We start from the raw sequence: 288,358 nt of genomic DNA on the forward strand, positions 1-288,358 counted from the left end.
GGTTTAAGTCATCAAAGTCATCAACAACAACATCAGCAGCTGTTCTTGAGAGTTCAAATCAGCATCAAAACTATCCTCAATATCACCATCATCACTATCATTAAGTGTAGATGTTCATAAAAAGGTGGGTCTTTAGATTTTTCTTAAAGGTGCAAAGCGCAGATCGAATGGAGTTTGGCAGTTTTTTCCACCACTGGGGGGCGACAGAGTAGTAGCTAGACTTAGGGCACCGTTGTGAAAGTTGTGTCAGACGCCTATCATTGGCAGAGCGTAGTGGGTGGGATGGAGTGTAGACCTGGATGATAGAGTTTAGGTAAAAAGGAGCTGTTTTTGTCCCTGTTTGTCAGCGAGCAGCAGAATCACTTGATGGTTTTATTAAATGGTTCGACAAGCCACCTATTTATGTGACTACTGGTTGTTTTTTCATGCTGCCTTACCACCTCGGGCCCTATAAGCAGTTAGTTCACTTGTTAGAAAAACAATCTATAACACTCGATAACCACTTTCATTTTTCTTCCCTAACACACAAGCATTATTTTTCCTTTTGACACTGATTAAATTCCCCCGCAAACTTAACGCAGGTTTATTGGAAAATGAATGTGTGGGAATGAAAACATTGTTCACAAAACGCCCCATAATTACACTGTTGGTTAAATAATATAGACGACTGAGTGGGCTTTTAGTCACACTTACTGAGCTCGGAGATGCCTGCAAGCTTTAGATTGTGTCTCACTCCTGCACTCTGAAAGCTTTACTGCTTTTTTTAATTGTATTTCATATTTTACATATTCTTGATTTTAAAAGGAGAATATGAAAGGGCAGCTCAGACATGTTACAGCTCTATTTGGATCTTTCTTTTTATTGCTTAAGAAAACACTTTTGGATGTCTAAAGTCAGAGTAATGTTCAACATATATTGTGCAGTCTGACAACAGAAGGCTGCATTTCACATTTGAATAACAAGCCACAGAGTTCAGCAAAACCATGAAATTATAAATCATTTTGTCAGGTCGACACATTTCCCTATTTTCAGTTGAATAGGATGTGTTTTAGTCCTGTAAATGTCATAACTTTCATCTGTTGAAAACACCCACGTAAATGTTCCTGAAAAACAAAACTTAAAAAATGGACAAAACATCAAAGTTCATCCATCCACAAAGAGCTAGGTCGATACCTTGTTATATTGAACATTGCTGAATATATAGTTATGGGTTATATAACTGGTTTAAAGTTTTATGCTACCTCCTACAGACTGACTTTTGATGTGTACTGCTGATGTAAGCAGACTTATCTGGACATTTCATCACAAGATGTAGTGAGCTTCAATATGAAGCTTGTGCTGAAAAAAATCCTGAATAAAACATTATATTCATTAGTCTGTATCGCTCTCTGACCCTGTGTTTTCATTACAAACTGACCTTTAAGTAATAATGTTAGATTGTTAAGTATGCCTTGTTATGTATGGGCTGGTGTCAGCTATTCTATTACAACAGAAAACGTTGTTTTTTTAATGTATAAGTGTATGTACATTTCGTAGAATGGCTGCATGTCAATTAGACCTAAGTCCTGGATCAGGGCTAAGCTGTTATACGGTAGGTTTTCTCTTTGCGCAGGATAGCTTAGCTGTTAGGCTATAACGTGCGCCACCATGTACAGAGGCTTAGTATACTTGTTGCAGCGGACGTGGGATCAAATCTGACCTGCGCCCTTTGCTGCATGTCATCCCCCACTCTCGCCTCCCAACATTTCCTGTCTCTCTTCATATATCTCATAAAGTCAAAAATTGTCCAAAAATAGAACTAAATAGAACTGCTTGGCATTAGTGAATTATATTACAATTCAGCACATTTACATTCACAGTTAAGTCACGTGAAGATTAAGGCCAGATCAGGGTATTCAGTTGGACAACTGTCCTTGTTCAAGTATGCAAGCGCAAAGGGAGTATCGATTAGTTGACAGAAGTATCCCCAACTCTGCTACAGTAGGAGGCAGATGTTTGCGCTCACACATGCAGCTCACCCTAAAAACCCTCAGAAGTTTTTCAGGACTTTTGTGCAAGTGTAAAAGCATTTTTTTATGTTTGACTTTGATCAATTCGACTTGATATGATTTCAGCCGGACTGAGTTCAAAAGTCTCAACAGACATTTTCCAACTGCATGTAAACCTGTTCAATGCCTTTTTTTTATTTAAAAAAAAAAGAAGAGTTTAAATGGCTCAACCTTTTTGAATGTCGTTCTGTGGCTTTCTAGTAGCTACTCACAAAACGCAGAGGCCACTTAAATAAAAAGCATTCTTCAACTTCAATGCAGACATTATGAACATGAGGAAGCCAGTTTGTGCCTCTCAAAACTTGATTAAAGAAAGGTTACGTTGGTATAATTACTCACCAATTTCCTATATTGAAAAAAAGAACATAATAGGTCTTTATCTAATCCTTCTTTCTCTCAGTGTCATTTTTAACAATGGTAACATTTTATCTCTACGCGACTCTCAAAGTTTAAAAAACTTTTTTAAAGACTTAAGTTTAACCTCTTCTCACACTTTATGACTTTAAGATGTTGTTAAAATAAGCTTTCTTTCAGGTTCATTATTTACTGAACAACAAGAATCCTGCTGAGATTATTTCCCAACATGTTCTTGGTGGAAATTTACGAGAGGATAAATGGAGCAGAAGCAGAATCAGCTTTCGGCCACATCGGCGTTTGCGTTTTCAGTGGTTTGCCTGTTCAGTCTCGACGTGATTGTTTGCTGTCACTATCTTAGAAACTCTTTTCATGACATGAATGAAGACCACCTCAGCCGACTCGACTGAGCTATCAGATTCGGAAATACTTAGAGGTGCACCGATCAACCTAAGCACCCACTTACGGAGGTATCTTTCTTCTTTTGGATTGATAGACTACACACATCATTGGCATACTGCTATCCCCTCCCAGTCTGAAGTCATCAATTATTTAGCCCCTTTATCCACTGGTACAGTCCAGTGGAATGCAGAAATAAAGTTTTTTTTATTCCTAGCAGGGTTGATAAGTTTAAGATTCAGATCCAACATTCTTCTTCTTTGGTGTTTTACGGCAGCTTGCATCAAAACCCAGGATCCATTCTTCTTCATGTTAACATATCAGATCAATCAAACCTTTATTCATTCTCGACAGGTTTCCTTCATTTCCAATGACGTCGAGATAACAAGCACAGTAAAATAAGCAAAAACAACAAAAAGAAACACTTAAAATCAATTACAAAAACCACTGAGATCCATCAAAAAGAGTTACAATTTGAAACAAAGTGACTAGAAATCAAATTCCTAAACTCTGCAAGTGAGGGAAGAACTGAAATTGGGGTATCCCAAGAAAATGCAGTTTTAGATACTAACATACAAAGCAGTTTTAGATGCGCTTGTCAAGGCCGGTCATATTTAAATATTTAACTATTGTTAAATACTCACTTGCGCACATACTCCATACTCCAAGATTCTCATTGTCAGACCTAACATGAGACAAAATGTCAAGTTATATAGTGGTTTGACCAAACCAAATCAAAGACAAAGGGTGTGACATCAGAGCACATGGTCTGCTCCAACAATCTGGCTCCAGCATAATGCTGCATTCACATGCTGCTCGGGTGGTCCAAGTCTCCGAGTTTGGAAGTCATTTTTCCAACTTCCAAATGTTGTGACAATAGCAAAAAACAGCGTTGATGCTACAAAGAAGATCAGCGAAATGTCACTTTTAAAAGTTATATTTGAGCAAAAAGTTGATGTGCAATACATGAATTAATAAAAGAATTGTTAACATTAATAAAACATATTTTGCCCCCCATGTGATGACGATTCTGATGTCGGGAAGTCGGGCACCTAATTATTTTCCGAGTTTCCGAGTTGTTATTCCGACTTGAGCAGGTGGTTAATGTACATTTTACAACTCGGAAACTCGTTTTTTCCCATGTGTCCAACACCGCATGAATGCAGCATAACAGTCTTGTCTGCCCTTGTCCACGCCTTTTGCTCGAAACTAGGAAGAACCCTCACCCATATCCAGGTAACTCAAGAGAAAGAAATGAGTGAGAAATCAGTGTTCAATCTTACAGTGTATGAATTGTGTGCACTAAATTTAAACAGTGCAAGCAGTGTTTGGCGAGCTATTTGTAAAATGCAGTGATTTAACACCATGGTACCAAACAATGTTAGAATGATTAAGGGCGAACATCTTGAATTGCCTTGTGGGAGTAGGGATACTTTAGCTACTACAAATCTAAGCTAACCAGCATGTCACCTTTTTGTCTGTCATAAGCTTAGCTCAACTGGCACAACCGACTCTTCATCAGGCCATTTTTGTTCAGCATATAAAGCCAAAAAAAGGAATAAAAAATTGCAATCTTGAGCCGTCAAAGACACAAAGCATTTCTGAGTAAAAGTGGGCCTGTGCTACTAGAACATACGAGCGCAGACATTATAAATGTTATGTAGTGGATCGGTGCTTTGTTTGCTGAGAAAAAGTCAGAATATATTCACGGGTTTCCAAACAATTTTCTTCTTTTGAGCCAATTAACACAGCCTCCTTTGTGTATTTGTGAAGTGCAGCGTAACATTTCTGGACAAGAAAAGCCTCGTTAAAGAAACTTCTGCATCACCAAAACTTTTAAACTCAGCATTCTCTGTGTTTTACCATGACACATTTACATGCATTAAAGTTTTTAGAGCAAAGATATTTTTTTGTCTTAACTACTTGACTGTGATGCTTTGTAAACTTGTGAAATTCTGCAGACTTTAAATGAGTAAAGGAGCCATATATTCTAGAAAGTCCCCCCCCCCCCCCAACCAAAAAGAAAGTGCCAATAAAAAGGCAATGTCACACTTAATACACAATGATGTGTTTGATACTGAAGTGTAGCACAATGGACATCCAGCTGAATATTCAACACTTTCAACATTATCCTCAGGCTGGACGGAGTTTCAAGGACTTCTCAAGATGAGTGCCAAAGACTGATTTGAAATGTGTCCATTTGAATGTCAGAGTGCTGCAGAGGAGATTTTTTATTTTTTTTTAACAATTTGAAATAATAAGAAACCCAGCACGTAAAAAAATGTGATCATCGCTCTCCTCTCTTTCAGACACTGAAGGCCGGTCCTCGCTGCAGTTTAAGGCCACGCTACACAGTTAGACAGAGAATCAATGCCACATCCCTGACCAACCATGAATTGCTCCTCAAAGCATACAGAGGAGTCTTTTGACCTGTCGGTGAGTGCTGATCAAAAAAAAAAAGGGTGGAGAATAAAAATGTGGTGAAGCTGTGACTATGAAAACTGAGAGCATGTTTTCAAAAGCAAACTTTAGGCAGGACCACTCTTTTACTGTCTCACCTAAGACTCTGACCATTTCCATTTTTGTTGTTATCAGAAAGAACTGCATGCATTTCTAAGTTTTGTGACAAGGCTATTTTGTTGTCTTGACAATGACCACATTAGTTGCACATTCACCAATGCATACAGTCAATTGCACAGATCAACAGTTAGCTCTGAGCAAGCGATCTGATTGGACAAGAGGCATTCACTGAGTGACGAGGAGAACAACATCACTGCGGCTTTTCTGAATGAATGAAGGAGTTTTGATTTAATTTGCACTCACAGCTGAGCGTGTTTTTCTTTGCTAACCAATCTAATACCTCAGAATCACCCACCAAACTCTGTTTTTACTGGTTTCATGATAAACTCAGTTATTTTAACATGCAGGTAAGGGCCTGTGTTTACTAAAGCCCTTTTTTACATTTGCAGCGCTCAGAGCCTGCGCTTCTCACTGCGTTTATTGTTGCTAGGTTACGAAAGTTAACCTCTACTTCCCTCGTGATTACCATTAGGTGTGTTTCTGATAGCTCCTTGTGCTTAATTTTTACTTAAATTCAGGGATATTTCACTGAGAACACATGAAAACATTGTACAGGTATCGTCTCCAGACATCTGCAGCTACACCTTGAAATTGTACCCTCGATAAGACGAGTCAGGTTCTCCTCCCCAATTGTTGTTTACAATGTTGATATCAGAAGCTCTGTCCTTACTTCATTTTGATTGGTCAGAGAGGGAGAAGTGACATTGACATAGTGAGCGGTGTTTCGCAAGTTGAACTGTTTTCAACTGAGAGCGCTGTGAGCGCAGCGACACAAAGCAGTTGACGCTGAGGGAGTTTTGGTGCTTGGGGCGCTGAGTGCTGAGTGCTGAAAAAGCTACACTACACTGGGTTTTGTTTTCAAAATGGGCGCTGCAAGGGCAAAAACGTCCATCTGTGGACACAGGCTCTGAATGTTTATTCTACAAAATAGCTGGTCTATGATAACCATGGACACGAACAGAGTAGCAAGAGTGCAGGAGAATGTTTGGGTTGCTTAGCAACAGACTTGTTTAGTTATTAATTTATTTTTAGATTTTCCTTTCGGGCTTTCTGCCTTTGTTTGAAAAGACAATAATAGAGTATACAGTAGGAGAGAGAGAGGGTAATAACATTCAGGAAAGGGGCCACAGGTCGGACTTGAACCCAGGCCGCCTGTTTAGAGGAGCATTGCCTCTATACATGGGGCGTGACCTAACCAGTGGGCCATCTGCGCCCCAGCAACAGACTAGTTTCAGTTTTATTGTGGAGCTCGTAGAGATGGTTTCTGCTTGAATAACTGTTGTATAAAAGCAATATCACACTGGAGATCATCACTACAAGCCAATCTCAAACAGCCTCTAAATGAGAAGAGACACTTTGGGAAATCACAATAATAAAAATGGTTTGTGACTGTCTAAACTCAAAGCTGGTGTAGAGTATGCAGTTAACTCACCAAACTGTACATTCCTACAATCCTGCAACCTCAGGCCTTTGCATTGCTTTAACACACCCACAAGACTCCCTGAAAACAGGTGCATGTACAACTGCTTTGATCACCCAATGCTTGCATAATGGAGAATAGCTTTGTTTTTTTGTTTTGTTTTTTTTGCTGTGTGCTGTAATAGCTGCATGCAGCAAACTGAAACATTTAAATGCATTAGAAATTAAAGGTTTATGTGGAGTTCACAGTTTCAGTTCAGGTTTGTCAAGAGAAAATTGTTGCAGACTTTCTAAAGGAAAAAAAATCCCCGGGGTGCAAAAGGAAGCAAATTAAGCATGATTGTTTTAGTAAATGGTGGATTAAAGTGAGAACACCTTAAAATGAGAAACAGGCAGTGATGATACTGAAAAACAAGCAAGTCTGATCTATGCAAGACTATTCATCAGTAACAAGGAAAAACAAAGACCGGCTCTGCTGCTGCCTGATGAATTATGAAACAGCCTAGACCTCACATTGACCTGTGACTTATCTAGCGAGCTGCTTGTATACAGAACATATTGTGGATAATAAAACCACTGCTAAAGGCCTGACACAAGCACTGCATAGCAAAAAGTGCCACTGCAGCAGCTCGGCATCCGCTTGTTCAAACGCTTCCTCTGCAACCCTTCACTTACCTTTCTGCTCATATTAAAATCAGTCCACATGAAACACATAACCCAAAACAGCTGCAGTGGTGGGCATCAACTGTGTGCATTCAAGGGAGAAAAACAGCTCTGAAAATATTAAGCATGATATTCACTGATGTGCAACAATCGGATATTGCATAAAACTGACTTTTCTGCCTTTTTATAGAGTTATATGTCCAAAGTAAAAATCATTACATTTAAAAGAAAGAAAAACTAAAGAGGAATATTAACGCCACTTGAATGTGCAATAAAGTAAACATCTTTTGACTTCAACACTGACTTCTCATAACGTTTGAACCTGTCAGTGGGACCCATGTCCCAATAGAGGAGTGGAGAGGGTGCTTCACAGCTAAATAAAAACATTCTTCACCAGACGTCAGAACTACAAGACACTATGACGCGTCATTTCTCGCCCTTGACTTCCCCTGTACAACGGTGGGTAATGAAAGAGAGCCACACTCCTTCCTTTTGCCACATCCTACCTGTGTGAGAGAGAGGGTTTTTTTCTGCTGTTGCCTCAATCAACTCAAAATACGAAGCTGGACATTGAAAATGAACTAAGACTGCCAGTCTCACACCTGCATCCCAGACTTGAGTACATCTGTAGCACAAAACAAGCCCGCACTATAGTCATTAAAAGTTTTGCAGGTCTGGAAGTACAAATCTTAAAATAAGATTTTTCATCCCTTTTTTAAGGGAGTTGTAGATCTTCAGCGAGTCAGTTTTGAAAAAGTCTGTTTACATCTTAAAAATTAAATATGGGCCTCAGTTATTGGAATGGTCGAGGCGCAGGTTTGAAAGTACTTTGAAATTCTTGCCGGTGCTATAAACCACAATCCTCATCGCTTCATATCGCTAACCTCTCAGCGGCTTCATGCATCATTGAAAAAAACATTTTAACACCTGTATAGAGTAGAAAGTAATAAGAATCACTTGACTTCGAACATCACCAATCAATAAATCAAATGTACACTTGTAAAGGCACTGAGTTTTGAAAGTGAAGAATGACATGCATGCGTTGAAATTAGTTAACCATCAATTTCCGCTGCAGCGCGCTGGTGGAAGCTCGCGCTAACTAGCAGTAACGAGAGGCAGCTGGGCGCTGTACAGCACGGACCAAAACACAGCACAGAAAGTTCAGGAGCAATTCTGAACAACTTAGAAGCCACTCATTTGCAGATAAAATGTTGTAACTATGACTTGTTTGGATGTGGCAGGCAGCTGCTCTCCCCTCTTTCCAGCACAGCGTATACCGCCACTGAATCTTTTAGTGGTACACAGTTCCAAACTTTAACTACTCTAATTTTACCTCTGGTGTGTCATCAGTTTAGCAGTTCCACCAGCCAGCTTCCTTTTGCAAAAGTGGCTCCAAATGACATCACCAGTGAAATTTGTCAGTCCGCGTTGCTGGGATATTTTGGCTTCACTTTTGATAATAGAATGAGATGGAGGCACACTGTCCAGATTAATATATACAGTCAATGATGATGACAGTTCATCAGCCTGCTCTCAAGTGTCAATCAACCAATGCACTACTCAGAGGCTTAAACCGCTAAAGTTGTCTCAGCAAATAAGCCATACAGTATGTCTCCAAAATGGAAGATGAGATCAAAAATGTCTGCAACTGAGCACCCTGCAGCGCATGTTAAGAAATCAAATGCCACTTTACAACATAACCAGTGCTATGACCATTCCTGCTAAATTCTCTCTCCTTTGTTTCCTGTCCGTCTCCTCACTGTCAAACAGGTCCATTCAGGGAAATGTACCAAAAATTATTCTTAAAGAAAAGCTGCAGTTTCAGCATTTTTAAATTGTTTTTGCAGAAAAGTAAAAATCAGATTTTCTGATATGTGATAATGCTGTTAAACAGAATGATATAAAGATAAACTCGTTTTAAAGGAGTGGGTCTTTAAAGCGTGTCAAAGAAAATTGATGCCTCCATGCAGATGTAATTGATTTGTGTTTGCCTGATGACGACCACAGACTGGAGCTCTGAGCTCAACACCTTTTATAGCTTCAGCTTTATTACTGGTGACACAGATGACATGAAATACAGCAGCATTAATACTAGCAAATTAACTTGTTATATAACATGTGATATAAGCTCTTTATGAGTGAGCTGTTAATGTAAGCACAGAGGAAGTTATAAGATCTGAAGGGCATGTGGAGCTCTTTATCACTGACAGCAATATATCAACCTCTCCCAATAGCTTAAAAATTCACATTGAATTATTACAGCCAGGCAAATGAAGGAAGCTCACAATATGCCCCCCCCTGGACCATTCTGCAAGAAATAAATATCTCCCAGACACAAGTTAAAAGCCCGGAGGCTACAAAATCAATTTTTCATAGGCAGGAGGTGATAAAGAGTCTTGATCCAGCTCTTCCTGTCTTTGAAGCAGCCAGCAGTCCGGTAGTGAGCAGCAGGATGGCTCCATGCCATCTCAAGCCACAGCCAAGAGGATTCGGGCCGCTGCACAAATTTAACAGGTATAGGGAAGAGTTGGCTGCACTTCACCCTGCTGTGAGGATGATAATTCTGGAAATAAAAGCCCAGGTGGCCATCACAGGAGTTCTATTTATCCAGAGACTTTTAAACTGTGGCCTTGTCACTTTGGAAAGTCCCAGAGGACAATCGAAGGCAAGGGGGATGGAAAAAAAAAGGGTCCTGCACAAGCTGGGTCATTAAGTAACTTTTCAGCCATTCTAACTGCAGAGGCTCAGGAGTAGTTTACTTTAGTCCGGATCAACACCGAGCCAAGCAGTTCAAGTTTCAAATCCATTGTGGTGTGAATAAAAAAACTAGATTTAGTATTCTATACAGTATGTTTGCACACAAGACTGATTATTTATTTTTCTTACATGGTGTTGATATCGTATGTGTTGGTTTAATAACTGAAGCCAATGCAGGAATCCTACACACCTGCGTTCTTCCCAATGGCCAGCAGGGGGCAACTCCAAAAGTTTCCAATAGTAGTCCTATTGTACGCAACTCGTCTAGAAAATGACGCTACTTCTTTCCAGATATAAATGAGGATGTCAATATTAACCCAGTCAAGTCATTCACAGCATGTGGAGACTCTGTTTATGCATTATACTGCGGCGATCGATCTGTCATGAGTTGTTCTTGTTCAGACTTTATTTCATGTGTAGTTTTGTCATTTCACCCTCCTCAGTCTTTAGCATTTCCTGTTTTATTTTGATGTTCTTGTCCCTGGTGTTTCATGTCGAGTTTTACTTCCTGTCCTTGTGTTTCCCTCACTTTGACTGGCCTCTCCAGTTTCACCTGTGTCTAGTTTGACACAGCTGAGTCCAATCACCTTGAGTAAATGTAGTGTCTGTGTGCTCTCCTTTCCTTTTAAGTGTTTCTCTGGCTTCTTGTGAGTTTTGCCAGTTGCTGATTAAGTTTGGACTTTTATAAGTTGAATTTTGGACTTTGGAGGAGTAAGCTTCTGTCTTGCCTTTGTCGATCAACATCTCCATTTGCGTGTGGATCCTCCACTTTTGTTTTTTTATGCACTGTGACACGACCTGACTTCAGTACTCGCTTGAGAAGATGGTGAACATCTATGGCCATGCAGCTGGGAGAAGAGTCTCCTTCTGTTGCACTTGGTAAGTCATTCATTGTCTTTACTTCTCAGGCAGTAATGGTCGGCTAAACATGTGATCTAAAATCAGTATGCATGACAACATGTTGCTCACCATGTGCAGAGTGTCTGAATGCTCCTTTGTTTGTAATGCAGCGTAATAGGCACCTCTGCACAATGTGCTGGATGGTCTCAGATAATGTTTCCTGGGCAGCAGGGGTGGCCTGAGCCTCACTTGAAATCTGAATGGCCATCTCGTGATTAAAAAATCCTTAATGCACTATTTGGGCTGCCTTGCAACTGGCTGCTTGTAGCTTTCAGGAGAGAGAGAACGGGGATTGACATGCCGGAAAGTAACAGCAGGTCAGACCTGAACCCAGGCCCCCCGTGCTTGTAGTACTATATCCTTCGTACATGGGGGGGGCGTCATTACCGCTAGGAAAGCAGTGACCCTTAATCACAATATATATGTATTTTAATCAATTGACAACACTAGTTGGGAGTTAAATTTCTCCATCTGTGTTTTCAAGCCTTCTTCAATACAGCATGAATCTCACTTTGTAATTTGAACGGCCCATTTACAGAAAAATAGACAATAAGTATACCTTTGGGATGTGGCTACCTTGTGGTTGAAGAAGTCACAACATGTTTCCACCAGCTCTTACTTGTATCTATTCATATGCATCGTCTCTTGCATGTATTGGAACATCTGGCTCCAAATAACCAGCATAGCGAAGGTCAAAATTTCAAACTCAAGTGGTCAACGATTCAGTAGGTGACATCACACAGGTACATGCTCACTAAGTGCTCTCGTTGAGTGGGTTTTAAACACTGATGAACAGAGAGTGGAAGAAATTCAAAAGAGCAGGCGAGCAAACGAACAGTTTCATGTTTCTTAATCGGTGTCTAACCTGCTCCTAGTGTCAGCAGACATTGTTGGAAAAAGGTCCTTGCCCTGAATCTTATTCTGCCCAGTTGTTTTAAACTTAAACTTCAGTTTTAAGGGAAAATCGAACGCATCACCATCAAACAATCTCATCCACTGTGCAGCAGTGCACCGTCACTTGTGGTATACCCGGACCGATTGCTTACGCTCCATCATCTCTCCCTCGCTGTACGTTATCCCGAGGGGTTGGATGGTTCAATTTTAGAATGAGAATGGAAATGAGAGACAACATCTCAGCATCCGGATTTGTATACATGCACATGCAGATATGTGTTTATAGAGATAAAGAAAAGGAGAAATTGCTGTCAAACAATGGACAATTGGTTGCAGGATTTCATTTTGTCCCTTTTGTTCCCCCTCTTCTGTTCTCTTGTCAGCCCTGTAAACAAGTCTGCTCAAACATGATTGGTTTAAAGTCCTCAAACTGTAAACAGAAATCAAAAACATTTCGCTCAAAAAAAAATGTTAATTACCTACAGAGTACGAGCAAATATCTGTTTATAGAGATAAATGCAGCGTATTTGGGCGCTGTAGAGTCATTCTTCCATTTTGCTGTAATTGAATGTTTCTTTTGCAGCTTTGAAGATATGACAGTAAGGGTTCCACAAGCAAAAACGTTAATGACCAACCACAGTCTTGCATGGTAAATATTCTTAAACACATCTCTGTTTACTCTAAGCCAATAGCACTGTGCACCTGAAGCCAGTAGTATTCACTAACAGGCAGTGGTATGGTGCCTAAACAAATGGGTAAACTCTTCTTTTTTCCCCCCAATTTTTTTTTTTTAATTGTCCAGTCCAGCAGAGGATAAACAACCACTGGAATAAGTTACTGGTAAGACTACTCCTACATTTTTAGTTTGTGTGTACTAGCCAATTAGAGACGGAGTAGGGAGATTCATCCCTTAAGCAGCATAAATACTTTATATTGTCAGTCAATCAATAGTGTAAATCAGAGGAGATTTAACTACACCACTGCTAACACGGCTGTGTGCACACAAAATGCGTGTGAAGATGTCAGCTGTCATCTGCTGCCTGTTCTAACACACACACCACACACACCACACACACACACCCACACACACACTTTCTCCTGTGTGTGCACTTCTCTTATTCTTACTTCTTGCTGTGTATTGTTTGCAGCTTGACAGAAATAACACGTTGTTTCATTACATATCTGTGATATATAAACATATTGATGGAGACCACATGCTTCATTAATAGTAATAAAAACACATGCACGACTTGAACGTTACACCGGAGTTCAAATAAATCCCCAGTTAAGACCGATTGGGCAAAAACAAATCTGTGAGGAAACACCAGTGCTATAGAGAAAATCGGCAATATAGAATCAAAAGCTTTGATTCTGAAATCTCTTCAGCATTAAACACGCTGCTACATAAACATTAATCGACGTAAATCCCAACAGGCGAGGGGCGAGGTCAGGGTTGGCTGAAGTTGAGCTCTGCTGGAGCTGGAAACACGGAGTCAGCAGCAAACTACGCCACAGGCATTTCATCTGTGGCTGGAACACAAGCTGTCAAGGTAAAAAAAAAAAAAAAAATCCTTCTGTGTTTTGTCAGTTTGAGATGAGTAGTACAATATCTTTATGGACGACCAAAGTCTCTAATAATAAACATTTAGAGAAACAAAGTGATTGCTGCAGCTCCTAGCCCCCCCAGGGAAATGGTGCAGAGAGGACTACATTTCTAAAGCCGACTGAATGAAATCAAACTAGCAGCAGGGAAAAACCTGACAAATAGATTATGAAACTAACCTCAGGGTGTATCAAACTTTTAGCCCGAGCTCCTTGTAAAAGAAAAACTAGTTTTGAGTTCAAGTGCAATAAAATTGATAGTTTCGAGAGATGGAAAAACATGCAAATAAAAAACAAAATGAGAGAGATAAGGGATTGGATCAGGATAATAAAACCAAAATGATTGACATCCAACCCTCACAGAGAAAGAGAGCAATATTAGAAATTACCACAGAAGAAGAATTAGGGAAGAGTGGCTCTGAACATGTCAGGTCCAAGCAGCAACCTCCATTGTTGAAACATTTGGACAATGCAGAAATTTAAACAAAACTGCACTTCCTCAGGTGTCCACTGGAGTCTGGCTGCAACAGACATGGACGTCACATACACACCCTGTATTAAAACGTTTTTACAACAGAAATGATCATGTTTACAGCCTGGTGCAAAAAACAATTTAGGTCTTATTAGTTAATTACTTTATCGACACACTTTACAGGGGGGTGAATATTTGTATAACTCCCGTTTTGGTATTACGAATGGATACAAGTTATGTCATGTTGTTTGTTAAAAGGCTTAAGGCTCAGCTCCAGCTCTCTGCCTGTCGTTAGTGGATCAAAAGTTTGATAAAGTCAGAATTTCCAATATGGCCGCCACCATGTAGACTTCCAAAACAGGCCTTCAGACCCGGGCCTTGTCAATGTTTATTTACACTCTATGGTCAAGTCTGGAGTTTAGTGGTCATCCAATCCAATGCACATTTTTGTTCTAAAATATTTTTAAAAAGGGGTTTAACATTTTCAAATGTTACTTTTTTTTTATCACATTTTGAGCAATTTCTGCAAACCTTTTTTTATTTTCAAGAAAAAATTAAGATGTCACATAAAAATATTAAATATAATGCTGAATTCTATTTGAACATTAGAGCTTAATGTTCAAAGTTAAAGCTAAAAATAAACAGCAATCTAAAGTATAAAGGTTAAATCTACTTTTAGATTTAATATTCAGCATTTACAATGACATCTTAAATATATTTATCAAAACATGGATTTCAAAAAGTGCACATAAATTGTTCTAAATGTGTTAAGATAAAGCACAACAATAACATTTTGAAGCTAAATGTGGAGAAATGTTCTCAACTTCAGTCAGTGCCCCAGACTCCAAAGAAATATAAAAGTTAACCAGATAAATACATATTTACAGGTAAAGGATACTTAATGCATGATATTTGTGAAATATGAACGTATATCAAGCTCAGACACAGCTTTGGTAGCTTTTGGGCAAAGTTTTTACTTCTCCTAAAAGAGATAAAAAGTTACCATTTGTGATTTTTAGCTTTAAAAGGAGACCATTAATATGTCTGTTTTGAAGCCTCCAAACTGTTCCATGTTATGTGAATGTGACTGTGCATGTTTTGGTACTCCAGTATGAAAAGGGTTTGTGAATCATTGTTTGTGATTTCCCCCTCCTGGCCACATGGAGGCGCCGCAGACCCGCATTCCTGCGCCCCACTTTCTCGCTTTACAGTGCAAAAAATAGCGGAGCCGTTACAGGAAAAAGGGGGGGGGGGGGGGTGGTTTCTCTTTTTTTTTCCTTTTTTTTTTTTTGTGAAAGCTTTAGCTCGAGATCAGATGCTCCCTGTGCGGGCTGTGAGGGAGCAGAGAGGCAGACAGGCAGGCAGCGCTTCTGCAGAGGGATCCGGCGATGAATGGGAGCTGAGCGCACAACTTCTCTCCAGTCCTGCCGCTGCTGCTGGAGTTTGCTTTTAGGGTTTTTCTTCTTGTGACAGTGACCGAGCTGGACTTTACTTCTCCTGCCAATATGCATTCAGCAGCTTTGCTACTGATGCTGGCCGTCAGGATCTACGCAGACGGCATGGAAGGACCAACAGGTAAAAGAAAGGAAATCATCTTACGCACCTGTACATCTCCTCACCGACTGAGCTGCTGCTTCAAAGTTAACTGTCAGGCTTTTAAAGTGGTTGTTCTCCTCACATGCGTACACACATGTCGAAGTCAGGCTGGCGATTGGCTCTCTTAAGGGGGGGGGGGGGGGGGGGTCTGTTAACTTCAGAAGTTGTCTCTTAAGAGTGTGTGAATATCGCTTTTGCTGTAGTCAAGTTGTTTGAACTTTCTCCTTTGTGCACACACAGTGAAACGTTAATATTCCAGTGGGCATGAAATATGAAATTCCCTGCATCCTCTTGAGTGTAATCACAGCATCATTTCATTACACGACTCAGTGGCAGCCTATTGGGGAATATTCTCCCAGGGCAACCCCTCTGAAGATGAAATCTGCAAAGTTAAACAAAAAAAAAAAAGTTTAGAAAAAAAAAAAGGGGAAAGAGGAGGCATTATTATGCATTAAAATTCTCTCTCTGCACTCTCTCTCCATCTCTGCCCAGTGCATTCAGCATCATGACTGTCATGTTTTCATTGTTAAGACTTCAATACATGGCAGCACCATTCTCTGCACCAGTGTCTGGTGTAAATCTAGATTACATCCCAGTGTGAAATCATCTGTGAAAAGATGTTTTTTCTTTTTTTTTTGCTGATGTATGTGCTGATGCTGCCTTGCCTGTATGTTAATAGTATTGATTGAGCATAATCAGCTGCTGATTCAGGGGATAAATTGGTCGACTTGTTTTTGTCTTAAGTTGCAAAATCAGCCATTAGAGGCAAGAGCGTGTTGAACAAATCCAGAGGATGTTTTGATTTTATTTGCTGTTACAATCAAAAACAGTGGAAATGAATAAGTAATGTCAGTGTTGTGCTCTGAATACAAGCACTTGGCAGCTGATCCAAATATTCTGTGTATATCAAACAGACTGTGATAGACAGAAGGAGATCGTTTTAGAGTGTTCTTCAGAGAGGAAAACTGAGATTTTTCAGCCATAATACCTGAAATCCACCGAGCCTTCACCAAACTGGAGTTGAAACCTTTTTTTCACTTTGCCTGTGGCGACTTTCACATTTGAACGGATGAAGCTTTTTTTTTTTTTTTTTTTTCTATATGAAGATTTCCGAGGCCTCTGAACCTGATCTTTTCAGGAACACTGTGGAGTATGATGAAGAAAAAGGAAAAAGTCTCTCAATTCAAAGTCAAGTTTAAGTGCAGCTCAGGAATGCTCTGCAACTGGTGCGAGCACTGCAGCTACGATATAAATACTCGGGTTCACGGGTATCAGTTACACGGCCACCAGAACCAGTTGCTGAACAGACGTGCTCTGAGCCACTCCCTGCTCTCCAGGATCGGGATCGAGTTCTGTTGGCATGATTTAATGGAACAAGCCAACGGTCTTATGAGATTACAAAGGAGTACAGAGAAGACCGTCTTATAGCCAGCTGGCATGCTTTCAGTTCAATAGCTGGGAACAAATTCTGCTGTAAACATTCGACACTTGTGGGAAATGCTTTGCACACAGGTCAACACAAAAGTGGTGCCAACCTGCTCCTGTCTCTGCGCTTCAATAGAACCTCATACGACTGAAATCTGTTTATTTCACCAAGAATCCTTCAAGCACTGAAAGCTGGCATTAGAGGCCCAGATCATTTGTTCACTGATCAGATGTTTGCTGATTTAAGTGCAGCACAATACGATGAACCCATCACAAAAGTCTGAATTTATCGCAATTAAATCAAATGTAATGCATGTAAACATCTTACCAGTTGAATGAAGCCCTGTGTATACAATATAAAAACGCTCTTCCACTATTTTGATGCAGTCACATGAAGCTAAAGCTAGCTATCAGCTTACCTCACATGGAGGGACTTGCAGACAGATATATTCTGAGGAACAGCAGATATACATAGAAAATGAGTTATTGCTAATATTATGCCCTCTTTAATTCTGTGTATTTATCGCAAATCTTACCGTTGTATTGAATATTAATATGGCACATGGCATATTTTTATCATATCATGCAGGCCTTGTTTAAAGCTTCCATTTAAACAAAGTGATAGCTGCTTATATCCGGAACCCTATTTTATGTTTCGTATCGTTCATTTTTCTGTTCATCAAATCCGCACCAGCAGTGCTGCAAAAACCAATTGCGTTCTTTATCAGCTATCTATAATTAATTACAGTTTTTTGCTTTATAAAAGTGATAAAACTAAGGTCCTAGGTGATGTGTTCTCATTCTGGCAGTCAAAATCCTTGAGCTATTTGATTACATTTTATTCTCTGAATTACTTAGAAATTACAATCAAATAAGTGTCCTGTTGATTTTCTCAGTGTTGACGTATAAAATAACTGCTGCAGGTCTGACTGGCAACATGTTGGCCTGCCTCTATCCATTTATCAACTAGCTGATTAAAACGATACAATCTCCTTTTTTAAAATGATTGATGACATGGGGAAAGTACCACAGGTTTAAATAAACAACAGCTCTCTAGTCATATCTGAGTATAGGGCGTATTTAAAGAACAAACTGAAGTTCTTAATGCTTGGAAACTGCATAGTCCACACGAATCAGTCGTTCACTCGATCATTTAAGTCTAAGTCTTTAACACGATTAATTAAAGGTCTACATAGATTCTCAAATATCTGCTGTTTAGCCTTAATTATGTGAGTTATCATTTCTAAAGAAAGGCCTAATAACATCTCTTATCCAATGAGTAGTTCTCCTCGGTGTTTGAACATTTCTCCAAAACAATGCTCTACATTTATCTCAGGTCACTAAATGCTTGTTCATTTTTGTTATAATTATGTTTCTCAGAAAATAAGGTCTTATTACCCCCCCCCCCCCCCCAAAAAAAAAAAAAGCTTAGGGTTGAAATGATCTTCTCCATTATAATTCTTACCTCTGATTATTTTTAGTCCATGAATTGCCGCACATCTTAGAGGTGGTACCAATTTCTAGGTCTTTTTTTTTTTTTTTTTTTTTTCTTGGTCCTGATACTCAAAGTTTTATTGAGTTTATGATTTAGGGAAATGTAAGCCCCCCTCTCCAGCTTCAAGCCAAATGCAATGTTTTAAGAACAAGCTGAAGAACATTGCCTATCATAAAAAAGTTTATGTTAACAAGGCCAAAGACATCGGCACATTGGTTTTTCATCATTAGGAGTGAGTTAGCTGATGGCTGTGTGAATGTGTGGAGGAAATCTTTTCTTAAAGGATCATTGAGGGGAGTGTATGTCTTTTGTAAAACGAGAATGGAGGGAAGGGAGAGAATGACACACCAACTCTGTTTATTGTGAGGTTGACGTATTCTTGACACTTTGCTACTCACACATTTTTGTTGACAGCTCAAGGAAAATCCTCAGGTAATGAGCGTCGCAGTTTTTGGGTGTCATATAGAAGGATCTGTGGGTGCTGAAGTTTCAATACCTTCAACAGGTTGTTTCATGCAGCTTTAAAGAGCAGATGCAGGGTTGCTGTCGCTTTGCATTTCCTTTGTATAAAAGCAATTCTCCAGGATTAAAGTGGAGTGCCGTTGTGTAGCTGCACCTCGAGGTCTTGTACCTCAGCTCCATAGTTTCAACCTCAGGAATGTGTGACTGTTGAGGCGAGGTGAAGCCTGCCGTGTAGTCCCTGTTAGCTGGGGCTCCGAGGACTCCGAGGACTCCGAGAAAGAAGGTAAATTAATCCTAAAATGAAACCACGTGAGTGAACACCCAACACTGAGCGACGCTGACATACAGCCACGAACACTCTGACATAGAGGTCGGACGGAGTTTAGCTGAAAAAGACCACACTGAAATTGCCGGGAGGATGTAGAGATGTTGCTTGGTGTGTATCGATGTGGCTCCGGATCTGTGCTAATCCAACAGAAAAATAGCCCGACACACACGGCTCTCCAGGGGCAGATGTGGAGGCTGTAAATGGGGAAAATGGAGCGTATGCTCACACAAAAGGCAATGATGAAATGTGGTTGTTCTGGAGGAAATAACACAAGATTCCTTAATAGAACAATGGTGGATTGCATAACGGCTACACGGTGTTCAAGAAATGAGTACACTCTGTAATTATAGCTCATTGTAATGAGGTGGCAAAGAAACAAGGGCTGTTTTCACACCCGTTTTTACAAAGGAAGAAAAATCACTAAAATCTGTCAGCATAAGCCGGTCCACATTGTTTACTGGACAGTTACAAGCCCTCAGAGCCGTGGGACTCGCGTTCAGAAGCCACAACCTGCCGTATAATTGTCCGTCTGGCTGAAGAAAAATGGATGCAATTAAGCTTGAAATGGATAAAAATGACCAATTGGAAATGATTAAGTGCAGCCCACATTCCAATCCTAACCTTTCTGAAGCCCTATCACATCAGTTGCATATCACCAGCAGACTACTGAAGCCTGTTTTCCTTTTGTTGAAATTGTGCGGTCAAGCATTGAATGTGTGAACGTACTCAGACAGCCAGACGGACAGTCGCTGCCAACGCCAGCCGAATGGCCTTGCCAAGGTGAAAACCAATAAGACCTTTCCTCACCTATCTCTCTCTCTCTCTCTCTCCCCCCCCCCCCCCTTGGCTTTTGAGAAATCTTTACTGTTAGTCGCCTGTATCCAAAAAGATTCTGTTTCCACGCAGAGCTTTACTGGCAGTGTGGCTAAAGCGATCTTGAAAAGGTGTTCGACAGAATGATGTTGCTGTTAATCATCACAGCTGAAGAGAGCCAAGAGACTTGGCGAACTGAACTGCAAGAAGATTGTTTATATATCACGAGAAAAAGTTTTCTGTCATCATTGTCGGAGGGGTCAGCTTGTGATTGGACTCAATTTTCTCTTTCAGTGAAGCCTGTGAAAAGGAATGTCGCCTCAGACGGACCTCCTTGTGTCTGTCTGCTGAAATCCAGCATCTATGTGCGCCATCAGTCTTTCTGTGTTGTCTGTCTGCATCAGTTGGGTTTAAATTGCTTTGTGTTCTTGATTAAGATTCAAGCGAGGTAGATTCAGCTGGATTGCTTATTTCTCGTTTGAATGCCTTTATTGGAGAGACAGGGCGGTGGATAGGCTCAGAAATCAGAGAGAGAGAGAGTGGGGAATGACATGCGGGGTAGGAGCCACAGGTCAGAATCGAACCCGGGCTGCCCTCTTAGAAGACTGTGGCCTTCATACATGGGGCGTGCACTAACCACGAGGCTACAGCGCCCCTGACACACTGTTATTTCTACACTATTATTCATAAACATGGTTAATATTAAAGCACATGAAATGAGCGGCTTTGACTTAGACGTAGAGTCGGTCGTCTCTCAGCCAGAAAGTCGAGGGGGGTTCGATCCCCAGCTCCTGCAGCCACATGTCCGATGTGTCCTTGGGCAAGACACTCAACCTCAAATGGCTCCGGCTGATTTGTCGTTGGTGTATAAATGTGTATGAATGGGATTAGCTGATGGACACTTTAAATAGCAGCCTCTACCGTCAGTGTGTGAATGTGGAGGTGTGACCTGCGGTGTAAAAGAGCTTTGAGTCGTCAGAAGACTAGAAAAGAACAAAGCAAGCTCAAGTCAATTTATCATTACCATTACCAGCAAACATGCACTGAGTGATATATCTGCAAGATGGATAAATCTTTGACAGAGCTGGGCTGAGTTTGACTTGTCATATTTTTTTTTTTTCCCCCTCCACAAATTCATCACATTATTGTTTAGCAGGGCTTTTCTTTTTCACCCAGATGCTGATCATTTATGGCGTTAGCAATCAGACCGTCTCCATCTATTATCTCCTTATGCAATATGTTCATGAAGCTAATCTAACAGAGCTGCTGCCGCTCGTGCGTGCCTGTCACCATCATGCATCGGTAATGGAGCTGACAGATCTGCCAGACTGCTTTGGCCTGAACCCAGGAGGCGTCTTTTGTGGGGAGAAGAACCAGGAATCGGCGTCACCTCTCCAGGTGTTAGAAATGTTGTCGCCCCCCCCCACAACAAACATCAACAACAAATCATTACTGAGCAGATGGAGTTGTGCCAGCAGGCATCGCACTGCCTGTCAAGCTGATCGCTAAACATGTTGAGACAATAAAGTTAATTTGTTCACTTTTAGGCGTCCTCTCGTGTTCCCCGAATGTCGACGTTGGAATTCAATTTGGAGTACATTTAAGGAAGCTGCTGGGTTTTGTGATTGCTCACTCCTTCCTTCAGTGACTCATTTTCTTACAAAGCCTTACTTCAACAAGCTTCATAATGATCTGCTGCGTGGAACGCCTCACGGCATCAGTAGAATAGTTGAAGAGAATGAATTCACTTGGCATGAACTCTTCAGCTGCTTGAGAATCAGCTGCTGGTGGAATCTGGATGTTGGAATCTGCTGTGTGATGTGAGTATGCAGAGGGCTCTTATTATTCATTCTCACTGGATGGACCTGCTGCTGCAGATACAAAGACAAGGGCGTTAAAAACCTACGTTCCAGCTACAGAGTCTCAGACCTTGGTCTTTATTTGTTGAACATTTCAGGAAATCTTCAAGCGTAGTGTTCTCACTGTTTCAATATGAGAGCTCACAAGCTGCTATGGATCATGTCTCAAATCGGGACTGACCGTAGTGAGATTCTGGGGGCCGATACGAGATATTGGAGGCCAATACTGTTATCGATATTAGGGAGAAAAAAAATCCAATGCCGATATCTTTCTTAGATCAATGTCTGATTTGGAGATATAAATATAGATATACACATTTATTGAGTTGATCCCTCAAATGCAGTTTTCAAACAAGTGTGGGAAAGATTTATAGACAAGATGGTCTGTGATAATGCTTGTTGTAATCCATATAGCGCCCTCTGCTGGTGAAAGAGAACTGTTAGTGTCTATGAAGACTATGAAACTCAAATGAAGTTATTTGACTAGTGAATAAGTCTATTAATATCTGAGATAAGTAGCCGATACCTTTAGTCACTGTATAAGCTAATACTGCACGATGTAATCGGCCGGCCGAATTATCGATTGGGCTCTAGTCTCAAATTGTCCAATGAGAGTGGGAAGGTGATGCTTTGAATGCAGCAGATCACCTGATTACGGTGAAGTCATGGCGCAGACGAGTTATCTGTCTCTGTAAAATAAAAATCTCTACATTCCATGTCAGACAAAATGTCTCTTAATTCCTCTAACAGAAGGAAATTTCATCAAGCCCGACAGCGACACTTATCTCGTCAAATCTGAAGGAATGAGCCGCGAACAGTTTCACCTTCAAACATGGCCTGTGCGGACTTGCGGGCGCTGATGCCGTGTGTGCTTTCCTGCACCTTTATGTATCTCTAGTGGTGTGTATTGACTTTCCTTCACTGTGAACACTGCAGCTGTGTCTCAATTATAGCTACAACACAGTTATTCCGGCCGGGTTTTGACAGTATAGAGCACTTATACTATAAAAGGGAAAACAGCAAGTAATTACACTCTATGAATTTGTTACAGTATGTTTTTTTGTGTTTGGAAAGCACAGAGTATGCTTCAGACATGCCGCTGAAAGCTGCAGAACATACACCTTTAATTTACTGACTGGTGAGAGAAAATCAACACAGATTTTAGACCTTGGTGTATTAATTTAAGGGCGAAGATAAGTTTTCTCCCCCAGTAACATTGTAATAGATTAGAAGCATTTTACTTTTCAGCAAAAACTATAAAACTAAAAAACATTTTGAGAGGAAATGAACTTAAATGAATGCATGGTAAGTCCATTCCTTTTCTGCTTAATGAGTTAAACTAATTATTAAGTCCATTGCTCTCTGCTTTAAGCCTGCAGCAAAACAAACATAATGTCCAATCAACATTGGTGGAAATACCTCGAGCAGTGTCCACCACCCAGCAGTGTGTCTGTCAGAGAGTAGGTTGAGGCGTTTTACTGTTTTTTTTTTTTTCCCAGTTAATTGCAAGTTAATGGTTAGATGGTCAAATAAACACAAATGAAGAAAAGAAGTTCCAAACCAAGTGCAAATCCAGATCGCAGCAGTCAGTTAAATCTGACAGTGTGGAGGCTGATTTGATCTTTCCTCCACGGTGCTACCAGAAGAAACCAAATTAAGATCTCCATAAACACTACCTGAAGCACAATCATTTACTGAAATACTTTTAAAACTAATTTCTTGTTTGATCCCTTAAAACCAACTGAATATACTGAATCCTTTGACAAATAAACATAGTGCATTTTAGCTGTATAAATATGGACAGTCAACTCTGTGTCCTTCTGTTGTTCAAAAGTGAAGCCAAAACAGCCAAAGGACGGGTGCTGACATATTGCACTGGTGATGTAATTTGGAGCCAAGACAAGGAGAAAGGGAGCCGGCTGGTGGAAAGTTGACGCCACAACCCTCACCCTAACCAAACGACACATTAAACTTATGGATTAAAAAGTGTAATGGAAAAATTCTGTTTACTGTCGAAGACACATTTTACTTACGGCTTGCTTGACAAAATGCTACAATAATTTAATATGTAATAGTCTTGTTTTGTCTTTATCCACGATGAAGGTTTCTTACAAATAGCTAAATATCAAAGATACTTGGACTTGAAGTTTCCTTGACATTACTGTTGTGCAACGTGTTGAAATGTATGACAAAATGTATTTGATATTTGACTGCGCCTGTATCTGCAATCCTTCTATAGGCCTGAAGGTTTTTCTGTGAAGCACGTGTGTTTAAACCCAAGCATATTGTGATTACTTCGAGCTTTCCTTCAGACTGTATTGACACTCTGAAGCTTTGTTCCTTCTACTTGCAAGAAGAATTAAACTAAACAAAGACATTGATTGACTCATGATCTTTTCTTTTGCATTGTTAATAGAAATTTCCAGCATAAAAGTCAAAGTCCACAGCAGAACAGATTGGAGGAAGGTTATAGAAAGATCCATGACTGTATAGATTGTTTTTATTACATTTTCTCGCACCTTTCATCCTCTACTCTGCTGATACTGTTGAGCACATTACAAGGAGCATCATTGTACAACAGAGCTGTCAATCATGACCTTTCATCTGCTCTTTTTGCATCAAATATCTAATTAGAACAAAACTACTGAGAAAATTGGATCCTTAGACTTACGTCATCATGGTAAGAAGTAACTTTGATGACTAGAACCTGGTGTGAGAACATTTTATTTGATGTGTATTTTGTAAGTTTGGCCTATGTTCCATCTGTTAACATGGAGGAGGTGGGGTTTACTGCAGCCAGTCAGCAGTGAGAGCTCTCAATCTTTTGGGAAAAAAAGCTATACCATTGAATACAGAAAAAGCTTAAGTGCAAATATATCTGTGTTCCTTTTGCTGTTATGGAAACACTTGTTGTTGTACAGCTGTTTTTTTTTTTATTGATCACATATCTGAACTGAAAAAGGTTATTCAGGTTATTCTATAAGCACTATTTTCAAAAAGGTTTTAAAGGACACATTTTTAGGCCTACAAAGAGAAAGTAGACAAAGCCGGTTGAGGGAAGGTGGGTACAGGGCCGCCTGTTCAAAGCCATGGGAATGCTCTCAACATGACAGATTGATGAAAGATAACAGTGCGGAGCTTTGGAGGCAGGATTTTCCCTTCCTGTTTTATAGAAATCATTGCTCTCAGCACACAGACATGGCAGCTGAGATTGATGATATGGAATCCTGTTGGTTCAAGCTGAAACTGTGTGCTTGCATTACGGATGAGTTGGACACAGCGTTGAGATATGCAGGAGCATGACTGTTCTGCGGTGATGGCTGCTTGTCCGTTTAGTCCTCTCCTGCTCTGCATCAGATTCCGCCGCTGCCGCTGTTACCTCCCGGATTTTGTCACCGCTGCTTGACAGCCAGCCGTGAATAATCTTTATGAATATTCCTCTTATCGCTCCTGCTGCTTAGCCCACGGTGTGTTTACACTCTGCTGCTGAACCAATTGTCCAAGCTGTTCCTCGGCCATGAAACCTGTGGTCAGACCTGTCACAGCTGATGACAGGATGACGTGAGTCACACCGCTGGCAGTCGACAGGAAGCTCGTGCCGCGGCAGAGACGACTGCGCTGCGCATTCAGCAAACGGCGGGTCAGAGCTCAGCCACTGGATGATTTTGTGGTGGTGCTGTCACATGTGTCGCTTTAGATTGAGATGACAATCGGGGACAAACTGCGAGAATACCATTTCACTCGCTTCCTTTCCTCAGAACCTCTTGATGCCAAAAGCTATTTCTTTTCAGCTCTGCTACCTCTCTTTTATCTCTCCGACTTCTCCCTCCTGGGATCCCGTGTTCAGTCCCCTGTGTTATTAATGTAGAAGACCCTATTGCTGATAAACTCGAGTTGGATTAAGGGGCTAGACTACAAACTTCTTATTACTCCCCCTTCATTTTTGTGAGATACAAGGAAAAAGTCAGTGATATGGAGCAGGACTTACGGTGTGTAGGTCCCTGGATGGCTGTAGATATTACTCTTTAAAAAGTAGCCGTTTAGAGTTATCAAACCTGTGGGCCTCCCAGTGTCCCCGTGGTGCACAAGAGATATTAAAAGTTTGAGAGAAACTCGAAAGGAAAAAAAAAACTTAAATAAATAAGAAGACAAGTCCCTCTACGGAGCGAACAAGGGCACTGCGGCAGCACCTGCTCACCCCTGTCAAGGTTAGCGGTGACCCTCCTGTGCACAGCAGGGGAGGTTATGCAGCATGAGCAGCAACACCTGTGTGTCTGCTATCACTGCGGGGCATCTTCATCACCGCCTTCTTCACTTCCTCCTGCTGGAAGGAAATCTGGATCAATGCCACTTTTTGTGACTAAATGTCGCCCTTTTCCGCTGGATCTAACTTTTTCACGGTCTGCATGAAGTATGGCGTCTTCAGAGGGAAGATAAAAAAGGAAAGTGGGGTGATGAGTAATTCTTTCCCCTCCCTCTGCTACTGCTCCCGAGTTGCATTTAAATGCATAACCCACAAACCATTTTTTTTGTAGATCTGTTCAGAACAACTACTTTGTTCAAAGAAGCTTCTGTCATAAAGGACAACAATCAATAACCATCGATGGTGCTTTAAGAGCACTGATCCATCCTTTTCTCTATTGAGGCCAATTTCAGTATCTGTCTCTTCTTAGGTTGTCAAAAATGTCAGTACTTCAACACATTTTGATACAGAATGTTTTAAGATGTTAGTCTCCAATATGTTTGTGATCACTTGATCAAGAGGTACCAAAAGCTTAAAGAGAACAAGAGAAAGAAAGAGAGCACTGCAAAAAATATAAGAAACAAACAATTGCACCAATAAGTTCTGAGAAGCCAATGTATTTGTGCTATTTAGAACAGTTTGCCTTGGTAATTGAAAACAAGAAATGACTCAATATTGGGCCCCAAGGACTTATTTTTCTGTTGTTTCATATATGATATAATTTTTGAATTTTAAATTCATGTACACATGACAACCCTTTCACATTATACATTAATGTGATGAAAAAATAAAACAGATAAGAAGTCTGTGATCATATATTTGCTGTATATCACATTGAAACCCTTATTTTCCCCAAATATTAAGTATCTACACTTCAACTGTTCAGCTAGAGTTGGAATGATTTAGATGTAAGTTAGCATGATGTTGTAAAGTTTTGGTGCGAGGAGGTTTTCACGATAGGTGAAACTTTTGCTGAGTGTGCTCACACCTTTTATACTCAGCAGTTCCCAAAGGGATAAGGAAAAACTGTCAGTTTGCAGCAGGATGTGTGAAAAAAAACTTCTCCTGAATCATAGGTTTTAAAGTGAGATTAACAAACCAGTGACAGCCTTCCTGCTTGGAACGAAACCTTTGCCTCTGAAAGCATCTGTCTTTCCTTGTTTTTTTTCCTCCAAAGTAAGCCCTTGGTTTTTTTTATAGGTTCAATCTCTTTATTGTTTCTGCCTTCCCTCTTGGCTTGTACATGGAGAAGCCACCTTGGCAGTGACTTTTACTGTGGCAGTATTTTGGTAATTTTAAGATTCACAGCACCTGGGCAAGCATCTGCTGTGTTTGTCTTCCAAAAGCCGTCTGCAGTACTGAGTACGAGGGTTTCAGCCTCTGTAACCTCTGAACCCAGACAGCTAAGTGTAAAGGCTTACATTCATGAGCAAGAGGCAGAGGGATCTCGGCCTGCATGGGAATGAGCGAGCTGCAGCATCTTTGCATTCAAGAGACGCCTGTTAGCCTAGCCAGGAATGATTGCAGATATATACCAGTAAGATCCTCATTCTGTTTTATGAGATGTATCACTGCAAGCGCCCAGAGCGCGATGCTGTGGGTTTTATAAGCTCGCCTTACAGGAGGCGTTGTTGAATCATTGATTCAATAGGAAGGAACCTCTACTGCAGGTGCAGATTTTCTGGCGGAAGCTGAGGAAAAAGAGGAAAGAGTGAAAGAAGAGAGAGTGGAGTAAAGGAAGGGGGTCCGGGGGATTATTGATTACATCGGTGGAAGCTGTTGAGAAGCAGCGTGGAAATCAGCTGGTGGCCGGCTTCCTCTCTGTGCCGCGACTCGCAGCAACGCCTTTCATCTTCCACCCGCTGTCTGATCCAGCAGGCCCACCCGGGTTGAAAGCGACTCCAGGAAGGGGAGGCGTCTACAGATCGGCCACCAAACATGTGTGTCCCTGTGCCCTCCTGGCCCACACCCCTACTCTCGGCATCAGTGGAGTGTGAGCAGATGGCGCCATGACCGGGGTCACTGAACGCGAACACAACAATAATAGGCTAAGAGAGGATGATGAGTCTGGCCCAGACACCGGGGATGATGCACAAATGACCTGTGCAGACATTAAAAAACAGATCTACTTTGTTTGCCCTTGCACAGGGCTGCAGTAGACATATGTTGTTTGTGAGTCGGTCTGAACAGACCCTCCTGTATATTGACCTAGAAATGTGATTAGAGCAGCACAAACTTGCATCAAAAGGCTGCTCTGGTGGAGTGTTGCGCAGAAGATCCTCCTTGTTGGTGTTGATGTATTATGAAACTAAAGGAAACTCTGTCACAGGAGGAGCACATGGCTCTGGACGCTGAGCAGAAACTAGGTTACTCATGGAGTTAAACTGATGGTGCGTTTAAAGATGGAAAACAAATTGAAGGATGCTGCTACAGTACTGTTAAATCCATCAAAAATACGCCCGCCTCGTACTGTGTGTGGCAGTCGAGACAATCAGACCTATTTCATTTTTTGAACCAGGCTGTAAACATGTTAATTCTGCTGTAAAAACAGGCTTTTGTGAATATAGTGTGATGTCCTGTGCATCTGCAGCCAGCCTCAAGTGGATACTCAACGAACTGCAGGATTTTGCAATTCACTTGCTTTACTTTGCAATACTTCGGATGGTTTTAAATGTAATTCCATATTGGTATTATGGACACATCTTCTTTAAAAAGCCTAAATTAGGCTCTCAATAAGTGCCAAAGACTAAGTTAACCTAGCTTTATTCTCTTTTGAGTTTAAGTTGAGAGCCATGCTGGAAGTGATGTCCTCAGGGCAGTTATTCAGGTGTGCTAATTTATTTCAGTTGCAGGGCTTTAAGGGTAGGTCAAGCAAGGTTTTGTCAGCATTTCTGTACAAAAGAAATATTGTACTTTTGGCAAATGTGGCCCAAAGGAAACATAAATGTAAAACAAATCAAACCTCGGGGACATGGCAGGAAAAAGGCTGAGCTCCAACCTTGAAGCAGCAGGTTTTCATCAGATTCCCTGACTCAGCTGCAAGAGGAAGGTTTTTTTTTTTTTTTTTTTTTTTTTAACATTCAGTTATTTAAATGTGCCACAGTCATCCTCTTATATTGTTATCATGTACTTCACAATCACCAGACTTTTAAGTTGTCAGTAGCCACTTACTTCAGAGAGTAGTTAACAGTGGCTCTGATGTTGTTATCAAGAGCGAGGAATGCATACTGCATGTAGAACAATGTGTCACATGTTTGTCATTGTCACTCCTAAGGGACGGTTTGCACATAAATTGCTTCGGCCTGAATCTGTGCTGCCACGCCCACACGGCTCTGTAGCGAGCCCCGGACATCTCTAATTATATGCGCACAAAAGTAGGCTATGCATTGTCTATTCATATCTCTACACCCCCCCCCCCCTCACTCTCTTCTCCACTCCTCACCCTTCAAATGCACAAGCCAAACTCAGTCACCGACTTTCTGCCAGGCCGGTTGTTAATTAAACCTGCCAATCACGAGAGCGAGAATAGCGGAGGAGTAGCAGAGGAGTACGAGAGTTCTTTACTTTCCAGAAAGTGATTTACGGCCGTGCTTACTTTATGCTAATAGAGCCCGTCACTTCTTCGTTGTCGAGGCTGCAGCCAAGGACAGTAACAGTTGACACTGCCCTGACTCTGTGTACACATGAGTGCATTATGGAAGGGGGGGAGCAATTAATATGAGGCGCAGATTAGGGATCCTGTCCAAAGTGACAGCTGTTTACTTCTGTGTCTTCAGCGAAAGGAAGGAGAGGCTGGTTGATTCACCACAGTCTGACCTTAGACTGACTATGAGAGGTGGGTGTAGCCTCTAGTGTTGGAAGTGAAGCCAATGTGAAAGTGCCTTAAATCCTGCATTAATGCTAATGTACAGAAGGAGGGGACTCCACTGGTTTCAAACAGATGTATGCTTGTATCAAACAACTTAGGACAATGGGCCTTTAGTACCTCAGTAAACATTTCCAGAATGACTTTAAGGTCTCAGTTGCTGGTTTCAAGTCCTCTTTTATGCAGCATGATGCTCATTTTGTAAATGGTTGCACTATTTAGTACAAAATACACAATCAAGCAGAGTATGCTTCAGGCTAGAGTGATTCCACATTGAGACTGGTATCAGAGATGCTTCCAAAACAGCCCAGAATTTTGGATCTGGGATCGTCGAGTACCCTGTTTGTGCACTGATCTGATCATCATCTTTTTTAAAGGCAGGAATACAATCAACGTGTTTCACTGGATATCATTTTTCTATGGGTCGCTCCAAAACAGTCTCAAGCCGCTCTTTACTGCCACCATGGTGGTACTTTGGCTGTCACTGGTAACTACTGTTTAAGAACCGATATCCTGACATTTTTATGATGTGATGATGGCATTAAACAACATTGCAGTGCTAGAAGAGAATCATTCAGGTTACACTGAATTAAGCCATCTTGCTTCAGTGGATACAACATGTCCAAGGAGCTGAACGCAAAGCTGCAGCTAACATAAGCTCAGCTTGTTTTAAACCAGGGAGGGCTCAACCCTCTCTTTCTTACACAATAGAAATGAGACAATTGTTCTTCAAATAACAGTCACACCAGTTTGTTTTAAATTTGAGTGGAATCAGTGTAGCAACCAAACACAAGAGCTTCAACAAAAACACATGTTTATCCCTAAATGGAGTTTATTTTTTACAGCCGAAGCACAGTGGCATCCTCTTCAATTCACTTTTGTTGTGTAAATGAGTGACAGGACAAACACTCCAAAAAAAAAAAAAAACACCAAGATGTTGCCTGCAAGAATACCAAATGTAAGGCCTCACTTTGGGGATCAAAAACAATTGGATGGCATCCCTTTTAGGCTACGATGTGAAAGTATGGCCTTGCCACCTTGGACATGTCTTGCACCCCATCTGTTGACCATGTGTAATATAGAATCCTCAGGACATGGGTTACAGTACAATAAGGGTCAATCTGTGGAGCAAAAGAAGAGCGAGCATTGGCAGAACACTTAAAAAAGGCTGAGTGTTGCCAAATGGGTGACGTCTCCCACCATGTCAGTGGATCTTGTTTTTCAGGGATGGCCGGCTTGTTTTTGGCTGGTTTACTGTAAATACTCAGCTAAGTGGAACTCCTTCTTAATTAAGTTGATTTGTTTGTGCTTAATTGGGCCAGAGGCATGCTTGAATTGTTGCTTACTAGACTGCTCACTGAAGCAGAGATGAAAGAATGCCCCGAAACTAAAACTTTGCCTTACAGTCGTGTGAGAAAGTGCACACTGATACATGAGCAGTCACAGACTTGCATGCAAGGAAAGTGTTGGGTGGGAATTCTTTTTACTAAATTTGTCTCACGGATGGTTTCACTACAACCAACATAGCCGTCATAAACCTTCCCGGCTTTTGCTGCTTTTTTCGCTCATGTACAAATGCTTATAATAGTAATAAGAGTACCTCTGCTGATTAGTGGTACACTGCTATTATGGATAACAATTACTTTTTTTTTTACCTATACTACTGATTTTGACGGAGAGATACCATAACTAACATTTTACACTTTTACTCTGAGATGTTGTAGGTGAAGTTATAAAATGTTTCTTCTGTTGTAAATAATTTCTAATAGAGAAAAAAGAAAGCCCATGTTTGCCTTACCAGCCTAAGTCACACTTGTAACAAGGCTAGAAAAAAAAGAACGTTAACTCTCTGCAGCACATCAGTTGCATGAGCTGGGGCAGCTGTGGCGCAGTGGTAGAGTCGGTCGTCTCTCAACCAGGTGGTTTGGGGTTTGATCCCCAGCTCCTGCAGCCACATGTCTGATGTGTCCTTGCTCAAGACACTTAACCCTAGTCGATCCCGCTGCTTTGAAACCTCTGCTATCAGTGTGTTAATGTGCAGGTTTGACCTGTGGTGTCACATCACAAGAAAGCACATGTGTCTGTGTAATGTGTTACAGATTAGGCAGCTCTCTTCTATACCTTCTCCGGTCAAAACAACCGTTCTAACCTGGAATCGAAAGTTACAAAGAAGACGTATGGCTGCTGCATTGTTGTCAGAGAAGCCAGCTCTTCAACAGAGCATGTTTTTGAGCATGAGTTCTTTCAAGACATGCATGACTAATGTTATGCAGCTCTATGGACACCTGGACCCCTGACTCGGTTCGACCTCTAACTTTTTCTGGTGCAAGATAAGACCCGTTGGCTCCGGGGGGGGGATTTTGTCAGCGAGGTTCGCCAGAGGGCACCAGGGCTTCTCGCTGGTCCAGACTCTGTAGTTAGGAAAGGGGGGGGGGGTGAAAAAGGACTGTGCAAGCATGTTGGTGTGTGCGTGCTGACCTAGCCTACGGGTATGAATAAAAATATCCAGTAATTGCCTGATTCTGTCACTGAGATCATTACCTCAGGTGTTTGAGTCCTCACAGACTCAGGCAGGGGTGTAAGCCTGTGGAGCTCGGCGGGAAAAACAAGCTGATTTTTTAAAGAGTTGGCGTGAGGTCATAATGATTAGGTAGGTAGGGGCCCTTTCACTATCACTTAATTTAACAGTTGGTCTTAATGATGTTGATATTTCCAATATGCTTGGGAGAAAATTATTATTATATATATTTTTTTTTTAAGCAATGGCCCTCATCTCTTCATGTTCTGAAAAACAAAATCACTGACATGGGAAATCTGCGTTGTGGAGCGCAAGGAGGATGGGGAGGAGAGGATGTGGTGGAGCAGGAACTGGGAGGAGGGCACAAGTTTTTTTTTTTTTCTACTTGATTAGGCAGCTGAAATCATCCTTTGTGAAGGCGAGGGAGGGAGGGAGTCTAAACCTCCCAGAGGAAGGCCTTTTGGGTTCATTGCTGCTGGATTGATGCATAGGGGAGGTTTGTTCTGGGCGCTCTGTCAGGGGCGTGGGCCCATTCAGAGGCGAGACTGGAGGCTCCTGGATTTATTCCGGCCCAGTAGGTAGCTGCAGCGGTGCCGGCGGGTTTGCGCTGGAGGATTTAAACCCCCTATCGCAACGGCAAAGCAGTATGCTACTCGGAGAGAAAACGAGAGCAGGGAAGCAAAACCGTACACTCTCATTATCAGAGTCTACAGGAGACTGAAGCGCAAGAATGGGAAGAGAGCAATTGCTGCAGAATGAACTGTACGAACAAAGAGCTGGCAACAGTACAAGATAGGGGAAGAAATAACAGAGTATAGAGTTTCCAATGACTCAGTAACTATTTATCTGTCCTCATCTACTGAATGGTAAGCGAGAAGAGAGGCCGATTAGGAGAGGAAGAAGATGAGAGGGCTACTTAGTGACTGTGTGAAGGATAGAGAGACTGTTGTCCACTGTTTGAACACAGCAGAGACACTGTCTGCAGCTGCACGGTCCCTGCGGTGCAGCTCCATCTCTGGGACCATGTTTATCAGAACAAACACACATAGAGAGGCATCTCATTAATGTGCGGTACGGCACGAGGCTCATTTCAGAGACCATTACGTCCTGGCGAGAAATGCTCGTTTGCCAAGATAGCACAGGAATCACTTTGGATTTGTCATCCTTATTGTGCCGCTACACTTAATGCAAAGTCAAATAAGTTCACTTTAAAACTGGGACTTCATCATTCCCCCATGTGGAAAATGTCCATGTCGACTATCTCTAGCAAACAGGGAGGGAGAGAGGAGGAGAGCACAATCTATTTATTCTCCTGGCCCTCTGCCGTCTCGGCCTTCTTTCAAGACTTGGAAACACTCCTGGGAGACCCTTCATTTCTGTAAACCAGGTGTGGGAGACAGGAAGCGGTTTGTGTGTTGCAGTTAAAGATGCACCCTTTCGACTTGGGGATGAGCTCAGCAAAGTTTCTGGGGCATCCTTCCAAAAGTGATGTCCTCCAAGCAGCCCAGTGTGAACCAAAAGTCCGTCTTGAAGGTAGACCCGATGCGACTTTGGGGCTTTTTCTGTGGGGAACGGCTGAGTGGGCCTGTCTGCCGGCCTGCTCCAGGGTTAGTGATGATGAATGGATTAACTCTGGGACTGTGTCCTGGAGTGGAGAGTTTTTCCAGGACTGTACAGCATGACCTTGAAGGGAACGTGAAGAAGATTCACAACTCCCTTCTGATTGATGATGTGTGGACATGAGCTCTCACCTACGCAAGGCTCCACGGCTGCAGAGTACAGCGACACGCCACCACTATCAGATACTGTCTGCATCTTTAGATACAGACCATTATTCTATTTTACAAATATCAAACATGGATGCAAGTTGGAAGCCATTGATTTTTTTTGGGGGGCAAAAAGAATAAAGTAAAGAAAAAAGTACTCCTGCTCCTCTTACAGATCATCTGGACACTATTGAACGTAACAAGAATAAAGTTGCACAGTTGCACTAATGCATCATCAGTATCAGGATCAGAAACACTTTATAAACTCAAAGGGAGATTTGGTCCTCACAGTCGTGCTTACACACAATATAGCAGTTGGAAATATAGAAATATATAGAATATTCAATCATTTAGAAAAATAAATAGGCAATAAAAGAGCTTTGCACAAAAGCACAGGGAATAAGATATGAACACCATATATAAATACACACCATGTGCTATGTTTAACAGAGTAGACATAGCATGGAGTATTATTAGCAGGTGATTATAATCAGCATTCTAAATGAAACATTTTTCCAGTACACTTAACGCTGAACTTAAACGGCACTTTTCACATTATTATACCCTTAACTTGTTAATTCACTTATAGCCATTTTTCATTTATTTTCCTTTGAATAACGTTATTAGAGCCACAGGAATTTAGAGGCAGGGTTCAAATAAACCACAGTGCATGTTAGTGTTATAGTCAAGAGTTGAGACCGCACTAACCAAGACCAAGACATACCTGAGACCAGAGCGCTCTGAGACCGAGACAAGACCACGACCAGGGCAGGGCGAGACAGATGGGGATTCCTATGTGTGAATTGGGGGTTAGACCGTAGCACCTGGAAGGTTGCGGCTGTAACCGGGGGGATAAAAATCAAACTACAGATGAAAAGTTTTTTGTTCTTTCAGAGAGGGGCGTGTTTCTTCTAATCACAGTAATGACGTGGAAATATATCAATACCAGACTTTCAAAAAGTGGTCTCAAGACCAGTCTTCAAACACTGCCTGATTTTGAGTACTTCAACACTAGTGCACGTGCTTTGTGCTGCTGTTACATAGCTGCCATCCACAGGCGCTGGTTCAAACTTTTCCTTATATATAGGTATGTGCAAGTGAGCAGCTTTGAGTGGAATAAATGGGACCCCGTGTCCTATGCTCTATCCAGCTCTCCTTTTAAATCCAAAATTTGACTCTGCAGATCGCTCTGCAATCACATCCACTTTTGTCCAATGTAATCAAGGCCATTCCAAAGACCCTCAGCCCTGAATAAGACTGATTATCAAACATTTAGAAAAATGCATTCATTGTCAAATGCCACACTATATAATCTATGGTTGTCATGTTATATAGTGCCAAGTTTCTCGATGCTTGTTGAAATGGATGATAATTACAGTCCTGCGCTGACAGATCACAGACTTCACTTTATTGAGTGGCGAGAGGAAAATGAGAAAATTGTTGGTATTTTGTCACTAGCTGTCGCTTTTTATTTTTACCCTCCAAAATAAATAAAAAATGCACCAGCAATCATCGATGCTTCATTAACAAACCGATGATCAGTACTTCTATTAAAGGAGGATGGAGGTAAAGGAGCCGCATGGGCGATAGTTGGCATATCATCCCTCTTTCAAAAATAAATTACCCACCCTCTCAATGACTCATATACAATAGACTCTAATTATAATTATTCTCAAGGGTTTGGAGGGATGTCGTGTATGGTTAAGTAGGCTGCCCATGCTGAGAGAAATCCCAAGACTCTTTGACGGCGAGGACGGCCTGTTGCTTTGGAGGGACTGAGTGGGATTAGTCAATACTCTAAAGTAAAGACAGGTTTATGAGAGCGGTTATTGCCCCCCCTCCCTTTCTCCACTCTCGTCCCTCTGATGTTCTGGTAAATTGGAGGGAATATCTTTAGAGAAGCGTCTTCTCGGAGGAATGTGCTCCTCCACAGGGGACCCGGGTGTATTTGTAGAAGCGATCCGTCTACACTCAGGAGACAAATACTCTAAGAATTTGTCTCTTTAGTGTCTTAAATCTCATTTCTCCTCTTACTGCCACGATGAACAAAGACAAAGAGCGCTGTCTGCCCGTTATTCTCAGGGCTCACGCTCTCCTGTCCTGGTCGATGAGACTGACAGTGTGTACATGACTGTTTATCTGCATCCAGTAAGAAACAGCCCTGATGAATCTAGTGTGAAAATGATCCATTGGGAAACTCAAGAACGTTATTAATTAGTTATGAACCGCAGAATTTCAACAAGAACAAGAAGTTGAGCTTTCACAAAACGAGGGATACAATCTTTCCCAGTGCTTTGAGTTTCAACTTGTTTTAAATGTGAATATACTCGTTCCAAGACTTTTCTAAAGTCAAGTGTATTTCTTGATTCTGCTGCAGCCTCATGTCTTATTCCTCAATCTTTCAAAATAAAGAAACTCCTAAAGAATCTTTTTTGAAACATGTTAAAACAATCTATTAGTCCATAATGTAACTGCACTTAATCCACTTTTAAAACAATTGAATAAACATTCCTAAGGCAGTGTTGTGAACTGGATCACTATGGAGCAGCTGAAATGCAGACGTGTAAAAAAGCTAAAGTAGACTTCAGTGTTCAGGGGGCGTCGTTTTTACATAGAAGCTATACGTTTTCAATATCTTTGAAATTAACTCCTTAACACGTAACACGGGAAGACCCACGTTAGTGTCTGAAGATGAAGACATAAAGAAGTCAAGTCAGACCTAAAAACTGGAAATAACTCGATCACAGGAAAACTGAGTGAAATATAATATATGGACGTTTGTCCGCTTTGGGCTACCGTACACATCTTCAATGTGAATGAATGTAAAATCAAAGATGGGTTTAAAAGTACAATTTGTTAGAAAATAAGGAGAAAATGTTTTCCACTTTTTATTGGCGTTCATTTGGGAGACGAGTCACTGTGCCGATGCATAAAAACAATTTCTGTCCTCTGATCAGTTTAGAGTCTGCAGTTCATCCTACTGACTGAGAGAACACAGCACCCGGAGGAAACCCGCAGAGATATAGAGAAACAATAAAACTCCAATTGAACCCACTGATGTTAATGGAGTTACAGTAACGTTTTGATCTCTTACATGTTAAGCTCGTCTTTTCCATCAGTCGAAGAAAATACACAAAAAAACAAAAGGCAGGATGAACCAAACAATTATGAAACTATCTTAAGATAAAACCTGAAAACGATCACAGTGATTCCAATTTATTGGAATGTTTCTAAGGGTACTGATCCAGGTACATAGATGTCTGACTCACCTTCAGCCCCACCCTCTGTTGTGGAACAATCTCGCCCCCCGGTCCTTCCCATCCACTCCCCAAGCTACTGGCATTTTCAGCTCCCTGATGGATGGTGCAATGAGTGAGTTTCAGCTTTGGAAGCTAAACCGCCTTGTTCTCAGGCCAGAGAAAGACAGTGACAAAGCGTCTTTTTATTACAGTATTTATCAAAAGTGTTTTTGCATGGTGACATTACTTATAAACATCACATGTATTGTCTTTTGTCTACAGTGTATATAAGCTATTTTAGTACTGTCTCAGGTTTTCCTTTCTGCTAATAGAAATCGATGTAAGTAAGTGCCCCTAATGCAGCTTCAAAGCCAAATGTATACAGTGGCTTTAAGTTTTCGAAAACATTCTTTTTCACAGACACAAACTTGGCAACCCTGCAGTGCCAGTTGCCCTGTCTGTATGAATAACACATGAAACCAGAGACGGCTGGTAGCGACGCTGGTTCCCACGCAGAGCCCTCCGCTTGCAGCTTTCCCTCAAAGATCAGCTGCTCATTAAAAGCGTGTTGTCGCTAATTGATCGGCAGCTTTTAGCCTGGATGACCACCCTCAACTCAGGCCTCTCTTATGTCACAGACATGATTTATTTATTTATTTATTTTTTTGGTATTCTTGACTGAAGCTTCAGCATGTTCCAAGCAGCATGCCGCCTCAGAACTACAAGCCGTAGAAGCAGCACAAACAGAAATAGCTGAAGGCATCCCTTTTTTCCTGTTTACACTCTCTGCCCCTTCCTGCACGCACACATTTCCTTTTTTTTTTCTTCTTCTCCCCCTTGGCTTTCTAATCCTCACAAAGACACACATGTTTTTGTGCTTTACCGCTTCCCACTCAGCAGCCCCGCACCTCTTGTCTGTCCTGGCCATCAGTCAGCCTTCCCGCTGCGCTGCTGATGTGACAGAGGAGCCGTCAGAGCGTCTCAGTCAGGCGCTCTGATGCTGAGCGCGAGTGACAGAGGGACAGGGGGAAATGCGCCAAACAAACAGCCAGTAATATTGCCCTGTCCTTTCACTTACAGCTCTGTCAAAAGCAGAGTGCTGACAGAGTGGGAAAAATACTGCCTCCTCTTAAACATTCACACAGCCAAGAATGTATTCCCACATAAAAAGAAAAACACACATACACACAGCTGTTTGCATTAAAGTTGGATCATTTAGAAAAAGTGTTCTCACTCATGCACATTTAGCGACCCAGTGGCTCTTTATTGCAAAGCTACAGCAGCCAATCTCAAAAGATTCATGAACGCCAAATCTGTATCTCTCACATTTGGTATGTGACTTTGGAATCATCAGCCCCCTCTGAGCTGTGCTGACTTACTTACACAGCTTCTGGTGAGGATTTTGTCCACGGGCACAGATTGTTTCCCATGCATGGCTGGCATTAATGTGTCTGGGTAGCTAAACAGGATGGGCGATGCACTGAGACGCACGAGCTCTTACCTCAATCAGGGCCCGGATGATCCAGGATTACCGGAGATCGCATCCATTCATTCCCGATGGGTTGCAGCTTGGTCCGTCTCCAAGACACCCGCCGAGTATTACACGCTAATCACTGCTGAGACACAGCATCTGCAAGCCTGTGACAGGAGATTGCGGGAATGCTTATGAATTGGGAGTTGGTGTAGTAACAATGAGAAAAAATGAGATTTGGTGCCAAAGTGTTGCGCACTCTTCTCATGTGGGAAGAATCGGGGAGCCGTGGCCATGTAATACAAATGTTGGATAAAGGAATTTTTGACTGCTAACATTTAGAATTTCAATTTCATGAGCAATTTCATAATACTCTGCAGAACTTTCTGCGTCTCATGGGACTTGGCCAACTCAGACACTGGCTCATTTTTTTTTCCCTGTTATTGAAGACGCAAAGTAATTAAACCACGGATTGCCATTATTGAATTTAATGTGGAAAATCAGTCCCTTTCCCTTCTTAAATAGCCATTGTTTCCTGGCTGAGTTCTGCGGAACAGTGACAAAAGAGATTAAGAGGCCCTAATTCTCCTCAGAAATCCACTTCAGCCCTACTAGAGAATCTAGCCGGAGGGTCTGAAAAAGCTTCACATCCCTATCGCCGGTCTGAGCTCCTCTTAGCTCCATGCGTCCCCACTCTCACTCCCATTCTTCAATGACAGGTGCATCTGATAGTGTTCACCTGGGGGAAAATGACTGAGATTACTTCCAGGGTGCCAACGGGGGAAAGACCTTCTGACCTGCAGATGAAAGATACCACTTCCACACTAAAGTGGATTGTAACTGCATAATTCAAATTCGGCAGCTCTTCTTGTCCACTGTTAGATGACCTTGACCTGGGCACCCTTGCAAATCGAGCTGCATACATAGGGAGGGGGGGAAAATAACCCAGCTCTATTAAGCTGTATTTTTAAAACCCTAAAATCAGTAACATTAGAGCTCTTGTGTATATATACTGCAATGAAGTGTCATATGTCCTAAAATATATTGCTTGAGTCAAGACACGTCATTTAAATGAAATCGAAAACATACATTCATTATCTCGTAACGTTATTGAGTACTATTTAATTGCCAGCCAACAGGTATTTAAAATACACAGAAGAATTCTGGTGGTCAGTCGTCTGCACGGAAGGCTGAACGGGCCAAGAGGTTTAAAGTATGGCTACATTTAAAAAAGTAACAAAATATAAAGAGGAAGTGAAATGTAATTCATCCATCCATCCATCCATCATCTATACTGCTTATTTGCTTATCCTGAGTTAAATAATTACACATTTTTTCCAATGCAACCTCAAGAAAAAGTTTGAAAAGTTTGAAATTTTGGTTTTCAAAAGAAATGTAAATGTAGTTGTTGGGAGACTAAATCTATTTGTTTTTCCACTTAAATAAATAAGTTAAGTTCTGTTTCAGCCGTCCCCCAAATAATAGAAAAGTACCAATAGTGGTATAAATGCAATAATGACACGGATTGTAATGGTATCAATATCACTAAATATGATAGTGATATCAACCTTATGCTAGCAATGCACACCTCCGCTCCAAACATGTCTTTTAAGGACTCTTTCTCTGTGTGTGCAAATACTCTTGGATCTAGCCAGGTGCAAGTTGTGTCCAGCAGGAAGATTACAAGATACAAACACTCTTGCCTTTATGCAAAAAAACATCTGGCTTTTTCCGGAGGTGACACCCATGTCCGTTGAGTTGGCAATGAATTATTCTCTGCTAAATCAGGACTGAAAAGATGCTGTCCACTTCCTAATGGGCTGCATGGCCGGTGTCACTGGCATCAGGGATGTCATAAATCACCTCTCAGACTAAGGTGCGAATGTGAGTCGCGTGTGTGTTTGGCTCATTTATCCATGAATCTGTTTACCCTTTGAGGAATCTGGCCAAGGTGAACAGTTAAGAGGTAGTTCATTTACTTTTCTACTTTTCAGAAGCCTCACTGGATGTGAAATCCACCTCCTTCATCTTAGGAGCTGTAGGATTTCAAGATAGCGAACAAAGAGCGTAATCTCTTTTAGAGCTCACTATTTGGTTCTCATGTATTTATGCGTTTCATCTCAGAGTCGACTTACTTATTTGTTGTGTTGGGGCTCTCTGCCTGAATAAAGCATTAGCTGGCAGGTTAGCCTAATGCAATGCTCTCTTCTGGAACTTCTCTCTGTGATAGCCTAAGGGTGCAAACATAAGTGGATTAGAAAACACACAGAGACAGAATCCACTGTCTGCTTTATAAAACCTGCACGTCCCCGCAACTCTAGCTCCTTCTACTTTCCCTCTCTTTTTTCTTAACACCTACCAAAGCACTGGCAAACAAGCCCATGCATAATCATTCTGTGACATTACTCCAGGACGAAGGAGCATTGATGATGTCCGTGCGACAAGCATTTCAACCTTTTCCTTGAATCTTACTGTGATGCTAACACGAGGTGAAGTGTTCGCCGGCACTGCCCCGGTTATGAGGCTCTTGCGTCTGCGGGGTGGGCACAGCAGCAACCGTGCAGCCGAAGGTGCGACCTCAAGCAAGGCAGCAGGAGAGAGCAAGACCCAGAGATAATGATGCAGTACATGTTGCTCCCATTTTTTATTTATCTTTTTTTTTCTTTTTTTTTTCTGCCATCGTTATGCTGCCTGCCTCGTGGCCTTTTCCACAGGCGGGCCATTAGTGGGATTTGATGGTGTCCAAAGCTTCCTTCAAGTGACAACCCTGGTTTAATTCTACTGCGTGTTGTATCTCCATCTGAAGAAAGGACATGGTCTTGTGCTCGGCACTGGGATACATCATTACGGGGAGAAATGTCCTCTGTATCTCCTTCACAGAATTTCCATCGAGGTCCCCTAGGGCATCTTATGTTGTCTGTATTAGATAACAGATACAGTATGCCTTCCACGCACACAAAGAAAACACATTCATTACTTGACTATCCACACTGTGTACTGTAAAGCCCCGGTGTGTATTAATATATGAGGGGGTGGAGTGGCTTGTTTTTTGTTCAGGCATGGCCTGAGCCAAATGTCTTCAGACGGCATTAGACAATGTAGTCATGACAGGGGCTTCACTTAATTCATTGACCTCATTCTTTGATCTTGTTTATTTGTGTTCTAAGCAGGCCTCTCTAATGACAGCGGGCAGCCAGCGCTGCACAGATGCGAGTGTACGTGACTGCTTTGAGACGCAGTGAGATGAAGAGAAGGAGACGCCAGGTTATTGAATTATTTCAAACATCATTTCGGCTCGCCTTCTCATCCTCAGTGGAGGCTACACACAAAATGCGGGGAGTAATAGACTTCTAAACTAACTCTGTGAAAGTCTGATTTAATGCCTGCATCTCCGAACACTAAATCAATACTTCGCCCCACCTTCAGGCTCAGCACAGCGGCTCCTATAGGATATCCATAAATTGAGTGGATGATGGCGGCCAAGTCAAAGCCACCTACTCCCATTAAACCCCATCATGAGGAGGGACAGGTATAGGTCACATTGACCAAGGGCTGACAGAGATTAATTGAGGCCGTGAGACTTTGTGCACCTGCGGGGCCTCAGGGGGGTCGTCTCTTACCTTGCCCTTAAATAACCTCGCAGTGCCCAGCCACCTTGTCGACAGTAACAGGTGAATATTTTATGAAGCGCAGGGATTTGAGACAAACCACTTACGATTTTTTAGGTGGAAGCCATTGGCCTCAGATGTGAGATAGGGCAAGTATTTGGGATTACTTTCTCTGGATTCAATTTTACGATTTGGCAAACTTTCTCCACATAGAGACGATGTCTCAATTGCTTGGGCAAACCAAGTATCATGTTCTTCCTCCATGGCACTTGGGTTTTCTTTTCCTTTTTTTTTTAACCGAGAGGCCAAACTTTTGAGGCAGCAATTACAGTAAACTCTGAAGTGTGGATGGGAAAGAAAAGGCACAGATGGCTTTGCTGGAAGGAAATGCTACGACAAACTGCAATGGAGACTCTAGCTGTCATTTGTTTTTCAAATCTTCAGCTGCCTGGGACTCCCGTCTCCGTCTGCTATTGTCAACCTGTCTGGCTGCGACAAACTCAGGAATTAAACTGCTTTCCATGCCTGAACCACTTTCATTGTTTGAGGCTACAAAGCATGCAGGGCTCTCATAATGGGACTTAATGACTTTAAGTCACCGGCTCATTTCTAAAAATCTTACTAAACCATACACACACCATGTGGTTAAACTTTGAAGTGAGGTTTGAGTTCTTTTTCTTTTCCTCATTTTGTTAACACATGACAAAAATAGGCTTTCTCCTGGAAGGTTTTTGTTTGTTCTGATGATTGGGGTTGCAATTCAAAGAGTTGCTCTGAAACAAAAGAACATTGCTAAAAAAAACAAACAGAAAAAAAGTCAACAGGAAAAAGATGCAGAATTGTATTTTTTGGAAGAGGAGAAAACAAAGGAATCTTAAATAATCTGGAGATTATCCAGAGATTTTGCCAACTTCAAGGACTCATTCCCTTTCTTACGTTTCAGTTTATTTACTAAGAATCATTGAATAACCTTTCCGATCCCAAAAATCTTAATTAACACAGTACTTTTCTTGATAATTGACACCTGATGCTCTTATCATGTTGGATGGGCCAGTTAGGTGTATATTGTATGTTACCTTAAAGTAATGAACAACATATTTCCTGAAATTATCACACCATCAAGAAAAAGGTCTACAGAAATGGCTTTTAATTATTTTTTTGGGGGGTAGTGTTGGGTAATATTTTTGACTTTGGATTACGTGTCTCTATTTTGCACTTAAAGTGGAATTTGCAGCTCTTTCTACTGGACTTATTGGTCTGAGTTGTGACTCAACAAGGGACTTGTTCAGTGACTGAGAATTGACCTGGGACTTATCAGTCTTGACTTCCGGCTCAACAAGGGTCATGGTCTTTGGATTGGGACCTAATAGCGACATATGGTAACCCAGACTTGGGACCGGGGGAACCACAAGTGGTGACTTGGTTATTTCAATCAGAATTTACCTGTCCTCACCTTGTTGTAAATCATAAATGGTAAATGGACTTGAGCTTGTTTAGCTCTTTCTGGTCCGCTGACTACTTTTCTACACCGCATGTCACACCTACACATTCACACACTGACGGCAGAGGCTGCTATGTAAAGTGACCATCAGGATTAACTGATCACATTCATATGCCGCCAGCAGGAGAAAATGTGTGTCTTGCCTCAGGACTCATCGGACTTGTGGCTTTAGGAGCTGGGGATCGAACCCCCAAGCTTCCAGTTGAGAGATGACCAACTCTACACACTGAACCACAGCCATCTTGACTTTGTCACTTGACAAGGGGGGGACTTATGTTGGTCTGGAACTAGGGGTCTTGCCCTTAAGACCTGTTGCTTTAAATCAACTCATAACAAAGACTTGAGACACAGATGTAACTTGCCAATAATAACCCTTTTTTCACATTATGATGTAGTCATGGTATAAAAAGGAGCGGATTAATACACATGAATGATCCTTTAATCTCTGTGTGCTTCATGGCTGCCCAGGAGAACAACACAGTTCTTTCGCTTTCAAACAAACCCTAAAACTCACTTCTCTGTGAAAGCGTATTTTCCCCAGGAAAAAAAAAGAAACCCAGTTTTTTGGAGTTTTCAGAAAGCAGCATTGTTACCTTAATGAACCCGCTGTGAGCAATCTAAGCCCACCTTGATTTGTCTCGCATCGGCTTTATTGAGCTCCACAAATGTTTGAACAGAGGCTGCTCTTTTCCCTCCTCGCCTTTCTGCTATTAGTCTGGAAATAAAATGACACAATAACTGGAGCTATAGATTGTTTGCCTCGTTTAGAAACCCTTTTTAAAAACATATTCTGATAACACAGTTTGATCGTCCACCTGGGATTTCAAGCTGCAACACTCGATAGTATCATTTTCCTGTGCAAAACGAAACATATGCATGAAGAAACCGCGGATTATCGTATTTCTATGTGCGAGTGTGTGTACCAGCTGCTGAGTATCTTCACATCTCAGTAATGAAAGTTAAGGTGTATATAAACTCTTGTTTGGGCGATGACTTGTGCATATGTGCCACCCCACAGTTTGTGTTCTCACCCCTTGTGGATGCGTTTCCACACTTTGGTTTGCGTGTGTGTGTGATATCCATCTGTCTGTGTTTGAATAAATGCATGCGTTTTCAAATTGCTCTCCATAAACGTCAAGGCTGAGTACGTCAAAAGGCCCATTGCCTCCCCCCTGAGTCATTTCACCTACCTGGTGAAATTGCGTACCCCCTAAATCTCTGTGCACGCTCCTCCATTCAGAGTAAATTACCTTTTGTACACAAAGATGTGACACGTCGTTGCATGAAAAACATCTCAGGTTTCATCACTCTTTCAGACATCACAGCTCCTCCCTGCTCCTCTCTTTTCCTGTTTTTTTTTTCTTCTTCTTCCAACTCTTATTTCCGTTCTGATGAGCTGCGAGGTGAGAAAACCCGAGGGAGGGAAAAAAGGGGGTCGGTGTCATCTAGACGCAGTGGTTCACAGCGGAGATGGAAGAGGGCGGGGTTGGGATAAATCTTGCACCATGGGGGGTCTAAGGAGAGGAGGGCTGTTCTTGTGCAAAAGTTGGTGGGGGGTAAATGGAGATAATTAGAGACATTTTTGGAGGCGCAAGAGGGGGGCTGAATCATCTGAGACCGCTTCTCTTCTTCGCAGTTCCTCCATCCCTTCACACATCGGATGAGACACGGTGTTTGCTGCTTTCGAATTGCAGTTTAAATTGACAGCAATGCAAATGCAAAATAACCCTGTGAAGCAAACACCTGCATCCTCATGTGGCTGCTGTTGTTTTTTTTCCCACCTTCCACTTCACGTATGACTAATTAACACTTGTGAGTGAACAGAATGCCGCAGTGATGATAAGACATTGGCAAAGGCACCTCTCCTCCACTTGGGGCACTTTACACTCCTGGGAAGGTATTTGAAAAATGATCAGAGACAGACACTGATGCTTCTTTTAGAGGACATTATAAACAGCAGCTTCTTACCTTCTAAACATTTTATTTCAGCTTTCAGGTTCTGCAAATTCTCCAACCTTCTGCTTGAGTTCACCAACAAGATTGGTCAAGTGACGGAAATTCATTTGGAATACGTTTTTTCTAATCGAAAGGAGATGCAGGGATTTGTGGCCTTTTTTCCTGACTCATGAAAGTCCTGTTTTGCTGCTGACAGAAATAAAACCAATTTAAACCAAAAAAAACAACATCTGCTGAACAACAAACATGTAAATTACGTGTTTAGTAAAAGATCATTTAGCATATTAAATGTTCAGAATTCATTAAAATTAGCACATTTCTCCAGCCATCAATAACAGTTATTATGTTATTAATATTAAAGTAAGCAGCAGCTCAGCTCACAGCCCCCCTCGAGCCCATGAAATTTCTTTTGTGACCAGGTCCTTTTTATGCAAATAATTGTAAAAGCTTTGTGAATGATGGACACAGATGCAATCCTAATAAAATTTAAAAAAAACAAAACTCAGGGGATGCAGCTGAAACTGAAATCAAAGCATTGCTTGAAATGAAAACGACACCTTTTAGTTTGAAAGTAGAAATGAACTTCTCTAAAACAGTAGCAAATAAAGAACTTGCATTTCTTGTTTTTCTGCAGTGTTTACATTTGACTTCTTTTTGTTCGGTGTCATCTTCCCTAAAGACAAAAATGTGTCCAAAAGACGGACATTGCTTCCATGTCGCTGATTAGACGTGTCGTCATGTGACTCTGCCCTGAAAATATTCAAAATAATCGACATGGGCAAGATTACGTCGGTTAGAGGTTCCGAATGTCGTTTTTGATTAATTGCCCGCCAGGCCATACCTCACACGTTATACCAATAACGATATTATGATCGATAAAGTATCGTTGTTAGTATGTATCTGAATCAGGTCCGAAATGTAAAAAAGACGATGTGGGCATCTCCACAGTAGAGCAATGCAAACACATTAAAACACTCCGTTTGTTGTTGTTTTCATACAGTCCAGATATTCCCACGTGACCTGACCACAGCTTAACAGTATTTCTTGACTTTCTTCTTCTTCACTTCCCCTCTTCGCCCTCTCCTCCTGTTCAAACTTCAGACATTCTCTTGCCTCTTAAGCCCACTTGAGTCTTCCTGTCACTGCTCTCTTGGTCACAGTGTGACATACACTCTTGGATTTTTCTGTGTGTGTACGCCTGTGTGTGTGTCAGAGAGAGAGAGTGTGTGAGGTAGTGTATGACATCAGTGAAAATATAAATCCTGTCATCTGTTTGTCTCAGGTCCTCGAGGGAGGTCTTGCATCATTGTCATATATCGACATATGAGCATGTTGCCCTTACCTGAACATAAGCGTCTTGTATCATTTGGAGTCATTTGAATAACCTCGAACCCTCAAACACAAATCTGCATTTCCTACATCAAACATTGTGTAGAGTGAATTTCTGTAAAGGTTTTTCTGGTGTTCAGTGAAAAACTCCAGCTGTGTTTATAGCTTTAAGTTGAAGATTAAAACTAAAGCATTACATGCCACAAATGTGACCTTTGCCGTGGAGTGTTGATTGGAATGTATACATTTCTACATCACCTATTTATAGTATCTAAATTTGACATTTGTGTTTTCATAATTTTATCTTGCTGCAAAGATTCATGTAAGTATATGACGAGCGCAAAGTCTAACAGTTTCTAATAATGGTGTAATAGTTTGTTGTCATGAATTTGACTATGTAAAAACTATGTTGATAATCTACGGAGCCCCTAAAGGGACACAAGTTCTTGTAGCATGCAGTAATATCTCGTGTGCACACTTAGTACTTTCTAATTAACAGGAGATACTTACTTGGGTGCATTTACATCTCTAGGGGGGCTTTTTATGCCTTTATTCTATAGATAGGACAGTGGATAGAGTCAAAAAACTAGAGGGAGAGGGAGTGGTGAATGGCACGCAGGAAAGGAGCCTCAGGTCAGATTCAAACCTGGGCTGCCCGCTCTTGAGGACTAAGCCTCTGCACATATCACTAACCGGTCAGCTACCTGCACCCAACAAACTTTCTGTTAAGCACAAGAAATGTTCTTGTGAGGAAGGGTTAGTTTCTTGGTGCGCACCACAAGCTTTTCTTTTTCAGTCCATGTCCCTTAAGGGCCTCAGTGATAATCAATAAATGGACTGATGCTTCTAGCCTCTCTATTCTGAGGCTCTGCTGTGTTTTTTTTACAAGATTAAATTTAATTAGATTTTTAGACTTTTACTCTGACAAAACGAGACATCTGAAAATGTCATTCTGAGCTGGGAGTAATTGTGAAGGGCATATTCTCCATTTCTCCACAATCTGTTGACCAAAACGTTTATTTAACAAAAAAGTAAAAAGAAGAAATACAGCGAAAGTGAATCCTGAGTTTTTAAATATGAAGAAGCAAATCATTCTTAAAATGTGTCTAGTCAGTTGGATTTTAAGGACCTTTGAAGCTGCACGTAGAATTAATGATTCATGTGATGCTTTATTCATAATATACTTAGTATTGTCTATTAAAGATTTTCAAAATAAAAGATGGCCCACGTTACACAGCTCTTTCCAGGAAGTCTTTGTGCAAACTAAATAAAATAAATGGATTGTGATAACTAATAAAACATTTAGATTTTCAGCTCATTATGAAGAAACTATCCCCTCATGACTTATTCCTACTGTATATTTGTTCTATTTCATTGATTTCAGTTTATTTTACCCTCTTGGTAACGATTCATTTTCCTCAGGGTGATCATGAATGTTTAATTTTTATCTCATCTCTTCCTCCTCTCTCTTTTTTTTTTTTTTTTTCACCTCAAAGTTTCTGCTGCATTCTTTTACTCTGCAAACGACTGAGCTGCGAAACGCGCCGCAGCTTCAGAGCCGGCGCCCGCTGTGCTCTCAGATCCTCACATGATGCTGGGTCTCTGCCTCACAAAGAATGGGGTCTGGGATAGAAGTCTTGATGATAAAACAAGAAGACGCCTCAGAACTTAACAGTAATAAAGTGAAGAACGAGAAAAATACACAAGGCTAGAGCAAATGACGCAAAAAGACATTTTTGTTCCTCCAGAATTTAAAAAGAAAAGCATCAATAACCCCAGAAGTAACAAAGATTATTTTAACATCATGTAAGACTAACTAGAAGGGGCACACTGCTGATTTCTCTTCATAAAAAAAAACACAGAATAACTTATCATGTTCTAAGTTTAAACTGTGAAAACTGTTGATTTCTCTGCTTCTGGGGCACTTCATCACGTTTCATCACGGTGTCATCATGGCTTTGTGACAAATTGGGACATGTGCGTTTACCAGGAATGAGAGGGTTTCGTGAGACAAAGTATGGAATTGCATTATGGGAATTTTATTGCAAAGTTTTTTTTGGAGCTTTACACAAACATAGCACCTCAGATTGAGGATAGCTCAGCATACAGTGGGTGACAAATTAAAAGGAAAAGTCAATAAAAAAATATACTGGAACTGTTTTCCATTATGTGTTGTCAGAGCAGTTTCAGAGCTTAAACTTTCATGGAAAGAGAACGCCATTCTCAAAAAATATTATAAAGGCAATATCATAAAATGCTACGGAAGCCCTAAGAGGACACACATCCATACATTATCTAGGCTACTGAAGTATTCAACAGTTGTTTTCTCAAGATCCTTACTCATCCACCTTGTTATCTTGAGAGAATAACATTGGTTTTCCTATGATAACTCTAATTCATGTATTTCTCGAGATCTTGATGTACTTTTCTCTTCATGAGGGCCAACAAAGCAGATTTTTCCCCTTTATAACGGATTAATTTATCTTACTCTCTCGACACAACAAAGCTTGTGTTCTTATAACAATGGCATGTTTTTCTGGTGATCTAGAAAACTAAACAACAGGCTGGAAACTAGACCACCAAATGCCATGCTGCATTGTCCACTCTATTGTGGTAAGTTAAGCCTATTTCTACGTGTGTGTGGAGCTTATACAACTCTGGGGATACAAGTTAAATACGTTGATATCTGGAGAAAAGAAATGGAAATTCCTCTTCCTCACAGGTAAACAGTAAATCAAATGCATAAATGCATTTCTGCTGAGGGCTTCTGTGTGATTCCCATCATTGTCATACTCAAACCTTAGTGACACTATGGTTAGGGGCATTATCATCCTAGAGGAAGTGACAGTTTAGTGTTGATATGCAGCGCCCCCTTCCTTCAAGGGGCCAAGTTGACCCAAATCATGCAATCCTGCAATTCTTTTTTTTTTTTTTTTTTTAGAGAGATCTACTTTTGGGTTCTTTACACCCTTACATAGAGATGAGACAGTGGATAGAGTCAGAAATCATGGAGAGAGAGAGAGACAGTAGAATGATAGGCCGGACAGGTAGGCCCTGCAATTCATAGTTTACCTGCACTTTCTCACTCCTCTACGTCCATAAGCTCATACTGGCTGATTCTGACCATATTAGCTCTCATGCGCTTGTCCACAGGGGGGATGATCTCCATATCAAATGCATGACTTGTTAAAAAAATAAATTGCAAAAATTCCCCCTCAGACACACTTAATTTAGTCATTGAGAAGCAGAGCTGCGGCCTGCAAATGCAATCATTCAGAAATGGAAAATGCATCGTTTGAAAAGCAGGAGGTCTGATCTTACAAAATGACTCCGGGGGAAAATAACCAAGACTAAAAATTGTATTGAATGCAGCGTATTTGTGCCTCAATTGGACTAAGAGAACACATTCATATATTGAAACAAAACGAAGAGAGGAAATGAAGTTTAGTTAATGAGTTCTAAGCTCCTTTTTTTCTCTCTCCGAATTCTCTGGGAAACTTCCAGCATTATGTGGAACAAGCCTGGAAGTTCTCCAAATGTGTATTTATATTTGAAGCAGGTACAACAGTTTGAATTCGCTCGCTCTACGTTGTACTCATTAAATGTGCCATTTGATGTCATTTAATAAGAGCCCAGGGAGAGGAACATCTATTGATTTCTTCTGAAAACAATTTACAAAAGAGAGATTGTCCTGATATAAAAATGCATCCCCAGTAGTTAAAGAACAGCCCAGAGGCTCATGTTTATCTCGTTATGTGCATTATGTTACTGCCTCTTTTCCAGCAGAATGAAAGCACAAAGTTGTTTTAGCTTTCACAGGGTTAGATGTAAGAAGTGTGAAGAAAACCTGATAAAGTAAACACTTCCCTGTTCTCTTTTAAGGCTTATTTGTTCAGACTCCAGCTTTACAAAGGCACTTTTTTTTCCAACCCATTTGCTTTTGAATAAAGCCAAGAAAGCGGTCAGTGGCTTCTGTGCTGAGGGGTTTAGGCTCAATTAGCCCCTTAGAGACTTTGGGCTAATGCATTTTTTTATCATACTCCAAGATTATCAAAAGCTACTATCCTCCAAGCATGCTTTTGTTCTTCTCGTCGTGTTATGCGTTCACTTACAAATACGAACTGAGCCCTCTCTTCATGGGGTAGACACAAACACACCTGTGTTCGCACACACACTCAGAGATGAGAGAGACACGGCGGCAGAGGGAAAAACTTGGCTGATTCCGCAGATGAAAGCTGTGGAGGAAAAAGAGGGAAACAAGGGAATGAACCGCTCTTGAAGGGAGATGTTAAGATCAGTAATGTGCCTCCATGTGGTGATTAATGGGACCCAGGGGTGGTGGGAGTGATTGGAGACCCTGGGGTTAGTTTTGCAAGAGCCGGGATCAAGGCCGCGTCGACCGCTCCCTGGTTCCCCATCACCCAAACTCATTTCCTCAATGGTTCAGCACTCCTGGCTCCCTCTCCCATCCCCTCCCTAGTTTACCCACTTGCCGACACACTCTACTACACAAAGAGTCGAGGGTCATTATCACCCATGAGCGCTCTGCAGGACTTCGAGGGTCCCATCTCCATGCCCTAGTGTCTGATTGAAGCCATCTGCTTGTGGCTCCACTGACTTCTGTAGTTCCCTGGGGCTTCTCTCGTGCTCTAACTGGAGGAAAAGAAAAATGGGATCATTGGGTCATTATTGCTGCAACTAACACATGAACATGTGCAGGGGTTGCTGGTGCATTATTCTCTGGATTTACATCTTAGTCCGTTAACTAGATGCTAACACATAATTGAAATCCCCATTAAAGGGCTACCAGAATCTGTATTGCGATAACTAGATCATTTCTAAGCTTAAGATATGTAAAGTTAGTTTCTTAGCATCTGCACAGTCTGTAACACTATTCATTGGTACAAAGTCTGTGGGCAAGAAAAAATAAAGACATTGACACAGTTTGCATTAATCTAAGTAAAAAGACTACATTTTAAAAAATTACATCAAATTGAAAGAATATGGCCGAGCATCCTTCTTCAAGTGGTTAAAGAGGCCCAGCATTAAAACTCATAACTTACTTGCGGGTGGGTTAATGTTTAATGTGTGTTGTGCAAGATTGCAGACCATTAGACTGAATGAATAGTGACAATTAGAATTAATGGATCGTAATGGGACATATTATTAATTATTCATATAGACCTGAAAAAGTTGCAAAATCATACCGAGTAAAGTAACGGGCCCAACATTAATCCCTGAGGAAACAAGCAAACAGTACACAACACTTGGTTTCATTAGGGTTGGGATACTGTTAGGTGGGGGTTATTTCTGTATGAGATGGACAACTATGAAATCGTGAAACAGACTGTGGATCATCTTAAATTTATTCAGCCATGGTCAGACAACACAGAAACACAACACACATGGCTGACAAAGTGCAGACCATCGCTGACCCATGCTGACCAAGATCACACAATCATTGACAATCATTGGCAAAGTGGCCATCATGGGCAAAATGGCAAAATGGCAAAATGGCAAAGTGGCAAAGTCTTCATCACACAGTGTGGCTTATATTCTGCTAGAAGGTACAGCCCACAAATTCCTTTCCATTTGGGTACATCACTATAAAACAATAAAGATGACATGACACTGATTTGTGTACGTATCAGATGTAGACTCTCTGTCTCGCAAACAGTTGCTGACAACATATAGTCGGCTCCTATCCATTTATAGATCTGCTGCTACTTAGGTGCTTCACCCATATAAGGTTAACGCTTCACAGACCCAAAAGTAGAATTACTGTGAGATGGTTGACACAATTTAAAGATATGTCCACAAAATTATCAAGATGAATGAATCCATGAAAATACGTACTAACAGATACAATGATGTCAGTAGGCTTCAAGTGAAGGCAGGATTTGGGATACACTTTACTTTATTCTAACACATTTACAAAACTGCTATTTAAGTCATGCATGATGTGGGATGGCTTCTGATGTTAACATTAAATTGAAAGGTTAATTATCATTTGAGAAAGTAAAATTGCCTAAGATGAGATGGTTTGGTCAAAAATATTTATTAAATTAAGAATCAAATCAAGAATCTTTAAATAGACAGGTCATCCAAAAAAAAAAAAAAAAATATTATTATACAACAATTTTTGTTTTTTCCGCCTAACTTGTGAAAGTTGTGAGATCTTTTGGATAATTGATCTACCTCTACTGAAATAGGATTTCGTCAAACAAAATTCTACATCTGTTGCTCACTAAGTCACAGGGGAAAAAAATCTGAAGTGACACTGTTTCTACAAAAGTTCTTCCAACACTTTCAAGATGATTGGAAACCATTAGTGTTGAAAGTTTGTTGGGCTATTTTGTAGATGGTAGTTTTAAAACTGTTCACATGGCTCTAATGTTTGCCATCAGGATCCCCTTGGACAGTTAATCCCATCCTGCCATTAACAACACAGGACATCTGTAAACTACAAAAGCTTTTAACACTCTCTACTTGTAATTACCACTACAATGCTAATGTGTTTCTCCCAGTTGGTAGCTTGATATAATGTTAACACTGCATGAGGCATTAAAGCCAATCTGATCCCCCGTTAAGAGGGTGGATGTTTAATGGCAGGTCACTCTGGGTGTGCCGCCCACTGACACAGACCAACCTGAGCATGGAAGACATATGGACGAATTGTGACCCACATATTTTATTACACTCCCTGAAAAGGGCTGTGTGTTGGCAAAATGCCCACTACCTGTCCTTGAAAGGACACAGAGTCTCCAAACACACACAAATACACACCAGAGTCAGCTCTGATAGGACTGTGTAGTGCCAGTGTGGGGCTATTTAAACAACTTAAAGATCTTGTCAGGAGTTTTTAACTGGTTTTGAAACAGACTGAAATTAATACTGAAGCCTCTTTATGACCCACACAAGCCAACTAGACCATCAGCGACAAGACTGACTATTTCTGTATTGTAATTTTTTATGTTTTTTAACTGCTGCCACAGAGTAGGTGACAGATGAGACGTTCAAGCAAACTGAGGAAACAGAGTTTTTTTTTTTCCTTTTCCACACCAGTGATTCACGATGAGTAATATCGGTGGTATATATGTTATCAGAAAACACATGTTCAGAACAAAATTAGCGCAGATATGGCTTTACAGTAGCCTGTTATTTCACAGGGAGGCGCTAAAATTAACACAACATCAGAGTTCCATTGATGTGATGAAGTTTTTGATAAATTGATTTTTCTCCACTGTAGTTTTGAGCAGCCTGTCCTCATGCAGAAATGTATCATTTGTGTTACACAAGACTTGAAACTCCTGCCTTTTTTGGCCTCTCTATTTTCTTAATACCTAGTCCTCTATCCCTCATACTAGACGGCTTGAGCTGTCGCTATGAGCTTCTAATATCTCTGCCGATTGTTGTCCAACAATTGGCTTATGGAGTACAATATATTACTTTTTTTTTAATGACTTTCTTGAGAGGCAGGACAGTGGTTAAAGTCATAAATCAGGGAGAGAGAGAGAGTGGGGAATGACATTAGAGACAAAGGAGCCACAGGTCAGATTTGAACCCGGCTGCCCGCTTTGAGGACTCTGGCCACACGAGGCACGTGAACTGACAGAGTTGGTCACCAGTGTCCCTTAATACCTGATGTCTGAATGTTTTATTGAAAATATTGTACCTATCCAATGACAGTCATTTAGTTCTTTGGAGACATAACTAAAATTAGACTTCTGGGTGTTTAAGATTAACAATTTGAGGATATGAAATGGCTTTGCCTAATTATTTTGTGTCCAAAAATACTTATTTAGTACTTTTGAAGGATGAAACTTAAAGGACGCTCATGTGCGTACAAATACTTAATTGCTCACAGATGACCCTAATAGCAGAGGTTTTTATCGCTTTACTCTGAGCGTGTCCTGATTGAAGATCACTTTATGATTACACTTTATTGCCTTCTGTTTAGAGCTGTCCGCCAACCTTGTTAAACCGTTGTATCCAGTGTTAAAAAGGCCAGATGCCAAGTGGTGCTAAATGAAGAACAAACTGATGTGTTTGCTCTGCGACCCAGCCGGGATGCTTCTCCTTGTAAAATATTGGCAGCTGTTAGAGAATGTGAATGTTAAATAAGGACGGGATCTGGGCTGTCGAGGGGGCCCCACTGGTCCAGCCTGAGTGATGGATGGAGAGCTTTAAAATATTATCTGAACAGCAGCTTAAGTATCATAATGGATATTAACACATCATAAACTTTCATTCCATGCTTAATGCTCCAAAGACCGACATAAGCTTCTGCGCATGCCTGCACAAATGCCCATATGTATGGAAGCTGAATGCCCATACACACACTCACACTGGCTCTAGTTAACCTCTACACAGTCCCTGTTGCTCCCTAACTCAGCCCAGATGGCCATGTGGGCTGTGGGCACTGGCCCCTAGATTGGCTACAATTAATATGCAGCACATATTCCCAGCCCTTGCAATTCTTTACCCTTGCTCTACAGCCCTTCAACTCCTCCCCAGTGACTCGACAGGCCTGCATATCAGATCTGTACGTCTCTGTGACCACAGCTAAGCACCTCATTATAAGCTTATACAGCCCCATGAAGGAGTTTATCATCAGTTTGGTGCAGTGGGTCAGGAGGCAGGGCTGACATTGTCGTTATGGTTGTGGTTTCTGGAGGCCCCTGTGAAGGTGTCAAGGCCAGTCCATTGACCACACCAATGCAAGTGGAGCAGGCCACTGGCTGTGAGGATTAAAGGTCCTGAAACGGAGCGTGTATTGTGGATGGGATACTGCAACACATTGAATTTGGTAAATTCACACTCTGTTGATGTACCGTATTACAGTAGATGTGCTTCTTCCTTTTCATTACATGTCTTTGTTGCACTTTCTTGTATTTATCTTTTGAGGTGTAACTTACCCAATATTTTGATCACTTGCTGCAGCCCTGTACACATCCTACAGTCCTGGCAGATAAGTAAGCTACAACTTTATTGGCCTGTAAAATCCTCAGTAATGGTCTATCTGATTGATTTATATTGTTGATAGGAACCGAAAACCAGTTGAAATTTACGTGTCTTATTGGATTCATGAATCTCAGAAATTTAGAACCGGTTCTAGGTTGGAACAGGTTCTTGGTATCCCAGCCTAATATCTCATGGTCCTGCTGGGCTTTTCTTTTAGAGCTTACTGACAAGGATCTAGACTCTGTGAAGCACACACAAGTTCTTACTAAGCTGTCTGAAAAAGAAACATGGGTTGAAAATAGTAGATCCAAATAAAAGTCATTTTGTGATGTTGAGATAAATATGCTCCTAATTAGCAAAGTTTAAAACAAAAGAACGCTAAATATTTGTGAATGAACTGTTTCATGCATCGAGGCCTTCGATACCCAGAGATAATGCATCATGAGCTCTTTAAACTACACACAGCCCCTCATGGAAACCCCCGTAATGAGATGTTGCTTTTTATGAAAAGATACCAGAGGGATCAGGAAACCTTGTGATTTTTGTTTTTCTTCCAAACATGATACAAACAATGCTATTTCAATTTCCCCTTTTCCGTGCACCGTGAAGAGTGCATAGTGACTGCATTGCTTTTGATGGGAAAACATGCTGTTGACTATTTTTTCTTTGTTGTTCTAGCCAAAGCATGAACCGAAAGCAATTTGCCCTGAGATTTTCTCACACACTGAATGCAAAGTAGTGATTTGGTTGTTCTCTCTTCAATAAACAGTTAAATTACTTACCAATTTCCATTGAGAAAAGTTCTCCAGTGTCTTGCACCATCCCTTTTATGGCTGGATGTATAAGCTACAGCTCGTATATTAACCAGATTTTTATGATAAAACAATGTGAGGATGGGTTAAAGGTTGGACAAGACAACATTTAAATAAAGTTATCAGGACTTTTTAAATTTGAAGCAACCTGAAGTATAAGAAAGAAGATATAATACTTGAGGTGAAAGTTTTTAACTCGGTTAATAAATATGTTGATACAAGCATAGGCTAGGCACATACATGCACAAACAGGATCCTATGGACGTGCATTAATGGAGAGATGGCAAGAGTGAGAGGGCTGTATTGTCCTTTCATGACACCACAGTCACTGCTCATGCTCACAATCGCTTGCTGCCCTAAAAGCCTTTTAGTGAGCATAAGGGAAGAACTGTTGTTTTTTTTTTTTTTGAGAGAGAGAATAGTAAAGAAAACTTGAAACACTGAGCCACAGCAGCAGACAATAGCAGAATATGATCCTGCCTCTGAGGAAATATTGTGTTATCTGGTGGTTATTGCATCAGTTGCTACAATCCTGTTAGAGTAGATTAGATTTTTTTTTTTCCAGATGTAGAAATTACATTAGGTCATTGAACCATCAGACCTCTGGCGGCGGGGTGTTGTGGTTTTATTTCGGCTGGCCCTGAGCTGGTCCTGGCCATTTGTCACTCGGGGTTTGCTGTCCTGAAAAATATATCATAAGACTTCTCAATTTTGCACACCTCCCTCTTTCTGTATGAGACTTGTAGGGAATACATAATTACCGTCAGAATGATGACACAGAACGCTTTGTGGATTATTCTCCTCAGCCTAACCTTCCCTGTGCTTTCAAATCTTATAGCCTTGGCCTCTGAACCCTGAGGTTGTGTGAGGCTGCTGCTCTGTAAGAAGCCTCCTTTTGTTGAAAAGAACACAAAGAGGCAGAAAGGTTTGAGCAAAAAGTTTCGCTCCAGTGTAAGAAGAAGAAAAACTCCACAGGGTGAATATTTTTGACTCATTTGTTTCTATGACGTTAAGGCTAAGAGTTTTTATTGAATTTTCACAATTAGGGGCGGGGTTTATTTGACTGGCAGGTGGGTGTGTCTGTCTCAACTCCACCTCTTTGTCTTTTTACTAAATTATCTGAAAGTTATTTGGATTTAGCATTTAATCTACGGCTACGGCCAAAATTTGGCTTCATAATGCCTCCTCAGAATCACTGACATCACTGAGACTACGTCCATGTTTCATACAGTCCATGGGGGAAAGCGGGCCTCTTTTCGGAGTCACCTCCATGTTAATCACCTCCATGTTAATCACCTCCATGCGGCTACTTCTTTTTTGTTACTGTCATTGATTTCCCTTTTTGCTTCAGCAAAGTAAAAAAAAAAAATCATTTATATAAAACATTTTGTCACTGAAGTGTCAAGAATAGAAGATCTCAAATTGAGTTTTTTTTTTTTCGCACTCTGCACATATTCTCAAGAAGAGGGGAGCGAATCAAGCAGAACTCAGTCATTTAATTCTGAATTGGTTAAACTCATCTGGGACAGTAACATCAAAAAGTTGCTTGGTGCAAGGCCAGCTTTACGTTCCTCAACAGATCAAAGGAACCACATTATGCTCATTAAGATTGAGTGACATGTGTCTTGCGTTTAAGTGAACAAGAGACTTAAGCTTTTAAAAATACCAGCTACATAATTATTCATTCAAAAGGTAAATGTGCTCTATTAACTTGCAATTATTGGAGTTTAATTCCATGCTTTGTGTGCTGCCGTTTTATAAAAAAGAGTTGCATTGAGAGGCTTTTTAAAGAGAAGGAACACTTTCTTTCTTTGTTTAACTCTCCCAGAAATTGAAGTGACTCTAAATAACCGCAGACATAATTTCCCTGTGTGCTGGAATTAAGCAGCTCATGAAAGGGCAATTATGACTGCATCTTGGACATTCGGGTAATATTTTGCTCTAATAACGGACAGCACTCTCACAGCTAAGCTTCTTAGTACGAGTGCTCATTTAAATGTATATGGTGCTGAAGAAAGTGCTGCTTCTAATGTGATGTAAAGCCCCTTGTGTTTCCCTGCCTTACACTTCTAACACGTGCTCCTGAATGCTGTAACCTTCTGCTGCTGCTAGAAAGATGCTTAAATCATCAACCGCCCAAGTGGGGTGGAATAAAAAAGAATTAAAAAAAATGGAGAAATAAAAAGTGAGAGCAGGAGACAGAGGGGCTTAGAGAGGGGAAGTAAATGATGCCACCGGAAGAAAAGGATCAAGTGTTCTACAGGGCATCTGAATCAAAGCCCTGTCTCCTCTCCTCTGCGCACAGAGAGGGGAGGTGTGAGCTGTAATTAAGTCGAGGCAGAGACAGTGCGACTCTCTCCAAGGAGCACTGATCGCTTTCAAAAAGGGGGCTCTCATCGCCGTGGTTACAGCGCCCTATTATGCGCGTTTAGCATATTGTTTGTGCGTGCCACGAGTGTGTGCTGATTTTTAAAGTGCTTATTGTGTTAACAGCTGCTTTTTGCCTCGTTTTTTTATTTTTTTTATTTTTTTATGAAACTTTTCGACAGTTGGCTCTCAGAGGGGCAGTAGTTCTGCATATGCTCAGTACATTAAACTGAGCAACAGTGCCATAATGTTCCATCCCACTGGGACGGCTCGATTACTTGGCTCGAGATGCAACAAGGTGCTTAGAAAAATAAATGATATCGAGTCCCCGACCAATAACTGGATGTGTCACAATTCGAGTAATGTTGGCCAGTAAGTACAAACAACTTTAATGACTGGAGTGGGAAATGCTGGTTTGAGATAATTCAGATGCAATGTGACTATGTGTCCACTGGAGAGTCTATGTCCCCTTTCAGTGAAAGCCAGGATTGAACAATGGCAAAAAAACAACAAACAACTCCATGCCAGGAGACCAGAGTGGCAATATTTTGCAAAAGCAATGATCAGTGTAGTTATTGAACAATTGACGTTAGTAACTTAACTTAGAAATGTTTGATAAAATTTGGAATATGCTTATTTATGCATGATGGCGCCGCGGATGGTTGCCACGGTACTGCGCTCTCTCCTAGCATTTTTTACTTCTTGCTCGTACTGGTGTAGGACACAGAACACTTTTTAGATTGGAAAAAAGGCATTACAAATGTTGCTTTGTTAGATTCATATCTCAAGTACGTACTTAGCAAAGTGGAAACCTGATGGTGCCTCATTAAACACTGTCTCATGGTCAACATTGTTTAAAGCTCCAGTCAGGACTGATGGTTGGCGTTGGTTTTGGCGGCCCCTGTGGACAAAGTGAAACATTTGGTCTCTGCTGTTCCGCTCCTGTTCACATTAAAAGGTATTCCTCATGATGGGAAAATGTAAATGAAAGGGTTTCTAGTCTTTTTGAAGTATCCCCCTCTGTTGGGCACCAACCTGGACACTGATGACAGACATTATGTGTAAATATAGAAAGGTAATCAATATGTTGGTAATATAAATGCATTCATATCATTTCCGTCTTTTTCATAAGCAGTAAAACAATCCTCACAGTAGATTTTATGTTCCCGCTTTTTGATGCTTTATTTGCTTCTAGTGTTTGCTTCGAGATATGTTTTTTTTTTTTGCACTTGATGTGATTCTACCTCCATTATTGACCAAGTTATAGAACTTTTTTTCATTGAAAGTTGTGATAAAATCTCTGTTTTTTTAGTAGAACTAACTTAAGACTCTGTGGAGCTGGTATTGGTGTGTCGGAGGCCACTGTTTGCGCATATATAAAGGGAGGTTTGTTTAAGTGTATTGTCTGGTTGTGTGCCTGTTGGGACGGGGACGGCAGGGAGGCTGTGCAGTCAGAGCGCTGTCTCTGTAATGGAGGTCGGGGCCCCGCAGCCGCCTGGAGCACCCAGGGGACGGGCTGCAGCCACGGTGTTAGGGCCTGTGAGGCTCTGAGGACAGAAGGAGGGATAGGGATCATGTGATCTAAAGCCCCAGCATCTGATCGCTCGGTAGTCTGTGCACATTTTCTTCCCTACTTTTCATCAGAATCTTTTGTACACAGTGTGTAAAAAAAAAAAAAAAGAAAAGAAGAATGAAAATGTACTGAACGTTCTGTTCTCGTGTCCGACCACCCGCAGTGACTACCAGGACTGTGAGAGCAAAGAATATTCTGTGGCCAGCATCAAGAAGAAAGCCGTCAATAAATAACCATCACAATCAGTCCTGCTGCAGTTTCACATGACTGACGGCAGTCTGCTCGCAGCTATTCAAAGTGTATTTTTCTACCATTTGATTGTATGGAAATCGACATTGAAGCCGACGGGCGGTCGCTTTTTCGGGACATCATGCAGTCATGCATGTTCTCTAAATCTATGCACGGCATTATCATCACAGAAAAATAACATGCGGCAGATAGATGCAGGCAGTACTTGAGAAACATGAATTTTAGAACTTCAGGGTCGGATGGGTTTGACTTCAAGGGAAGTCACAATATCTGAGTAAATTATCACATTTTTTAAGAGCATTCATGATGTGTAGATTCTAATTGGCCAGCTGAAATTTATAGGTTTGGACAGTAAAAGTTTTCAATTTGAATACATCACTACTAAACAGAGATATGAGGCTTTCAACTAATGCATTTAGGTCAGACCTGGAATTAATATTCCTCTGTTGCCGGGGACAAAAAGACTTGACATAACCACTTAAAACCACATGAGGAGAACAGTTTCTCCTCCAGCACTCCTGATTAAATTTTCATATGTAACCGTAGCTGAGTGTATCTGTCATCTCCCTCCCTCCCCACCCGCTCCCCAACAGGACCAGTGCTGTAAGGCAGGTGCTGAAGACAAAAACCTCTGTCTTCTTAATTAGTGCGATTTGAGCCTCATCGGACAAACTGTGTTTTCATTCATCAGCCTCCATTCACGCACTTCTCTCCTCATGACGTCTCTGACAATTGCATTAACTGGATAAGCAGCGCCGAAAGGTTTTAAAGCACACCTTCAGATTGCGGGAGATTGAGCCCTGTAATTGATGTCTCTGTGGAGGGGGTGGATTGAAAGATAAAACGAGGAATGAAAGGAGAGAGTCTGCTCTAATGAAAAGTATTTGCTATGTCCGCAGTGGTGGCTTTGTGACTCTCTTTTTCTATCTAAATAAACTGCTGGCAGAGAATTTCTACAGCGTCTCAATGCTGACAAAGGGTGAAGTATATCTCTTATGGCCAGGGCCTTTTCTCTTTGTCGGTGTCTAGCTATTTTTCTATCCGTATAATGCATCTAACCATTTCAATTCAGCTCCTGCATCAGGTAAGGATACATCAGGAACAAAATCTGTAGAAAGACAGATTTTTCTAAACAGGTAACTTGCTCAATGTAAAGCACATTAGGCAATCAATTACCTTTATCAGCCTTCCAATAGAAAGTGTAGCAAACCCCTCCCCCCCAGTGTTACGACTCATTTAACTGTGTGTTATCAACAACCCCACAAACCCGTGAAGGTAGACTGCTGTTCCTTTTTTTGCTTTGGGGCAGTAAAAAAAATAATAAATGACCCTCTTAAAGATACTTTTAAAGAGCGGTATTGGCTCCAGATAGTGCTGGCCTCAGCCGACCTGAGTTACTGGGATTTTCCCAAAGTTGCAGTTAGGGGACCTGAACCATCATGGACCAGTAATGAAACAATTTCACACAACAGCATATGCCCTGCAGTGCCAATTCCACCATCCACTGCAGACCTGATCAGGAAAATGGCTGCATGGAGTTTGAGGAAAACTCGATGTTAGATAAGTGGATGGATGGATCAATGGACACTCAGATAAAATGACTATACTTCTATGTATTACAGACTAGTATCTACAAGTATTTAAGTATCTACAAAGGCTTCTCTCTTAGTGGTTGAAATACATACTTTTATGTACACTATATCCTGCTGGTTTTTGCGGTAGGGGGGCTGAAAAGTTTGGCTGTTTGTGTTCACACACACAGCTCCTAATGCAAATATCAGGAGTTTTTCAGGAGTTTTGTGCAAGTCTGAAAGCCCTAGGAGTACCCGAAATAGATATTTTCAGATATACTTAGATACTTGAATTGATTCTAAGTTGCCCTTTTGGTATTCTTCTTGCACACTGAGAGATAAAGTTATACTTCCCTGGACAGGGAAGAAAAAAAAAAAAGAGGCGTCTGAATGAGAGACTTGGGTACAGTTCAGAGGAGACGTAGTTCATCCTCTTTTTAATGGAGACTCATGGCAAGGTCCGTCTCTGCTTGGACAGACATATAGCCATTACCGGACCATTTACTCTACATTTAATATCTTGTAAAGGTCGCAACAGCCCAGCGGTTCAGTCCATCAGTCATAACATGCTTGGATATCTCCAGTCAAATCCCCATATAATGATAAACGATGATGAATGACTGCAAGTGTAGCGCCGCCAAGTGCATTTTGATGGATCTCCCCTCTGTTTACTCAGGTGGCTTATCACTGTTGGCAGTCTAAATAAATACTACCACTGCGTCGTGCCACATGTATGTTTTTATCTCATGACTCTGGGGGCAGAGCTGTGATTGAATTTGTCTTGGGGGTATATATTAGTCATTTCATATAGTGATCCAACATCTAGCACACAACCCATTTTGATCTGATTGATAAAACCACATGTTGTAGTGAGGGTTCTCTAAATAAGATAGATAGATGAGGGTGTAGCTGATTGGCAATGTGATTGTCCTTCAAACAAAGGCTTCCAGTTACTGAACATGGAAGCCCCCAACCACTGTCATTGTGGGATTCAAATGCCTCAGAATTTTTAGATCTCACAAATGAAGGAAATACTTACATTTGTGCGTCCCTTTCGCCGTTGTCGTTTTTTGCCAGTGGTGCGCAGTGCATTCTGAGAGATGACTCGGTTTGAAGTGTGCCTCCGACGGATGTCCTTTTTAAAGGGTCAAGTAGCCCTAACACTTCACCCTACCCGTCCGCTGCAACAAGAATCGGGACACCCTACCCCTACAGGTGAACGTGCAAAGGCCCGTAGGGGTAAGGGGTGAAATGGGACTGAGCCTTAGCGTCCTGCTCATAACCCGTTAAACAATCACATCCCATTGTTGCATCTCAGACAGCAGCAGAGGATGTGGTATTCACAAGATACTAATGCACCAGACAAGTTTTTGAGAATGCAAAAATTTCGTTTTTGTCAGTGTAGCAAAATTAAAGGATTTATTTACACGAAAAAACTCTGTCGGGCATTTTGAATTATTCGTATTTTTACATTTTGTGTGTAAGTATCACACCCTCACCCCGCCTTCAGCTATTTTCTTCAGCTGTTGTTGATATTACTGTGGTCTCAAGCAGTTTTATAGATGGAAAGCATAAAATTCAATTCAAAAAGGTCAAGTTTATATACAAAGTATTGGCTCTTGGTGGCTGCGGTCGGGTCTGAAACTGCATATTGCTTTTGGTGCTGTCAATCAAAAACTTCCTTAAATATTGGCAAACTCTACGCTCCCTTTCTAATCTATTCTTCTCCTCCCTCACACATACCACCTCCTGCCCTCCTGCTTGCTCAGGCTTCTGAAAATGCAGTCGCTGTTATTAATGGAGTGTATGAAGAAGTGGTGTTCGGATTATTCTTCTCCTGGCTCACTATTGATGAGCTGTAAGGCTTTGTATCTTGCCCCCCACCCATCCCTCCCTCTCTCTCTCCCTCTCTCCCCCCCCATCTGTAAGTAAACTTGTCAAGTCTGATGCATTGCCTGCACACGCTCAAATGCAAATCACGCAGCAGAAGCAGCAGAGCTTTATCTCAAACCAAACAAGAGACGCTGCAGAACATCCTGGATCCTCAGTCCCAACAGAGCGGCTGTTTCTGAGCGGCTCTGATTAAAGGGCTGCCAGCAGAGCTCTACTGCTGGTTACACAATATCACAGGCTCTGCCTGAGGAATCTGCTTTAATGCAATGGGAAAATGAGCTTAACAGATAGAGCAGGGTTCTTATCAACACAGGGTGAGATTTTAGGTCAGGTCTCACCCAGTCAAGTTTAAATTAAAAAAAGAGAGAGAGTGACAAGAATGATGCTTCATGTCAGGCGTTCAGGTGCTATTCCTGAACTTAACTTCATCTGTTTGCTTAAAACGTCATAGAGAAAAGAGCAACATCCAAAAATGTCAAATATCTTTTGTAAGTAATTTCAATTTTGATTCTGTGCGCCCCAAACTTTATTTAGTGTCTGCCTAAATCAGTGCCCAGCCCACTAAAAAAAGTCCGGACCCGCCACTGTTTATTTCAAGATGTTAACTTAGGATTCCTTCCAATTCTGTATTGAGGGCAAACTTGGTATTGGCTGATGCTCAAGTCCATCAAAATCAGAATCAGGAAGGACTACACTGTTGTTGGAGCATCTCTAGGTTTAAGTGGCATTTATAGTTCTGTGTTTTCCAGTGAGGAGGGAAAAAAACACTACTGGCAGTCATCCACACACACCTGGGAGAATCGCTGCACTGTGTGATCATTGTTATCCTTTTGAGGGTTATTTCAAATGTGTGTTCTTGTTAAATCTGTATGACTGAAGGATGAGTGTGATCAATAGAAACCAGTCCTCATCCTAGACTCCTTTGATTACCGCTCACTGGTTTATATCGTATAGCTTTAGCAGAAAGAAAAAAACAGTCTTGTTTTGTTAAACACGCTCGGCGCGCTCTGTGATTTTTTTTTGGGGTTACTATCCCCGCCCCTCTTGCTCTCTCCTGCTTCAGTTTGAGGAGCTCTTCAGCCAGCCCACGGTCCCTGCCTGCCTCGCCCCTCTAATTTATTTCTCCCTCTCCAGGATAAACGCTGTGAGAGAGGCCGCTGTTTTCCTCCCTCTCCATCACAATGTATTTATGATGCGTCTGCTGCGCCCCGCTATTAGTCAGGGTTCAGTGTAGAAGCGGGCGAGGTTGGACAGTTGTACCTGGGGTCCAGCATGGGCACTTCAGGCCGATCGACAACTTCCTCCCATTAATCTCCCTCCAGGGCCTCTTCTTGTTGCCTCAAAGCCACTTTGTGCAGCAGAGTTATGCCCCTCCTGCTACCTCCCGACTTTGATACTGAAAGAAACGCTGTTAATAGGATTCAATTAACTCTTCTGTGGGCACTAGAAGGTATTAAACTCCTGACTGGTTTTGAAAAGCCTCTCTTAAAGGGTTGGTGCACCCAAATTACAAAAAGCAAAACGTATATTTTCTCACCTGAGTCTAAGAGGAAGACGGTGATATATTTGAGACTTCTGCCACAACCATTACTTACTTACCACTAGCTAACAGTGGCTAAAGTAATTGTCCTGTTTCAATGAGGGCTGTAATCATATAGAAACTCATCCTGCTGTATTCTGACTACATGTCATTCTTCTACTGCAGAAGTGAGACAAAAATGCAGTAATATTCTTAACTAATTTGGGTATACCAACATTGCATATTTCAAGCATTTAAAAATAAATATTTTTGAAGCGCTCCCTGTGGCAAAGTTTTTAACAAGATAGCTTTTTTTCTGTTTAAATTGATTCCCCTTAATACAATTACGGAAAGCTTCTGCTGTTTATGTGTTGTATATGTGCTATGGTAACAATTTCTGACAAGGCATCACATCTCAACAGAACACCAGCAAAGACATTGTGAGAAGCCAAAGCACCATGTCAAATGAAAAGGTCCAACGTCTACTCTAGTCCGGCTTCTTGCACGGTAGCTCCATTCTTCACCTCACTCTTCCTCTTAGCCACTGACATTATATCAAACAGTACTGAGATGGGCTAAGTGGCTTCTTTTTAGTTGAAGGATGGTGTGTGACCCAGTGTCGTCAAGCTACATATATACAGAGAGCGAGAGAAAGAGAGAGAACAGTGGCCTGCTACCAAAGTTTCATGTTGCTGAAAACAGGCGGCTGGGATGCTCGGTGGACATGTGAGAGACACCATTGACTCTGTTGAAAGTTGTTATACCTTTAGATTGACTCTGAGGCCACTATTATAAGGTGGGAAAGTTACATGTAGTTGCTTTAATATACAGTCAATATGAACTGACATGCCGTCACCAGCCCAGCACAAATTAATTTTTGGTTCGGCTCATGTGAAGTGAGGTAAAGTTGCTGAAAATTCTGATATTGCTGCATGTGGCGCTGTACTGTATGTGACAGGGGCGCGATATTAGTTTAAAATGAGGACATTTGACTTATTTGAAAATAAATAAAGGAAAGTGAAGAATGATGCATGTGGGGTTCTCCCCCCAGAGTTCTGACATATCACGGAGAAGCCTCTGAAACAGTATTCAGACCATCACTGAGAGCCGTATTAATGAGATTCGTAGCAGCGTCTTGCACGCTCTGCCGGCTGTTAAGTAAAATCCCCAAATCCTCACCACACAGAGGATTACTCTGATCAGCGGTCTCGTTTAAAATTAGGAGAAAAGAAAAACATTTTATCTGCTTGCTGTTTGGGATCTGATGAAACATTGCAACAGATTAAGGATTTTTAAGGGAAAAAAAAGAGTTGGATATAAAACAGAGTGAATATGAATGGCACAAGCTAATGGGTTATAGAGGGATAATGGAAAGAGCATAAGCTTGACAGATAAATCTGACATATGTTTTCTCATGTGTGGCCATGTGAAAAAATGTACGACATAAAAAACAATGATCTGGGCGATTCAGAAATGTCATCACACAGCCTGTAGCTTGTTTATTCAACAAAGCACTTTATTAGTTCACATTGTATAGTATACTGTAGGGCTGCTCATCATGTTAAAAATCTTATATTGCAATCTTTTTTACTCGGGCCCGACCGCTATGGGATTTTTGAGCCGATACCGATATCAATATAAGGAAAAGAAAAAATCAAATACCAATATCTCGGCCGATATTTTTCTTAGATCTACTTTCGATCTATAGAGATAAATATAGATATACACATTTACTACATTGATCTCTTTAATAAAGTTATTAAACACTTGTGGAAAAAATATTTAATGAAGACAAAACGGTCACTCAACACTCTGAGAGTGATGACGTTTGTTGTAATTCATATAGCGCCCTCTGCTGCAGAAAAATAACTGCTAGTGTAATACAATGATAATCAAAGAAATTTAGCTATTTGACTGGTGAATAAATCTAGTAATATTGGCACATATCTGAGATCAAATTAGCCAATACCGATAGTCACTGGATCTGCTAATATTGGCCGATATTATCAGCTGGCCGATTAATCAGTCGGGTTCTTGTTTTAACAATGACAATTTGACAAAGACAATTTTGATATATTTGCAATTTCGATATAAATCTCATTTACATTAGATGATTACAATTTTCTTTTGTACTTATAAAACAAGTGCAACCATGTCGTGACATTTTGTTGGTGTCTTTACCAAACAAACATATTTTATTACAACTGGAGAACAAAATGTGTAGTCCAGAGCATCTCTGCAGCACTGCACTATAATGCAGTTTTGAGATACATTTACATATAATTTCAGGTTCTTGCCATTTTGATATTGCACTCAGTCATATTGCAATTTCGATTATTCCATAGTTCATTGTGCAGTCCCAATAAGAAGGTTAAATATTCTTTAGTCATGTTGATTTGTTTGGCGAAACAGCTTTCCGGTAACCTATGCAAAGTGAAACCTGAGCAAAATCATCGCGAAATCCTCAAATTCCGGCCCAAAACTAACATAATTTATTTAAAAACAATATATAAGTACATATATAAATATCTTCTGTTCAAGTCCAAAGGTTGCAGACTCTCTGCTGAGGACCAGAGAAAGATTCACTGTGCCTTTCTTTGCCAGATAGAAAAAAGAGCTGAGAAATATGTGGAGAAATAAATACAAGCCAAACACAGATAACACATTCCATGCATGGTATCCAAAGACAAGCTCCGGTCTTGTTTGGCAAATTACCTCTCCATACCTTTCAAAGAGGAGGGCTCCTCGTTCCTGCACATTTATTTATTTCGCAGTCTTTGTTCTCTTCCTGAAAAGCTTGTCAGCTGTGACTGCTGCTCACTGAAGTTATCTCCAGCCCTGCGGTCCACGTCTCTAGGTGTTATTGCTGCTCTGCATGGCGGCGCTTTGCTCGGGGACTGTGCCTGCACGGGGCCGCGTATCGTCTCTGATAAGCAATTAGCATTCTGAGAAGCGGCTTTCACTCATTCAAGTTATTATAATGTGGAAATTTGAACAACCTTGAGTCCCAGGTTGGCCACGTCCCCTGTTGCTGTGATGAACACAAATAATTCATTCCTGCAGTCTTTACAGCTTTAGCCTGTGTGACATTGACAGACTCATAATAATGTTATCCATTTTTAAGTACACATCAAAAAACGGGCAAACAAGCACACATCCAAAGACAAAAACTCACATCATTGAGAAGTCAGCAAAATGCATGTGGCTTTTCTAATTACATGGGCTAGCCCTCCCGCTGCAAGGGGAGCTCATTTGGGCACTGAGAGGAACGCGTGTGCTAACAGCAAAGGAGGCTGGGAAGGATGAGTCTTAATGAGCGGAATCATTGGGACGTGTCTGATGGTGACATTTCTTCTCGGAGCTGGAGGCTTCTGGATGAAAGGCAGGCCTTCACCGTGGGGCTTGCTCCACCACTCAGCCCTCTCATCCTCTGATAACCGGGCATGCTGCACAACAAGCAGCCCTCACACAGGAGGCAATTAAAACCCTGATCTGCTTACACACCCGGAAACTCTTGGTTTGCTGCAGGCTGAGGGGGAAGAGGGTTCGGTGGGGATGGTGGTGCGTGTGTGTCAGCAAGAACAGCGAAAGCGGCGGTCCAAAATGAGTCGTCTTAGCAGTTTATTGCGACATGCAATATTTCTTTAGACGCAAAACGTATACGTTACTTAAGAAAACAGATGGAGCTCCTCAACAAAACACAAAAAGAAACATTTGGGGGAGTAGGCCAGACGGGATACTATTAAGTCGAAGCTGGCAGCGAGTCAGAGGAGCTCTTTAACAGCAGCAGCACTGCTGCCAAGCCTTAATACGATCTGTTAGTGAAGAGGGTCCTGGGACTGCAAAGGGCTCAGGGCGTGTGGAGATAGATGGGAGTTAGTTTGGAGTTTAGATAAGAAGCCAAACTCTGCACAAGTTGCAAATGCAAGGACGATGGTGCTGAAACTCTTTACCCTCTGCAATAGAGACACTCTGCCCCTGAAAGGTTTCTGATAACAGAGTCATTTCATCTGGTGTATCTCTACACACTATATAACCAGAATATGTAACACTCAGGCAAGACAGTTTTGCTAGTGAATAAATCATTATAGTCGATGAAATCTTGAAATCATGTCTAAAAAAATATGATGTTTTTTTTTTAAATCATGTTTTGCAAAATGATCTTACCAATCAAAACCAGTTCAGGATGATGAAACATGAAAGTTTTACTCAGCCTACCAGTTGTTTTTTTTTTGTGTGTTTATTTATTTTTTACTAGTTTTGAGATATGATCATTTCTATGAGCAGAGTTTAAAGGCTTCTTATTAGTTTTGTCTGTAATAGTAATACATCATTTGTAGTAAAGCAATGTTAGGTATCTTTAGGATTCTGTTAAACATGAAGGTCATGGATGTTTTATAAGTTGTGCTGTCTTTTTTGATTTGTTTAATAAGCCATAGTTTGCAGCCAGCAGTGTAAGGTCATCTAGTTTGACAGAGCATTGAAATTAAGAAAATGATGTCATCTACAAAACTTGATGATGCAATGATTAAAATGACAATTTTACCATTTCAGATTCAGCGGAATCTACATACTGTGCATCTTCTATAGTGTCATTCATACTGGCATGTTTGATTGATTACCAATTCTCCCCATCTAATATTTAAATGTTTTTAAAATGCAACCTCGCAAACAATCATTTATTTGAATCATTCAAATAATCCATCCAATCATCCAGAATAAATCAGGTTTCAGTTTCTCCTCAGAGCAGGCGTTAAGACTTGTGTTAGCAGGAAAATTAGAATGACACTGATCAAAATGAAAGGTGTTCTGGTCCAGCAGAGTTTGAAACGCAGCGATAAGTGATGCTGTGAGTTTAATCAGCGTTTGGCATGTCCAAATTGAATTCATTTGAAAAATAAAATAACATCTTTAAAGCCACAGTTTTCTATCTGGCCTTGAGTCAATGTTTTCTAAAAGGACTTCAAACTAAGAAAATAAATAATATTGTGTCTCAACTACAGTATGTTCATCAATAGGCAACCTCCATCTGCTCGACACATGCTGGTACAGTATGGCACAACTTACTCATGTCCATACAAGTCCGGCCTCCCCCCGTCCAGCCCATTTATCACAAGGTTTAAAGAAGTGTGTGTGATTTCTCGAACCAATTAAACAAGCAAACACTGCGGCCCCCTTTACTTTGACAACCAGGCCGGTGGCTTTAAAAGCCTGTGGTTTGTGTGATAATGGCAGAACAGTGAATAGAACCATTAGAGGCCAGACAGGGTCGGGTCACCTTCACGGGCTAAGAGCCGGCCTGTTGTCGTCCTCCATCAGCTGAAGAACCCCTTTCCCCTGCTTCTGCCACTGCTTCCCATTATTCCTGCCTTTCTGCGGTGACCCGTGGCTGCTGTGTCATTTTCACAGCACAGGGCTAATTGCACCAAATGACAGCAGATTTGGAGGAAATAGATGGATAGGCAGCCCACTTTGACCACCTGATGCTAACCATTAGCTGCAATTTGCTTTACAGCTGTAAAAAAAAGTCCTGTAGTTTATAAATTAACACATCTACAGTGAGCCTGTGGTGATGTAACAGACCAATGATCTCTGTGATGCATTCCTCCACAAGTTTTCTCCTGGTGGCATGTAGCAAAGACATTTTTCTAATGGTTTAGTAATTCACTTGTACCTCATTTAATATGGATGTTGTCTTTTCTTCTTCAGCTGGCTGTACCTTTGATGAGGACTCCGACCCGGGCTTGTGTGAATACCGTCAGGGCCAAGAGGACGACTTTGACTGGCAGCTGATCAGGACCTACAATTGGCCACACCCGACCCCAGATCTTCTACGAGGTGGGCTCTCTACCTCGATCTCTATCACAGTTGAAAGCTTGTTCTTGTACTTTTAAACCTTGGCACCCTTTTAAAAAAAACAACATATTTCGGGTAGGTACGCAAACGTTTGGAAATAGCTCCATTGGATGCTTCAGCCAGCTGCCGAGAAATGGGCTGTAATGGCTGAGATGTACTCTTTAAGGGCAAGGGCACCAATTCAAAGTTTGTTACATATTTTACATATTTTCTAAAATAATGATTAGATTACAAACTGAAGATACAGACAGTTAAAGCAACTTGTACGCTGTAGGGACCATATTTGGGTGAAGGGGTGGAGCTAGAGATGAGCCAGTGGTTGGCCAATGCTGAGATTTAAAAGCTTGACAGTCCATGCCTGAGATAAATACTGGTGTTTAATTTTTCACCATGTTGAACACTTGTTATTTTCGTTGCAAAGTTGTATTTTAACATGGGAAATCTATGGGTGTTGTCTCACTCTGAGAGCCTTTTGTGAACATTGTTGACATAAGTTGATAAACTGATTTTATCCCAGAGGTCATGTTTGGTTTGACACTATGATGAATGTGCAAAAGCTTCTTACCGTTTTTGCCTTCCAGTGTGATCAGAAGGCATGTTTTAAGACTTTCAGAAAATGGCTCTTTTATGATACCAACACGAGGGAACATTTAAAAGTAGAGGGCTCAGGAGCAAGATAAAATGCTCAGGAGAAAGTTTACAGGCATTCAATAATTCACTCTTACAGCCAGACAGACAGTCATTAAAACGCTATCTCAGTTTTGCAGTCAGGTTCCTGCAGCAGGTATCTGCAAATGTTTGTTGTGTTAAAAACAAACATGCATCCGAGACGCTCTGAGAGTCTGATGATATTTACCATCCAGTCTAGAAATAGAGTCATAAATACAAAAACACGTCACAGAAGAACTCACCAGTCTACTATAAAGCGGGCTTGCCGCAGCTTTAATGTGTTGTTTTTTTGTTTTTTTATTTTTTATTTTTTTACAGATGCTTCATTATGGCAGCTCTGTGGATGTTCTGAATCAAATAATGACACATTTAATGAAAACCAATTTACAGCAGTCTGAATGGGACTGTTTGTGCAGAATTCTGTCAATTACCATAAGTCTAGACACAGTCTGAAATAAATTAGGAGTCAAAACAGCAGGGTGATCATAAAGGGCTTGAATAGAGAGAGAGAAAGAGTCCAAAACAAGGAGCTAAGGAACTTTATTATCACTGTTAGAGGTGTGACAGATGCGTTCAGAAGTTAGATGGTTACATTATACATTAATTTATAAATGCAACTTTTGTGGTGAAATGTAATGGTAGTGCAGTCAGGAGTAAGAACATAAAGGCAGAATGTGCAACATTTTACACAGCAGAAAACAAGTATATCCTGTGTAAATGTCTCTCTGAGTCATGACTGTCTACAATGAGTGAGAAGCTCGAGGCCCACCAGCTGTATTGTTGTCAGAGCCGTGTTTACATAATGTTTACATGGACTGGACGGCCTTGTGTATATAAGCTGTTTCAGTCAAGGACCAGAGAAGAGAAGAATAACATACTTACTGCTTATTTTGATGTCACATTAAGTGTCTTTAGATCACGGTCATTTTGTGTCAATTTATGTGCAATATGAAGCTATGAGCTAACTAAAGTGTGCTAACATTAGCCTGCTAAGATTTAAGATTTACTTTATTTATCCCTGCGAGGGGAAATTTCAGTTTTTACACTCTGTAAGTCACGAACACACACATGCACAAACAGGATCCTATGGACATGCACTAATGGAGAGATGTCAGAGTGACGGAGCGGCCCACAGCGGGCGCTGCTGAGCTGGTGTTGGGGAGGGGGTTTGGAGCCTTGCTCGAGGGCACCTCTGCAGTGCTCAGGAGGTGATCTGGCACCGGGACTTCCAACCCAAGTCCCTACAGACTGAGCTACTGCCGCCCCCTAACACAACAATGCAGAACACGGGCAATAGCAGCTCGAGCAAAGGACAATTTTGTCCGATGCTTGCGCTTAATTGTGCTTAATTATAGAGCGTTCTCATTGAGAATTCTCATTAAGCGGAGGCTTCAGAGTAGCGGAGGGTTCGCCAAACAGCAGCTTGTTAATTGTTTTGGTTTAATGCTGGTGCTCATCTACTGGATCAAAAAGTTGCACGTTCTGCCTTTAAATTGGATTGGACTGTAAAATCTTAAATGTTCATAGAGGGCATTTTGGTGTGCATCACAAGTCCACACAGTCTATACAAGTCATATAACAAATGCACAAAGATATATTTAATATATAACTCATATGAATGACACCATGATAGGTGTGCAGTGAGATGCAGAGTCCAGCATGTCCGTAATAGATGTACAAGGCAACAATTCTTAATTTGTAGAAAAAGAGGGGCTGGTGGGGGGGGGATGGGAGAACTGGTTACTCAATGCAGTCAAAGTAGATGAGAACATGTAAAAAAGTGTGTTGGGTGCTCTTGGATAACGGGGGAGAACATCACACACACATAAGGGGAGGACACCAAGCACTCCAGGCAGGAGGGAAATACTTATTATTATTCATATTTCCTTGAATCTCTCGTGTTTTAAGTGCCTGGTTTCCTCCCCGTTTAATATCCTACAACTTGTTTGAAAATGCAACTTCTCAGATATATCGATCTGATTTGGCTCTCTTTGCATAAGTACACCTCCTCCCTGCTGTCACAAGTCTAAACGCTACACATAGAATCAGATCACTTCAATCAAATAAACCCTACCAACACAAAAATGAGTTAATTAAAAAAGAAACATTTCCATTAAAGAGAAATCTCACAATTTACAAAAATGATTAGCTGGGAGTGATTGTGCTCACCTGGTCCTCAACTAGCATAAAAAACAAACCCAACAGTTTTTTTTTTCCCGCTGACTTCCTCTTTATTTATAGACTGCTGCTCAACAGAATGTGGAGGAAATATAAATTGCTAGAAAATTAAAGGTGTTTTCCTCCGGAGCGTCAAGAGAAGCGACATCAGCGTTTGAGCGCAGACGGAGCTAACTGTCAGTCAGCTTTGACAGCTGTAGACACTGTGATGGGAGTTTTTCATCCCCCTGCACATATACATACTCTGTATGATTCTTCCAAAGGCTCACAGTCATCAGTTACAGAGCAGCAGTGTTTCTGTCTGTCGACCTGTTACCTGTTTAACAAACAGCTGCACATGAGAAACAGCAGCGTGTGTTTGTTCTGTGTATTGAATCCTGCTTAGAGGCACAGAGGCTGCTCTACTGGCAGAATGCCTTCATATTATTTATTCATTACTTGTTTCTGTATTTATTGATGGCCTATTCTGATTGTGGCTTCATTATTTAATAACCCGGAACACGATTATTGTGTGTTTTGAACAGATGAAATTATTTATAGTGCTAAGTGTTTCAGGGAAAACTAAATGATGTAACAGAATAGAAATGCAGATGAGTGATGTAACGAAGTGTTCTGTCTGACTTGAATTCCATCCCTATGAAACGTTAAGGCCTGTGTCCATTAACTCTGTTATTTTGTGCTGGCAGTGTTTTTTTTTTTCTCTCTGCATTTTCAGTGTTTTCAGCGCTCAGCGTCCAGTCTGCAAAAACGCCCAATCACAGCGCTCTCCGTTGAAAATAGTTCAGCTTTCCCTCATTTTTCATCAACGTCACTGCTCCCAAACTGGAGTCAAGAAGGCGCGAGAACAAAATAATGGCAGAGGGAAAAACTAGTCTGACTTTTTGAGGGAAGCATTTTCCAGGGCTTAAGCTGCTGCAACAACAGGATTCATTTACATTGTTCATATATTTGTTGGAGATATTTCCTTGAAGAAAAGCAAATATGAAACATACAGAGACATTTTTAGACCGTACGTGTCACTACCGAGGGAAGCGATGTGCTGTGAGCCAACTTTCATGACCTGGCTAGTAACTGTAAGCGCAGCTGAGAAGAGATTTTGTGGTTACTGGAAACATGGTCCTTACTGTGCAAAATAACAGATCATGGAAAAAACTCTGTTGGTGATTTCACACATGCACAAATCTCCTGAAAATAACCAGAACATTTCAGGATGAGCTACATTTGTGAACACATTTTTTCCCACCCAACATTCTCATAATTTTTCCTACCAGCGCCCTGGTTACATTTCTGTGTGGAGTTAGTGTGAGCTGATGTTTAAATGCAACAGGCAATATTCAGGAAAAAGTAAGACTGAGCAGCAGGGGATGATGTTGTTTTTATCACGCTGCGGGTGCATTACTGGTGCAATCGTTGTGCACATTATTATCTTTTCTCCTCCCAGTATGTTCCTTTCATCGTATTTATTGATTCTGTGAATTTATCCAGTTAACATTGATATGAAGGCAAACCCTGTCATTACAGTGTTTATATCTGCTTCGACCGCCATCTTGTAAACATTGTAAACTTCATGATGACCGCACGTCACACCCCCTCCGTCTGACACTGGAAATTTCAACCTGCATAGAACATACGTGAATAAGATATTTGGAAGATTTCTGTTTCATTTTCAGGACAGAACAGAAGAGAAGCCCTCGTATTTCAAAAGCTGGAATCAGTCAATGTTTGACAAAGAATCCATTTTGAGACAAAAAGCTCAAAACTTCCTGCAAAAAAAAAAAAGTTGCTCTCCAGCCATCTGATGAATTGTTCCAGCTGCTTTTTGAATTTCATTATGCCTCCAATCTGAGCTGGAATCTCTTTAAAAGAAACTACAGATGCACCCCCACTCTCTCTCTCTCTCTCTCTCGCTCTCTCGCTCTCATTTCAGCAGCCTCTAGAAACTGCGGTAAGTTTGGAGGGTGATGCAAGAAATTCGTAAAACAAGATCACCCTGGTTAAAAATAAAGTAGAAGCTGACGAATAATGATTGCACTTCGCTGACCTGCAGTGAAATCCGGCTGTTTCCACCAGAAATCACAGCAGGCTCTCGCTCATATATTAAAAGAAAGTTTGAACACGCTCTATTTCCCCTCTAGTTTAATGTTTTCCGATGTTAAAATAGGCCTTTACTGTCTGTGCGCTCGCCAGGTCCTCTCGATTTATGCCAAACAATCTTATTACCCTGGACACTGCTCCATCATCAACCTCCTGACAGCTTGTTTTCCCCACATCCAGTCCCTTGTTGCTTTTCTATTTAAGCCTGTCATGCGTCTACGCAGGTGGCCTGCTTCCAATCTGCGCTGACATTTTACATATACATGTTTATTCAAAGTGGTTTGTTTTTCCTAGGAAACGCTGTACAAACACACACACGAGAGGAAACATTTCTAGAAGTGTGGACGGCAGGCTGCTGGCTCGGGTAAATTGTTGCAATTTGTGGAAGGAGCCGACAGACATCCGGGATTTCATAATTCATTCGCAGTTACCAAGAGCTTGTTCCGCTGTTTCAGGCACGGCTACCCCGAGGCGTGCTGGGTATCTTAAGAAACTCCCCGGGATTGGTGGAGTCTAGCACGGGTCATTGCTGATTACACTTCCTGGTGTTCCTCGGGGGCCGGCAGCGTCACAAAGGCAGCATTTCATCTTCTTTTCATCCATTAGAGAAGGTCAATTTCAGCACCATGCTCGCATGAGTGGGAAGTTCCTCTTGGATTGTGCTGGATAAGAGATGAACATTTGATGTATATCTGTGTAAGATGTCATCATCAGAGGGATCTGATTGTGGGCCAACTTATGGCGGTCGTAAACCAAAGGGGACGGACGCATGTGCTGACACTGACATTTCACGGCCTGGTGACTTCATATTGTCAAAAGCAAGTCAGGAAGTTTGAAGTGCGGCTGAACACACACTCCTGCACAGAGCTTCCATACAGCCTCATGTGTCTCATCACCGTGCTAAATAGGGTGTCCTGGACAAAATCACGATGAAGTCACGATATAAAATGAAGAAATGTCTTTCAGTGATGCACTCTAATGCATCACCAAAAATAATAAACTGGCATAGTTAATCAGTTATGCACTGAGGTTTTTTTTTCTTCATCCTTTCTGTAGACATAGAGGATCATTAAGGCTGCTATGACTGTGAAATTTAAATTATGCCACTTTTTTTCAAATCATTTTCAGAGTTTTTGTTTAATAAAAACGGCATGATAAATGAATCACACCAGTTAGTTAATCTGGCTGAACAGAACAAAATGTGTATTAATAATGTAACACACATGATAATAGTCTGACAGCAGCTTCAATCCACTCCTATTCAAAAGTAGGCAGCTGGGAGATACGTCCAATAAACTGAGAAATAATGAGCGAGTCATGCTGTGTCACTGGATCAGTGCGCTGTTCATCAAGGTGGATCACAGCAGCAGACCAGGCTAGCATGAGCCAGCAGTTTTTCCCACATATGCCCCATATGGAATCCTGTGACTGTACAAGTGCATATGGTGTTGTTTGTTTAGTATGTAAAATAGATTGTTTCATTTGGTTGTCATTACCGAGATGCAACGCTAATTATGTTAGCCAGTTAAATGCACAGTATGTAATATCCGCCGACATGGGGCTCTCAATCAAAACAATAGCAAAAGATGATGTCGAGGCTGGCGGGGAATCATGGGAGTGATTCTCCCTGCTGCCCTAGCTATTTCCTTACTGCCTTGTTTAGTTATATAAGGTACTGACTAAGATTCTCAACAAGCACAGTCACACTCAAACACATGCACCTACACATATAGGGTGTATCACATGTTTATTTTCCCTGTTAAACATCGCATCAATATGTAATACAGGGGAGTGTAATTGATTTGCTGTCAAGCTGTGAGGGAGCTCGGTATTTGTTAGAGTGAAATAAATGACTTTACCTGCTCATCCAATGTGTGAAGTGAGCTGCAGTGGTTCAGTTTAGACGCAGCGAAGGAAAAGCAGATCTGTCTTTAACACCCTGCAGCTCAGGAAGAATATGCAAGGTCAGAGTTTTCCACGAGGCCCTCTGAAGTAGCACCACAAATATACGTTTTACCTCGAGTTTTTCCAAGGGCTTTAAATTCTTTCTGAGCCGCTAAAGAGACTGCAATTGAGACAACAACTTAGTTTATTGGGCACCAGCAGCTCAATAGTATTGATTTGCGTCCGGCAGCCAGTGGAATACCAATGACATGAAACATTGCAGCTAAAAAGGAACATGTTACGCCCTTCAGCTTTGCAGGCTTTTTTCCACCCCAACACTTCACTTCTTCTACATTTCTCAGCCTGCATGTCAGAATCCAAAAGTACGACGTGAGATGTCTGTCTTTTTTTGTTTCTGTTTGTTTGTTAGAGCAATGTGTGGAAGGCAGACATAATGACTGTTCATGATAGACAGTGTTTCTGCAGAGCTACATTCACAGACGCTCCAAGAAGATTCTATTGGAGTTGTATGAAACTACACCCACGATAGGCAGCTTTATTTATTTATATTTGCAAAACACAAGAAGAAATTGACCAGGTTTAATCCATATCACCACAGGCGCCTTTTGAGAACTGGTAGAAAATAAACGGGTCCAAATCTAAATCAATATTTCTGCTGCAAAAAAAGAAAATTTCTTTGCGATTTATGGATTTCAAACATTTTTTAGCATTTGCGTTTTGAGAATAAAAAACGGTTGTCAGTGTATCCAATCACTGTTTAATCATGCACACGCAGTGAAAAGCTAGTGTGGGGTTAATTGCAGTTTGTCTCAATAAAATTAGGTAATTAATCTGTTATTTTCAGCCAGGGAAACTAAAGCTACATCTGTAAATCAAAGTGAAACTTTCCCCACTTAGTTAATAGAGAAAGACAACTTGAGTGCAGCCACTGAACACATGGGCAGAAACCTTAGACTTGAAATATTATGGACGAAGCCTAAGTGACGTCAGCCATTTGTTCCTGCAGGGGGCTCTGAGGCTCATCAACAGCAGTCGCCATGTTGGAAATCCTGTCTCATCCTTACTTTTAATCAACCTAACGGCAGGCGGAGAGCTGGAGCTGAGGCGTGTTTTAAGCCTCTTGATGAACTGTTACATCGCTCCCACCTGTCAACCATGGCAGCTACTTTCTTAACTATGGATAACACATATCGTTCTCAAAATCAAAACCGAGCCGAATTCACCCCTGTACAGTGTGTGCCAGTGATGACAATAACTTATCAGACCTATTTCATTTTTTGTACCAGGCTGTAAACATGTTTATTTATGCTGTAAAAACAGCTTTTTTTTTTAGCTCTATGTGACTTCTGGTGTTCCTGGAGCCAGCCTCAAGTGGATACTCGACGAACTGCAGATTTTGCACTTCCGCATTGGCTCCATTTTTCAACACCGGAGTTTGCCGCTTGGCAGAAACATAAATTGTAATCCAGATGAGCTTGAACTTTCCTCAAGACACTTTTTATCCAAGCAATGTGGTAACGTTTGCCTTGAGATTTCTTCTAACACTCATCCTCAACTTTCAAACAGAGACAGAATGCAAATGTCATTTGGCTTGCAGGAATAAAAAAAAAAAAGTCCTCATCAGTGTCAGATTTGGTTCAGAATAAATCACCTTTGAGCAATAAAAAACGATCTCAGCTCCCGTCCAACATGCACGTTTAGTTTAGTAAAACTTACTCGGACTTCTGAGGCTAGTCACCCTTCAGGGATCAGACATGATGCTCATTTGCTGAGCAGAATTTCAGAATGTTAGTAGTTTTTTTTTTTTGCTTCCACCTCTTACCCCCCTCACCTGTTCCCACTCTGCTGTTTTTTTTCCTTTTAACACTGCTGGCTTTGATGATCCATGGCCAGGAGTAGAAATACTAACTAGAAGGCAGAATGACTCTTTGCATTTAAATGGCACATTAACAGAGAGCAAGTTTCTCCATCATTTGACTTTAACAAAATCTGTTAGCAATGGAGGGTCTCGTTGTCGAGGTAAAATATGAACTATGACCAGCTGAAGGGCCTAGTCATTAATACTGGTACCAATCAGACATGTGTGTTTAAGTCTAACTGCAGTAAAGCATGAACATTGGCATCTACAAAAAAATCTCAGTACTCTTACACAGTAGTTTTTTCCTTAACCATTTAATGCTTACCTCTCCAACTTCGAAGAGTTATTTTACATTTTGAAGAATGCACTTTAATGCAAGAGTTATATTAGAAGATATAAACTACTCACATGTTGCTAAGTAGAGAGCAAGAAGCCACACAAAAGAAAACACGCCAGGCTCTTTCTAGAGTTCAAAAAATGTAGCTCCCAGCTCAGTAATATACATTGTTAGTCAGGGGGCTATGTCCCATGTGTCCCATCCATAGTTGTCTCCATGCTGGAAATGATGTCTCACCCTAATTTTCATTCAACCTAACGCCAGGCTGAGAGCTGGAGCTGAGGTGGGTTTTAAGCCCCTTGACAAACCAATACGTCGTGCCTGCCTGTAAATCAGGTCAGCTACGCACCTTATTGGGAATAACACTCATCCTTCATAAAATCAAAACAGGTGCGTTATCAAAAAATCCCCGGATCCCCATACAGTGTATGCAACTTGCGCATCGGCTCCATTTTTCAACACCGGACTTTGCCGCTTGTTTTGACCACACAAAAATTCACAAAGAATATTAGATCTTAATAGAAAACCAGTGTTAAGGTGTTAATGTGTAGGCTTTGTAGTGAGCCATACTACCTGTGTCCTTGTGCTTTTCTCCTGTCTATGCTAAGCTAAAGTGAGCTATTCTAAGTGCTGCCTTGCCCAAGCTCCAAAATATCTAACTCTGTCTTTAACATACAGACCTGTTGATCTGCTTCAGTCTCTATCTGACAGATAGACAGTCAGTATACTGTATATATTCTGATTTGTGAAAATATTGCTTAAACAACAGAGTTTTTTAGGGGAAGCTAACCTTCCTTTAGCATTTACACAACTTCATATCACAGATTTCTGTCAACTGTGGAGATCCCAGACCAGACAAAATTAAATATGCATGATTCTGCGTTATAGAAGGGAAGCCGTGCGGCTATCTCCGGGCGCTCTAGTGAGAGGACGTGGAAGTCTACACCCTGAAGAAGACCCTGTGTGGTTAAAACCAGTCTGCGTTTCTGTGTTATTCTAAAAGTTTTCACCATAAATATCCTGATTAAATTAAAGCACCTACATCCTGGCTGGAGCGGGAGAGCCTGAAGATAGCCCTGCAGGCTTCCCTCCTACCTCAGGTAATAATTAGTCATCTTCCACAAGCACCTTATGTTACCTGTAGTTTACCACCCTGCACCGAGAGCGCCCAGTTCTTCTAACACAATTGTCTCTCAGTCTGGATGCTTCTTTGTAATGTCACCAGTAGTGCTTGAAACGTTTGTTCTGTCTTCTGCAAGCGAGCAATTTGAAAAAAATCGAATTACTTAAATAGAGACAGTTTGTTTAGAGTTATGAAAGTATTAATTCTTGTACATAAACATGTACAAATATTACACATTTTGCAAATATTTTAGATTGTGGTTGGCTTCAGTTGATGCAGAATGGACATCTACTCAAGTGGAAAATGTGTCTGACCATTTAGCAGCCTGTGATACTGGGAATCTTGACCTTTTAGCTTCTCTTGAAGAAGTGCAACTGTTGATTCCTCCGAGGCTGTAAATACACTTTCTTTCATCAGACCTAAGGGTGGCAGGACATAAAGTGTGTGTGTGGAGACCGAAATCGCCCACTAACTTCCTGAGTCAAACCATGAGAGACTCAAGAAACGAAAACAGCGGATGGAAGGAATATATTGTGAAAGAGAAAACTCAATGTAGATTAAGGTAGATATACAGGCCGACTTTTCCATGTGGAACTTTTACTTACCTGTTGATTTCGTATCCTCTTGTGCCGTCAAGGAGCACATGCATGTTTATAATCTCTGTGCATCAGTAGAGTATATTATTCTATAGAAATCACGTTGACAGCACGTGTTGATTGGCTTATTATGCTACCAGACAGAGATGTGATTACGCAGTCTCCATCTGATTCACCATTGTCTTTGGAGAACTGCGGCTGACCACTATAATCAGAGTTTTCAATAGGCAAGATTTTTCAATGGGGTATGAACATAATATAGCCACATTCTTAAGAGATTAAAATGCGAGGAGAGAAAGTAATCATTTGTGAGCTTTGACACTGGAATTATTAACGGTTGATTTTTTATTATTTTTTTAACCCCTGAGTGTCACATCTTCTCGACAGCTAATGAGGAAGAACACGCAGCAATGCAAGAATAACAGGTTCCTTATATTCTCAGTCGAAATTAACAAACCGCATATGTTCACTTCTTACAGTTCCGTCTCAACTTTCACAGCTCCTTACTGTGACTTTTTTTTTTTTTTTTTCTTTCCTCGTGTCATGTTCAATCATAGGCATGGGTGAGCTTTATAAATAAAAGTGCACATTTTCTCCTCAGATCCACGGGAGAGTAGTCTATCACAGCAGCAGGTATGATGGTATGAAAATAATGTGTCAGTCCCTCTGTAATTAATGGCAATTTCATGGCAGTCAAGTAAACAGGAGGACGGCGTGCAGGGCGGTCACATCAGGTGACAACTTTGTCAATAACATGACTCATTCCATTAGCAGTGGGATGGTTGCATTCCCCGCCCATGCCTTGACTCGCCTTTTGTTGCGATTTAATTGCTAGAAATGGGTCCAAAAGATGCCAAAAAAAACATATTGATGCAGGTCTGTCGGCAAGAAAAGGAGAGTAAATGACTTTTTGAAATTGTGTTTTGAAGGAAGTTTGTTTTGACTATTTCTGATGCAATCCTCACACGTCAGTGGTGTCTCAGTGCAGATAGACTATTTGATGACGGTGCTGATGGACTTTCTGGCGAGGGACGAAAGACTCCACCAGTCTGAATATACAAGCAATGCAAATTCATGTGTTTGCATCTTGAGATTGGAGTCTTTACATCAAGTGGGTTCTGTATGAAAAAAAACAACAAGGCTTGATTTTAGGCCTCAGACAGAGTGCTGTTGCCAGGGGCGATTCTAGAGTCTGTTGGGGCCCTATGCTAAATTCACTCAGGGCCCCTCCAACTATAGCGTTCATCACCATTACGTTAAAAATAATCTGACACCAATGGCAATGGCAGCAGAGCAACAACATTGAGTGCTGTCAGATGGGGCCCCCCTTTGGGAGGTTTCCCACTGTCATTGTAAACTTTGCACATACTGAGCCACTGCTAATGATTGTCAGTCCTTGAGTGGCCCCCTACTGGCCAGGGGCCCCAAGCACCTGCCTTACCTGTTGACAAGAAGCACCTCCGGCTGTTGAAAGTCAAGTTTGTTTTTATTCAGGAAACACTCCCTTTAAAATTGTGGACAACCAAAGTTCAACGTGATTTGCTCGTTCATTGTTTAAATTATTAAAGTTTTATTTTTATCTTGTTTTTGTCTAGCTTACAAAAAATAGCATGGTTTACTGCAAGAAAAGCTTGACAGGTGATTATCTTGCTACAGTGGACATTTCTTAGACGCTTCATTAATTAAATATTCAGGTCACATCTCAACAACCTGCAGCTCTATTATCATTTTACAAACCTCTTACTGCTCATGTATTCACTCAAAGAATGATCCAAACTGGCTTTTTTAGTTGGAAATATGTTTGTTAGCTTGCTATCTCGCTTGGAAGCTAACAGTTGTTGTCTTGATTTTATAGTTGTTTTTGTACCACCATATTGAACACACAGTGTTAGCATGATACACAAAAATAAAGCTGTTGGATTCATTTGAGTTCAAACAAAAAACAACAACTACTGTATTCATGTTACAGAGGTAATCTAAGGACGAGAAAAGCTGAGTATGGTCTGTGTTGCAGCGCTTTCCAATCTCAAGGTCCTCTTCATGATATCTTAGACCGAAGCACTACAGGTTAACCTTTGTGCTTGGTAAGCAAGCTAATTTTTGGTGAGGTGGCCCAAGTGTGTGCCTTTTTATTTTTTCACGTGTTTCACTGATTAAATGTTTAGTTTACTATCAAAACTATCATTCATTTAGAACTCCAGACAATTCAATTCAGCCTGTCGTCCCAACAGCAGTTCAAAAAACGCTTCTCCAGTTGCTAAGGACTTCCAGAAATGGATTCCAGTCTGCCTGTATGTAAATGTTATCTTAAACCCACTCCGTGTGTCCTCAAAACACACGGAGCTTCAGTTTTTGTGTCTGCGTATATGTGGCTGTGGAGTCCATATCCCAACACGCGGGTCAATTGCTGCGGCCTCTCTAAGCCTCTCTGCAGTTTATGAAAGGCATTTAGAGTGGATTTGCATTATTTATTAGCTTTGCTTATGTGCCCTTCAGTGTTTGCTTGAGCTTTTAATACCTGGTATTAACAGCACATTGCACAGCGAGTGCCTCTTCCAACAAACAGGTCTCTTCTCTCACATACTGATTATTATGGGCTGCTCATACCGCCTGTTAACTGGTTTATCTAAATACATGACCGCCGTTCTCATATCGGCACAAACGCCACAGACACTTGATAAATCACTTGCTTAAACACGTAAGCAGCCTAGAACGCCACATATGAAGTATTTTTAAAGCAGTCGAAGAGACACTTTCACGTAAATAATAATAATAATAATAATAATAACTTTATTTATATAGCACCTTTTAAAAACACAGGTTTACAAAGTGCTTTGACGAACAGCAAAAACAAGAACAAACTAAAGCAAACACAGAAGAACATCAACAACAACAAGAACATAACAAATGTAAAATACTAAAAATAATTAAATACAATTCAACAGAAAAGAACCCAAAGTGCACGATACCCAACAGACATATATAACCCGACCATCACAAGAACCATCATAAGAACCCAGGCAACACAAGAACCCAACAACACGAGCTGAGACCAAGTGGAAAACAAAGATTTAAAAAGATGTAAGAAACTAGAAGAGCTGAAAAAAATAAAATAAAAAGATAACAGCAATAAGAAGGTAAGAGCAGGAAAAGAAATAGAAACAAGTGGTTAAAGGATCAAAAAACCCAAAACTATAATATTAATAAAAATACAAAGTAAATAAAAGTAAGATAAGAAATGACCAAGTTAAAACACAAGAGGAGATTAAAATATGAGCATAAATACGAGATAAGACCATAAATAAAAGGACAGTAAGAAGTAAAAGAAGATAAAAATAGTAAAACCAGTAAGAGAAGACATTAAGAAGACGACATCACATAAAAGCAAGTCTGTAAAAGTATGTTTTAAGAAGGGATTTAAAAGAATTGAGGGAATCCGCAAGTCTTATCTCCTCAGGGAGGTCGTTCCAAAGTCGAGGGGCCCTGACTGAAAAGGCCTGGTCACCTTTAGTTTTAAGTCTCGACTTTGGAACGACCAGGAGGGCCCCACCTGAGGATCTAAGACTGCGGGCTGGCTCATATGGTGTCAGTAGCTCTGTTATATAGCTGTTTGTGTGAATCAGAATATCTATTTTGTCGGCTGTTGATCTAAATATACAACTTGAGTCTGGGAGCAGGCGGTTGTTCTTACTGCACTGACATGTTTTTATATTCCCCATCACTCCAGGTTTATTTATGGTAACACGTCGCTGGAGTTAAGTATACAATATGAGTGCAAATGGATCTCTAAGTTACATAAGTCAACAGTTACAGGATGAGGAGTGTGAGTAAGAGTAAGAGTGCCTTCCTCTACTTATGTTAAGTGTACAGCAAAGTGCAGTGTTGTGGCTAATAGCTCATATTGTGATTAAGGTGTTACACAGGTTAAGCTGCTTACTTGCATTTCCATTTCCATATCCTCGCACAAATATCCCTGCATACCTGAAATAATCAAATAATTCCAACCTCACTTTACACTTTCTACTTACAAGAGCAGCGCAGCATGATAAGATGGCTTTGTATACTGTATGAGCACTTCTATTACAGTATTTGGTAACTGGGATTAGAGCTGCAGAGTAAAACCTGGAACTTCCTTCAGAGGGATTATTTGTTATCCTTATTTCTTTTTGTATTTTTTGGGACATTTTTAGTGTTTGGAATATTCCACCTGATGTGTAGTATTCTGATCAAATGACAATTTAAGTTATAAAACCCTGTGTCCAGTAAAGCTGGGATGCACAATGTGGTCATTTTCCAAACATTGACACCTTGTGTTTCATTAAAAATGGCAGTAAAGGCAACGTGTCAAATGCTGAAGCTGAGAAATGTCATGGTTTTTTGGGAAAATTAAATGCTCATTTGAAATGTGATCCCAGAAACATGTTTTGAAACAGTTAGGAAAGGGTCATGTTTAACACTTGGTAGCTTCTTTTAACAAAACTTTGTGAGCGTTTTGGAAATCTGTCTTTGTTCTGTTTACAATTATTATGAGGATTCAATGTTTTGCAATTCAACAAATTAACATTTTATAACCTTAACCACAGTGTCCCAGCTTTTTTGGAAACTGTTTTGTACTTTATTTTCCTTTAATAATAGAAAATGATTATGCATTTATGCTTTTATTTTTAGTTATACTGCACTGAGAAAGGATTTCATAAACTAATGGCCGTGATAGAGGAACTGATGAGGTCGTCTTAGTTCCAACAGATAGTTTTAAATCTGTTGGATTTAATGGCTGCCATGTAGACTTGTCTTCTATAATACTGATCCCTGTAACCCCCCATCCAGACTCTCTGCTCCTCATTTTCCTGCTCTATACTGTACTGCGTTTCTTCTATCTTTTTCTTCTAGTCAGTTTTATCTTCTCTCCTTCCTCCTCAGGTGCAGACAGTCTATCTTTAGGAAATATTCCCATATCCTGTCGCTTCCTCTCTCTCGCTCTCTCTCTCTCTCTCTCTTTCACTGTCAGCGTAATTGATATATTATATATTATAGGTTCCCAAGTTAGGCTGAGTCATTTGCATATAATGGGCTGATAACTGATGTACTAATGAAAGCCTAGAGCCGTGCGCAGGAAGGATGAGGCTTACGAGACTAATGGCCATTTAAATAATGCACAATAAGTGATATTTTCCAGCCAGATCAAAACCTCTGGAGCTTTCTAGTGAGGGGCAAAAAGTGAATACACAGGAAACATGCTTTCTGATTGAACTCCAGAACAAAGTGAAAATGCTTCAAAGAACTTTGTCATTTCTTTCAACCAGCATCTGCTGAGACCACAGAATCCCCGACCCCTGGACCTGAAAGAAGCAAACCACATTTTTAGTAAAGTACTAAAGCTGAGAGGTTTTTTTTTACAGACTTAACACCTTTAAAAAGTAACTCTATCAACTTTATTAATGAAGACATGAAATTATTTAGATAAGCCTTATTTGATAACTTACAGTATAAATGACGTTGTTGGCTTACATCAACTGTAACAGATGTTTGACTTAAAGCTGTTTTTGGTTTTCTGTAGTGCTTCCCCCTTAAATTCTCAGATTTACGTAGAATAAGTTACTAATAAGTGCTTAATAATGACTAATACGCAGCCAGTATGCTACTCATTAGCATGCTAATAGGCAACTAGTTAATGGTTAATATTGTGACCTTTATTTAAAGTGTTACTGATATGGTATACGATATGACGAGTATTGCAGGACAAACAGTTTTGTGGATTTCTCAGGTCGCAGGTCCCACACCCGTTCACACACTGATGGTAGAGGGTGCTATGTAAAGTGACAATCAGAAGTAAGTAATACCATTTATACACACTCATAAGCCATCGGGTCATGTGGCTACAGGAGCTGGTGATCAAACCCCCCCCAACCTTCTAGTTGAGAGACGACCGAGTCGACCAACTGAGCCCAATCCGCCAGTGGATAATGATAGTTATGTATGGAAAAGCATAATCCAACTTTACTGACTTAGTCTATGACCAGTATGATGCCAGGTCATATTTTTTTAATAAAATTTGCCAGAAACTTGCATCCCTGTCTCAGTCCCACTCTGTTCATTATCACACCTATAGTCTTTGAAATCGAATTACACAAAACAACTCTGGGTGGGGGGGGGGTATTTTCACATTAATGAGGAGCTATGGCCTTTAATGCACCGTTAAAGTATTTGAGCTGATTCCACAGGATTTTTGTGACATTTGCCTGTGAGCTTAAAACCACCAATCCTCCCAGGATAATGAAGCTGCCACGTCTGGAGGGGGGTTGAAGTTGAAGTTGAAGTTGATACTCTGTCTGGTAATTAAACAGACTTTCACTAAAGAGCAACTTTCCCTTAACCCTCACTCAGTGGACTCAGCTGCCCCCTCACGCTGTGAGAACCAGCAGCCTGTGGCCTGTCGGTTACGCATCGTAGCTTCATTTCACCTAAGCACCACTTTCCTCTCACATCACTCGGGGGTATGCCCTATTTTGGATGATATATCAGAGAGCTTACTTAACATGTAGCCAAAAATCTGACAGAGTCCCTGAGAGACTCCCTGTCCCTGTCTCATGTGAACACTTCATTTATCCCTGTGGTAAGCTTTGCCACTTTCCCTGACCCACTGACGGTGAGTAATTTCCCATCGCCTCAACAATTTGTCTCCTCTGGCGTTAGTCTCAAGATACTCATATATCTAAGATAAGGTCTATTTCATGGTGGGTTTAAAGGTTGATATTGTAATTGGTGACAGGTGATAGGTCCATTTTAAGGTGCCCTTTTGTGTCTGTGTTGCTGTATCCTTAAGTGTGGGGGTTTAGGCTCTATTTTCTTTCGATTTTAGGTACTTTTAAGCTTCTATCTAAGGTGTATTTGCCTGATCTGTTTTCCTGGTCATTTCCATGTTAAGGTCTGTTTCATGGTACCCTTAAGCGTCTGTTTTCTTTCTTTATAGATTCATGTTAGGTCAGTCTTGAGGTACCTATTAGGTTTTATTTTAAAGTCAGATCATTTTTGCAACAGGTGGTTAGTTCTGTTTCAGGATACATATACAGCAGGTGGTCTGTTTTCTTTATGTTCTTCCGTTTTAAAGACCATACTCTGAGATGAGATGCAAGGGTCCCATCTGCATCCATACAAAACACCAACAGGCTTGACAAAGGGATGGTATTTGACCTCTTAGGAATAGGAATGGGCTCCCCCTTCAACCTCTTCCGTTTGATTTTGTTGTTCCTTCCAAATAATTAAACCGTCAACTTCTAAACCAACCGTCACCGTGAATATACATGTGTGTGTGTGTGTGTGTGTGTGTGTGTGTGTGTGTGTGTGTGTGTGTGTGTGTGTGTGTGTGTGTGTGTGTGTGTGTGTGTGTGTGTGTGTGTGTGTGTGTGTGTGTGTGTGTGTGTGTGTGTGTGTGTGTGTGTGTGTGTGTGTGTGTGTGTGTATATAAATTCAAATGATCAATATACACACACTTATTTATGTAAATACTCTAATTGACATGTTAATTGACCCATCTGCCAAATAACTGCATTTTTCTTATTATCAGCATCTTTTGCACTATTCACCACTGCACTGTTTCATATTTAGTCAAGTAAATATTAGTCTTTTCTTATAATGTTTATTGTTGATATTTAATGTTGTACCTGTACATAAGAGAGCACAGTTCACCAAAGTTAAATTCCTTGTGTGTGTGTAAGCATTCTGATAAATGTGTTTCCCTTTAAATGCTCCTGCTGTAGGAAGTAAAAAATAAATAAATCACCCTCCTCATTAGTCTTCCAGTTTTGGATCCCCCAGTGTGCTGCTCACCTTTGTGAATGCTTTCTTGGGGAATGTGGCTGAGCAGGCCGTCCCAGAGCTTTCAGGCAATGGGGGAACACACCAGATGAGTTTGAGAGCTCTCACCATGATCTTTTGTTCACGCTGACAATAGCACTCCGACTGAACAATGCAAGGAGCTGTGCTGGTCAGGAATGTGAACCAGCCAGACTCTGAAAAAGGCATTTTTTCCCGCTTTATTTAGTCAGAAATGACCTGCAGCAAAACACCATCACGTTGGCTAAAACCCTTATATGTACAGCCGCAAACAAGCTGAATACACACACTGTGCGTGTGCATTTAGTTTTGTATATATTTTAAAAGAAACCATTTATGACAATCTCCTGTCGCCAGGATGTGAAGATGATTCATAAAGGTAATTAATACTCAACACGTCACTGTTTAATTAGTGTGGAGCTGTTCATAACGTTACCTCAGACGTTCTCCTCCCTCCCCTCTCTTTCCTTTTTGATTAAACCAGCAAACAGAGACATTTTTTTTTTAGGTTGTACAATTTGTTCTAAAAAGGCAGCAGGATCAGACATGATGTAATGGGTTACTTTCCCCCTCAACACGGGCTGCAGGTTTCCAGCAGAGTTTTTGAATTCATTGTTGATCATTCCTGCTTTCTGCCAGTATAGCTGAACTTCTATCCTGTCGAGACTAAGAATCCTCCACAGATTACAAGTGGTACAAGCCTTTAACATCATAACACCGTCTACACTGTGTCTGCCGTTTGAAGAAGCTGAGGCCTCGTGGGAAATAAGGCCTGGCAGTGAGGATGATGATGTCATTTCAGAGGTAGATTACATGAACACAGAAAAGCAGTATTGACAGATACACACCAAAATATTGCTCTAGTCCTACTTTTTAATTCCCTGTAACACATTTCCTCACTCCTCCGTCCTGATAGTGTACGTAATAAATCCCCCCGTGTGTGTGTTAGTATTTCCAGCTTCTCCATTTCCTTGTAGCTGTGTTGTGCATCAGTTGCCCCCATGGTTGCCTGACTCTTAATTCCGTTGCTTTCAGCTCGCTTTGGGTGAATTTTGTTGTTGCTGTGTGGTGGCTTTCTTTTCCCTCCAAGCAGCAGATAAAATTCTGGTTGACACAGAGGGATGACACACGAGGGTTATCGGACTCGGAACAGGCAGTCCCGGTACTCAACTTCCCCACGCTCGGCTTCCCCGCGTGGGTAATTGGCTTCTTCTTCTTTTTCTTCTTCTGCAGCTTGTTGCCGACTGCCCAACGACGAGTGGCTTGTCGTTATCTCTTTTTTTTCTTTCACTTCCACTCGCTCTTTCTCGCTCGTCTCAACAACGGTGAAATTGAAAGTTTGTAGGATTAAAATTAGAAATGGTGCTGCTAAACATCCGACACTCTGCTCGGCGTTTGGAAAAAAAAAGCTGAGGCAACACGGGAAATAAGGCTGGCAGTGAAGATGATGATGTCAAAAAAATATGTATATTTCCACTTGCAGTCGCTCACATCTGAAAGTGAAAACTCCCTCTGGGAATTGAAAGACATCGTTTGGCTTCCTTTATAAACCTCTTGATCTAGTGCTAACGATTTAGCTCTTTACTGACTGAATGATGACCTTCTGCTTTTCTGTATTGTGTTTCCTAAAAGATCTCAGAGCAGCTTACAGTTTTATTTACCACAACTGATTCCTGTTTTCTATTCTCCTTTTATCAAACTGTATTCAAAATGTCTGCAAGCCACACACATGAACAGTGGGGTGACGCCACAAGCTAGTTCAGGCAGACAACTCGAGCTGAGCTGATTTCATATTTGACATACGTAAGTCTCACAATCACTTATCAACACATACTCGAAATTTGGCGGTTAATTTACGATGCCAAGATCTCCTGGAATTGGACCAATGCCAAAACGTTTGTGCCTGTGAGGGATTCAGTCCCAAAAAAAGGTGCAAAAATAGGTTTCCATTTCCAGTATTCCTCTTGTGCTGATGTGCTCAGGATAAACGCGTGAAACATTTTAAATCTGCATTATCGTTCTCGTCTTAAACAGATGACCCACAAACATGTGTAAAGACTTAGAAATTGAATGAATTTATAGTTTGAATATAAATCAGACAAAACATCTGCTGCCAGATAAACACTCAGCAGAGTGATAGTCCAACACACTTAATCAACTGAAATAGTTCTTTAACACACTTGAATACTTCAGTGGAGGCTTGTTCTCCTTGTCATGAAAAATAATAGTGAGCTAACATTTAAATTGTGTGTCACTGAATATAGTACACTTACTTGCAATTATTAGAATATTTACCTCCATTAGAGAACTTAAAGAATATTTCCTGTATGTCCTGTCACTAATTAGTAGAGCCCGACTGATAGGGAATTTTTGGGACTAATACCGATGTCGATATTAGGGAGAGAAAAAATTGTATATATCGGCCGATGTCTTTTTAGATCTAAGTTCAATCTGCAGAGATAGATGTACACATTTTTGTTGCCTTGATCCCTCAAATGAAGTTATCAAACACTTGTGGAAAAGATATATAACAAAGACGAGATGGTCACTCAAGTGTACGTGCATCACCGCTTGACACTTTGGAAGGGTTAAGGTGCTCGCTGTGATCCATAAAGCGCCCTCTGCTGGTGAAAGAGAACTGCTAGTGTAATACAATGATACTCAAAAGAAATGCGGTTTGACTGGTGAATACATCTAATAATATCGGTGCATATCTGCAATAAAAAGGGCTGAGACAAATAGTCACTGGATGAGCTAACATCGGCTAATATGAGCATATCGTTCGGGCTCTACTAGTTAGTCAAATCATTTGTGGTGTTTGTATTATTCGGCTGTTCTGTTGGAGCTAATAGACAAATCTGGACAAAACTTTTCTCTTAAAAACAAGACCTTGCATGCCATCCTCTGACACGTCAACAAATACTTAAGATTTCTCTCTTTGCACTTGTTTGCCTGCTTGTCTTTTGAATCACCCTGTAGTTGCCTGTTAGAGTCAAACGGCTGCAAGGCTCGCTGACCACTCTGAGTGATGCTGTGGGGGGTGCACCCATAGGTACCTCTTGGTTGCTTCAGAAGATGGGTGTTGTCTTGGCTCTCTCCTGGCATGTCTTTATGTTGAGACGAACTGACATGCTCTCCCGGAGCGGCCGTCGGAGGGAAGAGAGCGCCAAAAAAAAAAAAGCGAGTGAATCTACAGCCAGCAGGGCTTACCAGACTCCAGGATGTGCTGCTATCTTTAACCGGGGGGCTGCAGCTCCCACAGAGAAGAATGCACGACTTTGATTGGGCCGCCCACACTGGTGCAATGTTTTGGCCAGAGCTGTAGGCTGACTTGTATCATTGTTGCTGCTGTGCACTTCTTTTTTTACTTCAGGCCAGAGTGAAACGAGGAATGGAGTGTTACGACCTTGAGAATTGCCCTGGGCTTAGATAAGCGTAGACTTCTTCTTTCCTGTGCTCTCAGAGATCCACACGGAGAACTAAGACATCACAGGGATGTTGCTGCAAAAACAAAAACCTAAAAAATCTCTCACAAAAATCAATGCACTGTTCTGTACAGATGCTCGAAAAAGAAAAAAAAAAACATCTCCAAAACTCCTCACAAAACCAATTAAGTCTGTTTATTTCATTTCTTAATGATAGCTTAGATGAATCTGAGATGGGGAATGTATTCTGAACAGTTTTAATTGGATGAGGGACCATTCCTCCTGATTAGACCAAGTTGAAGTTGGTGAAGGGGGTCTCAGACTGCTCTCTGATATTCTCCAGGGTTGGATGTGAAACTCCCAAACCATCAAGAAAGGGTGAAGACTTCTCTAGCGATGGCACACCAAGATAAGGAGACTTTATTTCCCCAAACAGGCGGATAATTAATTGGACGAGAGAGGCTTTGTAATCCGGTTTTCCACGGTCCGTAACCACCCTCGTCCTGGCACTGCGGACTCAGGCACTTCAAAGCCTGGCTGAAAAAGACCTGACAGAGACTGAGTGAAGTCCACATCTCGACAATACATCACCCCGCACCCCCTTTTTTTTCCTTTCTCTCTTCTGCTGTCTAGCTCCAGCACTATCTGCCTCTTTTTTCTTTCTCTGGTTCACACTAAAATACCATAAAGATAGAGAAAATGAGAGCGATAAAGTAATTAAAAGTCAGGAAAGTTTCTGTCGGCACTGCAAATCAAATTAGTTTTTTAAGTAATTTTTGCCCTCAAGTGGTCTTTGAATGCTGCATTAGTCGTATCTCTAAAGGAGCGGTAATGAATTAGTATAAAATTTGTGCAGGTCCTTCTTTTCTTTTGTTCTGTCTTTTTTCCTCTAAATAAGGCTTAAAGATCATTTAAAAAAAAAAAAACTTCCACCTGAGTTAAAAGCCGTACAAAAGTGTCAAAGAATTTCTTGCGGGAAGACAAATCTTTCATCTAAAAATAAATCAAATGTGTGATCTCGGCGCCTGCAGGTGCCTCTCTACAGCTGTGATAACAGAGCTTTTGGTTCTCGCACCTGTCAGCTACAAGCACTGATGAAGGTGAGGGAGGGATATTTGCCTCTCCTGCAACTTCAGAGAAAAAAAACACGTATGAAGAAAGAAGACTGTCACAAGTACTTTAATCACCAGGATGATATGTAGACAGGAATCTGGGGTAAGATTATTGTATTCAAATTTTCTGTTAGGCAGAGACAGCAGCAAACGAGAGCTAACAAACATCTGTAAATAATTTTGAGTAATGTGTATCTCAAAGTTGATTCAGTTGTGTTCTATTTGTCTGTTTAGGCCATATAAGGCTTTTCTTTAGTTTGGAAAGTCTGTTGAATCTCCTTCAGTTTTACTCCTGCCACAACACTACATTATAATGTGTTTAGACACAGCTTTCCTAAATGTGTGTGTGCGTGTTTGGGGGGGGCGGTCACTCTTCCCCCACGTGATGGCAGGTCTAACAGTTGGAGAGGGAGTAGTTCACTCGACAAAAAGTGAAGAAGAAAAAAAACATGAAGGATGATTGAGTGAAATGAACAAGCTGACGCAACATGTGAACACAGAGCTGAGAACAACAAGACCAGAGGTAGTTTGATAAACAATATATTTACTATACGTTGGGGTTCATTTGATTATACATTTCCCCAAATGTCACCAAATATCAACTGTTCAGTATTCCTGTTTCCTGAGCTCACGCTGCAGAACGCCTCTCATCTGCCTGCACTGGATGTAAGCAGTTAAATGTCACTTTCTACTTGTAAAAGCTTTGTACAGCAATGCAATATTGCCTGGTTAGTGACCATTGGTTGCACACTTCTTTTCCCAGAGCATTGTGGGATACAGTGAGTCCACTATATAGGGTAGGTTTACCATTTTAAAGCCAGTCATAAGTCCACCCAATAATGTGGAGCCTAATATTTCCAAAGTATCTCTATGAAACCCAAAGATGAAGGTGGGGTAAAACCAACACCATCATCAGTTGAGCATTTGTCCATCTGGCAGCTTCACACTGTGTATGTTGAAATCGATATATTTGTCCATGTTTGTGTTTATAAACTGTATGTATGCAGCAGTCGTGAAATAAACAGTAAAAACAAGAGCAGTCGTCTGCATCTTCAATTGATCCACCCTGCTCTGAAAGTCTCCAGCGTCTGGCAGATTGAAATCAGCCGCCTTTTTGTTTTCCATCTCAGCTCAGCGGTTTTTCATCTCGGCACTTTGAGCTTTGTCATTGTTCAAGGTGCAGAACATTGTTTTGATTAATAGAGTCAATAATCCGCCAACTTTGTACGCCAGCCCTCCTTCAGTAAACATTGTCATAAACAAAGAGACAAAAAGCACAAAGTGAATTTAGAGGTTTAATTTAGCAGAACAATAAAGATCTCTGGGACTAAAGCACTAAATGTCAAACCTAAAACAAATTCATAAATCTTTACAAAAGGTAAAGGTTAGCTTCGGTGCATTGTTTAAATATTTCCTTGTTTTATAGATGATCAGATAATTGATTTACCAACCACACCAGGGGCCTGTACTACAAAGCAAGTCCATCATACCCAGGGTATCTCTCAGTTTCCCTTGGGGATTGGAATAGGGTAATGTGTGGAGACCAAATATGTGACCAAAACACAACTGCAGGAACAAAATTAATTGTTCTAAATTATTTGTCCTTTGTGGGGTCTCTCACATTTTCATAATATGTTAAGAATTTAAAAATCTTTTATTTTGGGTCAGACTTAAATGAGATCCCTCAAAGCACTCACACAAAGCTGGTTATCAACTCAAAAAATCAAGTCTGCTGCCAGCAGATTGTTAAATTTCATGAGCAAAATATACAGAAGTTAAACATTTACAAAATCTCAAGAATAGATAACCTGGGGCGTGCTGGTGGCGCAGTGGCAGGGCGCGCGTCCCATGTGTTGAGACTCCACCCGTGGCCCCTTTCCGTATGTCATTCCCCGCTCTCTCTCCCCAGTTTCCGACTCTATCTACTATCCTCTCTCTGCATTAAAGGCACGAAAAAAAGCCCAAAAATAAATCTTTAAAAAAGAAAAAAAGAATAGATAACCTGCATGAAGACACTTACTGTATCCCTGGTTAGTTGTTGTGACTATAAAGCGGGACCACTTCTCAGTGTCAGTTAGCTTTCGGGTTATATTCACTTCCTGTTATTGCAGCAGTTTTGGGACACAATGGCTGCTCTCCATTAGTCTCACACTTGCTGTCATATATTAAATCTTGTTTTTACTCCTCCTACTCATTCTGCTGCTGAGGAGTTATGCTTGTTTTTAAGACCTTGTCGTGTGTCAACAAAACTCGAGTGGGATGATATGAGCGAGTTTCTTCACCCTGACAGGATCTCATTATTTTGAAGGTGGGCCCTGTTTCCGCAGGAAGGACCAGCAGCACTCTGCACTTTACAAGGACTAAAGGGAAATACCATAACAAGACTATTCATATGAACCAACCAGGGCACATCCACTTTGTGTCCTGCTCTACTACAGGGACTACTTTCAGATAAAAATACACCCCTCCATTAACATTGTATTTGGTGCTGACTGCTAAAAAAAAGCGTCCCTGTCTATGAAGGTATAGTACTGCTGTACAAAATGAATGAATCTGTAAAAGAAAAAAGAAATCAGTTGAAAAGTTGGCAGTAAGTATTCAGGCCCGCCCGCAGAAATGGCTAGGCCCCTGAAAGACCCAGTGAATGTGCCCTCCCAGGATCTGATTTACTGTAGATCAGCGTATGTGCATTCAATCAGTACTGTTAGCAATAGCCTTCTAGCTAGCATTAGCTCCCTCTACCTATCTTCTTCTTCTTTCTTTTCTGGCATCCTCACTTTGTGCAGGTCCTGGAATGGGTATACTGATTGTGACATAACTGGCATAACAGTAAAGTTCACTGTGCCCGATGACGACGTCGGTTACATTACGAAAAGAAGTCTTGTATCATTTGAAGAGGAGGGGGTTTACATTGTGAGACAGGCTACAATGTACTGATGCAACAATAAATCTAATCTGTGTTTCTGTTGCTTTAAGAACCCTTTATCCCCCTTTATGGGCGGCCCTGCAAATATATATAAAAAGAACTAAAAACCAAATTTGAAATATTTTGAAAAAAAATTCAATTTGTTTGTTTCTTTTTGTTTTTGAAGATTTATAAAAAAAAAACAATGTAAATAAATTATAATTTTCTGAATATATTTTCTATTTTAATGTCATTTTTACATTTAATCCATTGCTATCATTTTTGTCCCTCCAATGACTCCGTACATACCTCGCCAGTTTTGCTCATTGCTTCCAAAGTTGCCATATTTATACAAATATAGTTACATTTTTGAAGGATTAAGTTTTAAAAAGCTGCAAAACCTAAAGCAAACTTCAGTGTCTTGCTGTTCTTTCAAACATAAAGTTTCTGCAGCGCTTTGGTCGATCAGGAGAAACACGATAGGAAAAAGTTGATGCAGGTTAAAAGAAGAGGAAACTGAAGTCAAAGAGGAGAGTCAGGAGGCACACGGTGAGATGAGATCATGCAACAGTTTATTATGCAGATGAGGAGAGTCAGCGCCTTCTAAACTGTCTGAGCGTTTCCTCATTCATCACTGTCGCCTCTGTGTGTGAGTGTGTGTGTGTGTGTGTGTGTGTCCCTGTGTGTCTGTATGTTAGTTACTGGAACAGCAGAGCATCTGCGTGGTGGCCACCAGCTCTGATTGATCACCCCTGTGCAGGCTGCAGCAGCATATTCATGGGGCCTTGCTCCACCCGCGGGTGCCTCAGAGCTTTGATTAAGGCAGAGACGACCCCAGAAATGAATGCAAGTAGAAGGCTCACCTCATCATGCATTGTTCTCTCTCTCTCTCTCTCTCTCTCTCTCTCTCTCTCTCTCTCTCTCCCCCACATCCTTCAAATTATTCAGTCCGCCCCCTTGTTGACCCATCTGCTCGTTTCTTTCTGTCCCTTCTAATTTCTTTTTCCCTCTCTGTACTTATCCAGTCACTCTACCAGTCCTCCAAACTGCTGCCTTCCCTGTCTTTTAGTCACCTCCTGCTTCCTCATCTTCGTCCTGTCTCCCCCCTCCCCCTCCCCCTCTCCTGCTTTGTGTCTTTCTGATGTTTTTCCAGTCAGGGCTTTATCTATTTTATTTCTCTTTGAGTGACAGGCTTCACTGTCTTCGTGGGATTCTGTCAGTTTTGTGATGACAGCATTGTCACCAAATCATTCACATGTCCCAATGAATGATTGTGTGTAAAGCTGTTGAATCCCAGTCAGTCAGTGCTCCATCCTTTTATTTCAGCACAGCTATATTTGTGAAAATAGACTGCATGTTACAGAAAGTGTGTTTTTATACCAACTTCAGAATTTTTTGGTCGAATCAAATTTCGCTCTCCAATCCAAGATAACTATTCATTCACAACTTTTGATTCCAGAAAACCTCCTTCTATTTTTAACTGCACCCTAAAGGATTTAGGCAGCTACAGGCTGATTCTGTGTCTGTAGCTTTAAATGTAAATGAGCTGTGTCTGACCACGCCCCCTCTCTGGAAGAAGGGCTTGGATGGCTTGGGCTTTCTTGCGCTATGCCCAGTTGTTTACGGTGAGAAGGCAGACTCAGATGTCAGAACAAACATCTATCTGTGGGAGTGTCTCTCACCTGTAGGCAGGGTTACTGCCCTTTGTAAAGTGTCCATCCATCCATTATCTATACTGCTTTTCTTGTTCGGGGTCGGGGGGGGTTGGAGTTGATCCAAGCTGTCATTGGGCGAGAAGCGGGGTACACCCTGGACTGTTCACCAGTCAATCACAGGGCCTGGCAAATAGAGACAGTCACACTCACATTCACACCTACGGGCAATTTTAGAGTCACCAATTAACCTAACGAGCATGTCTTTGGACTGTGAGAGGAAGATGGAGAACCCCGGAAAGAACCCACGCATTCACGGGGAGAACATGCAAACTCCACACAGAGAGGCTCCTGTCAGAAGCGGATTCAAACCAGGCACCAATGAGCAGCCCCTTTGTGATGTCATGAAGGGAAAATCTCTAAACGGCCTGTTTGAGCACACATTTTATGAAAAGAGGGGCAGGCAAAAGATGCAGAGGACAGAGTTTCTCACCCAGACTAGAGACACATATTAGTTTTATAAAAACATGGTGAAGTGTATTTTGCATAATATATATAAGAAAACATGTAATCACACTTTGTAAAGATTTTCCAGTCAATAGACTGCCCCAGAGAGGTCTGAAGTAGTTCAACTTTCTTTTTTCTATAACAATGTATTAAAAACACATTTTGAAAGAAATGGAAAAGGCAGCCATTGGCGTCAACACTGCACTTTGTCAAACTGCACTTTCTTGTTTATTCAGTTGGGATTGCTTCTTCTGCTGCCACTTTGACTTCTCGTTAGCATCAGGCCAGCTTATCTTCTGTTCTGATCCGCGCTGAGATTACAGCAACAATGCACAGCAATTGCCCTGCTAAGTCTCTGCAGACCCACCGACAAATGCAGACAATCCCAACAGGCTCAGCCCAATATGTATTTCAGAATAACCACATTTAAAAACGTTCACAGTTATTACAGGAACAAATCTCAGTGGGGAAGACGAGACTGCAAAGTTCACTGATGGAGCAGGGAGTGGCGGCTGCCATGTTTCTTACTGACAGCTGACAAAACAAACGGGCAGAGGGGTCACTGAATGTAATCGTGTTTCAAATGTGAACGGTCAAAGGTTGAAAGGTGAATCCATACTGAATGAAAAGCTGCCCATATTTCGACTCTGACAGCTGATTGACAACACCTGCTGTTAAAAAACAACATCTGATCTGAGAGTGAGCAGAAATACAGCATGCCTGAACGTTTAAAGCCACACTGTCAAATCTATGCATGAAATGTCTTGAATAAATGTCATATATCAAATTTTACCTGACATATTCGTTTACCAGGCAGTCGTTAAAGTCAAAGCACATTATGCTTTAAGATTAAAACCTGCCTGGTAAGACTGAGCCTTTTGAAATTGAGTTTGAAAACTGAGATGATGTATTTTTTTTATAGGATAGTGGATAGAGTAGGAAACTGGGGAAAGTGAGCCACTGCTAGGACCGCTTGGAGGTCTATAGTCTCTTTACATGGGGCGCTACCTAACCGCTAGGCCATCTGCGCCCCTGAAACTGAGATTGTATTACTGGTTTTGAACAACTCGATTTTGAATACTTCGCTGGGCAATAAAGCCATTTGATCAAATCCGAAAGCTAGACTTCTTAGCTGGAGACAGAATTTCTTATTTCAAGCACGTAATCTTACAATCTGACACCACAGCACAACAATCATGTATAGACACAGACACTTTTATATCACTGGCACACATTGTGAGTTATTGGAATTGTTGTGAAATTTACTTTTTAAGCTCCAATATGGCAAATGACTTGTATATTTAAAGTGTATCAGGCCAATTTGCCACACAGTTTCCGACAAGAGTAAGCAAAGTTAGATGTTCCAATGATTACATACAGATTTTCCTGTGTTGTAAGGAATATTCAGAGTTATTTGACTTCTCTCGATCTGCTTGGAAGAATGTCGTGACTTCATATTGTACATATTAAACATGTTTAGAAAATGATGATCCACTACCATGTTGGGCACGCACTCAGGGGATTGTCCCCCGGAACAAAACGATGGCCAATCTGGTGGCAAATTGACTGAAGAAGATAACACAATAACCACATTTCTTTGCTTTTTTTTTGTATTTTCGGGGGAAGCTGACTCAAGCACTGGGAAGCTGTCTCAGAGAAGTTTTCTCTTTCTTTGGTGAGGATTTTCTCTATGAAGCAAAAAAGTGACTTGAAAGACCACTAAGAGTCTCCCTTCCCTGTTTTTCCTCTCTCCTCATCTTCTGTGTGTCGGGCTGCTGACTGTGGAAAGCGTCAGATGGTTGTAGGTTTTGTCATCCATGAGAATGCAGCATTCCCCAGGAGTGTCACTGGCTTGAATCATACAGCTGCTATTACATCCCGCAGGCCTTACATTATTTATCTTCGCAGCTGACACCTCTCACCCGTAGTGACGGCTCCGCAGCCCCGCTGACATCCCTGCTGCCACCCGACTGTCGCAGCCCATTCGCCCCACATTAACATCTCCGGATCCCCGGGGGACCCAAACATGCACTTTCTCCACTTTCACTCGCTAGTAAGAGGTTCCAAACTTCCCCTGCTCCCCCCCCCCCCCCCCCCCCGAACAGGAGGAGGGATTTGTAGAGAGCTGAAGAAGGATTAGAGGAGACCGTTGGAAAGCGTGGCTGTGATGGGAAAAATAACACTCTGCAATTGTTTGGTCAAATTCTCTAGTCAAGAGGATTAGGGCCACATGTGGAAATTTACGAGGGCAGGGTTTTAACTTTGACTTCATTCTGGCTTTCACCTTCACATTCTGACTTTATGTTAATGTTGAAAATACAACACAGAACACGATGATAGACTTTGGAGGTTAATCTTTAAATTAGGACTTTTATTTAATAATTTACACTTCTGGTTGGTGCCAGTATTTGGCACAGATGTTCTGTTTTAGTGAAGAGTTAACACATAATCAGTTTTGAAGAACATGTTTGATGGTTGGGATTTAAATGAGGATGACAATGTCCGTATGTCTGAGCGGGACCACCGCAGCCAAAGAAAGCAAGAGAAGTCTACAAGGAGACGGCGATGGTTTATCAAAAGGAGGCAGACATTCATGCCCTGAGGCAAACATTACAGCTAGCATGCTACTGCTGACAGATGGTAAAACTGACAGTTAACATCTCACCTCCATTTCTCTGTCAAAGACATCCCTGTCGTTCTCATCTCCCCGAGCATCCTCCCCAAAGCCAGACTTTTTCCAAATTCCCATTTTCGAATCAGGAAAAAAAAAATCAAATATCACCCAGTAATTTTTGTCAAAAATATCTGATTACATTTAAAATACGACCACAGTCACTTGACAAGTCCAGATAAACATATTATTAGAAGATATTATCAGCAAAAAATGAGGCCTGAAAAATATCTGCCAGCAGGGCAAGTCAATTCTGCTTGCAGCACTGGAGGCTGTTTTCTCATTCAAAGCAATAAAGGGCGCACTTTTCACTTGTGTTATCTTGAAATAAGATTTGAAGCCTGAATTGAAAGATTTTTAGAATCTAACAGATGCAGAAAACCCTGAGAGACCCCACACGAGGACACATAATCATGGTTTGAACTGTTTGGTTGACAGCGTGTGAAGAGCAAGGATTTGCCCAAAAAAAAACAGAACACGACCGATTCCATTCACAAAACTGTAAATCTCACCAAATCTCTGGCAATCAGACGTGACTTTAGAGTAAACAAACAGACCCAAGTTTTTTTCGTACCTCTCACTCCCTTAATCAATCTGTAAAATAAAGTCAGAGCTGCGTATAAAGTGTTATATATAAAAGTTTATCATTCAAATTTAATAGGGAGTATGAATAAACCTAAACGCTGAGTTATGACTTAAATCTGAAGAAGAACTAAAGCCTGACCTTGATCCTAAATGAATGCACTCGTCACATGACCACACACTCCTTTGTCTCTCTCACAAACACACACACACACTCACAAAGGTCAGAGGGCAGCAGTGTATTGTTTACAGTCTCTTGTGGTTTTCCGGCACCGTCTCTCCTGAGTGTCTCCCAAACCGTCTCTCCTGTCACGGATTAATTGGATTTTTGACCCAGTTCCAGTTTACTCCCCTCCTTCTCTCCGTGCTCCGCTCGGGTGCTGTCATGGGGATTGTGTGCAAAAGATGCTTGTGTGTGTGTGTGTGTGTGTGTGTGTGTGTTTGTGTGGGTCATCGAATGTGTGTAGAGGATTTTGAGCTGGCTACCTCGTTTCCAGTCTGTTGGGACCCTTTGTGTCCCCGCCATACCCTCTTGTCAATCCCCCCCCCCCCCCCCCCCCCCCCCCCCCCCCCCCCACCCCCAGAGGAGGGCAACAGCCGGCGCACACAAAGCTGGACTCCCTTTTGAACCTCTCTGCACACACTCACACACACACACACACAACACACACAACACACACACACACACACACAAGAAGTATTCCCCTGCCTTCCCCTCTCAATTCCAGCCACTTGCTTTCTTGTCACAACCCTAACTGCCTCTGCCACGACCACTGCTATTGTTCTGCCGGCATTCTGGGACCGTGCTCGGGGGCTGTTGGCGTTAAGTTCATCTGCAGTGCACTGCACACAGAGACAAGAAAGGCGAAGAGACAACAAATTACCCGCGCTGCATGCCTGAGAACTCGTGTCTGTCTCTTTTATTTGTTGTTCTACATCTGTCGCCTCCAAATCAAGCCCCGCTCTGAATAATAAAAGTGATGAGACGGCCGTCTTGGGGATGCCTCCGCTGCTGCTTCTGCACCTGATCATGCACATACTGTCGACCGGTTCGGCATGTGGCCTTGCTCCAAACCTTGCTCTGGTGTCTTCTTGTGAGAGTGGGAAAGTAATGACTTGCAGCTTTGTGTTTGCACCTTATTTATATTGGGTGCTTTTAGAAACAGTTGTGTTACTGTATCACCAACAGAATACCTACGGGATGTCAGCGAGTACACCAGGCCATGCAACGATATGATACTGTCATTTATTATTTATTGCCTCTATTTGAAACGACGGTGAATCAAGCAGGAAATCAGGAGAGAAAGTGGGGAATGACATGCGGGAAAGGAGCAACAGGTTGGACTTGAACCCGGGCTATGAAACAGCAGCGTACACAACAAAGTGTCTGTACCTCTACAGTTATAATGACTGCCATGGGTGACTGTTGTTTTACAGCAGCAAAGACCTGATAGCTGGATTTGTTTCCTGACTATGACACACAACAACAGCTGGAAACTGAACACAGAACAGCTCAGGTCTGATTTGTTATTGCTGATTGGTCTTTAAAGAAAGTTCTTTTTGGCTACTTCTCCAAATGTAGTTGTTCATCTTTAATATTTTTTCACTAAAGCCAGGAAACATGAATATGAAAGCAATAATATCACTTCTTTATGTTGAGTTGTAAATAGCTCTAATAGCCTAATTTAAGTCATACATTGGTAGAAATGTCAGCTGGTATCCGCAGTTTAGCAACTCATGGGATTTGAATTGATCAGAAACATCTGTATCGCACCACCTTTAATTTGAAAGGCTCTTTTTTTTTTTTTTTACCTTACAGTCAGTCATGACCTTGCTCATAACTCGCTCGGATTTCATCTTTGGCGACGGGCAACTAATGAATATAATTGTTTGCAACTTCGTGCATGTTTCCCCGTAGCCCTCATCAGGATTCTTCATCGGTGTTTGCCTGTAATTAGAGACCCGAGGCTGCCGCTGGTGAAGGATAAAGCTTCTGTAGCCCCGTTACGGACATTTGTCTGCTATCCTGCTCCTGATTTGTATTCAGACGGTTAGCTCTGCTCTCACTGTTAGCGGATCCGAGGATTAAGAGTTCCGCTCATAAATGTCAAATGATAGATTTGAGAGCAGCGTGCGCTTTCTCTCCAACTTCAGCCGAGATGCTTATTATGCTGATTTATTACTATTGATTTCAATTTCCAAGGCTTTATTTGCTGGGAGCTGTACCATTAAAACTGCAGCCACACAGGATATGAATTAAGATCACGGGGATTACAAACGCCTTTCAGTTGTGTCTGGCAGAGCGATGACTTTTGAATGAGTGTTTGTGTGTGTGTGTGTGTGTGTTTGTGTGTAAGCATGCATCTGTGAGAGTTAATGAACTGGAAGGAATGCCTGCTTTTTGTTTGGCCCGTTTGAATCCCGCAGTGAGGCTATTGGCTGTTTTTGTTGCTCCTGGCAGCCAATGGCATTGAGGCGTGGGTGATTTTGAACAACTGTCAGTGTGTGTGTGTGTGTGTGTGTGTGTGTGTGTGTGTGGGGTACGTTAAGCCGTTAGACCGTTAGTCCGTTAGTCCGTTGCTTGAGTCCCAAAAGGGATTTGAAAAGGCCCCCCTGTCAGTTAACGGTCTGCCTTTCAATGGCACATTTAAAATTTAAACCACTGTGCTTTTTGAATCCAGGGTGCCCCATGTTTCAGTTAGAGATTACGGACACATTGTTATAAAAGGGGCCTCAGTGAATATGCAGGCCAGACGTAGTGTGCCCCCTACTGCCAGACTAAAGCCCCCCCCAGAACACACCTACAGCCTGAGGGAAAGGTTTTATATTTTATATTTTAAGAGAGTATCTCGTCTTGTTTTGTATTTACTCATTGGAGGATTTGAAGTCTGACTCCTAAGATGGCTTACGTTACGTCTACTGGGATGGGCAGCAAAAGTCAGGTGTTCAGAACCTCTTCCTTGTGGGATCACTGTGCTGTATCAGTTTTAACCTGGACTAGTTTCAAGGCTAGTTGTATTTAAAAAAAAGTTTTTAGGGAGGTGTTAGCATCTCCAACTATCTCATGAAGTAGGTGAGTAGGACGTCAAACTGTGACATTGCTTGCTAAGCATCAACAATTTATTAGAAAAAAAAAATCACGTTTCAGTCCCTCTGAACCTTTATCAAGTGTGTTCGCCAAGAGAACACACAACAGATTTTTTTTTCTTTTCAATGTTAAATGAATAGATTAATGCTGATGATTTATGGAAATACAAAGTAACAAAAAATGTCTTGCACCTTAACAAATGAATAATTCCATTTGAAATTCAACATAACTAATCTTAACCCTAATATTGTCACTATATCACTTCCAATTCCTTTATAATAGCTGGTGTTGCCAACCAGCAAAAAGTCAATCATAAAACCAGCTCCGCCCTGTTTGAATTTCTTTCTTTTAAGAGTGGCTTTATAAGATTGTGTCATAAACGTTGGCTTTGGAATATATATATATATATATAAAAAGTGAAGTTAATGTGAAAGTAGCTAAAGCCTGCATTTTTTCCTCTGTTGACCAGCAGGGGGCGACATCACTGTTGCAAAACAAAGTCTGAGTTTATGAAAGTCCAACAGAAAATGAGCCTTCTTCTCAGCTGATACATTTTCTCAGTAAACTTTTTTTTTTTTTTTTTTAATAATGTCATGGTCTCAATGAGAAAATTTCAAATCTTTAACCACTCTAACCAATCATGTCTGCTGTGTAAATGGTAATCACATTTAGAAAGCACCTTTGATTGACAACTCTATGCCATGGTGACCTGGAAAATATCTTGATTGATTTTGGCTAGCACTGGAGGGAAATCTGTAGAGTGTTCTGTCACCTTTTTCAATAATGAAAATAGTTTTGAGCCTGAGCCAAAACTATCATCCCGATTAATATTACACTTCAATGATGTCCCTCCCACTCATCCAAATGTGGTCATTTCTGTCCCCTAAATAGGAAATCCAAAATTGTATCTCGTCTTCTGAGATACAGAGAATGGTCTGGAGTTTGTTGGATTACTTGTTTTCAGTGTTTTCTTATTTAATTCATAATGTGTATTTTTTTTTTCATTTTCAGCTCTTTGGTGGGCTTGTTTTTTCAGATGCTGAATCAAAGTCTGGTGGAAACACCCTAAGAGTGTTTTAGAAAGTGAAAGCATTTTCTTACTGGCACAGAATCACAACTGTCAGCACCTTCAAACAGACAGATTTGAATCTGTGTTCTGCCTCAAAACCTTGCATCAGGCAAACACTTCAATAACTGTTTCTGTCAAACTCCAAGGCATTGCTGATGTTTTTTTTTTTGGTTTTTTTTCACATCCAGCATTTCAGCGTTTTCCTGCCCACGCTAACCCTGCCTCACGTTATGTTGCTGGGGTCAGGGCTTTCAGGTGAGGAAGGAACAGGTGGAGGGAGAAGAAGTGCTGCTCTCTGCAGCTTCAAGGTGATCCGGACCAGATGCTTTCCTCTCCCCTCCAGATGCACTTTACCTCTCCATATCCGCCACTGGCACACAGTGGGACTGTAACAGATAGGGCCTTATCTCTGCCACACTCTGTGCAGAGGTGGGGGTGGGGGGGGGGTTCTGAAGCAGGCCTTCATCCAGCCTGGCAGAGCTCATTTTCCAGCCCCCCCCCCTCCCTTTACTCGTCCTGTTCACACAGATGCTGCAGCTCTGCACTGCACCATCGGATGAAAATCTGATCTTAGGCCTCAAACTTCCCACCCACTCCTTCTCACCCTATCAGTGGGGGGGGGGGGGGGGGCAAATACAGCCAGGAAACAGGCTTATCTTAGAAGAGATTGGCTTGAGGATTTTGTTTGTCTTTGCCAAGCAGAAGGAAAGCTAGGGACACTTCAGGACCTGAATGAACCGATTAGCCCCGTCCTCCTCTCACCTCAGGTTACTCTACCTGACTCCTTGTCCTCATCTTACACCGGTAATGGGCCTTGCACTCACAGCATGCTGTGAGTCTCCTTGTTCCCTCACCTCTTTTGTTCAAAGTGAAGTCTGAGAGATTTCACGGATCTGAAACTGTACTTTACCTTGTGACATTACAGCTCTTCTCTCTTTTCACCACCTGGAAACACACCCATTAGGCATCATCATGGACATGTTGATTATGTTTGTCAGAAGAAGATGCTTTCTTTGTTAAGATTGTGTTGTTTTTCACACCCTGAACGGCTTCAGTCACATCCATTAGTGGTTATCCAGAAGGATGTGTTTGGCATTTCAAAGATGATATAAAGTATAAATAGAAGACACACAGTGCCTCAGGTTAGGTGTTTTTTCCCTCCTCTTATTTTCGACCTTTAATGGAAAGTTTGTTTAATGGAGAAAACTGTGTTCACCCTAAATATTGACGGTATCCATCACTGTTTAGAAACAGGATGGAAAAAAAAGACTTGCATGAAAAGTCAAGGGAATAGTGTTAAAAAATGGTATATTATGTAAGGTGGGAATCCATGCCTCAACTTGCAATGATCGAAAACTAAATATAGAACTTACATAAATAAATAAATAGGGCAAGTCTGCTGGGGGAAACATTTAGCATATCTTTTTTTTTAAAGCAAAGCATAACCACTATCTTTATAAACACAAGAGATGTGGATCTTAAAATGAAAATATCACACCTTGAAAATAAAGCTCAAATGATAAAAGACGACTATGAGGTGATTGAAAAGAATCTTTAGAAGTAATTGCTTAAAAATATAAATGAATGTTGTGTGACAAACAGTGTTTTATCTATCATGAGGTATACAGGATACAGAGGTGAGTGAGAATCTGATGGGGATGCATTTCATTTCACAGATAAATGGAAACTCACCCGTTTTATTAATATGATTAATAATACAATCTGTGTATCAAAGACTGATTGAATCAAAAACTCCAAAGTGAGAAGAGGAAAGCCAGTAAGAGATCAGTTTGTTCTTTACAAGTCCAATGTGACCGCTTTGTCAGGGGCCTTACTCTTCTAAATATGTTAGGGCACACCTTGAATGTGAGTGTTGCCTCCTACCTTGGACAGGCTTTTGAAGGCAAGTGATTTCACACGGGTTATCAGAATGTGCTAATCCATTGTTGCAGATTTGACAAAGAGCCGTTAACATGCAAACCTGTTTGTAGAGTGGGACATAAATTGGTATATCTTGAAGGATAGGGCAGATAGCTGAGCTGCTGTATCTGACAACTTGTACAATAATCATGAAGAGAAATGAGAGAAATAGAGCCGGACCGATTAATGGGCCAGCCATAATATCGGCCGATATTAGCATATCTTAGTGACTATCGATATTGGCTAATTTTATCACAGATATGGAACAATATTACTAGATTGTTCACCGGTAAATAGCCTTTCAATTGAGTTTTTTTTTTTGTATTACATTAGCAGTTCTGTGTCACCAGCAGAGGGCGCTATACAGATTACAACAAGCTTTATCACTCTCCAGGGTGACAAGCGTTGATGCACGTACATTGGGCAGTTACTTTCCATTTGAGTGACCATCTTGTCTTTGTTAAAGAACTTTTCCACAAGTGTTTGATAACAGCATTTAAGGTATAAATACAATATGTATATCTATCTATCTCTACAGATTGAAAATAGATCAAAAAAAGATATCGGCAGATTTATCGGTATATATTGATATCAGTATCGACCCCAAAAATCTCATATCGGTCGAGCCCTAGAGAGAAATAAAATAAAGACAGCCACGTTATGTCCCAGAGTTGTTTCTCTTTTTGTGGTCTTTAATTCTCATCTTGAAATCCCTCATAAATATCCTACAACCCACTTTGTCCATCAAGATACATTTGTGAGAGGATACTAAAAAAATGTTCTATTAGTGTTGGATTAAGGTCTCTCTGATGTTATATTTAGACTACTTTTCGTTTGTATTAACACACAAACCCGCTGCATGGTAAAAAAAAAAAAAAAGCCTAAAGGTAGTTTCTGAAAGGTGTTATTTTTGATCTATTTTAAGATTCTCTTGCCTGTTCAAGCACCGTGCATGCCGGTCGATGCTCTCTGAAAGTTGAAAAAGCCCCTCTATGCATCACTCCCTTCAGGCCAGGAGGCTCCCTCAGGGAGAGCTTGCAGCCGCTACAGCTGTTAGTCCAGGATGCACCTACACAGTCCTGATCCTCCACAACGCGAGAGAAGCAAAGGGAAGACGCAGGGCCTGGGAAATGACACGCTCTGTTTACTAAATGACCAGAGAAACCTCGAAGAAATAGGGCAGAGGCAGCGAGGAATACTGGCATGAAGAGACAAACTGAGAGAACACCAGCTCCCCAAAAGGCCTCCGGGACGGCGAGATGAAACAAACAGTAGATCACAGGAGTGAGATGAAGAGGCTGAGGGCGGGTGGGATATATCAGGATGCAGCAGGAGGGAGGAGAGCTGGCAGTGGTTTGAGGGAGGGTAGCCGGGCCCACACTTTGTCGCTGGGCGGCTGCTAATGCACTATTGATTTCTGACACTGAAAAGATTCCCCCGCATCAAGTCCAACTCCATTCTCTCCTGTCAGCTGGCCACCACTCTGACTTAGGACCAGTGTTTAGAGTTAGGATCAGTAACAGATTTTTTTTTTTTTTACGATACACTGAATCTATCCCACAAGTCCGAGCAAAAATCCGTCTTTTATTACTAAGCATCGCTTCGAGGGAGACGGTCAACAAGCCTGTCACTGAGAAAAGTTGACCACAACTAAACTTTTTACGGACCTCAGCCACGGCTTTCAGGAAAAATTACTTGAAAGGAGAGTTTAAAATGAACTTGTGAATTGTTCGTGGCAGCAATTTGTATAATCTTATTTCTGAACATATCAGAGGCTGTATGAGTAATTGGTTTGATAACTGCATGGATAATAATGTGACTGATTTATGTCATTCTCAAAATTGGTATTATTACTGTCTGTCTGTCTGTCTGAGAAAAACCAGACACATTTTCCTCACCAAACCTTCAGCACCACACACAGGTGGTTCAAGTTGAATCAGAGCTTTGCACCAGCACTGTATGCACTATAATCCCTCCTTTTTCTGCCTAGTAAGTGCCTGATAATCATGGCTGCATTTGGCAACTCAAGCTAATGCTTCAGTCAATCCTAACTGTCAGCGGGATGCAGCCTGCACACACACACACACACACACACACACACACACACACTGCATCCCTGAGCAACACTTAGTGGCTGCTACGCTGAACTGATGCCCATATCAATGCATTCTTATTGGAGTCATTGCAGTTGCCTTGTCAATGGTGCAGTATTGCAATACTTGCAACAACCAAGAGGTGAAAATCTTTTGTAAATGTTTCTGTTACATCTTTATAGGTATAGCAATAAGTAACAATCACAACATTTTTCTACGTGTTATTTATCATATTTAATTAAGATTGCCACAGTATATAGTCTGTGTACATGTTAGATGTGTTGGTTGACCCTGTATGACAACAATATATAACAATGTGGCTGTTGCTGTTGGAGGGGGGTTGGGGGAACAGCGCTCTTAGTTCTGCACTGCCTTGGCAAATAGTTTGAAAGGACCTCCAGGTAAAAATAATGTTGACGATGAATCTTCATCTTTCAACGCGTGAAAATGAGATGAGTCAACTCTCTGCTTCATCTGTAGCCGGACACAGTGTGTTTGTTCATAAAGGATGTGTCTGAGTGTGTTTAAGTGGAGAAGAGTTCATTTGCAAAAACAGATAAAAGCCTTTTTGAAAAATCAGTGCCTTGAGAGTTTTGATTAGTACTTTGGATTTATTTGACCTTAGATCATACAGCAGTTAACTATTATGAACTGGCATGTTTGGAACCAGTGAATCAGGTCCTTCCCCAGCAGATACTCTACCTTAATGGTGTGTGCTAATATATAAATCCCTTGGGGTTAAGGGGGACTGGGTCTGGGAATGAATCCGATCCTCTCCTGTGGTAGAAGTGTGAGAAATCCTGCAGCACAAACAGAACAGCAGCTCAGACACTTTCTCTTCTTTTGTCACAGCCTTTTGCATATAGAGTGAGCGTGTGTATCGTTGGCACATTTTGCCCGGTATGTGATGCTAATCAGCGCGTCTTGGAAGTGTCAGAGTAGAAACACAGTAATGACTCTGTTGTTGTTGTCTGCAGTTTCCAGGTTTTTCCGCCCGGCTCCGGAGTCTCACCTGGGGAATTCATTAGCTCCGAGTTGTCAGCTGCATTCACACTCGTATCGTTTGCGGGTCGGTTTAGGCTCTGTCAGTGTCGCATTCATGACCAGCTGCTGTTGGTTTGCAGATTTCCCATTTGCACGGTGTAAGCATTGTGTCACTTTTTGTAAATGGCAAAATCTGCATTGCCTTTTGGCTGTGGTAAACAAGCCGCAGCCCCGGTGTTCCTGCCAGCCGAGCAGATCACACACTACAGCCAGAGATACAAAGAGGAGCAAACAGCGAGACCAATCTGTGCCCTCCCAATCATCCACGCTCGCCGCACTTCTCTTCTCTCGTACGAGCAATATCATCTGAGGCCAGTGTCGCTCTGGGTTGCAATATCAGGAAAAAAAAAAAAAAAAAAAGAAAGAACAAAGGAAAGAAAGCAAATGAAGATCTGAAAGACCAAATTCGGAGAGAAAATTGAAAATCTTGGATGACCTTCTCCTGGTGCCCCGGAGGAGGAGGAGGGTCGAGGAAAATAGTGTGGCCCGCGCTCGCTGATCACACAGACTCCCAACGGCATCAGCCGACTGTTGTTCACGGCGAGTGCAGGTGCAGGTGAAGGCTGTGTTGGGAGGTTGAAAATGTTAGATAAAAATGTGATTAAAATGCACCAGTTTTCTGCCTGGCCTTTCCCACTGAAAAGATGCTGTTATCAAGGTGTAGAATAGAGCTGCCCGAGTTATACAAAGAGTTATTGATGGCAGCGGAGGAAAGCTAACGAAAAATGATGAGGACAAACATAAAGATAAAAGCCTTCACTATCTCTCCCTCCCTTTTTTCTTGCTGCACTTCCTCGCCCTTCCTTTCCACTTTGGCTCCCCTCCTTTTCACCCCCCCCCCCCCCCCCCCCCCCCCCACCCACAGTGTAAGTGTGATAAAAGCAGGCAGGCCTATGACTCAGGTTTCCACCCCACATTCTGATATGAATTCAGGGAGCCGAGGCCGTCCCCTAATCTCTTAATGCATGTTCTCTCGCCCTTGGCAGGGTCATGGGAGAAATAGATGGAGCCTTATCTGCTTTTATGGATTCATGGAGAAATTCTCTGCATTTTTCTTACACCACCAACCTGTGTGTGCGTCATACAGTATGCGTCTCTCTCTCTCTGTGCCCCTCCAGGACCTTGTGTAAGGTTATCAGAGCTGTAATATCTTGAATATGAATTTATCAACTTTCCAATTACGGCATCAATCATGTTGACTTGATCCATCACGCTGAAATAAAAAGAGATGCAGGGCTTGTTTATGTGCCGCTGCTCTATACCTTCCACTGATCATCTTTCATCTCCTCTCTTTATACCTGTCAAGAAGAGGGAAATTGTGTGAATTGATGTTTTAAAGCGGCACTTACCAATCATTTTACATAAACAAAAGGTCAAATATCGACATGTTTAAGGGAGGAAAGTCACCAGGCTATCTTGAGGCACACTCACTCAGAGACAAGGATACCACAAGGGAGATGAAATACTTTTAATAAATCGGGGCATGCCAATGAAAAGCTAAACAGGAGCATGGGAAAGAAGCTGACCGGTTTGGACGGCACAGGGTCTTCTTCAGGGTGTTGAAGTGTCTGCAGTGGTCCAATTAGATCAACAGGTGGCCTTGGAGGATTAATTACACAAGCATATATTTAGAAAAAACACAATTCAGTATATGATTTAAGAAATTACAAAACAGAGATGATATCGATACATACACACATATATACCATCATTAGACATCTTTCTAATAGGCAATTGTGTAAAGAGTGTCCAACTGTGACGTGCATGTGCAAACAAGCAAATTAAGAAGATTTCATGGGCGGCTTATTGCTTTTTTTTTTTTAACAAAATTTTCAGGAGCGCATATGTGAAAACAGCCACAGATTCCCTTTTTTCATCTGCTACCTGGGTCAGGAAACCTTTTCACTAACTTTTTTTTAATTTCCTTTTTAAGCTTTTGCTGGTGGCTTAGCAAAAAAAAACACTCGGATTAACACATGATTCACTATACGTGCCCAGAGACTTGGACGGCCACATGTGCTTTGTGAAGAGCGTCAGGGTCTTAAAACTACGGCGCTGTCAGTGTGACATCACGGCAAGTCAGCGAGCATATTGTGATGAGTGTGATTCTGTGCAGATGGAGGCTTGACTCATCTCTAAAAAGCATATTTCACCGTTTCATGGTGTGGTTTTAAATCTCCATATTGACAAAGTGGCTTGTTCTCCACTCTAACACCCACCAGGGGGGGGCTTCACCTGATTCAAAGGACGACTGTAGCTTACGGTGACTGAGATACTGTAGAAGCTTTTTTAATATAGATTTATTTGCTTAAAGATAAGGAGTAAGGGACAAAAAAAACTACATTTCTTCACAGTCTTCACCGACTCTCTTCAAGTGCTGTCCTGCTGTTGAAAGGACAGTTGGAGACTTGCCCTGCAACAATGAGGAACTCCAGTTCTCATAGCTGACGAAAAAGCAATATCTAGCACATCAAAGCAGCAGCAGCAGCAGCTCAGTATAGTGCTGAGGTGGAGGTGGGTATGGGGGCAGCGAGATCTCAAAGGACATCCGCTGCTTGTTATCACAGGATATTTCGGACACTTTGACGTCTCATCTGTGCTCTGCAGGAGCGGGGCAGAGCCCAAAGGAGTAACGGACAGTGGTCAGGGAAGATTTGTGACATACATTTAAAAATCCATTCATATCCAGGGCGCCCCAGGATCTGACCCGGCTTTTGACCTGTTTTCTATTTACACAGAGGGACTAATGAAAGACATGAAAAGAGCCTCTGTCTTTGTATCTGAGACAGCCAGAAACATGAGGGATGAAACAATAGAACCAATCCAAACATAGAAGGCGGGACATAAGGTTGGAATGAATTTGAGTTTGATTGACAAAGCTTTTTATTGGTTAAAACATTAGTAAACACACCTGAGTGTAGGGTGAGTCTTGAGGGATTTGAGTATTTGCAGATCATTTCCCGACTTTAAGGAACATTTTCCTGATTGAATTGCTGTTTTTCATGTGGCTGAGGGTCGACATTTTCAATGTAAAGATGACAAAATAAACCAAATGCATAATGAATTGAAGTTGGATATCAAAAGCTGAAACCTAATTACTTATGAGAAATTAGAAATTGCCCTAAAAAAAAGTATGTTTGCCTTTCTATAAAGTAAATAGTGTAATTCAGATGTAAATGTCCTTCATTTACAAGTGAAAAGAAGGTGTGCAGTTGATTTCATTTTAAAAACTAAATCGCATCCAATTACTGCCTGCAACATTTCTCATCCTCGATGCAAATGAATTCAAACATCACCTTGTAAATAAAAAACCTTCACTGATTTTTTTCTTTGATGCTTTAAAAAAAAAAAAAAAAAAAAAAAAAAACTTTACCTGAAAGCAGAACACAGAGGCTGATTTATTCTGTTCAAATAATCAACTGGCTTTTTTTTAAAAATGCTTAAATGGTTTGCATTTTAGATGAGTACTATCAAAATGAGCGGGTTGAAGGAGAGGGGGAAAGTGAGGGAGAGAAAGTGAGGACAAAAATGAAAGAACGACGACAGAGTCAGAAGAAGAAGCCACTTTCTCCTGGGAAGGTCAGCCGGCAGGACTCTGCTTCTGCGCCTGTAAACTGTAAGAATGGGTGTGTGTGAGAGAGAGAGAGGTGTGTGTGTGTGTGTGCTGATCTGTGTCCTGCATGTCAGTGTGTGAGTATTACAGCCATCTCTCTGGTTTAAGCATTCCCTGGGCTGCCATTATAGCCTAATAACCGTGTCAGCGTGATTAATGGCGAGAGGCAGGGCTCTGATTGCGATCTGGCTCTACTACGGTGCCCAGGCAACTACACTACCCACGATGCCGCTGTCTGTGCTCATCCACACCATGGCCATCTCCAGCTGATGTGCCCATTGCACTGGATGTGAAGGTTACATGTGCAATTAGGATGTGTTCTCCCCTCCTGCTGGCAACATCAAAGAGTCGATGTGAGGAGGATGATGATGATGATGATGATTGGAGGATCCGAAGTTAGGGAGGTAGCATGTAATCCCCAAGGCCACTTTGGACTAAACAGTCCAAGGTAATAAACACAGACGGCACACTGCCAGATGTAATGTCTCTTTGTGTTTATCTTCATAAGTACTACCAAAGACAGATGAGTTCCTGAAGTTGACTTATGTTTGGACGGATGGATTCAAACGATGACATAAAGAGGACAAAACCACCATTCTTCTTGTGAACACTTCAGTTCAGGAAACCCAACGTTAGACAGGGGTGACCTTCCATCATAATCTTTGTCACCAGGCAGGCATGAAAAGGTCTGACATCTATGTTGGACAGGTTATTTCAGGAAAGCCTTTAACACATCAAATATAGTAGCTCAGTAAGAAGCTGTTCGTGTCCTTCTGGCATCATTTTTTTTAACGCTGGCCTCTGGCTTATTGATCCAAAATGCTGTTGAAATCAGGTGGTGACCTATCAGGAGTTCAAAAGTCAACCACATATTTGCTGTGGGATCACCATCGAATGAAAATCAAGACTGTCACCAAGTACCAAGGAGATAAAAGTCAAAAAAATGAGTCTTTCGGATAATGTTTTGACCATCACAAAGTCTTTTTTTTTTTGTAATGACCACAGCTGCTCCCCCTTTACTCCATCAACTTTCATTGGTTGTGGGATTTCTTCACTGCAGGGAACAGTGATCCTGCTGTGACTCTGCTGCTGTAAACCTCAGTTCAAAAATAAAAAGCCAGATCTGACACCCAGCCCTGAACCTTTGAGCACACGAGATCAGAGGCAGCACCAGCAAAACTGGTGAAAACAAGACACAGACACAGTGGCCAAATACGAGCCAATAACAAATGTGGATCACACGGGTGTTCTTGGTAACGACTTCAGATCGGTCAACTCTGGGTTCTTGGCTCTTTTCCGGAGTTCAAAGGAAATAGTTGTTCAGTGGTCGAAGGAAACATGACACATATGATCTATCCTGGGCAGAGGTGTTAAAGGCAAGTGGCAAATTCTGGTGTTTAAAAAATGAAGCCAATGCGGAAGTCTGATCACCGCAGTTCCTCGAGTGTCCACTTGAGGCTGGCTCTTAAAGACTGGTCTCCAATTTGGTGACCCCAATTGTTCATCTTCAAACGCGCCTCACCAATGGGTGATGTCACAGAGACTGCAGTCATGTTTTATACAGTCTATGGTTACAGCTCAAAGACAGCGCTGTCTGGAGGGTGAAGCAAAAAAAAAAAAAAAAAAAACTCTCATTTATGAAGTGGATGAAGCGTTTAGCTGTAACTGTTCAGAAGGAGAGTATTTGCTTGGCAAGGTTGATCTGTTTTATTATGACTCATCTTCAGACCACTCATCATCTGAGAGAGTCTGCATGTTATTAATATAACCGAACTGTAATGTTAATTATACTTCAGCAAATAATGTGTCTGACATGTCCTTTTTATTTAACATCTCTTCCTCAAGGGTCCTTCATGATGGTCAACTCCTCGCAGCATTTTGGGGGCCAGCGCGCTCAGCTGCTGCTGCTCCCGCTCAGCGAGAACGACACACACTGCATCCAGTTCAGCTATTTCCTGTACAGCCGTGACGGACACAGTCCAGGGGACCTGCAGGTACACATCCGCGTCAACGGGGGCCCCAAGGGCAGCGCTGTGTGGAATATCTCGGGCTCGCAGGGACGCCAGTGGCACCAGGTGGAGCTGGCTGTCAGCACTTTCTGGCCCAGTGAATACCAGGTAGGAGCCTTCACACATATATATATATGCCGTCTATGTGAACTCATGGTGTGATGACAGTTAACCTCAGTATTGGCTTAAACATTGTTTTATTAATTGTCATTCTACTGAGACTCCACGGGTTAGAATAAAAGATAATTAGGAAAATAAAACTCACATTATACAGAAGTCTATTGTGAACTTAACGTATTACCTAAACCTTTTCCTTATGAGTTTATGGTCCAATATTTCCTCTCCAATGCACCATGCTATTCATTTCCACCCTTTCTTACATATCTGACCTCTTCAGCTGCCAGAAACCAAACTGCATTCACACTGCCAGTCTTAAAGGTCCCATATTATGCTTTTTCTGGTTTTATATGCTCTTTAATGTGTTTTCCAAGTGTCCTGTGCATGTTTAGGCACATCTATTTGCAAAAATTCGCGGAAACGTGGCTTCTCCTACGTCCTCCTGTTAGCTGTAGCATTAGCTGCATGTAACGCTCGGTTCTAGCCCCCCTCGATAAAATGTGTCAGTCCGACGTCATTGTCAGTGTGAGATCACTGATCTAAGCCCATTGGCTCGTTGTGGCAAGCCCAGCAGCTCATGTTGCACGCCCACGATATGCCGTAGCCTGCGGTAGCACAGTAGTGTTAAGGTGCTAATGTTTATGCTCCCCTCGGACGGAGCCAAAGTGGCTGCATTCCCAATATGGTAAAAGGGGCGGGACATTTCCAAGAACCGTGCTGAGCAACTAACCAATTAAGGCCGACCAATCAGATCAGACTTGGCACACGTGGGGACTCTGAACGTGGGCACTTCAGAAGCGAGCCGGTGCATGGAGCGGCAGTACATGAAAACAGACACTTTTTTTAGAACTTTACCTATTGTGAACGTACTTTAGTAGCTACATAGATTAAATATATGAACCCCAAAAAGGGCATAATATGGGCTCTTTAATACTCAATGCTAACTTCTGTTGTTTTTAGTGTTTGGCTGTTCACATTATGTTTTAAATGTGACCCGGATCAGATTCCTGTGAGATTCCACATATGAAAGTGGCCCAAACCTGATTTGAAAGTTTAGATTCCATGTGACTTGTGCTGTTCACATTGTCATTATGTCACAAAAAAATGTTCAGATTCTGGTCACTTTTACCTGCAGTGTGAAAGTAGTTGAAATGTCAACTGGATGACTTCACTTTAAATACGTACAATCCATGTTTATTTTTTGCTTCTGTTAGAATGCTAAAATGTAGCATCACTGAACTGACATGGTAAATATGGAAAGCCAAAGAAAATGTATTCATATAGCACCTTTCACGCACAAAGGAAACCAAAAGTTGCTTTACAGGAACAGTTTAAAACAGTTTTTTTTTAAAACTGGGACGACATGATTTAGTGGGTAATGCATATTGGAATCTGACCTGTGGATCCTTTCCCGCATGTCATTCCCCATTTTCTCTCTCACCAATTTCTTCCTCTATCCACTGTCTGAAGTCATTTAAAAAAAATCACACATAAGATAAAAACAATTTAACAAAATATCAATAAAAAAAACAAACATTTGATGTGAGGGAATATTAAGTAAAAAAGCTATAAATGCTAAATATATGAGCTTGGATTTGAAAGGAGTTAGTTCTGCTTTGATTTTTAGCTCCTCAGGCAATTTGCTTGTCAATCTAGAGGCATAGATGCTAAATGCAGCTTCACTATGTTTAGTTTTAACTTGGGAAACCACCTTTAATCCAGAACCAGCAGACCTTAGAGGTCAGGTAACTAGGACCTAACCCATTCAGTGATTTATGGACAGGTAAGATCGTTTGGAGGTCGTTTCTGTGAGGTCACAAACAAATGTCTTCCCATCATCTACTTGTAAGTATTTTCAATTTGAGGTCATAACATTGGGCTGTTTACATTTTTAAATCACTGCAGTGTTAGAGTAGGTACAACCTTACAAATCTACTAACATCTCTTCTTTTGAATAATGTTTGTTTGTGATGTTTTAATGAGGCTTTCAGCTCTTGTGAATATGAACCCTCTCTTCATAAAATCCTATATGAGTCACATAGCTACACACTTAACCACCAGCTGCTCCACTGAGCAGCTCAATGGTCACTGAATACTGAACCTAGGCCTTGCTATCACTCATACAACATGCAGGGATTAGCAAATTGCAGCTGTGGCATACATCACACTGGCTCAGTAGGTTTGTAATTACTCCGGGCATGTGTTTGCATTGTATCTTTATTTATTGGCCAATTTACCCGCGTGCTGCAGAGTAATCAATAGCTCCGTTTGATGCCTGTATTGTCGATGCTGCATTATTAGCGCCGTTGTGTAGCTTGTAAGATTCTGATGACTGGATGCAGCCCTGACTCACCTCATTACGGCCGATAATTTATCTCCTAATGCTCGTTCTTTCCACAAGGCCTCACGCCTCCTACAACCCCCACGCCCCTCCCAAAACAGTCGTTAATGAGAAGGCAATGGCTTTTATAAGGGATGGTGGGAGCGTGGGCCCCCGACGAACAGTCAATTGACCTCAATTCCATGCGACCCTCTGTGCGGGGGAGCGGGCTCTGTGTTTGCTTCCATAACCTTGGCGCACTCTGGGCCCCATCTCAATAAATCAAGAGCCAGTTAATGAGATTAGAGGGCTGCACAGATCAATGCGGACAGCCTGCGCTTTACTATCCTCAGCTCTGCTGTCCTGGGCCGCCTGCTCAAACAGCCAAACTGATCTGAAGTAGTGATTTTCTTCCCCTCTGTATCTATACGGACGTCAGAAGTTTGTCTGCCACATACTGTCGCAGAGGAGAAGGAGGAGGAGGAGGCGAAGGGCCGATTCTCTCAGAGGGGGGAGCTGAGGTGCACAATCAGACAAGTCAGGCTCAGGCGGGGAGTTTGCTTAGCGCTGCAGTGTTTACCGTTTGGACAATGTGCATAACAAATGTAATCTGCTCTTCTGGTGATGTATGTCCACACTCGCTGAGTGATGAGACGGTGCTGTCCTCTGTGGTCCACCTGTCAGGCGAGGAGACGGAGGACAGATTGCCTTATTTGTCCGATAAACCTGGATGATTGTCACCGCTTAATGAAGCTGTTGAAGGTAGTGCAGATGAGTGAGGAGGCTTTTAACGTAGTCCTGATGAGCAAATGGTGTCTATCTGCTGTGTGTAGAGGGACAGGAGTCAGACTCTTTTCAGTGCTTCTCTGCTCTTTATTTTGCCCAGGGAGCCCTTGGGCCCTCGACCCTCCCTCAGCTGCGCTCACTGCCACTGCTCAAAGCTGAGCACAGGCCCCACTGGGCTCCACTCATCCATCTAGTCCCATTGATAAAGATCACTGTCCAGCACTCCCAGCCAACAGATCAGCCCCTGCAGGCCGCCGAGCAGCAGCTCCACACTGAGAGAGCAATACCACTTCACAGGGCTTGTAGGAGAAAGTGTGTGTGTGTGTGTGGGCGGGTGTGTATGTGTGTGTGTGTGTGCGATGTTGATGGTGGTGGTCAAGATTAAATGAAAAAGAAAAAAAATCAGCCAGCATCAACACCCCCTCAGGACAGACAGACGGCCACAGAGATATGTTGGACTGCGATCTAAAGTGTTTTTTTGGCCTTTTGCGTTCAGGCTTTTACTGATATGAGATTTAAAAATTCATTGCCAATATTTCTGGGTGTGAAATGTTCATTGTTGGTAGTGAATGTCGTTCTGAAAACGGGACACGTTTTCTTGTTCAGGTGTTGTCTGAGTAGAAAGGCTTCTTGGACAAGAATGAGTTTGTTTGGAGACTCTTGAATTGTTAAGAAATAGATTGAAGTTTTGAAGACACATTTTCATGTAGTGCTGTTAAAGGAGCATTCAGGTGATTTAGAATCAAACTCCTATAATGTTCAGGGACCAATTGGAGACTGATTTAAAGAGGAAATGCTTAAATGTATGCAGCAGATGCCAGCTATCTTGACTTAAACCACTGAAAACACTTGACCTAACATTTCCAATAATGCAACAAACATTGTCTCTCACTAAGACCAGTCTTATCTGTATAAATTTGGAACACGGCGATTTAAAAATGTGGACATAGTTAACAAGGTTTTGGTATAAGTTTGTTTTGCCAAAGCCCTGATAACCCCAACCACTTTAGGAGACTTCTGGAGATCGTGGTCTAATACATATACTTACCTAAGACCCCAAAACAGACCAAGGGGCCAGAACCAGCAGTTGATAATGAATGTCTACTGCAGTGGCACTTTGGGTAATAATACAAATCAGTTTGAGCCAAACTGCTAGTTGTTGCCTAATTTTATTGCAGAGCTCTAGATAGATTTTAAGATCATTATTATGCAGGTGTTTTCAGCTAAAAACAACAACAAAAAAATCCACTGTACGCTTCCTGCATAGCACCAAACAACTAGCAGACTAGGTGAAATAATAACTCATATATTTGAGGCATATGGAGATGTAGACTCTACAGTGACTCTGTCCTTAGACTGATCTCACCCTAAGGACTTGGCCGAGACCAAAAACATAGGCATAAAAATGGACAAATAAAAGTCCCTCTGCATGACGATGCTCCTCTAGAATTAAAGCATGCAGAGCATGCAAGCTTTAACATTACTTTGCGGGCCCCTGCAGGGCTGACCGTCTCAGTTGATCAGGATGGGTTCACACATCATATGTTTGGACATTTCTCAACTTAGCATTCCAATCTGCTTACTGGACTGTCAGGGACGAAGAGGAAATTGGTCAGGCTGGTTTTCTGTCTTTCATCACCAGCTTTTTGGAAGAACTTGGTGTTTATAAAAGTGTTGTTTTGGAGGCGCTGGCTTCCTTTTAATCTTTTTACTGCTCCCTGACCGCTTTGTCCTCCTTATCGTACCATCTTAATTCCCTGTACATCTCACTATTAAGTCTCACCCTTTCTTATCTCCCCTATCGTTTTCTCTCTTGCTTACCTCTTTTATACCTTTTTCTCTTCTATAGCTCATCACCTGGAGGTGAAGCAGTGTGGCAAATATAAGAGTAGGGCAACTACTTGTATAACCTTTCACTCCCATTAAGGAGTCAATCATGGGACAGAGTGGAAGAGACTGTGCGCCACAGTCAATTCTGTGCTGCCGTGCAGACAGTTGCCCTCAGGGATCATGTGTTTTTTTCTTTTTTGTTCAAAGAGCACTATGTTAGTTTTTATATGATTTATAAAAATCTTTGCTAATTTAAAGACCTGGTAAAAGTCTGACATTAAAAGCATCAATATAGGAATTCTGTTTGGTGCAATTTGGCGCCATCCAAAGGTCACTGAGTGCCACTGCATTGGTTGTAAAACACATATAGTGCTGTTATGCCTTCCCCACTTCTCCCCCTCACAGACCACGTGCATTTGTTGGTAAAAAGATGAGCGGTGTTGTGAGAAGCCAAAGAACCATGTCGAGTGACCAGGTCCAGTTGTATTACCGTCTGACTCTTCTGGCGTCTTCAGCCTGTTTTAGAGACAACTTCAAATATGCTCTCCTTGTGATGTCACAGTGGGATTCTGGAAAAAAAACAAAAAAAACATGGACTCCACCCCCATGCTAGAACAAAACTTTTTTGCGCAGGTCCGCCATTTTTATTCTCGCTAGCAAAGGAGTGATGTCTAATGGGAAAACTCAGGGGGGGGGGGCTCATTGCATTTAAAGAGACACACACCAAAACGGAGCATTCTGAGAGAGCTGGTTTATACAGGGTCACAAACCTCCTCTGGTGCTTGATTCATGTTATATTTTGACCAAAGCACAGCACAGATGTTTCACTTAGACCCCAGGAGACTGTTTGAAAAGGTGGAAAAGGGGGATAATATGTCCCCTTTAAAGCATGAACGGCATTGGTTGCCCAAAAATGCTGCCTGTTTGCTCCACTATTAGTAAATATGCAACAGTGCCAAGGTCCAGTGTTTGAACAGGTACGCTAGTGAAAAAACACTCACAAAGAAAACATTGAGCATATGCTGTGCTGTCCTCCAGCCGCACGCTTAAGTCAAGAATGCACGCCTCACTTTATCCCCTTAGGCTGCAGAGGTGGCAGGTGATTGCACGTCATATATTTCAGTGTTTACTGCCACATCCCCAATATGGATCAACCGTGTTGGCCTCATTCTGGCTGAAAAAAAAAATCAATTAACAGAACATTGTTTCAAATTTGTCCACCACATTCCTCAAACGATTGCGTGTAAGTCGTTAAGTTAATCAAATTCCTCATGAAGATTGATGGCGTCCACAGATCAGTTGAGAGCTCTATCATTAGTGCACACTCATAAATAATTTGCGCGACGCTGTAATGGAAACTAAAAGCTTGAAATATTAATTACTGTGCAAATCTTGTTTTAATGCAATCCCTTTTATTGCCACCACTGATTTTATGTATTCGCTGGGAAGCCTCCTGGGCGGCAGTATGGATTTTGTTCCTCTACACTATCAATTCTCCAGCATTGAATTTTATGAGCCAAACACGATGCAGCAGGAGGTGCATATTAAAATGCTTGCATGATTTTTACATCTATTGTGACTGTCCACCTGCTCCCCTCCCCTTTACTGTCCACATTTGCTGTTCTTGTGCCAGAAAATTCTCCCTCGGATATAATTCTCATTTCTTTTCCTTCGCTCGCTTACAAATCTTAGGACACGACGCCCTGCTGTTTGCAGTAAACCAAACCTTGATTCACACTTCACAGATTGTGCATTTGCATTCTGACAGGCCTCCCTTTTCTTGCTCACTTTTGTTACAATGAAAGAGAAAAGGTTAGAGAATGACATCACCTTGAACTGAATCTTCTTGACTGTACAAATCCATCCATCCGTCTTATTTTGTCTGCAGAAATGGATTTCTCTGCATGCCAACTTGTTAGAGTATTGGAAAAGGGTGAAACTTTGCTGGGGAATTATTAAAGATGCTATCGGGTCCTGTCGTGGCGAACAGTATCAGTGTGGCTTAAGCTTCAACTCTCCTCTTTCCTATCTCCTCTGCCTGTGTTCAAGGTGTTGCTCCTCTCTCCGTGTTTTCTCTGCATACATGTTTTTCTATCTCCTTCCCACCGGAGGCCCTGACAGCTCGGCACACTGCAACGTAAGAAAAGCATGAGCAAATCAAGAAAACATCTTCACAAAATCAATAACACATGCAGGCATAAAAATAAACGAAAAAAAAAACCTTGGTACTTTATGAGCCACAACCATGCATTATTTGTTCTCCCAATTGAGCATCGCCCCGACCCCCCATACTGTGCTGGGATTGGCTCTTTTAATTCTTTAATCTTGAATTCATTAAAGTCAAACTTTGAGGTAATGAGTGTCCGCCTTTCAAAGCATAGGAGAATTGATTTGGCCTGTTTTGTATTCACTAAGGAAGTCCCCAACCAATGATTTACATAACTTGAACCTGATTGGTCAGACTTTGCCTGTCGACTCATCGTCAAATGTATTTTTCTCTCTCTCTCATTGATCCATATTGTAATTTGAAAATACACCAGACATAAACCATGTCGTTAAACTATTTGTTCTGTAGACTTGGAATAACAATTTATCCTATGATAGGACTTGATCCGTCATTTTCTCACTCCTGAAGTCGGCCCATCCCCGGCCAGTCAGTTTATGCAGAGTCAACCGTCACAGCAGGCACAATCTATGTCTACGCCTCTGTTAGATCGATGAGGAACAAACAACACCTTTTACCGTTTTTTGGCTTGCCATTTAAAAGATTGACTGTACTCTCATGATCATGACACTCAACAATGGTCCTGCTGCATCAGCCAGGGTCACCACGATCCAAATCCAGTGAAAGATTTCATCCGAACACGTTACATCCATAAAGATCCACAGATTGCTAACATTGCCACCACTATTTCACATTGTATTTGACCTTTCTCTGACCTTTCAATTGACAAATCATTAGGCCGATTACAAACTTCCTTTCACTTTTACTATAATAGCCAACTATGATGCTATTATAGGCGCTGATGACTGATGTTTCTTGTAGCCATTGAAATTCTGAACAAATGAATATGCTGCCTCAATGAAAAACTTGGGGTGATTTCTTCACCGATTTCTTCACAGATTAATTAAAAGTATGAGTTATTTTCAGAATTGTACATAAAGTTTAATACGCTGATATTTATACTAAGATGGGCTATGAGTCGTGATTAATAGATAATGTAGAAAAAACAGGCAAATCTATAAACAAATAGACATTGTACAACAACCAGATGGCTGAAATATAATGATCCTTTTTTCATAAGCAGATGTTTGACTGTGAGGTTGGCAGACGATTGAGGCAACAAATCTTTATTTTTAAACTTTTTAGGATCACCCCTAGTTATCTGAGTTGAATTGTTAAATTGGAGGGTATGCCTTTTAAACTTTTTAAATTTGTTGTCTATTTACTTTTTTTTCTTCTGTAACCACAGCTCTTAGGGCCACCGTACCTCTGCTCACTTTGTATTGATTCCACTTTTCTTATACACCGAGCAAATCGTCTCACTGCTTTGCCTCGTTTTGTTTGTACAAACTGCAGAGGGATTTGTCTGTAGTCATTTGTATAATTGCTTGTGTTTGCATGTGCACCAGCTATCGGATGCCAAGGTTATTCCTCAGAGACTGCTGCAGTCATACTCAAACACACTTTTCTATACGTGAGGGCAGATGCGGAGGAGCTTAATGATGGCTCAAAGCTCGGAGCTGAGTGAATCGATGGCAGTGGGTGTGTTGACGCGTGATGAATTGAAGAGTTAATCGGTCAGACGTCTCTAATGGCCCGACACAGGAATGAAAAATAAAAATAAATTAGTGGAAAGAAAGCCTTAGTCTGTTTCCATCTGCCAAGGCCTTTTGTGCTATTGATTGGCCCGGGGCACTTAAAGCCTGATGTATTGTCAACATTGCAATCTATTGGCCGTCTGAGTGCGCGGCCACAGTCTGACTTCCACTAGGCATGGCATAGATAACCACAGGTAGTGTGAGTGGGAAATTCTCATTCGAGCTGACACACACACACACACAATGTACACTACAGACACAACTTTCATCACTGTCGCCCCTTTAATCCACTCAACCCTCAAGTTTGGAGTTTATCGTGCTGTGGTGAAAAGTTACTTGTAGAGGGAATAATATGGGCTCTGCTGACTGTAATCACTACTCAGAAACACAGAACGACTTCGTCTTGACACTCTGGGAGGCCTCCGGATTCACTTTGAGGCCCTGCACGAGCTCACACTCATTCTGATGAGTAAGAGAACATCCAGGCAGTGTTTAAAGACTCCTACAGCTGCCACATGGACTGATGAAAGGGACAGTAGAGAAGGAGAGAGGGATTTATTCATGACTTGCACTGTATGGCTTGACAAGATAAAGTCAAAGAATGACACTACTTTAAGATGAAACCACGAGATATGAGTGCAGTATCCAGGTTAGCAATGTAATCCACATACTCCAAAGTAGTGTATTAGTCTATTTTGTGGTTATTGGCATGTTAGCTTTGCATATATTAACATGAATATATCTACTATTTAAACTGCACAACTCAACAGTGCTAACAACAAGCTAGCAAAACAATAAGAAGGATTGGCTGGCTAATCTCTGATTTCCTTGTATTGCTTTAAATGCATTGATTTATGTATTTGCTTGAATTTATTGATTTTATTCAAGTTATCAGTTTTTCTGGTTGAACTCTTTGCTCTTATCTTCTTTTGTTGCTTTTAACTAAGAGGCAACTTCAGGTGTTGAAAATGAAGCCAATGCTGCAGTTCATCGAATGTCCACTTGAGGTTGGCTGCAGAAGCACCAAAAGTCACATACACACCCATTCAAAGATGCCTTTTTATACAGCAGACATAAAACCTCTTTACAGCCTGGTTCAAAAGGGGAAATTAATCTGAATAGTTCACGTCTTTATGGACACACACTGTACGGGGTCTGAATAATTTAACAACTCGTTCAATAACTCTAATGATAGTTGACCTGACTAACGAGACTGACAGGTTTGTCAGGTGGTATAATACCCGCCTCATCCACAGCTCTTAGCCTGGTGTTAGGTTTGACTGATAGTTATGTTAAGACAGCATTTCCAGCAAGGCCACCGCCATCTATGGGCTTCCAAAGCCCCCCTTCAGTAACCAATCACGGGTGATTTCACTCAGGCTTCGTCCATGTTTACTCTTTCTTTGCTTTTACTTATTCCTTCCATTGCTTGTATCTCTTTTTTTATTGTTATGAATGTTTATTTATTCTATCTTTTTAAGTTGATGACATTATCTTCATCTTTGGTCCTCCTCAATTCATGTTGTTGGGTTTTTTATGCTTTGGTTCATATGATGTTTGGCTAAATTATGTTGGCTGTGTTATTTTGCTGTTGGGTTCTTATGTATTATCTTATGTTGTTATTCTGGTTTCGTTAGGTTCATTTTAGTTTCCTATGATTTGATGCTATGTACGCGTCTGCTTGTATGTCGAAAGCAGTGTAAAAACCCTTGCTTTAAAACGTGTTCTATATTATAATACTAAACAGCCCAAGGTACAGAAGAACATTGATAGTTATTAAAGCCTCCCCTTCATTATTATGCATCTTAGAAGACTGATAAACCAATTTTTAAATGTAAAAAAATGTGAATAAGTATTAAAACATACAGTATATCAAGCAAATCTGAGCTTTTCATCTATTTTGAGACATGCCTAAGGTTAGATCAAACATTAATATTTATTAAGGCTGTTTTTTTTGTGCAGACATTGGTATGTCCTATGAAAGGTTTCTATGAAATATTTGATTGAAATACTGTTAGGAAACACAAACAAAAAAAGTTGAAAAAGAAGCACAACAACATTCTTTATATCTATTTCTTTGGCAATCTGAGAAGCATACCTGTGTAAGTCATCTGTGTTATTAAAGAAAAATCAATGAGTTTATCTTCTCTAAAAGCCTTTGAGTTCCATCCTCTGTAATCTCCTGCTTTGCCAATCTACTTGCTAATCAAGCATTAATGGTCTGTAGTCATTTCATTCATCCATTCTCTCCACAGGTCATCTTTGAAGCGACCATTTCCGAGGAGCGACAGGGCTACATCGCCTTGGACGACATTGTGCTGCTCAATTACCCCTGTTGTAAGTACCTGTTCTGCTCTGCTATATCTTACCTCATGACCTTTACCGAGCCCCGGGAAAGTTTCCGGCTGAACAGCAAACCGGAAACTGTTGAACTCCGGGAGGTTCAACGGTTTCTTGAAGGTGATTGAGACCATGATGCAATCCTCTCTGACAGGGGGGCCACCAAGGCACATATACGTGGTACCTGTCCGAGTGTCAGGGCCATAATTACACAGTGAGAGGTCTCTCTTTTGTACTGGCAAAAATCGCTGACCTTTCCCTGTGATGGCCATGCTCCCAGCCGGGTGCTTTTAGGGATAATTTGATGTAACTGGCATGAAAAGGACAGCTAGTAGTTGTACTCTGATGCTTTCTTGTAGTTTTTTCTTTTCTTTGTCATCAGTGAGATATCAGGGTGTTGGAGCGTCATGAGTACTGGTGATGTTACATTATGTCCTGTTCTGTTACCTTTCATGTTTCCCCTACAGTCCCGGTACACAGCCTCTGTGTAGATATTGTTCCCATCACAAAAGACCGTTTCCTCTTGCTTTCCTGCTGGTTCTTAGATCACATGCAGCATTCAAGGTGTCCAGTGGAGCTTATCATCTGATTGGTCTGCGTGGAAGAAGTCATCATGTTAAAAGCTGCACTGATGCATGCTGACTTCTAAAAGAGATAACATCAGCCTGAACAGAAAACATAATGATTCAGTTAAACTTGGGGTCATTATTGGCTTTTTATTAGATCACTGTAAGCTCTTTGACAGTTGCAATTATTGTTCACCAACTGTGATATAATGCGACGTATCAGATTGGATAATTACTCTTTAATTGGCTAAATCTTAATGAGTTTTTGATGGAAATACATTGACCTAAATCCAGTATCATTTACCGTTCAATTAAATTTCACACATTTATAGATGATTATGTTTGTGTTTATGTATCCTTATTTTTTTTTTTTGTGCTGGGTTCCAGTTGATTCACTTAGGGTTTAATTGCACCACGGTGGTCTAATTCCAGTTTCACAGGCGGAAATGAAAGCAAATACTCAACTCTTGCTGTGTTTGTTTAGTCAGATATTTGATCAAAGCTGTTTGTCATTCGTTTAACAGTGTCATTACAGTTTTATTCAAAGGTGTAACATATGACTTTCAGAGTAGATATGTAGAAGGTGCAGCACTTGAGCACCAGTCACTAGACCGAAACACATCTTTCTCAAGAAACAGCAGTCATATTGTTCTTTTCAACCAGACTTCTACATAAACTGTAATTTCACCTCACAAAATACAGGAGATGCTTATCTTCTGCTGCCTCAGTCAGTAAGGTTAATGTGTGACAGTTTACTGTCTGAGAGAAATATTGCTTCAACTGAACTTAGAAGATTAGCAACTCATGTATTCTGCATGCATGTACATACAATTATTCTCAATGTAGTCTGTTGGTTTTGGGGCATGCATTGTAATCGGTTAGTTGATCCAAAATGTTGAACGCTTTATGTGAATAATACTTGAATTCAACCTATCACTAAAAGTTATTCGTTAAAGGTTGAATAAGAATTAATAAATACATTTGGTAAAAGTATTATAAATACAATCATAAACATTGACTGAGGCTGATTATATTTTTCTTGCAAGCTGCAAGAATTTTGGAATCAATAGGTAGTAAATTTCAGAGTTAAGGGGAATAAAAACAGAATGCTCTCATGCCGGTGTTTGTGGAACACAAAATAAACATTTAAAGGTACATTTTAGGCGTTTGCTGCAACTTTAATGTGACCAAAAATTATACATGCAGCAAAAAGAGGAATTCGGGGGATTTTTAATTCCATAGGACATTTGATAAAGCAGGAAACCGGGGAGAGAGAGTGAGAGGGAAAAGGAGCCACAGATCGGACTTGAACCCGGGCGCCTGCTTTCAGGACGATAGCCTATACGTACATAGGGTGCGAACTAACCATTAGGCCATCTGCGCCCCACTTCATGCAGCTTTAAACATGCTGTAATACGTCCACTATATGCAGCTTTAATCCAATAATACTGTCAGTGAATCACAGTCACCTGGTATTTCTGTATATCTGTCAAACCTAGCTGCTTAGATCTATCCTGGCCCTCTGTGAGAACGCTAATATTGTTTTTTAAGCTGCATAAATGTGGGGGAATGCTAATGAATGATAATGTCGGGTATTTATGAGCTCATGAAATTCAGATATCCCTTTCTGGCTCTACTCAAAAATCAGACAGTCCGCACATTATAAATCATTGAATCCTCATGAGGAAACAGACAGAGGAACTGAAATAACCTCTTCTAAAACCAGCGCCCATCTATTACCAATTTTTTTCCTCCTAACCCAAGCTCATCTTAGGTTTGCCCTTTGTCACTTCATCTGCAGTGGAGTAGGAAACGTTTCCATGGGGATTCTGGATGAGCTTTTTTAGCACAAAGCCCTTCTGTATGTGGCTCAGGTCGAGTTTATCCTTGGTGCAGATGGCATCTCTTGGACCCTGACCATGTCTATTAGCTCACATAAGGGGACAGTGTCCCTGAAGGGGCTGTTTTGGAGGCATATGTATACCATAGATACATGACTCATAAAGCATAATTGCTGTGTACTCAACCGTGCATGCACACACTCATCTACTTGTACAGAAAGTGCATACATGTGCACAACCACGTTATCTTTTGTACAGCTGGTGTATCTGCAGGAGCAGTCACCCTTAAATACAATACACACACATTCACACAAAGCTGTAAGTAAACATTAGTAAGCTGGCATACATTCCCCCAAAGGCTGCATGAATCATGGCATGCCGCCCTCAGGAAAGATGCAAGTCAAAGGCAACAACTATTCAGTTTGCATTCCCACTTATTGTTTTTCTCTGGAGTCCATGTCTTTATTCCAAACACGTGTTTCAGTGGAAAAAAACAATCCCTCCTGCATCAGGAATAAGAGGCGGCATTACTAATTTAAAGAGCAAACATCACTCTCAGTCAGAGCACTTTTAAGACGTTAAATTACCTTGTCTCTATTTATGCTTGGCAGTGTTAATTAAGGCTAAACAGGTCACACATTCACACTACTGGGCTTTTAGGTTTTAAATTAAATTTTCCCACTAACTATTAATACAACTTGCTCATCCTCAAATTACTTCTCTCATAATTGCTGCTGTGGGCCCGTCTTTAAAAGATGACATAAAAGTCTATCCTCCTTTCCTGCAGACAAAATAACCTGAGAAAATGTGTTACCCCCGCACTTTTGGGCGGACAGAGCGTGGTAAAAGCAGAGAGGAAAGAGAAAAAATAAGCAAAATGTGAGATGTAATTTCTATCATCGCATCCTCAGCCAGATGTTGCTATTGGTTACTGTGGAAACTGAGCATCAATGTGTGCAACCTGGGCAAGAGAATTGAATATCGTCCAACACATTGTTGCTCAGAAGAAACAATTTGCCCAGAGCACATCCTGTTTACACCACAGAAGACATGTGTGGTCATTTTGATCTATCACTAACATGATGGAGGTTATTATTTCCTCATTATGTTGTTATCATTTTGTCTCATTGCCTGAGAAATCTCTCCAGTGCAGTGTTTGTGATATCAACCCACCATGTATAAAGGCAGGATGTTCTTAGAACCAGAGACCAACTTAATGTGTTTATGGAGCTGTCCTCCTGTCACATTTAAACTTTATTTTGCCCTAGTTTGGCAAAGAACAACCATCAAAAAGTTAGCAGTGGAGTTCATAAAACTTTAATAGGCTGAATCTAGAAGTAGCTACTTGTTTTTTTAAATAGCCCTTTACGATGAGAGATGTCGTGGATGAACAATATCTGATAGGCCTATTCATTACTAAGTTTTACATTATTTATGGTGGAAAGGTAGGTAAGAATGGAAGACCTAAGCAGACATACAGCCATATATTTTATTTTACTCCATTTCCCCTTGATATTTTTTTTTTTTCTGAAGATTTTGACATGATTTTCCCATTATCTCTGGAAAATGAACACTGAGGTTCTTGTGATAATGACTCAGTTTCCCAAATCTTGATAAAATGACGGAAATTAACTAATTATCAAGGGGAAAACAAGCATTGTTATAATGAAATAAATATCTTGAAATCTGGATAAAAACAACTGAAACTTACTGGTCATCAAGAAATCTGAGTGAATATTTCAACTGCAAGGATGAATGTCCTCTTATGGCTTCTGGAGGTAAGCTAGCTAACTATCAACTATGTTGCTTCATATTGACACAAATACAAAAAAAAAAACAAAAAAAAAACAGCCACTTCTTTATAAATATGACAGTTAATCAAAACATCTCTTGAAAAATCAGGGTGCTGACCAGGACAACACTGACATCTTAAATAGGAGGCAGCCATTTTCACAAGATTTCCTATTTAGCAGGAAATGGCACTAATATAAACCTGATGTAAATCTTCAAACACTGACAACTGAACAGTAACCTTTACCATCGCAGCCTTTGCCTTTAGTCTATAGAAGCCTCTAAATCGTTAGAGAAGCTCTGCCTAAGACATAAGAAGACATTATCATGATAATTAGGCTATTGTGATTATTTTCACAAAGTGTTCATTTTATTTTTGTAAAAAGAACATTAGATACTGTGTCTGCTAGCGTTAGCACAAAATGGTGTTGGAACAGGCAAGCTTTTTATACCCAAACACATAGGCTACAATAACTGCCTTTATCCCAGTTGATTTATTATTATGTTTAGTATATCCTTATCTTTCAGTTATTGTAAATTTTAAAGAGATTTTTTGCCACAGCTGTGTGATTTGTGACTCTATTGAAAAGATGAAAAGCAAACATTTATATTTTTTGCGTTACCCTTTTTTCCTTGAACTTTTTTAGTAGGCTAGTACAATAATAGGCTAATATATTTTGGTTGTTATGAAAAAATAAAAAAAAACAATAAATGAAATAAAAGGATTTAGTGGCCTAATATGACAAAATAATGTTACAAGATACTCTTCGGGCACTGGTTGCCTTGCAGTTAGTTCACGCTCCCCATGTACAGAGGCTATTGGCATTGAAGCGGAAAGCCCGTGTTTGAGTCAGACCTGTGGCTCCGTTCCTGCATGTCATTCCCCAATCTCTCTCTCCCCGGGAGAGAATATTCAACGTGCCAACTCGTACTTGATGCAAATGAAGGGATAAGAATATTCCAAAGATAATTAAATGAAGACAGCTTTTTTAGTCAAAGTGGTACATTTTTATGCTTGATGTATTTCTCAGCAAGAATTAGTGGATGTCTTAAGTAACACTTCAAAATAGATGCACAGCTATGAACAGAGGCACCTTTTCACATAAAATGCCTAATGAGCCAGACTAGCGCGTTCATGCGCTTTTCTTTTGTTGCAAAAATCTTAACATATCACAGGAAAAGCAAATGATACCATTACAGTTCATTTTGTGGAGTTGTCTGAATTTCAGTTACACAAATCATATTGTCAGACTGATGTATAAGTATCACATAGTATCTTAGCATCTGAAGATTGTGGCCGACCCCTCTCACCCCGCACACATGGACTGTTTGAGACTCTCCCCTCTGGCAAGAGGCTGCGGTCCATCAAGACCAAAACCTCTCGCCACAAGCACAGTTTCTTCCCCTCTGCTCTCAGCCTCATGAACAATGTCCCTGACCTCCCCCCTCCTCCCACATAACCCAGACTTTCATCAGCCCCACAGTCAGTAAAACATCAAGTAATGTGAATGCTGAACTGTTCTTTATGCGTTACATTAACGCCCACTGGACTTTAAAAATGTATCTTCCTTACATGCACTCTGTGAGTAGTTAAACACACTGATACCTCCTGAGAACAAAGCTGAGAAGCTGAGGGAACTGGAGGGTCGCCAGTTCAAGTCCCGGTGTGGACCAAGTCTTGAAGTTGGTCTGGTGGTTGGATAGGTGCCAGTTTACTTCCTGAGCACTGCCGAGGTGCCCCTAAGCAAGGCATAACCCCACCCGCCCCCCTAGTAGCTCAGGAGCGCTCGCTGTGTGCAGCACCCCCTCACTCTGACATATCTCCATTAGTGCATGTCAATAGGCTCCTGTTTGTCCATGTGTGTGCATGTGTGTAGCATGTGTAAAAAAATTGAATTTCCCCTCTCGAGACTAATAAAACATGTCTACTTCTATCTTCTAAAAGATGCAACCGTTGTGACAAGTGGGTCCCAGTTTTGTTTGTATCTTTTAGAAGAAGAAGGAAAGGAAAAACTGCTTGGAAGGAAATTGCTTTAACTTTCTTGTTCGACTTTAAGGTGAAAAACAAAGCATTTTACTCAGCAAAAAAAAAAAAAAATTGAAATTGAAATGTGATTGTTTACAAGAGAACTTCACAGGATACCTTAAATGAATTACCTGAAAGAAAGGTGCACAATATGAGATGATGGCAATTTGTTGTTTTATGACTCAATGGGTTGCCATATGGTGTTTCACACATTAAAGCAAACAAATATAATGCTGTTTGTGGGTATTGGGAGAGAGTGACGCGACTTAACTGTGAGGTGTGTTGTTTTTCACTGCAAACAAAATCAGCTCTCCAAAAAAAAAGGGAAAAAAATGGGAGTAAAACTTAAAATAAGCAAAATAATCTGCCAACAGAACAAGAATTGTCAGTCTGCAGGATTTTTTGGCAAAAGGTAAAAGATCTTTTGCCAAAGACGCAGCATATCTTTAAACTACTGCAACCAGATGAAAAACAAGTGAGTTTGTCTGGGACAAGAAAGAACAAGGAGCTACATTCAGTAATAACGTGTTATTGTGGTAAAAAACAAAGACATCTTGGTAAATACATAGAAGAATAGACCATTGTTCTCAAAATAACAACCTGGACTAAATGTAGCTGTTCAAAAATGAGATTGGCCTTCTTTAAGAAAGAACTGAGTCTCTGGTAAATACATTTCTTTCATGGATTCCTTTACAACTCAAATTCCATCTTTGTGTTCTAGCAGAATAGTACATGAACATTATGTGACTCAGAGTTTGTTCACCAGATATGAGAAGTGGTCGTTCTTTGTTCTGTTAGTCTTTAGGAAAACATGATGGCTGTGCTGTGATGTAAGATTCAAATCAACCTTAGATTCTACATGTTCATTCTTTGTTCTTAACTTGCTAATAGAGAAAAGGATAAAAGATTTGGAGTAAGAAGTTCTGACTTTGAAAAAGCATTTTTGGAACCTGTCAATGTTGGTCTAACATTTATGCTCAGTATAATTTGAAGCCTTTAGTAACGCAGCTCCAGAAGTTAAAACCCTTGTTGTAAAATGTTATTTTATAATCAAATAATCATCGACTAAAGCTTGACGTACTGTAAGTGAACTGCTCTTGTGAAAAAAGTAGTGTTAACATTTCGAGGATCGAGACTGAGTCAAGACCAAGACCAAGGCTAGGCGACAGACCGAGACAAGACCAAATGAAAAATCCTCCTCTTGCGCAGCAGGTGGCGTATCACTCACTGAGATAATAACACCGGAAAGGTTGCAGCCATTACCAAGGGGAAAAATCTAAATATTGATTAATCGCAATTATTTCTTAATTTAGAAGTGGTTGTTTTCCTTCTAATCACAGTAATTATGTGGAAAAATAGCCTGTCAGTGGAGGTCTTGACTGGTCTTGATTTTAAATCGGTCTGAGACCGAGAGAAGCCTGAGTAAAAATAGTTTAGATTCTGAGACGAGATATTCAAAAATTATACTACATCACGAGTGAAAAGTGCCTGCAGCGAGAGAATATTCTCTTATAAATATGTGTTATTTTCCATATTTCAATTTAGCTAAATTCCCCCCTAATATCCTACATTCCCTGTATGCTAGCCTTCATCTAAGCACACATCCAGCAGTCTTCAGTACAGTCATCTGTTAAACCAAACCAATCTTGCATCTTAGCTTTAGCTATTTCATATTCTCTGAAATGTATTAGTGTGAATGAAACGAGTTGGGAGTACGGATTCTCTTGATAAAGGCTCAAAAGAAATTGAAAATATAACTCCAGAATGTTTCTGATAAATACTGGAGAATTGCCTTATGCCCTATATAAGTCTCTCAGGCAGCTGTGTGTCTGCTGAACTGAATAGGGAACGAGTGGAAGTCTGTTTTAATAAGTGATGTCGGCCTATGAGCAGCCTTTTTACTAACACATGTGGAAACTTCTGCACAACACCAGCCTTGGTTGATATTTAAAAATGGATAAAGAAAGTCCGTGCAATCTTTAATGATTTATTTAATGCATATATTGCATGTTATATGTTCATTATACATGACTGTTCTATGTGTGTGTATTCATGTTGCAAGACCTGAATGTACAAGCTCTGAATAAATCACAATTCACAACCGTGTGCTTAATATGTTTGGACAGTGATGCTCGGCTCCAGATGTGCCACTTTCCTCACTGTGTGTGTTTGTTTGTGTATCTGTGTGTCTTGTGCGTCCTCCTTCTGCAGACAAGGTGCCTCATTTCTCTCGGCTGGGTGACGTGGAGGTGAACGCCGGGCAGAATGCTTCGTTCCAGTGTGTCGCCACAGGCAAAGTTTCTGAGTCTGAGCCCTTCCTCCTGGAGGTGAGGAGTTGTTTTTTTTTTTTATTATCTTCGCTAAAAACACTCAAACCAACACAGCTTCTGGATAAAAGACAGGGAAGGGCGACTGTAGAAAGAAGAAGAAACACAAAGGATTAAGACGAGGACAGTCAAATGTTAAGCGTTATCTACCACTGCCGGCCATTCTCCAGTTAAACGTTTTATTGGGGCTGCAGCTTACAGCATCCTTTCAGTCTATGACTGAATCCTGCTCAAAACCCACCTGTTCAAGATCGCCTACTCACTCTAATATTTTAACTGTAATTACACTGTCCTACATTTCATTTATTTTATTCTATGATGATTTTATCCAAGGTTGTTTTTTAAATGTTGATTGTTGTACAGTGTCCTTGTGTGTCTTGAAAGGCGCTTATAAATACAATTTATTATTATTATTATCTGTGTATGAATGGGATTAGTTACTGATGATGGTCACTTTACATAGCAGCCTCGACCATCAGTGTGTGAATGTGAAGGTTGGACCTGTTGTGTAAAAGCACTCAGAAGAATAGAAACATACAAGCTCAAGTCCATTCACCGTTTACAACTGAACGCTGAACAAGCAACTTGTTAATTACCGCAGGTAGACACTCACGAAAGGAAAGCCCGGCCTTATCGTCTAATCTACTCTAAATGGAACCATCGTGTACCTTATGGAAATCATGCTGTATTGTGAAAACCTGAAACCAGCAATTGAGACAAAAAAATAATTCGAAAAAAATGTGTAGGTGCAATATTAGATGGCGATTTCCTCGAAGGCTCCTACAATCAGGCTTTACCCCAACTGGCGGAGACGCCCCCTGCTGGCCATTCAAGGGGAAAAGTTTTTAAGGCACATCGGTCTTGTGTTTTTCAGGCTCTACATCCACTTCTGATGTACAGCATTCGAGAAGCACAACACTTAATCAACTGTGGAGTCACCTACACCTACTTGTTATAGGTTTTAAAGCAATAAGAGACCATTATGTTAACAGTAGGTGTCATTTCATTGTTATTGGATAAATTATGCAGTAGGTGTGTGACTCCGAGTTTGTCCTTTAATGGTTTTGTTGTTGCAGGGAAATGAGTCATCGGAGGCTTTGGGAACGTTATGAAGTGTTTTCCTCTGCTTTTTTTGCCGCTTTTTTAGATTGTTATGGCATTTAGTTGACTAAAGCCCCTAAAGTAATTTCTCTCATCCACCATCTGAAAATAGTTTCTCAGTTTGCGTATGAGCTAATATTAGTCTTCCAAAAAAAAAAAAAAAAAAAAAAAAAGAATCCATCCCTGAATGCCTCCACTCTTCCTCTGGCCTTCATGCCTGCACATCTAAGTGCTTTTGAAACGACGGCAGCAGGGAGAAGGCGCTTTGCAAATGAGATCTCACTATACTTGGTGATCCATCCCTTGTGTTTCCTCCCCGATTTTTTATTTCACACACCCCTCTCTTTCTCATCTCGGAGCTGAAGCCTTTGAAGATCATTGGCATGTGAAAGAGCCATTTTTATCAGTGTGAGAGTTTGCAGCTTTGTTGACGGAGCTACACACACTTATACACACACACACACACACACACACACACACACACACACACACACAGAAAAGGCACACCCAAATAATACAAGGCTCATGCTTTGTAAGTGACAGTACGCTGCAATGCAAGTCAACACTCACTCTGACTCCTCCCTACTCTACTCATTAAGCCGAGAAACCTGGTAAGAGCATAAACTAGAGATATATCACAAACCATTAGTGCCTTCTGTTGCTCCATTTGTTGTTCAGGGCTCGTTTGATCATCAACACTGACTCTGTTAATTGCGGCTCCCTCTTTGATCTTTCCGGACCACTCCGGAGCCGCTCTTCTCCGCTCTTTCTTCTATTTAGGTAGTCTAAACAAATTGTGAGCATAATGTTTCTTCATCAATTAGCATCATTTCCTGCTGCTGTCCTCTGGTACAAATTGCAGACGGCCTGTCTCAGATGCTATTTACATCGTTAACAGACCTAATTCCGTTTTATATCCAACTCTTAATGAATGACGCAAAGCCTGTCAGACAGGGATGGAGGCATTATGAGCTACTAGATGCATGTGTTTTCTTTTCTTTTATGTAAGATAGTATTGAGGTGACTGAATACAAAAAAAAACACACAATACTTTGGAGGGATCAAATTCAGTACTTAATCACGATCATTTATTTTGTGTCCGTCTGTGTTGTAATCTTAGTATGCTTCATAATTACGTAAAGCCACGCATGTGTTGTATTACGACGTTATGTAAAAGAGGTGACTGTGCTCAGGCCCGGTTAGTCCTGTAGCAGTGTTGAGTGCAGGTCAGCAGGGGAATGGGGAGGCAATCATGCTTAAGCACGGCACAGCAGGAGACAGAGTGCTTATTCTGTGAAATACAGTGTTTAGTTGTGCTTTGTTTGAAAAGATGACACTGTATCACACAAAGAAAAAAGGCAGGAGTGCATACACTATGTGCACTGACATGCATTAATCCCGGTCAATGAGACAGCATGTGCACTTTTCAGGAGAAGTTGGTCTCTCCGTTTCTCACAGGTCCTCGATGCTGTAAGTACTTCCCTTGTGAAGGTATAGAACTGAGGTTGTCCCTTAGACCCGAGTCTTCCACAAAGTTGACTGGCCTGCAGTCAGTTGTCACCCATTCATCAAGTGCTGTTAAATTCTTCCATTTAGTTTTACCCACGGGTCCGTGGCAGTTCACACAATCCAAAGTTGTGCTCCGCTGGCTTTGTTGATTCGGTTGCCCTCCGACACCAGTCTTGATTGGCTGCACCTGTATGCCTAAAGCCCGTAGGCGGTGGCTCAAACTCACTTTGGCGATATTTAAATTCTGTTTGACAAAAGATGATTTTTGCTTTTGGCTTGTCAACTCAGCCGTCTGGGAGATAAGTGAAATGAGCCATTCAGAATTCAGTGTCATTATTTTCTATCACTATTTTCCAGCCTTAAGAAGACACTGTGTCGGCTTAACTACGGTGCGCCAAAAGGGACAAATAGCATGCCATTTGAAAGAATCAGTGCGTTCATTTCCAACCTTGATCGCATCCCGATAACGCATTAACTCTACCAGGCCTACGTGCTTTATTCTAAAAGAGTTACTTCCAAACTAGTCTTGTAAACATTAGAAGTAGCAAACAAATTTACAAAGTCCTCGGAGCTCTTAGGAGGAAACGGATTATGTCGGAAACCAAAGCGAAAGTTAAAATGATTTAACATCTGTAGCTTCAGGCAGTTGTACCCAGCCACTGTACATCTAATTTTATGTTTTCTACCAGCCCCATCCTCCTAAACCAATTCAAACATGCAGCTGTCAAACCCACTTACGTGTAAAAAGCCTGAGCAGGGGACAGTTTACATAATAATCTGCTCATTCTGTGCGAGGGCTGCGTATATTGCCACTCGCACCTGGAGCAGCTTATTGCGAGTGTTGGCCTCTGATTTCCTGTTTCACTGCTTGAGCCAATTGCCCGTATGCCTGGAGCGCTCACACATTAGCATGGCGAGAGATGAGGAGATGTCAGCTCGAGCATCCATGCTGCAAACAGCAGCCCGGGAGGCCTTTGTCACCACCCTCACCAGCAAAAACACTATTGTCAGCGGTGACATTTATCACATATTTATTATCTTGCCATTCCATGAAGCTAATTCCAGCCCTCCTTTGTCTTCCTCTGCCTCTCAGCCTGACGCCAGTTTTTAATCACTCGAATAGACTTCAGGTAAACATGTGTGGTTGGGTTGCTGTGCTTATGACTCATTTCTCTCTCCGTGTGCTCTTTATCTGACTGTCAGCGGAGAAACGGCATGCTGCTAGACACTCCCCTGTTGTCTCGGTTGAGCCACAAACGGCTAATGGCCACTTTCCAGGTGGAGGCGCAGCGTGGCGAGCAGGACCTCTACCGCTGTGTGACTCTGTCCCCCAGGGGAGCCACCGTCTCCAACTTTGGAGAGCTCATTGTGAGAGGTAAGCAAGATTTTAACAAATGAAACAACGAGTGTCTACAAGGGAAATTATGTTATTTCATTCTACCATTTATCAGTCATTGCAAAGGTTGTCATGGTTTGAATCGAAATCACAAAACAATGGAAGTGAACCTCCGACAGAAATATAAAACAACACTTACTGCTTGCCTGCAGCTGCACATTTTCGAGACACCTCGATCAGACCCAAAGTTTGAACGGACCTCCACCAGTTGGTTTCGCTATAGTGTGTTACACAAATCTGGTGAGTTTGAAGAGAGTGATTTATAGGGTGTTCAATCTCTATTTAACAGATTCTACATAAAACATAGAATTTTTCATCCAGTAGATGTCGCCCTTGAGCACCAGCATGAAACCAAAACAAACTGCTGTTTGGCCACACCTCCGCTATTCTGAAGCCTCCGCTCTCCTCCAGCGACACACCTCCAACCCCTCTCTACTCATGTTTGCACAAAGGAGTTATCAATTAGAACTCACCATATACCTAAACACTATTAAGCTCAAGCGGCAGACAAAATTGTCCTTTGCTTGTGCTGCAATCACCTGTGTCCTGCATTGTTGTCAGCAGGCTAATGTTAGCACACTTTGGTTAACTCATAGCTTCATATTGCACATAAATTGACACAGAATGACCGTGATCTAAAAACACTTACATGACATCCAAATAAGTAGTGAGTATGTTATTCTTCTTTTTTCTAGTCCTTAACTAGAACAGCGTTATACACAAGGCCGTCCCGTCCATTTTAACACGACGGGACAACAACACAGCCCGCTGGATTCGAGCTTCTCACTCATTGTAGACAGTCATGACTCAGACACATTTACAGAGGATATTCTTGATTTCTGCTTTATTAATGTGTAAAATGTTGCACATTTTTCTTTTGAGGACCGACTTGACAAAGCTTGACTTTTTACTTTATTTCAAATCCGCATCATGATGTTGTTATTTGGGGCAAATGTTAACTCTTTAGATGCAAGTAGATCGCGAGAAAATGTGTTGATTTTTTTGGGCTCGTGCCGCTGAAGTGAGCAAGAGTGAAGCAGCTGTGTAACTTATATTCTACTGCTGAACTCAGACCCAACAGATCGTCGGGCGCTAATCCTGGAGGATGTTATGGACCAAGAAATGATGGTGTTTTACGTTGCAGACGTAAATGCTGCATGGAAAATGAAGTCTTGCCTGGAAGTCAATTAACGCTAACCGCTGGCTTCACCAGAATTACAGAGAAATTAACAACCGTTCCCAGAGGCAGATATCATCTATGACACGTATAGATAGATGATGTATGATTGCTGAGAGGTTGTTTAAAAAAAAAAAAAAGTCCTCACCTCAAAAAAAGGTTTACCTTTGAATAATTCGAGTTAATAAGAATATAATCACCGCCTGTCATTCCAAAAAAAAAAAAAACAAGCCAAACAAGCCAAATAAAGGAATTAACATTTTTTACACATTCCTCACTTGAAAGAACGAACAAGCTGTCACAATGTTTATTATTTTGTTTCATATTTTAGTCAATTACGTTATGAAACGCTCCTGCAGGTGTAATTGCTGTGCTGCCTACAGCCTCCTCTACCCCCACACACACACACACATACACACACACACAAATCCATAACATATGATATCATGCAATGAATTAATTTTGATGTTTACCAAGTTGATAAGGGTTTTATTATCCATCAGGCCTGGTTTTTTTTTCTATGCTGAGGACATAATTAGTTATACAATTATTCATGCAAATAAGCTCTTATTCAGCATCATTAGAGTGGAAATTAAGTATTTAATGCTTTCAGGAGTCTCACTGAATCTCTCTGTCTCTCTCTTAAAGTCATGATTCAATGACAACATGTTTTATGATTCAATGCTCTAGCAGAACAAAAATAATGTTTTTGAAACTAGGAACATAAAAGAGGAAGGCAATGGCATGCATTTTGACCTCTACTTTGCTCAAATGCTTTGACTCTTTTATGCTTGAATTAACAGTTGTTCTTCAATGTTCTTTCAAGGACAAATCTAATGTCTATTTTGTTGTTGTCTTTTTTTATCTAAGAATACCGAAACCTTGATTTCGAACAGGACTTTACTCAGGCGGTGTGATGACGTGATTCTTTGTTGCAGTGCCTCCAACACCGATCGCTCCCCCTCAGCTCCTGCGTGCAGGCCCCACCTATCTGATCATCCAGCTCAACACAAACTCCATCGTCGGGGACGGACCCGTCATTAGGCGGGAGATCCAATATCGGGCCAGCCTGTCCATGTGGACAGAGACGCATGGTGTGGGCTCGCTCACTTATAAGGTTTGGCATCTGGAGCCGGACACAGAGTACCGCATCAGTGTCCTGCTCACACGGCCTGGGGAGGGAGGAACAGGAGCACCCGGACCTCCTTTGATCAGCAGGACCAAGTGTGCAGGTGAGTCATAAAGCACTAAATCCTCCTCAAGTGATGCTACATAACATCTAAAGCCATGGAGCTTATTAGACTGTTGGTAACAAACACAGAGACAGAGCTGCTCTGGCAGCAGAGATAATCACATTCAAATGCTGCTGGGTGCATTTATTACATCGACATCTGGTGAGACAGGCAAAAGAAGAAGAGGCTAATAATAGGAAGCCTACAACTCCTTTTTTGCCTTCACCTCTGCATTCAGGTATAGACAGGCCGGCCTGTCCTATAAGACCTAATATGAGCAGAGGCTAATGATAACTTCATCAATGCAACAGGTCATAAAATGATTTCTGCTAAAGATCATTTCATTGTTGTTGTTGTTGGGGTTTATCAGGAAATGTACCAACGTGTTAAAAACGCTAATTGCAACATCCAAGGTGACATTTTGAAATGTATATTATGTTGCACCAACTGTCCATTTCCCAAAGATATTTAATTAAGAATAAATTAAATCAATGAAAGAAAGCAAAACCTCAGATTTAAGAAGCGGGAAAGACATTTTATTTCTCCAGAAATGGCTTAACCCCCTGAACCCAATCAACACCATGTGCCTCAAAAGACTTTGCAGCATGACTCTGTACAAATGTATCATTCACATATTACTCGAATTCAGCTCTGTTATCTATTTCTTGATGGCTGTTTGTTTTCGTTCTATGCATGGTATACGGTGGACAGATTATCTGATAATAGCTTATGATGCATGATTAATTTGTCTTGGGGAAAATTTGCGAAACCTAAACGCGAAGCCTGATAAAACGTGTGACTAAGCGGAGCCTAAACTCACTGATTCCACAGCAGCATTTTCATCACTCGAAGCATACTGTTCCAAAAGTAGGCAGATAATATGGATGTGACCTTCTCTTGCGTACATCAGCTTGGAGCATGGAGCAGAATTCTTCCTCACATTCATTGTCCCCAGAGGATGAGCCTTACTGCCTTTGTTATACTTTTTAACCGCCGTGAGGTTAGCTTGTTGTTTTTGAAATCTGAAAATTCAACTAAATTCCAACTCATAATGAAGGTTCAAAGAATTCTTGAATAGTCCTGATAGAAGGATTAATAGAGCAGGGGACTTTTATGAAGTTTGCTAGGACACGATGTAAACTGACGACTGAAATTATCTGCACAGAAATAAGAAACAGTCGACCACCTGGTGATTCCTAGAGTTCATGGAAAGAGAAGAATCCTGTTTCCGGATGGGTTTTTTTTGCCTGCCCTGATGTTGTGAGATTTACCTGAGTTCTAAGTTTACATCAAACTCCTTTGATGCTTCACTGAACATCTTGTAATTCGCCCGCAGCTACTTAGAACAAATGGAGTGTTTGTTTTGCAGCTAGGAAGTTGTGTGATGCTTTCTATTTATCCCTGGATTACCTCTGTTAAAAACACATATTTAAAGGAATCAAAGTCACATTTAATAAGAAATGTGTTGTGGGGTTCCTGTGGAAAAAAAGAGGGAGAAAGTGAGAAATCATAACCCGCACTCTAGGGAGGAGGGGTCGGGGGAAGACACGATATTGGTCATTTAAACATGAGGACTCTTAAGGAGTTGGAACAAAAGAAGCATGATGAGTTTTCTCCACAATTTATTGGCATTTTATTGATGAAAAAGTGAATAATCCGACTATGAAAATAAAGACTCTGAAATAATCACGAGTTTGTGTGCATGATTGAAGATTCATAGCTGACACTCAAAACACACTTGGTCAGAACGCGGCTGTAACACAAAGTTTCGTTGAAGAGCTTGTTGAGGTTCTCATGTCATGCTGGCAGATGACACGGTCCTCTGACTACCACTCATCCGTGTTTTAGCCGCTGTGCTGTTCATCCGGTTGAAAGCGGCGCCCCGCCACTCTGTCAAGTAGACAGCATGACACCCCTGTCACCTGCCACACTCTTTGATCCACTCTCGTCAGTATCTCCCACTCGCCCACCTCCTGTCAAATCCCATAGCTCACATGTGAAGTTTTATCCCCTGGGGGGGGGGGAGCAGCAGACAGCAAGAGGACCCTGTGACACAAAACTCTGGATGAATTTGTCTTCCTAATGTGTCACAGAGAGCCATTTCTTTTAGCACACTGACTCCTCGTTTTGGACAGTTGTGGAGTGTGACATTTCATACTTACTGGTGCGCAGGATTGCAATCCCATGGGGGCCATTGTTGAGGGTGGCCAGTCACACAGAGGCACAGTTGCTAAATGAATGATGTGCCCATTTGCTTTTTTATGAAGTGTTCATGCTTTTTGGCATGGCTACGAAAAAGTGACATGGGTTTGAATGCAGATGGTGCAGAAATGTATCAGAAATGTGTCCAATAGCATTAAACGCATTGATAAAAAGTTAAAAGTACTGTTATATATGAAATATAAGTGGCACTGCTACATAAGACGTGGTCTGTTATTGGGGGTCTCTCAAAGGAAATAAAAGGTTTACCTTGTCTTCCTCGATGGTTCCAATTGCATCGAGCAACGTCCACAATGTCCGGTTTTTGTGCAGCTATTTCTACTACTGCCTGTTTTCACCATGTGGAGTTTGCAATCCTGCCAGCATTCAGTATTTGAGCTTACAGCCTTCCGTAGTGTGGCAATGATGAATGGTCTTGAGCTTGAATAGTGATTTTCTAGTCTTATGACTACTCAAAGCGCTTTTACACTGCAGGTCACACCTACACATTCACACACTGATGGTAGAGGCTGCTGTGTAAAGAGAACATCAGAAGAAACTAATCCCATTCATATGACACAGATGAAGCAGTGTGAGCAACTTGAAGTTAAGTGTTAAGTTGCCCAAGGACACATCAGACAAGTGGCTGCAGGAGCTGGGGATTGAACCCTCCACCATCTGCTTTAGAGACGACCGACTCTCTCAACTGGTAGGGGGAAGGCTGACATATGTGCTGGCTTTATTTTTTTGAATAAAGCCAGCTCTCCACAAAGTTAACTTACTTACTGAATACTACTGATGTTGTTGTTGAATGAAAGATTATAACCTAATGAGGGGCGAGAAACAGTCGAGCCAACAGCCTTGACTGCATCGTTATCTCTCCCAGCATGCTTTGTGCAGCGACGTGGCCAGTTGCAATGCATAAAGAATTTATGCATTGGGGTGAATTTTTCAATTTCAGGCACGCCACGTTGTGTGCAATGGGTAATAGTGGCAGCTGCCGTTGTGGTCATGGCAGCGCTTGTCTGTGACGTGGCTTAATATAGATTAAGGGACCTCTGAGCATTTTGACCTGGCATATTGGTGAAACTGTATAAGATGAAGCACAACCTTTTAGATGAATAAAAGTGCATCTTATACGCCAAATTTAAATTGTTGCTCTGCAGATCTCTATATCTCCCACACATTCCTAAAGGAGGATGCTTGAGTTATCTGATTAAACTCCTGTAATGCCAGAGCGCATCAAGATAATTTAATTATCAGAGGTTACATTTCAAAAATTGATAGTTGCAAAGACTCATTCACTATATGCATGTCATGAGTCAAAAGCCCATGTGGCTTCATTGGTAAGTATCGGGGTGTGCACTGGTAGTCAATCATAATTCCAGCATAGCTCCTGGCAGGGGGGGACAGGCCTCAGTGGCAGCTCACTGAGGCAGCTGTTAAAGATGAGGAGGATGAGATGAAATGTGCAAACCCAAAGGGGCTCTCGCTCATTCATCTTTTTTGTGTGCTCATCTGTTGTGCGGCCTCCCTATCCCGTCTTCACTCCCTCTGCCTCTGGCTAATCCCTCTGATTAGACTAATCAAGCTGAATGTCAGTTCCAGGCAGAACTGGTGGAGGACTGGCGGGTGGAAAGGACAGGAAGGAGCCTGCTGTGGTGCTGCTGTAATGATGAGTAATGGTGTCTGAGCTGAAATTGCACATTCAGCCACCGGGCCGCTGGTGGCAGACCAGGTTTAAACCGGTTCAGACTGCTTTACTGAGCTGATATTTTTTTGGGGAAAAAAAAGTGAAATCAAGAAAGTTTCTCTCAAGCTTGTTTACTGTGGCAGGATACAGATGTCACTGCCACTTCTATCTGTAAAGACAAAACTATTAATAAAGCATCTGTAGGAAAGGGGACAGTGAAGTGTTTTGGTTTGTAGTAAATGTAGATGTTGACCAATCATGTTTCAGCAGACTTTGATGGAATCCAGTCAAACCCTCTGGAGAGCAAAGGAGGTTAAACTGATTGGCGATGAAACCATCCAAGAACCCATCAGCTGACGTCTGCAACAATTTAGCTTTTTATTGAAAGATATCTTGAAGAGTGTAAATAGAAAATAAGTGTAGATATTTTCACACTTCTCCAACTCCATTGTTGTATCTGAAGTTGGTAGTTGAACTTGGACAACAGAAGAGTATGTTATCTGAAGATATTGGTCATGAGTGATTTAGATATCCACAGGCTATTGGCAGAAGTAATGAATTATTGGCCGGTACCCAAAGTAGCTTAACCATTACAGTAGAGATTGCTGCTGATTGACTGATGGTGATGGAAGGTTTTAGATGGTATGAGGAAACAAAACATGTTTCACCCTTTTGGTAAAGAACATTTGTTTTTCAAATCAGCAAGGACATTTATCTCTTGGTCTGGCTTCTGTCCCCTCAGAGCTGATGTCTCCTTAGTGACATTGCTGTGTTCTTTTACACAACTATGTTTAGTGAAGCAGCAGACAGCTGTAGCTATCACCTCCGCAGTCCAGGCCTCCAGAATTCTTCAGCTCTTCACTGCTGGTCCATACCTTGCTGAAGGCTTTGCTGTCTTGGTTTATCTGATGTCAGTACACTTGACGATCCCGGCCATACTGCAGGACACAAATAACTCCCTGTGCACCTCAAACTGGACATTTGGCGTGACAGGGACATGCAGATCTGCAATCCCGGCTTTCACACATGACAGCACTAATTACACTAATATACGATGTATTCTCTTGCCAAGGCCATGCACAGACCTGTGATTAAACCTCGTGTGAGGAGAGATGGGAATGTTGAATGTTGTGTTGTTTGCGCTTCCTTTAGGCAGTTTTATGTTTTTATGCTTTTATTGATTCACCTCTCTGTAACCCCAGTGTAAGCTTGTAAAGTCAGCTGCAACTGTTGCTGTCTCTCCCCCCCCCCATCAGAATTTCTCTTTTATGCCGTACTGGGAAAGATTTTGAGGTGAAAAATACACTTGTCTTGCCAGCGAAAATCCCCAAACTCAGTAGAGAACATCATCTAATTCCTGTAAGAAAACATAAATTTAAAATAGTTTTTTCCAACCATATATCTGTCAATTTTGTGTTTTTGCATCAACATCCTGTGGCATAAAAGTAGCCAGACATCTGCCTGCCCAGTCACATCGTTAAGGGGGATCCCATCATGACAGACTTAATGGGATATGTAGTCCCTCCAGCATGCCTTGGGTCCGTCCTTGGGTTTATTCCAAAAAGGATTAAACATCTGAAAAGGGTAGCATTCAAGGACTGTCTTAATTAAGAGTCAGAACCACCTCAACAGTTCGAAGTGGAGGTTCTACCTTAAATCATCTCTTTTGAAAATCATCACGCTAATTGTTTCTAAAATACGAAACCCTGAGCAGGATTATAAAGTTTAAATTCTTGTATCCCTGAACTTTAGGCTGTATATAAGAAGTTGATGTAGCCCTCCTGGTTTAAATAAGGTGGCTAATTACTGGAACTAAATGCTAATGCTAATGTCAACTTGCAAATGCAATTCTGAGCAGCAGAAGCAATTCGGGGTTAAGGCTTTTAAAAATAGATTGTGATGAAGTTTTACTGGAAGATTTCTGACTGAACAATGTAGAAAATATAGAAAAGAAGAAATGTAAAAAAAAAAAAAAAAGAGTTTTAATGTTGATCAGAAGGCCTACCCATATTGATAAATGGTGTCGTTAATTTGTTTAATGAAGCTCTGGCTTTTCCATTTGGAATAAAAAAGCTTAATCTCCGACAATTTAGATTTTTTTTTTGATACCTTTTATTACCCTTGCCAGAACTTATAACTGAAGTGCACTTCAGTTTATAACTTTATAATGTGATCTCTTCTTTCTGTCTTCCACAGAGCCTATGCGTGCCTTGCGGGGTCTGACTGCTACAGAGATCCAGCCCCGGCAGCTCGCCCTTCAGTGGGAGCCTCTGGGCTACAACCTCACCCGCTGTCACACCTACACCTTGTCCCTGTGCTACCGCTACTCCATGCCAACAGGGGGCAGCGGAGGCAACAATGCCACCGTCAGAGAGTGCCTGTCCGTGGAACGGAACACGTCTCATTTCACCCTGAGAGACCTCCCGCCCTTCCGCTCAGTCCACGTCCGGCTGGCGTTGGCCAACCCCGAGGGCAAGAAGGAGAGCAGAGAGGTCACCTTCCAGACAGAGGAAGACAGTGAGTGGGCGAGTTTTTCTTGACTGATCCACAGAGTCACAGCTTGAGTAACCAGGGAAAAGAGAAACAAGAAACTCACCTCACAATGTATTTGAAGAAATGCCATCTTTTCTCAGACTTTACTGTCAGGGTGGAAACTCAAATGCTTAGAAAATGTTGCATTGCTGACATTTAGGTTGTAAGTCATTAAGATTTTATAATTTCACAGCTTCCTGCTGATTATGAACTGCAAAGACAACTCAAATAAAAAACAAAAAAAACAAACAAGGAGCTAAAGGCCATATTTCAAGGCAAAAAACTCCCAAGTCATTAAGCTTTGAGCGACTGCCTATCGAATGATGTTGTTAGGTTATTGGCTGATTATTTTTGTCCAAGCTTATAAGTTTCAAATATGTTATTTAAATGCACAGCATGTAAATTCCACAACAAGGGGGCTCTCAATCAAAACAATAACAAAAAATGGGGGCTTACAGGGAATCATGGGAGAGATTCTTTCTGCCACTCCATCCACCCACCTCCAGTTAAACAAACTGTGGAGTAGAGTTGACCATAGTCAAGATGGACAGTTGAAACCGACCTGAGCAAGAGAAAAATGTTTACTGACGAGCTTGAGTATCCAAGTATAATTAACATTACGTCTTTATCACAGCAGCAACTACAGCAACAGTAGTAGTAGTAGTGGTCTTTGATGCAACATCTGGTGTTTCCATGGCAACGATAAACATGCTGTCTCTGTCATTGAGGCCGCCATGAAAGACAAACGCCATTTCAACTATAGAATAAAGGATTTCTCTGACTTTGATTACTGTAATAGTTATTAGAGGTAATGTAAGTACTCAGGAAAAAAAGTAACATTGATTAAGTCAATTTTTAATTAATTTGGGTGTTTTAGTATCAATTCTACATAATACACCTCTAACCTGAAACATTTCCAGATTTCCTTTCCGATTTTACCAAACAGGAAACAGAGCTAGGGATTCATTAACAAAGGATATAAAAAGACAAACTGACACTGACACAGGCTGCGTTTCAACACCTATTCACCCATATTATTGAGCATGCTAGGACATGATTTAATATTCCCCAATATTAGTCATACAGTATGTGTTATATTCCAAAAATACCAGGCAGTCCTTGGCTACAATCTGGCTACATTCTGCAGTATTTTACTCAGCATGCTGTTTTGACTATTCTCCATCAAAAGAGCAGCGTTTCTCTCCTAGGCAACCATTACTTCAACAATATTCAGAGGTTGCATTATCTGTCGTAGATGTATCAGCCAGAGGGTCAAAGGATGTTGTAATAAAAGTAGGTGCCTTTGTATGCAAACTCAATTCAAAATAAGAACATCATAGATTCAGTTTTAATGGGCACTGTAGTCGAAAGAAAAAGTATGCAATTTTCAAAACAGGGATATAATCGGACAGGCAGGTAAGAGGGACAGGTTGGAAAACACATAATAACAAAAAAAGTAAAAAAGACTTATCCCACAAAGAAATGCAATAACCATGTTGTGAATGAACCCTTCAAACCTGCAGCATTATTAAACAGGGATGTGTTATTTTGTATGCACAGAGCCACTTATTGTCACATCAGCTCCTGCTTCAGAAATCCTTGAATTTCTAATTTTCTGTGCATGGTTCTTCAAGCTCAGATAATTATTGTGCACTGCTCACACAAATCCATATCTTTAGTCATGTAGTTGCAGCAAAAAAAAAAAAAAACAACACAAATATTGACTCACCAAAAAAAGCTGGATCAGCATAACTAAATGGAAGCTGAGGCTTTTTAATAATGGCGACCAGTGGAACATTAATCAGCTGTGGTCACGGCCGCAAGCAAAACGGTAAAATGATTTTGCTTATCTCTGAATTAATATTTTCCTGGGTACATCAGCAGATTAAGCACTTTCTAATGCACATTCCCAGAGAAGGTGTCACACTTATTGTTAAATGGAATATGCAACAATAATTGAATGCAACTCTGGGACATTGTTGACCCGGTGGAGAGAGTGGGAGGGAGTCACAGCTATGATATGAAATTGCCATGATTCATTTTATTGCATCTGTTTTTCTAGGATCTGCTGCTTAAAGAAATCTGTTTTGCATAAAATTTTATGGAAATACTTGAAAATATCAGATATGATAAAACAGACAGCACTCCCAATTATCTTCACCTAAACATTGCTGGCTTGTAGGCAGGAGATAATTGCATAATTGGAGTAACATGCAGGATGTAGCGCAGTTTTTAAAGACGCAATTTCAAAACGTGTCAGTAAAAGAACTTGCCATGATTGGGTTTTTTTTTTTTCTGCTCTTCTGGATATTTTGAATGTCAGCACTGATGGAAAGTGTTCTCTTTGAGCGGCTGAATGGAAGCCTGTCAGTCTGACAGTCCTCAATACTTATGTCACAAGAAGAGCCGCCATCACCCTCACAACTACGATAATTGAGCCGCAGCCGGTGACAGCTCCTCTCACCTGCTTCCTACTGGGCTCAACAATCAAACCTGGGTGTAGCGCTTTGCTCACACGGTGTGTGTCTCTGCTGCTCGGACGAAACAGATTTGGCTGTCTGGATTGATGGGTATAGCAGGATTTTCTTCTTCTTCTGTGCTTCGCCCCCTTCGGCTTCCTTCAGATGTTTCCCAACGACCTTTTAAAAAATAGAGAGCAACAGGCAGTTCTTTTTTTAAAGCATTGGAATAGCAATAATGCTCGAGCACAAGACACGTTTTTGTTTTTGATAAGTATGATGCCAGTTTTTGTCCGGCTCAAAGAAGAGTTTGAAAAAGGTTCAAAGAAACTTTAGAAACATACCGTTTATCATAAAGATTGAAAGAAAACAAAAAGAGTACAAAGGAATAAAGTTTCACCAAAAATTTTGAAACAGGAGAGACACTTAATGCGTTTTATTTTTTTTTTTATGTTATATAAATGACTCTATTTTTTAACACCTCATGTCTGAATATTGCCAGTAAGGAAGAAAAGAAGGCTCTCTTCTGCCTAATATAAAAAAGCACATAATCAGATGGCTGTTTTAAGAGTGATTGCTCGAACCAAAATGAAGAATCAAATACAAAATTAAAAGTAAGTGATTAGCAACCCACGCGCAGTATCAGCCTTCTACCAGGATGCTGTTTTTCCAATTTTCGCAGATTTTTTAATAAGAATTTTGCCTTCAGCATATGCTCATATTTTATAGCATATTTAAAGTTAGGGCATATTTAAAATTGTGACGGGATTAAGGTCCAAAATTAATGCATACATTTTTTTATCACATTATCCCACAGTGTTAATATTATGCTCAAACAGCAATACAGTCACCTGGCATTAGCCCGGGTTGTTGCCATGACTGGCTCTAGTGCCGGTTAATTGGCCTGCTCTATTACCTGGATGTAAACAAGCACAGTGAACGGATAGCATCTCACAGGAGCTAAGTTAAGATAGAAAGTCTGGAGGGTGTTTAAGTATAAACTGGCATATCGACCGGAGACATGAGTACCCACATTTAGCACGGGGATGTGGGTGCTAGCACTGCTAAAGTTAGCCACATTCGGCTAACCAGATTACATTGATACTGAAACACACAGACAACTTATGTGCTTAATTTAGACTGTTTTCTTATCGTTTTCTTTCCTTTTGGCTAGTTGGTCGGTAGCAGTTTACAGTAATGGAGTAGGAAACTAGTGCCCAGGAACACCATTACAGGAGATGAGTTTTTTTGCTAATGCTCGTATCACAATGACGATGGAATTGCAATTTAATTGTGCAGCCCTACAGGGAATGGTTATTTATTCTCAGTGCTTCTTAAACAGGTTCCAAAAAAAAAAAGGTACACCCCTTCAAGGAGATGCATCTCAATAAGCCAAAATTTGCAGAGAGACACTTAAGCAGTTCACAGGTTGGATTACTCTGCTGTTTTCTGTCAGTAAGGTGCTAAAGAAGAAAAATCTGCTGTCATCCTGTAAGATGCGGTGCTCTGTTATCAGACAGTAGAAGCCAGAATCTCAATTCATCCTGAGGGCTGGGAACAAGCCAGTCCACAGTTTCCTCTCATCCCCCCCCCCCCCCCGCTCTAAATCTGTGATCCAACTTCCCTTTTTGGTCCTCCTCCTTCCCTCCTTGGCCTTGTGCCTTTTTCGCTCTGTCAAAGGTGTTTTTACCCCCCTGGTGTGTCTGCCCAACAGGCCATTAACTTGAGACACAAACGGAGGGGTTTTGTTTCAGAGAAGGTTGTTTTTCTCTCCTGCTGCAGTTCCTGGCGGCATCGCTCCAGAGTCCCTGACCTTTACCCCGCTCGATGACATGATCTTCCTGAAGTGGGAGGAGCCTGTAGAACCCAACGGTCTCATCACCCAGTACGAGGTAAGACGCTTTGTTAGTCATGCAACAGATAAATCCACAATCCACAAAGATACGGCCGCTTTCACATCACACACTAATCCTCTGCAGGTGTGGGATGTTATTTTCCCCTTGCCGATATCTATTTTATTCTCTCTCCTTCAGAGTAATGACTCAAATGAAGGCAAAGTCTCCCCTGCTCACTTTAAAGACTCCCCATCTGTGATTTCCCCCCGGCTTCTTTTTTCTGTTTCTCGCCCAAACGCTGTTAGCACACATGAGCCTTAGCCACGAGAGTGAGGAGGACCCACTTTCCACAGTTCATGGGATTTACTGTACATGTTCATATGGTAATGAAGCTGAAGCCCAGACTTCAGGCTGTAATTACATGGGGGACAACCGCTCTAATTACTTATTTGCCTAAGAGATGCCTCCACAAGGGGGCACATTTAAATGTTTCTAATTAATTATTGATGGCCTTGAATCAACCCGTAGACCTCAGTCTGGATATTTTTTTTCTGCAAGTGTATGTGAAGACCCACAATAGCTGAACACATGGTCGCCTGATGGGGAAGAGAAACTACTTTCCTTTCACGAGCAGAAGCTCAGGGAAGTGAGGAACCAGGAAGAGCTTTGAGTGGAGCTGTAACCCCGCTAAGCATACAGATGAGCTGGCCTTGCCTCTAACCTCCAAATAATTTCTGCTCTGCATGGGCAACACTGCATTTCTGTGGCAAAAAAAACATTATCAGTGTTTGAGAATTAACAAAACATCAACATGAGGTAAGGCGCTTGGTTGGTCCCTTATCAGCCTTGACAAACTTGTTAGACGTTTTGAGATTGGTTAAAAGTAAGTCTAAATTCTAGTATCTCAGCTGTTGCCAAGACAAAAGCCTAGTTTTACTTCTGACATATTCATGGTATTTGAATTGTCTGACATTTAAAAAAAAAGCATCTGTAGAGTTAGTAGCTGTTTTTAAATGTAGCAGTGACATCTTTTTCTTCAACATCACCAAACTCAGAAACAAACAAACAAACATCTGCCTTCATATGTTATATTTTCTTTACTTTGGTGTGTTAAAGGGATACGTCACCCGTTGAAACATGATTCTGTATTGACATTGGGTCATATATGTAGTAGAAATGTGAAATACATTTTGAAGTTGGTGCCTTCTTGGTCGAGAAAAGGCAGAAAGTGTCTTTTTGGTTCATGTGGATGAAAGACACCAAATCCCAGAATGCACAGCACTGCAGGCCACTCCCACTAAGGTCCTCTATTTACAGACATATTTACTTCAACACATACGGCCGTTTCCTCAACTGATTTCGAGATTTCTTCCAGAAAGAATTGGCATCTTGGAAATTCCTGTCAGAAAACAGACTCTATGTCTGTGTCCATAGGCAAACAGTGAGAGCACCAACACTACCAGTCTGCCCCAGCTCGAGCCGGCCCGGGCTCCTCATCCTCACCGCCGCCGACAGCCAGGCCTTATGTCTCGGCTGCTGAGCCGGCAACGGCGGCCAGCAATATAGCGGCGTGACGGTTGCTGCCGACAGGCCGGTCTTGTGTCTTGGCTACTGTGGCCAGCAGCCTGTGGCAGCCAGTGGCCGGTGTGAGTGAGACCCACTGATCTGTGAAAGGTCTGTAGCTTCAGTGCTCAAAAATATGAGGAACTAGCTTTGTAGTTTCACCCCGCTAACCACAACAGCCACCGATGACGCAAAATGATGATTTTTGCGTCATCGGAAGCTCCTTTTCAGACTTCCCATCTCAGGGGAAAATGAGGGCGGGATGCACGACCATTCAAAAATACTACCAGGTTTCTAATGATACAAAGCTTAATGCAAATGGGTGAAGTATCCCTTTAAGTGTTAAGTAATGATCTAACACAATATTTGTGTTACAAAGACAAAAAAATGATCAAGACAGCCCTTAGCCTGAAACTCCTTAGCAGACAAAATGACAGTTTGGTGTCTTTCCACTATGTTGGAAAGCCAGTGAAGTTAGAACGCAGAAAGGTTTCAAGACCGATGTAGAGCTGCTTAAATACGGAAGCTTTCATGTCCGCGACGTGGCAACTGCGTGCACATCGACTCTAGAGAGGAGGGGGCGGAAGGAGACAGCTCTCTCCAGTGTTTTAATTTGATTTAACAGCCGTACTCATTTTTAACACTAGGTGTCAGAGTGTAATATTGGTCCTTTAATGGCCTTGGTTCATGGATGGCGCTTTTTGCGCTGGTAGCTACTGCGACCGGTTTAACAGCGCTCCTTGTTGCTAGGACACTGCGCTGTGAGTGCAGCAACAAAAAACTGCTGATGCAGAAAAAACTGAAAACCCTGAAAATGCTGAACTGCATTGGTTTAGTGTTGGAAATGGTCACTGCCAACATAAAAAAAAATGGTCAACCCTGTGCTGGTCTTTGATTGTCATGCACTGTAATTGTTGTGTTCTCTCAGGCTTCAATACACAGGCTTCTAATCCAGAAATCTGTGTTAAAAGAGATGGCCAACAGAGCTGTAGAATGAGGATATGACACAGAAGCTACCTGAGTCTGATTATCAGTGGCTAACCGCAGCATGAGATTTATGAGATCTGCGCACAGAGTTGACATCGTTTTGCAGTAGTCTCAAGATTAATTGAGAGGTGTTTCTCATGAGGGAGCCTTTAAATAAAATGCCATCTAAATTCAATCTTCCAGGTGGTGTGAAAAATGAGCTATAGGCTGTGTAAAGCACATTACAGACTGCCGACAGGCTCATACAGCACTGACTTAAGAATGGTATTACATGGGGGAATACTAAAAAGGCCTGATTTGAACACAGGCCAAGGTTAAAGCCTCTGATCTAACTTTGACTGAACTCTGTTGCTCTTAATGGACCAAAGTTCATTTTCTCTAGAGTTACGGGGATGTTAGTTAGTCGGTCAGTTCATTGAAGTCCAGAATACAATTTGTCAAGTACAAATCAACAGGAAATCCAAACATTCTTTTGCTGGTACCCTTTTGTGCGCCACAATCTTAACATTATTTCACTCTTTTCACTCTTTTACTCAGAGATTTTACCTCCCAAACTACCTGCATGTATCTTGTATCAGGAGGATTTTAAACCAAAGTAGACGCTGTCTGGCGTTAACATTTTCTGCTCATGTCGATTTCCATTGTACCAGTATGAGCTTCTTTTATAAAATAGCTCGCAAAGAATATGTCAGTTTACATGGCAATAAACAACATTTCAGTCAAGTAACTGCTTTACGGTTAAAACATTTGGTAAGATAAAGTATAAAACATTCTTCATATTAAACCTATTGTAGTTGGTGCCCTCACTTGTTGGAAAGATCATTGATTACGCTTACATTGATAACACGTACTTTGTGAGTGAATTTGATTGAGGTGAGCTGTAAACACTCAACTCTGATCTGATTTTGAATATATTTGTCATTGCTCTTGCTTTCTGACTGACTGAACGCAAGAGTTACAACAAATATGGCGCAAACAAACAAAGATTGAAGCTATCGACGCTCTGATCTGCAACACACTCCAAGATGTAATATGTGCAGAAATGAAACTCTGGTTTCTGACTTTTCTTACAGACCAGAAATTGCCCGACCTGTGAGAACTAAACTTTCTTACAGATAACACATACATGAAATCTTCCTTGTAGATTTTGGGCCATGAAACAAAGACTCACATTTATAGTTGAAAATAACCTCTCTATATCTGATCTGATCAGATCTTTTTAAGGGATTTACAGTAAAAAATAGACTGTATGCTGACATGATGAGGTCAAGTTAGCATTTGTGTAACAAGAAAAGAAAGAGTCACACAAAGGTAAGGTCTCATTTTTAAGGAATCAAAACCTTTCTTTGTTTTATGACAAAATATCCTCTAAGCTAAAAGCTAATTAGTTCAAATTTGCAGTATAAAAAAACTAAGACAGTGCTCGTGGTAAACATTTTATCTGCTTCACCAGCACATTTGCCATTATGAGCACATAAGCAACCTGAGAGCTGCTTGATTTGTGTCCAGGCTTTAAAGATGGCATCACTTCTCTGTTTCCAGATCAGTTACCAAAGCATCGAGTCGTCAGACCCGGGCATTAATGTTCCAGGTCCTCGCCGCACCGTGTCCAAGCTGAGGAACGAGACCTACCACATGTTTTCCGGCCTGCATCCTGGAACCACCTACCTGGTGTCAGTGCGGGCCAGGACTGCCAAGGGGTTCGGCCAGACGGCGCTCACTGAGATCACCACCAACATCTCAGGTGAGGCCTCCTGCTGGCTGTTATCTGATCTGTGTGTATTTGTGTGCCAGTGTGTCCATTTTTTTTTTTTTTAGGACAACTTAGTTTTTTAAGAATCAGTTTGCCTTGGGTTTCAAATCTGATCATGGGCCTTTGCTGCATGTCATCCCCCTAGTCTCTCCACTGTTTCCTCCTCTCTTCAGCTGTGCTGTCCAATAAAAGCAAAAAGGTCCCAAAAATATCTTAAAGAAACGCACACAAAAAAACGCATATTGTATCACGGGCTGTTGGGACACTCAGGAAACTGAAATCAAGCTGCTTTGTCTCTGACGCTCACTCGTGTGCATGCTGTGAGGACATCCTGTGAGGGTGATGGAGAATGTATTATATCAATCCTGGCTTTTAAACATCCCAAAGTACCAGAAATGTGCCTTCATGCCATCTGTGATGATTTAGTCATGTAAGAGTAAGATCAAACTTTAAAATAGTGACATTAAGAAATAAAACTCTGCATATTAATGATGCTAATGCATATAAATAATTTAGTCTTTCTGACAACATCCCCTAAAGAAAGAACATATTTCTTACTAAAAGAATGTTTGTACTGACTGAGGATAAAAAAGATACCTGAGAGATGACATGTAATTTTCTTCTTTTAAAGAGTGTTTGATTTAATTATACCTCCTTTCAAATTATACAAATTATCTTCATGTCGTCTCAGCCTAACAGCTTTTAGACAAGCATCGCCTTCTTTGATGAAATATCAGCAGACCTGAATTATAGTGAGCCTCGCTCGTTCACTTTGAATGCTTTGATCGTCAACAGCTTTGTTCGGCCACAACATCGCCTCAAACACAGTCTATGTTTACCATTCAAAGACGATGCAGCGGTAAAGAAATTAAGAGGCGCAGTGTTTGTGAGGGGAGAAGGATGCAGGTATAGATCCGGAAAAAGAAAAGGTGTCTGTGGGGAAATCTGAAAAACACTAATTTACAAAAAGAGCTGCTCGATGATTTTCCCTTCTTAGATGAAACACAACATGCTATTGTGATGTTTTTCCATAAGGAAAATACTGGGACTGAGTGGGTGGATGATTTCTTTTTCATTTAAAGGAATCCATGCAGGAATAGGAAAGGTAAGCTGCCTTAACACGTCAGCAAATCTCACCTCCCCCCTATTTCAGGACATGCAGTTTCAGAAAAGTCTGAGAGTGTCTCATTTAAGACATGTTGCTACCTGTGTGGCAGCTTTCCTGATGATTATTTTAGTGCTTCAGACTGAGTCAGAGCCTCCCCCGACCTGCAATTGTAAATCTCAAACATGTTTGAAAGTAACAGTAAGTACAGTCAGGGGATGTTTTTGTGGCGAGTGAGCTGAGCGTCACATCGTAGCTGTAGAATCAGAATCAGAACCGTTTTTTATTGCCAAGTACATTTACACATACAAGGAATTTGACTTTGTGTATTGGTGCGAAAAAACTGTTAACAAAGGAAATAAAGTGAAAATAGCAAGAACTTAAATAACAAAATATGGAAGCAATTGCAATATATAATATACAATTTAAAAATGTTAAAGAAAATAAGAAACACAAGATGTGCAATGGAGGATCTGTGCAGTTTGACAATTAAACACATCTTACAGTGTATATAAATCTGCTCACACAGTGAATGTAAAGAAAATGTCCTGACACATCTGTTAAATCTGCTTGAAAGATTGCAAGGGCTAATCCTGTGTGCTGTAACTTTGCTAGCATGGATGATATCAGTAGAAGTAAAAAGTAAGTCAAAGGAAAGCCCCCGAAGCCATGTCCATAGCAACAGATTCAACCTCTAATGCAGCTGTAGTCTGATTAAAAAAAAAAAAAAAAAGAAACGCACAAACACACAGCTTCACCCTGCAGAAGCAGACAGAGCAGCTGCAGCAGTGCACAGCGCCAGAGGCCGTATACTGCTGGAGCTCTGCCTTATGAGAGCAGGGATGAATAAGAAATAAATGCATAAAGTAAAGTGTCACATCTCTCCAACTGGCAGTGTGTTCGATGTTTGATGTTTGATCTAATGCAGAATATCATACGCTCTGTTACATCGGAGAACGTTTTGCATTTTTCATGACCGGGTTTAGGCTTAAAACCGTCCAAAATTTACATTTCTATCTAGAAGAAAATCTCTTGGAGCCTCAGCAGCTATTATTTTAGTGTATTTAAGCATCACACCCTGATGCACGTGCAGGTGCTGTCATGAGGCTTTACATATCAAAAGTGGTAAAACATGGAGCTTGGATGACTTGACTTGATCAGCGGTTCAATACTTTAAAAAAAGATCTTTCATGAAATCACTTTTACGCCTCAGTGGATCTAAACGCCATTAAATATACTCAACAGATTGATCTGGAGTGCTTTATTTATTTTTTGTTTAGAGATGCTATGTAAGAGTTCAGTGTTTCTGTAATGCTTTTTTACTGATGATACAGAGGTTGTCCAATTGTTTTTTTTTTTTGTGTTTCTTTAAGATTTATTTTTGGGCTTTTTGGGCCATTATTGCTGAGATAGGACAGAGTCAGAAATCAGGGACAGAAAGAGCGGGGACGACATAAAGGAAAGGAGCCACGGATCAGACCCGAACTCGGTCCGCCCTCTTTGAGGATCACAGCCTCCTCTCACCGGCGGCCCGGTTCTCTACATTTTTGATATTTGATACTTTTTTTTTGGGATACTAAAACGATACCATCCCTATTATTCTGATGATCAAAACGTATGGAAAAAAAACAAGATTCAAGAGATCTTCAGACATATTTTTAACCCAAAACCACATTGAGTGAAAAGAAAGAAAGCAGCGGTGATGAATTCACAGCTCAGCAAATGTTGATGATTCTTAAGTCAATTTGGTTTATCACACAAATGTGTCTCTTACAAACAAACAGAGAGCAGAAGAGGTGACAGCAGAGAAGACTCTTTCTTCGGTCGTGCAGATGTTTGCTTTCAGTTTTTGGTTATTCAATTTTTTCTAGGCCTTAGACTTTTGATGCCTTGGTACAACATGTATTAATATTTGTTTTAATACACAGTCACATCAAAGTTTAAAATCATGACCCTCGTGGATACACTCAGCATATTCTGTAAAGTGAGCTGCTGCCATATTGCGTTTACACACACATAGTTTAGAGTGGCTGCAGAATGATCCAGACTTCATCCATTCCAACGCACATGGACCAATTCCTCTTAAAAAATCTGCAGGGCCTCGGAGCCTTTGAGCCAAGGAGCTGCAAAACATACGTCAGCTTGATTCTCTTGTTACTTCATCCTGACGTCTGGTTGGATTAAAAAAAAGTTGGTTTGGTTAACCATTCCCTGAATCTTAGTATCAAACAGCCCAAACCCAAATTGACTGATCATATTCTCTATTGCAGCCTGCTCTCCCTCCGTCTTTATGATCTCTCCACCTGTTCTGTCTGGTTTAAAAGAGGGTCTATATGGACTCTCTCAGCTGTCGGATGTACAACCTGCAGTATCACATGCTCTCCCCTGGCTGCACTGTCAGAGAAGCTCAGTGGGACGTCGGCTCCTGCTCCGAGTTCTTGTAGCGAGCATGAAAATGTAATGTTGCACTGTTCGTCCATTCATAATTCATGCTGGATTAAACCACCGAGCATGCACAGTCCTCAAAACCTTTTTGTCGAGCGGAAGCTCAGCTGTTGCGTGCGAGTGTTATTGTGTGCGTTTTTTCTTGTCTTTTTGGATGGCAGGTTACACAAGCAGATTTTTAACAACAAGCATTTAAGTCCGGCCTCGGAAGCGGCAGCGTTTCCACTTCCACTCTGGAGCCTTTTTTGTCTCCGCTTATCTGTTGTACCAGGGCGGCCATTTGCTTCACTACATACTCCAGTTAATTCACTCCCGGTAGTAAACTGAGATGGGAACACTCAACCTCATTGTCCCCAGAGCTTTGCTGGGGTTGTGCTGCTTTGAGATGTGCCCTAATTATATTATAAGGGCCTCTTGTTTTCTCTGTAGTTGGCTGCTGTTTCTAGTCATCATCAGTCAGTGGCAGTGTGTGGGAGGCCTCCACACACTGCAGTACACAGGGGACGTGTACGGGTAATGAATAAAGAGAGCACACTCTATCTTTTTATGTCGGAAAAATTACTGAAATGCATCAGCAGAAGTGCAGCAGCTAATATCTAAACAAAACATTTGTCTTTCCCCGGGATGTTATAGACAAAGTCATTCTGCTTTGACTCTTTGAATCATCTTTGAGTGTCTGATTGTGTATTTTTTCCCCCACCTCTCCTCAGCCCCGGTGTTTGACTATGAAGACATCCCGTCTCCACTGAGCGAGTCGGAGAGCACCATCACTGTGCTGCTGCGCCCTGCGCTGGCAAGAGGAGCTCCTGTCAGGTACAACTAATACACTGCTCACTCCTACACCAGCATTCATTCAGCTCTGATATTTATAGCCGCCGTCAAATAGCGCTCTCTAAACAGCAGAGCTCCTCAGGCTTGTAAGCATAGAAGGTACCAGTACAATGTATGACAAGGATTTGAAAAGTTTCTACTTAATTGCCACATATCTATTTTCCAAATTTAGCTCTGGCCGTGTCACAACACAAAATCCAACAAATGATTGTCACGGTTGAGTTGCTCTCTGCGACAACCACCAAAAAAAAGTCACCTTTCCTCTTCATTTTTTTTTTGTTTTTTTAAATCCTGATACCTGACTCACTGTGTCGGACAATTTGGGAATGACAGCACATACCAACCAATCACACGCTGCCTGGTTGACAGCTGTGTCACCGTAACGAGCGGCACACTCCAATTTCCGTCAGAAAGGAAGGTAGAGAAAAATGGAAGCTCCAGGAATGGAGAGAAACTGAAAAAGAAACTCCAATAGCTTGTGGTAGAATGTTTTTTTTTTTTTTTGTTGCTTCAAACATAACAAGGCCAATAGAATTATGTATTGTGCGGTGTGTGAGAGTATGTGAGGCCAGGCTTTGTCAAAGACACACTAAACTGAGAGATATTGACATTTCTATTGCAAGATAGAAAAGAGTGAAATGATGGAGTATACAGATAACTTTAAAGAGCCCATATTATGCCCTTTGGGGTTCAAATATTTAATCTATGTACCTACTTTTATACGTTCACAATAGCTAAAGTTCTAAAAAAGTGTCTGTTTTCATGTACTGCTCCTCCTTGCTCCCTCTACGCTCTGAGTCCGTCAGCTACGCTCTGCTGAGCCTCCGCTGCCGAGCCCCACGTGGGCCAAGTCAGCTCTGATTGGTCTGCCGATCCGCTCTGTCGTTATTGGTCAGTTGCTCAGCACGGTTCTCGGAAATGTCCCGCCTCTTTTACCATATTGGGAATGCAGCCACTGGCTCCATCCGAGGGGAGCATAAACATTAGCACCTTAGCACTACTGTGCTACCGCAGGCTACAGCATATCGTGGGCGTGCAACATGAGCTGCTGGGCTTGCCACAACGAGCCAATGGGCTTAGATCAGTGATCTCACACTGACAATGACGTCGGACTGACACATTTTTTCGAGGGGGGCTAGAACCGAGCGTTACATGCAGATAATGCTACAGCTAACAAGAGGACGTAGGCGATGCCGCATTTCCTCGGACTTTGAATTTTTGCACATAGATGTGCCTAAACATGTACAGGACACTTGGAAAACACATTAAAGAGCATATAAAACCAGAAAAAGCATAATATGGGACCTTTAAATTTGGTGTAGTGAGGTGTAGTGGTACAAATAACAGAGCTTTAAAATGACCATGCCAATACAAATGAAAGCCTTTGAAATCAAGCAGCAACCTCCAGTCTTGAAAAATGAAGCCAATGCTGAAGTGCAAAGCCCTGCAGTTCATCGAGTGTCCACTTGAGGCTGGCTCCAGGAACACAGGAAGTCACATATTATGTTATTTGTTATTTCGCTAGGATCCCCATTTGCTGTACCTGAGAGCTTAGCTAATCTTCCTGGGGTCCACATAAAAAAAAAATAAACAGGTTTTTTAACGTGTACATTGAAAACATAACGAAGCACTACAGTCCACGCAAACCATCACATTCAGAAGAGGGCATTAGAAAAATAGTTAACACAAATCAATACATCTTAGAATATACCACAACAGGAAAAATGGAAGTCCTAAACTACAAAAATTAAAATCCAAGCAAGTGTAAAATACGTCACTACTGCTTTGCATCAAAAGGAGTCAGTTAAGATGGTTTGGGCATCTGATTAGGATGCCTCCTGGACGCCTCCCTCTGGAGGTTTTCAGGGCACGCGCAACTCAGAGGAGACACCCGTGGTCGACCCAGAGTTCGCTGGAGGGATTATATAACCCTTCTGGAGGAGCTGGAAAACGTTGCTGGGGAGAGGGAAGTCCGGGTTGGGTCTGGGAGGACCGCGACCCGACCTCGGATAAGCAGAAGAAAATGGATTGATGGATGGATGGAATATGTCATTACACTTTTAAAAAAAGCCACATTCACCTGACGAGTCAAGAGAAGCATCTTATTTCAAGATACAAAAGCAAAAGAATTGTCCTGAATTGCTTGTTATAAGTTTTTAAAGAACACTGCTGACGGAGCAAGTAAAGGTAAATTGTCTTGAAATTAGATGTGCTATCTAAATTATTCAGTAGCCATTGTGTTGGGTGGGGGTGTTTCTTCTGGAATTGTTGATGCTTATGATGCTCTTTGCTTATATTCTGTTCGCAGGTACAGCCTACAAACTCTTTTCTTTTTGGGTGTATACTTTTAAAAGGCTAGCAGGATGACATTACCCTCACTTGTAAATGTCAGACACACAGTATACATTCCAGTCTCAACAAACATTGTTTCTTTCAAGCTCACAACATACACTTGGCTCCTATCCAAATATAGATCAGTTGCTATGAGGGTCTCACACATACTGTTACATCAATACAGATATAAAAGAAGAATTACCCTACGATGGCAGACAGATTTAAAATACAGCAATGTGAATTCACTGACTGGGACACCAATATTACGCCGTTGTGGAATCAATATGAATGTATAAAGAACTTTGTTACAGCGCTAGGAAAAGGGGCAACTGTTTCCAGGTTGAAACTGGTTTTGTATAACTTGGATCATAGTTACATATTCCCATTCTTAATTATGATTTTGGAACGAGCTAATTGCTGAGATCTTTAAACCTGATGACACTGCACAAAAATGATTTTGATGAGGCAAAAAAACACAAACATTCAGACGATCAGACAGGCTGTAAACAAACCTCCAGGTAAGACACAACTGATTTGAAAGACTAAACAAAGGCTCACTGTTTGTTGTAGAGGTTCATCACATAAAACAGACCGGCTCAGTGGCTCTCTGTTACATATCTGAGCTGACATACCTGCCATCCTGTGCAAAGTCCACTCTTAACTAAACTGTTGACATGTTTACAACAAACCCTGTTGCCTGAACAGTTGTGTTTCTTGAACAATCCTGCTCAGTTTTAGTGACATTTTGAACACAGCAATGACATGTTAAGAATACATGTTTGTTTTTTGTTTTTTTGGGGCTTTTTCCTTTAATTGAAAGGACAGTGGATTTAGTAGAAAATTGGTAGAGAGAGAGGGGAAGGACATGCGGGAAAGGAGCGGCAACTTGGCCTTCAACCCATGCCGCCAGCTTGGAGGACAAAAAGCTCTTTACATGGGGCACGACCTCACCGCTAGGCCATCTGCGCCCCATTCGAGTATATGATAGATAATATCACAACATATGAATAATGTTCTTAGAGATTCGAGAATACCTTTGAGATTGTTTCACGAGACAAGCAGTGGTGTATATCTCTGACTTTATGATAACACTACTTTTTATAGTCTGCAATCTGCTGACTCCTGCTACTGAGTCTTCAGGGTAGTGTTATTTCTTTTTGTCTTGCAAACCAACAAGGAAAAATTGTCATTATACACCTCCTATCTCATGTAGGTATTAAAAGTAGAGACACATACAGGCTATGACGTGCCTTTTTATTCCGAAAGTTTAAAGAAAAGAAGGGAAGTAGATGTTGTAAAAGAGTAACCATGCATTATAGAAACGTTCTAAAATAAAGCAAACATGCCCACAATGCAGCAGGGATGATAACACCGGCCAACTCTATATCTGGTGATCTACTGGCTGAGGGATTTTGACAGGGTTGTTGTACAAAAAAAAAACAAGATTGGAGCATAAATCTGAGAGCAGACATTTCATGGGTTCACATGAGGAGATGGGCTGAAGCTGTAGTGAAAGAAATCTGTAAAAGCATCAATTTAAGTGAGTGCAAAGCCAACAGTTTGAGAACAGGCAGCGCAAATTGAAGTTCATGAAGTGACTGTTTGAGTGGGAGATCAAGGATTCAGGGAAAAGCTGTATGAAACTGACTGTGGTCAGTTCTCAAGCTCAAATACTACGTCACTGAATAAAATAGGAACGGTAAAAAATATGTTTTGCTTCAATAGCAGGTTTTTAAACTGTTTTTAAAGTACTAAGGTCCACACTGTCCTCCCACAGTGCCTATCAGGTGGTGGTGGTTGAAGAGGACGGGACGCGTCAGGTGAGGAGGAGAGAACTCGGCTCTGTCGACTGCTTCCCAACGCCAAACACCCACAATGAGGCGCAGGCTAAAGGGACCCCGCATTACTTCACAGCCGAGCTGACTCCGAGCAGCCTCCCCGAGGCCACACCCTTCACAGTGGGCGACAACCACACTTACAACGGCTACTGGAACAGCCCTTTAGACCCGACGAAGAACTACCTCATCTACTTCCAGGCCACCAGCAACTTCAGAGGGGTAAGACGTATTAAGATGCCTGACAGGGCTTTTTATTTCCGCTGCTCAGGCACGCTACTTTAATGTTTTAGCAACCTTGACAGTCAATTTCGATTTGTGTCAAGCAAGTCGGAAAGGCGGGAGGCAGTGTGCTGCAGGAGAGAGGAAGCACATCTCTGCATAAACAAGGCTTTGTTTGTTTCCAATGGGTTGGTGTGTGTAATGCATTTTCAGGGTGGCTTTTGGTCGATTGTTTTCCCTCTGCTAAATCGAAAAATAAGTAATGTTGCATTGTATTCAAATGAAAATCCCTCACAAACATCTCTCAGGCAAACTGACAACATGAGTCTGAGCAGGTTTCTGAAGATAATTACAAACAGGATACAATGTTTACTCAGATTCCCTCATGTTGAAGCACTTCAAAAACTTGAAGAATCTTCTTTTTTTTCTGTAAGGGGAATCAAACTGTGCCTCCCAGGCTTGAGAGCCATCTGAAAGGGAACTTTTTGAGCATTGGAAGAAGTGACTGAGGCATGAATATGGAGTATCAGTGTGACCGGTGTCCAAAGAAGCAGTGGGAGTAAATGCTGTTTAAATCATTAGGGTCCATATGGTGCTTATGTGCGCCTGCCTGGCTGCAGATATCAGTGTCAGACTCCACATGGGGTGCAGCCAGACTCCTCTGGGTGCTGGCAGATGAAGATCACAGTCGGCCTGTGGTTCGTGTCAAAGCAGACACTCTTCATCTGAGTGTTAGACTTCATGCAAAAAGTGAATGTAGCCTCCGGCTTCAAAAGTGAGGCCAATGTGGAATAAGTCTTTGTCAATACAACATGATGTTTATTTTTTTTTATTCATCAAAGATACAGCAGGGTATGCTTGGAGTGCTAAGTAAAGCCCCTTTTCAACCAAAGGTCTGCAGAACTTAAAGTTCCAGGGGCTTCTCTTCAATGAACTAAACGGTTCCTCTGGTTTAACAATTGCAGCTTCCGTCATTTAAACACGGTGGCTGATCTAAAACCCTGCTGCGCCTGACCAATCAGAGACTTTCAGCTCTGCAGGGGCTGCCCCCTAAAATTCCTGAACCTTTTAGCAACTACTACCCCTGTAGTGGATCTTTTCTATGGGTAGATCTTTTACCCCAGAACTAAATTTAGACCCTGGTTCCTGCTGTCGAAATGCACATCAAAAGATCCCGGCGGAAACTTCCTGCGGTTGAAAAGGGGCTTATCACAACAATTGGCTAGCGCAGCTACCTGTCAATCAGGATGTAGAAATACCAATGCTTAAACACACAGTCTACTGAGTACAGTAACTTCTAACACAGTGAGATAGCAACAGCAAAAAAAAAAAAGTACTCATCTTATCAGGTATTAGCAGCGAGCTGTGCTGTTTTTTTGCACATAATTTGTGAAGTGTGTCCTTCAAGACAAAATTAAAATCACTCACAGAACAATATCTCAGAGGAATCAGCCAACACAGCAACACGAACATTCAAATGATTCTCGATTTTTTTCTTTTTGTCCTGCAAACATTTTTTGTTTAATTTCCTTACTGTAGCTTGGTTTCTTTTCCTGACAGATGTGCTGCTAAGGGAGAAAGAAAAGGAAAATTATTTAGACAATTACCCAGAATAAATTAGCTGTAGGAGGCTTACTGTGGAACATGAGCTGCCATTGAATTGAAACACTAATTATTTTGGCAGATATGTCTTCAGTGACGCTTGAAAGACGCATGATTGCAGCTGCCAGTGTCATTTGACACACAAGCATGAACCAGACACACACTTTTCTGTCATATCTGTACAACTCAATATCTAGATTACTGCTATCTATTACACTAGAAATGAAAATGCCAGCATGCTGATATTTCATTTGGAGCCTTCTGTCGTGTTTATCTTACCTTATCAACTGGGATTACCTGTCACTCATCTCAGTTTTCACTTACTTGTATGTGTATTGGGTAAAGGCTGAGTTCAGATTTGTTTTATCCAAATTCCCTCTTCCCAGCATTTATGGCAAATATCCAAATACAAGCTGAGCTAATAAGTCTATAGTTGGATCTAATATCTGTCTTTTTCTCTTTTTATTAGCAGAGGTAAAGACAGTACTCGTATTTTGTGACATTTATTTATTTTTTAAAGTCATTGAATGGTGTAAATGTCTAAAAAATAACAAAAATGTACCAACAACATTTTTCTAGAATGCTACTGTAGAGCGACAGCTGGCGTTTATTTTCCAGGAAGGGCGGCATTCACAGACGGACCGGGAAGGTTCACCTCAGTTTGTTAGCTTGATTTGAAAACATAAGTAAATTAGCTTTAAATTAGCCCATTTAGCGATCACTTGTAACTAATCAGTTTTAAGTTTCGGTTGCTCCTCTAGGTCCACCAAAATTAGGAGAAAAATCTGTTGTAAGTTATATGAATGTTCTCATCTTTATTGTATACGACAGGGAGGGCTTAGCTCTGCTAGCTCATTTAAACCAGCTGTCCCTGCTACTCTTTTTCGACCTCCAGATGTGACACAGCTGTAATGGCTCCAATATTATCTTTCAGGGCAAATGTCCTTAAACATTTTACATCCTCTCCAAGTACTTGTTTTTTTTTCCCACTGACAGTCTCAGATCGTTATCAAGCTGTCTGACAACATCATAAAAGAATCCCTTTTAAAGACGGGTCATTATCTGAAGGAGCGAGACACTCTTTTAAAACCGCAGAATTGCCTTTTAATCGCTTTTCTTCTCAGCTAACAGACTTTATTGATAAAGACAGAAATACTAACTCGTGGAACAGGAGAGTTGATGATTCATGATGCCTGGATAATTCAGTTTGTTTATGTGATTGCGTGTGTTATTTTCTATAAATTGTAAGACTGGATCCATTGCAATTTTTTGTAAAACGCACAATTATACCAATGAACCGATTGAGGCATCAAAGCACAAGCAGCTCTTGTTTTCTGCAATGTTTTAAAGATCATTTTAGTCAATGGAAGCTGGTAGCTGTGAAGAAGGCATACATGTAATGAGTCTTTTTTTATGTTTATAACTCTATTTACTGAGCCTCCATGTATCCTATAGGGGATTCGAAAGAGTTTGGATCAGATAAGCAGATCAAATACTGAAATGAAATTCGATGACATCCTCCCAGAGGATTGTAACTCTACAACAGTCTGGATATCCCTCTTCTTAACAAGACTGGAGGCTCAGTTGCATTAAGTTGCCACTTTGACAACCTTTGGGGGGTTTCTGTTCCAAAAGGCCAAAAAGCCCACCTTGACAGAGGACAGAGTGACACATGACATACTACCTGACGCTGCTTTAATAACCCCTGAGTGGGAGTAAATATGACTGATCTTTCACTGTTCGACACGAGAGGGGATGGAGCTCCACTTGAAACAGATTTCCAATTAAAAAAAGGGTAATTTGGCAAGCATTTTAGGTGAAAGGTTTCTGACTCCAATCTCACAGCATGGATTAGCATAATTGCTCGTAAAGGCTGATTTAACTTCCTTAAATCTTAATTTGGGAACATGCCCCTCTCTTGTTGTAATAGAGGTGACTGGTTATGGGGGGGTAGATGGAGCCAATCAGTGGGCCGAGGGTGAGGGACCTCACATGGTGAAGGAGAGTGTTAGGGCTCTCACATCACAAGTCGATGTCATCCGCTTTGAAATTTCAATTATTTCCTCCACATAGCAAAGGTCTGGGTGACTTTGACACACATGGCCGCCTGTGTGACTCATAATTAACTTACACTGGGCTCGTTTTTTTTTGTTCCTGCTAATCTTTATGTCTTCAATCGGACCAAGCCAATTGAATTAACTCGGCCTGTTCTTCTTCATCCACAGGAGACCAGAATAAACTGCATCCGGATCGCTCGCAAAGGTAACGCTTGCTTTACTTTTCATTTCTGTTGGAACTCCATTCCAAGTCATCATCACATTGGAAATGACTCATTACAGTCACTCCAGGATTTAGCAGACTTTTTTTTTTGAGAAAGTTGTGACTTAAAAAGTTGTGGTGAAAGTTGCAATGTTTCGCAGTGACATCACAGGAGCAAAGTGATGTTGCAAAAATAGTTGCAGTTGTTTGTATTGTTTCATGTAGCCTCATTGAAAAAGGGTTCAAGATTACAACAAATCTGGGGATGGTGTTAGCCTAGCGATTAGTGCGTGCACCCCTTAAACGGAGGCTGTAATCCTCCAAGCGGGCAGGCCGGGTTTGAATCTGACCTGTGGCTCCTTTCCCGCATGTCACTCCCCTCTCTCTCTATGTCCCTGATTTCCAGCTCAATCCACTTTCCTATATCTACAATAAAGGTATAAAATGCCCAAAAATAAATCTTAAAAAAAAAGATTACAACAATTTGTATAAAGATAAAAAAAAGCTTTTAAGGGCATAAATCATTGATAAATGTCAGTTACATGACTAACACAATAATGCATCTTAATATAAATCAAATTAAAACACATTTCATCAATTCAAATTAAAGTATATCCTTCAAAATGTACAAGGCGATTGGTCAAATTTTGAGGAAAAGTTGAAGTGATTGGACAAAGAAGCAAGGAAAAGCAGACTCAGTACAGCACCATTTCATAGCAAATGTTATCTCAAGACACTTTTCTAAAAGTGTAGAGACTACACTCTTTATTATATGATACAATTGAGAAATGGGAACTTCCTGGAGGCACTAATTATACCTTGAATGTGTCTATCACAAACTCTCCTCTGTTGTCTCTTTGTTCCTTCTTTCTTTGATTCCTGTACTGATTTAATTGCAGAAAGGTTTCTTACAGCGCAAAAAAACAAGATGATGGTGCTGCTTTTTCAAGTTCCCATGCAAAGGCTGTTTGATTTGTATTTACATGTTTACAAAAAAAAAAAAAAAGAAACTAAGGAGGGACTCTTTATGGAGATTGATTGGAGTCTACAGCAGCCAATATTGTGGGAACAATCAAATGTTGTTAGGTGAAACGCTGATATTTCCCATGCGTCACAGGGAGGGGACATTGGAGAGTATTGAATTGGACCTAAAAATAAGAATGCAGCCCTGAGTGCAGAATGAGTCATCAACATTTAGCTTGTTTTTACAATAAGTGGTTTCTTAAAACATCATCGAAAATAGGTACAAAGTTGAAACCTAATAGGAACTTTAAGAACACATGTTTTGTGTAATAAAAATATCTATGCAAGAAAAAAATGCAGTAGAGAGCAAACTTGAAACCTTGATTCTCCAGGTTGGCTGTTCATATGTAAAAATCTGCAGTTGAATTTAGACAACTGTTTAACACCAAAAAAGTAAAAACTCTGCCCTTAAACATTGCTTTAATCACTGATATATTTTGCTGTTGATTGACTTGTTTACACAGGAAAGGTTCATAAAAAAGAGATGCATCATTGTTGTGTTTAGTTGCCTTTCCCATGAGCCCAGAGCGGTTGTGGGTGGTATTTTTTCAGCACATCATCACAACAATGGTAGTTGAGGCAACAAAACATAAATGATTACATCATTCCAGCTGTAGTTTTACACTATTTAAATTTCTTTCAAATCGATTTGGACATTTTTTTTTTTACTTCAAATACCAAGTTAGAGTTGAAGCCATCAGAACCTGCAACGATCAACTCCTTAAAAAAACAGATGAAAGAAATGCTGATTGAAAATTGCCCAGAGTCGCATGAAGCTAGTGGAAATGCCCAGGAGGGCTTCAGTAAAACTTTCAAACGGTAGTATTATTGATTTCACTTTCCATCGGCTGTTATTTAGAAAATTAGTACTTTTGTTTTCTTCTCAGTTTATAGTGTCGGCACATTCCCGAGGAGTAATCATTTTAACTGTGTTGGGCGGCATTCTTGACTCTCATTGAGTTTTCATTTTTAAAGGTTAGTTTGCAGGCGCTGTTAACTGACTTTGGTTCCAGGTTATTGTAAGACCTGAGTAACACCTTACATTATACATTAGTATTATTACATGAGATCTTCTTGCTAGGCTTTCACATCCAGTTGGCTATAGCTCCTGCACTTTAGTGTTTCTCCTGCTGACCCAAATGCACTGGAAAAACCTCACACAAGGGGTACTTCATGACTAGTTGCAGTTGGGCTTTCTATGTCTTTCTATGGCTTTCTATGTCTTCTCCTGGCTTGTAAATATTGAGGACTGAAACTGGGTAGATTATGCCAGAGGAAGAAACAAAAAGTGCAGTTGTAGCATGTAGCATGTACCATTTAGCAGTATTGTGATATGGAAAATGGAGATGAAATTACATGTCGGCTGTGTCAGGTTTAACTGGCATTTAACCACCTGACCTGAACAATGCCTGAGCACATTCAGTGGAGGACTGGAGGCTGGTGGTGCTAGTACTGCTATCGTTAGCCACACTCGACAAACTAGCTTGACATCAAATACCCACAGATGCTATGATCCTGTGTTTAGCCGTGTTACATAACATTAACATGTTCAATTTTGACTGTGTATGAGTGTTTTCTAATTGTGAGACTTCCAGTCGATTAGTCTTAATTTTCATTTGTATTAAATTGTAATAAATCACAGTGTGCAGGCCTATCTTCTTCCACAGTCCACAGTGATTGTGCACTGCCACTGCACCTACATGATGTGCGTATAACTACCTCCTTTTCCTTTATCAAATCAACAGGGACATATGTTTCGTTTTTTTATGAAGTCCTTCTCAAACACTTACACTAGCTAAAGGTGAACTTGCACTTTTAAGTGAACATCTTTACCCTGTTGCTCTTTTATATATACATGTGTGTGTATATTATGGCGCCATTGTGGTGTGAGGGATTAGATGAGAAGGTTGAAATAAATCATAAAGTGCAGATGAAAGTGTGATATTGGGGAATTGTTAAACACCTGTCTACTCTTGTGTTGGCCCCGCGGACTCCTTTGTTAGACTCTGTCTGGCAGCGTTGTATCCCCTTGTCTCAGCAATTAAGCTGCTGAATAAAAAACGTAACCATTATCTATTGTAATGAGGGTGTAAAAATAAGAAGCAGGTCAAAGAAAGCGAGAAAATCTAAAAAACGAAAAAATGCTCCACTGAAGCCGCCTTGCTGGGGTGAGACAGAGGCCGCCAGTTATCTTTTTCCTCGCCGACATAACGCGGAATAAGTGAAATTGTGATTCTGTAGGTGATCAAAAACGCCGCCGTAGGATCCCAGGGACTCGGTGCACGGTGCATGTCAGAGACTTCCACACTTATCCTGGATCAGGTCCGCTGTTTATGGGATTTGACACGGACTTAGTGTTGTTTTGGGTGCCGCGAAAAAAGGAAGCCCCCTGTGCCAATCTCGCCTCAACAGAGACACAACCGGGGGAGAGGTGAAAGCAAACATGCATCCGTGTTCTCACTCTATTCCTCCTGAATCACTGACACTGACATTTTGGCAAACCCCTCCTGGGCTCTGATGGCTTTGAAATCCAGACTGCAGCAACGTATCCCTTTTTTTTTTTTTTTCCTTCTCCTCCCTGAGAGAGGAAGAGACCAGGAGTGTTTGCTTGACAGACAGACATTGATAGAAGCCTCTCAGTTCAAACAATAGGGGAGAGAGAGAGCGAGAGACAGAGGGTGAAATGGAGTTATTCCCCTCCTTGCTCCCTGCTGAATTATGTCTGAAGTTTGTAGTGCTCTTGAGAAGGGTGGCAGTTAAATTGGATTCCTCTGCCTGAACTCTTTCTTATCTGAAGTGCGATGACATCAAAGACTCATGCCTTACTATTGTCTGCTGGCGAGTCACGTAAGTGGAAGAGTTGGGTTGCAGGGATATTTATAGTGGACATTTTTACTGTAGCTATGCATATATACATCTGTGGCAGGCAGGCAGGCCCCGAGGACATGTTGATGCTACTCCAGTCGACTCGGAGGGAGGTGGAGGTGGAGGTGGAGGGGGGGGGGCACACACAGGTCCAGTCCTGCTGGCTGCTTCTCATTCGCTCTCACCGGCTTCCCACTCACAGATGCTGCCAGTTGTGAAGCCAGCACAGAGGTGGGCGAGGGTGTTTTTCTTTCTCTGCCATCCGGGCCCTTTTTCTGTTTTCATGTCCTCGGATGCCAACGCTAGCTGACACAGAAGAACACTGACAACATGTATATTACAAATCTAATCGAATTGAAAGATTTTTTTTTTAAATGATTATTCATGACAGCTCAGCTGGCAGGAAAGCATCAAATTCACAGATACCTTTTCAAGCATTTTGAAAATTGTGCTCAAAATGTGTGACAGATGAATAAAGAGGATTTTTTTTTTTACCGTAAATACTGAAATGGTTTATTTTTTCTCACTGTAGCGAGGCCAAGACCCTCATTTGAATCAAGTTCCTCTGAGCGTTTGGGATTGATGAGTACTTCTAAAAATTTTTTTTTTTTTTTTTAACAAGGAGAGACTCAAATAGAAGCAGCAGATTGTTTATTGTGACGAGACTTTTGGAGTGAGAGCTCCTGAAATGATCACTGAACAACATTTTTATAGTTTGTCTAACAATGGAGGTCAAGCCTTCTCTAGTGTTTATTTTCTGATCCAAAGAGTGTTTCTTTGTCCTGCTGATCAAATACAGCGTCATAATGATGCTGATCACAGCTGATCTGTGATTCATACGCACAGACCCCCAAAAATCAGAACATGTGATCCAAGGATCAATGAAAATCTACTATCATAATGTTAATCACATTTACTGACAAAATCCCTGTGCCCGGTCTCACTGACAATAAAGCAGTGTTTAAATAGTGCTAGTGTTGTAGTACTTCAGATCAGTCTTGGTCCTAAGACTGGTCTCGAGACTACTTTTTGAAGGTCTCATGTTGGAATTGAAAGCATTTTTACTCGGTCTTGTCTCGGTCTCAGACTGGGCAGACTCCGGGTTTTTATTCGAGACCAGTCAAGACCACCATTGAGAGGCTTTTTTCCGGTCGTGGTCTTGTCTCGGTGTGGATCCCTAAATGACTTGGTCTTGTCTCAGTGTGGATCCCTAAATGACTTGGTCTTGTCTCGGTGTGTGGATCCCTAAATGACTTGGTCTTGTCTCAGTGTGGATCCCTAAATGACTTGGTCTTGACTCGGTGTCTGAGCACTCTGGTCTTGGGTATGTCTTGGTCTCCGTTAGTGTGTGTATGGAGTGTAGATATCTCATCGTGTATCTCATTATTACCAAACGGTCAGTTAATGGGTCTATGACTATCGCTGCAGGAGCGAAAGATACACCCACAACCGCAAAGTGCTTTTACACGTGCAGAAGCATCTCCAATGTGCTGATGTTACTCGTTCTACATTCTCAAAGCTCCAACGAGAAAAATGAATGCCAAGCGAATACGTTTATTTCCATCTTTTCTCTCTATTTCTGTATTTTGCTAAAAATCTCGTCTGATCCTACCCGTGATTATTTTGATAACTTGTTCACCTACAAAGTCCATGCAAAGTCAAGTCCATGCAGATAGGCAACTCACAAGGTTTCATGCTAAAAAGGTTTGGGCAGCACTTTTTAAAAGTCCCAAAAAGGTTTGGGGGCTCTTGTAGCGTTGGTGCTAATTGTAAAGATGCCAAAAGTTCTTGCCTCCTTTTAAGGCCTTAATTAGTGAGTGCCCTGAATATATTAGTTTTGTGCCTGATAAATTTCAGACCGACCGAAGGAAGCGACAAATTATGATGACACATTGCACCCCTGTGGTCTCCCCTGCATGACCACTGCTGCATTATTTGGCGAGATGAAACTGACCGTGATAGCCAGTTTTTAAATCGGGCCCTAAAAGCAGAATGACTCACCCAGGGTGATTTCTATGATTATGGTAAATCTGTCAGACTGAGATGTCTGCCAGCAGATATACTCCACCACCAATCCACCGCTTATCAAGCCAAACTCAGCATTCTGCCTCGCTGTGTACTGTAGTCTTTTTTTGTCTTCGTCGTTGTCTTTTCCAGTCACAAAGTAATAACTGCTTTGATGAAATACAAACATGTCATCCAATTGCTGCCAAACTGGTCTAGTCAGGCCCGAGACAGTCAGATGTTTCTATGTCTTTTTTTGAATCTCGCCGGCCTTATTTGTTTTTCTCATCAATGGGAGAGATTGTTAACGGGGGGGAAAAGAAAAAGCATGCTGCCACCAGTGTAAAAATACTCCTTCATTCTATTCATCCTTGATCGCAATTTTTCACCTCTGGATAGAACACAACAGGGGAGCAAGATGATTCACAGAGAGGGAGATTTCATGCTCTTGGCTAGCAAAGATGGAAATGCAGACAGAAACGCACTGAGACTGTGACAAATGGGTAGGAGGGGGAAAGAAGCTGCCTGAATGAGAGCAGCCATCAGTTCGGTAAGATAACCAGAGTGTTGTCTCTAGCAAAAAGCCAAACATGTTTAGCTTCCCTTTGCAGACACTCACATTGTTGATATCAGTGCACTGAAATAGTGTTCACGCCTTTTATACCATTGAGGCTTCTAGCATTGGTTTCAGCACAGCTTTTGCATAGTGATACACTCCGATTTTTTTTTTTTTTTTTATAATTGAGCGGTAAAATCTACTCTGTGAAAAGCTGCAATTCAACCTGTGGTGACCTGGAGCATGCCTCCATGCTTAGCTTGTTTGAATCAGCCGGTGGACATAACACCACCGCTAGTGAGAACAAAAAACAATGCAAGGATTACTGTTTGAAAAATTGCAACCAAATAAGGATTAAATGAGACTTTCCATAAAATTCATAGTTCACGTCAGGTAGGCCAATATGTTGCGTCGCATCGCGCATGACTGCACGCTGGCTGTCCACAATGCATCCGTTAGATATATAATTATTTGCTCTATAAATTTGATTTTCCACTCGCAAACAATACAACATCTGGTGATTTTGTACTGATGGTGGACAAACTGAAGTGTGGTGCTTTGTATTTAGGAGCTGTTGACTCAAATCACCACACAAAGGCTCGTCAATAAACGGCTCGCGGTTTTTCTCCGTTGTTGTTGACTCAATTCAAAGCACAACTTTTCAGTCAGGGATGTGGATTCTATTAACGCACCGTCATCTCCTCTTTGTACAACAAGCTAGCAAGCTGTGTCGAGTAAGAAAAGCGAGTGTCAGCGCCGTGTAGAGCACCCTCCTTCACCCTTCCTCGTTTCTCTAAGCGTGCGACAGAGGGGGAAAAAAAGAAACGGGGCGTCGTGGTAGAAACGGGTACAGTACACAGCGAGGCAGCGCTGCTTCGCTCGCGGGGAGTTAGGATAACTCAAAAAGGGGACAATAGAAACAGGCTGGTTTTGTCACTGACGCTTGCTCGTGTCGAGTGCTGTTAGGACATGCTCTTAAGCAAACAGCTGCTTCACACAAAACCCAAAAGCAGGACATCAGACAACACTGAGAGAATCAAAGCGTTTCTCATCTCCAGCTAAGAATGGTCTAAAGGCAGATTAGAATAAAGAACATTTCAGCACTCTGCACAACCGTCATGATATTGTTATTGTTCAGATTTTAAGGGTATTCTCATTCGCTAAGAATTCTTTTACAGTAGAAACAAGTCAAAGGTCAAACAGGAAATTGTTATTGGGAAGATAAGCTTGTGATGTTGTTGAATGTCTTTTTTCAGTGCTGTGGATTTTTGAAACTATGTAAATAAATCCAAAACATGAGGCAAATAAAACCAAACCCATTTGCATATCTAGAAATACATCTTTATCATGCTGAAGATCCCACAGTTTGGGCTCTGTCGGTGGCAAAAGACGAGCAGATTTGTCTTGTTTTGTGGCATAAATCAGTCGAGTAAATCCAGCAGCATTTCCCAACAAGCAGACTGAAATCATGACGCTGCAGAGGCTGCCAATCTCCTTGGCGATCGTTGTTGTTTGTGGTAATTAAGCGAGAATGAATGTGGTTACGAATTATTGACACTAGACGTGTTGCATTTTGTTTGCTATTAGATGTGAGAACCACAGACAGTGGACGACATCCCTTCATCTTTCTCACCTCTCTGTCTTTCTTGTGCAGCGGCCTGCAAGGACTCTAAGCGAGCCCTGGAGGTGTCCCAGCATGCCGAGGACATGGGTCTGATCCTCGGGGCCTGCGCTGGCGGTCTGGTGGTCCTCATCCTGCTGCTCGGGGCCATCGTCATCATCGTCAAGAAGGGGTGAGTGGCTGTGACATTGTTTTTTGTTTTTTTTTGTGTGTGTCTGCTGGCCTGTTGATGTGAGATGAGACCTTTTCCCCGACTCAAACATTTACAGTCTTATTGTTCCTGCGTAGCCCATTGAATAGAGTGAATTTATCTCTATCCCACTTGGCAGCCAGGGTCTGTTGAGGAAAGCTTTTGGCAACACAAGTGAATTACTACCAGAGTTAGCGGAATAGTAGCACATTAATCCTAAACTCCCCCCCCCACACCACCACCACCACTACCACCACCACCACCCCACCCTCCGCCATTGCTGCAGCCCAGCTTTTGTGTTTCATCTCATCTTTTAATTTCAAGGTCTGCGTGTTGGCTGAGCACATTCAAATGCAGAATGCTCGCACTGGAAATCGCTGGCTGCCTTCCACCTGCAAATTACCTCTTTCGTCCACGGCACCTGCAGTGTATTCTTCCTTCGCTCGCTGGGCAATGGTGGAACACTCATCTGAGTGTGAAATATTTCATCAAGGGGCATGTTATTCCATTGCCCACTCAATTACATGAGGCAAGCAGCTGCGAGGTGCCAGTGGATGGGCAAGTAATTGGTTAGGAAGGTTGTTTTTGCCTGTTTTTTTTTTTTTTTTTTTAGTGAGAGGAACTTCTCCAGCCGAGGAATTTTCTCTCAGAGAATAGACGGAGAATGAATGGGATGTCTGGAAGGAGGCGGTGACTGATAAGATTCAGTGGTCCAATCTCTGAGGCACAAAAAGAAGCAGACAGCCACAGGGGGGGCAAAGGAGCAGACGTGCTTAGATATACCCACTCTGCTTATAGAAGAACTTTAATGTAAATATGGTTAGGAAGAGATGAAATGTCCAACCTAGAAGGCAAAAGAAAAACAATCAGTGCACAAAGTATGACCTCACATAGAGTGTAGGCACAGCACAGGACAGCTTTACGTACAACATACAATAATGTGTTTTTAGATTTGATGTTACAGGCCATGGTTCTGTGATGTTTTCATGGGAAGTAAAGCATTGAATGGAAGTTAAATCTGGTGGAAAACGAGCCGACGACTGTTACTGAAGGAAGAGTGCAGCAACACCATCAATACAGCAACATAGAAACCGATATAATCCGGATGAGTATGTACAAATGTAGAATATTTAAGTCACAGACCTGAGTTTTTGTTAACAACTGGCGCCCTTGGTCATTCTTAAAGCTTCGGTCCTGCTTCATGATTGCTTGCGACAACATTCCCACACACTGAGCATCTTCATTTATCTCTCTGATGAACCATTAGTCACCTCTTCTTTTTTTTCTCCTCACTCTCTGTCTCTCTCCTTTCCTCCTCCTTCATGCTAATCAGAAGGGACTTCTATTCTTACCCTTACTACCCGTAAGTGACTCTTTCTCCATCTTTCACCCCTCAAACCCTGACGCCATCTCTCCCTTGCTTGCTCTTTTGTAGTCCCAGGATTTTTAGAGTGGAAATCAGTATTTCTTTCTCCGCCGCATCCTACAGTACAGACCCACCCCCTTTTCCCTCGTCCTCTTTGTCCTTCTCCTTTCACCTCCGCCACCGGCCTGACACATCCCTGGCACTCTCTTTGCTATCACAAAATCACACTTTCCCCCTTGTCCAGTTTCAATCTTGTAGCACCTATATTTCCCCTTCAGTCCAATTTCTCATCTCCTCACCAGCCCTCCTTGCTTCCTTATCTCTTTGCCTGTTTTTCTCTTATTCTACCCTGTCCTCTATTATCGCTCCCTTTCCCCATCTCTCTCTTTCTATCCTCCCGCCTCTCCTCTGCATCTCTACAGTAGGAAGAAGGTGGCCATAAACAAGGCGGCTATGTCCTACAGGCAGGAGAAGAGTCGGAAGCTGAGCTCCTTGGACTGCAGTATGACAGAGCAGAGCACTCTCCAGCAGGATGAGAGGATGGCCCACTCCTTCATGGATGCCCACGGCTGCAACGCTCGAAGTAAGACAGCGAGGAACATATGGATACTCTTGAGAGAGTGTCTAGTGAGATGAAGCTCCCTCCTTTCTGACCTTCAGCCATGTTTACTTGCGAGCATGTATCCAATCTGTTCTGCCGTGCCATAAGGTGCTCTCGACAGAGACGTCTCCTGCAAGTCTCTTGTCTGTTTGAATATTCTGCTGTGCTTGTCAGCACTCACATCTCGGCAGAATGGCTGATATTTCCTTGAGCTGCCCCCTAGACTTTATTCAGCCGAGGTTTTACACGAATGAAAAAAGAGCATGGTTCACATTGTGCAGTGCATAATGTCAGCAGCAGGCCTTGAACAGTTTCTGTTTCTGTTCCCAGATGAGCAGCGCAGCTCCGTCAACGAGTCCAGCAGCTTACTGGGAGGCTCGCCCCACCGCCACTGTCGGAGGAAGAGCTCGCCTTATCACACGGGTCAGCTCCACCCGGCCGTAAGAGTGGCCGATCTTCTGCAGCACATCAATCAGATGAAGACGGCTGAAGGGTATGGCTTCAAGCAAGAATATGAGGTAAGACGTGAGAAGATAAACTCTGGTCGTAATAAGATGTTCTTTTGGTCTTTGGCAAGCCTCTTAGTGTTTGGCTAAATAATGCTTACATTTTTTTATGCGGCCTTAATTCATAGTAATATGGATATTCAGGATGGGTGGGTCAAATGACATGCCTCAGAATATTATTTTAATTTAGACATCCTGACGTTGCATCACACTCCATTTGTAAAATTGACATTGTAAGAGTTGTTTGATTGTTTGGTCAAGAGCAGGGGTTCCCAAACTTTTCATCCAGAGACCCCCAGAATTAACAATGCGAGAGACTGTCTCTGTCCCTGGAAGTGGTTCAAGCATTTAACGTTGCACACATCAGCACTAAAAGGCCTATCCAAACACTGACATTAGAACAACACTAAAGACTACAGCAGCCTTAAGATAATTAAATGATTGCAGTGTTTACAAAGAGCACAACAGATACCCACAATGTTACATTCAAATTGTACACTTTAACTTCAGCACAAATCTCACATAAGGACTATTTCACAATAATGTGTAAAATAAGTTATTTGAAGTCATTTCAAATCAGTATTTGTTTTTGAAAGGCGTCTCGCTACCCCCCTCCTAGTGTCTCAAGACAAGAGTTTTCACAAATCAACATCATGGTATAGCTATTTACTCATTCTTTTCTTCCATCTATTGCAATCCAATCAGCAACATGTTTCAATGAAAGAAATCCTCACACCAATGGTAGACAAATATTCAAAGCTTTAGTTCAAATTTAGGGAAATGATGAAAGAGTGTATGACATTTTATGTTTAAACTGTTTTAGGGTTTGAACATTTTGGGTAAGGCCCCTCATACGCTTGTTAAAACAAGGAAGTAGAGAGAAGGTTGAGTGTTGAGTGGGCTGCACACAGCCCTTCGGGTTGTTCTGTACTGTATGTGTCAGTTCACACAAAGCTTATTTTGAAGGAAGTGTGGGATGCTACAATAGAAAAGCTAAAAAAGAGAGACTGTCCACCCAAAAAAAAAAAAAACAGCATCAGCCTTTTCTCGGCTGGTTCCACAAAACATCGAATGTTAACCTTTAAAAGAACTTTGATAAGTTTGGGGATTAAAACTGCTGTCAGCTGGATGTTAAGCAATAAATCAGAGGGAAGTTATAAAGACAAGACAATGATAATGTTTGAGTTTCTCAGTATTTCCCTCAACCTAATCAAGTCATGTTTTGTGCCTAAACCTAGCTTAACCTGAACCACAGTGTTGACTCTTCATTGTGTTAAATGACCAATCAGATATTGCCCCCTGTTTTATCAGATACTAGCTTGATTCCAATCCAAACCAATCCAGCTTTATTTATAGAGCACATTTACAAACAAACAGAGTTGGACAAAGTGATTTACATCAAATAGACAAAAAGCATAAAAAGAGAAAAATAATAAATAACAATAGACAAAGCAAAACGAAACAAACAAACATAAAAGAATAATACCATAGAAACAAACAAACTCTTATACTTGGTCTAGGAATGCCAAAGCATATAGATCAGCTTTTAGACAAGATTTAAACAACATGATTACATGTGCTTGCATGAATTGCTTCTACACATTTCAGCTTTGTAGTTGGACAGTCTTAAATCATGTAGTCAGTAATCTGCAAATTAAAGGAAGCTACTGACCTGGCTCAGACTTAAACCTTTTGGAACTATTAGATTAAAAACCCTGTGTTTTCACCTCAGAAACATTCCCCATAGACTAGAAGCCTTCTGAGCACTTCACTACAGAGACAAGGGTCTGAATCGAGCTCCTGGGACATTGTTGTTTCTCTCTATTTATGTATTTTTTAATTATCTTGGAACTGCCAGACAGAGTCCAAGACACATTTCCCTTTGGGGACAATAAAGTACATCTTATCTCATCTTCTCTTATTTTATCAACCCACATGTCCCTCTTTTTGTGCTACATGAGGTTTAACACACAATTTTAAAACCGATTTCTGTAAACCAGATTATTGATTTTTTTATGTATTGTGTTTGGACACCAGTGGACTTGATATAAAAGCGTACAACAAATGGACCAACAATGACTTGCAGGTCTGGTTGAGCATATTTACTGAGGACAAAAGAATCCTCAAAAAATTGGAAACGGGTCCCAGCCATGCTTGGGTATAGCTTTATATAGTGTCTCAGATGTTAAGCTATGTGTGAAAGAGACATACAAAGACGGCGGTCACTTTTTCAGGCCGAGAAGTTATCATGCCTTAACTTCGCTGGTCTCAAGACTGCAGGAGAACCACAGACTAACTCCAGGTAGAAGGAACCCTTTAGATCCTTGAACATTAGCTTTAGCTTTAGAGACATGCCGGTCTAATTCCACTCCTGAGGAACACAGAGATGGTTGTTTGTTGTGTGAGTTAGGTGATTTATTTTCTGTTTTACTGTCCCATCTATGATGACATTGGGGATGTACTTTTTTTTTTTTTTTTTTCAAATGTCTTCCATTAATGTTAATTTCGTGTGTTTAGATTGTTATGAAAACTTTGAGTTGTAATTTAGAGGAGGAACCTTTGAGGGTGCCGGGTAGCCTGGTGGTCGTGCCGCGCGCCTCATGTACGAGGCAATACTCCTCATCAAAGCGACCATGGGTTTGAGACAGACGTGGGCAAAAAAGGCCCAGAAAATATCTTTGCAGAAAATATCTGCAAAGCCTTCTGGGAGAAAAAGACAGCATACACTATTTAAGACTGAACTTTAAAAAGCAGCATGCAACTTTGTAATGTTATGAATTGTTGAAACACTGCACCTAATTCTTTTGGTGTCTTATAAGCCCATGAGGGTTGGGCACTTTGTATGTGTGACACGTAAGTAAAATACAATGAAGCAATCAATCCTGGAAAAATCAAACCTGAGACTAAAGGTGAAAATTCAACTTCAAATTATCTTTGAACATTACACCAGGCAGCACATCTCAGCTCAATCCAACGCCTTTGGGGTGAAGATCCAGCTTCCTACAGCCCAACCTTGTAAATCAACAACATCTTTGGACGTATCATGCTCTATTGGATTAATTGGTAGCAAATCTTCTGCAGCCAGGTTCTTACTTCTGAGGGAATGTCTGAGAGTAGAGGAAAACGGGGGTCGTCATAGCAGCACGCAGCTTCCCATGAGTTGAGCATAAGATGTTCAGAGATGAAAGATCTTGTTCAGGATAATGTTCAAAGAATGTTTTGGTGCCCACATGATACCATAACGTTAACATAAGTGAGAAAGACTTCTCAAGAACATCCAGACTGAGACTGGGCTCAAACCTATGGGGTTTTATTTAAAATGTTCTCTAACAGTCTGAACAAACTTGAAACTCTGGCTGAGAAAGAAATGAGACAAAAAAACAACATAAGTGCTGTAATTTCATCCTGACAGTTTTTTAGGTTATGTTAGTGTGCAGAGCCCTACCTATGTGTTACTGCAAACGACCATCTACTTTTTAAAAGCTTCAATGGAGCCTTTTCATATGCATGAGCAAGCAGTAAAACGATGTTTTATCTAATCTGCATAACAGAGCTAGTGCAGACAAACTGAACTTTCTGATCCCCGGTGGACTCATTATGATTGCTGAAGTTAGTCCTCCACATCAACAAAGTGGTTATAAGTCTTTTTTCCCCCACACGTCCACCTGCAGTAAGCCAGATGCACTTTTTTTTTTTTCCCTCCCCTGATTCATTAAGATCCCTGAGGGGCCAACAAATCCCCCCCACCTTCCAAAATCAATATGTGGGTCGCTTTTTCACTCCTCAGTCTGGCTCCCCATCGCCTGGAGAAATAAACAAGATGAAGGGGATCTGCGTGCTCACTGCTGTCAGACTTCATAACCCTTATTTCCCACAGGGTCGTGCTGCTGCCATTGATCAGACATGTTGCAGGGCATTGTGGGTGGGGGTGGGGGGGGTGTTGAATGAGCCAAGTCCACAATGTGGGTATGCTACTGTATAGCCCTGTTTCCACCAAGCATCTTGTTTGGTTCAGTCAGTTTGGTTCAGTTTGGTAAGGTAAACCCTTAACTTGCTTGTGTTTCCACAGTCAGCCATACCCTTATTTGTTAAACGGAGTGTTAGCCAGATGGAGATAGCTGCGTCAGCTATGTAATAGTGTGACATCATAGCAGCCCAACACAGTGTAGCCCGCTATTAATTAAGTTAAACATTTAAGAAGAACAGGGAAACAGTAAACAAGGGACTCTTTAGGGTCGGATCGGTAACCTTGGCACTCCAACAGAAGGGTACCAAAAAAGTAGGACTGTACCGATCCCTTATTTTGGTACCATTCCCAACTTTTGACAGTGGACACACCAATAAACGGGTACTGTACCGAACTGAACCAGACCAGGCTTTAGTATTGTGATGCTAACCAACATCTGGAACCAGAACCAGTGAATAAATGTAGACCGATCCCTCAATGTCATACATGAACACTTAGCCACAAATAGCCACTAAATGTTAAATCGTATGTCTATTTAACACTTGAAAGACCTTAAAAGCCTTTTCATCGGTAAGCTTCTTACTATAAGTACTTGGCTCCGACATGACACACACCATTCTCTCATTTGAAACTGTTCTGGGTATTTCACACAGATGATTTCTGTATTTTAACTGTGAGGGGGGCCTGGTTTGGGGGAAAAAAACGTCCTTATTGGTGCAAGGACATCTTCAAAATGAATAATTGAGCAGTAATTCAATTTTTGTTATGGGGTTGTTTGCCGTGTCAAAGTGGATCAAATCTGATCAAATCCCCCACAAATGATGTGGATGAAGCAGATTATCTGGTTTGTGACACTAAACACAAAAAGAACTCTGCTCTGGTGAATGGAGTCCAGGGTGTCTGGTTAGAGTGATGTAGTGGTGTGTCCTGTAAAAAAAAAAAAAAACCCATGGGTCTTTCTCTTAGGGGATGCTTTCAGTTTTGTTGTCTGACTCTTACAATACGCCACAAAAACAAGCCCTTTTTGGTGGAAGTACTTACATCGGACTTGCTTGCCTCTCAGGATAACGTTGCAGCTGTTACAGCCCGTCTTGTTGCTGCAAGTTGAAGCAATCTACTGGATTAGTTACAAAATATTCAGTACCCACGATTCATTTAGACCCCAAATATGCGAGACTGCGATCTATCGTTGTCACAATACCAGAATTTTAAACTGAGAATTGATACCGGTAAAATGAAACAAAATGAAACCTGTTTCTGTACCACGGCAACAACAATTAAATTCCTAGGCACCAAATTTTGGGTCAGTTCTAGTTTTTAATCTCCAAAAATTGCAGGCGAACTCCCGCAGACTGTCTAAATTGCACATACACGTTGGCAATGTTTCTGTGCTGAAAATGGCCAACATGTTTGTGCAACATGAGCCTTATTTAGATTGCCGTTTTAAGCCGCAATATTTTCGGCCGTGTTGCGTTTCGCCCTCACTCTGAATGTGGCAAAGAGGTAAGTAACAGAGGTATTACAGAGGCGAGACGGTTTCAGAGGAACCAGCAGGGAGCGCAGCGCTGCGTGTATGTCTGACTGTGTGTGTATGTGGAGTTCCCACTGTGCCGCGCTTCCTCAACGCCGTAACGCAATGTGAATTCACAGACTGAGACGGGGGTTTTTATCTCTTTTGCTCCTGGCAGTTTTTGATTCAGTCTTTCACTGAGCATCTGTAGTTATTTTGAAGGTTCAGTACATGTGATGCAACCTTTAGCATACACAAGATTGTATCATTTTAAAAACATGGTTTAAAAAGTTATCAAAAATATACGAGCTCACTAAAGTCTAGTTACAGAAAAAAAACATGTAATTCTCTTTTATGCGCTTAACTTACAAAGGAATTTGGACTTCAACCTTTGATTGTTGCTTATTTACTTGTGAATATGTTACAGAACTTGAAACCACATTTTGGGGGTCTGAGTGAAGCATGTTGAGTTTAGCTTGTTGCATGTTGAGTTTAGCATGTTGAGATATTTATAGACAGTAAATATCTCATGTGAAGTTCTATGAAGTTGAAATCAAAGTCGTTAAAGCTCTAAAAATACTGGTGCTTGTACTCCACTTTTTTTTTTCCCCACCATCTTTTTTAAACAGGATTAGATAGAGCATTACCTGTGCAGGATCCAGGAGCAGATGTAATCCCCTGATCAGCTTGCTTTGTGTGACTCTGCTGGGCCTCAGGTGGTCCTAATTTGCTCATCCACGGGGGATTGGTTGGCAGCAGATGAGAGACGCCGTGTATCAGTTTGACCGTCTGAATGTGCCCACTGTTACAGCAAGGAGATCAGACTGGGACTCATCATTCATCCAAATATGACAGGACTTGAGCCCGGCCCATCCACACTCATATTTGTTTATTTTCTCCTGCTCGCTCTCCCGTTACTTATAGTATTGATTTATATTCAATGACTCATCCTGCTTCAGTGGCAGATTTACAAGACAGGTGTCATAAACAGCTGTCACAAATTTAGCAGTTTAACACTGAGGTATTATAGAGCATCGGCTCCTTCAATCAGCGGGGACTCAGGCTGTGACAAGAATGAGAATGAGTGCAGTGGGCGGCCTCCTCCTTCTCAAGGCCACAGCCATCTCTTAGTGTCGGGTGTCATCTCTCAGCCTCAGTCCTCTCCCCTTCTGTGTTGTGGCAGATGTCTGCCGATGACTTGGCAAGATGCTGTAACAGTAAAGTTACTCAGACAACCTCAGGGTAACACTTGCATTTTCCATGTTGGTTCTGTGTGAGTTTCACGATGTATCAAAGACACCCCCCCCGCCTGCTTTTGTAAAGTCTTCTTTTTATATACTTTTGTTTTGCAGAGTTTCTTTGATGGCTGGGACGTCACCAAAAAGAAGGACAAGACCAAAGGAAGGCACGACAGCTTGCTTAACCGTGAGTACTTCAAGGCTACAAGAAACAAACAAAGATGCTCTTTTTACTTGGCTCTGTGTCAGAAGGTTTTTTTTTATTTTACTTTTACTGTACAGATAACAGAACACCTTAAGGTTAATGACAGTCCTAAACAGTGAAGTTAATTACCATACAACAACATTACTTCCCTCTACCGAAGCCACCCAATAATTATCTTTATTCCCAGCTGAGTGGTTGTTGACTCTACAGAGAGAACACCTCTTGTTACAGTGCTAGTTGTGTTTAATCAGTTGAATAGATTGTTTGACAGTGGCTTTAACGTGAAAATGTTAGTGTTGATTTGTGAAAACAGCCCTTCAGAGTTCAGTCTTACCCTCAATCCACACATACTGTGAACGGTGCGCGCGCCCATTTTTCACATCAACCTTTTTTTGTCATGTTCTGCTATGTGAGACCCTGTGAAGGGATACGATACAATATGATACAATTAAGAATCCTAGCTACCACCACTACTCTAGATAGTTCTCTTTGTGTTTTTGTAACCTTAAATGCGTCTTTGTTCATTTCAGATGATCGCCATCGAGTCAAGCTTCACTCTTTGCTCGCCGACCCCAGCTCTGATTATGTCAATGCCAACTACATAGACGTAAGTCGCCTTCACTCTGGTTTTCCCTCCTCTTTCTCCTCCCACTCCTTCATCTCTGTCTTTGCTGATCCCACTCCCGCCCCTCCTTAACAGCTTGCACCAGTCGTCTTCTATTGTCAAAGTTGACCCCGGTGCTTGACCGTCTGCACATACCATCTGAGGTTATGTCAAGCCAGACGGATCTGTCATTTAGAAATCTCACCCACAACATAGCATTTTATCCACGTGTGCTATTACATGCAGGGCTTTACGGCAAGATTTTATCCCAGCAAACCCAAAGATCCTACAAGAGCCCATAAGCTGAGAGCACTGGGCCACATGACTCACCAAAATGCTTTTCGTGAGGCGACATTGCACCACAATTGGACCCAATAAAACACAGCTGATCCTTTCATCTACCTTCAGATATTTTGATCTCACCTACAGTTCTGCTCGAGTGAGTGTGGCAGGGAGTCTCTCCAGTCCCTGCAGCAGTATGCACTCCTGCCAGATCCAATCTCTGCAGCTTTGCATCAGATAAACCAACAGTTTCACGTTTCCATTCAGGACAGACCAGGGGTCTCGGCTCTGCTGCTCACTTATGATGAAAGGATCACTTAAGGCTATGGATGAACTGCTCTCGACAGTATTTACTCCATTTTTGGACCTACTTACTAAAGCCCTCATCGCATGGTATGACGCAGATCTGTATGTTCCCTGAATACTTAAACACATCTTTTGTTTGTTCTGTTGTATGCTCAACAAAAGGAAATGTAAAGTGGAGAGAAGATCAGTAGCAAAAGGCTGACTCAGCGTATGTGGGTGGTGCTTGTTAAAGCAGAGCGTCAAAGCATACTGGCCTCAGCAGGGCCACTTTATCCCCTTTAGTGCTCCATGAGGGCTCCATTAGTAACAACGCTACGAGGACCTTTATGTCATTAACTATGCCATCTACAGCAGCGCCTGCATGTCATGCCAAGACCCCTGGCTCACAACAGTGCAGCCAAATGATTCCAAATGATTCATGGAAGACACCGAGGTTGGGATAAATGGAACATTGTTTTTTTTAAAGGTTAAACTGAAGGGTTTCACTGTCCTCTCCTCTGTTCCCTGTTTCACAGTTTTACATATTTTTTAAAGGCATGGCATCTTTATTGCCAAATCTTTAGTTGTGGCTTTTGTTGCAGTCTGCCGCTGACAGATTTAAAACAAAAAGTGACACAATCCGCACTAAATTCTTCAAACATTCATGGTCGGCTGTTTTTAACATCCCATGTCAGGTGGTCTTTTCTTGCTCAGGTGCACAGGAAAGTATTTCTGTCACATTTAAGTTGCAAGCAGCAGTAATTTGTTTGGAATAAGGTGGCGTGAGGATGAGCATGGGAAGTAATGGATTCCATGGCAGATTGAGGAGCTTAATTTCTGTGTATGGAAGACAAATTCTCTTTTATCTTTACTCGTCTGTCTTTTTTCTGGGAAAGGCAGGATAACCAGTTTGCCATGTCAACCTAAAACTTCCAACGCCTTTTAAAGTAGTCTCAGCATTTCTTTCCCCGTTGGTAATACTGGTCATATTTAGTTTGAACTCATATTTTTGAGGTTTCTTATCAGTAATGTAGCTCATTTCAGTTCATATTTATGTGTATAGGTAATACGAAGACCTCTCAAATTAAGAAGCCAGAGAAGGTATAATTCAGGTTATGTAGTATAAATAAAATACATTTCTGTTTAGCCAGTCAGAGGGGATTGATGGCTCAAACAAACTGCAGGATTTACTTGGAGGCCGAAGTCTGACTCCAGAGTTAAATCAACGACCTTTTTTAAGTGTGTGTGAAACGTCATTAGTGTTACCTCCTATAAAAAAAACATTAATAGTTTGTTAGTCAACTTAATAAGCTAGTTCACTTATTTAAACCCAGTTTGGGTATCCCAAACCAAACTACATGCTTTGTGCTTCTCGAGGAAGAAAGTGGTTCATTTGAGGAAGTATAACCTGCCATGATATGGGACCTTTAGGTGCCCTTATAAAGGAGTTGATTCCGTGGGTCTGTCTTAAACAGAAGGAACAGTAAACTTTCACCAAATCTGTCAGTCTTAAGCAATTGGAGTGATTACAGATAATATTTTGGGTGTTCTCACTTTTACTCTCCAAATAAAAGTGCTTTGTATTACCGTACATGGAGAAGCTACTGACTTGTCTACAACCTGTCTGATCATCAGACTACTTGATCTGCTTAATCTGAATATCTAGCAATGTACATGTTCCAAGGGTCCAGCATTAAAGTTGCTGATTACAATTTAATACATTTTGTCGTTTGCACGGAAACATGGGAATTAAAGGCTTTTGAACATTATGCTCTCCACAGGTGCCAAAGGAAAGCTGCTCTCTAACCATTTCATTACCCATTTTCTGCCTGCTCTTTAATCACAATAACTAGCTCTTGTTTCCCTCCCTACTTTCCTTCTTTCTCTTTCTCTGTTTTCCGTCCTCCCGTTTTCAACTTTTTGGCATCTCTTAGATTCGGATAAACAGGGAAGTAAGTACCTTGCTTCTCTTCTCTTTCCATCGTTTCTTCTATTTCATGCTGCCCCCTCTCGCTGTCCCTGCCAGCCCTCCATGGCTTCCCACCAGCAGTTGATCTTCCTTCCCTCTTTTGGCTTTGAGCTGCTGAGCCTGTCTGCCTTTAGCCATCACTTTTCCCCTGAGTTGATTTTTTTTTTTCTCCAAACTTAGTGCAGCAGTCTCTCTATCCTCTTTCATCAGTAGCCAGATGCTCTCCTGGAGTTCTTGCTTAACATCACACTGTCCTATAAAAGAGCTGATAGTATGCCACAGAGGAGAGTAGACTAGGTCAGATGAAGAAAGTCAGTTGAAAGGCAGAGTTTAATGACACCATGATAGATCAAGAAATTTGGAACATATTTCATAACAGTGAACTGGGGAAAACATAGATAAAAAACCATTCAAGTGCAGGAACTAAAGGACCTGCAATCTCATCAAACATCTCACAGAGGAAATGCTAACCCATACAGTGACACAACCAAATTCATTAACTAGTCCATGTCAATCTGTTGTTGCAAGTTAAGCAACTTAGTGTCTAATATCCAGCCAACTAGAAGATAAAACACTGACTAGCTAACCAGTAACAAGCGAGCTAGTCGGTTATAAGGTAGCAAAAGCCAGTTTAGCTAGCAAGCATAACTACCAGTAAGCAATTGGAAAGATCAAAACTTCCCAGGTAGGCCTAACCAGTTAGAAATATTGTAAAGAGCAAGTAAGAGATACGAATTCGGTTCACTTCTAGCTAGCTGGCCAGTAGTTAGCATGTTTGAAATATCTTATCTGCCAGTGAGAGTTCTGGAAGTTGGTAACATTAGTAATGTAAACATGTTGGAAGATTGGTAGCGTCCAATTTGTAAGGAAGAAAGCTTGTTAAAGCTATTGTGAGTATTGCAAACTGCCAGTCACAGTTAAACAGATTGGTTACTGCCCGATAGAGTTTTGAATACTTTGTACTTCCAGTTAGCTGGTTGGAGAGAAAAGAAGCGACTAGTTAAAATGTTGAGAGAATGTTGTAGCCATTCAGTTTGCAGAGGCATTGCCATTGAGAGTTATGAGTAGTGTTTCCAACCAGCCTGTCAAAAAAGTGTTCACTTCAAGTCTGCAAACTAGCTAGCCATATCATGAAGAGAGCTTGTTTCCCCCATGTTTTCTGTCCAACGAATTACTGGAGTAGTGGAGTTTAAACCGCAACCAAGCAGGGCCTTGTAAAATTAGATGGTGCAATATGGCATTTTCAAACAGCTCTCTACCTTCTGTTTAAGGAATAGTTTGGGAGTTTTGAAGTGATGTTGTATGAGGTACTTGTATAGTAAGTATATTCAGGGATGTTGGTCAGCTCTATTGAGAAACTGGCAGGAGTTCAGGAAACGGAAGCTAGGCTATTCATCGCTCGACTGCCAAAGAGAGAAGAGTAAGCTACACTAAATCCTCATTATGTGTGAACATCTAAATTTGAACTCTTAATTTAGAAAAACAAAAGGCTTCATCAAAGTTATCAAGTGGATAAAAGCATTTTGGGGCAGGGTTTGCTTGTGAGGTTCAGTAACTGGTCCACCTACACACAATTCAGTCCACAGCAAATGAGGTCTTGAAATATTTTGGCAACAAGGAAACATTTGCTTAAACAATGATGGGATGATTGGGTACATCAGGAAAAAAAAAAACCATCAACTATCAGTTCTTTTAAACTGTTGTCAGATTTGACAAAACACTTTCTTTTAATTTCAAACTTTAACCTGAGCTTGAGTACCTCGTTGAACACCCAGAAGTTTTTCCATTCTCTTATTTCCCCCTATGCTATTGACTTTCAAATGCGGGCTTAAGCTATTTAAATTTCTCAATTTCACAGTTGGTCTCATTAAACGGCAGGTGTTGTAAAAACCCTGATATTATTCATTAGCAGGGAGATCGTCTCAGAAATCTCTTTGGTATTCTCCATTTCTCTCAGGGAGGATGACTTCTATTAGCGTTAAAAGATTCATCAGGATAACTACTAAGTGATTCTTTGACGCACAATACATTTGAGCACTGATTTCATTTACTTGCATACACCAAGGTCACAAACTTGTCACAGGTTTTTTAGTTAGAGTGACGGGAAATTCGTCAAAGCGAAACAAATTGAAAGTTGTTTTTCCCTCTCTTTGATAGAATTGATAAGCTTTCCATGTCCTCTAAAGCGACTCTGCATGTTTTGTTTTTTCCTCTCCAATACATCGTGAATTCTCATTGCTTCATGTTTTTCTGCCTGCCTTCTGTTGGAAAATGTGGTTGCCAAGGTGACAGACAAGAAACTGGTCAGGCCCTGGAAAACTCAGCAATGGAGGCTCATGGGAATGAGGGTCGCTGCACTCTTCATAGCGATAGCCATCCATCTCAACTCCCCTCTGTGGCATGACAGTTATGCAATGTAATTTGTGTGCCTGCCTGGCTGAACAGTGCATACATGTACATCAGTGTGTGTGTGTGTGTGTGTGTGTGTGTGTGTGTGTGTGTGTGTGTGTGTAAGACGGAGAGGTTGGTGTGTGTACATTATATTTGTACAAATGTTTACCATATCCAGCAGTTGAATCACTTTACCTATGAGTGATGAGAGGCAGCATTACTCTTTATTCTCTGTATCCATCATGCTTGGCTGCTTTGCATTCAGCGCACTGTGTTAGCATGGTGCAGGGCCAGCGCTGTGCTAATAGCCCACCTGACTGTGCACACACACTGTATCATAACTGCACTGATGCCAGACAGGGCAGGAAGGAGACAGCCAGATCAGTCAGTGTCACTCAGGTAGAATTACTCCCCGAGCTGGAGATCCCTCACTTGTCAATCTCCCCTTTGATCAGCAGCCTTGGCTGCATGCAAAGTACCACACGCAGGGTCCACCTTTTGAAATGCAGCTCCCCTCACTCTGCATGTAATGACCTGGCTCCGAGACAGACAGAGAAAAAGTTGAATTAATGCCATTTCTCTACGCATTGTCATTCGAGTGCCATCCTAAACCCAAACTCAGCGCCTAAACAGTGCAAAGAATTTGGACGGTCAAATATGCTAATTCTTTTTTTTTTTTTTTATTAGAGTCTTATCAGACTATAGCATGGTACTGATTAGTTCTTTGCGACCACAGAAATATCTTCAGTCAAAAGCAGAGCTGAAATTTAGCAGAGCGCTGACATCAAACCCGGCGCTGAGATGAATAAGAGATGACTTGAGGCTGAAAATGGAGAAAGAGAAAGGATGGGAGGGGTGAAATGAGAGTTAGAGGTCCCTGAGTCTCACTTCATCACGGGCTCGTGTAATTATTAACTTTCTCCATCTCTTTTCTCTCTCCTCTCCTCTGTCTTTGCCACACAGGGTTACCAGCGATCAAATCACTTCATCGCTACTCAAGGTGAGTGTAAAAATGCCCAGCAGCGGTGTTTGACTGCTAATATTTGTGTTTGTTTGTTTGTTTGTTTGTTTGTTTGTTTGTGGTTTCTTTACTCAGCGACCCAGCTGACAATATGAAAATGACTTTCCTGAATTATTAATGTGTCAACAACAGCGAGTCTGTGTTGCCTGGCGCTCACATCTGGAGGTTTCACCGTAAAGCTTCATGTTCCCGCGCGTGCCAGAAACGCTCTCATAACAATCGGCTGTATCTGTCAGTCAATCAGCACAGTTACACTACTGACTGTCGCTCTTTGTGAAGCTCTGCGTTTTTGTCTCTCCTCCCCGCCATCTGCATGTGTGGTGCACCATCTCTGTGATGTCGGTTTGATACACTATATAGGCTGCACTCCCCGAGCAGGCGACACACACACACACACACACACACACACACACTGACACACATACTTAGAGGGAGAGTGAGAGAGACAGAAAAAAGGAGAGAAGAGACTGAAGAGACGGAGAGAAAAACTGCAAGACATTCTCTTTATTCTCTCCAGCTCTGATCCTATTTATTCACTGAATATGTTTTTTTTTCACATCGTAATCCCCCTCTGATTTCTTCCCATCCTTCTCTTTGGTCTCAGTTCTACCGCTTCACAAAAGTAACCTCCGAAAATCTCTCTCTCTCACTCTCTCTCTTCCACATTTTGCACACAAAGACTTTCTTGCATGCGACGGTTCAGGCAGAGATGGAAGGATGCCAATATGTTCAATTCCAGCGGGACTGTGTGATGAAATTTTACTCATGGTCGACTGAATTTACTGACTTACAGATTTATCAAAATATTAAAGGTTCCTTTGATTCATAAAACAGAATACAGCTGGTTATGATTAAACAAGAACAGAAACTGAGCGATTTAACATATTTAAGGGCTTCCCATGCTTAAAATATTAACAAGGAGAATACGAATATTTGCATTTAAGGTTAGATTTTATGCCATTAAAAATATAATGGACACATTATCAAACATAACAAAATAACTTTTTGCAATCTTGAGTGTTATCTTCAGCGTTTTGAAGTGTGAAAGTGTTCACACTGATAATAACAGTCTCTGTGAGTAACCTATTGCTTTACTGATAAATGTCTCCAAGTAGAGTGAAGGAATGCCAATCATTTCTCACCATCAATGGGCAGCATCAAGGAGCAAAAGACCAAGATATAATAATGAGGGCTTCATTTTCAGCGACGGTACACGCATGGAAGAAAGCACATTTGTATTCAATTCGCTAAAACTGAATTAAGATCATGTGAGAAAACAAGCTAACAGATATTTTATCAAGTCACAACGGCTGCAGTTTGTTGCTGTGACCTGTTAAAAATGTCAGATTTTTTATTCAAGTCAAACAGCTTCATTCAGGGTTTTTTATCACTAGATTATTTCCCCTCTGCACCTCCTTCTACATCTACAAGATACTATGAGTTTACCGTTCACAGAGCAGTATGGCAGTATGGCAAAAGCCAAGAAACGGCGCTTCAGCCCTGGTTAGTGTGGGGCGGCTATGTTACAGTTTAGATGCAGCATTCGATTGTCATTGAAGTTCTTCATTAATTAGGTTAACCGATTAGTAGTTCTGGTGCTGATCAGCGACCGTGCCGACTTTTTTAGTCAGCTAATCGCACGCATCCCCATTAAATATGTTAAGAACAATGAACTCTGATGAAACTTAATCACTAGAATATTTAGCATGCTGTGCGGCTGCTTTTGTTGGAAACGAAAGGGCAGAAATTTAACTGACCGAATGAAAGTTGACAAGGATCTTATTTTGAATCATCCAATGGGGGGGGGGCCGTCACCAAAGCACCAAACTGTGTTTTTTGACCAAAGTAATTGCAATGAATTCCTTCCACCCAGGTAGAGTGCAGTACTTACTCTGCATCATAAAAATGTAACTATCTGTCCCACTCTGCATGCACGGAGCAACATGCTCTGTGCATTGTTGCTGAGCCCCGGGTGCTCTGCAGGTAGAAGTTGATTTGTTGTATCTTAGACGAGTCTAGCGGCAGCTGTGAATGTGCGGCAGGCAGCAGGTGCTCTGGGCTAACTCTCTATTATGTCCAGAGATGAGGGAGGGAGGGGGGGGGGGGAGGAGGAGGCGGACGAGGAGGACGAGGAGGAGAAATGTCAAGCGCACTCTGAAAGAGGCGAGTCCAAAGCGGCAGCATGGTGTGCTTTGCATACAGATTCACCCAGGCACAGGGATCACACATCATCTGTCTCAACTGACTGCGGTGTCCCTCTGGCGATGCATTTAGTGGGCTTCTCCCGCTGCCGCCGCTGAAGAATTAACATCTCATATATCACAAATACGCATAGAAACCAGAGCAGTGATTGCAAACAGGGGAGAGCGCTGTGGATTACTCTGTGAAAGGGAAGGAAAACAGAAGTTGAGGATGCAGCCTACATGCGTAAATGAAGACACAAACACACAGGCTGCCACCAGCCGACCCCCCCTGAGTCCACTGCGGTAACGACCAGTATAGCTGTTAGGAAAGGGAATGCATTTGTTAGACTCTGCACATGGCCTGGTTTCTAACAGGAAAAAAAAAAAGCAATGTTGTTACTCCTCCTCCTCCTCCTACCATTTGTATCTCACAGTCTACAGAGGTCTATGTATGTTTGCCCCGGGGGTTGTAGTCAAACACGTAGCTTTTTGATTTCTCTTGTTAAGAAAACAGTAGGAAGAAAAAAAAAAAATTGGTGAAAACAAGCTGCTGTGTACCTCATTGTGTCTGTTTATCTGTGGAGACACAGACCTCTGCAGGCCTGTGTGTTACTTTCTGTGCCGATTTAAGACTTCGTTCAGGGATTATGTTCTCTTTTATCAGTCGGATTCTGAAACATCTCTCTACAATGTGGACATCAACACGCTGGATTGCAGCGACGTCTTTCTGTTAAAGCCATTCAACAGTTTCAGCTCCCGCTAATCATATTAAACCAGGACTAGAGTCATTTCAAGTAGGGTTGCCACTGGACACTTGGACACTTTTTGATGCTTTTTTAATGATACTGCACAATCGCTTATATTTCATGACCCATAGAATTGCAAAATGACTAAGGCTTTAAAAAAAACCCGATTTTTAACCCAAAGCTCACAGACACAGGGTATGTTTGCTTTGGGAAACACTATAATTTGTTGTTATAAGTAATATTGACTCTGGAAGAACTTTCATGGGACTTTGAATCAGTAACTGGTCTTCAGAGATCTAAGCACTCTGGTGTCAGATTCATAGAGCATATATTGTGATGGAGAAGGTAAGTACCTTGTTCCATAATTATTCCTTTAGACGATGAGGAAGGCTCCCGCGGTCGGGACAGGTATATTTGTGTTGGACCTTCGTCAGGAATATTGGCAGCAAGAAAACATTTCCATGTATAGAAACATAACCAAAGAGACTGCCTCAGTTTTCTATCAACAACTCAGAGAGCCACTGAGAGAGATGATCACCTGAAGCTGCTTCGTCCTTTGAGTTCAAAGATCATAAAAGAGCACAATAAGTGTTAGATATTCATTATCATCAATCGTTATATATTCATTATATGATGGCAAAAATGGACCTCCAATCTCAAATTGCAAAACATATTAAAATAGTATCTTATGGTATTTTATAATTTAATATTGTTTTGTAATAAATAACATGCACTTGGTACATAGCTGTATTTCTTCAACAAACTGTCTCATACTTATTCTTTATCTCTTATTTACGTTCCTTATTTTATTCATGTTTCTATTACCATAATTCTTCTGCTATGTTGTGTGTTAGAGCAACTGTAACGACCACATTTTCCCTAAGGGATTAGTAAATTATTTCAGGTTTGCCTTGGATAAGCTTCCTACAGGGCTTTATTTTTGTCTTGTTTTATAACTTTTAGTTTTATTTTATGTATTTTTTTGACAGGGAAATTCAAATCCAACACAATTCATAAACAAAAGTCCTGTTGGTGTGGCGTACAGGTTACGAGATAATATTCCTATTTAACTAACAGGGTGGGTGGAGATGAATAGACATGTTGTTCATTAAAGAGGAGGAGTGTGTGAGGCAGAGGAGTCGGTATGAAGGAGGACCCCTGTGATATTATCAACGCCGAGGTGTAATGAAATCAATGAAAGTGTCAGCTTCTCTGGTGGGCCGTGATTTGTGTCAGCCACTGCTGCCTGCGAAAGGCGATGCAGGAGCTTGTTTGCACAATAGTGGAGGATTTGTGGGTGTATTGAAATGACATTTCTCTGTAGTATTGGGAGAACACGGAGCGGGCAATAGTTCACGAATGACACATTGTTACTCTATTCCCCGGCATGGATTACACAGCACCTCTACATTGATGGTTATTGCTGCTATTTTCTCTGACTTATGGCTCATCTCTCCGCCCTCCTTATCCTCCTCTCCTCCCCCCCCCCCCTCCCCCCCGCCTACACCTATACCTCTCCTGTATATCTCCTCCTCCTCCGCAGGCCCAAAGCAGGAGATGATCTACGACTTCTGGAGGATGGTTTGGCAGGAGAACTGCTTCAGTATTGTCATGATCACCAAGCTGGTTGAAGTGGGCAGGGTAGGTTTCCCTTCCTTTTGTCCTGTGACCTCTCGAGCCAGCTGCGATGATGAATGGAGGGAATGTATTTCTTTTTTTTCCCCCGCAGCCCTTCCCTTTTATCATTCACTATATTTCAGAAGAAGTGCTGCTGCGCTGTGTTGTGGGAGGACATGGCTGCTGTCTGATCATGAGTGATCACCTTTTGCTTTGGTGCCTGTTCTCCAAGGTCACAGCTTTGATGTTTATGAAGGCCTATGGAGGAACATCATGTCCTCTGTTCTCTAAAATGCTCCAGCATCTGTACAGAACAGGATAGTATATCAACTATCTGATAACATATATACAGTATAGCCTATATGACGTTTCAGCAGATGTTATCATGACATTAAACATTTAACATTTATAAAACACGATCAATGAAGTACCATAAAGGTCAACACCGTTTTTGTTTGCGTTTCCACTCACCATATTGAAAAGTTGGAACATTTCCTTCTGATGTCACTGATAGAGTATAATGATGTACTGCTTTGTTCGAGGTTGCACATCGTAAAGACGGAGGGACTCTGATGTATAATTATCATTCACAGCTTCTAGATATCATAGAGATAGAAACATTACAAAGTACTTCAAGCCACATCTCAAGGTAAACAATATCGTACAGTTAGACAAAAGCTAGATTTCACTTAGAGTTCAGACATTTTCTGTGGAACCAGGTCAGTCTCTTGAAAAATACATGCACACTGAAGGACTCGCTAATACAGATTTTAGTATGTATATACAGAAATGAATGAGGTGACGCGTGCAAACTTGTTCAGGCAGAAAACTCAAGTTGCACTGATTTTGTACTTGATGTGCGTCGTTGTCCAAAATCACCTGACAACACCTCCTTCCAATTGGCGGTCTATTTAAGCTTCAAGATGTCCAGTCATTCCCTCTGCTCTTTCATTACCAGCTCTGGCCTGCAGCTGTACCACACTCTTGCATCCACCTGTAGGCTCCGACTGGGGAGAGGGGGGTTAAATTATCATCCCATCACTCCTCAAATTTCTGCAAGTAAAATCAAACTGCAAGGAGTGATGAGGTCGGAGCCTAGATGCCAAACACAAACTTTGTTCTGCTGCTGCAATAAACATGAGTTGTCCGACTAAACCCTCTTCAAGAAAATATTTAGATAATAAATAAATAAAAAGGGAGACATCTGATTGGCTAGAGATGATTCCCTGCCTTTATACATCAAGCCATGGCAGCTGAGTCTCAAATGACCCACACAGAAATGGAATAAGTGACTTTTTTTCCACATAAATGTCACAACATGCAAATATGTTTTTGATGCAAATCACCAATACTTTAAAATACATGTTTTTGTGGATTTCAATTAGATATATGAAGAACAAGAAGAAATACATTTGTGAACCTTAATTGGCAATTATACTGAAGGACAGACATTGTTTGTGCACATTGAAAATGTTTTTTTTGCTGAGTCATTTGGTTATAAATTCTCAGTATGTTCATGAATCCTTCAGTATGCATTTATTACTATTTAAACTGATTAGGCTCCATACGTTTCTAACTAATTAGGATACAATAAGAAATGCATAAATCAGGTCTAAATTCTTTTCAAACACTCTTGCAATGGAGCAAACAATAATGATCGCTTGATGGTTGAATGCTAATGTAGCTGTAAAGTTCCCTAATAGTCTTATTATAGTTTGAAACGTGTCTCGCTGTCCTGCTGGAAAGCAGTGAAATTATAACTTTTTGTCAGATACCCTCATAATATCATTTCCAAACTGACACAGTAGTTAAAGTTCACATTTTATCCTCCCTTTTAACCACTTTAAATATGTCTCAGAGCTCCCCAGAACATGTCTGTGAAGTTTCTCGTTCTAAATCTGCTCTGATCCTGTATTTGATCATGTCTATAAACCCCTCTATTTCAGCCCTGCTCAGAACAGGCTGATTCTGTGTCTCTAGCTTTAAATGCAGATGAGCTGTGTCTGACCACGCCCCCCCCCTCTGGAAGGGCTTTCTCGCTCCATGACAAATTATTTATGGTGAGGGCAGAACAAACACCTATCTGTGGGAGTGTCACCCACCTGGGGGAGGGGTTACTGCCCTTTGTGATGTCATGAAGGGAAAATCTCCAAATGGCCTGTTTGAGCACACATTTTCTGAAAAGTGGAGCAGGCAGAACACAGAGGATGGACTTTTCTCATCATTTGGGGTTGGTTTATAGACAGACTAGGGACACATGTTAGTGTTGGACAAACACTAAAGTTTATTTTGCATAACATGTGACCTCTGACCTGTGATGTCAGAGGCACTTGTATGAATATAGTGCAGCCTTAACATTTAACAAAAAGATATGGCTCCAAGAAAAATATTTGTCAGTCGGGTTTCTAAAGGAACAGAAACTAAAAAAAAATAATCTATAAACAAAATGCAAAAAGGTAGCATATAAAACATACAGGTTTAAAAAAAAAAACCAAGAAGCTCTGTATGAAAAAAAAGTATTGTTCTAACATCTCACCCTTTCGCATAGCTGTGCAGGTGCAGTCCCAGTCTTCAATGGCATACGTTTATCTTGTTCAGGCTTTGTAGCTGAAGAAGTATAGACATTTTGAAAACTGAATGCAGCCCGCAGTAGGAGATAACGTCCTGAAAAAAGCACTGAATCAATTTAAAAATGACAAGCCACTGACTTAAATCTTCAAGGCTTGGGTAGAGAGAGGAAAATAAAACCATCTCTGACAGTAAGTTCAATTTACAAAGTGAGAAATGCCTCCTGAAATCATCAATAAAAAGTATGTCCTATCTCAGCTTGGCATCAACACATTCATGTCTGGAATGGGATGGTGGCTAAGATTGGAACAACTTTAGCAAAGTTCAAATATTTAGCAAAGGTCAGAGCGGGATTAGAGCCATGAAATATGTCTGTCGGTGTAAATCTCAGTGCCTGGTGCTGTGAAGTTTTTTTGTCTTGCGTGTGTGTGTGTGTGTGTGTGTGTGTGTGTGTGTGTGTGTGGGGGAACCTTTTTGAACTTGAGATGTTTGTGTTTTCGTCCAGATGAAGTGCTGTAAGTATTGGCCTGATGACACTGAGCTCTACGGTGACATTAAGATAACACTCCTGAAGACAGAAACGCTGGCAGAGTACACCGTCCGCACCTTTGCCATGGAGAGGGTGAGTCATACCCCGGCATTATTCTTCACCTCAGCTCCTTCTGCGTTATCTAACAATACATTTCTGGTTACGTCTGTTTCGTATGCTTAACTAATAATAGCATCTCATTCAACGTGTTTCTTTCAGAGGGGTTACCCTGCCAAACATGAGGTGTGCCAGTTTCACTTCACCTCCTGGCCTGAGCACGGGGTGCCGTACCACGCTACCGGCCTGCTGGCTTTCCTGCGCCGGGTCAAGGCCTCAACACCTCCCGACGCCGGGCCTGTGGTGGTCCACTGCAGGTAACTATCCACCTTCCATCCCCACAATGACCTTCAACAAACATCTGCTGTAATGCTTTTGATATTTCTAGATATATTGATATTGTTTCTTTGATGTTCAACACCATGCCATGTTTATTCCTTCTTCTGTATTTGCTTTTGTCTTTATCTTATTGAAATAACTTTCAGCGTCTTAGTGCTGTGCATGTGTAGGAGGAATGCACAATAGTGACAGCAGCAAGTAGGAAAAACTAATAAGACAGTCAAGTAGGATGTCGTATTTCACACCTAACAAGAATACATTTACAGAGATGGAGGCAGCACGATAATACATGATCAAGGAAACTGTGTGCCTTTTTAGTGGAGGGCTTTATTCTCTGTGTAGCTGTTTTTAATCATGCACAGAACTCCTGAACATTTCCTTGGCTGAGCTACGTGAGTGAACACAAATGGCTGACATTTTCTAGCTGGCTTTATCTGGACTTTTTTTCCTGCCAGCCCTTTAGTGCAATGTCTGCGTAAAGTCGGGGCTAGCCGATGTGTGAACGCAGCAGGACATTTTTTGAGAAAATTCACCACAAGCGAGCGTGTGGGGGTGATGACATTTAAATCACCGGATAGGTGTGATCTTCCTGGAAAACTTCTTCTTCCTGTTTTCTGCTCGCCAGTTTGTTCTTTAACACTGATACTGCGAATATGTCAAATGACACAAAGCATTGATGCAAAGTGGAAAAACTGGTTTGGGATTCTGTTGCGTCGTCCATCATCTTGCATTTTCTGCATTTCTTTTTTGCATCACATCTTGCCTTCCTGAGATCACTACACTCGCGATCGTTAAGTGTAGTCATTTCAAACATCATTATGCAACAAAGCACACATCTAAAATTACAAGTAACATCAGATGGCAGCAGTTATGGTACATTTACATTAACTTTTAAAGGGCAGAGGGTGTGTGTTCATAGATATTCACTTTGTTCTAAAATTCACCTTCTCAGACAGAGAGGATTAGATATAAAGGCCTCTTATTAAAACCCTCCTTCATATAAAGACCTGATAATTTCTGCAGTTTGGTAAATCAAGGCCCTGGTTCTTGTTTGAGAATTTACGGTGTGCTTGATAAATGTTCAGGTTAGACCCAGAAAACAAGAGGCTGTTACTCACTGGGAACTTAAAGGATAATTTTTTCTTTAAACCAGCGCCCTATTTTTGACATTCTTGGGCTCTAAATGACAAATATATTACAGAGATAGACCTTAAGCAGGATGCTTCTTTTCACCAGAAACAGAAGTTACATCTCTCTCTCTCCAAAGCTAACAAACTCCATAGACAAAAACAGTCATTCGTTCCACAGGGTGTAGGAGGTATTCGTCAACTGCTTTCATTGTTTGTTTGTTTGTTTGTTTGTTTGTCTGTTGTATTGTGTGTTACAAGAAGAAAGTGTGGGATGAGAACTAAGAATTAAGGGATTTAATTCACACAATAACACACAAAATCAAACAGATTCTAGGGATAAGATTTAAAATACTCCAAATATTGACATCAGAGATGATCAGAAACATTAATGATATTACTTTCATGTGATTTCTGTTGTTGAGCTCTAAAAGCTAAAAAAAAAAAAAAAAAACACCCTCCAAAGTCGTCTTAGCTTATTTTTAACAAAGGCATCAAAAGGTCAAGTACAAGAACTGTCATTGTTTGTTATCTACGCTCTACATTTCATAACCTGATTGTACAGTGAGCCACCAAGTGTGTGAGTGTGTGGGTGTGTGTTAAATATATCGCAGTATAAGACTAGCAATCAAGAGAAATATGAACATGGGTAAATATCACAGGAGAAATGAAGGTGTCCATTAATAACTGTTGAGATCTTGCAATGATCTTATAGTTTTATTTTAAACCAATCTGCCTCTGTGCCACAGCTCATTGCTGCTTCTAATTCTGATGAAGCGCTGATCCCTCTGCGTCTTATCATAAATGATGGGCTGCTTCGACGATGTTGATGCACTGCGGCGAGATGTTTTTGTTTTTTTATTCCATTTTGGAGAAAATAACTATGGAGACAAATATGTTCGTGAGGAATAAAACATCTCAGTCCAGGCACTTACATGGGTTTCCAAGGAACCAAAGTGTACCTAGAGTGTGCTGATGCATTCACAAACACCCACTCCAGCCTTTATCGCTGTGTTAGACCCACACATGACAGCCATAGGGCACTACATAGAGCATTTTTAAAAGTCTCAGCACTCGCTGAATAAAAAAGGTTTTTCGCTTTCAAACTTCCAACTTGGATTTTCCTTTGATACCAGAGCATAATGGTCACTGTATGTCTTTCCTTTCTTTCCAGAACAAAGCGCCTTATTATTCTGGACTTTTGAGCAGAGATTCTTGATCATTACTAAAGGCTCCCCGCCGAGACGTTCTCATTTCACTGTTGTATTCAGGCATGTCGATCCTTCTCCTCTCCCCTCTTTAACAGCATGGGGGCAGGCAGGACCGGCTGCTACATTGTGCTGGATGTCATGCTGGATATGGCTGAGTGTGAAGGAGTGGTGGACATCTACAACTGTGTCAAGACGCTCTGCTCCCGACGAATCAACATGATCCAGACTGAAGTAAGTGGGAGGGCCGCTCTGTGGTCAGAGAGGCTGACATTATTAACCACAAGCTCACATGTTTTATTTCCTCAGCTTGAACCTTCTGGTAGTCACCTTCCTTTAGTCGCCGTTTTATTTGACCATTCTCATGCTATCTATACCTAGAATTTAGTTCATTTTTCAGGCTGGAAAAGTATCTGAAATAACATTTTTACATGAATGCCTGTGGAGGAGGAAATGTTCAGACGCATTTCTCGAACTTGCAAGATGACGGCCTAAATACACTTCATAACGATTAAACTCTGCAATCTAAATTCTAAAATGAGGTTGCAAATATTTACAGCAAAAGTACTCTGTGCCTGGGGCAGAATAACAAGCTGAAAACGCAAAATCACATATGCTTTAAAGTCTTGTTATTTGCACATTGAACAGCGATTCCATTTATTTGTCTTATAAGCTCAGTTTGGTCTTGACCTTCTTTGCCAAAAAAACATCTGCCTGCGCTGGTCAACAACTACAGTCATAAGACACAATTAAGTCGAGGCAGCACTTTAAAATGAGTGCTTATGAAACGCCGATGCTGTCGCAGTAAATTAACAAGATGACCTCACAAGAGTCACAGACGAAACACCAGTATCACAGGAAAATAATGTTGTGTGCCTCTGTTGTAGAGATGGGACAGTGGATAGAGTTGGAAATCAGGGAGAGAGAGAGAGAGAGTGGGGAATGACATGCAGGAAAGGCGCTACCCGTGCCGCCCGCCTGGAGGACCAAAGCCTCCGTACATGGGGCGCGCACTGTTTTGTATTTTTGATAGAGTATTTTTACTGGCCTGAGTGGGCCTGTATCTTTCACTTGTGCGTTCAGACCAGCGGACCAGGTGTCATCCTGAGCCCTGGCAGGATATTTCAGTTACAGCTCTGAGACAATAATAATTTCTTGAAAAGGAGGAGAATATGTGACCTTTTCATATCTGAGTAATATATCAACACTTACTATACTAGTTTATTTTCGTCTTCAACTAAAGAAAACAGAGTTACTACAAGAGTAAATACATCTAATATAAATTAGAAAAATGTTCTATTATTATCTATAAAGCCGTGAGTGGAATGGTATGTATGGTAAATATCAACAAAACAGTTTTTATTTTCCTCGTAATTTCTTCTTTCCACCTTTCCATGTAGCCGAAATGCTCTGCCAGTTGAATTCATGTTTATGCAATTACAGGGCACATCAAATATGTTAAACAAGCTTGGAAGAGGGACAGTGAAATGTCTGTCATTTTGAGTGGACTCTTGTGTCTTTGATCTTTTGTTTGGTTGGATGTCAAAACAAATCGGCTTGTGTCGTCGTTAATTGCACAGCTCATGACGTTTTTTTTAAGTACTGTGTGTGGGCAGTGTTTTGCTCCTCTGATGTGAGATTTCTCTACTTTTGGCCCATTTATATGCCGTTTTCTGCTTGAAAACAATGAGTTAGAGTGGGCAAGGCAATGAAATGAGAAATGTTTGACAGTTTTTTTTTTTCTTTTTACTAATAGTAAACTTTCAGCAGCAGTAATTAAATCCTGCATTGTTCCTCACAAGTGGCCAATTAATAGCTTGGAGTTTCACGAGTGCAGCGAGTGTTTTTGTTCAACTTTGTTAATTTGTGAACGTTTCTCCCTGCGTCTGCCTTTTAGGAGCAGTATGTGTTCATCCACGACGCCATCCTGGAGGCTTGTCTGTGTGGCGAGACGGCCATCCCGGTCAACGAGTTCGCTCTCACCTATAAGGAGATGCTGAAGGTTGACTCTCAGAGCAACACCTCGCAGCTCAGAGAGGAGTTCCAGGTAAAGCACTGGATATATTTTTAAAGTTTGGGACTGTAATCTCTTTGTTTTGTTATTGCATTCCTCTTCATGGTTCATGAGCTGTCCTAGGGCTGTGTTTGTACCCTAGCTTGTAAAATGGGTAATAAAACAAAGTTTCTCAGAGAAAGAAAAAACATTAGTTGCCCACTGACTCTCTGCCTATTCGGCTAACATCGCAACGAAGGCACATCGTAGCAGACTAGCAGGTTAGCTGATGAGTTATGGATATCTGTGGATATCTGGGAAGCGTGTCAGTCTTCATGCTTGATAGCTTTTTAGCAGGACCACTTTAGTTTAGGCTCAGTTTTGGTCTCCACCTTGTGCTTAAAAACAGGAATAAAGAGACAACCTGGTAGCTTAAATGTCATAATCCTCCTCAGCCCCCAGAAGCAAACATTTATAATACATAAAATAACAGATAAGAACCTTCGAGAGATTTTGTTGTGCAAATTACATAAAAAGTAGGTTAGCCACATGGCTATGCTAAGCTTCTTTTCACAGTGCAAACAATTAGCCATAGACTGTATGAAAGCACGGATGTAGTGTCAGTGAGGTCAGTGAAAATTGGCATTTTTATTAACATATTTATTTCAAACTTATCAAGATTGGTCCAATCAGGGTTAGCTTTCACTGTATGTGTGCATGAGTAAACCTCCCTGGCTCTAAGAAATAAATACTCAATTAATTATCATGAGAGTGATTACCACCAAGGCTAAAGCTGAGTACATTAAACAAACCGTAAGAGGTCAGCTGAAAAGATACATACTGCAGTCGAGAACATGTATTTATCTGTTTATGATGGTACGGCCCTGTGCATTTAAAGCCAGCATTATGAAGTTATTGATTGGGTGGCCTTTAGCAAGAATGCTATTTTCTATCCGAAGCAGCATAGCTACAATGCCCTCTTAGTGCTGCTCATATGAGACGTCCAACAAGACAGACTAATTGCAACTTGTTACTGACACACAACGTTCAGGGTTACGAGCTATAATGGACTTTTAATTTAGTCCAAACCAATAGGGAGCTGTTCGATATATATTAAGCCAGTTAGAAAATCAGTTCATTTCAGTTTCAATTGCTCCGCGTAATATTCTTATTCATTATGTATGAGATTCTGCTGAATGTGTTTTTATCCATTAAGCCTTGAGGGGGTTTTGACTGATAATTAATGTGTTTTTTAAAGTTTTCCAGAGATAGTTATGCTTGTCAAGTATTGACACAGAGACTGTTTGAGCGGAGAACATTTTTTATAGCATCCGTCCATCTGTCTTTGATCCTATTTCCGTTACTCTGCGTCCGTCACCGCTGATCTTAATCTTCATCCTCAGTCTTTTCACATTATCTCAGCATCTAAAATGAGAAGACATTCTCAAACACTCATGCCAACCTTTGTAATTATCTCCCCCCCCCCCCCCCCCCCCCCCCCACAAACACACACACACACTCCTCCTCATTTTCCTTTTCCTCCTCCCTTAGACTCTAAACTCAGTGACTCCTCACCTGGATGTGGAAGAGTGCAGCATTTCCCTGATGCCCAGAAACCGGGAGAAGAATCGCAGCATGGACGTCTTGCCGCCAGACCGGTCCCTGGCCTTCCTCGTCACCACTGAGGGCGAAAGCAGCAATTACATCAACGCAGCACTCGCTGACAGCTTCCTGCGGCCCGCAGCCTTCGTGGTGACCCCGCACCCGCTGCCAGGAACCACCACCGACTTCTGGAGACTGGTGTACGACTACGGCTGCACCTCTGTGGTGATGCTCAACCAGCTGAACCAGTCCAACTCTGCCTGGGTAAGAGGAGGCGGGGGGGCTTTTAAAGCAGCGTGAGATTACGCTGTCTACACAACATGTACTGGAAGTAGAAGTCATTTAATGTTAATCTCATCATGTCGAGCTCAAACTTTATGATTATCAGCTTGCCTCTTGTGATATACAAATCATAGGCAACCAAAAAACCCTCAGACTGCACCTGCATCCCAGCTCAATCCTGATCAGTGCCATGAAGTGTTTTCACATCCACTTTAAAACTGAGTTTGGATGTCATGTCTGCAGTGCAATAACATCCAGTTGAACAGCCAAGCCATGACAAATAGATGCAAATTCACAGACACTCAAAAGACCTCGCAAAAATCTGGTTTTTGCATCTGTTTATTTTTTTGGAAGCGAGGGAGCCACAGGTCAGATTTGAAGCCACAGGCTTTTGAAAAAATTAAAGTTACTAATTCTATATTTTCTAATATTAGAACCACTTGAGCAGGATCATGAATAAGCTATCTTAAACAGACATTTTTTGAAGGATTCATCTTCACACTTTATTTGGCACCCAGTATTGACGTCTACATCACTGCATATGTATTAAAAAAAACATATCCTGCTTTGACATGTGTTGTTGATCCATAAATAACAATGACTGTTAGCGGTGACAGCATGTCATTCATACCGCCCGTACCTTCAGATTAGAGGTGAATGTGACACACAGTACAGTAAGGATGGATCATCACATGTCTGGCCTCTAACCACAGAGCTTCCATCCTGCATCAGGCCGTCCATTTCATTTGCATACATTGTTAACACGTTCTTAACGTTTGTTTGCTCATGCGTGGGATTGTCCCGCCGTCTCCCTATCACCACTCTGTCACCGTGTCATGTTGGATTCCCCGCTCAACATTTCCAGCCGTGCCTGTCAGCTGCAGCCTGTCCTTCCCCCTCTGTCACTCTCTCCTTCTTCTTCTCCTTTGCTTGCCACTGGATTAGCAGACACTCTCAGTTTGCCCTCCTGAGTCGGAGCTGCCCGTCTCCTGTCTCAATGTATAAATATTTATCTCCCCACCTTTCCAGTGTGACCTGTTAATACCCTTCTGTCAATGTGGAATGCCATTATCACTTCCTACTCCAGGGGTCCCCTCAACCCTAAAGTGACCGCAGCACACGTCAGCATGTCATCGCCGCTTCCACACACCCCCCCCCCCCCTCCCCCATCCTGTTGGCCAGAGGGACGCACGCGTCTCTGAAGCAGCGGTGATGGGAGACCTTGGCTTTTTGCGTGCACCAACCTCTTGGCTAACTTCCTGTTTATCTCTCCCAGGCATAGCCAAGGTCTCCTACTCTATTAATTTATAATGTGCTAATGGTAATGATTTCCACTCATGCATAATGCATGCTAGGTGACCGCTGCTCATGTGAAGGATTGTTCTGGGGGAACGAGCGTTTTTTTTTTTTTTTCCCTCTCATTTAATTTACGGTTGCTATTTGTAGATAATCATTGTCATTTAGGCTAATTGTCTCTGCTGTCAATACTCAGGTGTCTTGTTACCGGGCTTCACCATCACTGACTGCTGACATAATGATTTGTCCCGCCGCAAGCAAGTGTGGGCTAATGACCTGTTAACCTCTGTCCCCTCTTTTCCTCTCATGTCTCCTCTTCATCTCTATTCTTTTTTTCCTCTCTCATCTCTCATCATTCCCCTTCCCCCTCCCCCTTCCCCCTCCCCCCCTCTCTTCCATTCCTCAGCCTTGTCTGCAGTATTGGCCTGAACCCGGGTTGCAGCAGTTTGGGCCGATGACAGTAGAGCTCTTGTCCAGGACGTCCGATGATGACGTTATCATCCGTCTCTTTGGGGTTCAGAACATCACCCGGGTAAGTGGACAGAAAACCACCATGAACAAATATCATGTTTCTGGTCAAAAAAAGATGGTGGAGAAACCAAATGAGGTAATGGGTGATCCACAAAGTTCAGCATACCCAGACTCTCTGTGAGTACGCTGGCTCCACAAGGCCTAGAGTTGCACTCGGTTGAACCTTTCATAGGCTGCACATGAAAGAGAGACCGAGCAGTTGGGGGTTCAGTGCCTTGCTCAGGAAGTGAACTGGCACCTCTGCAGCTACAAGACCAATTTCTAGACATGGTCCGCACCAGGACTTGTACTGGTGACCCTCTGGTTTCCAACCCAAGTTCCTTACAGACTGAGCTACTGTTTGTTTTCTCCATATCATCCACCTTAGATTCCATGACTTTATCTCATGAAAGGATACAAATGCCTTCAAATAGAAACAAATATTAAGATCTAAGTGGGAACTCTGAATCAATCCAAGCTGCCTTGATTTGTCAGTTTGACAGAGTAAATGGCTAAGAGCTCATTAATCAAATGTTTTATTTTCTTATCTAATTAAATGTTTTTGCTGTAATGTTGGATATGGACAAAAGCATTGGCTCAAGTCCTCCCTCGGCAGAGAACTGTTTCAGCTCCTGTCTTGCTGTGAGAAGCATTTCCTGGCTCGACATCATTCTTTTTTTTTTTTTTTTTTTTTAAAGAGGGTTAATGAAGCCCGGCACTAATAAAAAGATTCTGAATAAGCGACCTATAGGTGCCAGCAGTGGGAATGATATACGGCATAATAAACCTTCTTTCTTTACCACCGACATGATAATATTAATAGCCACATAAAGTCTCTAGACCTGTTTAATGAGCAGATATGATCCTATCTGACACTTGATGTGAGGATAAGACAAAGTAACTGAAAAAGCTTCTATTCAATGTTTTATTTTGGCGTTTGTGTTATTGAATGTGTTTTTCTGTGGTAACATTTATGTTTGAGCATCATAGAGTAGCTCCAGCTCCCACTTTTCACTGTACCGCCTCTTCTAGCTCCCACACTTTGACCGTAAGTAGCGCCTTTAGCTCCTCAGAAGTCTCCTGTAGGTTATTCCAGCAGCTAGTCGAGCAGATCTGTCCCTGTCCAAACGCCTCCCTTAATTGACAAAAACCCCTCTAACCCCTGGACCTCCCTCAGGGTGGTCTAAACCTTCCCTGTCAGTGCCTCCATCAACCTCCCACTCACCACCCAGCCCCTTAAACATCTCGACACCAAATCAAAATCTGTTCCCACATGGCCTCTCTGCAGGATACCGAGGAGACAGACTCCACAGATCAAGACACTGCTAGCCTCTGTCCTAAGAAGGTACTCCTTTGTCCAGTAGATTTAGCGAAGGTGCTTTGAGTATAGTAACCAAACAATAACTCCTTTTTTTACCTGGGTATAATAAGCCTGTCACCAAACTCATGACTTTTTTTCTAACAAAGATACCATGTGATTTTTCTGACCACTAGTAGGGCTAGTGATGGGTTTTAACTTGAACGAAAGTAACAAGTAGTTTATCTTTTTTTTTGTGTCCCAGTAGAGTACTTCCTGGTTTGCTCTGTTGTGCTTTGTTTGGCTTGGAAAGGCAATAAGTCCAACCTACCATTTTTACCAAAGAGACTGTTCTCACATCCCATGAGAAACCAAAAGTCACGGTTGAAGACATATATTAACCCAAACCATGATCTTTTCCCTAACCCATGATCTTTTCGAACTTAACCAAACTGCAGCTGAACCGAACTTAACCGAACAACCTCAACTCTGTCTTTGTGCCTTGGCCAAACCAAATACACAATCAAGGTGGAGAAACCGTTTCAGTTCGGTGAAGTTTGAAAAGATAATGGCTTCATGTCAAACTGTAATACACAACTTTGAGCGTTGACGTCCAGTAGATGTCACACTTCAGCACCAATCAAAGCTGTCCCTTCAGCACACCACCATCCCATCCCCTCCCTAAGTTGTTCGACCAAGTTCATCTGTTTCTACAACTGAGCCCCATTCAGATATTCTGCCCCTATTAGCTTTATTAGCCAAGTATGTTAAGGCATACAAGGCATTTGGCTGCGGTTGACTCTCAGGAGTGAAAAAGGTAAGGCACGATAAGGCACTGACAGAACAGAGGGAGAGACTGGAAATCTTGAAGCTTAAATAAACCGCTCAATTGGGAGGATGTGTGTGTGATTGGAGATCGTGAGAATGACGCCTGTCAGAGTAAAATCCGTGCAGCTCCAGTTGTCTGTGTGAACTGGCTCGCAGGTGTCGCCTCATTAATGTGTCTCCTAAATGAAGGCTTTAAAAAAATGAGCTTCCAACGCTTTTATTTTGTGTGGATATCTGGACATAAACATAGCTGTGTTTTAAAAAGAAATTCAACCAGGTACCTTCAAGGTACCGTCTCCCAATGTCCACGCCCTTTCTTACACTTAACACAGGAACTCTCAGTTCTTCAAGTGCTGGAAGAAAAAAAATCCAAACACCAGCCTGAAGAAGGTCCAGTAAAGAATCCAGATTGTTTGATTTCTTGAGACTTCAGCAACATTTAGAGCATGAATATGGGTGACCCACCAGCTGGTATTTTAAAACGTTGTGACTTCTAAAAGACAAAGACAACACAGCCCCTGTTTTTTTTTTTTTTATTTGGACTTTATGTACAGCAAACTTCGAGGGATTTACTTCCTTTCTGATCCAGCTGTTGATACTTTCAGTTAGGATGCATGTTGGTCAATAATAAGATCAACTCCAGTATTATATGACTTGAATGTGAGCTACAGTACATTTCTATACGCTGCAACTTTAACAGCCAATAACAAGTACAGAACTGGAGAACCACGTTTCAACTTGAGCAGGTTGGAAGTGTTGACAGTTTCCCCTCCGGCTGATAACCAGATAGACGTTTGAATATGTGTGGAGCGTAACAGACGAGGCGTACTGTATGATGGCTTCTGATGGAAAGTCTTAAAACCTTGATTAACCTTTTCTTCACTTTCCAAAACTCTCGCTCTCTTTTAGTTGCAGGAAGGCCAGCTGGTGGTGCGTCACTTCCAGTTCCTGCGCTGGTCTCCGTACCGCGACGTGCCCGACTCCAAGAAAGCCTTCATTAGCCTCCTGGCTCAGGTTCACAACTGGCAGAGGGAGTGTGGAGAGGGACGCACCATTGTCCACTGCCTGTGAGTGTGCCTGCAAACAATTTTATGCATACAATCATTTTCTCATCTCCTTTTTTTTTTTTTTTTTTTTTTTTGAATCACAGAGTGAAAGTGGTATTTCTTACACTTGGGCCCTACTTACGACCTACTATATACGTTGGGGATTTACTGAAATATTGGTATATAGGATGTATATATATAATGCTTTAGCCAGCAGCAATATAACAGGCAATGTAATTCAGTGTGTCTGATCACAGTATGTCCCCTAATTGTGCTTGCCACTGACAGACTCAGAGTTGAATTCTAAGTGTCTATACAGAGGTATAATTTTATTTTAAAAGTCAGATAAATCTGTTTTAAGAGCCTTTTTAAAGGCACAAGACTACATCAAGAAAACAGTCATTTCACGTTGCAGAACATGACAGTCGCGGGTCTATCAAAACCCAGACAGGTGTTTTATTTTGAGTTGTTATTTTTTCTTGTACACATTTGTTTTGTTCAATCCATAACAACCATTCACGACACCAAAGTCGTCCAATAACACAAATGAGCTCAATGATTGAGGCAGCAGTAGAGCAGCACCCACCACGCTCCGCTCAATATAATTATTAAGTGATAAAAACAAACTCTGAGTTGACCGTAGTTGAGACAAATGGCCGAAACCAACCTGAGGAAGAAGAATATGTTTACTGACAATGTATGCAAATATAATATATATGATGTTTTTATCACAGCAACAGTTTGGCAGCGTTCAGTGGCAATTACCGCGTCCTCATGCAGCAGTCTTTGGCGTAACATTCGCTGTTTCCACGGCAACGGTAAACGTGTCGTGTCTGTCATGGCGGCTCTGTCATGGCGACCACCATTAAAAGACATGTCCCTTTACAAAATGATAATTGTTGCATTATCATTATCAAGAACTCAACAACAAAAAACATACATAGACAATTTAGATATTTTAGTGTAGAAATTCTTCTTGTGGTACATTTAAACAGAAAAGTCGCTCTGTAGGGAGCCTTTGTTGTCAAACACTCAAAGTTAACACACTTTGACCGAGCCTATTTGCCCATAAGGAATACATTGCAGCCTTTACAGCCTGTTTATCAGTCCAAAAGCTTTTTGTAAAGATTAGCACAATTTTTACATTTTCAGCTGCAGTCACTGTATATTGAATCCAACAATTTTTCATCAGACTTTTAAATCTAGTATGAAATTGAACATCTGCTCGTGAATTTTATTCTTGATATATTCTTGCATAAAAATTTAATTCATTGAAAGTGCTTTCAGATTCTCTATGATAGTATGGACTTTTGAATATTTAGACCTCGAGATAAATGTGTTGTTATACGAAGCCGTGCAGGATATTGTTCACTTTCCTACGTCTATTTAAAACATGCCATGGTAAAAAGAGATCTTGTTTAACTTTGGAATGATTAAAATCATTAAGTCCAAGTTACAGAGAGAAAAACTTCCCATTTAGTGAGCGAGTCTGTACATTAGCTGCATTAGCATTAGCCCTTTTGATCTCTGGAGGTCAGAATATGTGTTAGTCATCTCATATCTGATTAAATCCCTGCTCCTGTATTTTAATGAGAACTTTGCTCTGATATTCATCTTGAAAGTCTGCCAGTTGGCCTTTTTCTGACAGCATGCCTGATCTGTGCTCAGTCAAACTGTGACATTTCATTCTAAAGCTCCCCCCTCAGAGAGGCTGCCTGAGCTGCTCTACCACATCTTTATTAGGTCACTCATGTCTCAATTATTCTTTTCCATGTGTTTATATATATGTGTGTGTGTGTTTGTGTCTTTTCTGGAGTAGGAATGGTGGCGGTCGAAGCGGAACTTTCTGTGCCTGCACCATGATCCTGGAAATGATTCGGCACCACAGCATGGTGGATGTTTTCTTTGCCGCCAAAACACTGCGAAACTCCAAGCCAAACATGGTGGAGACAATGGTGAGCACGGATAATCTTTTTTTTACTCTGTTCTAATGTGACATATGGCTGCCGGCTCAGACAGGGAATGTCATGTTGAGAAACTCCACTCAGAGAGGACAAAGACATGAAATGATCTATTTAATCACATACACCGTAAAACCCAGAATATCAGATTCACCTGTATGTAAGACGCAGTATGTTTGAGGGGTCTCTCAAAGGAAAAACAAGTTTACATTTTCTTCTTGTCTGATTTCCATTGCGCCCAGCAAAGTCCACAACATTGATAATTCTGGCTGATTGTGAGCCATAATCCGCAAAATATTCCCTCCTCTTCTGGTGGGCATATTTTTACAGCTAACATGGCTGTAAGCTAGCTTCCCTCCTGAACACATAGAGTAGTGATATATCAAGCTTTATGGTCAGTTTGTTGTTGTTTGCTCTATTTTATTTTTAACAGGTCAATAATTGGAAACATCACTTTACATTCACACCTCTGTTTAGTCAATTTAAGGATTTTTTAAAAATGTAAATCCGACGTTCTGCAGTCACAGAGAAAAATCTGGTCTAGAGGCAACAGTGTTACCAATGTCTCCACCCACAGTAACCTCAAGACATGAATGCTTTTGAGTAAGCAGATTAGGCATCACTATACACCAAATGAATCCTAACAGTCATCTTCATGTAGAGCTGAAATAAAGGGCCTCTGACCTTTGTTTTTGGTCTCACATTGATCATAGGCATGGTTGTATCTTGGCAGACTAGCATTCATTTCTGAGGACAAGCATAAACAGTGTTTCAAAGGCACATTGCATATGTTTTCATCTTGTGCATGCAGATTCATGGCAAAAACCCCAAGTAAATTAAAGGTTTAAAGGATAAGGCTGGAGACATTCCATGTTTTCGCTACAATAAACAAACCCCATGAATACACCTAAACAGACATGCATTCTCCCTTAACACTCTGTGACTCCGCTACCCTGTCTGCAGCACTAAACCTCCTACTTAAGATGTAAATCTTCAGAGGATTACTTTGACATCTTTGGAAATGCACATATTGACATATTTCTGACTATAACACAAGTAGATCAATACATTGATACTGCTCTTATACTTTCTTGCTAATTATAAAGCAGAGTTTAATCTATGATTAAATCTGCCCTTGTTTTCAGGGAGTAGCTGGAAACTACATTAGGAAAAGGGTTAGCTTTACTTAGCCTAGCATGAAGACAGGAAACAATAACATGGTGCTGTTTCTAGTTAACTTTCTGCCAACTTTAACTTTGAAGTTTTTTTTCTTACTTATTTGTTTAATCTGAATGATAAAGCTCTAGGAAATATAAGAATCTAGTTCTGTATGTTTAAGAAACAACAGACTGTTGTATTTCTCGGTCAGATGCAGTGGCTGTCTTTGGTTATAATGTCCACTAAATGTCATTAAAGGTCACATATTCTCCTCCTTTTCAGCAAGTTTAAATAAGTCTCAGAGCTCCCCAAAACACGTGTGTGAAGTTTCTTGTTCTAAATCCACTCTGATCCTGTATTTGATCATGCCTATAAACCCCTCTATTTCAGCCTTGCTCAGAACAGGCTGTTTCTGTGTCTGTACCTTTAAATGTAAATGAGCTGTGTCTGACCACGCCCCTCTCTGGAAGGAGATGTGGCTCTGGCTTTTTTGCACCATGTCCTAGTGTTTACGGTGAGAAGGCAGACTAAGAGGGCAGAACAAACACCTAGCTGTGGGAGTGTCACCCACCTGTGGGGAGGGGTTACTGCCCTTTGTGATGTCATGAAGGGAAAATGTTCTGTTCTGTTTCTGACATCTAAAACCTTCTTATTCTTGTTTCAGGAGCAGTACCGGTTCTGCTACGACCTGGCCCAGGAGTACCTGGACTGTTTGGAGGTCAGATAGCACCAATCCCTTACTGCTCGCCCCTCTGTGAGGAGAAGGTCTGGTTCTTGGATTCTGCATCTTGGATCTCTAGTCCTGCCTCCTTAGTCCAATGTATACACCTCTGGTTGTGTTCTTCGCCATGCCTGGATGAAACGCTGTCTGTCATAAAGACTGAGTGACAAAGCCTGCTGGACAACTTGTAACATATTACTGAAACCTTCTTTGTTTTTTTGCTTTTCCTTGGCGCTCTGATCCAACCTGTACTCCTTTGTGCCACTTTACACCGCCGAACCAGAGGACACCTAACAGGAATGGAGTTAATTTTCTATCTAAGCCACTGTCAAGGCAGCCGGACTTCCTGTTGTACACCTGGATGACAGGATTCAAGGGTTCAGCTGTGTCCTGCCTTACTATGAACAAACACTGAAAAGGAATAGCAGTTGGTTAGGACCGCTGGCTGATATTTGTGTTTGTTTGTAACACTGTAAATGGTGCAATCTGCTGTTGGTGAACATCCCATGTTGTACTGTACTATATTGAACTCTATAGAATCATGGGTGAGGCTGATGATGAAGGTTTACTGAGAGGGAAGGAAAGACGTCGGTCACATCTGATGGGACATATCTGTACAGTAAAGTTGTCTTGGACCTAATTTCTCTTTATTTATTTTACGTGTATATACAGTAGATGTTTTCTTTTTTTCCTCTCCCCCGCCGTCCGGTTGTTTCTAGATGTTCTCTACGTCTTATCAATGTGCCAATCCATTCTCTCTGTGTCTGTAAATGGGGACCACTTCAGCATCTGCATGCCCAGTCTTAAGTGTTTCATCGCAGTGTGTGGCCCAAGTCTGCTTTAGGGTGGATTCTGTGACGCGAATCCCTCCGCTAGTCCTGAGAGATCTGTAAGAATAACCACGTGTTGCTGTGAGAATACGGCGGAAATCTGTTGCTTTCTAAATTTGTATTTATTCAATGTGTTTTATTTTCTAAATAGTGTATAAAACAGGAAAATAAATAAAATATGTTGTTGCCTAACAACCGAGCTTCGTGGTCTCATTTTTTTATATTGGCAGTCTGAACCTGATATTTGTCATGTCCGCGTCATGGTAAATGCAAAATGGGCTTCAGCTTGTAAAATGCTTTTCAAGTCTTCTGACTACTCAAAGCACTTTATATCTCAGGTCTCATTCACACATTCACACACTGATGACAGAGGCTGCCCACAGACACATTGGACATGTGGCTGCAGGAGCTGGGGATCGAAGCCCCAACCTTCCGGTTGAGAGACGACCGACTCTACCAACTGAACCACAGCCACCCCGCTGAATGTATAAATGGATCCCTGAATGGAAAAAGCCCATTGGTCGAAGTACCAGAACATCTGAAGCGGGTGATGACATTGCTTATAGAAAATCAACCAAACTACACGATGTGTTGCATAAACACTGCAAATAAAAATAATGAGCACAAAACAGCTCAAAACCGACACAAATCGAGGCACCGGTAGCGTACTGGTCAGTGCAAGGGCCCATGTACGGAGGCCAAAGTCCTCCAAGAATCCGACCTCTGGCTCCTTTCTCACATGTCATTTACCATTTTCTCACTCCCTGAGACTCAAAACAACTAAAAAGAGGAGCAGAATTAATTTAAAAATACTTGAACTCGAAAATCCCATTGAAAATGGGTAGAGACATGCAAAACAAACACAAGAAGACATGATAAGAAACTTAAAACAGGGGCGCACGCCTCCATGCATGGAGGCTGCAGTCCTCTAAGCGGGCGGCCCAGGATAGCACCCAATATAGAAGCAAAATAACCAAAAAGCACTTTAACACCACAGGTCACTCCCACCCATTTACTTCCATTCACACACTGATGGTAGAGGTTGCTGTGTGAAGTGTCAATCAGAAGTAACTAATCCCATTCACACACATTCATACGCTGCCAACTGAGCCATTAGTCACCTGACCCGTAAGGTAATAAAAAGGAGACTCAACAATGGCAACCAAATGATGCACACCTCTAATTTGGATTTACAAAAAGCACCTTTTTATTCATGACACATTTAATATCAGAATATTTAAAGTTGAATCTATATATTGCAATGGAATAAATCGTGTGGATTTATCAGTTTCCCAGCTTGGATTTTTACTAACTAGTTAAGTTCCCAGCCTGTTCCTGTGTGCAGGGCTCCAGCTGCACTCTGCAAAGGTATTTTGAACCACGTCTGAGTTTGCACCAGAAGACTTGTTGATGCCCTCCTCAGCACATTCAGAGATATTGCTGCTTAAAAACTCAACAGTTCAATTGCTTGACCTGTCTTTTAATTTATGCTTATCATTTAATTAGCCACTTTAATTGACTTGTGTTATCGTTAGCACCAAACAGAGCCGCTAGGATGGAGCCACCTCTTTAATTGGAGGGTCTTGATGATCCATTGATCGTGGGGCGGAAGCTCTTAATCTGCATGTGGTGCTTTATAAACCACGTCACATCTGGTTACTGTGTTTTAGGGCTGGATGATAAGATCTGGTGAGTCAATATTTGAGCCTTTCTAACACTCTGCGATCATTTTCTTATCAATACACTGCACTCCCATTGCTGCCTGTGCACTTTTTTTAAATGAGAAACAGGACACGGCTGATTGATGGTTTTCTAACATGTGCACAGGACAGGATTTATACAGCAGGATAGATGTGAACCAGAAAGAGTCCAACGGTGAGATACAGCTCAAAGGTCACACTGGAGCGTATCGTTTGGTTGTCAACGTTGTCTCGAAGGTTCAATTACATTCTCCCTTTGTACTTTGAAGGCAATAGATCTCCTTTTACTGCATTTAAAAGATGATGAAAAGCACCATAATGTTCATTGGATTAAAAAAAGCACAATTGCTATTGTGTGCAGTGCACAAAAAGACCGGGACAATGCTCTCTTCAAAGCATCTGTTTATGTCAGATTACACAATCCTGGAAATGTGTTTTTTTCTTCTTCACATGTTGCTGGAAAAGGAAACACAGGTCTTCAGATTTGCCTGCGCAGGTTCTGCTGCTGCTGCTTATTTCGTTCTCAAGTCTCGTCTGAACGCTTAAGAGTGCTCTACGAGCCTCATTGTCACGGCAGCCGTGTCTGTGATTGCCGTAGCAGCCATTGTTTCACACTAAAAGGCTGCATTCAAGCGCTGGAACTGAGACTATCTGGGTGACTGAATGCAATGAAAAACAGAACGCGGGCTTGTGGGTATCTGGGGACGCTTATCTTGATGATTTCATTAATCACAGGACATTTTCAGAACACAGGGAAATTATATTAATTCCAGGCAATCAGCACAACCATGCAGATTATGTAATTAGCGGTTAAAGGTGCTAATAAGAGTGGTGGCAGTTTTTTCAGGCCCACACTACCTGCAGTCGCCGCACTCATACATCTCCCAGCATGAATTCTTTATTATTTGCTCTTTTGTTTCATTTTTCATTGTCACACCCTCCCACTAACAGAGCAATCACAACAGACTTATGCATGCCTTTTGATTGTTCGACTCATAAGTTATTAATATCCACATGAAAAGAGCCGGCAGGCTGAGCTGTTTTAGCACACTTTGAGCCAATAATAAACAACACCATGCAGGCTGCTTTTTCCACAACAGCTCCGAAGAAGCTGGGTTACGGTTTGTCTTCAGTTCAAGGCCAAGAAGCTCCACAGGAGGAATGGTTTCCCTCTTTCTATCTGTCATGTAAGTCTGCAGCGTTTAAAGCTGGGTAATCAATCAGCAGCTTGTTTGTGGGGGTCATGGTGTGCAGCTAATGGGATGTGTGAGCATGTGGTATTTTTAAAGCAATCTTGACATTGTTTCTGAATGAAAAAATATTGGAAATTGCTTTAAACTACAACTTCAAGTTGAACTGTTTTGGTTTATAGAGTCAGCAGGCAGTTGCAACATATTTCCTGCGGGCAAATTCACCAAATCAAATCACATCTTTTAAAAGACCTTGTTCTCCACTAACAGACTCAGATTGTTATTCTACGGCTGCAGATATACTTGCTTTTAACTACCCATACCCATTCTCATGATGGCTGCCTCAAGTCCCCTGCATCTGTCTGGCGTCTCGGCTGTGCATGTCATTAAAAAAGAATGTCTTGGTTGCAGGATGCAGTATGCACATTAAAGGACAGGGGCAATCTCTTTAAATAAACAGGGATGCAGCCTGTGTTTCTAGCTTTGAAGCATTAAAAAGAATTTAAAAGACACTACATTTTCTCAACTCATTCATGTTTTTGAAAGGTTGAGTCATTTCACCTGGCTCCAACCAGCCAAACTCCTAATAACCATTGAAAACCTTTAGAAAAACTGCTGCATGTAGTAATGTCTTTGGCTCTTGAACTCAATTCAACGTTGTATTATTGTCTCGAGCTTTGTAGCATGGAACTGTTTTACGTGCCGCATCATTTTGATTTAGCTTTTTGTGTCTTTCAACAGTCTATTGCTATATTTACACTGTTTCTGACTTGTCTGTTATGTGCCTACCTTGCTTCTACACCCCTGCTTTGAAACAAGACAGTGTCTACCACCCCCGTTAAATCTTCACTAGTTTTCGCCATGCCTGTATGCCTCTCTTCTTTACTGTAGCTGACCTCTATTAACAGAAGCCAAAAGCAGATAGTGCCCTCTGCTGGTTAAAAAAGTATCTCCATGTATTGTTTTGTCTCATGGATTTAAATTGTCCATATTTGTATCAATTTGAAAGGTATTACCATGCACGGCCTGCTCTGACCTCGACCTCAGCGGCAAGAAAGTGGACAACAGAAACGCGAGGAATACAAAGGAGAAAATCTTTCTGCATCTTATACCATCTCCACCGATCCCATTTTTCTTTTGTAACATGACAATGAGTAGTCTATTACCTGCTTTTTGTAAAGCGTCTGGAGATAACATTTGTTGTGAATTGGTGCTATACAAATAATGATTGATTGATTGTTTGGCATCCAAAAAGGGGTTTTAAAACACCAGAATCTCCCTTAAGGTCTGCAGCTATGCAGAAGGTATCCATCTAAATCAATTAATATCTTCTTCATTTGACACAAATTCACTCTGGGAGGTGGAGCGCAGCCTGCTGCTGAATAAAGTCTGTGTGTCTCCTCCGACTGATGGCAGATTCAATTTAAGCTCACTTTATCTCTGTGTGGATTCATCTTATCTCCAACTTTACATTGCATTAAATTAGATTGCTCTTAATGCGTATGTTGACCGGAAGCTTCTCTCATCTCTTTACACGCTCAAATTGAAAAATGTGGCACAGGGTCTGCAAAAACCTATTTCAGGCTGGTCGTGCTGCTGACGATGAAAGCTGGCGTTTTCTTTTTTTTTAAAGAGAATGTCTCGTCCGGTACGGCAATCGTCATTGATTATGTCAGGCTCCGATGATAGAACGTCCATAAAAGCAGGCAGTTAATGGCAAATCTGTCGTTTGGGAAGGAGGAAGCACATCAGTCGGGGTAGCCTGTGGCAGTGCTGAAAACAGGGGACAAGAAAGAAAACTGATGAGACCTTTCTCCCCACCCACAACAAAATCTATTGAGATGGGAGAGAAGAAGCAAGGGGATGGCCAGGGGCGAGCTCATAATGACCCGGCTGTATCCCAGTGGCTTCTGGTTCACAGGGCCTACACCTTCATCTTCCACCTCAGTGTGTCACAATAAGCTCAGAGGGAGGCCGATGGCGTCCGAGGTGACCTAACCTGCAATGAGCTGACCAATATGAGTAATGCTGTGCACCCTGACCCCTCCACTCCGCTCACTTTTGATAAATCCACAGCTGTCAGAGCTCTCAGGGTGATAGATGTGAACCTGAGTTTGGACACTGAGCATTTCAGATAATTTGAAAATGAAATGGCTTTTCTTTAGTTCAGTGTTTGTACTTTATGGGCTGTTAGATCTAAGCAGACAGAGAAGGGCAGCAAAGGTCCCGCACGACAATTAAGAAAGACACATTTCCCTCACCTGTGTAATTTTACATTTACATTATTGTATTTTTTTTACATTATTGTATTTTTTATTTTATTTAAATGATGTAAATATGTTTGATCTGTTTTTTAACTTCTATTTTTATTTTTTACAAGTATATTCCCGTCCCCTGTTTTCTGGAGCTGCTGTAATGCACAAATTTCCCCCACGGGGGATCAATAAAGTTTATATTTATCTTTATCTTTACCTAGCTATATACAGAAAGACCTTTTTGGTTTGGTCATGGTTTACATTATTTTGGAAGTCATGATAGCTAGAATGAAAAAAAAAGAAGTCATAAGTAATTCTGGATGTCACACATAATATTAATTGAATGAGATGTTCCATGTTTTTTGTAAAAGGCTTTTTTCAAGTTAATCATTTGACAGACTTATACCATCGGTTCTCAAACTGGAATCCAGGCCCATAGGGGGCACCAAAGATCCCGGGGGGGGTCACAGGGCTTTGTCTAAATTGTAGCTATTAGCTTAGCTTAGCTCAGCACCTGAAGTGGGGTCTGTGGTATATATAGGCTTCTAGCTTCTATAATCAAAAATATGAAAACTTATTTAATCTGTGTAAAAAATGTAATAAATCATGAAAATATATGTTTGTGTGCGTTTGTTACTTGCCGCAGTGCTGTGTGTGTGATTGTTTCTCTCGCTCCCTCTCCTGTGCTCTGCAGGTTGGTGCTCTCCCGTCTCTCCACTGCAGCTGGCAATTGAGCTCACCTGACACCAACTAACAATCACTGTAAGCTGTAACTAAATAATGCGTCAGTTATTCTTCATTTTTTTTTTTTTTTTATTATTTTATTGTTACTCCCCTCATCTCCTGGCCATCTCGAGAACGTAACAATAAATATGCAAATATTTTTCTTTTTCTTTTCAGCAAGATGCAGTCTGGTATAGAGGGGAATGATAAAAAGGAATCTTGAATTCTGAAAACGATGATAACTTATTTACTCTGTGGTGAACAACAAAACAACATTTTGGCCGGTGAAAATGCTGAGTGATAACTTTGGAAAACCTCTAGCCACAGTGCCTGGTGAGCAGAAAAAGTAAAAACGTGTCAAGCTTGAGTAGTTGAATTATTCTTTTGGCTTGCCCTCAAAGTATGAAATATGTAATGTACATGGCTCAGAGTCATATATAAAATATACATCTAATGGATGTACTCTCTAGCTCTGTGTGGCGGAGAGGAGCGGGCAGCCACAGCCAGAAAACAAAGTCCTCAGTCAGAGCGGATTTCTGGCTGCCATGCTGAGCAAAAAGAGATGATCTACAGAAGAGGCAGTCACTCAGTTCTCTCTAACTTTCTGTCCTGTTCTTTTACCTACTTTTGCTTGGTGGCAGATGAAAGGCCTCTGAGCCTCTCTCGAGCTCTTTTGATTTCTCTCTGTCATTCAAAATGGAAGGAGAGAGAGTCTGCAGAGCACCCAGCTCGTCTGCACACAGTGAATACCAAAACCACATTACTATTCATTAAATATACTGGACTGCAGTCTTACCCTGGACTGCAGTCTACTGCTTAGTATGTTTAGGGCTGCTGAACAGCCAGAAAGAGTACAGCAGCAGCAGCAGTGTCAATGTATAGTACATAATGTTTATGTAATTATAAATTGTAAGGTGATATCTTCAGAAGGTTTTTGTATATTGCATTTAACTTCATATCCTATGAGGTAGGCCGGTAGAAGTAAAAGCAGGAGATTCAGGGTTAAACGATTAAACGAAAGATTGTCACAGTCTAATTTACACAAGGCATGCAAAGTGTTAAATTCACCCCTCACTGTGCTGCAGAGCAAACAAGCGTCTCTGTGCTGGTTGCGTGCATGAAAATGAGCCAGTGTGTGGTGACTTGGGGAAAAATTGTTTCTAAGCCACATGTATTTGGCCTCACTGCAAAAAGCGTCACATTGAAAACGTTGGCGCTTACAGCTACATGCAATGAGAGAGAAAAAAATACCGTCTGCTGAGAGCTGCTGGTAACTGCACCGCAGTATTTATAAAAGACTACACATGCAAACTTTACAGTGGTCAGAAAAAAGATTATGAATTTCTATGACTTCAAAATGAATTGTAAGTGTTACAAAGACATTACTATTGTTGATATATATAATCAGGGGTCAATAAAGTCGGGGTCTGTCAGCAACACTTCATGTACATACAGTATGTGCAGCCGTTACACATGAATGAATGTTGCTCTTTCTCTCAAGCTGTCCTTGCTTGCTGCAGGGAGGGAGCCTGTTGTCTAAATGGTGAATCTCATGGCCTAACAATAAAAGTTACAGGTGGATTCCAGTGGGTCCGTGCATGCAGCGCTGTAGTTTCACTCCATCCTATGGTGTGCACACTACTCCGGCTGGACAAAGAGAACAACAACATTTACATTTATTCCTTGTTTTCCTAATTTGTTCTGATTGTGCTGATGGACTCTGGCCCTGAGCCACACACTGGTAAAAACACGGTCACTTCTGGCTTCAAAACAACAACATGGTGAGAGGGGCATAATCTCAAGGCGCTTGCTTCAAAGCATTCAGCCCCCAGACATATGGCTGACGTCATAGTGGGCTATTCATGAGCTACCATATCGCTCTCAGTCCTGAGAATGCTTCCACTCAATAATCTCCACTGGTAACGTGTGACATACCATTACCACTCTGAATTGATCATTGAACTGGAGCTGTTCTATGGACTTCAAACAATGAAGCAGTGTCATGTTGGACTATGACACACAGTCCGGGAACAACAGTTGATAAATCCCTCAGTGCTAATGGCCCAAGAAATGAAATGGCACAGGACCATAGCTCTTTCCTCTGTCTCTGTTGGGCAAAAGCTGCACACCAATTTACTACCCAGATGGAAAATCAATAGCCAATCACCAAGCAAAGACGTGAATCGCTCTTTTTAAAGTAGTTAACCCCCGGGACAGATGTTTCCATTCAGATTAAGATACCAAAAATAACAACCATTTAGTGGAGAGAAGTTTTTATTATTATCTAAATGAAAGGCTTGTGTGTGTGTGTGTGTGTGTGTGTGTGTGTGTGTGTGTGTGTGTGGGGGGGGGGGTATGTTGTTGAGCTCAATTTCAAAGAAACTGCAGCGCCCATGGACCTGAGGGAGCGGCAGTGGATAACAGCAGGGCTCTGTGAACACACAGAGGTATGATCAATGGTTTCTTTTACTTTTATGGCCAGCTGTATGAAAGCATGGGCCTCGTCGCTGCTGTAGGCCTCACTTTGAAACTGTGGACTTGGGTTAGCATGCAGATAAAAGGAGGGAGGGAAAACAAAAGCTCTTCTGTAAAGGAACTAATGTTACCTTCAAAAAAGTATCTCACACATCGCACCTGTCTGTATCAAGAGGAGCAGGCAGAGGTAACCTGTTTCATAAGATTACTGTTGTCAATGGTGGATTGTACAAAGTGGCTGACGCATTAAAGAAGGATCCATGACGTGTTTGCCTACAGGCTGTAGAAGCCGACATGGATCAGAGCGGGGGAAATGTATTCAGGGACATACAGCAAACAAAAGCCAGAGCTCATGACAGCATTTTGGCCCAACTAAGACATTCGTGATTCATTAAATATTTCTCCACTTTTTTACTGCTATGAAAGATCCCATTTTAACACCAATACAAAAAAATGGAGCTATGCCTCTGAGCTAGTTCAGGCAGGCCTCTTGAGCTGCACTGATTTCTCACTTGACATGTGTCAACAATCACCAAACAAATGCATCCTCCCACTTTGGTGATGTATTTAAAGCCGCTTACATAATAGACTATTTCCAAGTCTTTCCAAAAACATGAGCGACCACAGACCCTAAGGACAGTTTCACCCAATTTGTTTAACATTATAATACTCGGAACGCAAACACACTTGATTGTTCAACCGGACCGTGAGATCACACTCTCACAGATTCTCGTGTGATCAAACTTGACTTCAGAGGAAAAACAAATATGGAGGACAATCAACATCCCCCAGCTGACTGTACTTGCATGAGTTCTGTTTTTGCAGTGAAGAACAAAGAACGAGAAACTAAAATCCTGCCTGAGAAGTTCTCTGCCATGTTTGTGAGCTGTAAAAGTACACAGAATCAGGTTGGTGACGCTTACTGGTATGTTCACTCTCATTGGCAATTTTGACAAAGCCTCGAATCAGACCACGCCCCCTACTATTTTGCACATATACATCACATTGACAAGTAAAGAGAGAGAGAGAAGCAGCTAATGCTCTAAATTTGGATTAACCACTAGTAGCCAGACGACTGGCATTAAAAACAACCCCCAGGTAAATATTGTAAGCCATGTTCTGTAGTATTATATACTATGGAAGCTATTCCAGAGATACGAGTGGCAGAGTGAGATGCTCTTTGGAGCTCACTGGCTTTAATAAAACCCATTGTCACCTGGAGAAACTGAGGCAACATACTGTGGCTGTTTGCTGCTGTGTTGGAAAAATGTCAGAGTCTTCTGGGTTTGGAAAACAGTCACTGAGCTGCTCACTTCATCTGATGACTTCATCGTGGACTAGCTGGCTGCTGCCTTCTGTCGCACCACAAATGCTAGCGGTTCTAACATTAGCATACTGTGTGCCAGCATTACACTCGGCACAAGCTTCACTGCAAAATGAACCAAGGTATATGTGCATTCCTGTCCATCTGCCTGAAATGGTGCCCTCCATGGTGAACAATGCAGCAGTCTCTGCTGGTAATAGCCCTTGACGGTTACATTTAACAGTTACAACAACAATCAAATGCCTTCAAATGTATTTGCATCGTGACAATAGTGAGTGGACAGCAGCCATAGACCGCAGCTCAAGAATAAGAAAAAATAAAAAAATGAACACGGGATCTGCCATTGTCACTGTTTAGTTGTCTCAGATAAAGTACGCACAGTCTACAGGATTGCGGCTGGTGGCACCACTTATTAAGGATTCAATTCATCATCATAAGGTCCAACTGCTCTGTTTCACTGCTCACCTCTGAGTCACCAGACCTAATTGACAAAAGGAGTAATTATACCTGAAGACCATGTGTGTTGTTTGTCAAGCGTTGCTCCTTTTTATTTCTTCTGTTTAGTGTTACACAAATATTGTGTTGGATTCAAGCAAACCATTTAACAACAGATACTGTTGGTGGACTGTCATTGGTTATGATTGCTGGCCTGCAGGGATGGTGAATGCTTTTTTTCTTTCTTTCTAACAGTCCAGTATTTCTGTTGTTTCTTGAATAACATTTGCACACCCAGATTTTGTAGCTGCATATAAGTTTGTTTTTGTGCAATCCTTGTGTTTTTCATCCAGCAGGCCTGAAGTCAGAAACCACAACCAGCACTGCCTGACGTGCAGCATTCCTCCTCTCTGATGGGAAACTGCTCAAAAAAAGACAGCTAGGTGAGGAGGTAGATGGAGATTAAGAGGGTTTCTCTGCCGGGAAATTGTGAATCCCTCACCCTGAACACTGAACTTTAGCTGATCCCAGGATGCCATCGGCGATCTAGTATTGCCAGTGTTTCCTGCAATCTTCTCCACCGTTGCATGTCTGAGTGCTTTAATTTGCCAGGCTGATGTTTGGGTAAGTAACTGTTAATGAAAGTGCCTGCAGGATGCACTGACAGAGCTCTGGGGGGACCACTCCTGTTGTATCTTTTAACAGATCCTTACGGTTAGCATTGCATTCAGTGATATTGATTTAGGAGGGAAATCAGTTTAAACGCGTTCATTTCAATCTAATTTCCAGCGGAGTGAGCTTTTCTTTTTGGGTTCAAAACCCTGCATTGCTGTGTCTCAGCAATCACTCTGCTGCAACCAGTGAGTCAAATGTGGATGTGCACCAGCGAGCTGAGTGAAACCATGCATGTCTGTCACTCTAATGATAGCAGAGCACAGCGAGTATACAGCTCCGGGACATAAACCAGCACAGCATGAAAAAAGATAGCTGCTGGAGCTGCGGCATATTGGTTGATGAATAACTTTTAACCTCGCTCTGAAGTTTCTCCACTGGTGTTTGCTATGAATCCTTCATAAACTGCATCATTATTTGGTTACCCTCAGCTGTTGACGCATTTGAAGTGGAGAGGGCTTTGGAGTTTGTTGCCTGGGCTAGGATGCCGGTATCATAGCCTGAAGTCAAAAGTTCCCTTCTCATCACCTTGAAAGATTTAATACTGATCCTCCAAAAATAAACGCGTGGCATCTGAGAGCTCTTACCCGATCCCCACGACTCTCCAAGACCCAACTTATCAGACATTAAAGCACACTAATGTGCCGGGGCATCAGGGTCTTTGTCCTGCACTCCTAATCATGCACTACACCAGTTCATTAAAACTAAACTTAATGAGTCATACACTGAAGACTCGCCTTCAGCAGCAGCAATTAGTTTCTGTTTTGGCTAGTTATAGTCTTCCTGAAGGGCCCGGAGCTGAACGCAAAGATCTGAGGTTTAGTCACACAATGGAGCAATAAAGGAGTTAAACAGAGGGACAAAATGTAACACTGTGCTATTTTCTCCTGCTCTTTAAACAGCAGCTATTATTCTTGTTTAACTCGAAGCCTTTTCATGGATCAGAGCAAAGAATCAACAGCCTTTCTTCTGCCTGGATTCTTAGTTTTAGATGGTGTCATATTTTCTTTTAATAATATTGTTTACTAATTCATCCAATGTCAACATTATCTGACAAGAATTTGTAATTTATTCTATTCAACCATTAATGTCAAGTATATACTGTGTGACACAAAGGAGTTTGCAAAACTGAAAACCATATTAGTTATTACTATGCACCACATACATTTAAACCTCACTTAAAACCCTCTCAGAGATTGGGTATTGCAGTGACATCAGTTTTTTTGGAGCTGCTGGGGACACTTTAAAGAAAATCACTGGTCAAATGTAAAAAAGAAAAGAAAAGAAAAGTAAGGATGCAAAAATATTCTGATTTGTTGGCCCTGCTTAAAAGGACCAATAAGTAAGATATCTACTGAATTAAATCAAGTAGGCGGTTTTGGGGCGCCCCCACACCGCCGTTTTGGTCGTCCCTCTGTTTGCCAGGCAAACAACAAAAAAGGTGTTACAGCGATTTGAGCAGGCAGGCATTTTTCTTGTAAAACTAGGACGAATATGCTGCGACATGGTAACCTGCGTGCGCGTCGACTCGTTGGAGGTCGGGGCGGATGGAGACGGCTCTCTACAATGTTTTCAAACTTGGACATTTTAAACGTGGTGTCAGAGTTACATATTGCTCCTTTAAAAGTACAATATGCCCCATTTTTAACAAGGATATTAAATACAACCTAACTAAATAGATTATTGATTAATGACTTTCGAGAAAAAAAAGTCAAACTGTTTGTTCTCAGCTCTGTGTTAATTCTGGTGGGACAGTGTCTCCTTCAGCTTGATTATCGAACCTGTTTCATTCACTTGAACCCCTCCCTCTACAACTGCTAGCCGTACCAAGACGTGAGGGAAGAGAGACAGCCAGCCCACCCAGGAATGCTGTTTGAAAAGGCATAATGACAGAGTTTCACCGCAAGAGCGCAATTCAAGTAGAACCATCAGACTTTTAAAACCGGAAGAAAGCCTTAGATTGTATAATACACGTTGAAGAAATATGAACCGAATCAAGTTTGGGCTCCATTGCTGAATCATATTGTCCCCATCGACCCCGTCTAACACCTGAAACGCCTCCGTTACTACCTTGGATGGCAGTAGAGAGGGGGGGATCACTTTGTCCCACATGATGCCTCTGTGACATTCATAGTGAAGGCGAGACGTCACATGGGAGTAAATATTGTAGCTCATACTGGCAGTCTTAATAGGGCTGCTGTGTTCTGTACAGTCACCTGATACCTGATAATCTCTCAAACAATACAGCTGGGGCTGATGGGAATGATGTTATCTGCTGTTCTTTAGTAAAAAAAACCAAAGAATTGGACAACATCTCACAAAAAGTAACAAAGTTTCAGCAACTTGTAAAATGTTGCGCAGAGAAGCGCCGTGGCCTCTTTCAGAAGAACTTTTAAATGTCAAATACTCTAATGATTTACAATATAAAGATAATGCATTTATATACCAACACTTGTTTCGATAGCCTCTACATAAATACTTGCAAATGTTAACATCCAGTCACCACGACCTTCACCACCATGATCTAAACTCCTTCTCCAAACAGAAGTATGCAAATGATTATTTTCACTGGTTTTGCATATTATTAAAAATCAAAGTAAACACCTTGCGTGTTAGTCTGCATCTATGAAATTTAAAAAAATAAATGTTTCCCTGTTTGAAGTTTCTCGTGGGCACAGGTGGTAGTTGTATGCTCGTGTAACACCGTGCAGCCTGCAGCTACAGGATAATGTGTGTGTAGTAGCATGGCGGCGTGCTCATGAACAGCTTGACAGTTTGGTGAAAAATGAAAATAGCTTCCAGGAAATGTGCCAGTGGATCTTAGATTTCCTCAACATGTTGCTGAAGAACCGTGTTAGCAAGCTACTTAATGTGTTATTTGTAATTCTTCATGCAAATTATAACTGCATGTCCCTACATTAAAAAGAGGTGTTTGCAGGTATAAAAAGCCGCAGGCGACTGTTAGTAAATAGTTTCAACAAAAACACATCCCAGTGGGCCCTGTGTCTGTAACTTGTGCAATATACGGACTGACATTAGATGACATTGACTCTAACCCTAACCCATAAACACACAATAATGTGTTAACGCAACATGAGCCATATCCATATATACGATATTGTTTTATTCTATATCTTGTTTGAGAATGTATCGATACATCTTAAATACTTGATCTGTTTCCCAGCCCTATACTTCCCGCCTCTCTTCTAAGTGTTGCAGTGAGTATTTAAAAGTTACATTTAAAGAACAAGCTGCCATTGAGCTGTTGCAACAGGCTGCCGATCGCCTGCTGGAAAAATATTGAGTTTAAGGGAATAATTTAAAAAAAAGGTTCACTTCAGTTTTTTAATGAGGACACAAGAAATATTGCGTTTACAATTTGCTTGAAATGTGTCCCTGGCTAAGTATAAAGTGGTTTTTGATATAAATCTGAAATTTAGAGCCTCTTCGCTGCATTAACAGCTAAGTTTTATTAGCTTTTTTCCTCCATCCAATTACAAAGTGATCTCCCAGGATGCAAGGAACGATTTTCATCTTCACTCTCTCTGCAGAACCCATTTACCCTGAGGGGCCTCATTTCACTGCTAAGCTTTGATACTTTCCACTGGTTTCCATTGGACTTTTGGCCCTGTGCACACAAAACAGAGCCGGAGAGCTCTAGTGGATTGTTAAGCCAAGGGTCCATGCAGAGCAGCAGCTCTCTCGGCTAACTAGCTTTTCTTTTTTCAACCCTAATTGGGGATATTGAACAAGTCCTCGTGTCCTGTGATCTTCTCAACCAGCGAGCCGACCTCTTTTTAATGTGCTGTTTGAGCCAGACAAAGAAAAAGAAGTCGAGGAGAATAGAAGCCCGGGCGTCAGTGACTGTCAAATGAAAATCTCTCTCCCTCTCCTTTTGCTACACTGCCTTTTGACTCCCTCAATGGTGCTATAGGCAACACTTCAGCCTCATTCTGTCAAACAACGCTTGGCAATTTGGTCACAGTGAAATGATGGAGGAGTTAAGTGAGTGGTTTTTTCCTCTGATCCACCAGCGGCTCGTCTCATTGTGTTAAGATATGTTATTGTTGAGTGATGAAAAAAGCAGAGTTCATATCCTGATAGATAAACGGAGAAGTATGGAGGGTAGATAAATGAGATGTGTGTTTCTATAGAAACCAAAATAGAGGCAGCAGTGTTCAATGGTGACAAGTTGATGGTCTGTAATGATTTCTATCCATAAGAGGGTCAAATATCGATTTAGAGCTGGCTAAACACTGAACCTTCCATGTCCACAACATGGCAACCTGTGTGACTCGGGGGTCATTTTTAAACAAAGGACTTACCTTTAATAATCACAACATTAATACACATTCTATTAATCGTTGCCTTTATCAAAATGTAATCCCCTCTTCTTAAAGTTGTATGAGCCTAATTTCCGTATGAGCCTTTTTTTTCTTTTTGCAACGTAAATGTTATGGAAGTTGAATGTTAGGCCAGTAATGTGTGACTGTGTATCACCATGCCAAGACCTGCACAACAGTCAAGATACCAGAGAAGAAAGGATGCTAAATTGACCCGAACAAGAACTTGTTGATAAGCTTTTTTTAGTCAGCTCCAAATGCTGATCGGAGGCAGAATCAGAAGGCAAATGTTTTCCAGGAGGCTAGTGCTTAGGATCCAACACGCGTGTATTGATATTAAATGATATCTGCAGTGGCCCATTCACTTGGGCTTTCAGGGGCTCAGCCAATTCTGTGGGAGGGCCACTCTATATATTGCATTTTTATCTGGAAAGTGTGTATCAGTGGCGTCACTAGGCTGTTTTATTCGGGGCTAAAGCCCCGGATATTATTTAATTAGCCCCAAATATAATTTTTTTGAAAAAAAAATAAATAAATCAACTTTTCTAGATAGTCCTTCTGGCAAGAGAATAAACGGTTTAAAAACATAACCAGACTGTTTATCACTTCAAGTGAATTAACCTATCCTATCCCCAGTCAGATCCATATAGGTAATGTAAGGTCTGTCTCACTTGTATTAATTTTACTCTGAAATAACTTGAATGGAACTTTAGATGTCTGGGGATAAGCAGCACAGCAGTCAGGTAGTTATTTAAAGCTATAATAAACTGCATATTTTTTTTATTTAGGTAAAGCATTATGAAAATTTGCTATGCGCACGCATTTGCCATTTCCCTCTGGGCTAAGCCCCGGATGTTTCAGAAACCTAGAAACACCCCTGGTGTGTATCAAGCACTGTAGAGTATTTAACATGTTTTGTGAACTTTTACTTTTTAGCTGCCTTAAAGGCAGGTTTGGTAATTTTCAAAAACTAGCATGATTTTGAAAGTATCATTCCCTCAGTGCCCCGTCTGCACCCATCCCCTCCCCTCTGTGCTCCCTCAAAGGGAAGGTCTACTATTAAAGTATATTTCTTGTTTTTTTTTATGTCTGGCCAGGTGCAATCAGCCGGCATACATCCAGCTCAAACAAACTGACTTTAAAAACCACACATCCCCGCTGGGCTGTGAACTGAACTGAACTCTTACCTTTAATATTTATCAGATTGTGGAAGTCATATCTGCAGACTTCCCTCTGCTCTGCATCACTTTATCAAAGCTCCGACTCGCAGTAGGAGCAGCCGCTAGTCATCTGGCAAGACCGGGGCCTGAGTTAGTACATGAAAGCTCGCCTTGAGGCACGGTTTCAGACTCATCAGCTGTACTGATTCTGCCGGACTCATGTTTGCCTGAGCCTGCAGTGACAGCGCTACAGCTGTGCGGAGACACCGGGCTGCTCTGAGAGCGGGCCACTGGTGCCTCTGCCTTTTTTGACTCTCGTGAGAGGGAAGCCGAGGCCCTCTGCCAGCATGTCAAGGCAGGGTGTAGAATTGCTCTGAAACATTAGGACTGAGAGTGACCAAGGAGTGAATTAGGCCATGGTGAATCACTTTATGCCACCTCCAGCTCCCACCCACTCATCTGTCCCTTATCGTTTCATTCTGCTGAGGGTGCCTTGTGTTGTTCTGACGAGTTAAAAAAACACTCCCTGGGGCCCATCAACATGTATTTCATGTGCTTCCATCAGCACTCTTTTAAACCTGTAGGCTCAATGTGAATGCATTTGATAATGTTGCATTGAGCAGAATGAGACTAACTATGACAGTGAATTCCGACTACGCATTTGCTGCTTTTCCCTCAGAGTGAGTGTGTGTTATACATTTTTAGAGTCAGGTGAACAGTCTAGTGCTGCACGAAAAAATGATGGACAGGAGCACGAGGAAGAGTGGAGTACATACAGCATGTACAGCATACACACACCCAACTTTATTTTTTTTTATCTCCAACTGATACATGGCAACAGCACCAGGCACAGCAAATAACAGCATGAGCTTAAAGTTCAAACACTGTTACTGTGCTTGTTATGAGTAGAGAAAAAGCACAATTACCGCAAGGGATTCATCTCTCTGCAAAGACTGTGTATCGCTGGAAGGTGCCTCCACATTACTTCTGTGTGATAGCCTAGAAATGCCTACGAGCAACTGAATGTATGTCAGGGTATACAAGCCAGGTGATGTAGAACCAGGAGCAACATTTTTTATGAACATCCAAAAACAAAACATGACTTTTCAAAAAAGACAAAAGAAGCATGGGGAAACTGGGGGACATACTATTGATGATATTCAGCTGTGTGGTGAAGCCAAGCGAACCAGAGCATGGTTTTGATCTTTGTTTTTACAGCATAAGTTAACACGTTTACAGCCTGGTACAAAAAACAAAATAGGTCTGATGAGTTATTGTCATCACTGGCACACACTGTACGGGGGTTCATTTTTTTCAAGCGGCTCCGTTTTTGATTTGAAAACGATTCGTGTTATCCATAGTTGTAACGCTTGGTCAAGAGGCTTAGAACCCGCCTCAGCTCCAGGTCTCAGCCTGCCGTTAGGTTGACTGAAAGTTAGGCAGAGACAGGATTTCCAGCATGGCGGCTGCTGCAGAACCCCCTGCAGGAACAGATGGCTGACGTCACTCAGGCTTCATCCATTAATATTTACAGCCTATGGAGCTGACCTCGTGATTCCTCCAAAGAGTTGAGAAATTCAAAGTAGGAATCATCATTTTACAAACAAGGCAGACAGAAAGTACACTGAGTCGCAGAAACAATAAACATGCTAGCTCATGGTCGATTCATGTTGGGTCTCCCTTCCAAATATAACAAAGAGTATGCTCTGCTCTTTTAAGTGTATTGAGATACGTTTTGTTATGATTTGGGGTTAAAACATTTAAAAGCCACTGATTGATTGGCCAGTTCCTTTTTCTTAAACGAGCCATGATGTCATCTTCCATGACTGCTCGTCAGGAGAGGGTGAGTGACATCACATCACAAGTACGGCCCCTCATGAGTGGGGAAAGTAAATTGAGCGTGTTGCATGCAAAGCGCCTTCAGACACACACGTGACACTGCTGCTGTCACTGATAATGTCGGCTGGATGCTCTGATGCTTCAGGCAGGTGTTGAGTTATTCAAGGCAGCTTTGGAGCGAGTGTATTCCCATCCTGGCGCTGGATACCACTGTGTCTACTTATGAGGACTGTTCACGGAGCCAGTGCGCCGCAGAATGTGTCTTTTGGTGGCTAACCCTGCAGCTAACATTCATTGTAAAGTTGTGTTAACACAGACATTAGAAGAGGGTTTAATAAGTTGCCGCCTCGGGGATTGGTTTCCGGATGAAACATGTATTTGAACATCTTGGAAAATTGCTGATGACATGTAAATAATATATATAAGTCTTTTGGTAAAGTTTTGTGTTGGTTCCCCTGTTTTTTCTCCACTAGTTATTTTATCAATTCATGATTGAGAATCAACATAAAACAAAAAGTTTACGAGCACCAATCCTTAAAACCTGCATGTTCATGTTTTTGTTTCTACGTGAAGGGTTAAGAGTTTTAGAGAGTCGATTTATTGACAGAGGTGTGTCCGACTACACTAGTTTGTGGCAATATGCCCCCTTTCACAATTGGACCTTCCTCCAGTTGACCTGGCTAACAATTTAGCAAGCGGCAAACTGGTTGTTTGCTATGGTTGTAAGTCTAACGGTTAAATAATGGACAGCTTTACAGCTCTGTACATTTCATACATGTTCAAGTAGCAGTCCCTTTGGCTCAGTATGCTGGTGAATGGACTTGAGCTTGTATAGCCCTTTTCTAGTCTTCTGACTACTCTTTTAAACCGCATGTCACACCTACACATTTGCACACTGATGGTAGATGTTGCTATGTCAAGTGACCATCAAAACTAATTAATCCCATTCATACGTCATTTAGTCGGACAAACAACAAATCAACTTTTTCTAACTGCATATTAAACCTGCTGCATGCCATTTTTACTCTTTTTAAGAACCCAGACACATTGCTTTCCAGAGGCTCAGCTTCTCTATCTATGTGTGTGAAACTCTTCACATTTCCTCATCAGCTGCTTCTTGTGTCTTGTGATCCATGAATACAGAGAGGATGGACACGATGTTGGCTCTGGTTGCCGAGGTGGTGTGAGGGGCTGCTTAAAAATGAAGCTCAAAGCTCTCCGATGTGAGACAGTTATTGGCCTCAGACACTGCTCAGTGACACAAGAGACGAGCCACCAGTCTGACAAGTCTCAGCGAGAGGCAACAGCTGAAAGTGAGACTCTTTTGAAAGGAGAAGAGTTCTGCTGAGATGATTTGAAAAGAAGTACGCTAAGAAAGAGGGAAGGAGTCAAACGGAGAGAATCATTTAGCAGCAGTGACCTCTTCTAATAGAGGTGGAGAAAATGCTGCAGTTTAATACTCCATGATGGCCCATTGGACAAAAGGGACAGAAAACTAATGGATATCCTAAGAAAAGCCACTTGTTGTATAACAATAGGGAACATCTTTATTGAGGGTTTTCAAGTCATGGTCACGTCCTTTATGCCCATCATAACTGTTATCCTCCACCGCTTTGGATCATTAGCCAGCATTTTCTTTTCTCTACAGGATCCTCTCAACAATCTGAAGTAATGACTTCCATCGCTTGGTTGGCAGGGGAAAGATTACCATAAACAGATCACCCCCCTGCCTTCACAGACGTGCACCGTCAGTCATGTCAGCGACCCTCTGCTGTTCACTCAAATAAGTGTTTCACTCAGATACGCAGCTGCACACACCCCGATCTGCTGTTACAAATCTCTCGCCCACTGCATTTGGATTGGACAAGCATGCTCCGCTTTGTGAAGGTGAGACAGAAGGAAATGTGTCAAGTGATTTACATATAATTCCCTTTACGAGTCAAGAAAAGCCACGAGTGCCCTGCATGGCCGATTTCCCCTGCTGACTGGAGGAATTAGGGCTCCAGACAATGTTCAGTGACTACAGTGAGAATGAGAAGTTATAAAAGAAGTGATGGGGAAATAATTCAATGTGTCAGACTATCATAAATGGTGTTCTGCTTTCCCTGGCAGTGGCTTTCGTGCTGAACTGGACTTTAAAACCTCAAAGTATTATCAAGAACTTCACCTCAAAGCTACTTTAAGCAATTTGGTATTGAAAAAGTACAAAAGCCTTTGACTCTTACTTTGGGTGCTAATGGGTGATACAATCCTGAAGATCAGATACAACACGACACAATATAATACGATGTAATAGTATGACACGGTACACGATCTTATGTTTAATTACGTCATGACAGGACACAATATGATACAACACGGTACACTACGTTATCATGCAACACAAAGGCCCATAATATTGAGATAGAGCGATTCTGTGATAATTAATGACCTGAAAGACCATCAGATAATGATATATTATAGCATTAGAATTACTGCAGAATCCAAATGCCCCCCAAATTTATTGACTGAAATTTAGTGTCAGTTTTACCTTGTGCTTCATCTCTTAAAAGGTCCAATATGTAGATTTTTTAAACTCAAATATCTAAATTCAGTAATAATTGACTGAACCTACGTTCTACATTTTAGTTGTTGTTGAGTACTTACATTACCTCAAATATTTCCAACAGTTCTGTAAGCCAAAAAAATCAGTAATTTTATCGTTGTAATGGAACATGACTTGTTGAGGCCGCCACATGTTTATCGTTGCCGTGGAAACATGGGATGTAACATCAAAGACTGCTGCATAAAGAAGCAGCAATTCCCCAAAAAAAGCTGCCGTATGTGCTGCTGTGATAAACACTTCATGTACATTATACTTGTGTGTATCGTTGTGTTACAACGGCACAAATACATTGCTTACTCGAAATTTGATCCAACTTTGATTTCCATTTTGCTGAACTGAAAAGAAGTGACGACAGTAATTCATTGGATATTTCTCTCAACCAATTGATGTTGGATTTGTTTTCACCTTTTAGTTACTTTAAAATAAAACTAAAATCTTGGATGTTATTTTGTCTTTATGGAATGTATAAGGGATTTCAAAAATGTACTATTTGCAGCAAAGATTGCAGCAAAAGAAATTGTAAACAAAAAGGAACAGGTCTGAATACCTTCTGAATGTCACAGTCCTAGTAAATCAGTATTTTCATTTCAAATAGGCTTTATAAAGTGAAGCTCAAAATGTTGTTTTTTCAAAGCAGTCAGCAGGGATGGGTCGACAGAGAGCCAGACCCACCAACCTTTACAGTTTCACCTGTTGTCCTTTTGCCATCTCATTCCTGGGTACTTTAGTTAAAAGCTTTCTGTTTCCACTAGCTGCTGCGGGACATAAACGTCTCTGTTGCAGGAGAGAGAAAAACATGAGAAAATACACCTAGGTCAACTGTTTCAGTGGTATTTTAAAATAAAATGCTGTATGCCATGCCTGCAATACCAACACAGCTGCTTTAGGTCGAAAAGATTGGCCAATTTGTCTCTATTTCAACCTCTTATTGTTGTTGTATCCACCCTCTAAAGTGCTGTCATTTCTTGGAAACTACTTGTGAAATTCTATATTTTGTCTAAATTGTCCTGTCATGATTCTGGACTGACTTGTTTTCCTCATAGACTTTGGAAACAGTTCATAGCACATCCAAGAGAAAATATCCTGCCATCTATTTTCTAAGGGCTTTTTAATTTAAAAATAAAAGGAACATTTGGAGTGGAAAATACTAAATACAATAAATATATATGAGATTAAATGCGTTGGAGACAGATTATTAAAGAGTAACTAAACCCCCTTGGTACTTTTTTTCAACAAAGCAGGGTTGGTAATCTTCTCCAGATACATTTTTTAAGATTTTGGTTGAAATCGTCTTTAGGTCCTGACAGAAATTAATAACTCATGTTCTCTGAAAAAAGGAACAAATAAAATCTATCATCTGTAGCAGTTGTAAACCTGTAAAAACTTCAACCAACATCTGCCACAAGGTACCAATCTGATGAACCAATCACGTCTCCCTGTCTCCCTGCTTCTGTATTGTTGTCGTATTTACTTGTATGTCAACTAAATGGCAATGTGAAGTATTACTGTAGGTTGAGAACAGTTGAGTACACTGAAAGGGCTGTGAAAGTAGTTACTTAACTTCAATTGAAGTTTGGCTTCTTCATGTGTTTTTACAGATCTATTCAGAGCCGCTGACAACAAAATAATTTCTTTAACTTTCAGAGTTCACATGATCAGGAAATAAATGAGGTCTTTCAGTTTTCTTTAAATCACCAACATATGCTAGTGCAGCCTTAAAAACCATTTAACGATCGATTTTTTTTGGCACCAGTAGGTCCTTATTGTCCTGGCAACCCTGGGAGTGTAGACAATCAGCTGGTCAAGAATAGTAATCATATCGAGGAAGTGAATGCTGCCGTCATCAGGGAGCTGCACACCCAATCACTAGGCAGGTACGGACCATTTGGCAGATTCTATAGCTGGCATGATGAGGCTGTTGAAACATGGCAGAAAAGGATCAACAGTGACTCTGGACGGGCATGTGTGTCGAGCCTTCTCTTTCCTCTCAGCCCTCCACAGACTGTGGCAGAAAGAAACAAGACATTATGCCGGCCTAAATGGGATTGATTTGGAAGGAAAATTATTAGCACATTGCAGCACTTCAGCTGTAGGTATGTTATTGTGAGCCATCAAAGCCTATTCAGAAAAAGATGACTGCCTATTTCATTGATAATTTAGGAGTCTGCCATCAGCCTTTGTGCTGGATTCTTTAGAAAAGCGCTTTCAGAGCAAGGACGTTACATTTGAGAAGTTCATGATAATTTCAAAAAGTAGGTCTTTAAACAGAAAGTCAAATCCGTAAGACATCGATAAAAACTAGATATTTTACAGTTTATTGCAAAGCTGCAGCATTTCATGTTCTCTTTACACGACGTGCGATGCAGCCTGTGAGAGCCTCTGAGATTTCTTTTGGCTCTGTGATGGGGAGCGTGATGTGGCACTGCACTATCTCTATTGACAGCACATTTATCACACTTTGTCTCTGATAGCATTCATTTGCATGGGCCCTTCTCCAGTCATGTAGCTGGAGGTTGCTGTGCCAGTATGTTCATTTTTTTGTCCTAAAGCCACGCAAATATGCAAACATTTGTTCAATGCCAAACAGGAAGGCTGTGTGCTGCTATGCACTGCAGGAAAAAAAAAATGGCATCCTTGTATTGCTTATTCTCCCCATTTATCCTGGGTAAATGTTTACCGTGCAATGTCACATCAGCTTTAGAGAACCTAAGAGAACAGCACTTGACTGCTTTGATTCTGCTAATGCAATCGGGGATTTGTATGAAACAAGGATTTTTTAAAAAATGAATTTAAAAGACGTCATTCATACAAACAATAACCATGATGTTCAGAAGCTTTTCTTTGCAACCTCCAGAAGAGATTTCCATCCCTTTTTATTCCTGTGACCTCAATGTCGTCCTCAGCAGGCTATTATTAAAACTTCCGCTGCAATGGAGGTGGACAGTTCTTCAACAATATTTAATATTGATGTTCCAGTTCAAACCTGAATTCATGATAATCCATGATAAAAATGTATCAATCTTTAAATCTTGCATCCGTTTGCGTTTATTAACTCACATACACTCTGACTTATTGAGCCTTTCGGTAACTCTAAGAACTTGATCCAGAATAACAAACAGAAACTGTGTGGGTCGCAGCAATGCTTGGCCATGCGGCATGCATTTGTATCGATGAAGCCAACAGCAGGTCCGCTGGAGTAGAAGAGTTTATGTCAGACTCACGCACACCACCGAGCAATCTCCAGCAAAACAAAACAGATCTATGGGACTGAAGTTGAAGGATCAATTTGCACACAGCATCCAAAGTGACACCGAAAAGTCTTCAGCAGGAGATGAACTCAAGTCAACCCAACAAGGTTCTTTAAGTCAACCCAACTGCTGCATCTCCAAAAAGTCAAAGGCAAGGGGCTATTATAATGGTAGGGCAAACATTGCTTGTCACTCTGAGATGCATCGAACTGGCCTTGATGTTCTTGTGTCTGTTCAGTCTGTTCTTTTTTTACAGCTTTCTTTTCTTAGTCATGACTGCAGTCAAGGACAGTTTCCTTCTAAACGACAAAAGACAGGGTTCCAGTGATGCACACCTAATTTATTGCAATTAGAAATAAGTCGTTGCTGCTGCTTCTGTATTATGTGAAATGCCATTGAGCAAATAAAAGACTCAATAGGAAGCCATGACAAACAAAGCGGTGGGGGTTTAAAGGAGGGGGTTTGAATAGATATTGCTTCGTGAGATAGATTTTTATAATGTTAGTCAACAGTTTCATAAAGTATTGTTCATGTCCAACCTATGGGTGTTCATGTGAGGAACATTGTTTGAAAGCTAACCTTAGGGCAAGGATTGGTCAAGAGAATCTGATCAGGCCGCTGCACGACTCACAACGTGTGCTTCAGCTGAAATTCATCTCCACTTCAACAATATTAATAATAACTTTATTCATATAGCACCTTTAAAAACACAGGTTTACAATGTGCTTTGACAAAACAGAAAAAGCATAAAAAAGCTGTAGTTATATGGGGTCTAAATTGAAAAGTGTACGCTCGGCTCAGTAAGGAAGATGGGTGCAGATGAATCCCTTCTCGTTTGTGCTGCAATCATGTATCATTTGATGTCATATTTAGAAAATTGTAAATTGCATCTTGATATTTCCTCTGATTGCCAGCCTCAGTGTTACAATAGAGCTGCATTGTGCATCATAAAAATATCATCAAGATAAAGAAAGCTGCGAAAATACCTGAAACAGACAAAAGACCATCAAGGCCAGTTAAATGATTTACTGAGGCGACTCAAAGTGTTTAGCTGAGCTCAGTTTCTGCTCATACAAGAAGAAAATGTTCTGTTTTTCATACTTATTGTTAACCTATTGGAGTTACACCTAAAGCCATGGATGCTATTTTAGTGAATATGAGTATCTTTAAAGATAAGGTGTGCTAGTGCTCATCAGACCTTTGCTGCATGCCCCAACACCCCAACCCTGCTCTCTCCTCCCAACATTTCTCATCACTCTTCAACTGTCCTGCCCAATCAAGGCAACCATGGTTGGTCTCAGAGCACTTTGAGAGGTTTGAGACTAAACTACAAAACTGTGGTAGCAAACAGGGTCCCTTCACCTGATTTCTTTTCTGATTGAATAAGGATTAATCAGGCCAAAGCTCTTTAGTCTAAGCCCTGTCTTAGCAGGACATCGTCAACAAACAGAAATTTTTTGATTGGGAAAGGGGTGCGCTCATGTGGACCATCCTGCCTTGTGAGAGCAGTAGAAACATAAAGTCCTTCTCTGCCTCTCAGTTTGAATAACTGAGTCTTTTTCCTTTCAGTTAGTCTCTGTCTCTTGCTCTTACATTCACTGTGTAGCTGTGTGTAGTTTTACTGATGGCAGCTCTGAAAGCAGCCACTGTAACACAGCTCTGTGATGTGATGTGACTGTGTTTGAGTGTTCCCTGACTTTTTTTTAAAAACCCAATAGATAATTGTGCTTGACTTCAGCTATTGATAGATACAAGTCAGGAGAAAATCCTGAAATGGTGAATGGTGAGTATGAAGATAGCAGTGCACATGAAAAAATGAAAATGTCACACCAAAGTGAAATATCATTTTAAGTGCTTCTAGGCTGGGAAGGCAAACGCTCTCAGAATGTGCATGCATGTGTGTGAATGTGTGTGTGTGTGTGTGTGTGTGTGTGTGTGTGTGTGTGTGTGTGTGTGTGTGTGTGTGTGTGTGTGTGTGTGTGTGTGTGTGTGTGTGTGTGTGTGTGTGTGTGTGTGTGTGTTACATTTGTATGTAAGCTCGTCTGCAGCATCCTTGGGGAGTCTTTACTCATCTAATCACTTCACTCCCCTGAGCCGGCGTGCTAATTAGGTCTAAAATATACATCATAGTTTCCCTCGTCTCTTTAATTAAAAGTTGATGGAAGTTCCTGAGCGATCAAGTGATATGCTCTGAAAAGTGTCAGAAAAGTTTGCCTTCAGTGCCAGTTTGAGGACAGAAAAATACACAATTTTATGTGCAGATTGAAAAAAAGCTGCATGCTCCTTTGTGTCCTTGGAATAAGTGCATCATTGCCTTTTAAAGTGAGCATGCGAATAAAAAGGAAAAAACTCAAAACGACGGAATCGTTCACAGAAGAAAAGGGATGTGGCATAGGGTAATTATTTCAGGCACTAAGTGATGGAGAACATTTTCAGCATTCTGCTTTGCATTCAAAATAAGCATTTGCAAGGTGCAGAGGTTTCCCCTGTATGACTTGCACTAAACCAGGTAATGAGAAGGAAGTGGAGGGGAGCAGAGGAAAATGTGTCTGAGCATGCACTCAGTTATGATGTGAGAAATGAAAAGAAGGATGAACTCAGTTAGTATTCATCATCATCCTCTTGAAGTTTGGATCTTTTTTTTCTTATTGTCAAAGGAGAAGATTCCTGATCTCATTCCTCAGAATAACTTAAAAAAGAGTGACTTAAAGATCAGTGGTCTGTTGCTCCATTAATGTATAAGTTAGGGTGTAAAGTCCACTCTAACCTCTGCGCTGAAACTAGTTGGTTTGTAACTTCAGTAGAGTCATGGTTTGATTGCACAAATAGACTCTAAATATTAAAGGTCCCATATTATGCTTTTTCTGGTTTTATATGCCCTATAGTGTGTTTTCCAAGTGTCCTGTACATGTTTAGGCACATCTATTTGCAAAAATTCAAAGTCTGCGGAAACGCGGCTTCTCCTACGTCCTCCTGTTAGCTGTAGCATTAGCCGCATGTAACGCTCAGTTCTAGCCCCCCTCGATAAAAATGTGTCAGTCCGACGTCATTGTCAGTGTGATATCACTGATCTAAGCCCATTGGCTCATTGTGGCAAGCCCTGCAGCTCTTGTTGCACGCCCGTTAACTTCTGTAGCATGCCCACAATATGCTGTAGCCTGCGGTAGCACAGTAGTGCTAAGGTGCTAATGTTTATGCTACCCTCGGACGGAGCCAGTGGCTGCATTCCAAATATGGTAAAAGGGGCGGGACATTTCCGAGAACCGTGCTGAGCAACTGACCAATAACGACAGAGCGGATTGGCAGACCAATCAGAGCAGACTTGGCCCCCGTGGGGTCTAACAGTGGGGGCTCAACAGAGTGTAGCTGACGGACTCAGAGCGTAGAGGGAGCAAGGAGGAGCAGTACATGAAAACAGATACTTTTTTAGAACTTTAGCTGTTGTGAACGTATAAAAGTAGGTACATAGATTAAATATACAAACCGCAAAAAGGGCATAATATGGGCTCTTTAATGGCCAAAGCCTAATCTATTACTACCATCTATTACTACAGTGATGATAAAACTATGGTATTTATTATTCAAATATCTTCACTTCATGAAATAAATCAACTTACTTCTATGAAAAGACAGTGAGAATAAAATAAAACTGGTGTGCCAGGGATAGAATGGTATTTTTTTATTGTGGTGTCACTTCTTGTAGTTTCTTGTAGATTTATGTCACTAATATTATTATTATTTTTAATGAACACAAAACACAACCAACCCATGCATCAGTCAATCAACCAATTTTATTTGCATACGACCAATTCAAAAGAAATACTATCTCAAGATATACTTTCCATAAAGAAAAGGTCTAGACCCTATTCTTTGTTATATTATTTTGAGAGCCAACATTAATCCTACACTTGCAAAGAAAGACGTCTTTAAACTGGCAGAAACCTCAAACAGAAGAGCCATCTGATCCGATAGTGTTGGGATAGACGGAGATGCAGAAAGAAGGTATGGATAGCGACAAATATAATCGCTATGAATCACACATGACTTAACACTAGGACCACAAACATTCTAGAGCCCCCTCCAAGCACCGCAGCCGTCTTTCAGACGGCATATGCAAATTAAATAGTTTGTGCTCAGAAGCACACAAATAATGCATTTTTTTGATGAAGTTAAATACAACTTACTTTTATCTACAAACCAAATAGGCTATCAGCATAAGGCAGGATTGGTAACCTTTTAAATGTCGCATGTTAATTTCCAATATCTGTCGGCTTTTTTAATGCGCCGTTTTTTACTGCTGCTCCAAGTCTCCCATCGCTAAAACACATTCTACAAAAATGAAACATACATAACTTTTAGTCTATTATATTGTTGGATATATTAGGCTATGCATTTTAATGAAAACACTGCAAAAAAAAAGATAAACACCGATGCTCCTCCTCCTCTCTGCAACTGGGTTTGTTTCCCCGACATAGAGGAAATCATTGACCAACACACACACGCCAAAAACAACAACAACAACAAAAATACGGCTATCTATGGACATGACAAACTATATAGCCTACAAAAAGAACTGCAGAAATCCATAACAGATGCACCGGCGAACAAACAAACAGATGAACAAATGAATGATCGTCACCTTGGACAGCGCCGCGGCACGTAATGCACAGACCTGCTGCAAAAGTGCTCAACCTTTACGGTGCACTTCCCACTCACCGGGCGCCTGCACCCCTTGCAGGAGACAATGGTCATGTTTTTCTTGCAGTGCGTGTTTGTCTGACACTGCCTCCTTCTCAGCTCTTGTGGATGCTGTGGCTCCACGGGCACCGACGTCAGACTGGCCTTGACATGCAGGTGTTCCTCTCTCTGTTTCTTTGCCGGCTCAAGAATGAGCATGTATCTATCCATCTATGGTCTCCATCTATTTGTATATCCTATCTATCTGTCGCTCTTTGTTGAATTCCTTCGCATATATATGACGTCTATAAATAGAAACAATAACTAATAAAAAATGAAAATGACGTGTGAAAACAATCCAGGGAAATGTATAATTTTCAACTGCTGTCAATATGAAGGCGGCGGCGGTTAGAGACATAAATACTCAGAAATCTTGTGTGTTTTATTTTAGTTACACAGGCTTCAGAAAACATACTGAACATAGCATGTTTCCTTAATGTCTGATGATAGAGTAAGCTGCAAGATGCAAACGTATTAGCTCTGTAAGATTGTCAGCTTTAGTTTCAAATCCTCAGGTTAAAGTTACAGTTTGAGGCCTCTAAACATGCATTATTAATAACGGATATGAAAAGTGACAGGTGAAATATGAAAGTTGCTGACAGCTGATCACATCTGACCACACCGGAATGGGTTGCTGTGGAAACACAGGGTCATGTTGATGTGACAAACTCCGGTCACAGAGCAACAATCTGAACACTTATCATGGCTGAAAGAACTCAGAACTTCCTTTTTTTCAGTAGGAAACTCGACTTGTGTGACCTTTCAGTTATTCCCATGTGGTGAGTCCTTCAAAAAGTGGCTCCTGGCACATTTTCAATTTCTATGTTTTGAGAGGGTGGGGGCGGGGGGTGGGGGGGGGTCAGTGGGTACATCCCGAACAAACACAGTTGTTAGCTCAGGCTGTGAGGTCAAATGAAGGCAGTCCATGTTGCACCTGCTGTGAAACGGACAGTATCTGGGAGGTCCCATGGTATACCCAAATTCCATCAGAGCCTCGTCTCATTCATAATAAAGTCACAGAAAGCGTCAGCATTGTGCCTCTCCGGATAAAACAAGCTAACCAAGCCAAGGCCCTCTCGTATTCATCACTGCTGAATTGGTTTTAAAGACCACACGCATATCTGGCAGAACTATTTTGGTGGATGAGCAGGTCATGGTTCTGGAGGACTGATGTGTGTCTTTTCCTGAACTGTCTTGATAGGCGCCTACAGTGACTCCATTATATGAACATATTATTTCCGAGACGAAGTTCTGGCTCATTTTCAAACTGTATCGTTTGCCTACAGGGCTAAATGCAAACAAAATAAAAACCAATGACCAGAGCCATCAGCCATCAGTCCATGTAGTTGTCTGTCCACTTAGAAATTGGAAAGTGTCTTTGGAGGAGCCACAGCCAGGTAGTAGGAGTCAAATAATCCTTTTTTGCTTCTGGGATCTATCCTGCAAGAAATTCTGACCAATTATAGAGCATTTTGATCACATATCACATGTTTTGGTCCGTTGCAAATGTCCCTGTGGTGAACACCAAGTGACAACCTAAGGTGTTGAAAAATGAAGTGCAAAATCCTGAGGTTATCAAGCGTTGACTTGAGACTGGCTGCTGAAGCAGAGAAACAGAGAGAGAGGGACTGTGCTGTATACATCTGTTCATTCATACCCGGGGCAAAGTGATGCTGTGTAAGATCCAATCTGAGAGCCTGCTACTGTTCATACGTTCTGTGTTTCCTTCTGTTCCAGGCTTTAGAAATATAATTAGATATCTTGAACATTTGGCTATTAAAGAGACATTTCATTATATCACTATCTTGGAGCATGCCTCTGTGTGGTGCTTTATCAAAGAGCATTTTCCTTAGGTCATCATAAAATGGACAGTTAAACTATAGGTGTGAAAACGCCCCATCACTATACTTGAGGGTCCTGTCTGTCTGTTTTTGGACCAAATGGACCACAGCCAAATTCCCAGAGGCACACTCCTAGCCGTGTGTACATGACCCAGTTATGATTGATGGGACAACCTTTCTGAGGGGAGCCCCATCATTTACAATTCATCAGATAAATGCACAGTCATGTGGGATTACAGTATAGACGCCCAACGTTTGCCTACAACCAGTGTTTCATGCAGTTTGATCCCAGGACGGAGATCAATTCATTACTGGCATCATTCATCACAACAGGGACAGTTCCAATCAACTTTAAATCACTTAACGGCACTTGGAGCATTTGTCCCACATGAATATATATAGTGCTCGCATGCAGGCAATTTAAAATCTCATTTTCTTCACACTGTTAGTCGACAACTTTTTTACTCATTTATCTGGTGCATGTTTTTCTAATCCATCCGCGGTTTGTGGAAATGTTGGAAAAAGCCATTACAGCGGCACACATGTACAATGCACAAAATAATCTTGTCCACTGGGCTAACAAATTAAGTGGCACTGATTGCTTGCAAGCAGCCATCATTTTCTGTGATATGCCTTGCAGATACGATTAAAAAGCAGTTCTGGACTGAATGTGGTGTTTTGACTTTGGGCAGTTTGTGTGCAGCGTGGGTGGCATCAATAAATCCTTCATGCACAGGCATTGATGATCTCCCAGGGTGATGGTGCAGTAAACAAATACTAATTAGCTATATTCCTGAGATGCTCTGGCATCATGTAGTTTACAGTCACATCATGTTGGTGCGAGAAACCATGACTGAAAATACGACCATAAACACAAGTGTAAACAAATTCATGTCTGTTGATCTGAAAGTATACATGCACCAAGTTTAATGAGTAATTCCCATCATGTACCTGGTGGAAATGTACAACTAAAACTTTTACGCAGAAAATGGAAAGGAGGAAAAACTGGTGGAGTTGTGGAAGGAGCAAGAACGCCTCTTTGATGTGTTCTTCCCTGCACGATAAAGTGGAGAAGCTAAAAAAGGTGAATGCTAGTTTCAAGGGGGCCGCAGCAATTTCTATCCACAATTTTTCTTTCTTCACCCAGTCGAGGTACAAAGGGGAGTTCTAGTAAAAGCGGCATACTAGCTCTCTCCACAAATCCCACAGTTTCTTCTCCTTTGCCACAGTCCAGGAGAACCACAATTACTTCACCTCCTCTAGCTCATGCTAATGTCCTGTAAATGTGTTTGTCTTGATGTGTCATGACTGTGGTTTATGTTTCATGTTCCGCAGAACAGGAACCTGCTGGAAACCAGTTCTTAAACTGAGTCAGGCCCTTTAAACTGTAACTTAATGTTACTTTTAAACTTTCCTGTATAATAAATCAAATTAAATGAAATTAAATAATTTCCCCTTGTAGGATTAATAAAGTATAAATTATTATTATTATTATTATTATTACTGTATGATATGTTTAGTTTGATATATTCCTGCAGCCATCTAAAGACAACTAAACTCATATGGTGCATGATATATCTGAAGCCTATGATTTAAAACACAAAGCTATACAAATGACTATCCACTTACCAAGGCAGGCTGAGCAGTAACACCGGGTGGCTTTGTGGTGGGTCCTGAATTAGCATGTCAGGGCTTCTTTATACTTGAACAACGTGTCTGTATATTTCACCTTAAACGTTCACCTATCAGGTAACAACCTTGTTCGTTAAGAATCGAGAAAAAGGGCCATTATAAGAGAAAAAATCATGGTGCAAAGCTAGTTCTCAGTCTGGAGTTCCATTTGTCCAGAAAGCTGAAGAGAGACTTTAAGGACTAGCTGCAGGATCATTTTTGGAAAAGGAAAAAAGACACATCTTCAATAGAACCGTATTATCATTACTGTGTGAAAAACTTAATAGTCTTCTGCCTCTAGGCCTCCCCTGATAATTAACAGAATGAAACAATCTATAAAGGGAAAATCCTCCTTTGATTGAACTTCAGCATTATGCACGCCTTGATGGGGGACAGCCAGAAAGCATTGCTTCATTTGGTGCATTTGAAGCATTGCCTAATGCTCATCATACAAAGAAATGTAAACTGTCATCCATGGATGAAGTAGTCGCTTTTATTACTATTTTTTTTCTAATCAAGATTACATTTAGCAGGAATTTTTGCCTGTCAAAAAAAGCATGAAAAAAATAATTAAGTCCTTGTGGACAATCAATGACATCTTTCGAAACATTATTAGCATTTTCTCCAAGTAAATGGTCAATGGTGAAAAGACTTGAGCTTGGATAGTTCTTTTCTAATCTTCTGACTACTCAAATGCGCTTTTACACTGCAGGTCACATCTACACATTCACATCAATCCACACATTGATGGCAGAGGTTGCTTTGTAAAGTAACTCATTCAGTCACACATGTGGCTGCAGGAGCTGGGGATCGAACCCCCAAACTTTCTTTTGAGTGATGACTAAATCTACCACTGAGACACAGCAGGTTATAACAAGTCATTTACACACTATTGTATTGTACTATTATAAAATCTGTGTGTCATCAGAGCTCTCTCACCTTTCAAAATCGTTTTTGTTTTAGTGTGTGTGCCAGGCCTTACATAGCTTCCTCTGTCATCAGTGCATGAATGTGGTGTGAATGAGTCAATGTGACATTTAGTGTAAAAGCATTTTGAGTGGACATAATCATGTTGATTAAGATTTGTTGTGAAATGTTGTAAGTCCAGAAGAAAACATGGGAGGAGAGGAGCAGCTGCAGCAGAGGCAGAGGCAGATTATGTTAAGGTTATTCTTAAAAGAGAACTTAATGAGAGAAGATGTTTCCAATGTAATCATGTCCCAGGGTCATCGTGAAAATGAAGCTCTGTGTTATTTGTGAATATAAATGGCCTCCAACTGTGCTCGTGTTGTGTTCCTGCTTCTGTTGAGTCCATAAAAGAAAAAGGGTCTATTTACTGTGTTATTATATGTTCAGATAAACACTCCGGGTAGAAATCAGGGATATTAACTAAGCCATATTAATCTCACGTATATGGAAAAACCTGATGAGAATGTTCATTAAATTATTCGTATAAATATTAATTTGTGTCCCACTATGTTACTGTTTTTTTTTTTTTTTTTTTTCATGTCTCAGTGCTGATGAAGGCCGAGCCTGGAGGCAACACATGCTTTAGTTGTCCATTCCGCTGTGCTAAAGAGCCAACACACTGAGCAATGATCTGTGGTGGCTTGCAGTCTTTTCCTCATTGCCATCCTTTCTGTTATCTGAAAAGGTTTTCTGTCTAATTTTGTTTTTGGCTTTACCTTTTCCTTTTAACATCTATCTCTAAACAGCACACAGGAAGAGCTGTGTTGACTGGAAAGCCAGCCATGGTTGATGGGTGTTGATTAGATTGGTTAGTTAAACACATTGGGCACAACTCTTAGACCTGGACTGCATGAGAAATAATGATAAATAAGAAGAATACTTTATCAATTGATTTCACAATAAATTTAAAATGCTTTATACAGGATTTCTTATTATTGCCACTAGAGGGCAACACCTTAACCCTAACCCTTGCGCTTGAATATGGCAGCAGATGAGAAAATTACTCAAACTTTTTTGTTTCCAATGTTATTTTATCTTATGAGTCCGAACTCCGGCTTTATTCAATTTAAGGACATGAGGAGAGAGCAGTATAAAGTACCCATTTATGAAAATGTGTTGCCATGGCGACGTGTCATCTGGTCAGTGAGGCATGTGAAGTAGGAATGCAGAACTAACCTGTCATCTGTTTGTTTTTTTCGACTTGATATTAGCAGTGTCACACTTGTCTCTGGTTTCAAACATGTCAAAAACATGTCAGTGAGGCTTTAAGACCATTTAGTGAAACAAAGAAAGCCTTCAAGTGGTGGGATTATTATCACCTGGACATTTACTTCTGATCTCTCCATTAGGAATGCATTGTGTACCATTGTAGATGAGAAATGCAAACATTAGCTATTTTATGGTATAAGGAATGTGACTTTATAACTCTACGCATGGCTGGATGTCCCTCTGGATTTTACATAACTTTTTTTCTACCCTTAGAAGAAGAGTTAAAGTCAATGTTGTAGTCTCTGATGTCACACAAAAGACTGGAGCAGCGCTGTATGAACAAACTGTTATTGAGCTAATTAATCCTCACTGGTCAATTTACTGTAACACTGCGTGCACAGGCACAAAAGAGATGTTGATGGCCATATAGGACAATGCAGTAAGAGCTTGTTTACCTCTTTAATGGCAGTCCTGGTTGCAACTGAGCAATGATGGCACATGAGAGAGTGTCATTGCTCAATAGATCCACAAACTTTCTGGAAACTTCAAGTAAATGAGCCCTTGCGCTACAGCACCGTGAAGCATATTTACATTCAGAGCAGCTCTTACAGCTAGCCTGATGTGCTGGCTGGGTAAACAGAGCGACAATAAACAATTACTGTTTATTAACTCTATTGAAGGTGTCCTGGATGGCAGCTGAGTAGACAGTGAGGAGGTGGACAGTGTTTGCAGACGGCTGTTTCAAAGCAGTTACAGCGATGCTTTCCATCTCAGACGCAGTTTTCTTAGAATTTAAAATTAAATTTTAAGAAAAGGGAGAGATTTTTTTCCCTGCAACATCCAAACCGTCCATTATTGCAAGTTTTGTACAAGACTAGACTCTGGATCGGGAGAAATAAAATTGCATGTAATTGTAGACAGAGGCTCACAAAGCAGAACAATGGGTGAATGAAATAGAGAGCTCTCATAATGTTAGAGCAAACTCAACTAAATACACCTGCTGTCATGGGATTTCAATAGAATGTCTTTAAATGCCCTTGAGAGCTTTTTCATACCCACTCATAAGGCCGTGTGCTACCTTTAACTCAGACCAAGCTCTCAAATGTTATAGTTTTATTAAAAAACACACTCAGACAAGCACACACAGAGAGAGAAAACATGAATACAAGAGAGGAAAAAAAAAATATTTTCAATGGGTGCTTTCATGGCCACTGCACTATGTCCAAGTTGTCTGAAATAATATTTCCCAGACACACACACACACGCGCGCACACACATGCACACGCACACACACACACACACACACACCATCATTTGATCTGAAGCAGAGACGATAACAATACGACCTCACATTCCCTGACAGCGGTAACAAATATATTCCCACTTTCTGTTGTTCTGGAGCGGTTTCCTGAATTAGAGTCATAACCACAGGCATTTATACTCGTGCTGTCAACTGAATCATAATGTAATCATGATTAATCACATAAGATTAAGATTAACTTCATTGATCCCCACAAGGGGAAATTTCTGTTTTTACACTCTGTTAACACTATAGCCTGAAATATAGCACAAACATGCACAAACAGGATCCTATGGAGAGATGTGACGGAGTTGCCCACAGCAGGTGCCACTGAGCTGATGGTGGGGAGGGGGTTTGGTGCGTTGGCACCTTGGCAGTGCTCAGGAAGTGACCAACTTCCAAATACCAACTTCCATATTTGGTCCGCACTGGGACTTCAACCGGCGATCCTCTGGTTCCCAACCCAAGTCCCTACAGACTGAGCTACTGCCAACAGCAGTAGCTATAGTGTCAACATACTGAAAATGTAGCATATTGAAATGCTAAGAAAGTCCTAGGCAAAGCTGCTGTAACTAAAGATGTTACTAGTTAAACGCCAGTTAAATGGGTATTTAAATTCAGACTAACCAACTCGTCAAAAGGTAAGAAAACTTGGGCACAATTTATTTAAAACTGTCTGCAGGTAAACAGTGATATTTGGTTTGCCATGTGTGGCTATTCGTTAGCAGTGCTAGCATCACCAGCCGTTGGTCCTCCCATCAGGTTAAAATCCAAATAACTCTTGTTAATGTGATTACCCATTGCTCCAGTCGATACAGCAATTCCACCTGACACAGCCTGCATACATTCTTATCTCAATTATTGAAGTGAAATTACTGCCCAACCTTTGATAGGCTATGTTCACTGTGCTAGTTTACATCCAGGTAGTAAAGCAGGGAGAGCAGGCCCGTTAACAGGAGTCAATGGCGACAGCTCCTGCTAGTGGCTTGTGGCTATTTTTCAGTTTGATTAAAACGTTGGACCAGCATCGAGGGCAAAATTAGTTGAAGTGACTGGTCATTCTGGTGTCAACTATCATGGGTGATGATGTTTAAACATTTGGTCGACTAAACACGCACATCCCTCGTTGCATCTCAGCCCAAATCGTTCACTTTGGGATTTCTTTTGGTGGCACCCAGTCACGCCCTGGATCTGCCCCTGCCCATCCGGCAAACATGTGCACAACACTACGCATTCTTTGGTGCTAACTAGGCCTCTAGATTAATCAAGTGTAAACACTTTAACATCGACACCTTTTCATTTATATGCACAATATAAATTCTTAACAAGGCTTGTTTGGGTATAACCTCCATCCTCATAGCCTGTTCAGACCTACTACTGTAGACCTACTGCATCTATCTTGCTGTTCATAATTGCAGGGGTTCATTAACACTCGTTCATTACAGTTCTGTAGCTGCAGCGCGAGCAGCCTTTGATGGATGTCTCCACGCGCATGAGAGGGAATCTGCCCCCTCCCCAGGCACCACAGGTCAGAGATTGAACTTCATTTTAAGGCAGGAAACCTAATAGCTCTCGTAAATGATCTTTGGACTTTTTATACTCCTGAATGTTAATTAAATTGGATGCAGCTTCTAGCGTGGTTTAAATAACTCTTCAAAGAGTGAATGTAAGCTTTATGAAGGATGATAGCTGCCGAGACGCAGTGAGGTGAAGCAGCCAGGAGGAGACTCCACATCAGGCTGAATCAAAATGCTGTTATGCTCAGTGATCTGCTTGTCATTCTTGTAACGGTGACCTTAATATCAAGAGCATACTTAATATACATTCCTTCCTTTGTTGTACAGTTTCTGTATATAAAGGACACATCTATATTTTTATAGTTACACGCTCTTCGACCACAGTGAAGATATTTGACCTTCATAAATATTCATCATTCTTCTGTAGAAGTGACGTGTCACTGAGAATATTCAGAAATACTATCAAGAGAGAAAATCGACTTTAATATAACTCCATACATCTATACATACTGAGGAAGTGATCAAAGAAAACCAGCAGCAGCACAACAATCAATATTGGATCTGCTGTCCAATCAGAAGACTTCGTTAAAAAAAGAAAGTGGAGCCACAAGACTGATAAAAGCACAAGACTGAAGATGTTTGAGTCAACACATTTCATGAAAACACAGTATCAAGTATTTCCACAATAACATCCGATCTTTTAATAATAATAATTTCCAGGTCTAAACCAGTTTTGTAACTATATTTATGCTGACACTATGAGGACCATCTCTGTCTATGCAAATTGCTAGATAGAATAGAATAGAATTTCACTTCACCAAAGGTGGACATTTACCTAATAGGCTCTCCAGATATTAAAGGGATACTTCAAATTGGGTCATGTATGCAGTAGAAATGTTAAATACATTTTGAAGTTGGTGCCTTCTTGACCGAGAAAAGGCAGAAAGTGTCTTTTTGGCTCATGTGGATGAAAGACAACAACTCCCAGAATGCACAGCAGGTCATATTGCGCTTGTGTCTCTATCAGCCTCAACTGCTCGTCGCTATATGGCGGCTCGTAGAGATAGCCAGGAACATCTGATTCGAGCATAAGACCTTCAAAATCCCCTTCATCCATATCAGTTTGAAGTTGAAACATACTTTCCAGGTCACCCAATCAGCAATGACGCCTATGTTGTCGTTATACAAACAAACCCTAAAAACACTGGATCAAAAGCCAATGAAATGACACCATTGCAAAATTCTAATAAAGTATCATTTATGAAGCTTTGAATTGTATAAATGTCTCATGTATTAAGCTTATATTAAAGTGTGTAAATGCTCTTGCCCCAGAACTGGTCAGTCAAATGATTCAATCATTATCCAGTAAAGGAGCCACGACTAGAGGGTGCAGTTAGTGGAGACTGTAGACCAGAAAGTGGCCCTCGGGGAGCTGAAAGCCTAGTGGTTAGTATGTACGCCCCATGTACAGAGGCTTATATCTTCCAAGTGGGTGGCCAGGAATCGAATCCGGCATGTGGCTCCTTTCCCGCATGTCATTCCCCACACTCTCTCTGCCTCTCTGTCTGTTTCTGACTCTATCCATTGTCCTGTCTCTAAAATGAAGACATTTTTAGCAAAGAAAGTGGACTTATTTTCTCCATATGATGTCTGTATGAATTTAAGTGTGATTGCAGGGAAAGGCATCTACAATGTAAAGTGCTTTAAAGCGCTGGGTGACTTTAAATTATGATATCTATGTATATTTTGATCCATATCAAAATAACATTTGTCCATAACAAGTTAAGTTGTTGTGACACTGTTATGTATGGATTTATAATGCCTCTGATACCACCTAAAATGAAATATCTGTGGCAGGCAATGCATGCAACAGTCAGATAGCATCATTTATAAGCCCTGTAAAAATAATAAACGAGCAGAAAACTTGTAGCATAAAGAGCAAGCAGTGTCTAATGCCATCATCAGTTTATAAGAACTTCAAACTTTTGAGTGTGAGCACTATTGTTGCCCTTTAGGCCTACAAATGTTGAATAATATGTATTTTATTCGATGAGACTGTTATTTTTTTTTCCAAGGTATTTTGGGGGGCTTTTTGCTTTTATTGGATAGGACAGCTGAAGACAGACTGGAGATGTTGGGAGGAGAGAGGGAAGGGATGACATTCAGAGGTCAGATTTGAACCGATGGCCGCCGCGATGAGGACTACAGCCTCTGTACATGGAGCCACGCGCCATAACCGTCAAGGAGACTGGTATTTACCCAGTATCAGTTGATGCACAAGTTTAATTTTTGTATTTGGAATTGGAAAAGGGAAAATAAAATATTTTTAATAGAGTAAATTCAGCAAATACTTTTCTATATTTGTCCCATAAATTGGAGGTCTAGTTGATGATTTGTTCTTCACTAAAAGGAAAGTGGCTTCACATTTATTGTATCTTTAAAAAAAAAGGTACAAACCACTGTAATATTCCTTCAACAAGGATTCAAAGTCACGTTTGTTTCAGTGAGTGATTTGTGTTTTCAGCTCATAATTTCGCATCTTTTGATAAGATTTATCAGTTTATTACTTCTTGTGTTGCTGCAAACTTCAACATTCCCTGGCTTGCTTTTGCAAAAAGAGTCTAATTTTCCCTGGCACTGTAATATCTCAAGTCTGCAGAGTGGCACCAACACAACTTCTTGGTGCAATTAACGGCTGATAACAGATAATTAAAGTCGCTATTGTTTGTGTGAAACAACGCTGTAAATTTGCCTTGGCTGTGAACGAATCCATGACTATATTTATCTGCAAGCAACAGTTGATGATTACATTTTTTATTTCTTTTGGTAGATGCAAAACTCATTCTCATTTGGAGATAACAATGGTTTTGCCCTTTGTTTCCTTGTGCACATAATATCAGATGCTCTTTCCCATGCTGACAGTATATTGTTGTTTTTACTTTGGAAGTTTTAATAAGTGACAAATAGATAACTGATTTTTAATTGAAGACAAACAGGTTCATGCTTGTACCAAAGCGACAGTTTTTTCCTGCAGACAAAACAGCCAAAACAACAACAGTGGCTTAAAACCCACAAGGCTCTTATTGTTACATTTGGATCTGAAGGCTTGAGGTGATGCTCCATTTGTTTCGCTTTTGTTCTCGTTGAATATTTCATTTAAGGGAACACTTTGGGGACAGAGGTCGGCTGAGCGAGCGCTACAAAGCCGATATCACAGGTGACAGTGCATTTCAGAATGCACGTCGGGCTCCTAATTTACATTCAAATCAGCACAGTAAGTCATGAGAAAAAGTGTTTGCTTTGCAGCACATTCATAATCCTTCTGTGCACCAACAATTCCCAAACTTCCCCCATCAAAGCCAAGAAATAAGTGGAAAAAAAGCAGAAGCACTTTCTCTCTTTGAAAGCAGAATAAGCACCCTCTGCTTCCCTCATTTGCCTCAGCTAAGCACACATCCCAGCATGCATTAGCTCCCATCTGTTCATTTATACGCAGTAGTCCTTCTATAAAATTTATACAGGGCTTGTCCCTGTAAACTCTCCACATATTGGTCCCTTATTAGTTTTCCTCGGATTCTAGCACCGAAGGTTTCCATTGTGATTCAGTTGACGCGCCTGCAGGCACACCATGAATGAGTACTTTTTTCTTTCTAATGCTTCTGCTCTACGCACATTATTCTGACTTTTTTAGAGAAATAAAGTATTGATCTGCGACAAATAGGACAGAGCTCGAGGTTAAGGAGAAGGTACAGGGTTCTTATAAGACCTGAGTAGTGACAGTGATCAGCTCCGCCTCTCTAATGATGTATGGACTTTAAGCGTTGATGAACTTTGTGACGCAGTTTGTGACAAAGCATGATGGATGGCTTTTAAATGACTCCAGTAATTTACAAACGGTGAACAGCTCTGACTAATGCTAATGTTGATTTAAAGAATAATTCATGGATCTTCACAGAGCTCTTCAGTGTTCTGTTTTAAATACACAAGATATGAATATAGAGCTATGGAGTCGAGAAAGATGTGGTTTATTCAAATATTACAGCGCACTTCTTCTTCATTTAATTCCTTTAAGTTCACAGAATGCATTAGCAAAGAGGCAAGGCCTCTATTCAGTTCTATGAAAGCTGAGAGGGGCTGAAAGATAAGAGCACAGCTCATGCTGATAGAAAACTTTGTAAGTGCTGGAAAAAGAATATTTTGAGGTGGGTCCATGGGTCCTTGTCATAGACTGTAAATTATGAATGGACGAAGCCTGAGTGATGTCACCCGTCTGTTACTGCAGGAGGCTTTGTTTGAAGTCTCATTGATAGTGGTTTCCATGCTGGAAATGTTGTCTCGACCTAACTCAAGTGAACGACATGCTGAGAGCGGGAGCTGAGGCGGGTTTTAAGCCTCAAATCGTTACACCTCGCCCACCCGTCAATCAGGTCAGTTATGCGCCTTGTTGTGACTAACGCTCGTACTTAATGAAACAAAATGGATTAGTCATGAAAACAAGTCACCCCATACAGTGTGTGACGATCAATACATGAGCTAATCAGACCAATAATAGTTTTCTGAACCATGCTGTAAACATTATGATGTAATAACTGGCTTTATTGGGACTATCTCCTGCAGCCCGCCTCAAGTGGACACTTGATGAACTGCAGGAGTTTGCACTTCTGCATCAACTTTATTTTTAAACACCTGAAGTTGGCGCTTGGACCTTGCTTATAAAAACACAAACAAAAAGCCTAAATTTTTTTCGCAAAAAAATTGCCTTGTTTAATTTCTTCACAAACTAATTTAGTCTCGTTTCAAGTTTTACTGGATAGTTTGTGCTTATCTAAAGCTGCTTTAAGGAACTACTGTTTTGCATCGATTTTGGCTCCCTCTGTGGACAAAGTTTGTACCCTTATCTCTTTGATGATCTTGTCCTGTACAAGTGTAGTGCCTGGCCCACACTAAAAGGATTTTAATATCTTAACAGATTTTGAAATGTGAGAGACACCAAAGTTTAGTTCCTATGATGTGTGGAGATCAACGAGGTGACCAAAGCAGCACAACACATAATAACTCATGCATTCCCCAACAGCTAGAGTCCTGACTCTAACAACTGGAAATCCTGCATAAATGTTCCCGGTCCAACGCAACTTTTTGGAGGAATCAGTTTTTTGTTTTTTTCGTTCTTGCCTTGATTGTAAAGGAGATCTGAAGAGGCAGGACATGTGGGGAGGAGTGGACAGGGAATGACATGCATCAAAGGGCCAGGGTCGATCCCATGGCCGCTGTGACAAGACCATTGCCTCTGTACCTGGGGCATGCAACATAACCCTGAGACTATCAGTATGAAAAACCATCAGAATTATTTTTGGATTATTTCATAACCAGCTATAAAACTAGTCACATGAGCTTTAAGTATTTGAATGCTGAAAAGCTGCTACTACTTTTCAGAGAAATATGCTTGTTTTAAATACACCACACCGCACTAGATTGCTTGAAATAAGGCTGTCTAATATTATATCCGAAAATGTAAATGCTTCAATGACAAGCTGACAAAAATAAGAAAATATGCTTACTGCACTGGAAGACACTTTTTTTTCTTGTTTGAAGCTTATGCACTCTGATAAAAATGTGTTGTCCTAAATTAGACTTTGTATTTTTGCAGTACCAAACTTCAATCCCAGAACTTATTGGCTATCATCAGTGCAGATGAGAATGACAGTCTAATATGTGGCCTCTCAACTTCTAAACCACTGTTACATCTATAGTCATTAAGACTGTAATGACCACCAGACAAAAGACAAAGTCTTGGGCTGGACAGTGGATCCAACCATCCATGGTAAATGGTAAATGGACTTGAGCTTGTATCGAGCTTTTCTAGTCTTCTGACCAGGCCGGCCATGTGTCTTGCCTGTGCTCGGGAAAACACTTACAATACATTTTACCCTCACTCACAAACAACAAGCAATCATACTTTTTCTCCACTTCTGGAGGAAGTAACTCTCGCCCAACCATCAATATCAGTAGCCAGATATCAGCTGGCTAGAAATCTAAAAAATATCGCCTATCACCCTTCAAGCCAAATACAATAAATGTACAGATCTGAGATTGCAGCTTGTGTCCTACAATTCTGAAAGTCTGGCTCTTGTTGAAATTGTTTGACCAACGAATTAAAGTAAATGACACCATAGAAGTTTTTGGTCCAGTAATACTACAAAGGATGAAAACACAACAACTTCCACATGAGAAGTACACTTGTTTGGACCTTTTTATACAGTAGCATTGAACCATGGTCTTTCATGTTTACTGTAATATTGCAGCACATTTAAAGCTGCAAACATTCTGGACTGAAGTGCATAAACAGCACATTTATAATCCCTGTAGTCTTTGAAAGGACATTTTGGAAGCTTATAATGATTCACTTTAATACCCCCAACAAGAAATGGGATCTTTTAAATGATAGTCTCTCAACACATCAGCAGTCAGAGAGGGGGAGCGGGGCTGAGGCAAACAGACAGAGAGGCACAGAGAGTGCATCTCAGCATTCAGTACTTGCTGTCCCCACCATTTGTGCGAGACCAAACAAACTTGCCTTCCCTGCAGTGCGGCATTGAAGGGTGCAGTCACCGACATGCTCCTGCAACTTTCTCCCATTCCCCCCCTCTAAAAAAGCTCCCATAGGCCGTATCCTAATACTATGTTGTGCTTTTTATCCCCGCGCCCCCACCAGCACTCTCCCATCCCTGTTCTGTTGACTGCGACCTCCCTCCTCTTCCGTCTGCTTTTTACTGTGAAATGGAGCCCTTCTCAATCACACAGAGCTGCTGGCCCGCTCTTTATTTCACTCGTCTTTTTTTTTTGTTCCCTCTCTTCCTCTCTGGCTGGGAGCTTATCTGAGAGGCTCAGCTGCTGGTTCGACTGTCCACAGAGAAACCCCGGCCACAATATGGAAAAAAAAAACTCAGCAAATATAGTTACTCTTTGGCATGGCTTTTTTTAATGTTAAGCACTGAGACACTTCAACTATTTACCGTAACCTCAACTTGAATTGTGGGGAATGATAAGCTACCCTCTGCAGCTGGCATTATACATGAGCAAAATGTCACTGAAATAGAGTTGAGAGAGAGGCAGCTGTGTTTCGTTTTTTTTTTCCCCCCTTTTTATGAGTGTGGGGAAGTAATAATATACTGTACAGTTGGATGACAAAATGGAGAAAATGCCAGAGTGGAGAAACAAACAGAAACTTCCCAACTTAACACTGCGTGGTACAGGAAGTCCTGCAGCACTTCTAGATTCATTTTTAAATGTAAAGTTCCTTTTATAAAAAATGTATTATTGTCATTATTATTATCATTATCTAGAAGTCCAGTAATGCTTTGTGGCAAAATGGTGAGTAGGCCTATATGTAAAGGTTTATAAATCAATTTATTTTCTCTCTTGCTGGATGAAAAAGCCCTCTATTGATTAGGTAAGGTACGGTCCCAAGTACAGCACACAGAAGAAAAGGAATTGTTGGTAATGATTTTTTACCAAAGCTCCAGCAGAATGTGACAACACTATTCAGTTTGTTAGAGTGACTCGACTGGGGCGGAGGAAGACTCAGTTCAAGGAACAAGCAGGGAGGTGTGGTGGTAAAGTGAGAGTCTATGAGTCATCGGCATCCACAGGATAGAAAACAGGTAAACAGCAGAAGAAAAAAGGGGAAATCCAGGAATATGACATTGCCATCAGGTTAAGGGCAGTCAGGGTTGACAACAGGGGATTAGTCCAGGTAAGAGTGCTGGAGAGCCTTGCATGGGTCACAAAGAAGAATCTGGCAATGAGTGAGTGACCAGGAGAGGCTTATATACTGGCTTGACTGCAGATGAAATACTTTAGATGAGAAAACGGGCTCATGAACACATTACACAACACCACCCAAAAGTATGCAGCAGAGGGGATACGTCACATGAACTGAGACATAAAGATTCAAGTGTCATTTGATTCGAGCATTGACTTTAATAGATGGATCAGGGCAGCAGACCAGCATAGCATGAGTCAGCAGTTTTTTTTAAGTATTGTCTCCACAGAGTTTAGGAAGCATACCTGTAAGTACGAGTTCATATGTTGTTGTTTGTTGAGTATGTTGAGTTAAAGAAATTGGTTTCTGAAATAAGATTAAATGGGATGTTAATTCTTTGAGCCAGTTGAAGTCATTTTCCAGTATTTGTAAGCATCAAGCTAACTAACTAAGATATACATTCCAGTCCATCTGTGAGGAATTTTACCCCCCAAGGCGAACAATGCACCAGCCGCCACTGTTGTGACCATTAGTAAGCTAACTAATACTTTATTATATTTTTTTTAACCATGTGAACTTTTTCTCAAAAGTGAAATAGCTTCACAACTTTTACAAACTGTTCATTTTTGCACATCAGAAATGTATGTAATGTAATGCTAAAGTTTCTAGCTAGCTGGCTTTTGAAAGTTTTAGCTGTTTATTTCCTATCTATATCTTTACTGATTAATATTAAAAGTCTGACTCTGGGTAATCTAAACAATCACTGACACTGTCCTTTTTGTTTTTCTTTCCCAGGATTAAATTTTCGGTATGACAGCAAATGTGCACAGTGTGTGAAGATCTCTTAATGCTTCCCCTCTTTGGTATTTCAGCTGATGAGGCAGCTGTATTTTATATACTCTAGACACCTCCTCCAATAGCTTTCACCTTGTGACCTCATTCATAGTTAATACAGCACCTGAAGCGACAAAGAAAAACTCAAATTGGTCAATTTATGGATGAAGATCCAGTCTGAGAAAAAAAGAGGAACATCAGCATAACGTCCTTGGATCATTTGACCCTGTAATTTCCTGCTCTGAGTCTCCTTCCGCGTGAATCAATCTCATCGATGGGCGCTTCGATGCACACGGAGGAGCGGGGGGCTGACATCAATACTGCTTCATTCCCAGAATTCAATATGTCAGTTGGACAAATACTTTTCTAAAAGATGATCCAGCGGCCTCTCTTTGGAGTTTCTACATTGGTAGGCATGCTCAACCATGCAAGATGTTTCATTACATTTTTTATCACAAGGGTACTGATTTCAAAGTCTTGCACATAAAAAGTTGTTGAGGAGATAAATCAAACAGACCCATCACTGTTGTTGGTGACTGTTGCAGAGATGATAAGAAGTGTGGCTGTTTCACAAAATGAAACATTTGAAAGTTAGTGAGGATTCAGCACCAAGCTTTGTTGTTAGGGTTTGTGAAAGAGCATGATTAAGGTCTAGTTAAGACTCCATATGCCTTTTTTTTAGCACAAGTTATTCATATACAATATACGGCTAACTTCCCTCACAGAAGATGAGTATTCATTTAAGAACCAATATTGAGTCAAGAAATGTCCATTTAAAATCTGCAGGAAGTCTTGTTATGGTCAATACTAAATGGACTTGAGATTGTATAGTGCTTTTCAAGTTTTCTGACTACTCAAAGCACTTCTTCACCGAATGTCACAACGACCCATTCACACACTGATGGTGGTGGTTGCTATGTAAAGTGTTAATCCCATTCATACACATTCATAAGCCGCTGATGAAACAGTGGGAGCAATTTGGGGTGAAGTGTCTTGCCCAAGTATCATCGAACATGTGGCGAACAGGAGCTGGGGATCAAACCCCCAACCTTACGGTTGAGAGACGACCAACTCTACCACTGAGCCACAGCCGCTCCCATTGTAGGAAAAGGGTGGATGGACAAACAACCCTTTCAAAATATAATTCAAAAGACTCCTTCTCTCAGGCAGAATCCAAAGAAAGTGCTGGTACTCTAGAACGATGCAGGAAGTGCGTCGAAACATCAGTCCTTTGTACTGAATTGAATTTTAAGTGATACGTGTGCTCCAGTACTTTCTTGGATTCTGCCAGAGAGGAGTCCATTGAATTATATTTTGAATGTCTAAGGTCCTTCTCTGAGAGCACGGACCTCAATTTGTGAAGGAACTGAAGGGCTGAGCTTCTTACTACTTTTATTTTGGAGAAACTGGATTTGCTTGGAGGTCAGTTCATGAATGGAATGGAACATGAATAAAAGATTCTATGAGGAAAATTAGTAGCGACAGGTTTTGTGTACGTTTATGCATCTGGCTCCAGGTCTGTCCCAAGAAATCTGGCAACTTTGTATGGTAGATGAATATATTTAGTGTTGCTACAGATGATATATATTTACTGCTATCGATAAGCTCTTTGTAATCAGCAACATTGGTGAGTGTTCAACAGATCTTGACCTTTATTGTGACCTGTCAATTCTATGGAACGGTAGTTAAATGTCAAAAGAGATGGCGATGACTCTGGTACTCTTTGTGATATTGATGATAAACAGCACCAGAATCCTTTAATAGTTCAGAATGTATAGATTGGATGTCCATGTTGAAGGCTCATTAATGACAAACAATAACGGTATCAGAGAAAAGGAACAGAACAAATAAAGCCTACAAATGTAATTATGTTATACCCTGAAGCAGGACTAAAGGATTTAAAATGAAAATGACTGTTTTTAGAGAGTCTGGATTACTTATTCACATCCTCAAAGCAAAAGAATACTGGTTTGTGTGTAAAAGGTTTATCCAGTAACACGTGGTGTACATAGTCAAACGTTAACAGGTTCCCTACTCAAATGTGTGGTTCAAAAGCAAGTACAGTATATGTGAACCTTTTAATGTGTGGTGGGGAAATAGAAACAAAAACTCTCACTGAAAAAGAATCCATGTATATACTTATTGAGCACAACTATCCCATTTAGGCTGCAGTTTTGAGTTTGAGCCTGTTTATTATGCAGAGTTATTTGTCTGTATTATCAAGCATCAGTTGATGCATTGTTCATTTAAAGATATTGATTAGAACAGCTTTACAAGAATAATGCAAATCACTACAAACAAATAAACTGACAATGAAAAAAAGGAAACAAGCGGCCGAAATGAGTTGACTCCGGAGTGTGGATGGGCTCAGCCTTAGAGATAGGGTGAGGAGCTCAGACATTCAGGGGGAGCTCGGAGTAGAGCCGCTACTACATCGCTTTGAAAAGGAGTCAGTCGAGGTGGTTCGGTCATCTGATTAGGATGCCTCCTGGACGCCTCCCTTTGGAGGTTTTCCGGGCACGCCCAACTGGGAGGAGACCCCGGGGCAGACCCAGAGTTCGCTGGAGGGATTATATATCCAGTCTGGCCTGGGAACACCTCAGAATGTCCTCAGGAGGAGCTGGAAAACGTTGCTGGGGAGAGGGAAGTCTGGGTTGACTTACCGCACCGCGACCCCGACCCAAGAGAAGCGAAAAAGGTTTTTGTATTGATGGATGGATTCATGAGAAGTTATAGTCCAAGAAGGTAGGTGTTGGAGTTGGAGCTTTATTTGCCAGCCAGCATCTAAAAGATTTACCACCAACACACGTTATATGTCTTTATTTGGGGAAAGATAACGACAGAGTAATAGTGTGATGTTTCCTCAATGACAACTTTTTTTTAAAACATAAAACTCATGTTTATACATCAACACATGTAAAGGAAGGTAGAGAGGAAAAAGTAAAAACAGTGTTTCATCGATCCATTATCTAAAGAGCTTATGAGGTGACACCTGGGAGCTAGTTCAAGCAGTCCACTCGATGATCAGCTTGACATGCGTCATTATCCACAATCACCAGACAACACCTAAGCTGTCTCTCCCTCCGCTCTTTCAATGAGCTCTGATCTGCCACCAGTACTGCAATCTTGCTCAGCCTCATCATCACCCTGGCATCTACCTGTAGGATCCGTCCGGGTGGTTTAAGATATCCTTCCATCACTCCTCAAATACAACTTACATGTACAATAAAACTGCGAGCAGTGATGAGGTCGTAGCTTGGACGCTTAACATAAATTATGTTAAATGTTACTGGACTTGAGCTTGTATAGAGCTTTTCTAGTCTTCGGACTAATCAAAGTGCTTTAAAACTGCAGGTCACACCTACCCACTCACACCAATTTTTGTGAAAAATCACTACTTGTACAGGACAAGTTCAGCAAAGAAATAAGAGGTACTGCTTTGTCCACAAGGGGGCGCCAGGATTGACACAAACCAATAGTTCCTCACAGGAGCTTTGACGTATAATCTTTGGAACTCTTTCACAGTTTTAACTAAATTCCGGATAATAAGCATCATTTTCTTTTTAATTTGAAACGGACTTTGTGTGTATATCTTTAAGCTTATGAAGTCAAATGTATAAAGAAAAGTCAAAAATGTCCCGTTACAGAAAACATAATGTTCATTTTGCAGTTATTTTTTTCAATAATAGGTGAAAAGGACCTTTAATAGCTTCTCTGACAAACATGAAAAGTTCACCATTCTGTCACAACTACTTCTGTTGTTTTGTTCTTGATATGATTGTTAGTACGTATTTTCATGTGTTCATTCATCTTGATAATTTTGTGGACATATCTTTAAATTGTGTCAACCATCTCACAGTAATTCTACTTTTGGGTCTGTGAAGCGTTAACCTTATATGGGTGAAGCACCTAAGTAGTAGCAGATCTATAAATGGATAGGAGCCAACTATATGTTGTCAGCAACTGTTTGCTAGACAGAGAGTCTACATCTGATACGTACACAAATCAGTGTCATGTCATCTTTATTGTTTTATAGTGATGTACCCAAATGGAAAAGAATTTGTGGGCTTTACCTTCTAGCAGAATATAAGCCACACTGTGTGATGAAGACTTTGCCACTTGGCCACTTTGCCATTTTGCCATTTTGCCCATGATGGCCACTTTGCCAATGATTGTCAATGATTGTGTGATCTTGGTCAGCATGGGTCAGCGATGGTCTGCACTTTGTCAGCCATGTGTGTTGTGTTTCTGTGTTGTCTGACCATGGCTGAATAAATCCAAGATGATCCACAGTCTGTTTCACGATTTCATAATTGTCCATCTCATACAGAAATAATCCCCACCTAACAATGATTTTTCACCAATTATTTAAAGGACAATAATTATTACAACAACAACAACAACAACAACAACCTTGTGGGTTGGTAGAGAATGTTGTTTTCTGATGTCTCTGCAGCTCTTTCATCTGTATGCTGCACGAGAACATTCTGTAAACAGCATCTCGTTTTCTCACATTCATTTCCCACCTCAGACCTCTGTGTGCAATGTGAAATCTTTATGTAAAAAGCAATCTGCCTCCTTTAAATGCAAAGTTTTACTTGCTTTCTGGGACAGTTTACAACCAGATGAATCTCAGGTCCTCCAGATGCTGATAAAACGCCTGGCGATGTGGATGGACTTGGGATTGCAGTCGGCTGAAAATCGTTCAATCTGTTTTGAGCAGTAAGCTAACAGTGACTCGGGTGTTTAGCATTCAACGTGGGCGTCCTCCTCTCTGACTCTGCCTGTCGTCCAGGCTTCATTACAATCTCTCGGGGAAAATAGCGACACTTTGAAGTTCACGACAGGCACCGAAAATAAAAAGAAGAATGAGTCAGAGTGCATCATTTAGTGAAACTGTTCTTATCACAGCTGGCAATTTCATTGTTTTCACTTCTCTACAATGACTTATTCTGCTGCTTTCGAAAAAAGAAGAAGAAGCTGATTGTAAAGCTTGAGAGTTTACACTGAAAACACAGCATTGTACTTTTTCCTGAAGTAAAGCTATGAGGTGAATCAGGTAGAAACCATTATTCCAGTTAGATCACCCTCAGTAAGGTCAAACAGATCACAAAGCAAGAGGGATCAAGTAGCTACATGGTCAAATAGATGGAGATTACATTTAAAAAGAGATGCAGGTGAAAAACACCTTTTTTTAAATGTAGTCTTTTCATGTGGACAGGAATCTTCCTCGGTGTGACACTGCTGATGATGACTCTGCCAAATAGAGCAGCTCCTGTGGAGAGAGTGACTTTCAGAGACTCAACATGGAGGCTCCACAGGTACACATTAAACTGAGATTTCATGTGATTACGCTGGCTCTGTGCAGCGTCACGCTGAATAATACCTCAGGTTTGGAGCAGATGTCGCTATGGGCGTTGGCACATCCCAAATCCCAAGCTGACCTCAAGTTGCATTGAGCTGAAACACACTGGGTGTTTTTATGTTGAAGTTATCACATCATCCTTTGTGAATAGGTCCTTGTGAAGAGGCTTGAATATTGATGTGCAATGTAGGGTGCTATCAGCATAGCCTTAAACGCACAATATGCCTTCTTTACAGTTATTATCCACATGAAGGTATGCAAGGATTTGTAATGAATGTTTACTGTAAGATAAGTGCTTAAGATAAAAGAGTGGCATTGTTAAGACTCAGATGCTATGTTTTAATACCTCAATAGGTACATTTCTTTAAAACGAAGTTCCCTCAGAGAAAAGCAAATGACAAATTATCCACAATGAAACACATAACACCTTGATTACATCTAACACTCTGCATCTATACATATACACCTTTTGACAGTCACCACTTAGTGACATGTACATAAAACCAATTGGTGCCAGGGGCGGATCCAGGGGCAGGCCAATTCCTCCGATTGGCCTTAGCCACCCCAGAAATCTGATGGACCACCCCTATGATTGGCTGTGTGCCTCGTCAGAGTTGGGACTTATGTTAAAATAAACTATCTGGGCTGTGTTTCAGGCTGATCAGAGCTTTCTTTATGTTTCAACGTGACAAATGTCCTTCTTTTGGAAATGATAACTTTGAACACACATCAACCTTCTGAATCCTTACATCAGATGTTAGGATAAGCAGTCAGACAACAATAACTGCAATTTGAAAGTTTCTTCCCTCTTCAATTAATTTGAATACAAAGACGTCCCACCTCTTCTCTTACAAAATAACAGGTTAGGCCTATATGTTAGTAAAAAGGAGATGCTGTCGTCATATTGTAAGTGATACCACCCAGTTGGCTGTATGTTCTGATACTTCACTATCTATTCAGAGTGTGTGTTCGCACATACTTCAAGCCACCCCTGCATAAGTAATTGCCCAAGTTAGGCCCACTGCTTGGCGTATCCTAAATTGCATGTTACTCAGAAACTTAATTTACAGAGGCCTTCAGATTTAGGCTCATACAATATACAGGGTCCCGTTTTAACAAACCCCCCTTAGCTGTGAACGTATTCCTGCAGATTCTCAAGTTACTTCCCAAGAGCCATGCATCCCATCTTTCCCTTCCATAGTAGCAAAGATGGTGCAGGGGCAAGTGAGTTCAGTTGCTTTTGATTTAAAGTATGTTTAATATATTTGTGGTTTCTTTAGAGACTCTTCAGAATGGATAAATCACCTACTGATACAGGCCATGCAGGGATATCAGCCCAGGCACTTAGCCTCCTTATTAAATAGCTCCAACGTAATTTCCAAGATATGCTGCATTTATAAAAGTTTATAAAAGCCAAATAGATGCTTTCAAAAACAGCAAATAAAAAGTAAGGCCTCAGCTTGCAGCTTTTTATTTCCCTAAGAGGCGGACCATTAGATGGAAAGCAGCGGGTATTGACTGCTGTGCCTGAAGCTGGATACAAAAGGCTTTTAAAAAGCTCACTGATTTCATTTGAAGAATCCTAAAAATGCAAAGGCATACTTGTTTGTGCTTTACTTCATTATCCGCGCCGTGCCAGATGAATACAAATAAACAAACATCCCTGCAGCCATGTATCGTTTAATCCAGAGGATCACCAGATGAGATATTGGTAAATGAGACTAATTCCAGTGCAGAGAAAGAGATGAGGGAAGAAGTTTTTTACCAATCTGAAGGAATGTTATAAGCTGATTTTGCAACAAAGTTAGACTGGCATGAAAGTAAACTAAATAGATATGTGTGGCCCGAGAAACACACTGGCGGTAATAAATAAGGCCCAGGCAATAAGTATTAAAGAGAAGGACTTAGTGCAGTCATGGGAATCATTTTGTCTTTGTATTTACTTATATGCCTTCGGATGTGGCTCCTCTAAGCCCTGCTTGCATCCATCTCTTCCAATTAGCCTAAGTCCTGCCGAAATATGACTTTCTGCAGCTTTCTCCCTGTTATGATGGTTGATGTTGGGATTTAGTTTAAGCATGGAGATTTTAATGAATCAGTTTGTCATTATATTAGCAGGCCGAGATGCATTCATCCATGTGATTTGCCATTCACTGCATGGCTGGGATTCTAGCAGCAAGTGTCCAAGGGTCGATTAAAAAAGGTTACACGATGACTCTGCAAATGGATGGTATATCAGTATGTATTATCATTTTGGTGTCATAGCAGATGATGTATATTGTTTTTCTTGATAAGCTCTTTGTAATCAGCGGCCTTGGTGTGCTTGCAACAAAGCTTGACCTTTATTTTGGCCTTTAGTTCAATGCAATAATAATTAAATGTCAAAATAGATGATGGAGATTATTCTTGCACTCTTTGTGACAAAGTGTTCTGACGAGATGAAACACAAGCAATCCATAAAAGTTCTTATCCTCTCAGTATGTTCCCCAGGGAATGATTGGCCACTATAAAGGGCCCAATTATGTGTTTGACGCACACTGTCTAATAAAAACAAAGGGTACAAAAACATTTTGAAACTTTCTTGTGGTATTGTTAACCCCAAAATTTCCCATCAAGATTCCATATTATTCACATCTTCACCTTTCATGTTGTCAGTCTGTGAAACCTAGAGTAGCTTTTCCTGAATAACCGCTCAAAAAACTCCTTGTTTAACTTATACTGGCGTCTGTAATAACCCTAATGTCAACCTTTCAACTGCCTGAAACAGTTTCTTTAAGGCCCCCCTCCCCACATTCCCACTCTCTTCTGATTGGCCAGCTCTCTGGAAGTCTTCCGGAAGGCCGGACACTGTAGGGCTGCCAGGGGAGGGCCGCTCTCTAACGTTAGGAGAAGAGACCCATTTTAACAGCATATGTAGAGGCTGAGCCTGAAAGTGCATGAAAGCACAGATAGCATCAAAGCTAAGCAGATCCCCATGTACAGAGGCTGAAGTCCTTAAAGACGGGTAGCTCGGGATCGAATCCGCCCTCTGGTTCCTTTGCCGCATGTCATTATCCCCTTCTTCTCCCCGATTTCTGACTCTATCCACTGTGATATCTCTAAATAAAGGCATAAAAAGCCCCCAAATAGATATTTTAAAAAAAAGGAAGGAATGCATTTGTTTGTTAGTTAAATGAAGTTCTTCTGAAAAGCAGCCTTCCAAGTACCTTTGCTTAGCCTTGTCATTGCACAAACTGAGTGTTTCTTTTTTTCTGCCTAAAAATTCCCTCAATCAACAATAACCAGTTTCTGCTGTAAAATAGCTTGAAAGCACTAAAATATCAAGATTTTGTAGAGATATTAGTAAGCCTTTAAAATCCCACACATTAGGGCCTGTGTCCACTAACGCCATATTATTTGTGCTGGTAGAACGACCACATTACTTTCAAAACCAACACAGATCAACCTCTTCAGCACCTTGTGTCTTAAGAGCTGCATTTTTTTTTGCCGCTGCATTCTAAATAAACCAATCAGAGGCAGGAAAGGGCCTCGAGTACGGCAAGCAGCAAGTGAGGAAATATATTAGAGGGGGCAACAAAAGGGACGATTCTTACAGTGTGAAAAAAGGCAGATTAGCGTGTCACTGTGAGAAGACGCTCAATTACGTGACTCTCATGTTCAATGCGAGGAACATCGCAGCTCTGTCGCTCACTGACCAAATATTAAGCATGCTGAGCAAATTAAAGCGGAGTAGAGCAGAGGTGAGAGGTGCTCTTAGATTAAGGTTGTGAGCGCTGCCAAGACTATAAGAAAAAGCTGTTAAAAGGACACATGCCCTTATATGTGTGTAATCATCGTAAAGTCTTGGTATAAACCCCTCAACCGGATGTTATTTTCTGTTTAAGCATCCTATCAGTTCCAGTAAAACCCTGTCCCTGTATTTTTTTTTTAATTGTTCACTTATATTGTAAAGTTTATAGGTTACATAGAAAGATAAGCTCTGCTTTATAGAGCACTTAACTGCAGGAGCAGCCCATAGAGAATACTTTAGAGAATATATCAGGTTCTGTGTAAATTACCTCAGACAGCAGCACTCAGTCATAAAACAGCAGCCTGTCAGACATCCCAGGCAGTAAATGCATCGGGGAAGAACGCCTCTAAAAACAACAGTGAGGAACAGGAACCATGAGTCATCTGTGCTCTGGACCATTTTAAAGGAGATAAGCCTCTTTGAGAAACAGAGATGTTATTAACACAGACATTACAGTGCTGTCACGACGGAGGAAAACAGTAAATGATTCAGATTCTTCAAAGGAGGGACGCTCAGTTCAAGAGCATTCGTGTGCTGGCTGTGTCGCCGTCTAGAGGAGCTAGGTCAGATGGGTCTCATCAGTTCTGTCTCAGAGAGAAGCAGAGACACTGGAGTTTAATCTGTGCTGCCTCACAGTCTGCAGCTGTTATTAAGACCTGCATCCTGATAGTGTGGTTTCAGTGTCAATATTAGCCTAGTGCTCCTAATATCTATACCACCATATCTCATCACCTTTCACAGTAATTACACATTTTTCAGATAATGAATCTCATTACGGGTTGGAGGCTGGAGATGTGTTCTCGGGCTGTAAAAGGCATTAGCACCTCAGCCTGGAGAGGATCGGTAAGTTGTTATTTCTCACTGCACGAGGCCAGGAAATGTGATTTTCTGACGACCTAAGTTGTGATGTTGTTTAGATTTATTTTGCATGGCAAGTAACTACCACAGAGAGAAAACATGGTAGCGACTAATACAAGTGGTATTGGTGCCAAACATTAAACTCTGGAGGTTTGGTATGAAGCAAATGAAGAAGTAAAAAAAAAACTGTTTCTGTAAGGGCCACTCGAAGTTGGCTTTAGCAAGTCAATCCCCAAATGAGCCCTATGTCCTCTACTTTAGAGCAGAAATAACCCATAAGAGCTTGGTATTAAATGTAGTGTTGACCTTTAAATTACACTTTCCAATTTATTGAAACTGAACACTGGTCAATTTGAAATAACTCGCCCTTTTAAAGTAAATTAGGGCTTAACCATCCATACTGCTGAACTAGCTCAACCTCTATTCAAAAGGATATTCTTTTGATTTAGTAAACATTAAACACAATTATACAACTTTCCTTTTAGACAAGCATAGCACACACATAGGCCCTAGAGCACTAGACATCGTTGTGTAACGCTAGCAAAGGATTGCAAATAGTACTAAAACAAAGATATATCACGCCCTCGACTTCACTTGTTCAACAGTTGGTAATGGAGAGAGCCACACTCCCTTCATATGTGTGAGAGAGGTTTTCCTGCTACTGCTTCAATCCACACTGCATTCAGATCAAAGCTGGACATTGAAACTCAAGTAAGAGTGACAATCTCACCGCTGCACCCCAGAATTGAGAAGATCTGTAGCACAAAACAAGCCCTCACTAGTCAATGCAATTCCTGCTGGACTGGAAGTATACATCATAAGATTTTCATCATATTATAGTTTTTGGGAAATGTTAGATCTTCGGAGAGCCAGGTTTAGAGAAATGAGTTTAAATAAATGAAAGTTCTAACATCTTAAAAAATGTGGAACTGTCATGTTGCAGTAACACTTTTAGTTCATTAGTTTTTTCAGTGTGTTGTTACGCTGAGGTGTTATTCTGTACTCTTCGCAGACAATGTTTGAGATAAAGTCTAAAAATATATGAATTTGTTAGCAAAGAGTGAGACTGAGAGTGTGTTTAGTGTGTACTGACATGTGTTAATGTGGTTGGTGAGGGTGGGGGGGGGGGGGGGGGGGGGGGGGGGGGGGCAGAAAAAGGAACAGAAAAGGGTGCAGTGTGCGGCAGACAGGTTTTTAGAAATCCTATATCATTGCTGCAAAGAACATAATGTCTTTGATGGTGGATAAATGACACAGAATGCAAATGACTGATTGTGTTTTTACTTTAAACCAATTTATAGGAACATTTAAAACCATAGAGTATGCTTTGAACAAGGAAACCGAACACATGTTTATAATAAATATACATGAGAAAATTGTGAGTGGAAATAATAATTTTGTAGTTGTCGTTTTTTCCCCCCTCTTAACAATTCTCAGCGGCAACCATCCCATGAGACCTCTGGATCCTATATTTATGATATACATATTCATCAAACACTTTTTCCAGGGTGGTTGGGGACGGACTTTCTGTACTTCCCACTGTTTTTATTCAAATTAAACTCTTTCCTGTTTCTAGTTAGATCTGCTGCACTTAATCCTGTCATGGTTGGAAAGTATTCCTCCCACTTTTTTTTATGCACGGAGCGCATTACGTATTTGCATTTTTAAGATAGTGCTCTAATTTCAGAAACATTTCATAGAGCAGGCTGGGAAGAAAAAGAGTGGGTGTATTAGGTAAGTGTCAACATTGCTGTACAACTGAATGAAAATATTCCACAAATCTGCATCAACTGTAAAAAAGAAAAGGTGAAAGGGACATCATCAGGTTTGGCTGGTTGGACCCTTTCTTTAACAGTAATGATTAGAAAATGATTCTTTACATAAATTAAAACAGATTGATTTACATTTTTTTTTGGGGGGGGGGGGGGGAAGAGAAGCAATCAAACTAATAAGATAAAAAAAACAATCTCTCTAAATGGGCTTATCTTTTACAGCTCTACACTTCAGCATCCTCATCTATTCACTTCTGGAACGAAAATGAGTGACAGGTGTCAAGGCACGCCCCCTTGAATTCCTGATGATTTGGGCTTAATCCATTCAGCCCACAGGCCAACGACACAGCAGACTGTAGAGATGCTGGGAAACGGCATGGCCCCTCTTAACTTAAGAAACAAATTATTCCTCAAATAAAAAAGGGACCACCATTGTGATGAAGTTTTATGGCAATTTCCATTACCTTTTAGCATCAAGCTAAAGAAGTAAGATGTATGCGATGCTAATTCTGTTAGCCTGTAGGACACAGTCTGAGATCCTCAGTGAGAGCTCTACTGGCTGTTCCAAGGTCCAGGCTGAAAACTAAAGGGGGGCAGAGCTTTTACTGTTAGAACCATGAGTTTCTGGAACATCCTGCCCGAGGAGACCAGACCTGCAGGGTCAGTCCCTCATTTGTTTCTCTACTGAAGGCATTGGTTTATAATTAGGATTTCAATTTTCTTTGATAATCCTTTATTTTACTGGTCTGCTTTTCTTGCCCGTTTGCTTTTCTATTTTAGGCCCCCGCCCCTGGAGAAAAATGTACCATCCAGACTCCTTTCCAACACTGTGAACATGATGTGCATTTGTTCCTGTTTTTTTTTCTTTTTCTGTTGCTTCCAGAAGTCGACACAATGTGTGTAATGAGGCAACATTGTAGGGGATCTCGGGTCTTTACATCTGTTCATTTTACTCTGGCGGGACGTAGATTGTGCTTTGCAGTAGAGTCACCTCCAGCACAAATCACCTTCCCTGGCATCTGAAGACCTCTATTCAGCGAGGGCAGAATGGTGCTACCATAGAGCACACACGATTGCGCGCCGAGTTCAATGGCTGCGTTTCAAGGAACAAGAACATTATTCAGCACTAGGATGAGGGAGATTTATTACACATAATTGCAGCCGGAACTATATTTATATCGCTTCGTTCTGTTCTTGTTCTGAAGTGCTTTTGCCACTGAAATTTAGAAGCTGCCACTTTGTTCAAAATCTGGGATGCTTTTATCAACAGCACAACTGCAAATTTAAAACCATTTGAAAAAATACAGAAGTTAATCTTTGCTTGCAAAATGTTTTAAAAAGTGGTTGATGAAAAAAGTAACTATTGAGTCTGTGACATTTTGAATGTAGGGGAACAGAATGACAAGTTGAGGAGAATAATGGAGAGTGAGGATCTGTCTAAAGCAGTGGTTCTCTACTGTACCAACTACTACTACTATATTGTTCAATATGTTCCAACAAAACTGAGACATAATAACATCCTAACAAAATGTATGGGAATAAAGAGTGTTGAACTAAGGATGGGTAATTTGGGGGTTTCTGTCGATATTAAATCTTGTTGTCCTTTTTATAGCCAAAACCAATATAACATCAAATAGTCAGAATGACGATCTTTTATGCACTGAAAATTACATTGTGTTTCCTGATTATCAAATATGTGGATATTGCTTTTAATTGATATGAAGTCTTTTATTACTTCACTTTGGGGATTTATCTGTTTTTTTTATGCAGTCTATTTAATTAAAGCTGTAAGGTTCGCTAGTTTAGCATCAACAGCAAGCAAAAAACCAAGCAAAGAATTCTCTTCCTCCAGATTATATTAAACTTTAGCTGGTAAACCGGGGGCAACTGGTATCCCATCAACATCTAGTTTGGACATAGTGACTGCAGCCCTCCGCTATATGTTTTCTAGCTTACCAACAATATCAGAATGTTTAATTATTTGTATTTTACTATTTGCATGAGCAAAGAAGATGCTCCCAATAGAATTAAATATGGGATATGTTTCAGAGGCTGTGTCCACTAATGCCAATTTTTCTTGCCCTCGCAGCCCCCATTTATAATGCAAAACCAATGCAGTTCAGTGTTTTGAGTGCTCAGCACCCAGAGTACAAAACTGCACTCAGCATCAGTTGTTTTTTGTCGCTTGGCACTCAGTCAAAAAAAATATTAGCTTTGTCAACAACAATGGCGAAGGAAACACTTATTCAATTTTCTCAGTGCACAATTTCCAAGTCTAAAATCTTTTTATTATTTCTTGGTGATGTTTCCTTAATATAAGCAAAGCAAAGCTGTCCTTTCCTAGGGAACAGGAAGTTGACTTTCTTAACAATAAGCACCGTTGAGAAGTGCACTGAAACTGGGGTCTTGAGTGCTTCCAGCTCAAAAAAAACAGCATTGGTGGACACAGGCCCTGAGGGATACCTACCTCAACCAAGAACAATTCAACTCAGAGAAAACTTTCTGCAAACCTTAGTTTACACGATGTAGTGAGGAAGTCCACTTATTGTATCCTTGCTTCTTTTCCTCTGCACAATTACACTCAGCTGAACATGCTATCACTTGGCTTAAAATGGTGCATTTTCCATTGCATATTCAATAACCTCATGTTTATTTGCATCAACATTCACACTCAATTCTCTCATGAAGTAGAGAGAAATAACCATTTTGCAAGGAGAAGTGGCCTCAGTGTGGTATCCACCTGACATTTCTTTATCCACAGCCGACACACAGTGATAACAGGCAGTCTATCATTATGATGTGGGCTTGTTGTAGCTAAGAATGGACTATCGCCGTCTCTTACATATACCATCAAACAGACATTCACAACCCACTCCTACGCTCAAAGAGGTTTCATCTAACATAGAAACTCGGTGAACCAAGAGTAGGGTTTTAAACAACGGAGAACGCAGGAACTTCCTCCCTGATTCACTGTTGTGTTTTACGACCACAGGCTAATGTTTTGACCTTCTTTAATTACAACAATTACTCGGCCATCAAGCTTTACTTTCAGGGCAAGAATAACCACCTCCATCCTTCTCTTTACAATCTATTACCAAGAAAAAGCTCAACAACACACAAACACAAAGCCTCAGCCATAAAAAGCACTCAGCAAAGTACCAACCTTCAGCGAAGGAAACTCAAACATTCTGCTCTCACATTTTTAAATATAAAAACCAAAAATGTTATAAGGAATACTTTGTTAAATGCTTTGATGACAGGGTTGGGGGTGAAGTGGACCTGAATATGTCTAAAATGTTTCTGGCTCTTATCAAAAATAGTCTATTCTCCTCCCTTGGAAGAATTGCACTAAATCATACCACATACTCGTTTATACAGTCTCTGGGCGTGATGGCTTACTTTTTAGGGCCTTATGTTTAGCCAGCGGCTAAAGGCTAACCCCCAATTCACACATACTCGGTCCGTCAGCGCCACGGTTTTGCTCCGTCGGACGGCTCGCGCCCATTCACACTGGATCCGTTTCTGGGATGTCAGCGCAGCAGAGCGCACCCATGACACATCACAGGAGAACTACAAGAGAAAAACATACAATCAACATGTTGCTTTGTCTTTCTGAAGATGCATTGTTGTTAATTCGGTTCCTGTTTTGACGTGATGTTTATAAAGTGATGAAAAATACGATCACGAGTCCGTATATTGTGTTTTATTTTGAAATTGACCGGATGCTCTGTGCGTTTCCTTGTCTGAATTCCTGTCCGGGCTGTCATATTCTGTCCAGCTTGATGCGTGCCTGCAGCGTACTCCGGTGAAAATAGACTCGCTGCGTATTTGAAACGGAGCAGAGCGTTGGGCTTCAAACAGCCTCTTCAGAATCCAATTGGTGACGTCACAATGATGACGTCAATGTTTGATTAAGTTAATTGTTTCATTCCTGAGTCCTAGAGGTAATTTATGGGGAAAAAAAGGATACCAGAATCCTATAAATGGAACAAAAGGTATACGTAGGAAAGGACAGACAGACAGCCTAAAAAACATGTCTCTAGCTAAGGCTGTTGGAAAAAGGGAAGCATGAAAACATTGGGGTGAAAAACTGTAAACCAGAGCACTACACAACACAAAGTTTGCAATGACAGACACCTCCATAAGGGGGGCCCATTTGACAGCACTCACTCTAGTTGCACTGCAAACGCAATGACGCATTCATTAGTCCGGGGGGGGGGGGGGGGGAGCAAACGGATATGTTTGAGTGGAGCAGATATGGACGATTTAATAAAATAGCAAATGACTGAACGCTGCAAGTCTAGCCTTAACTTTGGGAGAGATACACATAAATAACATAACCTCTGCTAGCATAACATTATGGTGTCCGCCATCTATAGTTAGCAACATTCATAGAATCATTGCTTATAGAGCGTTGATGAGCACCGGCCTCATAGTGTGGGTTTATTCCTAAAGAAAACTATTCATATTTAAGATAAGGCTTTAAATGTCCTTTATGCTTACATTTTTACTTTTTATTTTTTGTTGGTGTCTGATTATTCCTAACATAATGCTGATGAATACCTGGTTGGAGGGGGCCCCTGTGAAATATTGCCCAGGGCCCCAACAGACTCTTGAACCACCACTGCTCGAGTGTTTCACTGTCACTCAGCACAGGACCACAACGAGCTGCTCTTTCCCCTCTGCATGTAAGTCTCTCTGAATAATCCTGAATCGACCCCAAGGTACAAAAAACTCAAACTGATCATCTGCTAGGACTCCCCATTGTGCTGTAGAAATAGCTTCAGGGTCTGGTATACTGTCACAAAGAAAAAAATCAATTAGTAATTTCACGTCCTTCGATAAGATAAAAATGAAGATGTAGTGGCATGGAGGAGAGAGTTGGGGGGGGGGGGCTATCAGAGTCATATCTATTCTTTCTTGCATATTTTTGCATGTCCTCATGTCGGATTTTCTTCAGTTCCAGCTTGTTTCTTCCAAAGAATCTTTTCTTCTCTAAGGTTGTGAATATGGAAATAAATTCTGCGGGTCAAAGCTGCAGCTGTGCCCGCTTTAATCTAACTTCGCCGTTAGAGCGTTCTTGTTCAACTAAATTAACCACCTGGAGTGACTTTGAAATCAAACGCTTATTATTCCCAAAGTTATTGGATGTTCTCAAACAAGTTGGCATATCTTATCTGCTAATATTTGGTCAAAGCTGAAGCTATTACTCTAATTGATTGATGTCATAAACTCACAGGGGAGCAATCTATCACAAGCAGGAGCTTTCAAAGTATTTGTAATTATAGATCCTGGAGCTGGAGAGCTTATTTTAAAACTTGGCTGATTGACAAATGTGAACTGTTTAACACTTTATATTAAGGTGCAGCTGGTGTTTCTTGTTTATTAGCATGTTTATTTATAGTATTTTTGATTATTTGTCTTTAGTAAAGCGATCCTTTCCATTCTTCATTTTGCATTACTCTACTTTATACAAATCCACTGTGGCTCAGTTGGTAGAGTCTATCAACTCTCATCCCAAAGGTAAATGGTGAATGGACTTGAGCTTAAATAGTGCTTTTCTAGTCTTCAGACTACTCAAAGCGCTTTTACACCGCATGTCACACTTACCCATTCATACCCATTCACACACACTGATGTGCGGCTGCTGTGTAGTGAGACCATCACAAGTGACTAATCCCATTCATACACATCATAAACCGCCGACGAAGCAGCGGGAGCAATTCGGTGTAAAGTGTCTTGCCCAAGGACGCAGTGGACATGTGGCTGCAGGAGCTGGGGATCAAACCCTCGACCTTCCGGTTGCCACACAGCCGCTCAGCTGCCATCCCCAGCTTCTGCAGCCACATGTCCGCTGTGTCATGCGGCCATTTCCGACTCTATCCACTCGCTTATATTTAAAATAAAGTCATAAAAAGCCCAAAAATCTAACTTTAAAAAAAAGAGAAGCAAATCAATATTTTTGCTGGTTGCAAAGCATTCCCTTCTATCATGGTTTCACTTATAACTTCATCAGTGACTAGTCGATATTGACTCGTCTATATCACATGACTGTCGTGCAACCCCTCGATGCTATAGGAACATTTCTAGTTCTAACCCCCAAAAACTACAAATGTAAGGTGAAGCAGACTCACGATGGTGCTCGTTTGGGGAGGCTTTTCTTCTTTTTGGTGAATTAAAATCAGAATAGTATGTTAACAAACACGATTTGTCATGGTGTTTTTCTTTTGCACAACAGAACAACTCGAAATTGAATCATAAACAAACAATTACTTTTGAAAATAGAATTATTAAAAATGTGTTTTTAATCATTGTAAGAGCTCTTCGGTGTGTGCAGGGACTGACCTAAACTTGTGTAAGAAATACCTGGAGAGTGTGCAGTGTTAAGTCTTCACATATTTGTCCTTAGTTGAAGAAGTGATGGTCGTTGGCACACAAGTTCTTAGTACAACTGTATTATATCAGCATTCCTCCCTATGGGTTAGGGTAAGATCAGAATCAGAAATACAGTTATTATTCGCTGGAGGGAAATTAGGTAGAAAACAGCAAAACCTTCTCCTGTTGTACCTTTACTTCTACATCATCAAAATGAAGATAGACAGAACGGAATTCTGGGAAAAAAGCTCAGATCAGTCGGTTTAACTTCACCTTAAAGAGGTCATTATCTTAGAAGAATAAAAGCCCCTTATATTTCGCTTAGTCTTCCTTAACCACGTCAGTTTTCCTGGAGGAGTGAATAAAGCAGCAGAACGCCAGCTCGACCTCGCAGACAAACCATTTCCAACACAGTGTTCCCAGAGCCCTTTCATGTGTCTCTAACCTTGCCAGCCTGTGACTCCTAATGAATACATTTTCAAAGCGGTGTCAGAGGGACCTTCGCCGTGGCACCTTGAAAACTCCAAGAGATGTAACAATATTATTATCTGGGCTCTGTGTCTGCTCAGTCGCCTCAAGGCCAGTGCAACAATGCGGAAGATTCTGTCGAATTCATGTTGTGCATTTCTGAGGGGAAAGTTACAGTTTAACCAAACACCTTTTAGTAAGCTCGGTGATGACATGTAGGAAAAGGAGACGACTTGTTCTGACATGTGCTGACCAATAGTCAGAAAAACCTCTCCATGCAAGAAAGTTAAACAAGAAACAACAAAAAGTGCTTGAAAAAGGAACTATAAATGAGTTTGAAGGCCATGATAGACACAACATGTTGCCGTGGAAACACCAGACGTTATGTCAAAGACTGCAGCATAAGGAAGTGTGAGCTGCTACTGAAAGCTGCCATACTGTTGCTGTATGTGCTGCTGGTATGACATGTAAATTATATTTGGATACATCGTCAGTAAACATATTCTCTTCCTCAGGTCGGTTTCGCCTGTACGTCTTATGATCAAATCTAACCCTATAGAAATAATTAAAAGACAGCAACAAAGTCAATTGAAGAAAGAGTGATGTAATGCCCTTAGAGTAAAAACCATTATGGATAACATGCAGATAAAATCAGGTGTATGAGATAAAGCCTAAAATGTACTTAAATAGGTAAAAATGTAAATGTTTAAAATTGATAAAACAGTACACCTATGTCAAATAGTTACAAACTGAGGTTCAAAAGGTTTAAAAGCAGTTTTCTAAAAATGTCCCAAAAGGTAAAAGTGCATTTATGCCAACTTTCAACTGTACTTTGTTTTGCAGCCAGGGGAGAAAAAAAAAAAAAAACACATAGAACACAGGCACATAGAATCAGACAATAGAAACAACAGACACCGTGAGAGGCATTAAATACAGAAATACAGGAGTTCATCAAGTAACAACACAAGACTGAGAATGTATAAAAAACGTCCATAAAACCATCATGAAAACCAGAATAAAAAAACCATTGTTGGCCTGACTAAAAAAATATCTTTTGAACCTGTTGGACTTTGCTTTTGGCAATCTGTATCTCCTGCCTGAAGGCAGAAGCTCAAACTCACCAGACAGAGGATGTCGAGGACACTGTAAGATGTCTCGAGCTTTAGCTGCAGCTCCCTTTTTGAAGGTGAGAGACAGATCAGGTAGTTTCACACCAATGATCTTACTGGCAACTTTAATTATGTGTTGTAACCTGTTTTTGTCACCTGTTATTGACAGACTACCAAACCAGGTGATGGAAGCCGAAAGTGAGCACAGACTCCACCATGGAGCTATAAAAAAAGTGTCATCAATTTACTGCACACATCAAACCAGTTTAACTTGTAGAGAAAGTACAGACAGTGCGGTGCTTTCTTACAAACTGCATCTGTATTGTCACTGAATGTCAGCCGGTTGTCGTTAACAATACCCAGGTATTTATAACACTGAACCTGTTCTACAGTCTGTCCCTTGATTTCCGTTTGGATTGATGGATTTGGCTTCCTTCTAAAATCCATTTTCATGTCCTTGGTTTTACTGATGTTTAAATTTAAAAAGGAATCGTCACACCACCCAATAAAGTCATCCACCACTGGTCTCGGTGCTGTGTCCTTCCCCCTGTAACAGACTCACAATGACTGTGTCATCTGCCAACTTCAGAAAGTGTCTTTCTGGATGGGAAGTCATCTGTATACAGGATGTACAAAATTGGTGAGAGGACACAGTCCTGTGGGGAACCAGTGGAGGAGAACAACATATCTGACACAGAGCTGTTAACTCTCAACACTGAGATCTGTCCACCAAAAAATCTAAAATCCATCCAACAATGCCAGGACACAGGATAAAATAAGAGATCAGTTTGTGAGCTAAAATGTGGGGCTGAATTGTGTTAAAAGCAGAGGAAAAATCTAAAAACAGCAAATGTGCATGTGTCCCTGGCCCTTCAAGGTGTTTAAAAAGCATATTAAGAAGAGTTAAAACAGCATCATCAACCCATTTTTTCCTTCTATAAGCAAACTGTAGAGGATCCAGTGACTCCTCTACAGCCCCGACTAGCTCTCTTAATGAGCTTTTCAAATGACTTCATGACCAGCGAGGTCAGGGCCACAGGTCTAAAATCACTGATGTCCTTAGGGATTTGCTCTTAGGCACTGGGACTATTGTGGACTTCTTCCACTATGTAGGGACCTTTTGCTGCTCTAAGGAACACTTAAATATTAAGTGAAAAATAGGAAACAATTGGTCTGCAGTGTTTAGTGCCATGACTCCTGGAAACAGTAAAAGTACTTGGTAAGAGGAGCTTGTCTGTTAAAAACCATCTGATGCTTGAGTATGAGGCTAATAATCCTGTAGGAGCATTGTGTATACAGTAAAAAGATACCAGTGAATGTCACTCTCAGCTGAGCCCTTTATGAAAATGTAAAAAAAATAATGAAAGAAAATGTTCCTGCTTCACTACAAACAAGTTGACATTTCTGTTAAGTGTTTTTTTTAAGTACGAGAGGTGTCATTGTAACTCTCTCCATTGGTATAGGATTCTAATTTCTATGATTTTTTTTATTTGTGACATCCCCTATTTGTTCCTGCAGGGGGCTCCGGAGGCTCATCAACAGCAGTTGCCATGCTGGAAATCCTGTATCAGACTAACTTTCAATCAACCTAATGACATTCTAAAGAGCCGGAGCTGAGGCGGGTTTTAAAGAGCCCATATTATGCCCTTTTTGGGGTTTGTATATTTAATCTATGTACCTACTTTTGTACGTTCACAATAGCTAAAGTCCGAAAAAAGTGTCTGTTTTCATGTACTGCTCCTCCTTGCTCCCTCTACGCTCTGAGTCCATCAGCTACCCTCTGTTGTGCCCACACTGTTAGACCCCACGTGGGCCAAGTCTGCCCTGATTGGTCTGCCGATCCGCTCTGTCATTATTGGTCAGTTGCTCAGCACGCGTCTCGAAAATTCAACATGAGCTGCAGGGCTTGCCACAACGAGCCAATGGACTTAGATCAGTGATCTCACACTGACCATGACGCCAGACTGACAATTTTTTATCGAGGGGCGCTAGAACCGAGTGTTACATGCGGCTAATGCTACAGCTAACAGGAGGAGGTAGGAGAAGCCGCGTTTCTGCGGACTTTGAATTTTTGCACATAGATGTGCCTAAACATGTACAGGACACTTGGAAAACACACTAAAGGGCATATAAAACCAGAAAAAGCATCATATGGGACCTTTAAGCCTCTTGATGAACTGTTACATCACCCCCACCTGTCAATCATGTCAGCTACGTGCCGATTTA

At 41.2% G+C, this 288,358-nt stretch overlaps 1 protein-coding gene across 8 annotated transcripts; it reads left to right on the forward strand.

The window, feature by feature from the left end:
• Positions 1 to 15,408: 15,408 nt before the first annotated feature.
• Positions 15,409 to 220,781, forward strand: ptprua (protein tyrosine phosphatase receptor type Ua). Of its 8 annotated transcripts, none has more exons than XM_020638009.3 (31): positions 15,409 to 15,663; positions 72,220 to 72,348; positions 118,486 to 118,757; positions 129,780 to 129,861; positions 138,300 to 138,415; positions 142,229 to 142,400; positions 144,537 to 144,830; positions 150,919 to 151,239; positions 155,496 to 155,605; positions 159,641 to 159,842; positions 164,112 to 164,214; positions 168,344 to 168,623; positions 172,451 to 172,487; positions 180,587 to 180,725; positions 182,077 to 182,106; positions 182,532 to 182,692; positions 183,041 to 183,228; positions 190,046 to 190,118; positions 190,667 to 190,743; positions 193,242 to 193,259; positions 196,631 to 196,667; positions 201,161 to 201,258; positions 204,308 to 204,424; positions 204,551 to 204,705; positions 207,161 to 207,296; positions 208,960 to 209,109; positions 210,607 to 210,921; positions 212,642 to 212,767; positions 215,780 to 215,937; positions 217,736 to 217,871; positions 219,700 to 220,781. In XM_020638009.3, the coding sequence occupies exons 1-31, from the start codon at positions 15,594 to 15,596 to the stop codon at positions 219,760 to 219,762; spliced, it is 4,365 nt and encodes a 1,454-aa protein (XP_020493665.1). In that variant the 5' UTR covers positions 15,409 to 15,593; the 3' UTR covers positions 219,763 to 220,781. The 8 variants fall into 8 exon arrangements, with proteins under 8 accessions (XP_020493665.1, XP_065804078.1, XP_029133901.1 ...); XM_065948006.1 differs by having other exon boundaries at positions 182,535 to 182,692; XM_029278068.2 differs by having other exon boundaries at positions 182,574 to 182,692.
• The last annotated feature ends 67,577 nt before the right edge of the window (positions 220,782 to 288,358 follow it).

This window comes from Labrus bergylta, chromosome 19 (assembly GCF_963930695.1).
Source record: "Labrus bergylta chromosome 19, fLabBer1.1, whole genome shotgun sequence".
Taxonomy (NCBI): domain Eukaryota; kingdom Metazoa; phylum Chordata; class Actinopteri; order Labriformes; family Labridae; genus Labrus; species Labrus bergylta.

Bases quoted from the DNA above. Each gene is read 5' to 3' on its own strand.
- ptprua (XM_020638009.3), top strand. From the start codon at position 15,594: ATGCATTCAGCAGCTTTGCTACTGATGCTGGCCGTCAGGATCTACGCA. The intron at 207,297-208,959 runs GTAAGTGGGAGG...TCTGCCTTTTAG, and splicing joins TCAACATGATCCAGACTGAA to GAGCAGTATGTGTTCATCCA. The intron at 209,110-210,606 runs GTAAAGCACTGG...CTCCTCCCTTAG, and splicing joins AGCTCAGAGAGGAGTTCCAG to ACTCTAAACTCAGTGACTCC.